Source organism: Salvelinus alpinus, chromosome 3, assembly GCF_045679555.1.
Source record: "Salvelinus alpinus chromosome 3, SLU_Salpinus.1, whole genome shotgun sequence".
In the NCBI taxonomy this organism is placed as follows: Eukaryota; Metazoa; Chordata; class Actinopteri; order Salmoniformes; family Salmonidae; genus Salvelinus; species Salvelinus alpinus.
Genome location: NC_092088.1, coordinates 35,409,491 through 35,686,990, shown reverse-complemented (window position 1 = coordinate 35,686,990; position 277,500 = coordinate 35,409,491). Strand labels below are relative to the sequence as shown.

Here is a 277,500-nt window from a genome sequence, read left to right as displayed (position 1 = left end):
ACAATAAAAATTAACAGTAAACATTACACATACAGAAGTTTCAAAACAATAAAGACATGACAAATGTCATATTATATATATACAGTGTTGTAACAATGTACAAATGGTTAAAGCACACAAGTTAAAATAAATAAACATAAATATGGGTTGTATTTACAATGGTGTTTGTTCTTCACTGGTTGCCCTTTTCTTGTGGCAACAGGTCACAAATCTTGCTGCTGTGATGGCACACTGTGGAATTTCACCCAGTAGATATGGGAGTTTATCAAAATTGGATTTGTTTTCGAATTCTTTGTGGATCTGTGTAATCTGAGGGAAATATGTCTCTCTAATATGGTCATACATTGGGCAGGAGGTTAGGAAGTGCAGCTCAGTTTCCACCTCATTTTGTGGGCAGTGAGCACATAGCCTGTCTTCTCTTGAGAGCCATGTCTGCCTACGGCGGCCTTTCTCAATAGCAAGGCTATGCTCACTGAGTCTGTACATAGTCAAAGCTTTCCTTAAGTTTGGGTCAGTCACAGTGGTCAGGTATTCTGCCACTGTATACTCTCTGTTTAGGGCCAAATAGCATTCTAGTTTGCTCTGTTTTTTTGTTAATTCTTTCCAATGTGTCAAGTAATTATCTTTTTGTTTTCTCATGATTTGGTTGGGTCTAATTGTGCTGTTGTCCTGGGGCTCTGTGGGGTGTGTTTGTGTTTGTGAACAGAGCCCTAGGACCAGCTTGCTTAGGGGACTCTTCTCCAGGTTCATCTCTCTGTAGGTGATGGCTTTGTTATGGAAGGTTTGGGAATCGCTTCCTTTTAGGTGGTTGTAGAATTTAACGGCTCTTTTCTGGATTTTGATAATTAGTGGGTATCGGCCTAATTCTGCTCTGCATGCATTATTTGGTGTTCTACGTTGTACACGGAGGATATTTTTGCAGAATTCTGCATGCAGAGTCTCAATTTGGTGTTTGTCCCATTTTGTGAAATCTTGGTTGGTGAGCGGACCCCAGACCTCACAACCATAAAGGGCAATGGGCTCTATGACTGATTCAAGTATTTTTAGCCAGATCCTAATTGGTATGTTGAAATTTATGTTCCTTTTGATGGCATAGAAGGCCCTTCTTGCCTTGTCTCTCAGATCGTTCACAGCTTTGTGGAAGTTACCTGTGGTGCTGATGTTTAGGCCGAGGTATGTATAGTTTTTTGTGTGCTCTACCTCTCTCTCTCTCTACCCCCTACCTCTATCTCTCTCTCTCTACCCCCTACCTCTCTCTCTCTACCTCTACCCCCTACCTCTCTCTCTCTACCTCCTACCTCTCTCTCTCTCTACCTCCTACCTCTCTCTCTCTCTCTACCCCCTACCTCTCTCTCTCTCTCTCTACCCCCTACCCCTCTCTCTCTCTACCCCCTACCTCTCTCTCTACCCCCTACCTCTCTCTCTCTCTCTCTCTACCCCCTACCTCTCTCTCTCTCTCTCTCTCTACCCCCTACCTCTCTCTCTCTACCCCCTACCTCTCTCTCTCTCTACCCCCTACCTCTCTCTCTATTCAATTCAATTCAATTCAAGGGGCTTTATTGGCATGGGAAACATGTGTTAACATTGCCAAAGCAAGTGAGGTAGATAATATACAAAAGTGAAATAAACAATAAAAATGAACAGTAAACATTACACATACAGAAGTTTCAAAACAATAAAGACATTACAAATGTCATATTATATATATGCAGTGTTGTAACAATGTACAAATGGTTAAAGCACACAAGTTAAAATAAATAAACATAAATATGGGTTGTATTTACAATGGTGTTTGTTCTTCACTGGTTGCCCTTTTCTTGTGGCAACAGGTCACAAATCTTGCTGCTGTGATGGCACACTGTGGAATTTCACCCAGTAGATATGGGAGTTTATCAAAATTGGATTTGTTTTCGAATTCTTTGTGGATCTGTGTAATCTGAGGGAAATATGTCTCTCTAATATGGTCATACATTGGGCAGGAGGTTAGGAAGTGCAGCTCAGTTTCCACCTCATTTTGTGGGCAGTGAGCACATAGCCTGTCTTCTCTTGAGAGCCATGTCTGCCTACGGCGGCCTTTCTCAATAGCAAGGCTATGCTCACTGAGTCTGTACATAGTCAAAGCTTTCCTTAAGTTTGGGTCAGTCACAGTGGTCAGGTATTCTGCCACTGTGTACTCTCTGTTTAGGGCCAAATAGCATTCTAGTTTGCTCTGTTTTTTTGTTAATTCTTTCCAATGTGTCAAGTAATTATCTTTTTGTTTTCTCATGATTTGGTTGGGTCTAATTGTGCTGTTGTCCTGGGGCTCTGTGGGGTGTGTTTGTATTTGTGAACAGAGCCCTAGGACCAGCTTGCTTATGGGACTCTTCTCCAGGTTCATCTCTCTGTAGGTGATGGCTTTGTTATGGAAGGTTTGGGAATCGCTTCCTTTTAGGTGGTTGTAGAATTTAACGGCTGTTTTCTGGATTTTGATAATTAGTGGGTATCGGCCTAATTCTGCTCTGCATGCATTATTTGGTGTTCTACGTTGTACACGGAGGATATTTTTGCAGAATTCTGCATGCAGAGTCTCAATTTGGTGTTTGTCCCATTTTGTGAAATCTTGGTTGGTGAGCGGACCCCAGACCTCACAACCATAAAGGGCAATGGGCTCTATGACTGATTCAAGTATTTTTAGCCAGATCCTAATTGGTATGTTGAAATTTATGTTCCTTTTGATGGCATAGAAGGCCCTTCTTGCCTTGTCTCTCTCTCTCTCTCTACCCCCTACATCTCTCTCTCTCTACCCCCTACCTCTCTCTCTCTCTACCCACTACCTCTCTCTCTCTCTACCCCCTACCCTCTCTCTCTCTCTCTCTCTACCCCCTACCCCTCTCTCTCTCTCTCTCTACCCCTACCTCTCTCACTCTCTCTACCCCCTACCTCTCTCTCTCTCTCTACCCCCTACCTCTCTCTCTCACTCTCTCTCTACCCCCTACCTTTCTCTCTCACTCTCTCTCTACCCCCTACCTCTCTCTCTCACTCTCTCTCTACCCCCTACCTCTCTCTCTCTCTACCCCCTACCTCTCTCTCTCACTCTCTCTCTACCCCCTACCTCTCTCTCTCTCTACCCCCTACCTCTCTCTCTCTCTCTCTCTCTCTCTACCCCCTACCTCTCCTCTCTCTCTCTACCTCCTACCTCTCTCTACCCCTACCTCTCTCTCTCTCTCTACCCCCTACCTCTCTCTCTCTCTCACCCCCTACCTCTCTCTCTACCCCCTACCTCTCTCTCTCTCTCTACCTCTCTCCTCTCTCTCTACCCCCTACCTCTCTGTCTCTCTACCCCCTACCTCTCTCTCTCTCTACCCCCTACCTCTCTTTCTCTCTACCCCCTACCTCTCTCTACCCCCTACCTCTCTCTACCCCCTACCTCTCTCTACCTCTCTACCTCTACCTCTCTACCTCTACCTCTCTCTCTCTCTACCCCCTACCTCTCTCTCTCTACCCCCTACCTCTCTCTCTACCCCCTACCTCTCTCTCTCTCTCTACCCCCTACCTCTCTCTACCTCTCTACCTCTCTAACCCCTACCTCTCTCTACCTCTCTACCTCTACCTCTCTACCTCTACCTCTCTCTCTCTCTACCCCCTACCTCTCTCTCTCTCTCTACCCCCTACCTCTCTCTCTACCCCCTACCTCTCTCTCTACCCCCTACATCTCTCTCTCTCTCTACCCCCTACATCTCCTCTCTCTACCCCCTACCTCTCTCTCTCTCTACCCCCTACCCCTCTCTCTCTCTCTCTACCCCCTACCCCTCTCTCTCTCTCTCTACCCCCTACCTCTCTCTCTCACTCTCTCTCTACCCCCTACCTCTCTCTCTCTCTCTACCCCCTACCTCTCTCTCTCTCTCTACCCCCTACCCCCTACCCCCTACCTCTCTCTCTCACTCTCTCTCTACCCCCTACCTCTCTCTCTCTACCCCTCTCTCTCTCTCTCTCTCTCTACCCCCTACCCCTCTCTCAATTCAATTCAATTCAATTCAAGGGGCTTTATTGGCATGGGAAACATGTGTTAACATTGCCAAAGCAAGTGAGGTAGGTAATATACAAAAGTCAAATAAACAATAAAAATGAACAGTAAACATTACACATACAGAAGTTTCAAAACAATAAAGACATTACAAATGTCATATTATATATATGCAGTGTTGTAACAATGTACAAATGGTTAAAGCACACAAGTTAAAATAAATAAACATAAATATGGGTTGTATTTACAGTGGTGTTTGTTCTTCACTGGTTGCCCTTTTCTTGTGGCAACAGGTCACAAATCTTGCTGCTGTGATGGCACACTGTGGAATTTCACCCAGTAGATATGGGAGTTTATCAAAATTGGATTTGTTTTCGAATTCTTTGTGGATCTGGGTAATCTGAGGGAAATATGTCTCTCTAATATGGTCATACATTGGGCAGGAGGTTAGGAAGTGCAGCTCAGTTTCCACCTCATTTTGTGGGCAGTGTGCACATAGCCTGTCTTCTCTTGAGAGCCATGTCTGCCTACGGCGGCCTTTCTCAATAGCAAGGCTATGCTCACTGAGTCTGTACATAGTCAAAGCTTTCCTTAAGTTTGGGTCAGTCACAGTGGTCAGGTATTCTGCCACTGTGTACTCTCTGTTTAGGGCCAAATAGCATTCTAGTTTGCTCTGTTTTTTTGTTAATTCTTTCCAATGTGTCAAGTAATTATCTTTTTGTTTTCTCATGATTTGGTTGGGTTGGGTCTCTCTCTCTCTCTCTACCCCCTACCTCTCTCTCTCTCACTCTCTCTACCCCCTACCTCTCTCTCTCTCTCTCTCTACCCCCTACCTCTCTCTCTCACTCTCTCTCTACCCCTACCTCTCTCTCTCACTCTCTCTCTATCCCCTACCTCTCTCTCTCACTCTCTCTCTACCCCCTATCTCTCTCTCTCTCTACCCCCTACCTCTCTCTCTCTCACTCTCTCTCTCTACCCCCTACCTCTCTCTCTCTCTACCCCCTACCTCTCTCTCTCTCTCTCTACCCCCTACCTCTCTCTCTCTACCCCCTACCTCTCTCTCTCTCTACCTCCTACCTCTCTCTACCCCCTACCTCTCTCTCTCTCTCTCTCTACCCCCTACCTCTCTCTCTCTCTCTCTCTCTACCCCCTACCTCTCTCTCTCTCTCTACCCCCTACCTCTCTCTCTACCCCTACCTCTCTCTCTCTCTCTCTACCCCCTACCCCTCTCTCTCTCTCTCTACCCCCTACCTCTCTCTCTCTACCCCCTACCTCTCTCTCTCTCTCTCTCTCTCTACCCCCTACCTCTCTCTCTACCCCCTACCCCTCTCTCTCTCTCTCTACCCCCTACCCCTCTCTCTCTCTCTCTCTACCCCCTACCTCTCTCTCTCTCTCTCTCTACCCCTAACTCTCTCTCTCTCTCTACCCCCTACCTCTCTCTCTCTCTCTACCCCCTACCTCTCTCTCTCTCTCTACCCCCTACTTTTTTCTCTCTCTTTCTACCCCTACCTCTCTCTCTCTACCCCCTACCCCTCTCTCTCTCTCTCTCTCTCTACCCCCTAGCTCTCTCTCTCTACCCCCTACCCCTCTCTCTCTCTCTCTCTCTCTACCCCCTACCTCTCTCTCTCTCTCTCTCTCCCCCCTACCTCTCTCTCTCTCTCTCTCTCAATTCAATTCAATTCAATTCAATTCAAGGGGCTTTATTGGCATGGGAAACATGTGTTAACATTGCCAAAGCAAGTGAGGTAGGTAATATACAAAAGTCAAATAAACAATAAAAATGAACAGTAAACATTACACATACAGAAGTTTCAAAACAATAAAGACATTACAAATGTCATATTATATATATGCAGTGTTGTAACAATGTACAAATGGTTAAAGCACACAAGTTAAAATAAATAAACATGCATATGGGTCTCTCTACCCTCTCTACCCCCTACCTCTCTCTCTCTCTCTACCCCCTACCTCTCTCTCTCTCTCTCTCTCTACCCCCTACCTCTCTCTCTACCCCTACCTCTCTCTCTCTCTCTACCTCTCTCTCTCTCTCTACCCCCTACCTCTCTCTCTCTCTCTACCCCCTACCTCTCTCTCTCTCTCTACCCCCTACCTCTCTCTCTCTCTCTCTCTCTACCCCCTACCTCTCTCTCTACCCCTACCTCTCTCTCTCTCTCTACCTCTCTCCTCTCTCTCTACCCCCTACCTCTCTGTCTCTCTACCCCCTACCTCTCTCTCTCTCTACCCCCTACCTCTCTCTCTCTCTACCCCCTACCTCTCTCTACCTCTCTACCTCTACCTCTCTCTCGCTCTACCCCTACCTCTCTCTCTCTCTACCCCCTACCTCTCTCTCTACCCCCTACCTCTCTCTCTCTACCCCCTACCTCTCTCTCTACCCCCTACCCCTCTCTCTCTCTACCCCCTACTCTCTCTCTCTACCCCCTACCTCTCTCACTCTCTCTACCCCCTACCTCTCTCTCTCACTCTCTCTCTACCCCCTACCTCTCTCTCTCACTCTCTCTCTACCCCCTACCTCTCTCTCTCTCTCTACCCCCTACCTCTCTCTCTCTCTCTCTCTCTACCCTCTCTACCCCCTACCTCTCTCTCTCTCTACCCCCTACCCTCTCTCTCTCTCTCTCTACCCCCTACCTCTCTCTCTCTCTCTACCCCCTACCTCTCTCTCTCTCTCTACCCCCTACCTCTCTCTACCTCTCTACCCCCTACCTCTCTCTACCTCTCTACCTCTACCTCTCTCTCTCTCTACCCCCTACCTCTCTCTCTCTCTACCCCCTACCTCTCTCTCTCTCTACCCCCTACCTCTCTGTCTCTCTCCCCCCTACCTCTCTCTCTCTCTACCCCCTCTCTCTCTCTCTCTCTACCCCCTACCTCTCTCTACCCCCTACCTCTCTCTACCTCTCTACCTCTCTACCTCTCTACCTCTACCTCTCTCTCTCTCTACCCCCTACCCCTCTCTCTCTCTACCCCCTACCTCTCTCTCTACCCCTACCTCTCTCTCTCTCTACCCCCTACCTCTCTCTCTACCCCCTACCTATCTCTCTACCCCCTACCTCTCTCTCTCTCTCTCTCTACCCCCTACCTCTCTCTCTCTCTACCCCCTACCTCTCTCTCTCTACCCCCTACCCCTCTCTCTCTCTCTCTCTACCCCCTACCCCTCTCTCTCTCTCACCCCCTACCTCTCTCTCTCTCTACCCCCTACCTCTCTCACTCTCTCTACCCCCTACCTCTCTCTCTCACTCTCTCTCTACCCCCTACCTCTCTCTCTCACTCTCTCTCTACCCCCTACCTCTCTCTCTCACTCTCTCTCTACCCCCTACCTCTCTCTCTCTCTACCCCCTACCTCTCTCTCTCACTCTCTCTCTACCCCCTACCTCTCTCTTTCTCTCTCTACCCCCTACCTCTCTCTCTCTCTCTCTACCCCCTACCTCTCTCTCTCTCTCTACCCCCTACCTCTCTCTCTCTCTCTACCCCTACCTCTCTCTCTCTACCCCCTACCCCTCTCTCTCTCTCTCTCTCTACCCCCTACCTCTCTCTCTCTACCCCCTACCCCTCTCTCTCTCTCTCTCTCTCTACCCCCTACCTCTCTCTCTCTCTCTCTCTCTATCCCCTACCTCTCTCTCTCTCTCTCTACCCTCTCTACCCCCTACCCCTCTCTCTCTCTCTACCCCCTACCTCTCTCTCTCTCTCTCTACCCCCCTACCTCTCTCTCTACCCCCTACCCTCTCTCTCTCTCTACCTCTCTCCTCTCTCTCTACCCCCTACCTCTCTGTCTCTCTACCCCCTACCTCTCTCTCTCTCTCTACCCCCTACCTCTCTCTACCTCTCTACCTCTACCTCTCTACCTCTACCTCTCTCTCTCTCTACCCCCTACCTCTCTCTCTCTCTACCCCCTACCTCTCTCTCTCTCTCTCTCTCTCTACCCCCTACCTCTCTCTACCTCTCTACCTCTCTACCCCCTACCTCTCTCTACCTCTCTACCTCTACCTCTCTCTCTCTCTACCCCCTACCTCTCTCTCTCTCTCTACCCCCTACCTCTCTCTCTACCCCCTACCTCTCTCTCTACCCCCTCTCTCTCTCTCTCTCTACCCCCTACATCTCTCTCTCTCTACCCCCTACCTCTCTCTCTCTCTACCCACTACCTCTCTCTCTCTCTACCCCCTACCCCTCTCTCTCTCTCTCTCTACCCCCTACCCCTCTCTCTCTCTCTCTCTACCCCCTACCTCTCTCACTCTCTCTATCCCCTACCTCTCTCTCTCTCTACCCCCTACCCCTCTCTCTCTCTCTCTCTACCCCCTACCCCTCTCTCTCTCTCTCTACCCCCTACCTCTCTCACTCTCTCTATCCCCTACCTCTCTCTCTCTCTACCCCCTACCTCTCTCTCTCACTCTCTCTCTACCCCTACCTCTCTCTCTCTACCCCCTACCCTCTCTCTCTCTCTCTCTCTACCCCCTACCTCTCTCTCTCTACCCCCTACCCCTCTCTCTCTCTCTCTCTACCCCCTACCTCTCTCTCTCTCTCTCTCTCTCTATCCCCTACCTCTCTCTCTCTCTCTCTACCCTCTCTACCCCCTACCCCTCTCTCTCTCCTACCCCCTACCTCTCTCTCTCTCTCTCTCTACCCCCCTACCTCTCTCTCTACCCCCTACCTCTCTCTCTCTCTCTACCTCTCTCCTCTCTCTCTACCCCCTACCTCTCTGTCTCTCTACCCCCTACCTCTCTCTCTCTCTACCCCCTACCTCTCTCTACCTCTCTACCTCTACCTCTCTACCTCTACCTCTCTCTCTCTCTACCCCCTACCTCTCTCTCTCTCTACCCCCTACCTCTCTCTCTCTCTCTCTCTCTACCCCCTACCTCTCTCTACCTCTCTACCTCTCTACCCCCTACCTCTCTCTACCTCTCTACCTCTACCTCTCTCTCTCTCTACCCCCTACCTCTCTCTCTCTCTCTACCCCCTACCTCTCTCTCTACCCCCTACCTCTCTCTCTACCCCCTCTCTCTCTCTCTCTCTACCCCCTACATCTCTCTCTCTCACCCCCTACCTCTCTCTCTCTCTACCCACTACCTCTCTCTCTCTCTACCCCCTACCCCTCTCTCTCTCTACCCCCTACCCCTCTCTCTCTCTCTCTACCCCCTACCTCTCTCACTCTCTCTATCCCCTACCTCTCTCTCTCTCTCTACCCCCTACCTCTCTCTCTCACTCTCTCTCTACCCCCTACCTCTCTCTCTCACTCTCTCTCTACCCCCTACCTCTCTCTCTCACTCTCTCTCTACCCCCTACCTCTCTCTCTCTCTCTCTCTACCCCCTACCTCTCTCTCTCTCTCTCTACCCCCTACCTCTCTCTCTCTACCCCCTACCTTTCTCTCTCTCTACCTCCTACCTCTCTCTACCCCCTACCTCTCTCTCTCTCTCTCTACCCCCTACCTCTCTCTCTCTCTCTCTCTCTCTCTCTACCCCCTACCTCTCTCTCTCTCTCTACCCCCTACCTCTCTCTCTACCCCTACCTCTCTCTCTCTCTCTCTCTCTCTACCCCCTACCTCTCTCTCTCTCTCTCTGCCCCCTACCTCTCTCTCTACCCCCTACCTCTCTCTCTCTCTACCTCTCTCCTCTCTCTCTACCCCCTACCTCTCTCTACCCCCTACCTCTCTCTACCCCCTACCTCTCTCTACCTCTCTACCTCTACCTCTCTACCTCTACCTCTCTCTCTCTCTACCCCCTACCTCTCTCTCTCTCTACCCCCTACCTCTCTCTACCCCCTACCTCTCTCTCTCTCTCTCTCTCTCTCTACCCCCTACCTCTCTCTACCTCTCTACCTCTCTACCCCCTACCTCTCTCTACCTCTCTACCTCTCTCTCTCTCTACCCCCTACCTCTCTCTCTCTCTACCCCCTACCTCTCTCTCTACCCCCTACCTCTCTCTCTACCCCCTCTCTCTCTCTCTCTCTCTACCCCCTACATCTCTCTCTCTCTACCCCCTACCTCTCTCTCTCTCTACCCACTACCTCTCTCTCTCTCTACCCCCTACCCCTCTCTCTCTCTCTCTCTACCCCCTACCCCTCTCTCTCTCTCTCTACCCCCTACCTCTCTCACTCTCTCTACCCCCTACCTCTCTCTCTCTCTCTACCCCCTACCTCTCTCTCTCACTCTCTCTCTACCCCCTACCTCTCTCTCTCACTCTCTCTCTACCCCCTACCTCTCTCTCTCACTCTCTCTCTACCCCCTACCTCTCTCTCTCTCTACCCCCTACCTCTCTCTCTCACTACCCCCTACCTCTCTCTCTCTCTACCCCCTACCCCTCTCTCTCTCTCGCTCTACCCCCTACCTCTCTCTCTCTACCCCCTACCTCTCTCTTTCTCTACCTCCTACCTCTCTCTACCCCCTACCTCTCTCACTCTCTCTCTCTACCCCCTACCTCTCTCTCTCTCTCTACCCCCTACCTCTCTCTCTCTCTCTCTCTCTCTCTACCCCCTACCTCTCTCACTCTCTCTACCCCCTACCTCTCTCTCTACCCCTACCTCTCTCTCTCTCTCTCTACCCCCTACCTCTCTCTCTCTCTCTACCCCCTACCTCTCTCTCTCTACCCCCTACCTCTCTCTCTCTCTCTCTCTACCCCCTACCCCTCTCTCTCTCTCTCTCTACCCACTACCCCTCTCTCTCTCTCTCTCTACCCCCTACCTCTCTCTCTCTCTCTACCCCTACCTCTCTCTCTCTCTCTACCCCCTACCTCTCTCTCTCTCTCTACCCCCTACCTCTCTCTCTCTCTACCCCCTACCTCTCTCTCTCTCTCTCTCACCCCTACCTCTCTCTCTCTACCCCCTACCTCTCTCTCTCTCTCTCTCTCTCTCTACCCCCTACCCCTCTCTCTCTCTCTCTCTCTACCCCCTACCTCTCTCTCTCTATCTCTCTCTCTCTCTACCCCCTACCCCCCTACCTCTCTCTCTCCTCTACCCCCTACCTCTCTCTCTCTCTCTACCCCCTACCTCTCTCTCTCTCTCTACCCCCTACCCCTCTCTCTCTCTCTCTCTACCCCCTACCTCTCTCTCTCTATCTCTCTCTCTCTCTACCCCCTACCCCCCTACCTCTCTCTCTCTCTCTACCCCCTACCTCTCTCTCTCTCTCTACCCCCTACCTCTCTCTCTCTCTCTACCCCCTACCTCTCTCTCTCTCTCTCTCTCTCTACCCCCTACCTCTCTCTCTACCCCCTACCTCCCTCTCTCTCTCTACCTCTCTCCTCTCTCTCTACCCCCTACCTCTCTGTCTCTCTACCCCCTACCTCTCTCTCTCTCTACCCCCTACCTCTCTCTCTCTCTACCCCCTACCTCTCTCTACCTCTCTACCTCTCTACCTCTACCTCTCTACCTCTCTACCTCTACCTCTCTCTCTCTCTACCCCCTACCTCTCTCTACCCCCTACCTCTCTCTACCCCCTACCTCTCTCTACCTCTCTACCCCCTACCTCTCTCTACCTCTCTACCCCCTACCTCTCTCTACCTCTCTACCTCTCTACCTCTACCTCTCTCTCTCTCTACCCCCTACCTCTCTCTCTACCCCCTACCTCTCTCTCTACCCCCTACCTCTCTCTCTCTCTACCCCCTACCTCTCTCTCTCTACCCCCTACCTCTCTCTCTCTCTACCCACTACCTCTCTCTACCCACTACCTCTCTCTCTCTCTCTACCCCCTACCCCTCTCTCTCTCTCTCTCTACCCCCTACCTCTCTCTCTCTCTCTCTCTACCCCCTACCTCTCTCACTCTCTCTACCCCCTACCTCTCTCTCTCACTCTCTCTCTACCCCCTACCTCTCTCTCTCACTCTCTCTCTACCCCCTATCTCTCTCTCTCACTCTCTCTCTACCCCCTACCTCTCTCACTCTCTCTCTACCCCCTACCTCTCTCTCTCACTCTCTCTCTACCCCCTACCTCTCGCTCTCTACCCCCTACCTCCCGCTCTCTACCCCCTACCTCCCGCTCTCTACCCCCTACCTCTCGCTCTCTACCCCCTACCTCTCGCTCTCTACCCCCTACCTCTCTCTCTCTACCCCCTACCTCTCTCTCTCTACCCCCTACCTCTCTCTCTCTCTCTACCTCTCTACCCCCTACCTCTCTCTACCTCTCTACCTCTCTACCTCTACCTCTCTCTCTCTCTACCCCCTACCTCTCTCTCTACCCCCTACCTCTCTCTCTACCCCCTACCTCTCTCTCTCTCTACCCCCTACCTCTCTCTCTCTACCCCCTACCTCTCTCTCTCTCTCTCTCTCTCTACCCCCTACCTCTCTCTCTACCACCTACCTCCCTCTCTCTCTCTACCTCTCTCCTCTCTCTCTACCCCCTACCTCTCTGTCTCTCTACCCCCTACCTCTCTCTCTCTCTACCCCCTACCTCTCTCTCTCTCTACCCCCTACCTCTCTCTACCTCTCTACCTCTCTACCTCTACCTCTCTACCTCTACCTCTCTCTCTCTCTACCCCCTACCTCTCTCTCTCTCTACCCCCTACCTCTCTCTACCCCCTACCTCTCTCTACCTCTCTACCCCCTACCTCTCTCTACCTCTGTACCCCCTACCTCTCTCTACCTCTCTACCTCTACCTCTCTCTCTCTCTACCCCCTACCTCTCTCTCTACCCCCTACCTCTCTCTCTACCCCCTACCTCTCTCTCTCTCTACCCCCTACCTCTCTCTCTCTACCCCCTACCTCTCTCTCTTTCTACCCACTACCTCTCTCTCTCTCTCTACCCACTACCTCTCTCTCTCTCTCTACCCCCTACCCCTCTCTCTCTCTCTCTACCCCCTACCTCTCTCTCTCTCTCTCTCTACCCCCTACCTCTCTCACTCTCTCTACCCCCTACCTCTCTCTCTCACTCTCTCTCTACCCCCTACCTCTCTCTCTCACTCTCTCTCTACCCCCTACCTCTCTCACTCTCTCTCTACCCCCTACCTCTCGCTCTCTACCCCCTACCTCTCTCTCTCTACCCCCTACCTCTCGCTCTCTACCCCCTACCTCTCGCTCTCTACCCCCTACCTCTCTCTCTCTCTACCCCCTACCTCTCTCTCTCTCTCTACCCCCTACCTCTCTCTCTACCCCCTACCTCTCTCTCTACCCCCTCTCTCTCTCTCTCTCTCTACCCCCTACATCTCTCTCTCTACCCCCTACCTCTCTCTCTCTCTACCCACTACCTCTCTCTCTCTCTACCCCCTACCCCTCTCTCTCTCTACCCCCTACCCCTCTCTCTCTCTCTCTACCCCCTACCTCTCTCACTCTCTCTATCCCCTACCTCTCTCTCTCTCTCTACCCCCTACCTCTCTCTCTCACTCTCTCTCTACCCCCTACCTCTCTCTCTCACTCTCTCTCTACCCCCTACCTCTCTCTCTCACTCTCTCTCTACCCCCTACCTCTCTCTCTCTCTCTCTCTACCCCCTACCTCTCTCTCTCTCTCTCTACCCCCTACCTCTCTCTCTCTACCCCCTACCTTTCTCTCTCTCTACCTCCTACCTCTCTCTACCCCCTACCTCTCTCTCTCTCTCTCTACCCCCTACCTCTCTCTCTCTCTCTCTCTCTCTCTCTACCCCCTACCTCTCTCTCTCTCTCTACCCCCTACCTCTCTCTCTACCCCTACCTCTCTCTCTCTCTCTCTCTCTACCCTACCTACTCTCTCTCTCTCTCTCTGCCCCCTACCTCTCTCTCTACCCCCTACCTCTCTCTCTCTCTCTACCTCTCTCCTCTCTCTCTACCCCCTACCTCTCTCTACCCCCTACCTCTCTCTACCCCCTACCTCTCTCTACCTCTCTACCTCTACCTCTCTACCTCTACCTCTCTCTCTCTCTACCCCCTACCTCTCTCTCTCTCTACCCCCTACCTCTCTCTACCCCCTACCTCTCTCTCTCTCTCTCTCTCTCTACCCCCTACCTCTCTCTACCTCTCTACCTCTCTACCCCCTACCTCTCTCTACCTCTCTACCTCTCTCTCTCTACCCCCTACCTCTCTCTCTCTCTACCCCCTACCTCTCTCTCTACCCCCTACCTCTCTCTCTACCCCCTCTCTCTCTCTCTCTCTCTACCCCCTACATCTCTCTCTCTCTACCCCCTACCTCTCTCTCTCTCTACCCACTACCTCTCTCTCTCTCTACCCCCTACCCCTCTCTCTCTCTCTCTCTACCCCCTACCCCTCTCTCTCTCTCTCTACCCCCTACCTCTCTCACTCTCTCTACCCCCTACCTCTCTCTCTCTCTACCCCCTACCTCTCTCTCTCACTCTCTCTCTACCCCCTACCTCTCTCTCTCACTCTCTCTCTACCCCCTACCTCTCTCTCTCACTCTCTCTCTACCCCCTACCTCTCTCTCTCTACCCCCTACCTCTCTCTCTCACTACCCCCTACCTCTCTCTCTCTCTACCCCCTACCCCTCTCTCTCTCTCTCTCTACCCCCTACCTCTCTCACTCTCTCTCTCTACCCCCTACCTCTCTCTCTCTCTCTACCCCCTACCTCTCTCTCTCTCTCTCTCTCTCTACCCCCTACCTCTCTCACTCTCTCTACCCCCTACCTCTCTCTCTACCCCTACCTCTCTCTCTCTCTCTCTACCCCCTACTCTCTCTCTCTCTCTCTACCCCCTACCTCTCTCTCTCTACCCCCTACCTCTCTCTCTCTCTCTCTCTACCCCCTACCCCTCTCTCTCTCTCTCTCTACCCACTACCCCTCTCTCTCTCTCTCTCTACCCCCTACCTCTCTCTCTCTCTCTCTACCCCTACCTCTCTCTCTCTCTCTACCCCCTACCTCTCTCTCTCTCTCTCTACCCCCTACCTCTCTCTCTCTCTCTACCCCCTACCTCTCTCTCTCTCTCTCTCTCTACCCCTACCTCTCTCTCTCTACCCCCTACCCCTCTCTCTCTCTCTCTCTCTCTCTACCCCCTACCCCTCTCTCTCTCTCTCTCTCTCTACCCCCTACCTCTCTCTCTCTATCTCTCTCTCTCTCTACCCCCTACCCCCCTACCTCTCTCTCTCTCTCTACCCCCTACCTCTCTCTCTCTCTCTACCCCCTACCTCTCTCTCTCTCTCTACCCCCTACCTCTCTCTCTCTCTCTCTCTCTACCCCCTACCTCTCTCTCTACCCCCTACCTCCCTCTCTCTCTCTACCTCTCTCCTCTCTCTCTACCCCCTACCTCTCTGTCTCTCTACCCCCTACCTCTCTCTCTCTCTACCCCCTACCAATTCAATTTCAATTCAATTCAATTCAATTCAAGGGGCTTTATTGGCATGGGAAACATGTGTTAACATTGCCAAAGCAAGTGAGGTAGGTAATATACAAAAGTCAAATAAACAATAAAAATGAACAGTAAACATTACACATACAGAAGTTTCAAAACAATAAAGACATTACAAATGTCATATTATATATATGCAGTGTTGTAACAATGTACAAATGGTTAAAGCACACAAGTTAAAATAAATAAACATAAATATGGGTTGTATTTACAGTGGTGTTTGTTCTTCACTGGTTGCCCTTTTCTTGTGGCAACAGGTCACAAATCTTGCTGCTGTGATGGCACACTGTGGAATTTCACCCAGTAGATATGGGAGTTTATCAAAATTGGATTTGTTTTCGAATTCTTTGTGGATCTGTGTAATCTGAGGGAAATATGTCTCTCTAATATGGTCATACATTGGGCAGGAGGTTAGGAAGTGCAGCTCAGTTTCCACCTCATTTTGTGGGCAGTGTGCACATAGCCTGTCTTCTCTTGAGAGCCATGTCTGCCTACGGCGGCCTTTCTCAATAGCAAGGCTATGCTCACTGAGTCTGTACATAGTCAAAGCTTTCCTTAATTTTGGGTCAGTCACAGTGGTCAGGTATTCTGCCACTGTGTACTCTCTGTTTAGGGCCAAATAGCATTCTAGTTTGCTCTGTTTTTTTGTTAATTCTTTCCAATGTGTCAAGTAATTATCTTTTTGTTTTCTCATGATTTGGTTGGGTCTAATTGTGCTGTTGTCCTGGGGCTCTGTGGGGTGTGTTTGTGTTTGTGAACAGAGCCCTAGGACCAGCTTGCTTAGGGGACTCTTCTCCAGGTTCATCTCTCTGTAGGTGATGGCTTTGTTATGGAAGGTTTGGGAATCGCTTCCTTTTAGGTGGTTGTAGAATTTAACGGCTCTTTTCTGGATTTTGATAATTAGTGGGTATCGGCCTAATTCTGCTCTGCATGCATTATTTGGTGTTCTACGTTGTACACGGAGGATATTTTTGCAGAATTCTGCATGCAGAGTCTCAATTTGGTGTTTGTCCCATTTTGTGAAATCTTGGTTGGTGAGCGGACCCCAGACCTCACAACCATAAAGGGCAATGGGCTCTATGACTGATTCAAGTATTTTTAGCCAGATCCTAATTGGTATGTTGAAATTTATGTTCCTTTTGATGGCATAGAAGGCCCTTCTTGCCTTGTCTCTCAGATCGTTCACAGCTTTGTGGAAGTTACCTGTGGTGCTGATGTTTAGGCCGAGGTATGTATAGTTTTTTGTGTGCTCTACCTCTCTCTCTCTCTACCCCCTACCTCTCTCACTCTCTCTACCCCCTACCTCTCTCTCTACCCCTACCTCTCTCTCTCTCTCTCTACCCCCTACCTCTCTCTCTCTCTCTCTACCCCCTACCTCTCTCTCTCTACCCCCTACCTCTCTCTCTCTCTCTCTCTACCCCCTACCCCTCTCTCTCTCTCTCTCTACCCACTACCCCTCTCTCTCTCTCTCTCTCTACCCCCTACCTCTCTCTCTCTCTCTCTACCCCTACCTCTCTCTCTCTCTCTACCCCCTACCTCTCTCTCTCTCTCTCTACCCCCTACCTCTCTCTCTCTCTCTACCCCCTACCTCTCTCTCTCTCTCTCTCTCTACCCCTACCTCTCTCTCTCTACCCCCTACCCCTCTCTCTCTCTCTCTCTCTCTCTACCCCCTACCCCTCTCTCTCTCTCTCTCTCTCTACCCCCTACCTCTCTCTCTCTATCTCTCTCTCTCTCTACCCCCTACCCCCCTACCTCTCTCTCTCTCTCTACCCCCTACCTCTCTCTCTCTCTCTACCCCCTACCTCTCTCTCTCTCTCTACCCCCTACCTCTCTCTCTCTCTCTCTCTCTCTACCCCCTACCTCTCTCTCTACCCCCTACCTCCCTCTCTCTCTCTACCTCTCTCCTCTCTCTCTACCCCCTACCTCTCTGTCTCTCTACCCCCTACCTCTCTCTCTCTCTACCCCCTACCAATTCAATTTCAATTCAATTCAATTCAATTCAAGGGGCTTTATTGGCATGGGAAACATGTGTTAACATTGCCAAAGCAAGTGAGGTAGGTAATATACAAAAGTCAAATAAACAATAAAAATGAACAGTAAACATTACACATACAGAAGTTTCAAAACAATAAAGACATTACAAATGTCATATTATATATATGCAGTGTTGTAACAATGTACAAATGGTTAAAGCACACAAGTTAAAATAAATAAACATAAATATGGGTTGTATTTACAGTGGTGTTTGTTCTTCACTGGTTGCCCTTTTCTTGTGGCAACAGGTCACAAATCTTGCTGCTGTGATGGCACACTGTGGAATTTCACCCAGTAGATATGGGAGTTTATCAAAATTGGATTTGTTTTCGAATTCTTTGTGGATCTGTGTAATCTGAGGGAAATATGTCTCTCTAATATGGTCATACATTGGGCAGGAGGTTAGGAAGTGCAGCTCAGTTTCCACCTCATTTTGTGGGCAGTGTGCACATAGCCTGTCTTCTCTTGAGAGCCATGTCTGCCTACGGCGGCCTTTCTCAATAGCAAGGCTATGCTCACTGAGTCTGTACATAGTCAAAGCTTTCCTTAATTTTGGGTCAGTCACAGTGGTCAGGTATTCTGCCACTGTGTACTCTCTGTTTAGGGCCAAATAGCATTCTAGTTTGCTCTGTTTTTTTGTTAATTCTTTCCAATGTGTCAAGTAATTATCTTTTTGTTTTCTCATGATTTGGTTGGGTCTAATTGTGCTGTTGTCCTGGGGCTCTGTGGGGTGTGTTTGTGTTTGTGAACAGAGCCCTAGGACCAGCTTGCTTAGGGGACTCTTCTCCAGGTTCATCTCTCTGTAGGTGATGGCTTTGTTATGGAAGGTTTGGGAATCGCTTCCTTTTAGGTGGTTGTAGAATTTAACGGCTCTTTTCTGGATTTTGATAATTAGTGGGTATCGGCCTAATTCTGCTCTGCATGCATTATTTGGTGTTCTACGTTGTACACGGAGGATATTTTTGCAGAATTCTGCATGCAGAGTCTCAATTTGGTGTTTGTCCCATTTTGTGAAATCTTGGTTGGTGAGCGGACCCCAGACCTCACAACCATAAAGGGCAATGGGCTCTATGACTGATTCAAGTATTTTTAGCCAGATCCTAATTGGTATGTTGAAATTTATGTTCCTTTTGATGGCATAGAAGGCCCTTCTTGCCTTGTCTCTCAGATCGTTCACAGCTTTGTGGAAGTTACCTGTGGTGCTGATGTTTAGGCCGAGGTATGTATAGTTTTTTGTGTGCTCTAGGGCAACGGTGTCTAGATGGAATTTGTGGTCCTGGTGACTGGACCTTTTTTGGAACACCATTATTTTGGTCTTACTGAGATTTACTGTCAGGGCCCAGGTCTGACAGAATCTGTGCAGAAGATCTAGGTGCTGCTGTAGGCCCTCCTTGGTTGGTGACAGAAGCACCAGATCATCAGCAAACAGTAGACATTTGACTTCGGATTCTAGTAGGGTGAGACCGGGTGCTGCAGACTGTTCTAGTGCCCGCGCCAATTCGTTGATATATATGTTGAAGAGGGTGGGGCTTAAGCTGCATCCCTGTCTCACCCCACGACCCTGTGTGAAGAAATGTGTGTGTTTTTTGCCAATTTTAACCGCACACTTGTTGTTTGTGTACATGGATTTTATAATGTCGTATGTTTTACCCCCAACACCACTTTCCATCAATTTGTATAGCAGACCCTCATGCCAAATTGAGTCGAAGGCTTTTTTGAAATCAACAAAGCATGAGAAGACTTTGCCTTTGTTTTGGTTTGTTTGGTTGTCAATTAGGGTGTGTAGGGTGAATACATGGTCTGTTGTACGGTAATTTGGTAAAAAGCCAATTTGACATTTGCTCAGTACATTGTTTTCATTGAGGAAATGTACGAGTCTGCTGTTAATGATAATGCAGAGTATTTTCCCAAGGTTACTGTTGACGCATATTCCACGGTAGTTATTGGGGTCAAATTTGTCTCCACTTTTGTGGATTGGGGTGATCAGTCCTTGGTTCCAAATATTGGGGAAGATGCCAGAGCTAAGGACGATGTTAAAGAGTTTTAGTATAGCCAATTGGAATTTGTTGTCTGTATATTTGATCATTTCATTAAGGATACCATCAACACCACAGGCCTTTTTGGGTTTGAGGGTTTTTATTTTGTCCTGTAACTCATTCAAGGTAATTGGAGAATCCAATGGGTTCTGGTAGTCTTTAATAGTTGATTCTAGGATTTGTATTTGATCATGTATATGTTTTTGTTCTTTATTCTTTGTTATAGAGCCAAAAAGATTGGAGAAGTGGTTTACCCATACATCTCCATTTTGGATAGATAATTCTTCGTGTTGTTGTTTGTTTAGTGTTTTCCAATTTTCCCAGAATTGGTTAGAGTCTATGGAGTCTTCAATTACATTGAGCTGATTTCTGACGTGCTGTTCCTTCTTTTTCCGTAGTGTATTTCTGTATTGTTTTAGTGATTCGCCATAGTGAAGGCGTAGACTCAGGTTTTCCGGGTCTCTATGTTTTTGGTTGGACAGGTTCCTCAATTTATTTCTTAGATTTTTGCATTCTTTATCAAACCATTTGTCATTGTTGTTCATTTTCTTCGGTTTTCTATTTGAGATTTTTAGATTTGATAGGGAAGCTGAGAGGTCAAATATACTGTTAAGATTTTCTACTGCCAAGTTTACACCTTCACTATTGCAGTGGAACATTTTACCCAGGAAGTTGTCTAAAAGGGATTGAATTTGCTGTTGCCTAATTGTTTTTTGGTAGGTTTCCAAACTGCATTCCTTCCATCTATAGCATTTCTTAATGTTACTCAGTTCCTTTGGCTTTGATGCCTCATGATTGAGTATTGCTCTGTTCAAGTAGACTGTGATTTTGCTGTGGTCTGATAGGGGTGTCAGTGGGCTGACTGTGAACGCTCTGAGAGACTCTGGGTTGAGGTCAGTGATAAAGTAGTCTACAGTGCTACTGCCAAGAGATGAGCTATAGGTGAACCTACCATAGGAGTCCCCTCGAAGCCTACCATTGACTATGTACATACCCAGCGTGCGACAGAGCTGCAGGAGTTGTGACCCGTTTTTGTTGGTTATGTTGTCATAGTTGTGCCTAGGGGGGCATATGGGGGAGGGAATGCTGTCACCTGCAGGCAGGTGTTTGTCCCCCTGTGTGCTGAGGGTGTCAGGTTCTTGTCCAGTTCTGGCATTTAGGTCGCCACAGACTAATACATGTCCCTGGGCCTGGAAATGATTGATTTCCCCCTCCAGGATGGAGAAGCTGTCTTTATTAAAGTATGGGGATTCTAGTGGGGGGATATAGGTAGCACACAGGAGGACATTTTTCTCTGTTAAGATAATTTCCTTTTGAATTTCTAGCCAAATGTAAAATGTTCCTGTTTTGATTAATTTAATGGAGTGAGTTAGGTCTGCTCTATACCAAATTAGCATTCCCCCTGAGTCCCTTCCCTGTTTCACACCTGGTAGTTTGGTGGATGGGACTACCAGCTCTCTGTAACCTAGAGGGCAACCAGTGGGTCTGTCTCCGCTATACCATGTTTCTTGCAGGATGACAATGTCTGCATTACCGATTTCTTTGGTGAAGTCCGTGTTCCTGCTCTTTAGGCCAAAGGCAGATGACCTCAGGCCTTGGATATTCCAGGATGATATAGTGAAGGCTTTTTGTTCCATAAAGTGTCCAATGTTGTTGGCCGTGTGGTTTGGCCTCAGGCCAGTAAGTGTGAGCAGAGCCTGCTGAGCATCTGGTACATGCCGTTGGCTTGGGCGAGTGTAAGAGTGGGGGTTGGGCCTGTTTGCCCGCTCACTACCTGGGCGTATGTGTGACTTCCATGTTGATGCTCTCTTTGCGGGGGTGGGGTGCATGGGGTGGGCAGGAGTGGCATAGGTCTGATCTGAGGGGGCCTAAATGGGGTGTGGGCATGGTTGATGTGGGGGGGTGTTGATTGGTTGGGGTGGGGGTGTGGATGTGTCTGGGGGTGCTGTGGTCTGGATGTAAGTCCTCTTGGCGTGGGTCCTCTATGTGTAGGTCCACGGGGGGGTCCTGCAGGTCTTGGAGGGTGTCTCGCTGGTCTGGGTGGGGTGTCTATTGATCTGTTGCTCCTGTGTGAAGTGTTGGGGCTGCGTTTGAGAGCGATGTCCTTTAGAGTCCGGACAAAGGTGGGCACTGCTGCCTTATAGAGGTGGACCTGGTCATAGAGGCTGTTCAAGTCCAGGGTGGAGTGGTGGGCCAGGAAAACATTTGGTTTTGAGGCACAGTCACGGGAAATGCTTGCGTTTACCCGCTGTATTGTAGCAGGGTGGAAGTCTTTTCGTGGTAGCAGGGTGGAGATAACCACTTGTGCATTGGGGAAAGTAGAAGAAGCTTTTTCAATCACTCCCTTCAGTGCTGTGGCCACCCTTTCCTGCTTTGCTCTCAGGTCGTTTGTGCCTGTGTGTATTATTATGTGGCTAGGTGAGCCTAGTTTGTCCTCAGACAGAAGGTCTAGGGCGCGCTGGGTGTTTGGACACCAGAGTTTAGACACACTGTGTTTGGGAAAAAGTTTTTTTTCTTCTATATATTTCCCATTTGAGTCCATAAGGAGAACAATCTGTGTCTTGTGTTTGTTCTCAGTGGGTGTGGGGGGGTTGTCAGGAGGGCTATCAGGGTGGCTGACAGGGGGGGTGCTCAGGGGGGGTGAGAGCTGCTGGGCTTGGGTTTTTTCTTTTGTCTGTTCTGCTGTGATGTTGACTCTATGGTCAGGGTCTGGTGTGGACTGTTCTGCTGTGGTGTCGAGACTTTTGTCCGGTGCTGAGGTGGGCTGTTCTGCTGGCGTCTCTGTGGGGATGGCCACCTCCCTAGTGGGTTGTTCTCTGTCACATGCCATCCCCCTCAACCTCTCCTCCAGCAGTCTGATCCTCTCCTCCATCCCCCTCTCCCTCTCCTCCAGCAGTCTGATCCTCTCCTCTAGTGCTTTGTTCTGCTCCTGCTTCTGCTCTTTCTCCTGTTGAAGTTGTCTCACCACTGTCCAGAGTGCAGATATGTCTCTCTCCACCTCCAGCTCTCCTGGTCTGGTTAAGGGGTTGTTGTGCTGGACTGTTGTCTGGGTCTGTGCTGACTGGAGTGTAATCACCTGCTGTTCCAGCTCCACCTGCCTTACCTCCAGCTGGGTGAATTTATCCTTCATTTCAATGAGGGAGAAGTGCTCTGTACTGGGAGGTTGACTGTCTGCTGAGGGTTGCTCGTCTGTGGGGTTATATGATGAAGAGGTCTGGTCTGACCCGCTTGGGGTGGGGGTATCTTTATCAAGGGAGAGCTTCTCCTGCTGGGCTAATTCTTTGATTAGGTGAAAGTCCAGCTGAAACTGTTTGGGGTTGCCCTGTACCAATACTGTTCCAGACTTATATAGATTTATGTTAGCTGACTCAGAGTCCTCGTTGTCAAGTATCCTGAGTTTCCACCCCTCGTTAACCCCCCCTCTCTTAACAGAGGGGTAGTGTGCTAATATAGCACTGTGCCATGCCAGGGGATGGTTTGTGTGGAAGATAAGGTTGCTGATGTTCCCATTTTTGTAATAGTCAGCAAAAAGTGTCTCTTGATTTTCCATAAGGAGCTTCATTTTGTGCTCTTTTCTTGCCTTATCATTCTTTACACTCACAGGGTACTGTATTTTAATTACCTCTGAACAGCAGGAGGGAGCTTCTAAGGCCTCTCCATTTGGTTGGGGTAGACTATTCGACTCTCCTGCCATTGTTGGGCTAATGGTCTTTGACACCTCTCACTTGACACGTCAGTGCTAGTTGAAGCTGTATCAAGTCAGTTACAGTTGAATACAGTTGAAGCTGTATCTCTCTCAGTTCCACAAAAAATCCAAGTTTAACTAACTCTAAATCTATCTTTTTTAAAGAAAATGCTGAAAAATGCAGGAGCTCATCTGATCATCTGATCATGACCTCTCTCTCTCTCCTTGTTAGCTAGCTAGCTTCTTTCAGGAGAGTCCCTAGCAACTGCCTAGCAACAGGTAAACAACTTAGCTAGCTAAGAAAATTGTATAATTTTACTTTTTTCGAAAGCCTTTCTTCTTTGTTTGCTGCTTGTTTGGTCTCCTAATCAGTCTTGCAGTTTTCTTTTGCTTTTTTTCGATATACTTTCCTCTAAAAACCATGTAAAATTCAATATTTTTAGGAGCTCATCTTTTCAGCTGTTGCTGCTTAATTTGGAACTCCGGAATCTACCTCTCTCTCTCTCTACCCCCTACCTCTCTCTACCTCTCTACCTCTCTACCCTCTACCTCTCTACCTCTACCTCTCTCTCTCTCTACCCCCTACCTCTCTCTACCCCCTACCTCTCTCTACCCCCTACCTCTCTCTACCTCTCTACCCCCTACCTCTCTCTACCTCTCTACCCCCTACCTCTCTCTACCTCTCTACCTCTCTACCTCTACCTCTCTCTCTCTCTACCCCCTACCTCTCTCTCTACCCCCTACCTCTCTCTCTACCCCCTACCTCTCTCTCTCTCTACCCCCTACCTCTCTCTCTCTACCCCCTACCTCTCTCTCTCTCTACCCACTACCTCTCTCTACCCACTACCTCTCTCTCTCTCTCTACCCCCTACCCCTCTCTCTCTCTCTCTCTCTACCCCCTACCTCTCTCTCTCTCTCTCTCTACCCCCTACCTCTCTCACTCTCTCTACCCCCTACCTCTCTCTCTCACTCTCTCTCTACCCCCTACCTCTCTCTCTCACTCTCTCTCTACCCCCTATCTCTCTCTCTCACTCTCTCTCTACCCCCTACCTCTCTCTCACTCTCTCTCTACCCCCTACCTCTCTCTCTCACTCTCTCTCTACCCCCTACCTCTCGCTCTCTACCCCCTACCTCCCGCTCTCTACCCCCTACCTCCCGCTCTCTACCCCCTACCTCTCGCTCTCTACCCCCTACCTCTCGCTCTCTACCCCCTACCTCTCTCTCTCTACCCCCTACCTCTCTCTCTCTACCCCCTACCTCTCTCTCTCTCTCTACCTCTCTACCCCCTACCTCTCTCTACCTCTCTACCTCTCTACCTCTACCTCTCTCTCTCTCTACCCCCTACCTCTCTCTCTACCCCCTACCTCTCTCTCTACCCCCTACCTCTCTCTCTCTCTACCCCCTACCTCTCTCTCTCTACCCCCTACCTCTCTCTCTCTCTCTCTCTCTCTACCCCCTACCTCTCTCTCTACCCCCTACCTCCCTCTCTCTCTCTACCTCTCTCCTCTCTCTCTACCCCCTACCTCTCTGTCTCTCTACCCCCTACCTCTCTCTCTCTCTACCCCCTACCTCTCTCTCTCTCTACCCCCTACCTCTCTCTACCTCTCTACCTCTCTACCTCTACCTCTCTACCTCTACCTCTCTCTCTCTCTACCCCCTACCTCTCTCTCTCTCTACCCCCTACCTCTCTCTACCCCCTACCTCTCTCTACCTCTCTACCCCCTACCTCTCTCTACCTCTGTACCCCCTACCTCTCTCTACCTCTCTACCTCTACCTCTCTCTCTCTCTACCCCCTACCTCTCTCTCTACCCCCTACCTCTCTCTCTACCCCCTACCTCACTCTCTCTCTACCCCCTACCTCTCTCTCTCTACCCCCTACCTCTCTCTCTTTCTACCCACTACCTCTCTCTCTCTCTCTACCCACTACCTCTCTCTCTCTCTCTACCCCCTACCCCTCTCTCTCTCTCTCTCTACCCCCTACCTCTCTCTCTCTCTCTCTCTACCCCCTACCTCTCTCACTCTCTCTACCCCCTACCTCTCTCTCTCACTCTCTCTCTACCCCCTACCTCTCTCTCTCACTCTCTCTCTACCCCCTACCTCTCTCACTCTCTCTCTACCCCCTACCTCTCGCTCTCTACCCCCTACCTCTCGCTCTCTACCCCCTACCTCTCGCTCTCTACCCCCTACCTCTCGCTCTCTACCCCCTACCTCTCGCTCTCTACCCCCTACCTCTCGCTCTCTACCCCCTACCTCTCGCTCTCTACCCCCTACCTCCCGCTCTCTACCCCCTACCTCTCGCTCTCTACCCCCTACCTCTCGCTCTCTACCCCCTACCTCTCGCTCTCTACCCCCTACCTCTCTCTCTCTACCCCCTACCTCTCTCTCTCTACCCCCTACCTCTCTCTCTCTCTCTACCTCTCTACCCCCTACCTCTCTCTACCTCTCTACCTCTCTACCTCTACCTCTCTCTCTCTCTACCCCCTACCTCTCTCTCTACCCCCTACCTCTCTCTCTACCCCCTACCTCTATCTCTCTCTACCCCCTACCTCTCTCTCTCTACCCCCTACCTCTCTCTCTCTCTCTCTCTCTCTACCCCCTACCTCTCTCTCTACCCCCTACCTCCCTCTCTCTCTCTACCTCTCTCCTCTCTCTCTACCCCCTACCTCTCTGTCTCTCTACCCCCTACCTCTCTCTCTCTCTACCCCCTACCTCTCTCTCTCTCTACCCCCTACCTCTCTCTACCTCTCTACCTCTACCTCTCTACCTCTCTACCTCTACCTCTCTCTCTCTCTACCCCCTACCTCTCTCTCTCTCTACCCCCTACCTCTCTCTACCTCTCTACCCCCTACCTCTCTCTACCTCTGTACCCCCTACCTCTCTCTACCTCTCTACCTCTCTACCTCTACCTCTCTCTCTCTCTACCCCCTACCTCTCTCTCTACCCCCTACCTCTCTCTCTACCCCCTACCTCTCTCTCTCTCTACCCCCTACCTCTCTCTCTCTACCCCCTACCTCTCTCTCTTTCTACCCACTACCTCTCTCTCTCTCTCTCTACCCACTACCTCTCTCTCTCTCTCTACCCCCTACCCCTCTCTCTCTCTCTCTCTCTACCCCCTACCTCTCTCTCTCTCTACCCCTACCTCTCTCTCTCTCTCTCTACCCACTACCTCTCTCTCTCTCTCTACCCCCTACCCCTCTCTCTCTCTCTCTCTCTACCCCCTACCTCTCTCTCTCTCTCTCTCTCTCTACCCCCTACCTCTCTCACTCTCTCTACCCCCTACCTCTCTCTCTCACTCTCTCTCTACCCCCTACCTCTCTCTCTCACTCTCTCTCTACCCCCTATCTCTCTCTCTCACTCTCTCTCTACCCCCTACCTCTCTCTCTCACTCTCTCTCTACCCCCTACCTCTCGCTCTCTACCCCCTACCTCTCGCTCTCTACCCCCTACCTCTCGCTCTCTACCCCCTACCTCTCGCTCTCTACCCCCTACCTCTCGCTCTCTACCCCCTACCTCTCGCTCTCTACCCCCTACCTCTCGCTCTCTACCCCCTACCTCTCGCTCTCTACCCCCTACCTCTCGCTCTCTACCCCCTACCTCTCTCTCTCTACCCCCTACCTCTCTCTCTCTCTCTACCTCTCTACCCCCTACCTCTCTCTACCTCTCTACCTCTCTACCTCTACCTCTCTCTCTCTCTACCCCCTACCTCTCTCTCTACCCCCTACCTCTCTCTCTCTCTACCCCCCACCTCTCTCTCTCTACCCCCTACCTCTCTCTCTCTCTCTCTCTCTCTACCCCCTACCTCTCTCTCTACCCCCTACCTCCCTCTCTCTCTCTACCTCTCTCCTCTCTCTCTACCCCCTACCTCTCTGTCTCTCTACCCCCTACCTCTCTCTCTCTCTACCCCCTACCTCTCTCTCTCTACCCCCTACCTCTCTACCTCTCTACCTCTACCTCTCTACCTCTCTACCTCTACCTCTCTACCTCTACCTCTCTCTCTCTACCCCCTACCTCTCTCTCTCTCTCTACCCCCTACCTCTCTCTACCCCCTACCTCTCTCTACCTCTCTACCCCCTACCTCTCTCTACCTCTGTACCCCCTACCTCTCTCTACCTCTCTACCTCTACCTCTCTCTCTCTCTACCCCCTACCTCTCTCTCTACCCCCTACCTCTCTCTCTACCCCCTACCTCTCTCTCTCTCTACCCCCTACCTCTCTCTCTCTACCCCCTACCTCTCTCTCTTTCTACCCACTACCTCTCTCTCTCTCTCTACCCACTACCTCTCTCTCTCTCTCTACCCCCTACCTCTCTCTCTCACTCTCTCTCTACCCCCTATCTCTCTCTCTCACTCTCTCTCTACCCCCTACCTCTCTCACTCTCTCTCTACCCCCTACCTCTCTCACTCTCTCTCTACCCCCTACCTCTCTCTCTCACTCTCTCTCTACCCCCTACCTCTCGCTCTCTACCCCCTACCTCTCGCTCTCTACCCCCTACCTCTCGCTCTCTACCCCCTACCTCTCGCTCTCTACCCCCTACCTCTCGCTCTCTACCCCCTACCTCTCGCTCTCTACCCCCTACCGCCCGCTCTCTACCCCCTACCGCCCGCTCTCTACCCCCTACCTCTCGCTCTCTACCCCCTACCTCTCGCTCTCTACCCCCTACCTCTCTCTCTCTACCCCCTACCTCTCTCTCTCTACCCCCTACCTCTCTCTCTCTCTCTACCTCTCTACCCCCTACCTCTCTCTACCTCTCTACCTCTACCTCTCTCTCTCTCTACCCCCTACCTCTCTCTCTACCCCCTACCTCTCTCTCTCTCTACCCCCTACCTCTCTCTCTCTACCCCCTACCTCTCTCTCTCTCTCTCTCTCGCTACCCCCTACCTCTCTCTCTACCCCCTACCTCCCTCTCTCTCTCTACCTCTCTCCTCTCTCTCTACCCCCTACCTCTCTGTCTCTCTACCCCCTACCTCTCTCTCTCTCTACCCCCTACCTCTCTCTCTCTCTACCCCCTACCTCTCTCTACCTCTCTACCTCTCTACCTCTACCTCTCTACCTCTCTACCTCTACCTCTCTACCTCTCTACCTCTACCTCTCTCTCTCTCTACCCCCTACCTCTCTCTCTCTCTACCCCCTACCTCTCTCTACCCCCTACCTCTCTCTACCTCTCTACCCCCTACCTCTCTCTACCTCTGTACCCCCTACCTCTCTCTACCTCTCTACCTCTCTACCTCTACCTCTCTCTCTCTCTACCCCCTACCTCTCTCTCTACCCCCTACCTCTCTCTCTACCCCCTACCTCTCTCTCTCTCTACCCCCTACCTCTCTCTCTCTACCCCCTACCTCTCTCTCTTTCTACCCACTACCTCTCTCTCTCTCTCTACCCACTACCTCTCTCTCTCTCTCTACCCCCTACCCCTCTCTCTCTCTCTCTCTCTACCCCCTACCTCCCGCTCTCTACCCCCTACCTCCCGCTCTCTACCCCCTACCTCTCGCTCTCTACCCCCTACCTCTCTCTCTCTACCCCCTACCTCTCGCTCTCTCTACCCCCTACCTCTCGCTCTCTCTACCCCCTACCTCTCGCTCTCTCTACCCCCTACCTCTCGCTCTCTCTACCCCCTACCTCTCTCTCTCTCTACCCCCTACCTCTCTCTCTCTCTACCCCCTACCTCTCTCTCTCTCTACCCCCTACCTCTCTCTCTCTCTACCCCCTACCTCTCTCTCTCTACCCCCTACCTCTCTCTCTCTCTCTCTACTACCCCTACCTCTCTCTACCCCCTACCTCTCTCTCTCTCTACTCCCTACCTCTCTCTCTCTCTACCCCCTACCTCTCTCGCTCTCTACCCCCTACCTCTCTCTCGCTCTCTACCCCCTACCTCTCGCTCTCTACCCCCTACCTCTCGCTCTCTACCCCCTACCTCTCTCTCTCTACCCCCTACCTCTCTCTCTCTACCCCCTACCTCTCTCTCTCTACCCCCTACCTCTCTCTCTCTCTACCCCCTACCTCTCTCTCTCTCTACCCCCTACCTCTCTCTCTCTCTACCCCCTACGTCTCTCTCTCTCTACCCCCTACCTCTCTCTCTCTCTACCCCCTACCTCTCTCTCTCTCTACCCCCTACCTCTCTCTCTCTCTACCCCCTACCTCTCTCTCTCTCTACCCCCTACCTCTCTCTCTCTCTACCCCCTACCTCTCTCTCTCTACCCCCTACCTCTCTCTCTCTCTACCCCCTACCTCTCTCACTCTCTCTACCCCCTACCTCTCTCTCTCACTCTCTCTCTACCCCCTACCTCTCTCTCTCACTCTCTCTCTACCCCCTATCTCTCTCTCTCACTCTCTCTCTACCCCCTACCTCTCTCACTCTCTCTCTACCCCCTACCTCTCTCTCTCACTCTCTCTCTACCCCCTACCTCTCGCTCTCTACCCCCTACCTCTCGCTCTCTACCCCCTACCTCTCGCTCTCTACCCCCTACCTCTCGCTCTCTACCCCCTACCTCCCGCTCTCTACCCCCTACCTCCCGCTCTCTACCCCCTACCTCTCGCTCTCTACCCCCTACCTCTCGCTCTCTACCCCCTACTTCTCTCTCTCTACCCCCTACCTCCCGCTCTCTACCCCCTACCTCCCGCTCTCTACCCCCTACCTCTCGCTCTCTACCCCCTACCTCTCGCTCTCTACCCCCTACCTCTCGCTCTCTCTACCCCCTACCTCTCGCTCTCTCTACCCCCTACCTCTCGCTCTCTCTACCCCCTACCTCTCGCTCTCTCTACCCCCTACCTCTCGCTCTCTCTACCCCCTACCTCTCTCTCTCTCTACCCCCTACCTCTCTCTCTCTCTACCCCCTACCTCTCTCTCTCTCTACCCCCTACCTCTCTCGCTCTCTACCCCCTACCTCTCTCTCGCTCTCTACCCCCTACCTCTCGCTCTCTACCCCCTACCTCTCGCTCTCCCCCCTACCTCTCTCTCGCTCTCTACCCCCTACCTCTCGCTCTCTACCCCCTACCTCTCGCTCTCCCCCCTACCTCTCGCTCTCTACCCCCTACCTCTCGCTCTCTACCCCCTACCTCTCGCTCTCTACCCCCTACCTCTCGCTCTCTACCCCCTACCTCTCGCTCTCTACCCCCTACCTCTCTCTCTCTACCCCCTACCTCTCTCTCTCTACCCCCTACCTCTCTCTCTCTACCCCCTACCTCTCTCTCTCTCTACCCCCTACCTCTCTCTCTCTCTACCCCCTACCTCTCGCTCTCTCTACCCCCTACCTCTCGCTCTCTCTACCCCCTACCTCTCTCTCTCTACCCCCTACCTCTCTCTCTCTCTACCCCCTACCTCTCTCTCTCTCTACCCCCTACCTCTCTCTCTCTCTACCCCCTACCTCTCTCTCTCTCTACCCCCTACCTCTCTCTCTCTCTACCCCCTACCTCTCTCTCTCTCTACCCCCTACCTCTCTCTCTCTCTACCCCCTACCTCTCTCTCTCTCTACCCCCTACCTCTCTCTCTCTCTACCCCCTACCTCTCTCTCTCTCTAACCCCTACCTCTCTCTCTCTCTACCCCCTACCTCTCTCTCTCTCTACCCCCTACCTCTCTCTCTCTCTACCCCCTACCTCTCTCTCTCTCTACCCCCTACCTCTCGCTCTCTACCCCCTACCTCTCGCTCTCTCTACCCCCTACCTCTCGCTCTCTACCCCCTACCTCTCGCTCTCTACCCCCTACCTCTCGCTCTCTACCCCCTACCTCTCGCTCTCTACCCCCTACCTCTCGCTCTCTACCCCCTACCTCTCGCTCTCTACCCCCTACCTCTCGCTCTCTACCCCCTACCTCTCGCCGTTATCACTTTTGCTTAATGTGATCTCAATTATTCCTTGTAATTGCTTCAGACAAGATGACCACTGAAGGGAACTTCATAGATGCATTAAGAACATAACTTTACTTTTTACCTCCCGTTTATAACAATTGTTCCATTGACATTTTTTTGACATTTTTTTTTTTATCACCCATTATTATAATTATCACATCACAGGAATTTCATTCAGCGTTGATTCGAGAATTTATATCAGAACTGAGGCCTAGATAAGTGTGTTTTGAGGTGATCTGAGCAATATCAGGAATGTAAAAGATAAGAGGTCCAGGGATGTGGCCTACCTTTTCTCTTATCTCCAGGGCTCTCTGGCACAATGGTTCGGCCTCCTTGTACTTGCCCCTCTTCCCATAGAGCACGGCAAGATTGTTGAGGGTGGCGGCAACCTGGATGACACGCACAAACCACACAAAACAGTGAGGATTACACAAATTGGAGTTAGTGTCACTCTTATCCAGGGTGGCAGGTGTTAAGTGTTGGGCCAGTAATCAAAAGGTCGCTGGTTCGAATCCCAGAGCCAACTAGGTGAAAAATCTGTCGATGTGCCCTTGAGCAAAAATGTAGATATTTCTATCCATGTCATCAGTTGATGCATCAAGACCATAAAATGGATATTTCCCAATCTAACAAACATCTGTCATGTTCTTGCCATCTGTTTCTAGGGCCTGGTATGAGTGAGATGGCTATAGCCAACAGTGTTTCATTAGTTTTTAAACAGGGCCAAGGAGAGACCGCGAGAGAGGGGGAGTTCAGGGCCTTCCTCCAACCCTTATTCTTTAGCAAATACATATAATCATCCTTTCTTTCCCTTGGCAACACCAGCAGGGTACGAGTCTCTGTCCAAATGGCATCCTATTCCCTACATAGTGCACTACTTTTAACCAGGGTTTTATGTAAAGAATAGGGTGCCATTTGAGACTCAGGCTATTGCTATTCATCCACTCCCATGGATGGTGATGAAGTGGTCCTGTTCCCTGTGTGTGATGCTGTTTTGAAAGGCATCACTTCTAAATGCCTGTTCCCTGTGTGTGATGCTGTTTTGAAAAGGCATCACTTCTAAATACCTGTTCCCTGTGTGTGATGCTGTTTTGAAAGGCATCACTTCTAAATGCCTGTTCCCTGTGTGTGATGCTGTTTTGGAAATGATTGGATTTAATGATTACATTAGTTCCGGGTTTAGGTGAAAGGGCATTGAACGGTTGTGATTGATGACTCATGTAAGTGAGACAAGCGACAGAAATCCATACCAGGAATTGATGTGGATGAAGCAATGAATCCATATAGACACACAATGTGGGACAATAAGTAAGGCGGGCTGTACATTTGTGCCTTCCCAGTGACAGAGCCATTCTGGCTATTATGAACTGATGACACCTGATGACAAATCTTTTTACTCTACATATGGGTCAGTCTGTCAGTTTGTTTGTCAACATAGCGTGGTTGTCATGACGAGGGCCCATGCTTACAGCGCGGTGGTCTTTGCCGAGAGCCTTCTCCCGGATGGACAGCGCGTCGTTGAGCAGATGGGCAGCCTCTTTGTATTTCTTCTGATCCCTGGAGAGAGAGATAGTCCAATATGATCTCAGCATACATGCACACTGCCAAGTCATACTGTGCCGTCTTCACAACATGCATAGAAATGCAGAAATTAAGCCAGGATAGAATACATGCACTGAACGATTCATATTTGACCAACATTTAACTTACGATACCAGGCCAAGTATCACGATACCGAGTGGTATCGGGGTACCACAGGGGAGGAAATTCAGAGGCCTAGCGTCCCGTTACTTTTTATATCCAGTACCAGTCAAAGGTTTGTACACACCTACTTAAAGTTTTTTTTTTTTTTTTTACTATTTTCTACAAGGAAAACACTGCACACTTCTGCTCATGCTCCCAGGTGTTATTTATTTATAACGTTTCGACACTTAGGTCCTCATCAGGCATCCATATCCCAGGTGCGGGTGGAAGGTACTATATATACAGTTGAAGTCTGAAGTTAACATACACTTAGGTTGGACTCATTAAAACTTGTTTATCAACCATTCCACAAATTTCTTGTTAACAAACTATAGTTTTGGCAAGTCGGTTAGGACAACTACTTTGTGCATGACAAGTAATTTTTCCAACAATTGCTTCCAGACAGATTATTTCACTGTATCACAATTCCAGTGGGTCAGAAGTTTACATACACTAAGTTGACTGTGTCTTTAACCTCTCTGGGATATTCGGGACGGTAGCGTCCCACCTCAACAACAGCCAGTGAAAGTGCAGGGCGCCAAATTAAAAACAGAAATCCCATAATTAAAATTCCTCAAACATACAAGTATTTCACACCATTTTAAAGATAAACTTGTTGTAAATCCAGCCACAGTGTCCGATTTCAAAAAGGCTTTACGACAAAAGCAAACCAAACGATTATGTTAGGTCAGTACCTAGTCACAGAAAAACACAGCCATTTTTCCAGCCAAAGAGAGCAGTCACAAAAAGCGATAAAATGAATCACTAACCTTTGATGATCTTCATCAGATGACACTCATAGGACTTCATGTTACACAATACATGTATGTTTTGTTCGATAAAGTTCATATTTATATCCAAAAAGCTCAGTGTACATTGGCGAGTTATGTTCAGTAATTCCAAAACATCCGGGTGAATTTGCAGAGAGCCACATCAATTTACAGAAATACTCATAATAAACATTACAAGTGTTAGGCATGGAATTTTAGATCCACTTCTCCTTCAGATTTCGGATCAAACCAGACAGATATCCGCCATGTTGTGGAGTCAACAAAGTCAGAAATAGCATTATAAATATTCACTTACCTTTGATGATCTTCATAAGAATGCACTCCCAGGAATCCCAGTTCAACAATAAAATGTTTGACTTGTTCAATAAAGTCCATCATTTATGTCCAAATACCTCCTTTTTTTGCGCGATCGCTTAGTTCAGACAAAGTCAAAAAAGTTATTACAGTTCGTAGAAACATGTCAAACGATGTATAGAATCAATCTTTAGGATTTTTTTATCATAAATCTTCAATAATGTTCCGACCGGAGAATTCCTTTGTCTTCAGAAATGCAATGGAACTCAAGCTAACTCTCACGTGAACGTGCATGGTCAGCTCATGCCACTCTGTCAGACCTCTGACTCATTCTGCTCCCATTCCCCCCTCCTTCACAGTAGAAGCATCAAACAAGGTTCTAAAGACTGTTGACATCTAGTGGAAGCCTTAGGAAGTGCAACTTGACACCATAGACACAGTATATTCGATAGGCCATGAGTTAAACTACAAACCTCAGATTCACCTACTTCCTGGTTGGATTTTTTCCTCAGGTTTTTGCCTGCCATATGAGTTCTGTTATACTCACAGACATCATTCAAACAGTTTTAGAAACTTCAGAGTGTTTTCTATTCAAAATCTACTAATAATATGCATATCCTAGCATCTGGGCCTGAGTAGCAGGCAGTTTACTCTGTGCACGCTTTTCATCCGGACGTTTAAATACTGCCCCCTACCCAAGAGAGGTTAAAGTGGCATTATTAAAGTGACTAGTGTTCCATTTACTAAAGTGGCCAATGATATCAAGTCTGTAAGTAGGCAGCCGCCTCTCTGTGCTAGTGGTGGCTGTTTAACAATTTGATGGCCTTGAGATACAAGCTGTTTTTCAATCTCTCTGTCCCAGCTTTGATGCACATGTACTGACCTCGCCTTCTGGATGGAAGCAGGGTGAACAGGTAGTGGCTCGGGTGGTTATTGTCCTTGATGATCTTTTTTGCCTTCCTGTGACATCGTGTGTTGTAGATGTCCTGGAGGGCAGGTAGTTTGCCCCCAGTGATGCGTTCTGCAGACTACACCACCCTCTGGAGAGCCCTGCGGTTGTGGGTGGTGCAGTTGCCGTACCATACAGCCAGACAGGATGCTCTCAATTGTGCACATGTAAAAGTTAGTGAGGGTTTTCGGTGACAAGCCACATTTCTTCAGCCGCCTGAGGTTGAAGAGACGATGTTGCAACTTATTTCACCACACTGTCTGTATGCATGTACAATTTCAGTTTGTCGGTGATATGTACACAGAGGAACTTAAAATGTTCCACCTTCTCCACTGCTGTCCCGTCGATGTGGATGGGGGGGGTGCACCCTTCGCTGTTTCCTGAAGTCCACGATCATCTCTTTTGTTTAACTGACATTGACTGAGAGGTTATTTTCCTGACACCACACTCCGAGGGCCTTCACCTCCTACCTGTAGGCTGTCTCGTCGTGGTTGGTAATCAAGCCTACCACTGTAGTGTCGTCTGCAAACTTGTTGATTGAGTTGGAGGCGTGCATGGCCACGCAGTCGTGGGTGAACAGGGAGTACAGGCGAGTGCTGAGAACGCACCCTTGTGGGGCCCCAGTGTTGAGGATCAGCAGGGTGAAGATGTTGTTTCCTACCTTCACCACCTGGGGGCGGCCTGTCAGGAAGTCCTGGACCCAGTTGCACGCGGCGGGGTCGAGACCCAGGGTCTCAAGCTTAATGATGAGTTGAGGGTACTATGGTGTTGAATGCTGAGCTGTAGTCAATGAACAGCATTCTTACATAGGTATTCATCTTGTCCAGATGGGATAGAGAAGTGTGTAGTGTGATGGCAATTGCATCGTCTGTGGACCTATTGGGGCGGTAAGCAAATTTATGTGGGTCTACAGTAACAGGTAGGGTGGAGGTGATGTGCTCCTTGACTAGCCTCTGATGACAGAGGTGAGTGCTACAGGTGATAGTCATTTAGTTCAGTTACTTTAGCTTTCTTGGGAACAAAACCAATGGTGGCCATCTTGAAGCATGTGGGGACAGCAGACTGGGATAGGGATTGATTGAATATGTCCATAAACACACCAGCCAGCTGGTCTGCGCATGCTCTGAGGACGCGGCTAGGGACGCCGCCTGGGCCGGCAGCCGTGTTGGTGGCACTGTCGGTGGCATTCGAGTGTATTACTTGCTTGTGTACTGCAATCGATATGCTAATAGAATTTAGGTAGCCTTGTTCTCAGATTAGCTTTATTGTAGCTGGGGATTTAAACAAATGCAGCCTCAGGAGATATGGTTTCCAGTTTGCATGAAGTCCAGTTAAGTTCCTTGATGGCCGTCTTGATATCCGCTTGCGGGGGGGATATGCACGGCTGTGATGATAACCTAGGAGAATTCTCTTGGGAGATAATATGGTCGGCATTTGATTGTGAGGAATTCTAGGTCAGGTGAACAAAAGGACTTGAGTTCTTGTATGTTGTTTCAATTACACCATGAAACGTTAAATCGTGAAACCTACACCCCCGCCCATCTTCTTGCCAGAGAGATGTTTGTTCCTGTCGGCGCAAAATGCACTGAAAATCCCGTTGGTGGTACGGACTCCGACCGCATGTCCCCAGCTAGCCATGTCTCCGTGAAACAGAGTATGTTACAATCCCGGATATCACTTTGGAAAGCAACTCTTGCCCTAATTTCGTCGACTTTGTTAATTAGGGACTGGACATTAGCGAGTAATACACTCTGAAGCGGTGGGTGGTGTGCGTGCATCCGAAGCCTCACTAGAAGACCGCTCCTCCGACGGCGTTGTTTTGAGTCTGCCTCTGGAATCAGTTCAAATGCCCTGGGAGGTGCAGCCAAAGAATCCACTTTGAGAAAGTCGTATTTCTGGTAAGTTGACGCCTATCTGATATCCAATAGTTCTTCCCAGGTGTATGGAATAACACTTAAGGTTTTCTGGGCTAACAACGTAAGAAATTATACATAAAAAAAACAAAATACTGCACAGTTTCCTAAGGACTTGAAGCGAAGCTGCCATCTATCAGCGCCATCTTGCAGCTGGGGTGAAATGGTACTATGGTATTCTAAAATGTTGGCATCATAAGTATCAAGACGTTTTGGTTCCGTGATATTACCGTGGTACCGGTATACCGTGCAACACTACTCCAAATTCTACAAAAGATGACAACTAGGAAAATCTAGCCAAGCAAACTGAACAAAATAACCAGCAAATCATGCAGCATTGTCCCCATGTTAGCCAGGTAGGGTAGGATTCAGGGTCTTGTCAAATAAAATAAAAAGTTACAAAACACTTTCAAATGTCTGCAGAGTGGCCTAATGAACACGACCCTGGTATAAATCAAGGAGGATGCCAGGCCTTACCTGTAGACCAGGGCCAGGATGTTGAGCATGGTGGCCACGTCAGGGTGGTCGTGTCCGGAAGTCTTTTCCAGGTCCTCAAGGGCCTGTTTGCAGAGGGGCACGGCCACCTCGTAGCGGCCCTGTGAGGCATACTGGATCACCAGGTTGTGGAGGGTCCTCAGGCGGGCCGGGATCTCATAGCCTCCCTGCTGGGCTGCAGCCACCGCCGCACTGTTGTTCTGCCCTGTGGGGGTGGAGAAGGGAGAGAACACAGAGGGCAAAGGTCATGTCAACAGCAAAGAAACTTTGTGACCTTTTTTTGGCAACAAACAGTGCCGCAGTTGATTGAATTTTGTAATTGTGTAGCAAGAATTTTGTAATTGTGTAGCAAGTCTTGCTACAGTGTAGCAAGACTACAATAATAAATGACAAGTTAATATGGTTTTTCAACAATATCTAAGAGCACTCTAAGCAGGGTTCGTACAGACAGTGGCAAGTCAAATTCAAGGACTTTCAAGCACTAATACACACTACCGTTCAAAAGTTTGGGGTCACTTAGAAATGTCCTTGCTTTTAAAGAAAAGCAAATTTTTTGTCCTTTTAAAATAACATCAAATGGATCAGAAATACAGTGTAGACATTGTTAGTGTTGTAAATGACTATTATATCTGGAAACGGCTGATAATTTATGGAATATCTACATAATGGGCCTCTGAACACCTATCAGCAACCATCACTCCTGCGTTCCGATGGCACATTGTGTTAGCTAATCCAAGTTTATAATTTTAAAAGGCAAATTAATCATTAGAAAACCCTTTTGCAATTATGTTAGCACAGCTGAACTGTTGTTCTGATTAAAGAAGCAATAAAACTGGCCTTCTTTAGACTAGTTGAGTATCTGGAGCATCAGCATTGTTGGTTCGACTACAGGCTCGAAATGGTCAGAAACAAAGAACTTTCTTATGAAACTCGTCAGTCTATTCTTGTTGTGAGAAATTAAGGCTATTGCATGCGAGAAATTGCCAAGAAACTGAAGATCTCGTACAACGCTGTGAACTACTCCCTTCACAGTACAGCGCAAACTGGCTCTAACCAGAATAGAAAGAGGAGTGGGAGGCCCCGGTGCACAACTGAGCAAGAGGACAAGTACATTAGTGTCTAGTCTTCAACTGGCAGCTTCATTAAATAGTACCTGCAAAACACTAGTCTCAACGTCAACAGTGAAGAGGCGACACTGGGATGCTGGACTAGTAACCGAAAAGTTGCTGGATCGAATCCCCGAGCTTACAAGGTAAAAATCTATTATTCTGCCCCTGAGCAAGGCACTGTTCCCCAGGCGCCGACGACTTAGATGTCGATTAAAGAGGGGTTGGATAACTGCGGAAGACATTTCAGTTGAAGGTATTCAGTTGTACAACTGACTAGGTGTCCCCCAATGTACCCAGAGGAGGACGGAAGCTAGCTGTTTGGTCCTACCCTACAGAGTGCTGTTGAGACTACAGTAGACCTTCTTTGCAAAATAGTGTATTTTAATAAATTATTTGATGACATGATTATATTTAGTATAGTTTTATCTAAAAAGGTTAACTTTTAAAATGTTTTACATTTAGTGAAAATCCTCAGTGAAAATGAAATTCACTGAGGATGGTCCTCCCTTTCCTCCTCTGAGGAGCCTCCACTGGTGAAGACACATTTTTGAATGAGATGTTTGTCGAGCAGGTGTCCACATACACATAAAGCAGAATATCGCGGGCGCCCTTTGAATGAGGCAAAAAAGCTCTGGAAAGAAAAAGCTTTTTAATGTAGAACTGGTGCCAGCTGAGGATGCAGCGTTATCTTTCCCCCTTCAGGGCCAATTCATCCATGCTCGTACTGTTAAAGTCTGACGCATCTTTTGCACCTTACGCTGTATGGGTTGGTTGAGTCCAGTGATGTAGTGGTAAAAAAAATAAAAGTGAGTAAAGTATACTGAACAAAAATATAAAAATCACAACATGTAAAGTATTGGTCCCAAGTTTCATGAGTTGAAATAAAAGATCCCAGAAATTTTCCAGATGCACAAAAGGCAGGTTTGAATATACATTTGCTCTGCATTTTAGCTATTGATGTGATGTTTGGCAGTGCCTAATCAGTCAGTTCTGTACCTGCTTGGCTGAGTGGCAGTGTGGGTGGAATGAGCGAGCTCACCTGGCAACCAGAGCGTGAAACACGTGAGGAATTAAAACTCAGCAGTCTGCCTGGAAATTAATTCGTAAGACCAATATATTATTTACACTAATATTTTTCAGATTAACATATTTGATCATTTTCTGTTCCTCGCATTTTAAATTCAAGTACCAACTTGAGAAAATGTCTGATTTTCAAGTTATTCCAGTACATCAGAGTGCCAAATTCAAGTACTTCAAGCACCTCAAGCGAACCCCGTGTAAGGGACGTAGTAATGATGTCAGTGGTATCAGTCTTACTGCCTTGGCCTTGCTCCTCAAAATCGTTGGGGAAGAGATCATCCAGAGAGTCCTTGGGGGGCTCGCCATCCTTCTCCTCCTGTTGATAGACCACATCACCCATCATTAGCCAAATCAACACAGACACAGGATGTCAGTTGTGAAGCATGTGTGTGAGCAGCTGTTGGGGGCAGTTTCTTTATCGGCCATGTTGGAGAATTTAAAGCTTTGAGAATTCATAACTCTTCAACATATACTGATAACGTTATAATGAATGTGGCAGATATTCTGAAAAAAATAGCAATTTTTTATTCATAATCGTCTCAAGATGGGTGGACAAAAACCTAAACCATTTGGTTATTTTTCAGATACGTTTTGAACTAATAACAAGAACCCTTGGGGGTAATGGAACACCCATATACAGTTGAAGTCAGAAGTTTACATACACCTTAACCAAATATATTTAAACTCAGTTTCACAATTCCTGACATTTAATCCTCGTAAAAATCCCATGTCTTAGGTCAGTTAGGATAAACACTTTATTTTAAGAATGTGAAATGTCAGAATAATAGTAGAGGGAACGACTTATTTCAGCTTTTATTTCTTTCATCACATTCCCAGTGGGTCAGAAGTTAACATACACTCAATTAGTATTTGGAAGCATGGCCTTTAAATTGTTTAACTTGGGTCAAACGTTTTTGGGTAGCCTTCCACAAGCTTCCCACAATAAGTTGGGTGAATTTTGGCCCATTCCTCCTGACAGAGCAGGTAAAACTGAGTCAGGTTTCTAGGCCTCCTTGCTCACACATGCTTTTTCAGTTCTGCCCACAAATTTTTTATGGGATTGAGGTCGAGGCTTTGTGATGGCCACTCAAATACCTTGACATTGTTGTCCTTAAGCCATTTTGCCACAACTTGGAAGTATGCTTTGGGTCATTGTCCATTTGGAAGACCCATTTGCGACTAAGTTTTAACTTCTTGACTGACATCTTGAGATGTTGCTTCAATATATCCACATAATTTTCCTACCTCATGATGCCATCTATTTGTGAAGTGCACCAGTCCCTCCTGCAGCAAAGCACCCCCACAACATGATGCTCCCACCCCCGTGCTTCATGGTTGGGACAGTGTTCTTGCGTTTGCAAGACTCCCCCTTTTTCCTCCAAACATAACGATGGTCATTATGGCCAAAGAGTTCCATTAATGTTTCATCAGACCAGAGGACATTTCTCCAAAAAGTACGATCTTTGTCCCAATGTACAGTTGCAAACCGTAGTCTGGCTTTTTTATGGCGGTTTTGGAGCAGTGGCTTCTTCCTTGCTGAGCGGCCTTTCAGGTTATGTTGATATAGGACTCGTTTTACTGTGGATATAGATACTTTTGTACCTGTTTCCTCCAGCATCTTCACAATCCTTTTCTGGGATTGATTTGCACTTTTCGCACCAAAGTACATTCATCTCTAGGAGACAGAACGCGTCTCCTTCCTGAGCTGTATGACGGCTGCGTGGTTCCATGGTGTTTATACTTGCGTACTATTGTTTGTACAGATGAACGTGGTACCTTCAGGCATTTGGAAATTGCTCCCAAGGATAAACCAGACTTGTGGAGGTCTACAAAAAAAAATCTGAGGTCTTGGGTGATTTCCTTTGATTTTCCCATGATGTCAAGCAGAGAGGCACTGAGTTTGAAGGTAGGCCTTGACATACATCCACAGGTACACTCCAATTGACTCAAATGGTCTCAATTAGCCATCAGAAGCTTCTAAAGCCATGACATAATTTTCTGGACTTGTCCAAGCTGTTTAAAAGGCACAGTCAACTTAGTGTATGTAAACTTCTGACCCACTGGAATTGTGATACAGTGAATTATAAGTGAGAATCAGTCTGTAAACAATTGTTGGAGAAATTACTTGTGTCATACACAAAGTAGATGTCCTAACCGACTTGCCAAAACTATAGTTTGTTAAGAAGAAATGTGTGGAGTGGTTGAAAAACAAGTTTTAAAATGTCTCCAACCTAAGTGTATGTAAACTTCCAACTTCAACTGTATATTAAAAAAATATATTTGCCAGGTAACCTCTTCAAAGACCTTAAAATGGAGGGCGAACGCCGGGCGAACGCTGTGGTCCCAGAGGTTTAATCTGGAAAGGTTCCTGCAGAGTTAAGCAGCAGCCTTGCGTGGGCTTTTACAGCTTCAGTGAGTGACTCAGGAGAAAGTCAAGGATTAATTTAATGTGATGAACTGTTCAGAATCTTGCAGATATACATTACGGCCAATTCTATAGATATATATATATCGGTTCTGGAAAATGCACTTCTATCTGAACGTTTTAACAGAATGCATAAATGCAGGGTTGTTTTCATTTGGCATCGAATGGAAGAAAACAGACTGAAACAGGGAGGGACTACAGCTCATTTTCCCTTGCAAAGCGTTTTAAAATGCTTAAAAATGTTCTGTGACCTAATGAACGTGACCCAGGGGGATTCATTCCAACCACTGGATCAATGAGGCCCTGACCAGTCCCTTTCCAGGGGACTGACGTTAATCTCACTAATTTCAGATTTCCTCTCTGGTTAGTACGCTGCTCTTCAGAGAAAAGCTATTGCATACAGAATCAGATAAAAAAGTTGCATGTCTTCTATTTTTCATGATAATCTAAATTGAAACTGATGTGATAGATAAAATGCAGACACAAGTCACAAGAAAATCACAGAGACCAAATCAATGAATGACCCATTTGGCCCTAAAGCATTGCTTTACCTTAGGCAGGGTGAGAAAAATTACATTTTAAAGCACCCCGTTACAGTGGAGATCTGCAATATAGGCATTTAGAAAAGCAGTACATGCTTGGTTAAACAAAAAAATACCCAATCTTTATGGTGAAAAGATTCATAAGCAGATTGAGGGGAGAAAACAGAAAAGCTAGTTCACCATAACCTGTGATGAAATGTGTTAAAGGTTACACTTCAAACCGCCAATAGCGTGGGTGCGTAGGGTGTGTGTGTGTAAACGTTTTTACATGCACATGCGTGCATCTACGCATTTCTTAGACACTTACGGTGTACTTGTCGTACTTCTTGAGCTGGTTCATGAACTCCAGGTGCTTCTTCTCCTCCTCCAGCTGAGCCACGCTTTGCTCGCACTTCTGCAGTTTCTGCTGGGTGTCGGCCAGCTCGTCCCTGAGCCACTGGTTCTCCTGGCATAGCCGACGCACCTGGGTTCGCAACTTCTGCTTCTCAGACTCCGCCGCGTTCAGATGGTTAGACAGGGCCATCATCACCTGAGTGGAAGAGGGAATTATATTTTAAAATCATACCACTGCACATCAGTAGCTGTCCATGGTTATCTTTAATCCTAGTTATTCCTGGTTCTTCAGATGGAGAAATTGCATAAGAGGAGTAAGAGAACAAGGGAATGGCAGAGAGGTACAGTGGGGAGAACAAGTATTTGATACACTGCCGATTTTGCAGGTTTTCCTACTTACAAAGCATGTAGAGGTCTGTAATTATTATCATAGGTACACTTCAACTATGAGAGACGGAATCTAAAACAAAAATCCAGAAAATCACATTGTATGATTTTTAAGTAATTAATTTGCATTTTATTGCATGACATAAGTATTTGATACATCAGAAAAGCAGAACTTAATATTTGGTACAGAAACCTTTGTTTGCAATTACAGAGATCATACGTTTCCTGTAGTTCTTGACTAGGTTTGCACACACTGCAGCAGAGATTTTGGCCCACTCCTCCCTACAGATCTTCTCCAGATCCTTCAGGTTTCGGGGCTGTCGCTGGGCAATACGGACTTTCAGCTCCCTCCAAAGATTTTCTATTGGGTTCAGGTCTGGAGACTGGCTAGGCCACTCCAGGACCTTGAGATGCTTCTTACGGAGCCACTCCTTAGTTGCCATGGCTGTGTGCTTCGTGTCGTTGTCATGCTGGAAGACCCAGCCACGACCCATCTTCAATGCTCTTACTGAGGGAAGGAGGTTGTTGGCCAAGATCTCGCGATACATGGCCCCATCCATCCTCCCCTCAATACGGTGCAGTCGTCCTGTCCCCTTTGCAGAAAAGCATCCCCAAAGAATGATGTTTCCACCTCCATGCTTCACGGTTGGGATGGTGTTCTTGGGGTTGTACTCATACTTCTTCTTCCTCCAAACACGGCGAGTGGAGTTAGACCAAAAAGCTCTATTTTTGTCTCATCAGACCACATGACCTTCTCCCATTCCTCCTCTGGATCATCCAGATGGTCATTGGCAAACTTCAGACAGGCCTGGACATGCACTGGCTTAAGCAGGGGGACCTTGCGTGCGCTGCAGGATTTTAATCCATGACGGCGTAGTGTGTTACTAATGGTTTTCTTTGAGACTGTGGTCCCAGCTCTCTTCAGGTCATTGACCAGGTCCTGCCGTGTAGTTCTGGGCTGATCCCTCACCTTCCTCATGATCATTGATGCCCCACGAGGTGAAATCTTGCATGGAGCCCCAGACCGAGGGTGATTGACCGTCATCTTGAACTTCTTCCATTTTCTAATAATTGCGCCAACAGTTGTTTCCTTCTCACCAAGCTGCTTGCCTATTGTCCTGTAGCCCATCCCAGCCTTGTGCAGGTCTACAATTTTATCCCTGATGTCCTTACACAGCTCTCTGGTCTTGGCCATTGTGGAGAGGTTGGAATCTGTTTGATTGTGTGTGGACAGGTGTCTTTTATACAGGTAACGAGTTCAAACAGGTGCAGTTAATACAGGTAATGAGTGGAGAACAGGAGGGCTTCTTAAAGAAAAACTAACAGGTCTGTGAGAGACGGAATTCTTACTGGTTGGTAGGTGATCAAATACTTATGTCATGCAATAAAATGCAAATTAATTATTTAAAAATCATACAATGTGATTTTCTGGATTTTTGTTTTAGATTCCGTCTCTCACAGTTGAAGTGTACCTATGATAAAAATTACAGACCTCTACATGCTTTGTAAGTAGGAAAACCTGCAAAATCGGCAGTGTATCAAATACTTGTTCTCCCCACTGTAGGTGGTAAGGGAGAGAGAGAGCCTTGTGAAACGGAGACACTAAGACAACTAGCTGTGGTTAGGGTGAATCATCAGGATTGTTTTCCTAAGCTTGATCTAATTTAAAATAAGGAAGTTTCTGTGAAATATAAATACCTTCAGAAATGGAAGACTCATATTAGCAACTAGTTTTTAGAGAACCTGGTCCAAGATCTGTTATCTTGCCAACAGTCATTGTCACACCAAACAAAGTTTGCAAGACAGCACTAAACAGATCTGGAACCAAGCTACTCAGACCCTCCCACAGGCTTACATACCTGTGCTTCTCCCAGGCCCAGCTCAATCATCTCCACAGACTTGCGCAGCAGGCTGGACTTCTCTTGCACCAGGTTGGCCTCCTCATCTTTCTTCAGGCACTTGATGGTCTCCAGCAGGCTGTGCAGGAATGAGTTGTGCTCATTCTTCAGCGCCTCCAGGCCCTGGATTACCAGCTTGGTGTTGGAGATGATCTCTTCCTGGGACAGTTTCTCCAGCTTCTCTTGCCTCCTCGGGTACACCATCATGGACATTGTCAAGTCTATCTTAGGCGGACCTGAGGGGAAAGGAAGGTGGAAACAGAGGAGGACAAGGGTGGGTTAATGTCTTGGAACAGAGATGTAAAGATTGTGCTGCAAAAATTCCCGTAACTTCCCCAAAAATCCCAGGTTTTACAGTTGGACGATTCCCGGAATCAGAAGTTTTGCAACCCTAGGTAGAGAGAGGCCCAATCAATGTCATGTGAAAGGACATTTCAATTAAAAACTATTCATCCCAGAGGGGCAAGTATTGCAGGGCATATTAGAAGACGAGTAAAAACCATAATTGATTGGTATTCAAACATAGCTGTGTTCGTTCTCTCTTGCCTTCGTGTACCCAGAGCCTATTAGCCTAACAGCTCCCATCAAGAGACAAACAGGAGACTGTTTGTCTTGACTGAAGCTCCAGAGCAAAAGCACAGCAGCATTTCCTTTATATTCCCTGCTATCCTTATCAATGTTTTAAACCCTCACCCTCTGGCCTAAATTACAACGGATTTGATCTTCACATTACTGCTTAGTGCTCACAGTCCCCAGTCTCAGCGACACATTCTAAAGCAAATACTGGAACAATATTTCTAACATAGTTGTGGCCAAAAGTTTTGAGAATGTAAAAATGTATATTTGTGTCAAAGTCTGCTGCCTCAGCTTGTATGATGGCAATTTGCATATACTCCAGAATGTTATGAAGAGTGATGAGATGAATTGCAATTCATTGCAAAGTCCCTCTTTGCCATGCAAATGAACTGAATCCCCAAACAACATTTCCACTGCATTTCAGCCCTGCCACAAAAGGCCCAGCTGACATCATGTCAGTGATTCTCTCGTCAACACTCACACTGTGTTAACGAGGACAAGGCTGGAGATCACTCTGTCATGCTGATTGAGTTCGAATAACAGACTGGAAGCTTCAAAAAAGGGCAGTGCTTGGAATCATTGTTCTTCCTCTGTCAACCATGGTTACCTGCAAGGAAACACATGCCGTCATCATTGCTTTGCACAAAAAGGGCTTCACAGGCAAGGATATTGCACCTAAATCAACCATTTATCGGATCATCAAGAACTTCAAAGAGAGCGGTTCAATTGTTGTGAAGAAAGCTTCAGGGCGCCCAAGAAAGTCAAGCAAGTGCCAGGACCGTCTCCTAAAGTTGATTCAGCTGCGGGATCGGGGCACCACCAGTACAGAGCTTGCTCAGGAATGGCAGCAGGCAGGTGTGAGTGCATCTGTACGCACAGGGAGGCGAAGACTTTGAGGATGGCCTGATGTCAAGGACAGCAAAGAAGCCACTTCCCTCCAGGAAAAACATCAGGGACCGACTGATATTCTGCAAAAGGTACAGGGAATGGACTGCTGAGGACTGGGGTAAAGTCATTTTCTCTGATGAATCCCCTTTCAGATTGTTTGGAGCATCCGGAAAAAACCTTGTCCGGAGAAGACAAGGTGAGCGCTACCATCAGTCCTGTGTCATGCCAACAGTAAAGCATCCTGAGATCATTCATGTGTGGGGTTGCTTCTCAGCCAAGGGAGAGGGCTCACTCACAATTTTGCCTAAGAACACAGCCATGAATAAAGAATGGTACCAACACATCCTCCGAGAGCAACTTCTCCCAACCATCCAGGAACAGTTTGGTGATGAACAATGCCTTTTCCAGCATGATGGAGCACCTTGCCATAAGCCACTTAATTAAGGATAATTAAGTGGCTCGGGGAACAAAACATCGATATTTTGGGTCCATGGCCAGGAAACTCCCCAGACCTTAATCCCATTGAGAACTTGTGGACAAACAAAAACCCACAAATTCTGACAAAGAATGGGCTGCCATCAGTCACGATGTGGCCCAGAAGTTAATTGACAGCATGCCAGGGCAGATTACAGAGGTCTTGAAAAGGAAGGGTCAACACTGCAAATATTGACTCTTTGCATCAACTTCATGTAATTGTCAATAAAAGCCTTTGACACTTATGAAATGCTTGTAATTATACTTCAGTATTCCATAATAAAATCTGACAAATATATCTAAAAACACTGAAGCCACCAACTTTGTGAAAATGTAGAATCTGGGGAATGGACAGAGGTGAACACTGATGTCGGTTTGGTGGTTATTTAGTGATGTCATTAAAAATGTTAAAAGGAAATACTGTAACTTGACAAGTATACACGCTAGTCTGTGAAGTGTCCAGATGATGCATTGTGCATGAAATATGAAAAATGATGTGTTTTTGTTAAGAGATGGACATGATTTGAGAAACTATAAGAGGAAATTGTTTCTATAACTTTGTACAAGTAAGTAGTCACCGCCCCCTTGAGTGAGGTCAGAGATCGTGTCAGCCTGACAGAAACACCCTTTTTTATTTTACCTTTATTTATACATTTTTACCTCATTGAGACAGCATCTCTTTTCCAAAAGAGACCTGGTCCAACAGCAGCAGGGGGAACAACGTTTCAGACAAAACAACTAAGATACACTAACAAAACATTAAACAAAACACATACAGTACAACAATTACATATTACGTTAAAAACACAAAAGACGACTAAAAACAGCTGTCCTAAAGACAATTACACTCTTCTATGATATATACATCGATCAAGTGTTTAAACTCCACCAACGAAACTAGATCATCAAATTTTTAAATGTTCAGGAGACAATTCCAGGACCACGGAGCTAAGTAACAAAAACTATTTCTACCATGACCTGTTCTAATTTTTGGTATTGTTAGGAGCAAATTAGAATGGGACCGTAATTTATATTTATTTACCGACCGGACTAAAAAAGAACCGAGAAAAAAAAAATCATTTTACCCAATATGGCCTTGTAAATCAGTGTATACCAGTGTTTAAGCCTACACAAGGTAACAGCGCTGTAGAGATCACAATGATGTGTTAGACGTTTTTGATTTGTGATAAACCTGAGGGTTCCATGATACACTGAATCAAGTGCTCTCGGGGTAGTGGTTGAGGCCTGCATATATATATATCACCAAAATCTAAAACCGCCAGTAATGTACATCGTACCAGCTCCTTCCTGGCCTCCAAAGAAAAACAAGCCTTATGCTGTTAATAAAATTATATTCTCAGCTTGAGCTTCCTTATCAAGTTCTCTACATGCACAGTGAATCTCAGCTTATCAACCGACACACCCAAATATTTGAACACTTTCACTTGCTCTATAGTAGGTCAAGCCAATGTAACAATGACATGATTAGTAACATGCCTGGCATTTGAAAATACCATGCATTTTGTTTTACCAGAATGTAGAACCAACTTTAAATCATGAAGATTCTGTTGTATGAAGCTAAAAATAAACTACTACCACTTGAATAAAGAACAGTATCATCTGCATAAAAATTAACATCCGCTGTTGTTTCAGTAAGATCCCCAATGTTGTTGATATACAAATTGAACAACAGTGGGCCCAAAATAGAACCTTGCGGAACACCTGAGCACACCTCTATTGACTCAGATTTACAACCATCCGCCATCAATCAAATCAAATTTTATTTGTCACATACACACGATTAGCAGATGTTAATGCGAGTGTAGAGAAATGCTTGTGCTTCTAGTTTTGACCATGCAGTAATATCTAACAAGTAATCTAACAATTTCACAACAACTAACTTATACACACAAGTGTAAAGGAATGAATAAGAATATGTACATAAAAATACATGGATGAGCGATGGCTGAACGGCATAGACAAGATGCAGTAGATGGTATAGAGTACAGTATATACATATGAGATGAGTAATGTAGGGTATGTAAACATTATATTAAGTGGCATTGTTTAAAGTGGCTAGTGATACCTTTATTACATCCAATCAATTTAATTATTAAAGTGGCTAGAGATCTGAGTCAGTATGTTGGCAGTAGCCACTCAATGTTAGTGATGGCTGTTTAACAGTCTGATGGCCCTGAAATAGAAGCTGTTTTTCAGGTCTCTCGGTCCCAGCTTTGATGCACCTGTACTGACCTCGCCTTCTGGATTATAACGGGGTGAACAGGCAGTGGCTCGGGTGGTTGCTGTCCTTGATGCTCTTTTTGGCCTTCCTGTGACATCGGGTGGTGTAGGTGTCCTGGAGGGCAGGTAGTTTGCCCCCAGTGATGCGTTGTGCAGACCTCACTACATTCTGGAAAGCCTTACGGTTATGTGCGGAGCTGTTGCTGTACCAGGCGGTGATACAGCCCGACAGGATGCTCTCGATTGTGCATCTGTAAACATTTGAGTGTTTTTGGTGACAAACCGAATTTCTCCTGCCTCCTGAGGTTGAAGAGGCGCTGCTGCGCCTTCTTCACCACGCCGTCTGTGTGAATGGACCATTTCAGTTTGTCCGTGATGTGTACGCCGAGGAACTTTCCACCTTCTCCACTACTGTCCCGTCGATGTGGATAGGGGGCTGCTCCCTCAAGTCCACGATCATCTCCATTGTTTTTTTGATATTGAGTGTGAGGTTATTTTCCTGACACCACACTCCGAGGGCCCTCACCTCCTCCCTGTAGGCCGTCTCGTCGTTGTTGGTAATCAAGCCTACCACTGTAGTGTCGTCTGCATACTTGATGATTGAGTTGGAGGCGTGCATGGCCACGCAGTCATGGGTGAACAGGGAGTACAGGAGAGGGCCTATTGGGGCGGTAAGCAAATTGGAGTGGGTCTACAGTAACAGGTAGGGTGGAGGTGATATGGTCCTTGACTAGTCTCTCAAAGCACTTCATGATGACGGAAGTGAGTGCTACGGGGCGATAGTCATTTAGCTCAGTTACCTTAGCTTTCTTGGGAACAGGAACAATGGTGGCCCTCTTGAAGCATGTGGGAACAGCGAACTGGGATAAGGATTGATTGAATATGTCCGTAAACACACCAGCCAGCTGGTCTGCGCATGCTCTGAGGACGCGGCTAGGGATGCCGTCTGGGCCGGCAGCCTTGCGAGGGTTAACACGTTTATATGTTTTACTCACGTTGGCTGCAGTGAAGGAGAGCCCGCAGGTTTTGGTAGCGGGCCGTGTCGGTGGCACTGTATTGTCCTCAAAGCGAGCAAAAAAGTTGTTTCGTTTGTCTGGGAGCAAGACATCGTGGTTCGCGACGGGGCTGGTTTTCTTTTTGTAGTCTGTGATTGACTGTAGACTCTGCCACATACCTCTCGTGTCTGAACCGTTGAATTGCGACTCTACACTGACGCTTAGCTTGTTTGATTGCCTTGCGGAGGGAATAGATACACTGTTTGCATTCGGGGTTTGTATTACACATTGTGTACGATTTGATAGATTAGTTTATAAACCAATCTAGAGCATGACCAGTAATTCCACAACATTTTAACCTTTGCACTAACACAGCATGGTCCACGGTGTCAAAAGCCTTCGACAAATCAATGAAGACAGACACACAATGTAACTTCTTATCAAGAGCACAGTGGATGTCATTTAAAACCTTCAATGTTTCTGAAACATTGCTGTGACCAGACCTAAAACCTGATTGCATTCCATTTATGATGTTTTCTTGGAAGTAGGCCTTTAGCTGCCTACTAACTAAAGACTCCAGTACCTTTGACAGTACAGACAATTTTGATATGGGTCGATAGTTATCAAGTAGCGAAGGACCTCCACCTTTCAGGAGAGGCAGTACAAAAGCAGATTTCCATAACTTGAGGATTTCCTTAACATCAAGCGTGAGTTAAAAAATACATGTTAAAGGGGGAGCAATGATGTCTGCAGGTAGGTGTAGAAAGCTGCACACAGTTTCAGGGCCAGGGGATTTTTTCCCATCAATTTATTTCAGGGCTTTACACACTTCTGAAACAGAGAAGTATGAAAAGGAGAACCTGGTGAAGGAGTGTCTGGTAAATTCATAGGGGGCTCAATTATACCTTTGACCTTTTTAAATAAACTGCCTGCATCTAAAAAAAAAAATGCTGATTCAAGGCTTTCAGAATGGAGGTTCTCTCAGTTACAATCTATCTACCAACAATTGATTGGATGGATTATTTAAATTATACTTTTGAATGAACTGTATAAAACGATGGGTTAAGAAACGTCAAAAGTGGTTCAAACTTTGAAATCTCAACACGAGTCAGACGATAAACTCACCTCCTGGACAATCACTGTAAAGTATCTAGACAAAGTTAAGTGGGACCATTCTACTACTCTTCTCAAATCACCGTAGTACGCTACTCTCATCGCCCCAATGGGAACCATCGACACGGCTGGGTAGCCTATCTTCAAAGAGGCAACTTCAGGAGCGAATGGAAGGGAAATCAACTCTGTAGTTCTGTTCAGGACTATACGACAAGTCACCGGAAACAGGACGACAGCAGAGATTAACAACAGTAGAAGATGGGTGGGGACTCCTTTTGGACAATCAGAGCCTTACAAGCGTGCCGCAAAAAGGCCCAACAACCGTTCCAAGAAGGCCTGGATCTGACAGAAATACACAAAGAACCAAAACATTTACATGTAAATACATTCATGATTCCTTACTCCAAACAGGTGGCGGTTCATGTGCAAAGTATAGGATTACTGTGAGTAGTTTCTAAAAATGTACCAAAGTATTATGTCTCTGTCCTTCTCTCCCTCTCCATGTCTTTTGTAACACGCCACCATATTGTGTCAGTCTGCTAGGAACCTGTTTGTAATGTATTAAGTGTGTATGTTAATCTTGTGTTACCATTTAGTTAGCTAGTAAATAAATAAATAAGCCAATTTGTGTAGTACAGAATCATAAGTAAGGCTCAGGTTTTTGCAGATGCAGTTGGTTAAGACTGTTCAGAATGATGACATGATACGAGGTTATGGCACAGTGAGTAGAGCACAGTCCAATACAATTGTACAGTATAGGGATGTGACAAATGGACAATTTTGCATTTCAGTGTATTGTTAAAATATTAACACAAAAAAAAAATCATACAATTTCACAATGCATAATAAGGTCATATTGTGTATGTATGAAGTTACATCTATCCAGGTCATAAACCCTTGAAAGCGCCTCGTCTAAGGCATGTTTGTTTGTCTGCAAGTGTACACTACGACTTTTTAAATGCTGACAATAAACCTTCTCTGGAGATAGTTTCAAAGCACCACTGAACAGGCATTTTACTTGTCTCTAAAGGAACACCGCTTCTGAAGCGGGTTTAGCATCCATCACTAGGCGACCAGAACTGTCAATTAAATAATCTCAAGCTGCCTGCGCACATGTAACAGTATAACTTTAGTCCGTCCCCTCGCCCCGACCCGGGCGCGAACCAGGGACCCTCTGCACACATCAACAACAGTCACCCATGAAGCATCGTTACCCATCGCTCCACAAAAGCCGCGGCCCTTGCAGAGCAAGGGGAACCACTACTTCAAGGTCTCAAAGAGAGTGACGTCAGCGATTGAAACGCTATTAGCGCGCACCACCGCTAACTAGCTAGCCATTTCACATCGGTTACACACAGCCTGTCTGCAGATCACTCTCTCCTAAAAAAGTTATCTAAAGTTTAAATGCGGTGATTTACCAAGACATTTAGCAGAAAGAAAACACATCATCCGCTAGGAATCGACTGCTAAGATTCAGTATTTTTGGAACGGAGGGGACTGATTAGTTGCCGTACTTCCGTCAACAAACACTCCCATCTTTCATAGTGAGGTAAAGAGGGACGGAGAGAGGGGAGGGGCACAGTATAGGCAGATCAGCCACCAGGCAGACAGTCAGAACTGTGCACTAGGCCTATCTATAGGCCATCAAAAGCTGTATCTGGCAATGGAATGCTGTATTTCACAATTTCTTGGCTTGCTTTACTAAAGTTGCAAGACATTGCATCAATGAATAGGCTAGGATATTCTACACGCAACAATCCGAAAACTGAACACACACTTGCATCAGTAGCAAAGATAAAGAGCAGGCGAGCCAGCGAGCCAGCTGCACTGTGATTCAAATATTGTGGTGAAAATAAACGTTTTTTTTTTGTTGCTTAGATTCATCAAAATAAAGTTAGCTTATAACAGTGAACCTTTTTTGTGGGATACACAAGGCAATTCTAGATCTTGTGGCATATTTTGGTTAACCTTTCTGGCGCAGGCGTTCCGCTAGCGACACACCTCGACAACATCCGGTGAAATTGCAGAGCGCCAAATTCAAAATACAGAAATAGTTATAATAAACATTCATAAAAAATACAAGTGTTATACATCGGCTTAAAGATTAACTTCTTGATGCATCACAAAAGTCAGAAATAGCGATAAAATAAATCGCTTACCTTTGAAGATCATCTTTTTGCAATCCCAAAGGTCTCAGTTACACAATGAATGGTTGTTTTGTTCGATAAAGTCCATCTTTATATCACAAAAATGTCTGTTTATTTGACGTGTTTGATTCAGAAATACACCGGTTCATCAGAGCGGTTTAGAGCATATTACTACTTGCCTGTGAAAAACCAGACCTTCATACAAACTTGCCATGTTGAAATTCTTGACGCACAACCGAAGGCGCTGCCATATCCTGCCAGCATGCCCACAAGCGAGCCACTCAGGTGGAGAATGACACGTGGAAGAGGGCAAGGAACGAGAAGGGAGTAACAATCCAGGCTATTTGCTCTGAGACCGGCATAATAATGTAATGAAACAAGCAGAGCCGGTTTCGAACCCTCAACATTATAGCCCGAAGTCCAGCACGCTATCGACTGCGCCCAAATGTATTAATTGGGGTTGGGGCCGATTGTGGCCCAAAACACTATCAATTATCTTTAACTATTATCTTTATAATTATCTTGATCTTTAACATGTGGAAAGGGGAAAAAGTGGTTTGTTTTTCACAAGAGTAGCAGGCTGTGAATTCTGCTAACAACGTTTCTCGGATGGGCTATTAGCTGAACAATAGACTATTCAACCTTTACCAAAGAACTGACTAAAAGAAGAGCTAGGTGTGAAACTTCCCCCATCCCCAACTTGAACCGATTAATCGGAATGGCTAATTAATTAGGGCCGATTTCAAGTTTTCATAACAATGGGTAATCTGCATTTTTGGACACCGATTATGGCCGATTACATTGCACTCCACAAGGAGACTGTGTGGCAGGCTGACTACGTGTTACGCGAGTGCAGAAAGAAGCCAAGGTAAGTTGCTAGCTAGCATTAAACTTATCTTATAAAAAACAATCAATGAATCATAAATCACTAGTTAACTACACATGGTTGATGATATTACTAGTTTATCAAGCGTGTCCTGCGTTGCATATAATCGATGCGGTGCGCATTTGCGAAAAAGGACTGTCGTTGCTCCAATGTGTACCTAACCATAAACATCAATGCCTTTCTTAAAATCAATACACAAGTATATATTTTTAAACCTGCATATTTAGTTAATATTGCCTGCTAACATGAATTTCTTTTAACTAGGGAAATGGTGTCACTTCTCTTGCAACAGAGTCAGGGTATATGCAGCAGTTTGGGCCGCCTGGCTCGTTGCGAACTGTGTGAAGACTATTTCTTCCTAACAAAGACAGCCAACTTCGCCAAACGGGGGATGATTTAACAAAAGCGCATTTGCGAATAAAGCACAATCGTTGCACGACTGTACCTAACCATAAACATCAATGCCTTTCTTAAAATCAATACACAGAAGTATATATTTTTAAACCTGCATATTTAACTAAAAGAAATCCAGGTTAGCAGGCAATATTAACCAGGTGAAATTGTGTCACTTCTCTTGCGTTCATTGCACGCAGAGTCAGGGTATATGCAACAGTTTGGGCCACCTGGCTCATTGCGAACTAATTTGCCAGAATTTTTTGTAATTATGACACAACATTGAAGGTTGTGCAATGTAACAGGAATATTTAGACTTATGGATGCCACCCGTTAGATAAAATACGGAACGGTTCCGTATTTCACTGAAAGAATAAAGGTTTTGTTTTCGAGATGATAGTTTCCGGATTCTACCATATTAATGACCTAAGGCTTGTATTTCTGTGTGTTATTATGTTATAATTAAGTCTATGATTTGATAGAGCAGTCTGACTTAGCGATGGTAGGCACCAGCAGGCTCGTAAGCATTCATTCAAACAGCACTTTTGTGCGTTTTGCCAGCAGCTCTTCGTAATGCTTCAAGCATTGAGCTGTTGATGACTTCAAGCCTATCAACTCCCGAGATTAGGCTGGTGTAACCGATGTGAAATGGCTAGCTAGTTAGCGGGGTGCGCGCTAATAGCGTTTCAAACGTTACTCGCTCTGAGACTTGGAGTAGTTGTTCCCCTTGCTCTGCATGGGTAACGCTGCTTCGAGGGTGGCTGTTGTCGTGTGTGTTCGTGGTTCGAGCCCAGGTAGGAGCGAGGAGAGGGACGGAAGCTATACTGTTACACTGGCTATACTAAAGTGCCTATAAGAACATCCAATAGTCAAAAGGTATATGAAATACAAATCGTAGAGAGAAATAGTCATATAATTCCTATAAGAACTACAACCTAAAACTTCTTACCTGGGAATATTGAAGACTCATGTTAAAAGGAACCACCAGCTTTCATATGTTCTCATGTTCTGAGCAAGGAACTTAAACGTTAGCTTTCTTACATGGCACACATTGCACTTTTACATTCTTCTCCAACAATTTGTTTTTGCATTATTTAAATGCAACATGAAACATGTTTCATTATTTATTTGAGGCTAAATTGATTTTATCGATGTATTATATTAAGTTAAAATAAGTGTTCATTCAGTATTGTTATAATTGTCATTATTACAAATAAATTAAAAATAATTTCAAATATCGTCCGATTAATCGATATCGGCTTTTTTGGTCCTCCAATAATCGGCATCGGTGTTGAAAAATCATAATCGGTCGACCTCTAGTATATACACACATATGAGATGAGTAATGCAAGATATGTAAACATTATTAAAGTGACTAGTGTTCCATTTATTAAAGTGGCCAATGATTTCAAGTCTGTAGGCAGCAGCATCTCTGTGCTAGTGATGGCTGTTTAACAGTCTGATGGCCTTGAATTGGACAGAGAGAATCTGTTTTTCAGTCTCAGCTTTGATGCACCTGTACTGACCTCGCCTTCTGGATGATAACGGGGTGAACAGGCAGTGGCTCGGGTGGTTGTTCTCCTTGATGATCTTTTTGGCCTTCCTGTGACAACAAGTGCTGTAGGTGTCCTGGGGGACAGGTAGTTTGCCCCCGGTGTCCCGTCGATGTGGCGCTGCTCCCTCAGCTGTTTCCTGAAGTCCACAATCATCTCCTTTGTTTTGTTGACGTTGAGTGAGAGGTTGCTTTGCTGACACCACACTCCCAGAGCCCTCACCTCCTCCCTGTAGGCTGTCTCATCGTTGTTGGTAATCAAACCTACTACTGTTGTCGTCTGCAAACTTGATGATTGAGTTGGAGTGCGTGGCCACGCAGTCATGGGTGAAGAGGGAGTACAGGAGGGGACTGAGCATGCACTCTTGTGGGGCCCCAGTGTTGAGGATCAGCGAAGTGGAGATGTTTCCTACCTTCACCACCTGGGGGCGACACGTCAGGAAGTCCAGGACCCAATTGCACAGGGCGGGGTTGAGACCCAGGGACTCAAGCTTAAATGATACGCTTGGAGGGTATTATGGCGTTGAATGCTGAGCTGTAGACAATGAACAGCATTCTTACATAGGTATTCCTCTTGTCCAGATGGGATAGGACAGTATGTAGTGTGATGGCGATTGCATATTCTGTGGACCTATTGGGGCAGTAAGCAAATTAAAAGTGGGTCTAGTGTGACAGATAAGGTGGAGGTGATATGATCCTTGACTAGTCTCTCTAAGCACTTCATGGTGACGGGGCGATAGTCATTTAGCTCAATTACCTTTGCATTCTTGGGTACAGGAACAATGGTGGCAATCTTGAAGCATGTGGGGGCAAAAGACTGGGATAGGGAGAGACTGAATATGTCTGTAAACACACCAGCCAGCTGGTCTGCTCATGCTCTGAGGACGCGGCTAGGGATGCCGTCCGGGCCAGCAGCCTTGCGAGGGTTAACACGTTTAAATGTCTTACTCACATCGGCCACGGAGAAGGAGAGCCCTCAGTCCTTGGTAGCGGCCCGCATCGGTGGCACTATATTATCCTCAAAGAGGGCAAAGGGGTTTAGTTTGTTTGGGAGCAAGACGGTGGCCATGACGTGGCTGGTTTTTCTTTTGTAGTCCGTGATTGTCTGTAGACCCTGCCACATGTGTCTCATGTTTGAGCCGTTGAATTGCGACTCCACTTTCTCTATACTCACATTTTAATTATTTGATAGCCTTGCGGTAATGTTTGTATTTGGCAATTTTCCCAGTCATCTTTCCATGGTTAAATGTGGTGGTTCGCGCTTTCAGTTTTGCACGAATGCCGCCATTTATCCACGGTTTCTGGTTAGGGTAGATTTTAATAGTCACAATGGGTACAACATCTCCTATACACTTCCTTATAAACTCACTCACCAAATCAGCGCATACGTAAATATTATTCTCCGAGGTTACCCGGAACATATCCCAGTCCGCGTGACCGAAACAATCTTGAAGCTTGGATTCTGATTGGTCGGACCAGCGTTGAATAGTCCTTAGCAAGAGTGCCTTCTGTTTTAGTTTCGGCCTATAGGAAGGGAGGAGCAAAATGGAGTCGTGGTCAGAATTGCCGAAATGAGGTTGGGAGAGGGTATTCACCGCGGAAGTTAGAGTAGCAGTGGTCCAGCGCAAGTGCTACAGACGATATGCTGATAGAATTTAGGTAGCCTTGTTCTCAAATTACCTTTGTTAAAGTCCCCAGCTACAATAAATGCAGCCTCAGTGTATATGGTTTCCAGTTTGCATAGAGTCCAGTGAAGTTCCTTGAGGGCCGTCATGGTATCGGCTTGTGGGGGGATATACACGGATGTGACGATGACCGAGGAGAGTTCTCTTGGGAGATAATATGGTCAGTATTTGATTGTGAGGAATTCTAAGTTACGGGAACATAAGGACTTGAGTTCCTGTATGTTGTTACAATTACACCATGAGTCGTTAATCATGAAACATACACCCCCGCCCTTCTTCTTCCAGGAGAGATGTTTATTCCTGTTGGCGCGACACACTGAGAATGCAGGTGGCTTTACCGACTCCGACAGCATATCCCGAGAGAGCCATGTTTCCGTGAAACGGAGTATGTTACAATCCCTGATGTCTCTTTGGAAAGCAACCCTTGCCCTAGTTTCGTTGACCTTGTTATCCAGGGACTGGACATTAGCGAGTAATATACTTGGAAGCGGAGCGGTGTTCCGGTCAGACTTCGGAGGGTTGCACACCACCGTGCAACCCTCCGAAGTCTGACCGGAACACCGCTCCGTCTTCCTCTTCTCCGGCGGCGTTGTTTTGGGTCAGCCTCTGGGATCAGTTCAAAAGTTGTATTCCTGGTCGTAGTGCTGGTAAGTTGACGTTGCTCTGATATTCAATAGTTCTTCACGGCTGTATGTAATAACACTTAAGGTTTTCTGGGCTAACAACGTAAGAAATAATACCTAAAAAAAATTGAAATACTGCAAAGTTTCTTAAGGACTAGAAGTGAGGCAGCCCCCTCTGTCGGTGTCATCTTATTACTGTGAACTCTGAAGAATGCTAGAATGCTAACGGTCATTGACATAGGCTGTAGCAAAAGCTAGCCAAAGACCCATTTTACTGGTTGAAGTTTAAGTGTTTTTGAAGTATAATGCAGTTGATTTGAAATGATGACGAACCTTAAATTAAGCCGCACATTCATACAAACCTTCAAAATCCAATTATAATCCAAAATAAGTGTGAAATGCACTCATTAGCAACATGTAAATAGAGGCATTTTTTTGCTGGCATTCTATAGGAACTCCGCCGTGTTCTGCCACCAACTTGCGCGCATTGCCCATGTGCAGCAATGGTTGCAAACACAGAAAGGGGTCTCTAGGCTACATCATCATGTCGATCGAATTGGTTGAGGGTTTAGAAAAGGGTGAGTAAAGCCAGAGGAGGAGATGAAGCGAGAGGATTTACTCCACCCAAAATCTGTCTGGGTGAAATGATGGCTCTCTCCAGATATACTGTCCCCGTCCATACAGCCAGCTGGATTCTCAGAAATACTCATCAGAAACTTTGATGAAAGATAAATGTTTTACATATAATTAAAGATACACTTGTTCTTAATGCAACCGCTGTGTCAGAATTTTTTTTTACTTTAGGAAAAAACATACCATGCAATAATCTGAGACGGCGCTCAGAAATACACAACATTTCTCCGCCATGTTGGAGTCAACAGAAATACGAAATTACATCATAAATATTGTGCAGATAGGAATAAATAGCTATTGAGAAAGAAGGCAGTGTGTCTTTCATGATTAACTACTGATGGTGTGATTGTGGTAAGTCCTTTTGTGGTAGGGCTGATTACCAACAATCACGAGAGCCTACAGGGAGGACAAAACTAAGGAGCCGACGGTGGACTTCAGGAAACAGCAGAGGGAACACGCCCCCATCGACGGGGCCACAATGGAGAAGGTGAAAAGCTTCAAGTTCCTTGACGTACACATCAGTGACAATTTCAAATGGTCCACCCACACAGTCAGTGTGGTAAAGGCTGCGCAACAGTGCCTGTTCAACCTCAGGAGGCTGAAGAAATTTGGCTATGCCCCTAAGAGCTCAAGATATGTCATACATTTTTGCACGAAAACAAGCCGTCTCTCGTTGAATGACAAAGACTTTATTGAACAATCCCTACTGTTGATCAATCACCAACAGAGGCATAGATTTCAGCTACCGACTTTGGCTTGCCTTGAGAGAAAAAAAGTGTGTACCCGAACAGCCGGACAACCCTTACCGAAGTCCAAAAACGTCAAAATATACACAAACTCTTCCGAACTGTTTCAGATGGGAAGCATGCAGACAACTTAAGTCTACAGCTGTTGTTTACGAAGCATTTGACAAATAAAATTTGATATGTACTCAGTTTTTTCTGAAATTAGTCTTCAACAGTTAGTGGTTCTTCCTTTAAAAGTTGCTTCATACTGCAGCACACCTTGCGGGCTGCTGCAGAATTCTATAGCACGTTATTTATTTGTCAGACATTCTTTTACCATTAATGCAAAGTTAGTGCTAGTTTGACCACCAGAGGGCATCTTTGAGAAGCATTTGATAGTATCTTATAATCGGCATTACTAGAGAAATGTAAAAATTACTAGAGAATTTTTAGAGAAGGAGAGAAATCAAAAGCCTACCATCGCCTCATGGTGATGACCTAGTCGTGGCCAGCACGGGTATTGAACCAGCATCTGTAGCAATGTCTTAGACCGCTACAACATGACCGGTCGGGAGTTGTTTTTTTTAGCATTATTTAACTAGGCAAGTCAGTTAAGAAAAAAATCTTATTTTCAATGACGGCCTAGGAACAGTGCCTGTTCAGGGGCAGAACGACAGATTTGGGATTCGAACTTGCAACCTTTCGGTTACTAGTCCAAAGCTCCAACCACTAGGCTACCCTGCCGCCTCAATAGGCTACAGTACTAACCAGCAGGCTACAGTAAGAGCAAAATAATCGTAACATTTCCACACCCTAATTGTAGTCTAAGTTTCTCTTAGAATAAAAACCTTAGTGTAACAGTTTTAGTAAGTAATACTGACTTGTAACAATAAAATGTGTATTATTTTTAGAGACACAGTAGCGCCTTGGGACCCAAAAGCATAATCAGTGCTCTAACTCCCCCTTGCGCTGGTCTGGATCAATGAAGTAGTGACGCAGTGTACCGTACTAAACCTCAAATTACATCTAAATCCCGCAGCTTAAATCCAAAACTTTTAGTTGAGCAACCACTATAGCTTCACATTCCAGCTCAGGCTTGATCCATGTTACAAAAGTAGGCCTAGATATTGATCAAGCCGCTTACTGGAGCATGCTCGACCCGGGCTTGTAACTGCGTGTTCATGGCTTGTCACACATGGCTAGTCGTCGAATGACAAACTTTTCATTAAGACAATGCTGAAACATCAATCTATGGGAAATCATGCCCCAATTATATTTTTGCCGAAACAAAAATTAAAGATAGTTCAAGTGAAAATTCAGCAGGCTATGGTGTGAAATGGCCTATTAAAGTGCCATCTTTCTTACGCATATCGTTGGTTTGGTTGGTCCTCAACTCACAGCTAATTTGATTGGTCCTCAAATTACAGCTCAAACACTTCATTCAGGAAAGATGGAGAGAGCCTGCCCCGGAGCAGGTTAGTCCTTTAGGATTTGTTGCCATAGAAATTTACCTGACTAAAAGGTGAGCATCCTTCATGTCACCGGTTATCTGGAGTTGAACTGAAAGTTGAGCAAAGTTAGCACTCAAACTCCTCTTTCTAGACTCGTAGAACACCACTCAGGTGAAAGCCAGCCTAATGATCGGATTACAACATTGTTTTCACCTATCAATTATTTTCCCAAACAGCGCAGATGAAGCGAAGGAGACGAGGAGAGGAAGGATTTTAGACAATTGAAAAAGAGTTCATCCTAACTTCATCCTCTAACATCCCACCCTTGACTCACTCACCAAAATAGACTCTCAGCACACTGATATGAGGGGAAACAGACTCACTTGCTTTTGACAAGAGCAATGACACAATGCATATAGCTTTACCATCGGTCTACCCAATAAAACAGTGTCAGAAATGGTGCATGCTGCTGCCTTGGAGTGCAGAACAGAAACGTGGGTCATGAATTAGCTTGTTGAGCAATTGCCAGTTTTACATTCTGCTGCAAAACGATTGGGGGAGGGGAAAGCTTACCCCTCCCCCAATCGTGAGTAAAATCCTCAGAGTTGGACGGTATCCAGATTTTCATGTCGTCATACAGTCCTTCTCTCATCCCGGGATTTACAGTTTTACCGGCTTAGTACACAAGGGGCGCCCCCCAAAAAATGCTAAAATAAAACATTTGGGCGTCTATTACAGAAAGCTAACAAAATTAGCACAAGTAATAGCACATTTCAATGAAGGCTACTAGCTAAATATGCTAATGAGCACAAACTATTTTTTTGTTGTTGCAAAGACAGGTGGTCCAGCTCATTTTATACTGTACATATATAGGTAGGAGCTACCAAATGTCATTTTTGGTGAGTTTGGAAATTTACAAGTGAATGGGAACGAATGACATTGTGCAAATGAACAGTACTGGCTCTGGAGCAGCAGGAGTCTGAAGTCGCTAGGGCAACGGTCATGTCTGCTCTGCTCAGAGAATATGGGGGAGGAACAAACAAGCCAAGAACAGAGAGGAGAGAAAACACAAGAATATCAAAAGATAGCAGTGGCAGCTGCTATAACTCATCCAAAGGGCTTTGACTTCTCAAACACCATAGCCAACACAATGATGCCCGTCACCTTATTAATTCAGCCACTTATAACTAGCAAGTTAAACTTAGGGGTAAGTATTAACCCAGAAATCTTAGTTTTTCACACAGAAAAAAAATCTAAAAAAATAACTGTCTTGCTGGGTTTTGTGAACGCAGAGCTAAAATGCTTCATATTGTAATTTCTGCTCGGCCTCAGACATATTTTGTGCTTCAGTTGCACTTCTCCAATTCACAAATTGACATTCTAATCAGCATTCTGACTGATGTGTAGCTACTTTGCTCCAGTACTTTTCTCAGTGTATCCAGTCTACCTTTCTCTGGTAAAATAGATCAACATTAAGAAAAACATTAGGACATGTAGCTTCTTATGATAAACAGAAATATGAAGGCCATGCATAGTTTTTGCAAAAAAATACCTTACTTTTTCATTGTAAGCACATTTAGCCTACTTGTATAGCTGCCAGCCAAATAGCATTGCACTTCTCTTGACATCTGATGAAAATGAAGCCATTTTATGCTGAATGAGTTGCACTAATGTATTTTCTGTGAAGGCAAACTGCAGATGCATGTCCCTGATCCCTCCATTGAAGAAAAAAACAAAACAACTTTCAACATAAAATACAGGCAGTTAGATATGGTATGTCATTTTAGGGAAACATTGAAAGAAAAGGGGGCTATCCTTATTAAGAACAAATTCTTATAAGGACGGCCCGGACGATGCTGGGCCAATTGTGCGCCACCCTATGGGACTCCCAATCACGGCCAGATGTGATACAGCCTGGATTCGAACCAGGGATTGTAGTGATGCCTCTTGCACTGAGATGCAGTGCCTTAGACCGCTGCGTGTGTGTGTGTGTTAACTATTTAACTGTACTAGAATGCTTAAAAGGCTGCAAAAAAAGGATAAAGGATAAATAGCAGATATTGGTATAAAATGTCATATTGGTGCATCACTAATTTGGTGAGGCAGGCTGTTCGAGGTAGGGACAAAAGCCAGACTATCATACAGCCTAGGCTGCCATTATCATTATCTGTCATCTGTAGTGCACACAGTGGCCTGACTGAAAAAAGATCAAAGAGGCTAGAGTATCGCTAAAGAGCCAGAGATGCCGCATAACTGATAGCAAATAAATATGCTGTGACTCTCTGCAAACGTCTTGTTCATTTGCAATATAGTGATGGTTGGCTTCATCTGCACAGATATGAAGTTGTGAAGAAATGAAGAATGGCAAATGTAGCCCTGGACAGAACAGAGTATACTGGGTAAATCTATTTGAATTCTATGACAACACCACTTTGGATGTCAATGAAACCTTCCATACATATCTGCCCATTGTAGAAGTGCCTAGAAAGGGACTTTTTTTTACTTGCCAAAGCATTCAAGAAATAAAGCTGCTAAAAGTTGACCTCTTTTGCATACCCCACCATACCATGAGACATCCATGTCTTCCTTACTGGAAAAGATAAATGGTTGAGATTTATATAATTTAAAAAGCTTACAAAACAGGGTTTTAAAACAAAAACTTTAAAAATAATAATTTTATCTTATACACCAATTACCTAAAAAAACATATTTTTTCCCATATGTTGCAGCTTAGACCGTATTTTACATCTGATGTTTTTGTGTTGTAGCCGCCATCGGGTGAGACACATGCTCTTGAATACAGGATGAGTGTCATGTTTTGGCTGATAAACGTACTAAAACGGGCACCACAAATCGTATCACCAAGATGGTTGGGAGTTCCACACAGAGAATGTTGACTTGAATGGGAATATCTGTTGTTTAAGCAATAAGGCATGAGAACCCGGGAATTATCGTGTGATATCTCCCGAATAAGGGCTGTTTTTACACTCGAGGCAAAGACAGGGGCCGGGAAACAGCCCTTAGGAGGGAGTTATTACACGATAATTCCCGGGTTCTCATGCCTTACAAAAACAGTTGCAAACATTTTTTTAAAGATTAACAAAATGTTTTCATGAAATGAATTTCAATGAGAAAATGTGTTTATTTCATCATTCCACAGACAATATAGTCCGGGTAAAAACCAGTTGTTAGTTCTGAGGTTCTGAAGTTGCTAACCAAACATGCTGGTCGTTAATTCTAATCTCATATTTTGACCCAGTTTATGTTTTCTATTCATTCCACATTGCTATGCTAAATAATTGGCATGTAGCTAGCAGAGGTTTAATGATGACTGGATCAGGTTGTCAGTCAACCTACCAGGGTAGTTATAAACAGCACAGGAATTAAAATCAACATCATGTATTGATCACATCTTTAATAATGCTGCAGATATTTGCTTTAAAGCAGTATCCAAATCTATAGGATGTAGTGACCACAATATAGTAGCCATATACAAGAAAACCAAAGTTCCAAAGGCTGGGCCTAGTACAGTGTATAAGAGGTCAAACAATACGTTTTGTTGTGATTCATATGTTGATGATGTAAAGAATATTTGCTGGTCTGTGGTGTGTAATGAGGAGCAACCAGACGCTGCACTTGATGCATTTATGAAACTACTTATTCCAGTTACTAATAAGCATGCACCCATTAAGAAAATGACTGTAAAAACTTAAATCCCCTTGGATTGATGAGGAATTGAAAAATTGTATGGTTGAGAGGGATGAGGCAAAAAAGGTATGGCAATTAATGTCTGGCAGCCCAACTGATTGGCAAACATACTGCAAATTAAGAAATCATGTTAACTAAACTAAATAAAAAGAAACTACACTATAAAACAAAGATAAATTATATTAAGAATGATAGTAGAAAGCTTTGGGGCACCTTAAATTACATTTTGGGGGAAAAAAGCCAACTCAGCTCCTTCATTCATTGAATCAGATGGCTCATTCATCACAAAGCCCACTGATATTGCAAACTACTTTAATTGCTTTTTATTGGCAAGATAAGCAAACTTAGGGATGACATGCCAGCAGCAAACGCTGACACTACACATCCAAGTATATCAGACCAAATTATGTGTCACGATCATCTGGATATGAGTGAGAGGACCAAGGCGCAGCATGATATGAATACATCTTCTTTTTATTATATTGAAGACGGAACACGAAACACTTATTCAAACTAACAAAACAACAAACGTGAAACTACAAACGCAAGTGCACACACAAACTACTTACGTTCGACATAGACTAGACATATACAATGACCCACAACAGCTAAAAGCCTATGGCTGTCTTAAATATGGCTCCCAATCAGAGACAACAGTAACCAGCTGTCTCTAATTGGGAACCCATTCAGGCAACCATAGACTTTCCTAGACAACTACACACAACACTAAACCATCTATACTCCTTAACCCTCTAAACCATACAACCCCCTAGACAATACAAAAACACATACTTCATGATGTCACACCCTGACCTGACTAAAATAATAATGAACACAAAGATAACTAAGGCCAGGGTGTGACATTATGAAAGACAAGAATTGTACTTTTGAATTCCATGAAGTCAGTGTGGAAGAAGTGAAAAAAAGTATTGTTGTCAACACTAACAAGCCACCGGGGTCTGACAATCTAGATGGAAATTACTGACGATAATAGCAGACGATATTACCACATCTTCAATTTAAGCCTACTAGAGAGCGTGTGCCCTCAGGCACACGCCTGAGGGGAGGGAAGCTAAAGTCATTCCGCTACCCAAGAATAGTTACTGGCTCAAATAGCCGACCAATCAGCCTGTTACCAATCCTTAGTAAACTTCTGGGAAAAAATGGTGTTTGACCAGATAGCATTGTATTTCACAGTAAACAAATTGACAGATTTTCAGCATGCTTATAGGGAAGGACACTCAACAAGCACAGCATTTACACAAATGACTGATGATTGGCTGAGAGAAATTGATGATAAAATGATTGTGGGGGCTGTCTTGTTCGACTTCAGTGCAGCTTTTGACATTATTGATCATAGTCTGCTGCTGGAAAAACTTGTGCTATGGCTTTACACTCCCTGCTATAATGTGGATGAAGAGTTACCTGTCTAACATAACACAGAGGGTGTCCATTGATGCCTCTCAAATCTAATCCAGTTAGAATCAGGAAATCCCTAGGGTAGCTGTTTAGGCCGCTTGCTTTTTTCAATTTTTACTAATGACATGCCACTGACTTTGAATAAAGCCAGAATGTATGTGGGTTACTCAACACACGTCAGCTACTACAGCAACTGAAATGACTGCAACACTCAACAAAGAGTTGCAGTTAGTTTCAGAGTGGGTGGCAAGGAATAAGTTAGCCCTAAATATTTATAAAACTAAAAGCATTGTATTTGTAACAAAACACTCACTAAACCTCAACTAAATCTTGTAATAAATAATGTGGAAATTGAGCAAGTTGACTAAACTGCTTGGAGTAACCCTAGATTGCTGTCTGTCTAAACTACTGGCACACAGCTCGGACACCCAAGCATACCCCACAAGACGTCTCTTCACAGTCCCCAAGTCCAGAACAGACTATGGGAGGCACACAGTACTACATAGAGCTATGACTACATGTATCTCTATTCCACATCCAGTAACTCATGCCAGCAGTAAAATTAGATTTTTTTTAAACCTTATGGAACAGTGGGGACTGTGAAGCAACACAAACATTGGCAGACACATGCATACACACATGATAACATACACATGGATTTAGTACTGTAGATATGTGGTGGTGAGGGGGGTAGGGGCCTGAGGGCACAGTGTGTTGTGAAATCTGTGAATGTATATATATTTTTTTAACATTACATTGTATAAACTGCCTTAATTTTGCTGGACCCAAGGAAGAGTACCTGTTGCTTTTGCTGCAGCTAATGGGGATCCATAATAAATACAAAAAAAATAGAAATGGAACTGTTAACAGGCATTTTCCAGAGAATGCATGAATTGTGATGCTGTACCTCCCTGCTACCAAACAACTTGTTTTATCATTAAAATGATACTGTCATATAGGAAACCTATTGAAATCATAGAAATATAGATAATAGATTAGACATGATATTTTAAGTTGACATTCAATGGTGGGTGGATCGGGTATGACGCTACAAGCTTGGCACCCCTGTATTTGGAGAGTTCCTCCCATTCTTCTCTGCAGATCCTCTCAAGCTCTGTCAGGTTGGATGGGGAGCGTCGCTACACAGCTATTTTCAGGTGTCTCTAGAGATGTTAGATCGGGTTCAAGTCAGGGCTCTTGCTGGGCCACTCAAGGACATTCAGAGACTTGTCCCGAAGCCAATCCTGCATCGTCTTGGCTGTGTGCTTTCATCTGTCCCTTGATCCAGGCTAGTCTCCCAGTCCCAACCTCTGAAAAACATCTTCACAGCATGATGCTGTCACCACCACCACCATAGGGATGGTGCCAGGTTTCCTAAAGACGTGACACTTGGCATTCAGGCCAAAGAGTTCAATGTTGGTTTCATCAGACCAGAGAATCTTGTTTCTCATGGTTTGAGAGTCCTTTAGGTGCCTTTTTGCAAACTCCAAGCGGGCTGCCATGTGCCTTTTACTGAGGAGAGGCTTCCGTCTGTCTCGCTACCATAAAGGCCTGATTGGTGGAGTGCTGCAGAGATGATTGTCCTTCTGGAAGATTCTCACATCTCCACAGAGGAACTCTGGAGCTCTGTCAGAGTGACCATCGGTTTCTTGGTCACCTCCCTGACCAAGGCCCTTTCTCCCCAGATTGCTCAGTTTGGTGGTTCCAAACTTCTTCCATTTAAGTATAATGTAGGCCACTGTGTTCTGGGGGACCTTCAATTCTGCAGAAATGTTTTGGTACCCTTCCCCAGATCTGTGCTTCGACACCATCCTGTCTCGGAGCTCTACGGACAATTCCTTCGACCTCATGGTTTTTGCTCTGACATGCACTGTCAACTGCGGAACCTTGTATAGACAAGCCTTTCCAAATCATGTCCAATCAATTGAATTTACCACAGGTGGACTCCAATCAAGTTGTAGAAACATCAAGGATGATCAATGGAAACAGGATGCACCTGAGCTCAATTGAGTCTCATACCAAAGGGTCTGAATACTTAAATAAATAAGGTTTCTGTTTTTTATTTTTAATAAAGTTTTTTTTATTTAATCTGCTTTAGAATGAGGCTGTAGCGTAACAAAATGTGGAAATAGTTAAGGGGTCATAATAATGTCTGGAACAGAGCAAATGGCATCAAACACATGGAAACCACGTGTTTGATACCATTGCACTCATTCTGCTCCAGCCATTAACACCAGCCTGTCTTCCCCAATTAAGGTGCCAACAGCCTCATGGTAGGCATAGTATCTACCATATTGCTTTCACCAAACCAGTCTTCTCAGATCAGCACAGATGAAGGAGAGGACACAAGAATAGGATGCCACTTTGGGTCATTGAGATGCAGCCCTGATTTCCAAGAGAGTTAATGGCGAAAGGACAGAGAATCACTGATGCCCCTGATGTTGAAAAAGCCAAACCCCTCCCTATGGAGTCATGCATCTAATGTTATCTCCCAGTGCATTTACCAATGATGTATATAAATCCATAATTGGCATTTACTGACTGACCATTTATTGAACATTAAACCTTATCCATTGAACATAACTGGTCATTCCATGCAATCTCTCATTGTGTAGCTAACGTTAGCTAGCAGGCTAGTGCTGAATATTATGTCATAACGCCTTCTCCATAGAACTAGCTTGGTAGAATCATTAGGTAATTCTAAATAAAAGGGCTTATCCATAGAATTAGGAATTAGAACCCTTATCATTATGACACCAGAAGCCTCCCCACTCATTCTGTTGATCACAGCCAGTTTGTTTGATTATGGGGATAAAAACTGTCTGACTTGCGCCTACATGTAAGAACTTTACAAAAATCATGTGATCAAAGGTCATGAAGTTGACATCAAGTTTTTGCAGTTGCCCTTCACCGACTTCATCCTGCAGCCATCACCTGCATTGTGGGGGGGCTCTATTGTCAACCAATCATTCTGTGTTTGTTTTTGACTCATGCCAACGTGACCAATGACATGACTGAAACAGGAACCAATATTGCCTTGATTCATGTATACAGTGGACAAATTAATGGGATGCTCTCTTGCACTAATTGACTGTACACATATGGGGGTTGGAGACATGTACATTATAACGAAAAACGTTTATAAACAAATGGCAACACTGTCATGTTGATCTGAGCCTTGCTGTTTGAAAACCACACTACTGTCCGACTTTCAAACGTGTTCGAAGGATCAAACTTGTAATGTACCATGGGTAAATTGTGACTGACTGACCTACAAATAATAATGAGTAGTTATTTATGATGCAAGGTTCTTTGTATATCAGTCAGTCTGCTGCAATGCGGGGCAAACCCACTGTCACTTCACTGCTAGCATGTTGTAAGAGTCTTCATAAAACTAGGTAACGTTAACTAACATGAAATGACATCGTCATGATAACGCTGAAAAATATGTCTCGATAACCAACAGCCAGCCTATTTACTTTCATGAAAAGTAGATATACATAAAATAAGCATGCGTGCAAATTGCTAACGTTAGATACGAAAACACTGCGAACTGCCACATTTTTTGCTAGCTGGCTGAAAGAGAAAGCTAACGTAGCCAATTTTTTTCCCAATCTATTTGAGAACTGTAAATCACTAGCAAACACAAACAATAAGTTTCATGAAATATTCTAATAATATACTAATATTACCTTATGACAGACACACGTTGACTTGAATTCAACTCAAATGAATATCGAACTTGGACTCAGCGGGAGCCGGATCAGCCAGAGATATTAGAGATAGAATCCCATTTGGCAATGAAGGAAGGTATAACGCCCCCACCCGTCAGACTGTAGACCAATCGCGTTCACGTTGTTATGCTGCGTCACATGGCTGCTTAGCCAATCGTTACGCATACCGGCCTGGTCTCATATGATTGACGTAACATAGTAAACGTAAATCCGGGACACTGAAATAAGTATATGTTATGCTTGGTATAGTTACATAAGACAGATGGTGCTTACATGGGGGCTCTCGAGTGGCGCAGCAACATACTTACAACAATATAACAACACATGCTCCACCGTTTCATCGACCATACACTCCAGACACAAACCATTCACGTGCTTGCCAACCAGATGTAATGACGAGTTCAATGTACAATGTCCTAAGTGCAATCGAGCAAACACCACCTCTTCCGAATCTGACCTTTGAATCTTGGTCCACCGACCTTTCTTTGGAGGGTATATAAATCAAATCAAATGTATTTATATAGCCCTTCGTACATCAGCTGATATCTCACAGTGCTGTACAGAAATCCAGCCTAAAACCCCAAACAGCAAGCAATGCAGGTGTAGAAGCACGGTGGCTAGGAAAAACTCCTTAGAAAGGCTAAAACCTAGGAAGAAACCTAGAGAGGAACCAGGCTTTGAGGGGTGGCCAGTCCTCTTCTGGCTGTGCCGGGTGGAGATTATAACAGAACATGGCCAAGATGTTCAAATGTTCATAAATGACCAGCATGGTTAAATAATAATAATCACAGTAGTTGTCGAGGGTGCAGCAAGTCAGCACCTCAGGAGTAAATGTCAGTTGGCTTTTCATAGCCGATCATTAAGAGTATCTCTACCGCTCCTGCGGTCTCTAGAGAGTTGAAAACAGCAGGTCTGGGACAGGTAGCACATCCGGTGAACAGGTCAGGGTTCCATAGCCGCAGGCAGAACAGTTGAAACTGGAGCAGCAGCACGGCCAGGTGGACTGGGGACAGCAAGGAGTCATCATGCCAGGTAGTCCTGAGGCATGGTCCTAGGGCTCAGGTCCTCCGAGAGAGAGAGAGAAAGAAAGAGAGAAAGAAAGAATTAGAGAGAGCATACTTAAATTCACACAGGACACCGGATAAGACAGGAGAAGTACTCCAGATATAACAAACTGACCCTAGTCCCCGACACATAAACTACTGCAGCATAAATACTGGAGGCTGAGACAGGAGGGGTCAGGAGACACTGTGGCCCAATCCGATGATACCCCCGGACAGGGCCAAACAGGAAGGATATAACCCCACCCACTTTGCCAAAGCACAGCCCCCACACCACTAGAGGGATATCTTCAACCACCAACTTACCATCCTGAGACAAGGCCGAGTATAGCCCACAAAGATCTCCGCCACGGCACAACCCAAGGGGGGGCGCCAACCCAGACAGGAAGATCACGTCAGTGACTCAACCCACTCAAGTGACGCACCCCTCCTAGGGACGGCATGAAAGAGCACCAGTAAGCCAGTGACTCAGCCCCTGTAATAGGGTTAGAGGCAGAGAATCAAAGTGGAGAGAGGGGAACCGGCCAGGCAGAGACAGCAAGGACGGTTCATTGCTCCAGAGCCTTTCCGTTCACCTTCACACTCCTGGGCCAGACTACACTCAATCATATGACCCACTGAAGAGATGAGTCTTCAGTAAAGACTTAAAAGTTGAGGCCGAGTCTGCGTCTCTCACATAGGCAGGCAGACCATTCCATAAAAATGGAGATCTATAGGAGAAAGTCCTGCCTCCAGCTGTTTGCTTAGAAATTCTAGGGACAATTAGGAGGCCTGCGTCTTGTGTCCGTAGCGTATGTGTAGGTATGTACGGCAGGACCAAATCGGAAAGATAGGTAGGAGCAAGCCCATGTAATGCTTTGTAGGTTAGCAGTAAAACCTTGAAATCAGCCCTTGCCTTAACAGGAAGCCAGTGTAGGGAGGCTAGCACTGGAGTAATATGATAAAAAATTTGGGTTCTAGTCAGGATTCTAGCAGCCGTATTTAGCACTAACTGAAGTTTATTTAGTGCTTTATCCGGGTAGCCGGAAAGTAGAGCATTGTAGTAGTCTAACCTAGAAGTAACAAAAGCATGGATTCATTTTTCTGCATCATTTTTGTACAGAAAGTTTCTGATTTTTGCAATGTTACGTAGATGGAAAGAAAAGCTGTCCTTGAAACAGTCTTGATATGTTCGTCAAAAGAGAGATCAGGGTCCAGAGTAACGCCGAGGTCCTTCACAGTTTTATTTGAGACGACTTTACAACCATCAAGATTAATTGTCAGATTCAACAGAAGATCTCTTTGTTTCTTGGGACCTAGAACAAGCATCTCTGTTTTGTCCGAGTTTAAAAGTAGAAAGTTTTCAGCCATCCACTTCCTTATGTCTGAAACACTTTCCGACAGATAAGATCTAAACCAGGCCAGAACTTGTCCGTGTAGACCAATTTGGGTTTCCAATCTCTCCAAAAGAATGTGGTGATCGATGGTATCAAAGGCAGCACTAAGGTCTAGGAGCACGAGGACAGATGCAGAGCCTTGGTCTGACGCCATTAAAAGGTCATTTACCACCTTCACAAGTGCAGTCTCAGTGCTATGATGGGGTCTAAAACCAGACTGAAGCATTTCATATACATTGTTTGTCTTCAGGAAGGCAGTGAGTTGCTGCGCAAAAGCTTTTTCAATTTTTTTTGCGAGGAATGGAAGATTCGATATAGGCCGATAGTTTTTTATATTTTCTGGGTCAAGGTTTGGCTTTTTCAAGAGAGGCTTTATTACTGCCACTTTTAGTGAGTTTGGTACACATCCGGTGGATAGAGAGCCATTTATTATGGTACAACATAGGTGGGCCAAGCACAGGAAGCAGCGCTTTCTTTCAGTAGTTTAGTTGGAATAGGGTCCAGTATGCAGCTGATTAGTTCATTGACTATAACTGCCTTGGAAGTGATAGATCTCACATTAAGTAGCTCTTTTTTAAGATGTGAGGTATCACAATCTCTTTCAATAATGGCAGGAATGGAGGAGGTCTTTATTCCAGTGAGATGGGAGTAGCTATGGGAGTTAGAGTCCTGTCTATGTTCGTAGATATGATGAGAGCACCCCTCCAGCTAGGATGGAGTCCGTCACTCCTCAACAGGCCAGGCTTGGTCCTGTTTGTGGGTGAGTTCCAAAAAGAGGGCCAATTATCTACAAATTCTATCTTTTGGGAGGGGCAGAAAACAATTTTCAACTAGAGATTGAGTTGTGAGACTCTGCTGTAGAGTCTCATCAATCCCCCTAACTGGGAGGGGGCCAGAGACAATTACTCGATGCCGACACATCTTTCTAGCTGATTTGCAAGCTGAAGCTATGTTGCGCTTGGTGACCTCTGACTGATTCATCCTAACATCATTGGCGCCGACGTGGATAACAATATCCCTGTACTCTCTACACTCGCCATTTTTAGCCTTAGCCAGCACCATCTTCAGATTAGCCTTAACGTTGGTAGCCCTGCCCCTGGTAAACAGTGTATGATCGCTGGATGATTCGTTTTAAGTCTAATACTGCGGGTATTGGAGTCGCCAATGACTAGGGTTTTCAATTTGTCAGAGTTAATGGTGGGAGGCTTCGGCGTCTCAGACCCCGTAACGGGAGGAGTAGAGACCAGAGAAGGCTCGGGCTCTGACTCCGACCCGATGCTTACATGGGGAGAACCGGTTGAATGTTTCTGTCGGCTGAATGGGCGACACCAGTTGAGCATTCCGACAGCATTTCCTTACAGATGCCATGGGAAAATTGTCCAGCTGTGGGGACTGTGAGAGAGGATTTATACTACTATCTCTACTACCTGGTGGCACAGACGCTGTTTCATCCTTTCCTGTTGTTTTCTACCCCTCCCAAAATATAAAATTTGTACATAATTGGCCCTCTTTCTGGGACCAAGCCTGCTGAGCGGTGCTCTCATCTAATCTATTTTTATTTTACCTTCATTTAACTAGGCAAGTCACCCTGCCGCCTATGAACATAGACAGGGCTCCAACTCCTCTAGTTCCACAATGAGATAGCCAGCTTAGTGGTGTCTGCCACCAGCACAGTCAGTGTAGTCAGCTATCCCCATTGAGACCGTGCCTGTGCCTCGATCTAGGTTGGGCAAAACTAAACATGGCCTTAGCAATCTCACTGGAACAAAAACCTCCTCCATTCCTGTCATTATTGAAAGAGATTGTGATGTCTCACATCTCAAAATAGGGCTACTTATAGTCAATGAAATGAACTAATCACTGATCATAATCTTGATGTGATTGGCCTGAATGAAACATGGCTTAAGCCTGATGAATTTACTTTGTTAAATGAGGCCTCTCCCCCTGGTTCAGCCCAACCTCATATTCAATTTGCGCATATATGTACAAAATGTATTTCAGCAGATTTCGTGCATTTTTGTGTGGTTCAAATCGTTTGAAAATACACGAATTTATGTGCTACTTAATTCGTGCGAAAATACGCTAATTTAACCAGTAGGCGACACACAAGCCTTTGCAACAACCAAAGACGCTATAGCCTGTATTTCATTATTTATTTATTTTACGTTATGAATATATAGATATTTTGTCTTTTTTTAATCCATATTAAAACGCTGTATGCGTATATGTACTGTTTCCGATTTTTCTGAACAGACTTTTCAGTATAGAATGAATGTAAGCAGTGCATGATGGCGAATGGTGTTTTATTCGGTTGTAGTTCCATGTATTTCTTACAAAAAACAAACGTGTAAACCCTTTTTATTGACCAGAATGTAACTGAAAATACAATAGCAGCCTTAACATTGTCCATCAATACCAAAATATATATTTTTTTCATATAACATTTTGGGAAACGTATGCAGTCATTGAAGTTTTACATTTTGTTGGCCAACCAAAACGTTAACCCGTACTAAGGCTAGGGTGGAATTGTACTATGAGCTGGCTGAGTGTAAATACATGGCTCTGAGTGTAAGCACCTTTTCACTAGAAACTTTCTTGTGTTCAAATTACCGTCAGTGCGAAATAGCTAGAAAGCTTTCGTATTTCAACTTGGCTGCACCTACGGTTATGGGAACGATAAATCAAGTGCAATACCTGCGTCGACCTGTGACGAGCAGCAAAACACCGGAAAGCTTCTGGCCGACCAGAAAGTTACAAGAAGAACAAGAATGATTACCTACCTCCGGTCTTGTGACATTTGTTGTTTATAGATTTTCCGCACACAGCAGATGTCTAGACCCTGGACAGATAACAGGTAGTGTTAGGATTTATGTTTATGCACTATAGCCGGGTAGCATATAGGTTGAAAATGAATGTTGTTTTGTTACGCACACACACGAGACAGAGGGGGGATGTGTGTGTAGGTGTGCAAGAACTGACCACCACAGGCCAGAAAAGTTGTGGACAGTCTGGAGAGGGGAGGGGTGCAGCTCTCTAGACCAACCAAGAGTTTAGAATACTGGACAATACCATATTAGGAACTGTTTTAGTGTAGAATCGACAGACCCAAGACGGAGCTAATCTACCCAGCAACCAGATGTGGACAAAGGAACGCGCCAAGGGGCTTGGACAAAGGGCCAGCAAAGGGGGGCAAAGTCTAAACCACGCCCAGCCTCTACTGTGATAGGCCAACTGGACACGTTGAGAATAAAATTGTCATAGTATAAAAACTACTATTTGAGTACATTCCACAGTTCTCTGTTCATCCTGCGCGGTGAAACAGCGAACCCGTATATACGAAAATTGCATTTGCCATTCATTGTTTGCGGTAATTAAACATAATTAAAGAAAGTTAGCAGACCTTGCATTTTATTTATCCTGACACCGGATGTGTTACACGCAGCGTTTACATGGTGACCCCGACGTCATCCTGGTTAAGGACGTGCTGGACAGTGACGAGCCAGCTAAGATACCTTTACTGTCGTCGGACGGCGTTACTCACAAAGACCGGTATAAAAAATTTAAAAAAGGGGGTGAGCAGAGGCCTATTGTATTAATATACTAAAGTTCTGCACATTGGCATTATCCAAATTTATTTTGTGAGACGCTTGTTCGATGTAAGTTACCAAATTCCTTATCCAATATACCAATAGTCTAAAAGGCCGTGGACCAGGTAATGGCAAATGCAATTTTATTTGATCAAAACCATTCAAAAATGCAATGTGTAAATGAAATGTACTGAGTGGATGAGAAGAGTGAGTGTGAAGTGAAAATGAGAATAGTCGGGGACTAAAGAGGTTAAATGACCATATGATAACGAATGCAATGCACGGGGTAGAAGAGTCTACCAAGTTTGAGTGAGAATAGGTCGACGAATCTATTGGTATGTGAGGTGTGAGGTGAACGTGGATATAACGGAGAAGGTTGTGTCTAATAAGAAAAATAAGTTTGCCGTGTAATTGTGGTGCATTGGGTATTTAGTTGGCGTACTAATACCAAGATTGAATGTTTTAAAAGAAAGTGTCAGGGACACAGTTCATATGGGACAATTTTGCCTAACGCATGACAGTACGTTGAATATTAACAGAAGGAGACTGGATATTCCTAGGGGATCCATATTGCATAGATGATGGTATTAAATAGGTAGATTTAGTTTGATAGGTTAAAATAATTTACAACGATAGGTAGATCGGTTAAATAATTCATAACGTCAAGTGGAGCGTTTAAAATAAGATAGAACATTAGGTTGATCATTTAAATTAATTTACACACATACGCGAGTATACGCACGGGATATATAATGTCTCCAGAAATAGAAAGGTTTTTGAGGAAGTTGAAACCAGTTCTAGAGAAAAATAATGGTAAGGAGAGGAGTGATAGAGAGTGGAAGGAGGTGCTCCCAGTCGACGGGGAGCCCGATGGAATGTTTGGGTGAATCTAATGCCCAGGGTGGAGAGGAATGCACGAGTTTGAGAGTATGGAGGTAGAAAGATTCCTATTAATGATACATTTGGTACAGCAGAAGGTAGAGCGTCTAGACACGGCTAGAGTGTGGTTGTCTGAAGCCAGAAAAAGAGAGGGAGAGTTACGAAGGGGTTAACTTGCAGATGCTATGGAGAAGGCAGATAAGGTTGGCTATGACGGAGAAGCATTTTTTGACTGCGGCGCGGGAGACTCGGGTTAGTATCGCAGCCTTGGTACCGAGAGACTAAAATACATTCTAGCGATATAAATTTAGCGAGGTACATGGGGTTTTACAAAAAAAAAGTTGGGCGTGGAGAAAGTTGAAGTTGTTAAAAGTTCCAATTTAGAATTTTAAAAGTAGCTGAATATCGTCAGGGTAGTCTTAAAAGATGCTAAAAACTATCAACAAAAATGCTAGGTGGCCATCATGGATTGTTGGCATTCACTTGATTGTATTTTACTATAAAATAGGAAGGTCAGAATAGTTTAATCGTAAAAGTGTATGATAGTTAATGTTAAAGGGACAGTGATAACTACTAGGTTGTGTTTGTAGTAAACTTTGGGGTTAGAGGGGGATTTCTAAATTTCCCAGCGAAAAATATCTTAAAGGGATAAACACACAAAGTGGGGATATGATTTCCAACGTGACTTTTTAGGGTTGTCTGATCAACGACCTTCAAAAGCCACTTAAAATGGAGAATATAAAGACCTTGGCGTTTGAGTTTAAGGTAATTTGATAACAAATTGGTGATATTAATGAAAAGGATAGTGAAGGTGAAAAGTCAATAGAGGGCTCCATTGGACAGTTTAAGCAGATGGGCCTGAAAACACAAGGAAGACTTGGTTGGTTTCAGGAACTAAGGAGCGGCACTGATAACTCTTAAAGTAGATAGGACAATTGACAGAGAACTGTTAGATTTGTGCCAGTATTGATACAATGGCGGAGCCATGTATCAAAAGGGGGATAGAATAGGACACGTTGTGGTGTGGCCTATTAGTTAAAAGTTTCTAGAGATGGTTGACTAGGATAATAATGGATGACATAGTAGCTAATCGGATAGAACAGATAGAATGACAGAGGTTCTAGCAGAACACATGAAAAAAAAAAAATGTTAATTAACCAAACCCGTATGTCCAAGATTTTATGCTCTACAGGAGAACTACAGGAGGAGATTACCCACATGAATGGGCCAGGGGACTGGGTCTGGGTCCAATCACTAAAGAAAAAGGACTGGAAGCAGCCATGGTGAGAGGAGTCATACTAAGCACTCCTGGAGACTGCATTCGCAGTGAGAAGAACTGAAAGAAATACCTGGGTTCATATCACACAATGCAGGAGGGTAAGACACACTGACACTGCTGAATGATCACAGAGTTAAGGAGAAGAACCGTTGCTAATAGAGTTCGGGGGTCAACTCCTTAATGAAAATTCCCTGACCCCGCCCTCGCATCACTGTGTACGTTCATAGAAGTGAAAGTGTTGCTTGGCCTCTGGCTGATGATGTGTTCTCTGGGAGAGGGTGGGGCTTTAGAGGAATATTGGTTGTTCTGTGCTGTCTGATTTGGGGGAGCCATATTCCTGATACACCATGAGCCCCCGAGAAGGCTAAAGAGGGAAACCTGACCCATAGTTTAGACGATGAGGATGTTGTATTAACCAAGCAGGAAGGATCACTTAATCTGGATAAGCAGGGAAGAAATTGAGATATTTGTGGAACCAGGAGAATTGAGCCAAAATGTATGGTTTTAACACCTGTGTATAGGAGTGTACCTGTGTAATGGGTGTGCTTATTGGGAATAGAGGAGGGGTTACCTGTACAGCATAGGGAACCCGACAAAAGTAGACAGGTTTTCCATTATCTGGGGAAGGAGTGAGGAGCAGACTGATGTTTGTAAAGGAGATGAAATCCTACTAACCACCAAGTCTATTAAGCTCTCCGATGCAGGTACCTATACCCTGGGATTGGAAAGAAACGGGGCGGATACGATGGATACCGTCACAGTACTGCCAAAACCACCACCAGTTCCACAGGCCAAGGCCAGGTTCAGCCGAACTCCTCCACCACTTCAAGACCGTGTGACACATCACCTAAGCTCTCCAATCCGGTACAGGTAATAAATGTAAAGGATATATCAGACAGTGACCAATTGGGGACTGAAATTGGATATGAGAGTAGGGAGAACATGTGGTTAGCCTATATGAGATACACCGCCAGAACACTTAATAGAAAAGACTGTGTGATCTGTGGATATGCTAGACCTGTTCTGGCTACTCACCCATTGGCCCTAAGCAGTGGGGAGGTTGGATGTGCATAATGGAGGGTTTTTACCATAACAAGCTAAATTCGACCCTGTGTAAAGCTCTGAGTCTTGTGTTCCCAGAAGTCCCCACCCAGAAGGCACCGTGGGGAGTTGAGGCATATGGGGGATATTACAGCTGTATCACTGGTACAGGTAGGGGTATAGACTATGGGAGGCTCCCTACTGCATCACTAATGTCACTATTAACCCATTTAATCCCAAATTTTTCCCAGACATGAAAATATCCAAATCAAGTGTCATTAGTAACCCGTTGAAGTAATCAATCATAATTTTTGGAAATTTTTATGGAAAAGTAGGTGAAAAAGTGTGCTTTATGGTCGGTCACAATTGTGACCGGTGGGTTAATGTTACGTATACTGAATTAACATATTTCTCCTATGCAGTTATCAAAGTTCTTATATATCCCAACCCAGTTATTAACACATTTAAAACTCTGTCACTGGCAGTCCCCAGCATTGCCCCTAGAATGCCCCGTCACATTCTAGTGTGACTATTTTACACATCAAAAACCCTTATACAACACGATATGAACACTGAGAGCAAAGACAAAAAAACAACAACCATCAACATATTTCAACATTGTTACTTTATTGTAACATAGATTGAAACATTAATATTATAACTTTATTGTAACATTTGAACTTTTACTTTAGTGCAATATTGATTGTAACATTGTCATTGTGACATTTTAGTGCAACATACACTAACAACTGTATAGCAGTCGTGTGATTCATTCCCACTGAACATAAAGGTAACATTTAGGATAGAGGTAGCCTGTAGAATATGCATTCAAGTAGAGGCCTACACTGAACATAAAGGTAACGTTTAGGATAGAGGTAGCCTGTAGAATATGTATTCAAGTAGAGGCCTACACTGAACAAAATACAATTATATATATATATAATAAGCACCACTGCACAATGAGTGCTTATATATATATATACACAGTATATCATAGAGTTAGGCTTCAGAACCAAGTGCAAGATTAGTTTGTGCATCACTATTTTGAACTGTGATCAGTCAGTCCTACTGTCATACAGTATGTCTTGAATCAATTGACCTTCTTTTCCAAAAACATTTCAGTCATTTTGATTGTCTTTTTCTTAGACTTTTCTTTTCTTCCTAGAGTCCGTTGTACTTCTTCTCCTCACCCTTTATAGACTTTTCTATTTTTCTTTTATTGTCTTTTTCAGACCTTTTTCATTTGATCTTTTCTCCTTTTCTACTGTCCATGGTATATCTTGAAGCATCTCATCATCACTGATAACGTTGTTCCTGTCATGATCTGTTTGCATATGTTCAGCATATGCATTCAACAGCCTGGCTGGCAAATGGGCTGTCCATAGTCCATATCTGACCCATCGCTATCACAATCACTCAGGACAGCATCTTTCTCATTTTGAGGGATAACTGCAATGTTGCATGCCTTGTCTGGGCAGTCACCTAGATCCAACATATCCAGAACTTGACTCAAAGTGAAACTAAAAGAAAGAACAGAGTAGAAAGTTAGAACAAGAACTATGTATGTGTATAACTATGTGTATACCTAGACGCACTGTGTTATCCCGCCGGTCACTATTGTTGCCGTCAACATGTTTACACATTCTATGACCACACTGAACAAAGTTGAGTAATTGCAAATGCATATATCAATACTAGACACCCTAAAGATGATGTGTACCAAAACTCTTTGTCCTAACTTTATGTTAACATACTTTACTAACCTTCTGTTTGGGAGCTTTGAATCAGCCATCCTCTTCTCATGGTGCAACCAGGAAGTAAACAGCTCTGGTCATGTGACAATTCACACTAAACATGTGACACTGCACATCTTTCATTGAGACCCTTTATTATTTCAATATTTGCTGGGAATGCATTGATACATCATTCAGTAAAAATTTTAGAGCCTTATAACTGAAAATGTTTTTTACGGTCACTATTGTGACCGATGGGATTAAATAGGTTAATGCCACCTGGTCCGTTGAAGGGCTGAACCAAACTAGAGGTGTTGCTGATGTATGGTGGATGTGTGGACATGTCAGGCGGTTGACCCCCATTTTGAAAGAAGACTGGCAGGGCACATGTGCTTTGGCCAGTCTGATAACACCATTGACTATTATTGAGGTTACAGCTAACCAACTCCTGGGAGCTACACATGACACAGAGGCTCGGGACCAACCCAGGAGACGGCAGAAACGTGACGCTCCTTGGTCCGAGGGTACAGATAACATCCACACCAACCTGTTGGGGTTCCCTGTAGGGGTCCCCCACGAATACTAGGCGTTAAACAGAAATGATGGTCTGTGGCATTTGTTGCCCAGCTATGGTTGATGCTAAGCAAACTGCCTGGATCAATTATATTTACTATAATCAACAATGAGTCAACCACACTGCACTTAAGGGGATGGCTGAACAATTGGATGCCACCTCTCGAACCACTAGACAAAATAGGCTAGCACTAGATATGAGTCTGGCCAACCAGAGAGGTGTTTTGTAAGATGTTTTGAAGAACAGTGTTGTACGTTTATTCCTAATAATACCAGTCCGGATGGGAGCAATTCAAAAGCTCTGAGTGGGTTGGAAAAGTTATCTGTGGAGATAAGGGGTTTTGCAGGTGTGGAGGAGGATGGACTGTTACCCTGGCTGGATGTTTGGTTTGGTAAGTACACTGCATTGATGGTTACTGGATTTCTGACCCTAGTAGATATATTCCTCATGTTAATGTGTTGTGCTGCTTGCATCATACCTTGTCTAAAGAAATCTGTTACAGATGTAGCGAAGGCTGCTGGTATGATGCCTGTGTTTGATGCTCCGGATGGAGATGCTGATACTGAGTCAAACTACAGGAGAAAGATGGGTCTGACTGAGGATGACTCTTGGTTTGCTGTGGGTGAGGTTGTCGAGTAATAAAAATAAACAAATGAAAAGTAATAAAAAATAAACAATATACCGGTACTTTTTATCCAGGTCATTACGTTTGTCCTCCCTGTTGTGAAGGTTTGAAGTTCCCGGGTGGCAAGGAGCCCACCTGGTACAAGATGTATAGAGGGAGAGACCAGAGGGTTTAATTTTTTAAATACAGAATATATATGTAATCATTTGGTTGTGATGACACCTTAGGGGGTGTCAAAAGGGGGAATCAAAAAACCCCACTGATGTTTTTATATTCTGTATGTAATCATGTTGTAATGATGACACCCTTGGGGGGTGTCAAAAGGGGGAATCAAAAGACCCCGCTGATTTTTTTATATACTGTTTTGCATAAAAATGATACATTTCATGAAAAAAATCTAAATTAAAAATAAATAATAAACTATCCTCCTGGTTGAAGGTTTCAAGTCCCTGGGTTCAACGGAAACCCAGTATATGGATATATAAGTTGGTTACACCCCATGAGGGTGTAAAATGGGGGAAATTGTTAGGAATCATGTTTATGCACTATAGCCGGGTAGCATATAGGTTGAAAATGAATGTTGTTTTGTTACGCACACACACGAGACAGAGGGGGGATGTGTGTGTAGGTGTGCAAGAACTGACCACCACAGGCCAGAAAAGTTGTGGACAGTCTGGAGAGGGGAGGGGTGCAGCTCTCTAGACCAACCAAGAGTTTAGAATACTGGACAATACCATATTAGGAACTGTTTTAGTGTAGAATCGACAGACCCAAGACGGAGCTAATCTACCCAGCAACCAGATGTGGACAAAGGAACGCGCCAAGGGGCTTGGACAAAGGGCCAGCAAAGGGGGGCAAAGTCTAAACCACGCCCAGCCTCTACTGTGATAGGCCAACTGGACACGTTGAGAATAAAATTGTCATAGTATAAAAACTACTATTTGAGTACATTCCACAGTTCTCTGTTCATCCTGCGCGGTGAAACAGCGAACCCGTATATACGAAAATTGCATTTGCCATTCATTGTTTGCGGTAATTAAACATAATTAAAGAAAGTTAGCAGACCTTGCATTTTATTTATCCTGACACCGGATGTGTTACACGCAGCGTTTACAGTAGGTCGCATGTTCGTCCCTTGTTGTCAGAAATACAGCATACATACACATTTGTTTTTTGTTTGTTAGTGTTTGGTTTAATAAACGTGTTAAACCAGTAAGGAAGGTTACGTAACTAAGGTGAATAAGGAAAGTTGCATACACAACATAGAATGTGTGGATATTTTTGTTGCATTACTTGCATATATTTGGATATCATTCTCACGTATTATTTTAGCCACCTATACATTATGCTATATATTCCCCTTTTTCCTCTTTGCATCTTCAAAGAAATACACATTGCCACTCAATCTGTATTCATCTTGTGACTTCTCCTTGGAAGAAGGAGAGAGGGACCCTGTTAACACAGACAATCAGGTGAGAGGAGGTCCTAACTAGTCAATGATCTAAATTGATCGAAACCTGTAGACACTGTAGCCTTTAAGGACTGGAGTTGCACACATGTCATAGAACAACATGAAAAAGAAAGTGACAGACTAATAGTGCATTGTTGGTAAATGGTGACAGACTGACTGATCTGCAAGTAATAATAATAAATATGTATTTGTTATGCAAAGTGATTTGTAGATCAGTCAGTCTGCTTGTGGAGGAGGATGAAGACATTTAGTTACGTGCAGGACATAGTAAAACACACACATATCAATGACATGCAACTTTTCTCATAGGTGGGAGGTTACTATATGAAGGAATGTGTTAGGATTGGACGTTGTCTCTTTATGTTTCTTTTGAGATGGTATGGCCTCTGAGGACCCCTAAAACCAACTGGATGAGGCTATTAAAAAGGCAGAACGCTGAGGAGCTCAACCAAGAGAAGGACCCACAAGCCTAAATGTACGAGGCCATTAATGAGGCAAAAAGGCTGGCTGAGGAGCTCAACCCAGAACCGGTAATGTAACCCCTATAGCTCCCATACGTGGACAAATATTCCCAACACAACAGCGTTATGATTTATCAATGCTTTTTGTTTGTAAAAGTAGACCCCACATGGCACAAATGTGAATTTAAACGTAGACTCCGTGATATGACCTGAACACGAGCATCAATGATATTGCCCATTCAGCATGAGGCACAAGGGTGCACTTGTTAGCATCCTTGTGAACTTCTACACATTTTAGTTGTGTGAGTGAGCCAGAACGTGGGTCTACTGCAGGTGCCTTTCCTCAGCTGACAAATCACTTCACCTTATGTGAAAATAAAATTATTGCTTGTGCTCCATATCTGCACAAGCAAGCCATGCTTGTGGGAGACTATTATTATTATTAATGGGCCAGCCATGATAATTGAAAGGCACTTTTTAGGAAGATAAAAAGACAAACAATGCTCCAGGGATTAGGTTCAGATGGAGACAAAGGGATGAGAGAGGACAGATTGTTCCTCAAACCAGGACGGCAACTACATCCACTTCTCTTGGTATGTTTCATCCCGTCTAGGTGTTTAATTTTAATGGTCCCTGATGTGATTTTTTTCCTTTCAAACATACTGAATCATAGCATATCAAACTTTTGTTGCCGTGCCATAGGCCGGTCTAGTGCCATCTACCCACAGCACATAATACATTACATGCAGGTCTGATCCCACCTTTCCCTTTCTCTGTTGTCTGTCTCTGATGAAAATACATATTTAACGAAAGGAGAGTCAGAACTCCAGCAAATATTCTGAATTAAAAACCTTTTTATTACTAATTCTTTCAGCTCCAAGGGCATATCAAGAGCCAGACTAGTGCAACCTTCTGGGCCAGTCACCGAGGAGGAAGAATCAGGTATTGATGAGCGATTGAATATATTAATCTATACAGTTCCTTGTTATTCAGTGGCCTTGTAATTCATTTATTGTATTTTTATTAAATCTGTAATCAGTAGTTGAAACAATAACAAAGCACACTCCCCTCCCCAGTTTTGGTTAAAAGCTGAGTGATGGGGTTGGCGAAATGTAACCACTTTCAATTTATTGACAGAGCTATTATTGCAATAACTTACCATCAATGTTATTAAAATAATAGTTTAACCATGTTTTAAGGCTATACAGTGTTGTTTTTCATTTACTTTGTTTGCAAACATTGACTAAAACAAGCTTATAGTTTGGGTTCTGATGGGTTACAACAGTTGAATTAAACTCATGAGGCATTAATAAGTTATAATCTTCTAGAATCAATGGGTATATATATCATTAATATAAATCCAAAAATGGCTTTATCAACTTCTGAATGCCCCTTTAAGTCTAATCCTTTCCTTTTTTGCATATCTTATTTTAGAGACGAGGACCAGTGGATTGGAATCCACTCCAGTTTTAAACATTGATGAAGAAATAGGTATGTTTAAATTGTTTTACTTTCAAAACTGGGGTCATCATGGTGTTACTGAATTATACTGCATTACATCTTTATTTTGACAGTGATGCAACATTTTTAAATGTGGCTCAATTCTCCAGAATTTCGGATTTGAGATCAAATGTTTGATATGAGGTTACAGTACAGAATGTCATTTATTTCAGGGTATTTTCAGACTTTTCTGATTTACCGTTTCGAAATGAAAGCACTATATGTCTAGTTGCAAGTTTTATTAGTCGTATGTACAAGATACTGATGATAACACCATCCAATGAAAGGCTTACTTGCAGGTTGCTTGACATTTTAGCATCACTGCCCAAATACTTCTGGCAGAGCTTTTTCCTGCAGATTTCCTTTAATATGAAGCAATCTGCCATTCCACATTATGGAATTAGTCTTAGTTGAATTCATTCAAATCCACTATTGGAGTGTTTACACAGTGTCTTTCCTTTTGTAACCACTGTTTGTAATTGTGGAAGCTGGAAGCATTTGCCTTTGAGGAGAGTTTACTCTGTAGTCAAAATACACTGAGTGTACAAAATATTCCTAATATTGAGTTGCACTCCCTTTTGCCCTCAGTTTTGCACTTCAATTCGTCAGGGTATGGACTCTACAAGGTGTCGACAGCGTTCCACAGGGATGCTGGCCCATGTTGACTCAAATGCTTCCCACAGTTGTGTCAAGTTGGCTGGATGTCCTTTGGGTTGTGGACCATTCTTGATATACACGGGGAAATGATGATCGTGGAAAAACCCAGCAGCGTTGCAGTTCTTGACACAAACCGTTGGACCTGGCACCTACTACCATACCCCTTTCAAAAGCACTTAAATATTTTGTCTTGCCCAGTCACCCTCTGAATGGCACACATACACATGTTTTTGCTCTTTTTAAGAACATTCAGAATTTCTATTTGACGATGGGATCAAGTTCTATTGTTTGATATTCCAATTTAGACTTTACTCAATATTTTGGTCTGCCCTGTAATTGAATTTACTGTAGAATCAAAGCTAAGGGTTTTGGCTTGTCACAACATAGATTGTGTAGAGATATACACTGCTCAAAAAAATAAAGGGAACACTTAAACAACACAATGTAACTCCAAGTCAATCACACTTCTGTGAAATCAAACTGTCCACTTAGGAAGCAACACTGATTGACAATAAATTTCACATGCTGTTGTGCAAATGGAATAGACAACAGGTGGAAATTATAGGCAATTAGCAAGACACCCCCAATAAAGGAGTGGTTCTGCAGGTGGTGACCAAAGACCACTTCTCAGTTCCTATGCTTCCTGGCTGATGTTTTGGTCACTTTTGAATGCTGGCGGTGCTTTCACTCTAGTGGTAGCATGAGACGGAGTCTACAACCCACACAAGTGGCTCAGGTAGTGCAGCTCATCCAGGATGGCACATCAATGCGAGCTGTGGCAAGAAGGTTTGCTGTGTCTGTCAGCGTAGTGTCCAGAGCATGGAGGCGCTACCAGGAGACAGGCCAGTACATCAGGAGGCGTGGAGGAGGCCGTAGGAGGGCAACAACCCAGCAGCAGGACCGCTACCTCCGCCTTTGTGCAAGGAGGAGCAGGAGGAGCACTGCCAGAGCCCTGCAAAATGACTTCCAGCAGGCCACAAATGTGCATGTGTCTGCTCAAACGGTCAGAAACAGACTCCATGAGGCCCGACGTCCACAGGTGGGGGTTGTGTTTACAGCCCAACACCGTGCAGGACGTTTGGCATTTGCCAGAGAACACCAAGATTGGCAAATTCGCCACTGGCGCCCTGTGCTCTTCACAGATGAAAGCAGGTTCACACTGAGCACATGTGACAGACGTGACAGAGTCTGGAGACGCCGTGGAGAACATTCTGCTGCCTGCAACATCCTCCAGCATGACCGGTTTGGCGGTGGGTCAGTCATGGTGTGGGGTGGCATTTCTTTGGGGGGCCGCACAGCCCTCCATGTGCTCGCCAGAGGTAGCCTGACTGCCATTAGGTACCGAGATGAGATCCTCAGACCCCTTGTGAGACCATATGCTGGTGCGGTTGGCCCTGGGTTCCTCCTAATGCAAGACAATGCTAGACCTCATGTGGCTGGAGTGTGTCAGCAGTTCCTGCAAGAGGAATGCATTGATGCTATGGACTGGCCCGCCCGTTCCCCAGACCTGAATCCAATTGAGCACATCTGGGACATCATGTCTCGCTCCATCCACCAACGCACGTTGCACCACAGACTGTCCAGGAGTTGGCGGATGCTTTAGTCCAGGTCTGGGAGGAGATCCCTCAGGAGACCATCCGCCACCTCATCAGGAGCATGCCCAGGCATTGTAGGGAGGTCATACAGGCACGTGGAGGCCACACACACTACTGAGCCTCATTTTGACTTGTTTTAAGGACATTACATCAAAGTTGGATCAGCCTGTAGTGTGGTTTTCCACTTAAATTTTGAGTGTGACTCCAAATCCAGACCTCCATGGGTTGATAAATTTGATTTCCATTGATCATTTTTGTGTGATTTTGTTGTCAGCACATTCAACTATGTAAAGAAAAAAGTATTTAATAAGAATATTTCATTCATTCAGATCTAGGATGTGTTATTTTAGTGTTCCCTTTATTTTTTGAGCAGTGTATTTGCTGTCACCTACTTACAGCCCTATGTGTGTTTTAATAGATTCATTATATAATATTCTTAATTGAATCCTTTTCCCATTTTTGTGTTTTCAAAAAAGCAATACTTCATCGAGAATTTAACATCCTCCTAGCTGACTTAGAAGACCCTGAGTGATCAAACCCCGCTCTGCCTGGTGCATCACACAGTTGGAGTCTGACGAAGGAACTCTCACAGGATAGGTGGAGGGAGTCCAGGCCTGAGATTGTAGATTCTCTGCTGGCTGCAGAGCATGCTTTTCAGAAGATCTGTCAGTCATGCAATGTGAAAAGGGCTATTCTGCGATGTAGAGACGGTCTACTGGAACAGCTTTACTGCGAAGACTGCGATGTCTCGACACATGCAAAGTTCCCCCTGCAGACAGTCCATGATCGAGGGACTCTACACACCCCTTCCTCCAACTACAGCCATATCTCTCCACAGTGATGGCAAATATGCACTTCATGAACAGGGTGGGGTTTTTTTGCGGCTGAATGTATTATATCAAAGTTCAAATGTATTCTTGTTTATTGTTCAATATAAATATTGTCCCAAGATTGTTTCTTACCATTGGACGTACCAGAGGTGATATGTGGTTGCCTGACAAGCACCATCCATGTTGGCCCTGGGAAACATATAATCCTCGTAGGAATAAATGGTATGTGCAATATCGACAAGAACCAAATAGTGATGTAGCAATGCAATGTAAAACAACATTAATTCAGACTACATTTTTTTCCTCTAGGTTGCTACAATGTCACAGTGCCTCTGCTGACCTGGACAGGAAACTTGGCAGATCCTGATAAAGAATGGGTACTGGCCTGCCACTGTCAACTGTGACACCATATACCAGATAGATCTGTTCAGCTCTTTTGAGGAGCTGAAAGTGTCAGCCCCAGGAATGTCCCGTCTGTCGTTTATGTGGATTTTGGAGCAGTGAACTGACTTCTTTGGCAGGGTAACAATAAATGATACTCGGCTTTACAAATGTATGACTTCAGGTTAACAATATGTTAGTTATGTTACACAAAGCGTTGTAACAAAATGTATTTCCAGTACTACAACTACGTTAAAACTGCAGGTCTCTTGCTACAGTATGGGTTAGCCTCCTGTACCACTGTCCTGCCATGCCCCTTATCTGTGCCACTCTTGCTACAGTGTGTGTTAGCCTCCTGCACCACTGTCCTGCCATGCCCCTTATCTGTGCCACTCTTGCTACAGTGTGTGTTAGCCTCCTGCACCACTGTCCTACCATGCCCCTTATCTGTGCCCCTCTTGTATCCAATATTTCTGCTCTTTACAACATAAATACTCGTCCTACTTTTGCATTGGCTTTCACCTGCTTTGCTGTCAACACTATGCACTGGCCCTGCTTTAACTCAAATCCAGTCAGCCATAGTGAATTAAAGTATGTTTTGTTTATACTATTGTTGTAAGTTATTTCATATATTTTCTATATGTATTTTTCCCTTACCAGAACGGAATGATCTGTGGGGACACTTTTCAAAAAAGCTTCTTTGAGTGGACGTACTGCCGCTCTGAAATTGATCAGGTCTGTGATATACAGTACTTTGACTGCCCAGCCTGTTCACCCAGCATGCTTGCAGTGTCAGTGGACGGGAACAAGAAGCTGTATCGATTCAAAAAAGGGTATGTAAAACTATTCTTAATTTATCAAATAACACCGTACTCTATATCATTTAAACAATCCAAACAAGGTTTGCCTTTTCTTTGTCCAGTGTGAATGTTTTCAAATGCAGTTGAGGTCATTCTTAGCTTAAATGTTTTGAGTTTGTAATGAAATGAATTATCAACATTGTCAAGTGTCCCACAATCAGTTACTGAGGTTGATTGCTATTTCATGTCACTTATTTAATGTTTTTCACTTATCCTTTCAAGGACTGATGACAAAGGATTCTTTGATGGCGTATTTATCTGCAAGGATGAGGATGTGTCTGACTTTGTCAACTATGTCCATACAAAGACTAAACATGTACATTTCCTGTGTATCTTCTAATCTGTGAAATAGGACTGGCCTCGGGCCATCTGACTCAAAGGCAGACTCGTTATACACTATTCCAATAAAAACATATCATTTTGGAGAGATGGTAATCCTCTCTCTTCATGTCCAGGGTCGTTACACCACTCCCTCTGTTCAGAAATGCAACACACTTTACAAGTGCTTGTTTTTTACAGTCAATCTCCAACTTCTGATCTCAGCTCAGCGCCCTCAGCTAGATTTTAAAAACCTAACCACTGTCCCTTCAACACTCCCCCCCCAAATTTTTTTTTTCTACCTATACTCTTCTACTCCCTTGTCTAGGGTTATGGAAAATGGGTATGTGGAGCATCCCAGTGGACAGCAGCTAAAGAGTCGTCAAGGAAAACAAACGACAAACTTGATGAAGAGGGACTGGAAGTTGCCGTCTGCTGCCACAGAATACTTCTAAGGAGCCTCAACATGATGCGTGGAGAGATATTTGCGTACCCACTTCTTGCAGAAGGAATTGTATGGCAGCAGGAACATACAATTCATGAGTACGGATGTGATCTGCAAATTTTGGCCATACCTGACCAAAGTTGCCCTTCATTGTCCAGAGCTCGCCACTCTTCTAGACATGAAGCCACTTCTTTCTGTCATGCATGCAAAGGCACATCGTTTGAAATGCGCGGTAAGTTTTTCTTTATTAAACTGTTCAACGAGAATTTCCAGCTTCAGTCCTTTACAAGGCTTCCCATTTAGATGTTTGTTATTCACATAATTGCAATATTAAGTCAATATTTTTTTTAATGTAAATTAAGATTAAGTGGGGAGGGCGGAATCAGGAAGGAGCTGGCACAGCTCTGGGGGAGGAAGTGGAACAAGGGAACAGCTTCTTGTCGAAGGCTGCAATCTGTTCCAAGCAAATGTCCAAAGGAGGTAAACAATTAGTTTAAGGTTGTTCTATTCAGCTATGTTAGTACTTATCTGGAATAAGGAGTTCTATTTGGCTTTTCTAGCAAGAACAGACATGCTAACCATCCAGGCCATGGGGTGGAACAGAAGATACTTGAAGGTGTATTGTGTGGATCAATACATTTCTTTTAGAAGTATTATATCTATGCATTTAATTTATTTTTAAATAATTAATTATTCTGTTTTGTTTTTGTCAAAATTCTCAGACAACAGCAAAATCCAGGAGGAGACCCAGACTCTCGAAAAGTTTAAGAGTGATTTGGGTGTAGGCGATGAGACTCTGTACAACTGGACAACGGAAGTTCAGCAATGGGCTAATACAGGTAAATGAATACAAAAACGAAATGATCCTAAATGTAACTCTCCTGGACTGTCACCTTAACGTAGTGGAGAGGCTTGCGTACTCCAATAACCCTGAGAGCTAACCCTTAGAGGGTGTTTTCCACCGGCAGGTGCAATCAAGCCAGACAGGTGGAAGGGTAGGAGGCAGACAAAACATTCCCTGGTTCTCCAGGTTGGGGCTCACTCACCCCCCACATAACAAATAATTTGTTACAGAAACCTTCACAGGCCCTATGTTCCTCCAGGAAGTGAGTGCAACTACTCACCGTTGGAAATACGTTGTTAATTAATAGATTTATTGTATTTCAGAGGAAACAAATATGAACATGGATGGTCCCCAGGTACTACAGAGAACAATTTAAGTCCTTTTTCTTAGCATCAAACAAAGGAAACAGAACCTCTACCGTCAGACAGGTTTGTTAAATTTCATGAATATTGAATTGCACTCACTTCATTTCTCTTTCATTTCAAAGCCATGCAATTTAACAAATAATTCCATTCTCCTTTTGTTTTGATGACAGATGGATGCAAGAAAAGACACCCTCTGCGCAGAAAGATATTGGAAGAAAAGGCCAAATTGACAGCTGCCATAGAGGAGTACAACACCCTTGTACCAGATTCAGCAATACCATCTGCAGATGAGATCCTTTCCGCAGACCTTCATGCATGGCCTTGGGAGCTGCATGGACAAAGTAAGTAGTATGTTTGTGTGTCACAATAACTATGTTTCTGTTTTGCTATCTGTGTTTGTTCAGTTGCGCAAACACAGACAGCACTGCCAAAGTTACAAATCCACATTGGGTTCTTATGAATTTACAGCTGACCTACTCACAAATAAAATAGCCTTTGACCGTGTGATGCTCCTGAGACGGCTGAAGGAGGAGGAGTTAATTGTCCTAAAGGAAGTCAAGCAGCACTGGGAAAGCCTAAAGAGGGAATCGGATAATGTGCAAGACCTTGCTTCATATGTGGTACTTGACCTAAGCAGGCCAAGTAGGGGAACTTTCATTAATATGTACAATTGATGATGGCACCCTGTAATTGCTATTGTATTTAAGGAATATTTAATTGTATTTACCCACATTACAATTGTTGGTGTTAGGCTGGCAATTGAATCAGTCGAAAGCTGGGCGCAAAGGTCAAAGCTGGGCGCAGAGGACAGTCAGCAGCCTCAGAAGACACCAGGACTCTGTCAAACTGATATACAGCAAAGCTATGAGCCAAGACACCTCCCTCCTAGAAAATAACTTCATAGGTGACCTCCTGGAAGAGGACCTAGATGACATCTATGACAGCGTCCACTACAGCTCTGATGACGAGGAATCTATCACAGACTGACGGTGTTCGTTTGGGTGGGTGCAGTTTGCACTGGGTGAAAAGTGATTCCATTTGTTTTGCATATGTGCTTTATCTGCCTTCCTAAGGAAAAATTGTTTGAACATTTTATGGAAAATAAACTTTTATGTTTCTTCCTTGTTGACAATGTGATCATGTGGCACAGATTTGAGAAGGGCGCTCGTCTGTTACTGCTTTTGCCCTGGTACACGACCAGGTCCGATGCATCCCTTTAAATGGCAAAGCTGAGGTTGCTACATCCACTTTTGGATTCTTGAAGAATATAATTTATAAATGCCTCATGAACATAGTTCAACTGCCGTACCCCATCAGATCCCAAAATATATATTTTGTTCTACTCCAATGTTTGTAAACAAAGTAAACGAGCATGTGTCAAACTCATTCCACGGGTGAGCCGAGTGTCTGCGGGTTTTCGCTCCTCCCATGATTGATGAATTAAGGTCACTAATTAGTAAGGAACTCCCCTCACCTGGTTGTCTAGGTCTTAATTGAAAGGAAAAAACAAAAACCAGCATACACTAGGCTTTCCATGGAATGAGATTAACACCACTGGACTATAGCCTCAACATGGTTTAAACTATGGTTCCATTTCTCCAGCCCCATCCCTCTATGGTTCCATTTCTCCAGCCCCATCCCTCTATGGTTCCATTTCTCCAGCCCCATCCCTCTATGGTTCCATTTCTCCAGCCCCATCCCTCCTATGGTTCCATTTCTCCAGCCCCATCCCTCTATGGTTCCATTTCTCCAGCCCCATCCCTCCTATGGTTCCATTTCTCCAGCCCCATCCCTCTATGGTTCCATTTCTCCAGCCCCATCCCTCTGCTTTTTACAGAACCATTGGCGGGGAGAACGATTTATTGTTTCACCTGGTGATTTCCGATTTAAACATTGTTAAACTGTAATGTACTGTGCTTGTGCGTGCTTATTAGTTTAGTTAATAAAAAACTATCCTTGTCTTCAAGTAATCATTTGCATCCTGATGGAGCTACATCAGTACATTAGTCATGGGCTGTTGAGTCAACGATTCCTTATGTATGTATGAGATGTACAAATGCTTAACTAGTGCTGAGTACTTTGACCAGTTACTTCTTTACTCTCAAGTAGTTTTCGAGAGGGCTACTTTACTTGTGTACAATAACTGACTCCCATCAGCTGCAGATGAAACAGGTTAGTTGAAAAATAATGTTGCCTAGAATCTACAGGCACTCGCAATGAATCATCAAAAGTATGGACACAGAATGATTGAAGTGATTATTGTATTTTATTATGCTCACCCATGACATCTTTTGGGAAGAATAATGAATAGCATAGCCCTTGTCTAAGCTGCAAACTTGGAAATGTTCCTATTGAAATGGGGGTTGTCCCATACTGAACAGGCCAATTGCAAGTGAAAAACTCTTAACGCTACTATTAGCAACACCGTATTATTATTAAAATTAGATGATTTAAATTTTAATTTTAATTATGCAGGCATGTCTTCGGTTTGGTCGTTCAGTCAGTTTGTTTTGGTTATGTGCGTCGCAATGACCGTGACGTAATAGACTATGTTTCTGAATTTTCTGATAACATTTTTCAACTATTCATAAATTATTCTTGCGCAATGTTACTTTTATTTGAATGTCGTAAACATTGTCGGATTCTATTAAATAATTGATGTAACAGATAAATTATTACGTTACAGAAACGGGAAAAGTTGTGAACTACAAATGTAGTAAATCATCAACGTTTGGGGAAAAGTCAACTGTTGGTGGCGCTACTGAGCACCCCATGGCCACCAGGGGTATGGGATTGCATAATTATGTCTAATTCATGCATAGGATTATTTGTGTCAAGCCATAAGACTGAGCTACAAAAAACAACAAAAACATATTTTTGGGGACTCTATGACCAGAGTTGACCTCTCACAAAAGGTTTTCGAGGGGTGTATAAAGGTTCATGGCAGAAAACATGTATAGAATTGCTTATATAAACATTGTTACATCGATATTGACGCTTCTAGAAGTTAAAAAATAGACATTCAACAGTCTGTGGCCTTTCAACCCCAATACCCATTACCCACATGGCCTTATAACCGCACCTCTATTGCCATGGTCCTCGGCACATCATATTCCTGATAAGCAACAATGATGAAAATGTATTTTCACTGTCTACTCAAAAAAAGCAGTTGTGAAATGATTTGGCTTTCACCTTCATTAAATATTTTCCATGGACAACTAGCCTAGAGACCAAGCAGGTAGACGCTAAACATGCTGCATGCCAATATGGATATAGGAGTAGGCCTATATCCAACATAAAAAATGCAGGTAAAGTAATATGTAATAGCATTATATATACTGTATATATAATCCATATATATGTAAGCTATGTTGATATACACATAGTCCTATGTATTATAATATATAGCCTAGCTGCGCCTAGCCTACGGGCCTATAATAAACCTTGATATGAATTGCGAAGTTCAAGGTCAGTTGGCCAAAATGCTTTCAAAATGCAACATTCTCATAACTTTTGATTATTATTTTCTCATTCCTCATAAGACATTCACTAAGTACTAAAGTTGATCAGCCCAATCCACTGCTCATAACTAATGTATCAACATTGTGCTATGTGCCTCGGCCTCTGGTCAAAAGTAGTGCACTTTCAATGAAATATGGTGGCATTTGGAAAGAAATGATCCAGTACCTTTATCCATTTAACTAACATTCTTCCAGTAGAAAGACAGAAGGAAACAAGTTACTTTTAAGTCTCAGATTTGCATTACTTTGTTCCAAACAGTATGTTGTAGCTTTACTATATTGGAAAAGGCACAGGTAAAATGAAGAACCGTGTACGTTAACCTGTGCGCCTTTTCTAATAGTGCGCCGGCGTTTAATTTCAGGACCACGGACAGCTACTGTTAGCTCATGCGGGAGAAATGCAAGGCATGCCATGGCGAGTTCAGAACCACGGCAGTGGAGACTGGAGAGCGTCACTAACAACAAAAATGAAAACCACAAGATGATTTTTGCCTACTGTAAACATTGGCATTTCAAATCACGATATGAATCTGTGATTTTCAACCATCTGACCTACTACTGTCTGATTTAAATAGCCTGATATTTTATGTTTGTTCTTTATTATATCAACTGATTGCTTCTGTATGGGGTGCTTTGGCTGAAAGACCAACACGTTTGATCTGGAGAAAAATAGACTATTAACCTTACAATTATATTTACTAAAGACAGTTAATTTGCATCTACTCCATAAGATAATCAGCTATGTGCATTGTATTATAGAAATAGGCATAGACTAAAGGTAAAAAATGTGAGAGAGTGAAATTAAACGTATATATTTAATAACAGTCCAATTAATCAATGCAAATATAAAAGACAAACACTCAACTTCTATTTACTTTAATACACATTTAATACAAATTTATCACAATACTTTTGGTCCCCTAAAATGGGGGGGGGGGCGCTATGTACAAAACGTGCTGTAATTTCTAAACGATTCACCAGATATGGATGAAAATACCCTGAAATTAAAGCTGACAGTCTACACTTTAACCTCAGTCATTGTATTATTTCAAATACAATAGATCAATAGATCCAAAACAACAACAAATGTGTCACTGTTGCAATACTTATGTAGCTCACTTTATATGAAGAATATCTAAATGCATATTCTCATGAAACTGATTGAGATCAAATGGTTGGCATGCTGATGCTCCATGAATGTTTCAATGGTGAATTTGGCCAACCATTTATGATTGACAGGGATACATGTGAAGGGAGAGTGAGAAATACATTTGTGCATAGAGTAGGTTAAACTGGAGAAACCCGGTCCTCGGCCTTGATCCAGTCAATGTCCCATTTCTTGCCACTAAGACAAGAAAGAAAACACAAAAAGGAATGTCATGTTGTTAAGCAGAAATAGAAAACAAATCATTCAATACATAAATCGTGAGCAAGGGTTGCACCTATTCCTTTCAAAGGGTTATGATTTTTGGTTAAACCTAATCTCACGTTGGTCAAGCGCCTTCTTCTCCTCAAATATAATATTTAAACTACATAAAGTACCTTGCAAAGGTATTCATACTCCTTGGATTTCTTCACATTTTGTGTTGCAACGTTGGATTGAAATTGATTTAATTTAGATTTTTTTGTGAACAAGCAACTGAAAATGGTGTACTCTAATGTCAAAATGGAAGAAAATGTTGATTTCTTTTTATAAAGGCATGCCTAAATTAGTTCACGAGTTACAATTGGCTTAACAAATCACATAATATGTTATATGGACTCAATAGGGGTTGACATTTTTATACCCATAGCTCATACCGGTACATAGAATATCTGTAAGGTCCCTCAGTCAGGTATTGAATTTCAAGCACAGATTCAACTACAAAGACCAGGGAGGTTTTCGAAAGCCTCATAAAGAAGGGCAGTGATTGGTAGATGGGTAAAAATAACAAATCAGACATTGCATATCTCTTTTAGCATGATCAAGTTAATAATTATGGTGTGGATTATGTATTAAACCACCCAGACACATCAAAGATACAGTCAACTTCTGAACTGAGCTGCAGGACATGAATGTAACTGCTCAGGGGCGTTACCATGAGGCCATTGGTGATTTTACAGTTACAGGCTGTCATGGTAGAAAAACTGAGGATGGATCATCATTGTAGTAACGCCACAATAATGACTTAAATTACAGTGAAAAGAAGAATACAAATATACAAAATTAAAAAAAAATCTCATGCATCTTTTATGCAACAAGGCACTGAAGTTATACTGAAAAAAAATGCAAAGGTAATATACTTTCTGGCCTAAATGCAAAGCCTGCTTTCCACAAGACACTAGGAGAGGAATTCACCTTTCAGCAGGACATTTACCTACAACACAATGACAAATCTACACTGGAGTTGCTTACCAAGAAGACAGTGAATGTTCCTGAGTTGCCAAGTTCAAGCTTAAATCCGATTGGAAATCTATTGCAAGACTTTTAAATTGTTGTCTAGACATGATCCCCAACATAATGACAGAGCTTGAAGAATTATAAAAAGAATGGGCTAATTTTGCACAATCCTGGTGTGTTAAGCTCTAAAAGACTTACCCAAGAAGACTCACAGCTGTAATTACTGTCAAAGGCGTTTTCTAGGGGTATGACTACTTTTGCAATTTGTTAACCTGTAACTTCCAATACCAAGGTACAGCCAAAACCATTGTATTTGGAGAGTGAAGCTAAAATGTGAAATTTGGATCCATACTCCAGAATTGAGTATTTTAAATAAAAGGTTTCATGTACTATAACTTTAATACACTTTAAGTGAATTTGTCCAAATACTTATGGCTTCTTCAATTTGGGGGGTACTATATACAGTGGGGAGAACAAGTATTTGATACACTGCCGATTTTGCAGGTTTTCCTACTTACAAAGCATGTAGAGGTCTGTAATTTTTATCATAGGTACACTTCAACTGTGAGAGACGGAATCTAAACAAACAAAAATCCAGAAAATCACATTGTATGATTTTTAAGTAATTAATTTGCATTTTATTGCATGACATAAGTATTTGATCACCTACCAACCAGTAAGAATTCCGGCTCTCACAGACCTGTTAGTTTTTCTTTAAGAAGCCCTCCTGTTCTCCACTCATTACCTGTATTAACTGCACTTGTTTGAACTCATTACCTGTATAAAAGACACCTGTCCACACACTCAATCAAACAGACTCCAACCTCTCCACAATGGCCAAGACCAGAGAGCTGTGTAAGGACATCAGGGTTAAAATTGTAGACCTGCACAAGGCTATGATGGGCTACAGAACAATAGGCAAGCAGCTTGGTGAGAAGGCAACAACTGTTGGCGCAATTATTAGAAAATGGAAGAAGTTAAAGATGACAGTCAATCACCCTCGGTCTGGGGCTCCACGCAAGATCTCACCTCGTGGGGCATCAATGATCATGAGGAAGGTGAGGGATCAGCCCAGAACTACACGGCAGGACCTGGTCAATGACCTGAAGAGAGCTGGGACCACAGTCTCAAAGAAAACCATTAGTAACACACTACGCCGTCATGGATTAAAATCCTGCAGCGCACGCAAGGTCCCCCTGCTCAAGCCAGCGCATGTCCAGGCCCGTCTGAAGTTTGCCAATGACCATCTGGATGATCCAGAGGGGGAATGGGAGAAGGTCATGTGGTCTGATGAGACAAAAATAGAGCTTTTTGGTCTAAACTCCACTCGCCGTGTTTGGAGGAAGAAGGATGAGTACAACCCCAAGAACACCATCCCAACCGTGAAGCATGGAGGTGGAAACATCATTCTTTGGGGATGCTTTTCTGCAAAGGGGACAGGACGACTGCACCGTATTGAGGGGAGGATGGATGGGGCCATGTATCGCGAGATCTTGGCCAACAACCTCCTTCCCTCAGTAAGAGCATTGAAGATGGGTCGTGGCTGGGTCTTCCAGCATGGCAACGACCCGAAACACACAGCCAGGGAAACTAAGGAGTGGCTCCGTAAGAAGCATCTCAAGGTCCTGGAGTGGCCTAGCCAGTCTCCAGACCTGAACCCAATAGAAAATCTTTGGAGGGAGCTGAAAGTCCATATTGCCCAGCGACAGCCCCGAAACTTGAAGGATCTGGAGAAGGTGTGTATGGAGGAGTGGGCCAAAATCCCTGCTGCAGTGTGTGCAAACCCGGTCAAGAACTACAGGACACCTATGATCTCTGTAATTGCAAACAAAGGTTTCTGTACCAAATATTAAGTTCTGCTTTTCTGATGTATCAAATACTTATGTCATGCAATAAAATGCAAATTAATTACTTAAAAATCATACAATGTGATTTTCTGGATTTTTGTTTTAGATTCCGTCTCTCACAGTTGAAGTGTACCTATGATAAAAATTACAGACCTCTACATGCTTTGTAAGTAGGAAAACCTGCAAAATCAGCAGTGTATCAAATACTTGTTCTCCCCACTGTACATAAAGTGATTTAATTTCTAAATTGTAAAAAGGTGACCTGTACTATCGCCTCATATGAAACATTTGATCTCAAATCCAAAATGCTGGAGTTGAGTAAAATTGTACATTTTTAGCTTCACTGTCAAAATACATACAGTGTTGAGTATACAGTATATCCTCAATTCATTCTAGGAGATTAGTTGAATTAACATACCATCCAGAGCATGGCTTCCACCTCACTTTCTGCTCCTTACCCTTTATTATGCAACAAATACAAATATATGTTTTTAAAGCTGCACTATGCTGAAATCGCTCCACAATGTCATGGTAGCTAATATCAGCTGTTTGCAGCTGTTGTACAAAACCAAAGTAAGAGACTAAATAGCAAAACTTAAGAACGGGAAGCATATAAATAACGCACACAGTAGAACAGATCTACCGCTTCTTAGACTTGCTTTCAAGTAGAATGATGATCTGTAACTAACAATTCTATATGAATTTGGTCGGGCCACCCAAAAAGTTACATATTGCCACTTTAACTACAAGGTCTATGCACTGCAAGTTAACTACAATTGGTGTTGCACTAGGATTAGCCTCCTTTGAAGTTCTATTGGCAAGAATCTTGAGAATAGGGAAAATCGTTTGCCCCGGATGCACTGGACACTCTGAAACAATAAATGCATGTATTTATTTAATCACCACCCAGCAGAACATTAATAAAGTTAGCGGGATAGTCATTTGCATTATTCATTTTACATCTATGCCTAGCCTTAGACTACACTTTTAGAAATGGTTATTTGGCTGTCACCATAGGAGAACACTTTTTGGTTCCGGGTAGAACCCTTTTGGTTCCATGTAGAACCCTTAAGACAAAGGGTTCTACATGGAACCCAATAGAGTTCTACCTGGAACCAAAAAGGGTTCTAACCTAGAACCAAAAAGGGTTCTCCTTTAGGGACAGCTGAAGAACCCTTTTGGAACCCTTCTTTCTAAGAGTGTACAGTATGCCTGCCTCCTGAAAAGTAGGGGACCATCAATTACTGGAATTGTTTTATACATTTATTAAAAACATAATTGAAGTTATTGACATAATTAACATTTATGAATAAACAATATAAGTTAGATACTGATTTACCTTTTTGCATGTAGTCATATTTCCTCTTCCTTGGTCGGGGTTGGATGGGGTTGACTGTGACATGCTCAGCGGGTTGGAGGGTTCTTTGAGGGTGATAGGACTTTCTCCCCGTCTTCTTTGGTTTGGTTTGGGTGTAGCTGGTCTCCTGGGCGGTGGGGGATATCGGGGGTTCAACCTGGTTGAGAATGGGGGTGCAGCTGGTCTCCTGGGCGGTGGGGGATATCGGGGTTTCAACCTGGGTGATGTTGAGGGTGTAGCTGGTCTCCTGAGGGGCAACTGTAACAGACAGTTCTTGGGCAGCAACAGGAGGAGGGTTAGAGGGTTGTAGTGTGGGGGTATGGGTGTTGATTGCCACTGTGAAATAGAACATATTAAGGAAATGGGACAGACAAGTGGACAACAGTTTCCAATTAGCAGAGGTGAGCATGTATATTTAAGCAATAAGGCCCGAGGAGGTGTGGCTGTTCTTATGCATGGCGGAGTGCCTGGACACAGCCCTTAGCCGTGGTATATTGGCCACATACCACAAACCCCCCGAGGTGCCTTATTGCTATTATAAACTGGTTACCAACGTAATTAGAGCAGTAAAAATAATTTGGGTCATACGGTCTGATATACCAAGGCTTTCAGACAATCAGCATTCAGGGCTGGAACCACCCAGTTTATAAATAAACTTCTACACAGGATATGTGAAAGAATGTGTTGAAATGTTGCTTGCCTGAACTAACTCCTCTACTTTAATAATAACAATAATTAAACATGAAACATACATAGCTTTACTATTGTAGAAACAAACAATCAATAATCTAACTAAACAGCAGACTAAACAAAAGGAAGAAAAACAGTAAACAAAATACTTTGGCGCAACATACGTCCTTTATCCTGATCTTGTCCACATTCTGATTGTGCCCACATTTTTTGAAATGCGTCTACACATGGTCTTATCCGTCCACTGTGTCCGCATTGTGAACAGATTTACTGGTCCCGCCTTGTATGCTAATTCTTTGACAGTTATTCTTTCAAGACACATACGTATATATTCCATAAGTCAATGGTGCCACCTGTCAATGACTTTAGAAGGCAGGATGATTTAAATGGTTTCACTGTCAACTCCAGACGTGGTCAGGAAGATCTGATCACAGTGCTTCTTTTAATCGTCTACACCTGTGTGAAAATGTGGGCACAATCAGACTGTGGACAAGATCAGGAAATATAATGCATGTTAGAACCAGGTATAACGGGGCTAAATAGAGGTAAGAAGGGCTCAAGGAAAGGGTGTGATATGTGAGTGAGATAGCAGGTGAGTGAGAGAGCATATGTTGCGTATTCTGTGTGAAACAGAAGGGGTGTGTGTGTTAATGCTGGAGGGGGAGGTAAGGGTAGGCCATGGTGAAGAGGTGGGTTTTAGGCGGGACTGAAAGATGATGGACTCAGAGTCACGGATGGCTGGGGGGAGTTCCAGAGCCTAGGAGCAACCCTGTCACTGAAACTCTGGAGCTTGGACTTGGGGATGACAAAGTGGCCAACTGTGGTTGAGCAGAGAGAGCATGAAGGCTGGTAGGAGAGAAGAAGGTCAGAGAGGTAAGGGGTAGCAAGGTGGGGGAGAGCTTTTTAGGTCAGGAGGATCTTGTAATTAATGCGGTGGGAGACAGGGAGCCAGCGGAGTTCACAGAGGATGGGGGTGATATGCTGCCAGGATGATTTAGTGGGTTAGAAGATGGGCTGCCAGGATGATTTAGTGGGTTAGAAGATGGGCTGCCAGGATGATTTAGTGGGTTAGAAGATGTGCTGCCAGGATGATTTAGTGGGTTAGAAGATGGGCTGCCAGGATGATTTAGTGGGTTAGAAGACGGGCTGCTGAGTTTTGAACCATTTGGAGCTTATCGAGGGAGTCTGTGTTAGTGCCGGGGAGTAGTGAGTTGCAATAGTCTATTCAGGAGAAGAAGAAAGCATGGATGAGAGTTTCGGTCGGCAGAACAGGAGAGGGAGGGGCTGACTTTGGCGAATTCGCCTAAGTGGAATAATTTGTTTTTTACTGTCTGACGGATGTGGTGGTTGAGGGATACCTTTCACAATTGCCGCATACAACCTTCGGATTGCTGCCATTGAGGTCTGATTCATCATACCACTGTGAGGACACAGTGCAGTTGACGACAAAATGTTACCCTTCTTCCTCTTGCTGAGGAGTAGCAGGGGGTACACTCCTACCTTGTGGAACCTATGTACCTGGAATCATTAATGACTAAATAACTTCCAGAAACACAACAAATATCAGTCAAATAATGACATTTAGATTTAGTCTTAAATGACACAATGAGACAACAACAAATAAAAATATCCCTAACCTAGAAATGCAGAAATATTTTAGAGGAACACATAATAAAGCTTACCAGCTTGTTTGCTGCATTAACCAAGGTTGCATATCTTCCATGTTTCATTGTCTTATTTGCCCATTCATCAGTAGCCTTCATTTTTTGGGCCTCTAACTTGACCTTTAGCTGGATTATTGCACCACAGATCTTGCACTTATTTGATGCTACTCCTATTGATGTGTTACAACTAGGACACAGCTTACAGGTGGAGCCATGAGCCCTTCTGCATGAAAGGTGGATACGAAAGTGTCAGAAAGAATAGCCCTATACACATGACTTTGACTGATGGAATGCACCAGGGAGGTCCACTCTGGCACGGGGCTTGAATTGACAAGGAGAACTAGAGATTATGAGATAAAAACTATACTAACAATAGCAATTAATAAAGACAGTATGGCCAACTAAGGAGCTGCCGTTGAGTTCGTATGAAACATCAAGCCCTGACCCTTCTCAAACCCATTAAAGAAGTGCTGTGTGTGTGTTTGAAGGTGACATGGGTTTCAATGACTCAATCATATGGGTCAGATCTGATAATGGACCTCGTCTGGTACTAAAACTAAGCCTGAGGCTTTAACATGTCACACAGTAACGTAATGTGTCATACTAACTGTTGACTACTATTGTAACCTAGATGTAGGCTACCTGCCATAGCCTCAGGTGCATAGTGCAATGAGTGTCATTAGTTGACAGATGAAACAATACCTGGGCCAGTGGGATTTGGTTACTTATTTTAAGATACACATTTTGAATAATCTTCTCCAGTTGGTTTGCATTTTTAAACTACAACCTGGTTTGTTTTTGAAAACACAAGAAATGGGAAGAAAGCTGAATTAAAAGAGAAAACCTAACCAGGTGAGGGGAGTTCCTTAGTCATTTGTGACCTTCATTTATCAATCAAGTGTGGAGCACAAACCTGCAGACACTCGGACCTCCCATGGTTGGAGTTTGACACGTGGATTAAAGTAATTAACCACTCAAACTAGTTTAATCAGGTGTGTAGATGTTGCCCAGAACAAAACCCTGCGCCCACCATGAAACTCAATAGACTGTAGCCTAGCTCGCTAGCTAGCTGAAACTGTTGAATAGGCCTATAGCTAAGATTTTGATTGAAAACCTTGACAGATCAGTGAAAATGCATGGTGGTTTGAGAAATGTCGTAAAAAGCAATAAATCAATCTCCATAACAGTACATACTAGCGATTACAACCACATTGTTTAATTGCATACTTCACTTACCGGGAAAGAGAGTGGGAGCATGGGAAGAACGAGTACGTTCCAAGTTGCCTTTGTTGAAGTCATGATGCGCATTTGTGTTGTAGGTCAAATGACACAGATTCTGCACAGAATAAGAATATACATTCAAACTGCCTGGAAAAGCGTTTCTTAGATTCATTTAATTTGATATTCTTATAAACTGAACAACGCACAACGCAACCTCCTTACAGCAGATTGTGTTGAAGAGCTGGAACGCGCTCTGCATTACATTGGGTTGAAGTTGCCTATGTACAGTACTGATCTTGAGCAACATCACCCGCAAGGGTTTTGATCGGCCAACATATGTTTTCTGATTGCAATGAGCTCAACACACCAAAATATTATGTGAAATCAAGCATAGAAAACAGTATTTGCCATTGATAATGTATTTAAATGTTCCCTGGCAAAGAACCCAAAGAGTGCCATTACTTGGAGTAATCTCTGAACGGTTTCAAAATGTCTACCTGTTGAATATCATCTTGTCTGTAGCAAATAAATGTATCGGAAGAGTGGAGTGGAAGAATAAATACATTTCTTTCAATGGATAAATCATCCGTAAAATAAATCTGAAAACAGATGTAGGCTAAACATTGGATGTAGGCTAAACATTTGAACCGCTCCAATATTATTGTGTAGACATGGCTTATTAGTCTTAAATCAACCAAACATTTATTAAGGAAATAAATGCAAAAAATTAAATATAACATTATTACTTTAGTTTCTTAATTCTATAGTTATATTGTTTATTGTATAGCCTGTATCTCAGACGACCAGAACCTTAATAATAATCCCCATACTTACGTCACAAACAATAATTATACGAGTTGACTGCACGGACACATAGTAAGATACTGACACTCACTCCGCGGTGGTCGTGAATGGGTATGAGGGCTGGACACGCCGCGACCCAGACCCTACTGTTGTCTATTACAGATACTAATGCCTCGTTCAGGTGCTATCGGAGTTCCGACTGGGAAGTTTCACTTGAATGACCCTCCAAATAGCAATTACAAGTGGGAAATCTTAGTGGTTTAAGAATTGTTCGGACTTCAAAGCACTTGAAAATGTAAGAAATTGTATTAGATATTGGTAACTTGTTTTAACAACTTCTCAACATTAGCTATAGTGGACACAACATGCACACAACCCCTCTTTCTCTTGGACATATGCTGGTCTCATTAGACATGACAACCATCGACACACACAACTCCCCTCCCCCATGACAAATCATAGACACACACAACTCAAGGTTGGAGCACAAGACAAAGGACTGTGGGAAGAGCCAATGGAATGTCGACATCAGGCCCGGACAGGACAACCCACGACCCAGATCAACCAATCGGAAGGCCAGACTTCAAGATCAACCTACTTTGCTAGTTGCCTATATAATCTGTATGTACTGTTTAGAGCGTTCTCTTCTCCGACGATTCCATAAGAATCAGACAGAAAGGGGCCGTGCTGCACGCTTTGCCTGATATCTTTACACTTGAATAAAACGGCCTTATTATAAAATTATCCACCTCGTCCTATGTCTCCACTTGTTCTCCTGTCTCCAGTAAACGTTTTATCAACAGAACTTGGTAAGCAGAGGATGGTAATTAGACACCTTTGATTTCGGTCCATAGAAAATTGATCAGACAGGAGACGCGTGGGAGAAAGATTCCAGAAGGAGAGGTGACCTTTTTTGAAGGAGAATCGCGATTCAACTCACCCAGGAAACTGATCAAAAGAGCTCGAAACTAAAAGGTAAGCAGATGCCTGTTTAATCAAAATCTGTATATTGTATTATAGCCAATATCTAAATTCAATGATCAGAAGTACTGAGGTGAGTGTGAATTGTTGCTAAATTTATGTGGAATTGTTTAGAATCTAAGGCATTGTGTAAAGATATCTGAGTAATCATAGGTTAACCTTTCACGAGTATCAATCCCGGATCCGGGAGCACCCCCCACCCCCCACACACTGATTAGCATAGCTAGCATAGCTTCACAAGTAGATAGTAGCATCTAAATATCATTAAATCACAAGTCCAAGACACCAGATGAAAGATACAGATCTTGTGAATAAAGCCACCATTTCAGATTTTTAAAATGTTTTACAGGGAAGACAAAATATGTAAATCTATTAGCTAAACACGTTAGCAAAATACACCACTATTCTAACTCCATCAGTTTCTTACTCCTTCAGGTGCTATCACCAATTCGGCTCAACTAAGATATTGATAGCCAATAACCTATAAAAAAAAACATCAGATGACAGTCTGATAACATATTCATGGTATAGGATAGTTTTTGTTAGAAAAAAGTGCATATTTCAGGTAGAAATCACAGTTTACAATTGCACCGACCATCACAAATCGACTAGAATTACTAGATAGAGCAACGTGTATGACCAATTTACTCATCATAAAACATTTCATAAAAATAGACAAAGCATAGCAATGGAAAGACCCAGTTCTTGTGATTTCAGACCATATTTCAGATTTTCTAAGCGTTTTTCAGCGAAAACACAATAAATCGATAAGTTAGCATACTACATGTGCAAACGTTACCAGAGCATCGATTCCAGCCAAAGAGCGCTATAACGTAATCACCGCCAAAAGATATTAATTTTTTCACTAACCTTCTCAGAATTCTTCCGATGACACTCCTGTAACATCATTTTACAACATACATATACAGTTTGTTCGAAAAGGTGCATATTTAGCCATACAAAACCGTGGTTACACAATAAAAATACTAGGAAATCAAGCCTCAATATGTCTGACGTCATCTATCAGAGTGATCTAGTTTAATTGAAAGCTAATCATATACTTGACTAAAAAATACAGGGTTGACAGGAATCGAAAGACAAATTAGTTCTTAATGCAACCGCTGATTTACATTTTTAAAATTATCCTTACTTTTCAATACAGGGTTCGCCAAGTGAAGCTATACCAAACAAAATGGCGAAATATGCGTTTAAAATATTTCGACAGAACAACAATTTATCATATTAAATATTGCTTACTTTGAGCTGTTCTTCCATCATATTCTTGGGCAATGTATCCTTTCTATGTTATAAACGTCTTTTGGTCGATAGATGTCCTCTGTCCTTCGAAATATCCACTAACGATCGAACGGGACACCAAAACGTGTCCAAAGTTTCAGAGTGCACAACAAAGAAATTCCTCAAAATCGCACTAAACGGATATAAATTGCTATAAAACGGTTTAAATTAACTACCTTATGATGTTTCTAAGTCCTATATCGAATTAAATTACAGACGGATACATTTCAAGTTGATAACCGAGCCTGTGAAAATGGCGTCCGGAGGTCCCTTCCTGCGTAAGGGCGAGCGTCGAAAGGGGGGCTACTCTCACTCCTTGGTCTTTTATAACCTCTGAGAGCTACCTAGAAGGCCCATTCCACTTCTCATTGGTTACTGACATCCAGGGGAAGGCGGGTGCAGTTCGTGTCGTTCCATAGGATAGACAGAGACCTTAAAAACTGATCTGAAACCAGAGCTTCGCTCTCAGACCTTTCACTGTCTGTCATGGATTTCGCTGTAGAAAGAGTTCTGGGTCACCCACAGACATAATTTCAACGTTGTATGAAACTAGAAAGTTTTTTCTATCCAATAGAATTAATAATATGCATATTGTACGAGCAAGAATTGAGTACTAGGCAGTTTAATTTGGAGACGACAAAATGCTAATTCGGAACAGCACCCCCTGTAGTCGCAAGAAGTTAAAGACTTGTTCACATAGACTTGGGCACTAGTCGATATGTTGATCGACTAGGTGTACAGTGAGGAATAAGCTTATAAGGATTCAAATAGACGGGCCATAGGGGAAAGTTGACGACCTAGGGGGTTACCGTGAGGAATCCACAGAATTAAATAAAAATACGATTCATACAGGCGGGCCATAGCTGTAAGTTGACCAGCTAGGGGTTACCGTGACGAATCCATAATTAATAGATGAGATCCATATAGTCGTGCAATAGTTGAATTGGCAATCAGCTAAGTGTTACGTGAGGACTCATAAAAAAATAAAAATAAAAATACGATTCACACAGGCGGGCAATAGATTGATCAGCTAGGTGTTACCGTGACGAATCTAATGTGATATTGTATGTTTAAGTTGTGTTAGCGAAATTAATGATTGTATGTTTAAGTTGTGTTAGCGAAATTAATGGTAGAAGGTATTAAAACCTGAAAATCTAATGTGGTATTGTATGTTCCAAATTAATGTGAGTGATTGAACGTTCCACGAGACCGATTGCTACTAATTAGCCATATGCTAAGTTGAGGCTGTGTTGAAGTGACCGCCGAGTCTACTGTGAAGCAGTTATTTTCTGTTGAGAAGTTGACTTGAATTTTCTCTCCCGTGCTGTTGGGATTGATTTAAGAATTAGAATTCAGTTGATAATTATTCTAGAAGCGCTAGGATACACCATATATTGTCCCAAAAGGACACGTTTGAAATACTTTGGGAAAGTATTTAATTAATTAAGTTAGTTTTTGAGTTTTCAGTTTTTTAATTAGTTTTTGAGAAAAATGAGTCCTAGAATTAATTAAATATTTATTCTAGAAACGCTTGAATATACTAATATAATGTCCCGAAAGGACATTTCTGAAATGTTTTGGCAAAGTATTTAAATAATCGAAAAAGTGAAAACGAATAATAACTGTTTGAAAATAGTTCCTAAAATTATTATTATATTTAAAATAGAAGCGCTAGATAATACTAGTAGATTGTTCCAAAAGGATATTGCCGAAATACTTTGGGAAAGTATTTAATTAATTCGCCAAACATAAAGCAATAAAATTCTTTGTACACAAGGGGGAGACAGACACCAGAGATAAGACTGTGTCAGCACCAGAGATACATTGCTAGTTTTGGCCAGTGATGGGCTAAGTGCACCAAAATAGCATAGAGCCAGACATAGCTTAACGACAAAATGGCCACGACCACCGTCCCCAAACACAAATTCAATGAATACTTAGATCAGAGAATGAAAGATAGATCAGGGGGAAAGATGCAGTATAAGGAAGTTAAGAAGGTCTGGGAAGGTGTGAGGCTAAAATGGACACAGGCAGGATACCTCAGTGGGGTGGCCCCATCAAAAGGGCAACTCCTCACTATGGAGAAGGAATTAGAGGAAGTAGTGAAGGAAGGGATAGAAAGTGAAGTTGAAAGGAATAAGAACCACTTATTCAAAAAGGAAGGAACAAAGCATAGGGAAAGAGCAGAGGCTGAGCTGAAAATAGGAATTTGGGCAATTGAAGAAATTAGAAGAGCACTCCCTTACAGGAAACCTGATATGATGGGGGTGGCCACTGAAGCCCCAACTGACACCAAAGAGGGCAGGCCCAACAATAATGATGCCCCACCTACCACCACAGCAACCCCATCGGCCCCCACCCAACTATACCCGGAACTGCCACAGGGAGAGAAAATAACACCACCTCCCTATTCTCAAAATCCATTCAGCCACCTCCCTCAAAACCCTTTTTTGACCCCTGCTGTGGTACAGGCACCAGTGTTTGTGGTGCATGAAGGACACCTAAAAGGAAGCATGACTTTAGGGATCCAAGAAGGGCAACTCGTGTGTGAAGAGAGGCCTGATCATCGAGAAAGGAAGGAGAGGGACAGAGCGCACACACAGGGACGTGGGGGGGGTTCGAACCCCGCCTCACTACAGGGACATGGTGGGTCTCAACCAGGCCCTTTGAAGAGAGAAGACAGAGGGCTGATTCAGTTTTCTTCCACTCCAAACCCAGACTGGTTCAGAAACAGAACACGGGGGGATAGTCAAATAATCTCTGAAGGGTCATGGTCGCCACCAGGACAATGCTCCTCTGGGGCCTCATTAAGAGGAAACCACAGCAAGGACGATGAAGGTGAGAACAGAACAGGACAAGATGAAGAGGAGGAGGAGCGAGACCTCAGGGAGTCACTGGCACGGGCCAGATCTATGATAGAAGATGTTGAACGTGGAGAGGGCTCGTACCATCAAAGGCTTTTGCACTCTTGAAAACAGATCTCTAAGTGGCAGCAGCCTTAACAGCACCTGACTAAAAAACAAGTTCCATCTGGATGTTTCTGAAAAAGAAGGATTTACATCATCCATCCTTTTCCAGAACCTAGAGGGGGAGAGTAGAGTGTTGATGTATCACTCCTCCAAACTGGACCACATTGAAGAAGGACAAACCACATGCTCCAGGTATTTGGCTGCAGTGGCAAAAGCTATTGGAAAAACAGCCCACATGATAATGTGCCATACATTGGAAATCCACACCCACCATGGGGTTGCAGCATATCTGATGAGCAAAGAATTCACGTTCAGCGCTGAAAGAAAAACGAAAATCCAGAATAAATGCACACAATCACACATCACATTTGTCAACACTGACAAAAACATGGCAGACGCACTCAATGCTGAAGAAGGTCTGCCCCACTCCTGTGCAGAAAGAGCTGCACAAGAACTGAAACTGAGACCTGACCTGGGGAACGAACCACTCACCAACCCGGACCTATGGTTATACACAGATGGATGCTGCTATAGAGGAGAGGAAGGGAACATAGCAGCATACGCAATGGTGCAGCAGCTCCCGGATAGATCACATGTGACTTTGGAATCTGCCATCATCACACACCTGCATCAGCCCAGTTAGCTGAAATCATAGGGTTGACACAAGCTCTGGAAAGAGCTGAAGGAAAGACTGTAAACATCTACACCGACTCAGCGTATGCTCATGGAGCAGTCCATACTGTTGGACCACAATGGGTTAGCAGGACATCAGCATAGATTACACAGATATGGGGCAAGACAATGTGACAAATGGAAAAAGGTACCTGTTAGTTATGGTAGACAGGTTCTCTAAATGGGTTGAGGCAATACCAACAGCAAGGGAGGATGCAAAATCGATCATTAAGTGGCTCCAAACCGAACTCATACCAAGGTATGGAGTTCCAAGGCAAATCAGATCCGACAAACGGGTCCCATTTCAGTAACCAACACCTGAGACAGGTGGAGGAAAGATTGGGTATTGTACACAAGTTTGGGTTAGTGTACAGGCCACAATCTCAAAAGTCTCGTGGAACGCGCCAATCAAATGTATGTGCAGGTTTGAAGTTGATTTGGGTTGAAGCCCTGCCCCTGGCGTTGCTGGCCATGAGAGCCTCTCCAGGTGCAGGCACCCATCTCTCTCCTCATGAGATAATGGTTGGAAGAATTATGCTTGGTCCACCAAGGGAGGGAGGTCATATGCCCGCCCTTGATGTATAACAAATTGTAATGTCTGATAATTGACGGAACTTTCTGCAGCTCTCTCCACACAGATTCACAAGGTCCAAATGGGGAAGCTGACAGGAGATCCGCCATCACTGAAGGTAAAAATTGGTGACTGGGTGGGGTAAAAGTCCACAAGAGAAAGTGGCTAGAACCCAGGTGGACTGGACTGTACGAAGTGAGGGAGGTTACTTCACACTCAGTCCAGGTCAAAGGTAAATCAGGCGCACCTTGGCACCACCTCACACATTGCACTCCAGCCCCAATCCCTTCTAGAACACTGACAGAAGTCAGAGCTGAATTAAACAGCTTAAATTCGATTCCAAATGAAGACATTCCTGACTCAGGGGATGCGGCATCAAACTCCGCCTCCCCTGATAAAGGAACATCGCCCAGTTAGAGGCACATTTCTCCCTCCCTGGGCAAGGCTAGGGATATCTGGCCCCTTATTTGTGATATTCCTACTGATATTTGGGGTGTCCCTGGGCACTTTCACATGGTTAATAGAATAACTATAACCGGATCCCCATGGATGTATGTCACGGACACTCTAGTCTAACTAGGTAATAATAGATTAAAAAAATTTAAATTAAATAAAAAATCAAAATTTAGAAAACAATAGTTAAAATAAGAAACTAATATGGCTCAAATTGAGAAGGTTGAATAAGAGTGGGTGGAGAGCTGTGCAGAGAATGGACAGAAGATGGCAGTATTACAGCACCCAACGGTCTCCCAGCCGACGGGGAGCCTGGTTGAATGCTGGTGACATAATTTTGTTTTTTGGAGTAAACATTAAGGTTAAGGGTTTCCGTGTTCCCAGAGATAAGATATCTTAAAAGAATACACTCATATTGGAATAGGAGTTTTACTTTCTGAGTTTTATTTAGGCAAGGGACTTTGAGAAGATAAAGGGTTCTTTTGGTATGTCTAGATATGGTATGGAACACGAATGTAGGTGTAATCTTTTGACCTATTTTCTGTTTTCGTTGCATTTTCCGGTGACTTGATCACTCACGGGGAAATGTAGTGAGAATAATGAATTTGTGTCATTTGGGATACTAGTTTTGAGGTAAATTGATTATAATAAAGTTTATAACTATTGACCATAAGGTTAGCATTTGTATTGGCCATTAGAAGATAGAGATAGGTTAATTAAGGTTATGTAAGGACTTTAGAGATTGACACTATAAGACATGTTGTTATTTTTAAATCCATGATTTCAGAAAAAGTCAAAACAGTGAGACACTTAGTTAATATTGCAAAGGAACACATAGTTGTTATTGAATATTATTTAAAAAAAAGGCAGACAGAGGGGTCTACCCCGCACTGTTGAGACCTTGAAGGTTTGAGAGCAGGGTGATGGGGGTGGACCAGGAAATGAGCAAGGTAGGCTGTGAAATAAGATAGGAGAGAAAGGGTTTAACATATATAAGCAGCACAGATACATTTCAAAGTAGATAAGTCACTTGACAGAGAATTGGAAAAGAATAGATATGAATGTACGCCCAAGGGAGAATTGGATATGCGGCGAATAAAAGGGACGTTCCTATAATATGATGTACTAAGTCATTATTTAGAGTAGGTAAGGTTGATACCTGGCCAGAGCCAGGTATCAAACGGGGGAGGGTACATTGTGGTCTAGGATAGGATGGGGCCTATTGGATAATAAACTTAATTAAAAATGTCTAGCTAAAAAATAGGCATAGAAGTTAAATATATAATCAGATAAAACAAATGAGAAACTGGTGGTTAACCAAACCTGTATGTCCAGGATTCTATGCGTTGCAGGTGAATTAAAGGAGAAGGTGAATCACTCGACCTGTGAGCATATCGCACTTGGAGGGTGAGACAAACTGACACTGCCGAATGATCACAGAGTTAAGGAGAAGAACTGTTGCTAATAAAGCTCGGGGGTCAACTCCTTAATGAAAAATCCCTGACCCCGTCCTTTCATCACTGTGAACGTTCATAGAAGTGAAAGTGTTGCTTGAGCTCTGGCTGATGATGTGTTCTCTGGGAGAGGATGTGGTTTTACAGGACTGCTTCAGGTCCTGAGCTGTCTGATTAGGATACGATGGGGATGTTACCATCACAGTACTGCCAGAGCCACCACCAGTTCCAACGGACCAGGGATTCAGCCGGCCTCCTCCACCACTTCAAGACCAAGTCCCACACCACCACCTAAGCTCTCCAATCCGGTACAGGTAATAAATGTGAAAGACATCTCAGATAGTGAACAATTGGGGACTGAAACTGGTTATGAGGAAAGGGAGAATATGTGGTTGGCCTACAAAACAATAAATAGAAAGGACTGTGTCGCATGTGGACATGCCAGACCTATTCTGGCTGCTCACCCATTTGCCCTAAGTAATGGAGAAGGTTGGATGTGTATATTGGAAAGTTTAAGCCAAATTCAACCCTGTGTAAAACTGAGTCTTGTGTTCCCAGAAGTCCCTCCCCAGATGGTACCGTGGGGAGTTAAGGCATATGGGGGATATTACAGCTGTATCACTGGTACAGGTAGGGGTATAGACTATGGGAGGCTCCCTACTACTGCCTGCATCACTAATGCCACTATTAACTAGAGGTGTTGCTGATGTATGGTGGATGTGTGGACCTGCCAGGCGATTGACCCCATTTTGAAAGGAAATTGCCATTGCACATGTGCTTTGGCCAGTCTGATAACACCATTGCCAATTATTGAGGTTACAGCTAATCAACTTCTGGGAGCTGCACATGACACAGAGGCTCGGAACCAACCCAGGAGACGGCAGAACCGTGACGCTCCTTGGTCCGAGGGTACAGATAACATCCACACCAACCTGTTGGGGGTCCTAATAGGGGTCCCCCCACGAATTCCAGGCATTAAACAGAAATGATGGTCTGTGGCATCTGATGCCCACCATTGGGCCAGCTATTGTTGATACTAAACAAAATGCCTGGATCAATTATATCTTTAATATAATCAACAATGATTTGTCAACTACACCCACACTGCACTTAGGGGGATGGCTGAACAATTGGATGCCACCTCTCGAACTGCTAGACAGAATAGGCTAGCACTAGACATGATACTGGCCAACCAGGGAGGTGTATGTAAAATGATTGGAGAACAGTGTTGCACGTTTGTCCCTAAACAATACTAGTCCGGATGGGAGCATGTCAAAAGCTCTGAGTGGGTTGGCGAGGTTATCAGTGGAGATGAAGGGTCTTGCAGGTGTGGAGGAGAGTGGACTGTTCCCCTGGCTGGGTGGTTGTTTTGGTAAGTACACTGCAATGATGATTACTGGATTTCTGACACTAGTTGTTGTTTTTCATTTTTGTGTTGCCTGTATCATACCTTGTTTGAAGAAGTCTGTTACAGATGTGGAAAGGGCCTATGGTATGATTCCGCTGCTTGATGCTCCAGTTGGAGAGGCTGATACGAAAACAAGCTTCCGCAGGAAAGTGGGCTTGACAGAGGAGGACCCTTGGTTTGCTGTAGTTGATGTTGTCGAATTAATAAAAAGTGATGTTTGTCCTCCCTGTTGTGAAGGTTTGAAGTTCCCGGGTGGCGACGAGCCCACCTGGTACAGGTTGTATAGAGGGATGGACCTGAGGGTTTAACATATTCTCGTTTTTTGGGTTACTAATGTGTGGTTGGCCACTCCAGGTGTAGTTATTGGAGTGGTCTCCTTTTTGGTCCTTGCTCATTTACGACTCAACTTACATTGATGCTATTGGTGTCCCTAGGGGGTGCCAGATGAATATAAACTGGTGGACTAAGTGACAGCTGGGTTTGAATCTTCTGTCTGTTGGTGGTGTACAGTTAATAAAAATGTGGACAGAATTAACTACATTCATTTTAATGTCCAGAAACTGGGCAATTGGACTCAACAAGGCTTCGAGGCGGTCCATGGACAATTGGCAGCTACGTCCCCGATGGCATTTCAAAATAGAATCGCGGTTGATATGTTATTGGCTGAACGGGGGGGGGTCTGTGCAATGTTTGGTGAGCAGTGTTGTACTTTCATTCCCAATAACACAGCTACGGATGGGAGTCTGACTGTAGCATTAGAGGGACTTCGTGCCCTTAATGGTAAGATGAAACAGCATTCTGGAGTGGACACTTCTATGTGGGACTCATGGATGGATGCCTTTGGTAAATATAAGACGCTGGTTTCCTCTATCCTAGTATCTATTTCCGTTTTTGCAGGCATTCTTGTACTTTGTGGATGCTGTTGCATTCCATGTGCGCGGACGCTTGCTAGCCGTGTTATCACTGCCGCCATAGACCCTAGTCAGGAAAGGGCCCAAATGTTTCCATTGCTTGATGATGGGGAAGCTGGACCTGTCTATCTATTTGAGGACTAAGATACTTTTATGTCACGTCTCTTGTGAGACGTGAAGAGGGGGAATCAAAATTTGTCTTCTGACAAATTTTAACTAGTTTATTCACGTCTATAAGACGTGAAGAGGGGGATTTGTAAGAAATTGTATTAGATATTGGTAACTTGTTTTAACAACTTCTCAACATTAGCTATAGTGGACACAACATGCACACAACCCCTCTTTCTCTTGGACATATGCTGGTCTCATTAGACATGACAACCATCGACACACACAACTCCCCTCCCCCATGACAAATCATAGACACACACAACTCAAGGTTGGAGCACAAGACAAAGGACTGTGGGAAGAGCCAATGGAATGTCGACATCAGGCCCGGACAGGACAACCCACTACCCAGATCAACCAATCGGAAGGCCAGACTTCAAGATCAACCTACTTTGCTAGTTGCCTATATAATCTGTATGTACTGTTTAGAGCGTTCTCTTCTCCGACGATTCCATAAGAATCAGACAGAAAGGGGCCGTGCTGCACGCTTTGCCTGATATCTTTACACTTGAATAAAACGGCCTTATTATAAAATTATCCACCTCGTCCTATGTCTCCACTTGTTCTCCTGTCTCCAGTAAACGTTTTATCAACAAAAACAATCATGTCGAAGTTACAACTTCCCATTTCCCACGAGAATGTGAAGCCAGCATAATACTGCATTCCAGTGTTAGTCGGTACTAGAAAACTGACATTTCTGACTTGCTAACTGGTTGAACGCGTTACAGTAGCCTAAGTATATAACATGATTGACATGACCGTAATAATCATAATGGAAAGGCCTTGGAAGTGTCATAAGTGTAAGCCAACATAATTCATTATTTTATATTAACCTGTTTAACATGTAATAAATGCATTATGAAGAAAATTGTGTAATTTAGGCTCCACAAAATATGAAATGGGTTATGAAGAAAATTGTGTACTGTTGCCTACATGACAAAAAGGCCTTCTGATTACAACTGCACCAGTATCCCAAAGTATTAAGCGAAATCAAGCATAGAAAACAGTATTGGCATTAATAAAACAATTTTTCCCACAAATTAATTTGCATGTAAATGTGCGTCTTTTCTCATTCTGTTCAGCAAGTCTAAAACAGTACATACGACACATTTTAAAACATGGTTAAACAAAGACAACATTTCTGTATATTCATAACGTTCAATTAGCCATTAAGAAGAACAAAAAATTAAATATAAACTATCGCGTCTATAAAATTGTTGCAAAGGCTTGTGTGTAGCCTACTGGTTAAATTTGTGTCTTTTCGCACGAATTAGGAAGCACATAAATTCATGTCATTTCTCACGAATTAAGCCACACAAAAACACACGAAATTTGCTGAAATGCATTATGTACATATATGCACGAATTGAATGTGACACTGTGTTGCCTGGTTACACTAGTGACCATATTCCCCGCGCATCCCACAAAGGTGGAGGTGTTGCTCACATCTACAATAGCAAATTTCAATTTCATATATATATTTTTTAACTACATTTTCATTTTTTTAGCTTCTAGTCATAATCTATGCAGCCTACTCAATCACTTTTTATAGCTACTGTTTACAGACCTCTTGGGCCTTATACAGCGTTCCTCACCGAGTACCCTGAATTCCTATCGGACTTTGTAGTCATGGTAGATAATATTCTAATTTTTGGTGACTAATATTCACATGGAAAAGTCCACAGACCCACTCCAAAAGGCTTTCGGAGACATCATCGACTCAGTGGGTTTTGTACAACATGTCTCCAGACCTACTCACTGCCACAGTCACACTCTGGACCTAGTTTGTCCCGTGGAATAAATATTGTGGATCGTAATGGTTTTTCCTCATAATCCTGGACAATCGGCAGAGGCAGCCCCAGAATTTTTTTGGGGGGGGGGTACACGGGTAGATTGGCGGACTCAGGTAGGAGACCTGAGTCAACTCCCCGTGCTTACCGTGGCGAGAGAGTGACTGGGCAGGCACCGTGTTATGCGGAGAAGCGCAAGGTGTCCCCAGTATGCACGCATAGCCCGGTGCGCTGTATCACAGCTCCTCGAATCAGCTGGGCTAGAGTGGGCATCGAGCCAGGAGGGATGATGCCGGCTCAGCGCATCTGGTCTCCAGTGCGTCTCCTCGGCCCGGGGTATACTGCACCAGCCCTACGCACGGTGTCTCCAGTTCGACAGCACAGCCCAGTGCGGCCTATTCCAATTCCCCGCACTTGCCGGGCTACAGGGGGGATCCAGCCAGGACGAGTGGTGCTAGCCCTGCGCTCGAGACCGCCAGTGCGCCTCCACGGTCCAGTGCATCCGGTGCCTCGGCCAAGGACAAATCTTCCTGCATGTCTCCCCAGCCTGGTGAGTTCTGTGTCTGTGCTAAGCACTAACCCTCCTGCATGCCTCCCCAGCCTGGTGAGTCCTGTGCCTTCTCCCAGAGCCAGGCCTCCTGTGTGTCTCTCCACTCCAGTGGTGATCCATGGCAAAAAGCCTCCTGTGATAATCCATGGCACGAAGCCTCCAGTGATAATCCATGGCACGAAGCCTCCAGTGATAATCCATGGCAAGAAGCCTCCAGTGATAATCCATGGCAAGAAGCCTCCAGTGATAATCCATGGCAAGAAGCCTCCAGTGATAATCCATGGCAAGAAGCCTCCAGTGATAATCCATGGCACGAAGCCTCCAGTGATAATCCATGGCACGAAGCCTCCAGTAATAATCCATGGCACGAAGCCTCCAGTGATAATCCATGGCACGAAGCCTCCAGTGACGATCAATGGCACGAAGCCTACAGTGATGATCAATGGCACGAAGCCTACAGTGATGATCCATGGCACGAAGCCTCCAGTGATAATCCATGGCACAAAGCCTCCAGTGATGATCCATGGCAAGAAGCCTCCAGTGGTGATCCATGGCACGAAGCCTCCAGTGATGATCCATGGCAAGAAGCCTCCAGTGATAATCCATGGCATGAAGCCTCCAGTGATGATCCATGGCACGAAGCCTCCAGTGAGGATCCAGGGCACGAAGCCTCCAACGAAGGAAACTAGTCCGGAGCCTCCAGCGATGCCCTCTAGTCCGGAGCCTCCAGCGACGCCCTCTAGTCCGGAGCCTCCAGCGACGCCCTCTAGTCCGGAGCCTCCAGCGACGCCCTCTAGTCCGGAGCCTCCAGCGTCGCCCTCTAGTCCGGAGCCTCCAGCGTCGCCCTCTAGTCCGGAGCCTCCAGCGACGTCCTCTAGTACGGAGCCTCCAGAGTCTCCCTCCTGTCCGGAGCAGCCGGAGTCTCCCTCCTGTCCGGAGCAGCCGGAGTCTCCCTCCTGTCCGGAGCAGCCGGAGCCGTCCGTCTCTCCGGAGCCGTCCGTCTGTCCGGAGCAGCCGGAGCCTCCCGTCAGTCAGGAGCTGCCGGAGCCGCCCGTCAGTTAGGAGCTGCCGGAGCCGCCCGTTTATTCGGGGCCTGCTGCAAAGGTCCCCAGTTCGGGGTCCGCGGTAAGGGTCCCCGCTCCAGAGGCGCCACCTAAGTGGGCCAAGACTAAGGTGGAGCGGTGTCCACGTCCCGCACCAGAGCCGCCACCGCGGTGAAATGCCCACCCAGACCCTCCCCTATAGGTTCAGGTTTTGCGGCCGGAGTCCGCACCTTTGGGGGGCGGGGGGTACTGTCACGTCTTGACCTTAGAGATCCTTTTTATGTCTCTGTTTTGGTTGGTCAGGGCGTGAGTTTGGGTGGGCATTCTATATCTGGTGTTCTATGTTGTCCTTGTGTTGTATTTCTATCTCTGTCCTGATATGGTTCTCAATCAGAGGCAGCTGTCATTCATTGTCTCTGATTGAGAATCATATTTAGGTAGCCTGTTCCCACCTGTGTTTGTGGGTGGTTGTTTCCTGTTTCAGTGTTTGCACCATACGGGACTGTTTCGGTTGTTTGTTCGTGTTTTGTTATTTTTGTTCTGTGTTCATTTTGATTTATTAAAAATCTATTATGGACACTTACCACGCTGCGTATTGGTCCGATCCTTGCTATTCCTCAGACGAAGAGGACGAGAACCGTTACAAATTGACTGATATGAACCATAACTCAATCTTTAACATTGTTGCGTTTATTTTTGTTCTGTGATACGGTAATAAAGTGTTATATCTTCCTAAGTCGGAGGGTGGTTTTAACCATCCAGACTTATGTCACGCGCTGACCGTAAATTGCTTTGTATGTTTCTATTTTTAGTTTGGTCAGGGTGTGATGTGGGTGGGTATTCTATGTTGTAGGTCTAGGTTTTCCTTTTCTATGTGTTTGGCCTGGTATGGCAATCAGAGGCAGCTGTCTATCGTTGTCTCTGATTGAGAGCCATACTTAGGTAGCCTGTTTTCCCATTTTGAGTTGTGGGTGATTATTTTCTGTTTAGTGTTTTTCGTCACCTTACAGGACTGTTCGTTTGTCGTTTTTGTTGTTTTGTTCAGTGTTCTGTTGTTTTATTAAAATAATGAACACTTACCACGCTGCACCTTGGTCCTCCTCTCCTTCTCCCGACAACAATCGTGACAACTTAATTGTATTAACTCGCTAACCAAGGCTTTTACTTGTGACATATGGTTAAATGCACTAAAGAAGAACAATGGGTACATATTGAAGATGCGCATGCTCATCCCCAGAATCTTTTCACTTGTCTATTTTCAAAGGATAAAGCTAAGAATATTAACAACGTCATAGTTAAGGACACTATAACAATATGGACGAAAGTGAAACCTATTCTAACAAGAACCAATATCACCAAAAACACAACCCTATGGAACAATCCTTGGATAGCTTTTCAGAATTCACAAATAAATTGGTCTACATAGAAAACTAAAGGCATAGAAGCATTAGAAAAAAATATAAAAATGCTTTAATTATCTTAATGTTGAAAGTGCGTGGGTGACGTAGAGAAAAATGGTTTGAGGCCATGTGGCCATGTCCTGGCTGATTCTCCCATGATGTCAAGCAAAGAGGCACTGAGTTTGAAGGTAGGCCTTGAACCACAGGTATCCCCCATTTGACTCAAATTATGTCAATTAGCCTATCAGAAGCCTCTAAAGCCATGACATTTTATGGCATTTTCCAAGCTGTTTTAAACTTCTGACCCACTGGAATTGTGATACAGTGACGTATAAGTGAAATAATCTGGTCTGTAAACAATTGCTTCAGGCCAGATCCAGTTGATTTGATACAATGTTGCACTTCACTAGCGATAGCTCAAGTCAAGACAGATAGAAAAGGGAGGATGACAGGCTTAGATGTGATTGATAAAAACAGTATTTTCATTAGTATTATCTACCGTTTTTGTCAGCTTTATGTAGGCTATTTTTACTTAGTTGATAGACCACGTGCTCATTTAGGCAATTTAGCCGCCAATGATCCCGGTGTATCAATGTGTCTATACGGCAGAGGCTGGTGCTCTGCATTAGTTGAATTAACTTTTATCATTATGATTAACCACATGACAATGATTGAGAAAATAAAATGCTATTATTTAAAATGAAACTGTTCTACGAAAATGCACATATGAAAATCCTAACTGACATGCAGATCAGTAGAAATGGATCATAGAAGTAGATCTTTTGTATGCTTCCCCAAACTTGAAACTCGCGCACTGCCTATGAAGTCTATAAAATAATTGCCTCCACCTTTCTATGGTCAAATTTTCAAGTAAGGTAAGACATGCTTCACAATATGAAGTAAACCATTAAGTATGTTTCCAAAATGCATACTGACTACAGATGAGAAAAAAGTCTGGTTGTATTCGATTAAAGTTATTAAAACATATGTACACAACAAACGTAGGTAGAGGTAAGCTTTTTCAGAATTGACATTTTTACAAGTATTGACTGACAGTGACTCAATGTTGTTGCTCAAAAATCACGCGACCAGTTATCAAAACTCAACTCCACCTTGATATAAGCGAACAGAGTTGAGCGTTCCTCAGCAATAACTGTTTTAAAACCGGTTAAAACATTGTATTTTGCATTTGTGAAATTATTTTGATGTGATATGAAAGTAGAGGGCTTTGTTTCTAGAACCATACCGTAATTGAGAATCAATTCACATTTAGATGGAATATTTGGCCATTTTGGCTGCCAGTCACTTCGCCTCGAAACAGAACATGTAAGGTCCTTGGACAATAAGGAGTAAAGTAAGGCTCCTTTAGTCCATTATCTGTCGTTCTGCCCCTGAACAAGGCAGTTCTTAGGCCGTTCCTAGGCCGTCATTGAAAATAAGAATTTGTTCTTTAACTGACTTGCCTAGTTAAATAAAGGTCAAATACATTTTTTAAATTGCGGAGTGAGTAGCTCTCTTTTTGTGACACTACAGTGACATTGAACTTGTGCTGAGGACAGACAGCCACTCAGACTAAAACATTATTTTCATTGGTGCTTCAAGGATTTTGAGTCAGACAGACCAAGGAGACTCGGGTGACAGTACAGAGTCTCTGACCCCTAACCTCTTACCCTAAACCACTGATTGCAGGGAACTTCAGAGCACGCATAGCTACATAAAGACATATGGGCTGCACTAGCTGGGTAAGTGGTGCCTTTTCTGTCCCTAGGTGTTAATCATCAACTTCCACAAGAAATAGAAGCCATAAAAGTAATAAAATATTCAAAGCATTTTGTAGTCCTAGTTAAATTCCCTCTCATCAATAAAATGTTTTCACAATTTTTGTATTGATTATTTATTTAAGATTTTCTGTGTGTCCCTGATATCACTTTCCACCTTGCTAGTTTGTTGTAATTCTCCATTTAAAAAAACAAACCACTTCCTACAATGACACCACATTCAGGAAGTGACCATTTCTTTGGTGGAAAAAACTATGGTGCAAAGCTAAATAAATTGAAACACTCAAAGTTGTATAAATGTTTAATGTTATTAGTCTGTATGTCCCCCTCAAATGTCCACCCTATTGGCCTAAATTACAGAGATACAATTTTCCAAATGAAGGCTGCAAGAAATTCCCAAGAAACTGAAGATCTCGTACAAAGCTGTGTACAACTCCCTTCACAGAACAACGCAAACTGGCTCTAACCAGAATAGAAAGAGGAATGGGAGCCCCCAGTGCACAACTAAGCAAGAGGACAAGTACATTGGAGTGTCTAGTTTGAGAAACAGACGCCTCACAAGTCCTCAACTGGCAGCTTCATTAAATAGTATCCGCAAAACACCAGTCTCAACGTCAACAGTGAAGAGGCGACTCCGGGATGCTGGCCTTCTTGTGGGTCATTTAACAAAACCTATGGGAAAATGTTTTTTGGGGGGATAAATGTAGAAAATAATGTCTGTGGTAAACACAGGCTTAAGAGATTTTAGCTTTATGTTTTGTTCTAACATCACTTTTTGTGAATTTTGAAGTATTTATGTAATAAAAAAAACAAAGGCTTAATAATTCATAATGATTTCCGTGTGTAGCAGTGTGCACACATTTCCGAACTGAATTAGCCAGCTGGCAAGTTATATAATACTGTAATGAAATCGACTCTGCCGCAAGAGCATACTTTTGCGGCACAGTCGATAGCGCGCCGGACCTCGGGCTCGAACGTCGAGGGTTCGAGACCTGGGGCCTGTTGCACAAAAGTAGAATTAAGACATCCGGGATAAATGACTCAGCTGAGCTCAATGAAGCCAAAACATGTGCGTCCAGGCTTAATTGGTTGCACAAAGACCAAGCCAGGATGAGCAGACACGGATTCATTAAGCCAGGTGAAACCAATCCTGGATAGGTGCGCGCTCACGGCTCACTCAAATAGACCCCGCCACAGATCACAGATTAACTGATTTACCATGGCAACTAGAGCCGCGTACTTTTCCCCGTCGGAAGCACAAATCCTCATGGAGGCATACGAGGAGGTAAAAGATATAATTAAGAAGAAAGGCAACACCGCCACAGTGATAAAGCAAAGAGAAAAAGCGTGGCAAAGTATTGCAGACCGCCTGAATGCGTAAGTAGTGCACAATTACACACTCACCGCTCCGCTGAAACATCACAATTACAATTCAAATATTTAATTCACATCTCCAAAAATGCAGTTGTACTGTAATTATGAAATGGTTAAATTTTTAATTGAAATGCACTGCAGATATGAGTGAAATTGTGTAAAGTAACTCCATCACACTGTATAAAGCTATGATAAATCTTTTGATATTTTTACTGAAAACAAGACAAAAATACCAAGTAATTTTTTGCAGTGTGACTCCATTAAATGTGTGTGTGTGTGTGTGTGTGTGTGTGTGTGTGTAGATTAAACATGAACGGGCCAAAACGGACATGGCAGCAGGTCAAAATCAAATACAAGAACATTCTGCAGAATGGTATGGTCCCTGACTAATATTTAACAAAGCACAAGCATATATTGTACCCAGAAGGTGCCTGCTCACACATTGTCTGTACTGTTTTGGCAGTGAAAAAGAATACCCACAGACAAGGCACGGGTGGTGGGTCACCAAAGGCTGACCTTACCCCAGCAGAGGACATGGCCTTGGAGCTAAATAAAGGCAGGCCCGTCTTAGAGGGGATCCCTGGGGGGAAAGAGACGAGCATAGGTTCCTCCCAAGATGCCACCCGCTTCATTCAAGGTATGTCCTTCCATCTCTACATGGGATACAACCACATTCATATTGAATCAATTTGGACTGTCTGACTTTGGTTTACCTATTGCCTTGCAGTGTCTGGCAGCACTGTGTTCCTGTTAGAGCCACCAGCACAAGCACCAGACGATGCTGATCCAGTGAGTACTCCATCAAAGGCATACTGTAGGCCTGGCATGTCTTGTCTACTAGCTTCAATATGAATCCGATTAAATGTGATAGGGTGAAGGCCCCAGTGCAGCAGCAACAGCACATGATGGAGACGATGATGAGGAGGAGACCATCTCTCTGGATTCCAGAAGGCATGAGGTATCATGTTAAGACTGTGAAAGTACTATTTACTCTACAATGGTGAGGAGTCCTCATCAAAATCAAAAAATCTAATTTCTTTTACAGGACCCAGATGCTATACAGTGGGAAAACCAGCCTGGCAACATAGTGCGTATTAATAAAAGGACACCACATCCTGCCAAATTCCAGCTGCGCTAATTGTATTGTGTTCACAGAGCTCACAAGCTATCAGAAAGTTGTATGGCAACCACCTCCGGCGCCAAATAGAACTGGCAGACATAGACATTCAGTACAAGAAGAAAAAGATGGAAAATCTTGCACTGGAGTCCGAAATAAAAAAGAGGACAATTAGGAAACTGGACCTTGAAATAAAAAAACTTGAGAGGGAGGTGAGATATGCCTTCAATGTACACTGTATGCTAACTGTAACACAAATGTATTAATCATTATTTTTCTTTCCTCCCCCAGCTCCAAGAAGATGACACAGCTCAAAATAAAAATTAGGTATATTCTCGTAAAGTCAAGTGAGCCATGACATATGAGCTCTTATTGTGAGCACACAGGACGGTGGCATCTTTCTAAGGTTTTTTTTATTTTCCCAGCAATCAGTACAACCAAGTCATCGTTATAAGGCATCGCCCTCTTTTGCCCACCCCCCCAGCACCAGGTGTGGCCACTAGCCTATATGAAGGCCCAAAATTGTGTGTTCCTTTCTGCTCTGACAATGGCATGCCCATTCGTGCGAGATGTGGTGGATGAAGAAGCACTTGTGCTGAGGAGAGCCTTCAGGCGAGAAAGGGTCTTCAGGGACCGGTTGGACCCACTGGCCTTCCCTGATGACCATCTATATGAAAGATACAGGTTTTCTGCAGATGGCATCAGGTATCTATGCAGACTACTGGGTCCCAGGATTAAGCACCGCACTGCACGGAGCCATGCACTGAGTGTGGAGCAAATGGTTTGTGTGGCCTTGCGCTTTTTTGCTAGTGGAGCCTTCCTGTACTCAGTGGGGGATGCAGAACAGCTGAACAAGGCCACAATTTGCCGCACAATAAGGAGTGTGTGTCTGGCTATCAAAGCATTAGCAGATGTCTTCATCTCCTTCCCTGGCCACAGAAGACTCTGTGACATCAAAGAGGAGTTCTATAGGATTGCAGGTAAGAGGATCTACAAATTACAGGACAACTGTTAACACATAGTAGGATACTCATTACTTTGTGTGACAGGTTTCCCCAATGTCATTGGTGCAGTGGACTGCACACACATAAGGATAAAAGCCCCCTCAGGTGCCCATGAGGCCGATTTTGTGAATAGGAAATCCTTTCACAGCATTAATGTTCAGGTGAACATAACTTTTTGATATTGTCCATTGACGAACACTCTGCATTGCCAGTGATGTGCATTGATTGGTGTAATATTCCTCATCTTATGATTTCAGATGGTCTGCAATGCTGACTGTGTGATCAGCAATGTTGTGGCAAAATGGCCTGGCTCAGTCCATGACTCCAGAATCTTTCGGGCCTCTGAAATCTATCAGTGCCTATCACAAGGTAAGCCACACAACCCCTATTTATAACCATCATGGCTGTGTCAAGAATATCACTGTGTTTATGAGGTAGTAATGATGAGATTTTGTGTTGACAGGTGAATTCTCTGGTGTGTTGCTGGGAGACAGGGGGTATGGCTGCCAGCCTTTTCTCCTGACACCTTTCACAGACCCCCAGGAAGCACAGCAGGCCTACAACCATGCCCATGCCAGGACCAGGGCCAGAGTTGAAATGACCTTTGGCCTCCTGAAGGCACGCTTTCACTGCCTTCACAAATTAAGGGTCAGCCCTGTTAGGGCATGTGATATTACTGTGGCTTGTGCTGTCCTCCACAATGTGGCCTGCCTGAGGAAGGAGAGGGCCCCCAGAGTGCCACCAGCCATGGACTGGGACAATCCGGCAATCTTCCCTGATGACGACAGTGGTCGGCTGCTGAGGGACCAATATGTGTTGAATTATTTTAGTTAGTATGTGTGCTTTCAATTTTGGTTAAATATGTCCTGCGGTGGCAGAGGAATTTGGGTTTTTTGGGGTTCGTTTTTTGACGAATTTGGCCTCTTGTGATGTTTGTGCGGTATACTGTGTGTAATACAAGGCTGCAGGGAGGCTACTGCATCCATTCATTTGTCTGTTCAGTTGATGTGTATGGATTTGTCCTGCATTTATTTTAGTGTGCAGACATGCAGGGTGTGTTATATACAGACCTTTGAATGTGTATGTATCATTTTGTATAATATGCTTGGATTCTGTGCTTTCCATCTTGTAGAGTCACTGTGACTTCAGTTTCGAAAGGAGCTGATGGTTTACCTGCTTTGTTTTGTCCTTATTCAATAAAGGAACATAATGTTACACATTGTGTTTTTATATTCATATGGAATGTGTATTTGTTTATATGACAGAGTACTAGGGCCACACTGAAGAAAAAGGATAAAGTCATACATTTATGAGGCTGGTTCTTTCTGCAGAAAAGCTACATATTGTTTTTACAGTTTTGATACTTATGACAATGTGATACTTAATATTCTGGCACATCAGCATGTCTTTGTTTATGAAACCATACTGAAGTACAATTTCACGAAATGCCCCACATCTGTCATTTTAACAACTGTCCTCCTTTAAAACAACTGGTTACAATATTATGACTTGTGTTTTTTTCCCCTCTGTGGCCCTAATATTCTATCATTTTATATATAGCCTTATAGTCTATGGGAAACTGTAAATTATCTAATGATAGCAACATCATCTAAAAATCATTTTTTATCCAAAATCATTGAAATTAATGATCACAAACGTTTAAATAATAACAGTGGGTCTAGTTATATGTGATAACAATGTATAGTGAGCAGTGAAATAACTATTGGTTTCCATTTGTGGTGACTGCTGACTGACATTAGGGATGAGATTAAATAGATCCTGGAATTTAGCCTGGTCTGGAGCAGGCTAGCTCCACAGAATAAATCTCCATGGTAATTTATACCATAACATATCCTCCTGCCCCCTATCCATCTTTAGTGCAACCGGATTACGGATCAATTGAGCCAGGATCACCAAGATATCCTGGCTTAATCCCTTATCCTAGTTTTGTGCAACAGGCCCCTGCTCCCTGCTGTTTCATTACACTGGTGTCAGAAGTGATCGGACCTTGCATCCACGACAGTGGGTGTGCTTGGCCGGTGAGCGCGTTCCTGCAAGCTAGCGCGAGGACGCGCTCTTTGAAAAGAAGGAAGTAGTGTAACGACCCTGGGTTTATAAGCGCGGAAATCGACTCTGCTGCATGAGCATGCTTTTGCGACACAGTCGATAGCGCGCCGGACCTCGGGCTAGAAGGTCGAGGGTTCGAGACCTGCTCCTTGCCTGTTTCATTACAATACATTCAGAGTTCACCGACTAGCCCCTCGCTTTGAGGTTTTGGCAAACAGACGTATACAGTAGCTGCTAGCTAGCTAAAACTCTTGAAGCCAGACTAGTGTCAGTAGCCATGCCAAGCAGAGCTCCATTCAACTAGCTACTATAGCTATTAGCTACCTGGGTTCTCTCTGGAGTTTTCCTCTTTGGAACTTTCTCTGAAGTCTTTTTTATTTTCTGATGTGTTATCCTTTTTCTCCTCGAATGGTCGGAGTTTCTTTGCACTAGGTTCGCCTGATGCCATGAATGATTACGCCGAGACCTCCTTGAGTAAAGATGAGAATATCAAAAGGAATCTAGACAGGGGAAACGGCTTTAAAATAATCACTGACAATACAACGGCTACCACATCGCCATCAAACTTCATGACACGTGTTTTTATTTTTGGACTTAATTTAAGGTTAGGTTTACAATCACACTTTAAAAATATACGTTTTAGAAATAGGCGGGGTTTATGACTTTGTGGCTATGGGAACTAGGGACGACCCCCAATACAACAGCTGGAGATTGATGGCGCGTTCAAGCCAACTTGGATTTCCGAATCATGACCCGCCCGTTTAACCCAGCCGCACCAATGTGTCGGAGGAAACTTTACATAAAACCGCTAAAGCGTTTTAGCTTGTAGCATCCTACCCAAGAAGAAAAAAACCGCTAAAGCGTGATGAGCCAACCCGGATAACGCTGTGCCAATTATGGGACTTCCGATCACGGCCGGTTGTGACATTACACAACCCTGGTCTTTTGTGAAGCCTCTAGCACTGCAGTGCCTTAGACTGCTGCGGAGTCGGAGATATCCGAGTTCCCAGTTGTTTTGAACGCGGCATTAAGCTGCCTGCAGACGATTGTGCCTGACTAGAAATACAGGAACTTTGGTCAGGAGTTGATGTTGTACTTTTCGGTCAGTGCATGTTACACACAGATATTCACAAATGTCAAGGCTGAATGTTTAAAGGTTTTATGTGAAGTTATATTGTGCTGATAAGAGTATAAATGTGCATATTAAATCAGGCTTCTGTGTATAGTGGCCAGACTACTCTCTGACAGTGCAACACAGTTTTATTCCTGCCACTAGCACTGGAACAAAGCAGGTAATTATACTTTTTGATACACTTTAACTAACTTTACCGCTATTTCAATCGATTTAACAAGACTCGACTTGCTGAATGTCACAAGCTAGAATAAGATTGCTGGCTACAATGTTGCAGACAGTTCGATCACTGCTCGAGGCTGTAAGGCTAGGCTAACTTCGTTGAGTCAATATTGGTGCAGACAGTTAATAACCAGATTGTACTGTTTAGCCAGTGGACTACTATGCTTTGATTTTAACATCTGACAGTGGATGAGATTTATCATCATGGATAAACTTTATGTTGTACAGCTCTTCTAACATCTGGAGTTTGTCTGCATCTTGGATGCAACGTGGCACATACCAAACTAAAGTGAAAGACAGGGATGTCATTGTGCATTGTACACAACCCTGGTCTGTAGTACTGTTCTGAGCTGTCTATCCCACTGATCTGATCCATGGGGTAGATAATATATCTCTAGCCCTGTAATATAGGACACATGTGTTACACCTTTGGCTTAGGGCTGGGGACCCGTGACGCACACAAACAAACCTTTAGATTTATTTATTTTTACCCCTTTTTTCTCCCCAATTGGTAGTTATTCTTGTCTCATTGCTGCAACTCCCGTATGGACTCGGGAGACGCGAAGGTCGAGAGCTGTGCGTACTCCAAAACACAATCAAACCAAGCCGCACTGCTTCTTGACACAATGCCCACTTTACATGGAAGCCAGCCGCACCAATGTGTCGGAGGAAACGAGTACACTGCTCCAGTGTCAGCGTGCACTGCACCCTGCCCGCCACAGGAGTCGCTATTGCGCGATGGGACAAGGACATCCCTGCCGGCCAAACCCTCCCCTAACCCGGACAACGCTGGGCCAATTGTGTGCCGCCCCATGGGTCTCCCGGTCACGACAGAGCCTGGACTCGAATCCAAAATCTCTTTAGACCACTGCGCCACTCAGTAGGCCACACACAAACAAACCTACCTGTGTAACACCTGTCCCTCTCTACCAGCAGAGATGATCAACAGCCTGTTCTTGATCAACGCTTCGGGGGACATCTTCCTGGAGAAGCACTGGAAAAGTGTGGTCAGTCGGTCGGTGTGTGACTACTTCCTGGAAGCCAAAGAGAAGGCTCTGGAACCTGAGGACGTTCCACCTGTCATACACACCCCTCATCACTACCTCATCAGCATCTACAGGTCATGCATGTAGTGTATTAGGAAAGTATTCAGACCCCTTGACTTTTCCCACATTTTGTTACGTTACAGGCTTATAAAAAATTAAAAAAGATTAAACATTTTTTCCCCCTTAATCAATCTACACACAATACCCCATAATGAACTAGTGAAAACCGTTTTTTAGATATGTTTGCAAATGTATAAAATAAAACAGAAATCACATTTACATAAGTATTCAGACCCTTTACTCAGTACTTTGTTGGTGCACCTTTGGCAGCAATTACAGCCTCAAGTCTTCTTGGTTAGGATGCTACAAGCTTGAAACACCTGTCTCTGGGGAGTTTCTCCCATTCTTCTCTACAGATCTTCTCAAGCTCTGTCAGGTTGATGGGGAGCGTCGCTACACAGCTATTTTCAGGTCTCTCCAGAAATGTTCAATCAGGTTCAAGTCCGGGTTCTGGCTGGGCCACTCAAGGACATTCAGAGATGTGTCCCAAAGCCACTCCTGCGTTGCCTTCGCTGTGTGCTTAGGGTCCTGTTGGAAGGTGAATCTTCTCTCCAGTCTGATGTCCTGATCGCTCTGGAGCAGGTTTTCATCAAGGATCTCGCTGTACATCTTTCCCTCAATCCTGACTAGTCTCCCAGTCCCTGCCGCTGAAAAACATCCCCACAGTATGCTTCACCGTAGGGATGGGGCCAGGGTTCCTCCAGACGTGACGCTTGGCAATTCAGGCCAAAGAGTTCAATCTTGGTTTCATCAGACCCGAGAATCTTGTTTCTCATGGTCTGAGAGTCCTTTAGGTGCCTTTTGGCAAACTCCAAGCGGGCTGTTATGTGCCTTTTTCTGAGGAGTGGCTTCCGTCTGGCCACCCTACCATTAAAGGCCTGATTGGTGGAGTGCTGCAGAGATGGTTGTCCTTCTGGAAGGTTCTCCCATCTCCACAGAAGAACTCTGGAGTTCTGTCAGTGACAATCAGGTTCTTGGTCACCTCCCTGACCAAGGCCCTTCTCCTCAGAATACTCAGTTTGTCCAGGCAACCAACTCTAGGAAGAGATTTGGTCGTTCCAAACTTCTTCCATTTAAGAATGGCGAGGCCACAGTGTTCTTGGCAACCTTCAATGCTGCATGAATGTTTTCTACCCTTCCCCAGATCTATGCCTTGACACAATCCTGTCTCGGAGTTCTACGGACAATTCCTTCGACCTCATGGCTTGGTTTTTGCTCTGACATGCATTGTCAACTGTGGGGTATAGACAGGTGTGTGGGATATAGACATGTATGTCCCTTTCCAAATCATGTCCAATCAATTGAATTTACCACAGGAGGACTCCAAGTTGTAGAAACATCTCAAGGATGATCAATGGAAACAGGATGTACCAGAGCTCAATTTTGAGTCTCATAGCTAAGGGTCTGAATACTTACGTATATAAGGTATTTTTAATACAATTGCTACAATTTCTAAAACCTGTATTCGATTTGTCATTGTGGGGATGTGTAGATTTATGAGGGGAAACAAATAATTTAATCAATTTTAGAATAAGGCTAACAAAATGTGGGAAAAGTCAAGGGGTCTGAATACTTTCTGAATGCACTGTATGTATGCATAGAAAGACACACACACACACACACACACTTCTTCAACAGCTACAGGACGCACACTTACACCTCATCAGCATCTACAAGTTATTTTATTGGATTTTATATCACTATTTAAGAAACCGCCATATATCCAAAACCAATGTAAAAACCTGCTCACTAATGACAGACAGTTTTAAGGTCTGTCTTTATTAGTGTGTTTTAAAAAAAAACATTTGTTTTGTATACAATGTGTGAATGTTGCTTTACAAATATTGATTATTATTACTGTATTTATTATTACAGGGACAAGCTGTTCTTCCTCTCCGTCATCCAGACTGAGGTTCCTCCGCTGTTTGTCATTGAGTTCCTGCACCGCGTCGCAGAGATGATCCAGGTCTGACTCAACTCTAAGCCTGACAAATTGCCAGGATTAGTTCAACCTGACTAGTTACCTGGATTAGTTAACTATTTTATAACCAGTAATGTTTAAGTGTGTGTGTGTACGTCTTTTTCTGCAGGACTACTTTGGGGAGTGTTCGGAGACAGTAGTCAAGGACAACATGGTGATGGTGTATGAGCTGTTGGAGGAGATGCTTGACAACGGGTTTCCCCTGGCAACCGAATCTAACGTCCTTAAAGAGATGATCAGACCACCCACCATCCTCCGATCTGTTGTCAACACACTGACAGGTACTCTACCCCTACATGCTAACCTCTACCATACAGCCTCCTTGACACCTACACCCTAACCCATAATGCCTACTTCCCTAAAAGTGTGTGTGTGTGTGTGTGTCAAAATCAAATAACATTTTATTCGTCACATGCTTCATAAGGTTCTCTCAGTGCTAGAGGTATCACAACAGACCCTGGTTCGACCCCAGGCTGTATCACAACGGGCCGTGATCAGGAGTCCCATAGGGCGGCGCACAATTGGTCCAGCGTCGTCCGGATTAGGGAAGGGTTTGGCCAGGCTATCATTGTAAATAAGAATTTGTTCTTAACTGACTTGTCTAGTTAAAGGTTAAATCAAATAAAAAATACAATTATTTAGCAAGCTAAAAACTCGGAGTCTATCGTTAGCCAGCTAGGATAATTTCATGTCATGCCATTGGAGGAGTGGGTGAGTGACTGACTGACTTTTCTCCTCATATTGTCTTTTGGTGGCTATACACAGATGCAGGTTTCATTTCTTCAAGTTCTTGCAGGCTAACCAACTGGTATCCAGTTAGCGTATCTCTTGCGTTCGCAAATTCACTCTTGTTATCTACTCAGATTTCAGAGCACTCACATCTGAATGTGGCAGAGCGCAGAACAACTGATACATTTACGAATGCTCAACAACCGCTGAATATGACCGGTGTCAGTAAACGTAGGCAAAAAAAGTAATAGTTAGTCAATAACGCTTTAGATAACAACATGTAAACAGCCTAACCTCTGCTTCTGCGAGTAAAATGGTCAGAGTGAGGTGTTTTCTCATTTCTGTTTGGAAGTAGCAATCTAGCCAACTTTAGTCAGTTAGATTGGGTGCTTGGTAGTGACAAACATGCATTGGCAGGCAAGTTGCAGAAGGGCGAGGAGACTACAATTCCCCGTCGTTTATCAGTGCAATTTTTACGGACAACTAGCTGAAAAAGTTAGTTGGCCGTAAAAATTGCACTGATAAACCTCAATCAATCTAATTTATTTATAAAGCCTTTCTTACATCAGCTGATGTCTCAAAGTGCTGTACAGAAACCCAGCCTAAAACCCCAAACAGCAAGCAATGCAGGTGTAGAAGCATGGTGGCTAGCAAAAACTCACTAGAAAGGCCAGAACCTAGGAAGAAACCTAGAGAGGAACCAGGCAATGAGGGGTAGCCAGTCCTCTTCTGGCTGTGCCGGGTGGAGATTATAACAGAACATGGCCAAGATGTTCAAATGTTCATAGATGACCAGCAGGGTCAAATAATAATAATCACAATGGTTGTCGAGGGTGCAACAGGTCAGCACCTCAGGAGTAAATGTCAGTTGGCTTTTCATAGCCGATCATTAAGAGTATCTCTACCGCTCCTGCAGTCTCTAGAGAGTTGAAAACAGCCGGTCTGGGACAGGTAGCACATCCGGTGAACAGGTCAGGGTTCCATAGCCGCAGAACAGTTGAAACTGGAGCAACAGCAAGGCCAGGTGGACTGGGGACCACAAGGAGTCATCAGGCCAGGTAGTCCTGAGGCATGGTCCTACGGCTCAGGTCCTCCGAGAGAGAAAGAAAGAGAGAGAGAATTAGAGAGAGCATACTTAAATTCACACAGGACACCGGATAAGACAGGAGAAATACTCCAGATGTAACAGACTGACCCTAGCCCCCCGACACATAAACTACTGCAGTATAAATACTGGAGGCTGAGACAGGAGGGGTCGGGAGACACCGTGGCCCCATCCGACGATACACCCGGACAGGGCCAACCAGGCAGGATATAACCCCACCCACTTTGCCAAAGCACAGCCCCCACACCACTAGAGGGATATCTTCAACCACCAACTTACCATCCTGAGACAAGGCCGAGTATAACCCACAAAGATCTGCCCCACGGCAGAACCCAAGGAGGGGCGCCAACCCGGACAGGAAGATCACGTCAGTGATTCAGCCCACTCAAGTGACGCACCCCTCCTAGGGACGGCATGGAAGAGCACCAGTAATTCAGTGACTCAGCCCCTGTAATAGGGTTAGAGGCAGAGAATCCCAGTGGAGAGAGGGGAACTGGCCAGGCAGAGACAGCAAGGGCGGTTCGTTGCTCCAGTGCCTTTTCGTTCACCTTCACACTCCTGGGCCAGACTACACTCAGTCATAGGACCTACTGAAGAGATGAGTCTTCAATAAAGACTTAACTTCTCTGGTTGTCTCACCTCGCCAACAGCAAGTGAAATTGCAGGGCGCCAAATGAAAGGGAATGCAGTTCGCTCTCACGGCCGCACGCGTGATTTAGCTCATGGCATTCTGCCAGACCCCTTAGTCAAACAGCTCTTATTCGCTCCCCCTTCACAGTAGAAGCCTTAAACAAGGTTCTAAAGACTGTTGACATCTAGTGGAAGCCTTAGGAAGTGCAATATGACCCCATAGACACTGTATATTGGATAGGCTTAGACTTGAAAACCTACAAACCTCAGATTTCCCACTTCCTGGTTGGATTTTTTCTCAGGTTTTTGCCTGCCATATGAGTTCTGTTATACTCAGAGACATCATTCAAACAGTTTTAGAAACTTCAGTGTTTTCTTTCAAAATCTACTAATTATATGGATATTCTAGCTTTTGGGCCTGAGTAGCAGGCATATTACTCTGGGCACCTTATTCATCCAAGCTACTCAATACTGCCCCCCAGTCCATGGATTCACTCTGTGTGCAATAATAGTGTTTAACATTATTTATTCATGACTACCACATCTCTGTACCCCACACATACAATTATCTGAATGGTCCTTCAGTTGAACAGTTCATTTTAAGCACATATTAAACTACAAAGACCAGGGAGATATTCCAATGGTTCACAAAGAAGGGCACCTACCTATTGGGTTAAAACAAAAAGCAGACATTGAGTATCCCTTTGAGCATGGTGCTGTTATTAATTATACTTTGGATGGTGTATCAATACACCCAGTCACTACAAAGATACAGGCACCCTTCCTAACTCAGTTGCCGGAGAGGAAGGAAATCACTCAGGGATTTTACCATAAGGTCAATGGTGATTTTAAAAGAGTTTAATGGCTGGGATAGGATAAAACTGAGGATGGATTAACAACATTGTAGTTACTCTACAATATTAACATAAATGACAGAGTGAAAAGAAGGAAGCCTGTACAGAATACAAATATTCCAAAACATGCATCCTGTTCGCAACAGGGCACTTATTAAGTACATATTGCAAAAAAAGAGGCAAAGAAATGCACTTTTTGTCCTGAATACAAAGTGTTATGTTTGGGGCAAATCCAACACTTCACTGAGTACCACTCTTCATATTTTCAAGCATGGTGGTGGCTGCGTCATGTTATGGGTATGCTTGTCATCGGCAAGGACTAAGGATTTTTTTAGGATAAAAAGAAATGGAAAAGAGCTAAGCCCAGGCAAAATTATAGAGGAAACTTGGTTTAGTCTGCTTTCCAACAGACACTGGGAGACACATTCACCTTTCAGCAGGACAATTACTGGAGTTGATTATCAAGGCAACATTGAATGTTCCTGAGTAACTTAGTTACCGTTTTGACTTAAATCGGCTTCAAAATCTATGGCAAGACTTGAAAATGGCTGTTTTGCAATGATCAACATCCAACTTGACAGTGCTTGAATGTTTTTTTTAAATATTGGGCAAATATCATACAATCCAGCTGTGCAAAAGCTCTTGGAGACTTACCCAGAAAGACTTACAGCTATAATCGCTGCTAAAGGTGACTCTAACATGTATTGACTCAGGGGGCTGAATACTTACCTAATCAAGAAATATTAGTGTTTTATTTTCCATTAATTGTTTTACATTTTCTTCCACTTTGACATTAGAGTATTTTGTGTAGGTCGTTGACAAAAAATGACAAATCCATTTTAATCCCACTTTGTAACACAACAAAATGTGGAAAAACTCAAGGGGTGTGAACTTTCTAAAGGCACTGTAGGTAGAGATAAAGTGACTAGGCAACAGGATCGATAATAAACTGTAGCAGCAGCGATGTTATGAGTTAGTGCAAAAAGTGTGTGTGTGTTCCAGGGACCAGTAACGTTGGAGACACGTTGCCAACTGGTCAGCTGTCGACCATCCCATGGAGGCGGGCCGGAGTGAAGTACACCAATAACGAAGCTTACTTTGACGTGGTGGAGGAGATTGACGCTATCCTGGACCAATCAGGTAGGAGCAGTACTGACTCGTCCACCGGCACCACGGTGCAGAGATCCAGGAAGTCAGATCCAGAGGTTAAAGGTCAGGCATCAGGAGTTTGTTTGTGTGTGTGTGTAGTCTGTAAGCTGTGTTGTGATTGGTTAACAGGTACGACAGTGTTTGCAGAGATCCAGGGCGTGGTCGAGGCGTGTGTCAAGCTGTCTGGTATGCCCGACCTCACACTCTCCTTCATGGTGGGCCCCCACACACACACTATATCAGGGTTGGGGTCCATTCGATTTGAAGGTAGTCAATTCAGGAAATGATTTGACTTTTTAATAAAAAAATGGAAATAATAAATCACTTTTGAAAGTTACTTCTTGAATTGATTTCCTTCAATTCAAATTTACCCCAAACCTACACACATGCACATACATGCGCGCACACACACACACACGGTTGGCAGGTAGCCTAGCGGTTAAGAGCGCTGGGCCAGTAACCAAAAGGTTGCTGGTTCGAATCACCGAGCCAGGAAAGTGGAAAAATATTGCCGTTCTGCCCATGAGCAAGGCAGTAAACCCCCAACAACAACTGCTCCCCGGGTGTCGTGGACATTGATTAAGGCAGCCTGACACATTTCGGCTGAATGCATTCAGTTGTGCAACTAACTAGTCATTTCCCTTCCCACACACAGAGAGAGCGCCCCAGTGTATTGGTCTATTCATACTGCATTTTGTCGTTGCAGAATCCTCGTCTCCTTGACGATGTGAGTTTCCACCCATGTGTTCGCTATAAACGCTGGGAGTCTGAGCGTGTCCTCTCCTTCATTCCTCCCGACGGGAACTTCACCCTGATGACCTATCACGTCAATGCACAGAAGTACGGCTTTAAACTCTGACCCCTAATCATAACACTACCATGTCTATTATTTTCAGTCTGGTAGCCATCCCAGTTTAATAATAATATTGGTAATATTATATTTATTCTGTTATATTCTATGCAGTCTTGTAGCCATCCCAGTGTATGTGAAGCAGAGCATCAGTTTCTTTGAGAGTGGTTCTGGTGGCCGTCTGGACGTGACCGTTGGACCGAAGCAGACCATGGGGAAGACGGTCGAAGGGGTAGTGGTCACGGTCCACTTGCCCAAAACTATCCTCAGCATCAATCTGACTGCCACACAGGGCAGTTACACATATGACAATGGTACAAAGGTAACTACACGCCTACTACCTTGTAACCTCTAACCCCTGAGCCTAACCACTACACAGAGTAGCTATACCTACGACCCTATTTCCAAGTTAGACAAGGTAAACAGCCAATCAACAGACATTATTATTAACAAACTTCTCCATCTCACAAGGACCCCTGAACCTAACCCCCCCCTTCTCTCTTTTTCTTTCTCTCTCTCTCCCTCGCTCTCTTCTCTCTAGTTGTTGGTGTGGGACATTGGAAAGTTGAACCCACAGAAGCTTCCTAACTTGCGAGGTAGTCTGAGTTTGCAGGCTGGAGCCCCCAAACCAGAGGAGAACCCCAGTCTGAACATCGACCTGAAGATACAGCAACTTGCCATATCAGGTACCCCTGACCTGTAACTTTTGTCCCTTTCAGCCTCTCCCTTTCAATTGTTGAATTCCAAATCGGTTCCTACTACCTAGCCCCCTTGTAGATCTGAAGGAATTGGATAAGTAGAAGCCTTGTGGTAATAGTTTAGTCTTGCCCCCTTATTGACTGTTGAAATGTGACCATATTGCTTCCACCGATCCAATTTTCATAGATCTATGAGTGGCTCGGTAATAGGCGCTAGGGGAAAATTTGGAATTAAGCTAATCTTTCTCTCAGTGTCTAAATATGCTAAATATCAATGTATACTCAGTTTATTAGGTACACCACCCCGTTCACGAAAATGGTTCACTCCTACAGACAGTGAGTTGTGGCTGTGGCTTGCTATATAAAGCAGGCAGACAGGCATCAAGGCATTCAGTTACTGTTCGATTGGACATTTAGAATGGGCAAAACGAGTGACCCAAGCGACTTTGAGCGTGGTATGATCGTCGGTGCCAGGCACGCCAGTTCCAGTATCTCAGAAACGGCCGACCTCTTGGACTTTTCATGCACGACAGTGTCTAGGGTTTACCGAGAATGGTAAGACAAAATAAAAACATCCAGGCAGTGGCAGTCCTGTGGGCGAAAACAGCTCGTTGATGAGAGGTCAAAGGATAAATGCAAGCTAACATGCAAGTCACAAATAAGCAAATAACGGTGCAGTACAACAGTGGTGTGCAGAACGGCAACTCAGAATGCACAACTCGTCAGTCCTTGTCATGGATGGGCTATTGTAGCAGACAACCACACCGGGTTCCACTCCTATCAGCTAAAAACAAGAAGAAGCGGCTGCAGTAGGCACGCGATCACCAACACTGGACAATTGAAGTGGAAAAACATTGCCTCTTCCGACGAATCCCAGCTCCTGTTGAGTCATGCTGATGGCAGTCCGGATTTGGCGTAAGTAGCATGAGTCCATGGTCACATCCTGCCTTGTCAACGTTACAGGCTGGTGGTGTAATGGTGTGGGGAATATTTTCCTGGCACATGTTAGGTCCTCTTGATACCAATTGCGCAACACTTCCGTTCCCCGAAGAATTCTGGTTGTTCTGGAGACATAGGGGCATACTACGCTGCACTACACTGAAAAAAATATAAATGCAACATGCAACAATTTCAAAGATTTTATTGAGTTACAATGGTTCCTCCTTTAAATGTTGCTGCGCAGCTTGCATGGTGCCGCAGAATTCTATGGCACGTTATTTAAGTGTGAACCACTGGTACCATTAATGCTAGTTAGTGCTAGTTTTTCCCCGTCGGCGAATTGAACCCCTGTCTCCTGCGTGCCCACACTCTCTAGTACAGGCATTATTGAAGGCTACCAAATGCTTCTCAAAGATGCCCTCTTGTGGTCAAACTAGCACTAACTAGCATTGTAAATAAGAATTTGTTCGTAACTGATTTCATATGTGTTATTTCATAGTTGTGATGTCTTCACTTCTACATTGTAGAATAATAGTAAAAATAAAGAAAAACCCTGGAATGAGTAGGTTTGTCCAAACTTTTGACTGATACTTGCTTAATTAATTTGATTAATATTATGGTGGTTCTAATCCAAGGAAAACGAAAAACCCTCGGGGATTCCGTTAGGATGTAACGGGAAATATGACGCTGTACAACGTGATGGTCGGGAGTACAGTACTGGTCTATTTAGCTAAAGAATGCAGTGTCCTGCGGGTGCGCAGGATACCGGGGTTCAATTCCCCGACGAGGCGGAAGAAGTAGGCTGCTCTTGTAAATAAGAATTTGTTCTTAACTGACTTGCCTAGTTAAATAAATCCTATTGCTTCTAACTTCAATATGCTCTTTAAATAAGACCTACGCCACTTTTAACAGCACATTACTCAATACTAGTGAGACTCATGTCGCCTACGGTAGGCCTACAGTATATCTAAAAATATGACGTTACTCTCCGCCAATAATTACATATAGAGAGAATTGGAGGATATTTCTGTAATTCAGTGATATTTATTCCCATAGTAATTCATTATGGATCCATAACTAAATAAATATCAGCATTTTGAAAGAGTATTTTTATTATTTTATGAATGAAAGCATAAAGACGCCATTTATTAGTTACATTGTTTTAGTTTGAACCTGCAGACTGGCACTAAGAACAGAACAGCGGGAACGTTTCCCTAGTCAGCGCCATTATTAGTGCAATGCCCCTTAAAGTGTTGCCAGTGTGGCGGGGTGGGGGTCCACCCCCTTCCTCCTCCCTGCGGCCCATCCTGTGCCCCCTGCCCTTGTGCCTTGAACCTTGCGCGCTTTCAGTGGATACAGCTGGAAAACTGCAATGCAGTCCCATTGTGCGCCACTCGGGAGCTGTGACCAATATATATTGTCCTGCTAATAACGGGGTTAATAATATATATGTGAGAATATCCAACGGGCTTTTATATAATTCTAAAATAATAATAATAGTCGCTTTGTTTAAAAAATAACAATATTTTGGAGATTTCGTTTTCAAATAACGTAAAATTAGCGAGGAAGGACATTCTTGAACATGGTGAGACATTGTTACTAATTTGTAAATCAAGCCAGTTTGTTATTTAGGATTATTTATTTCTGTTTTTAGAGGGAGAAAAACCAAAAACCTACAGTCATCTCATGGGTCTCCCAGTTGAGCCCACCACAGGTATTGAACCAGCATCTGTAACACAGCTATGCAGTGTCTTAGACTGTTGCACGACTCAAGAACTGTACAACGTGATCGGTCGGGAGTGGCATACAGTACTTCAGAAAGAGCAAAATAATCCTAAACAATAAAATAATAAAAACCTTAGTGTAACAACAGTTTTAGGAAGTAATACTGAAGTCATGCACAATTATCAGTTTCTATTTAGGTTTGTCGCCCATTCATTGTCAGTTAGAGACACAGTAGGGCCCAAAAGCATAATCAGTTCCCTAACTCCCCATTGCGCTGGTCTGGAGCATTGAAGTGGTGAAGCAGGGTACCGTACTAAACCACAAATTACCTCTAAGTCCCGCTGCGTAAGCTCACAATTTTAAAGGAGGAACCACTGTACAGTTCATATAAGTAAAGTAGGCCCCAATCTATGGATTTCACATGACTGGGAATACAGATATGCATCTGTTGGTCACAGATACCTTTTTAAAAAAGGGGTGTGGATCAGAAAACCAGTCAGTATCAAGTGTGACCACCATTTTCCTCATGCAGCGGGACACATCTCATTTGCATAGAGTTGATCAGGCTGTTGATTGTTGCCTGTGGAATGTTCACTTCTCTTCAATGGCTGTGCTAAGTTTCTGGATATTGGCGGGAACTGGAACATGCTGTCGTACACATCGATCCAGAGCATCCCAAACATGCTCAATGGGTGACATGTCTGGTGAGTATGCAGGGCATGGAAGAACTGGGACATTTTCAGCTTCCAAGAATTGTGTACAGATCCTTGCTACATGGGGCCGTGCATTATCATGCTGAATCAAGGTGATGGCAGCGGATGTTGGGCACGACAATGAGCCTCAGGATCTCGCCATGGTATCTCTGTGCATTCCAATTGCCATCGATAAAATGCAATTGTGTTTGTTGTCCGTAGCTTATGCCTGCCCATACCATAACACCACCGCCATCATGGGGCACTCTGTTCACATCTCCACGGTACAGTTGAAACCTGGATTAATTTGTGAAGAGCACACTTTTCCAGCTTCTTGATATGCCACAGCTGTCAGGTGGATGGATAATCTTGGCAAAGGAGAAATGCTCACTAACAGGGATTTTAACAAATTTGTGGACAAAATTTGAGAGAAGCTTTTTGTGCATTTGAAGAACTTCTATGATCTGTTATTTCAGCTCATGAAACATGGGACCAACACTTTACATATATTTTTGTTCAGTATAGATGGGTGTACCTAATAAACCTCAGACTCAATGGAGAATGTGTGTTGATAAATGTTACAGTATAGGCGTTTTGATGAATGTGTAAATATATGGTAACTGTACAGTTTATGGTAAATCCATGATATAGTTAACCCCAAAACAATCTTTTAGTATTTTGTTTATTTGTCCACTGTTAATACATTCCCCAAAAATAGTGCATGTTTTCGGTCAAAATGTCAAGATAAAGAAAATTCAGTACAGAGCAAAACAAATGGTGATGCGTTTATGCTAACTGTGTTTTAGGACTGAAGGTGAACAGGCTGGATATGTTTGGGGAGAAGTACAAGCCTTTTAAAGGGGTTAAATACATCACCAAGGCCGGGAAGTTCCAGGTGCGGACTTGAAGATTGAAACCTAAAGGTCATAGGTCAACTAGCCAACGTGCCTAATGCTCTGGGTCAAAGGTCAACTCTTAGACACGCCAGCTGTCAACTATTATGCTCTCTATTTGTAGTTCAGAGCCGTGATAGGTCCATTATGACAAATGTCTGAAACTTGTAAAAAGGTTCACATCACTGCTGACTGTTGTGGCTCTGCAACAGCAAACTATGAATTGAGCTTTCTACATGCTTTCTACATGCCAAGTGTCAACTCTTCTACCTTATGCCTTTTATACCCCTATACTCCCTCTGTATTAGGGACAGAGCCTGTATTAATAACTTGGTTGTTTATTTAAATGTTTATTATTTGGATGGAATGGAGTTGTTGGTCTGCGAAGGGAATTGTTTTGGACAATCAACCTATTATTTCTCCTGTATCTGGAATTAAATAACTGTGTTCCAGCACAGCCCACCTCTCGCTCTCTGTCTGTCTCGCTCACTCATCTCCCCTCTTTTTAATATTCTATTTCTCTGCTTTAGCAGGTAAAGATTTAATATCTAGTTTTATATAAAGCATATTTTTTGACCATTTTATGACTAATAACCCTCTAATGCTGAGTAACTGCAACCAAGAGTGGAATCTCATTTGGTCATACATGGTGTTAATTAATATACAGGCTAACAATTACTGCAAGTATTAATAAATATACATAAAGTCACTACTGCATGTTATTTGCCACTCTCACCAGGGCCTTTTGGGTAGCCATTGTAACTGTTGTCATCCCAGCTAGCACATATAGAGCTTGGTGAGAGCGTGGTTGTCCTATGGTTATTTTGCATACAACCTTCCCACAACCTTCTGACAATGGTGCAGGATAGTTGTTTGGCTTTGGAACATTGTCAGCACAGTTAAAGAACTTGACAAAAAAACATTATTTTCTTTGTATTTCATGACTTTAACACAACGTTTCCTAAAAGTTCAAACATGGTTACATTTCATTTAAATTTTGGTAATGTTCTAGGAACGTTCTCCAACTTGTTTGACATGTTCTCAAAGTTCAGAGAACATTAAGAAATTTCAGTACTTCAGCATAATGTTTTCTGCAGGTTTCCTCATTGTTCTATTTGAAGTCATGTTCTCAGAACATTAAGAAAACTTTCCATAAAAACCAAAAGCAAATATTTTGTAACGTTCTAAGAATGTTATTTAAAAACATATCCATTCTCAGCGTCAACAAAACTCTCTATCCTATATCTTGTTAAGTGTGTTCAGGTGTTTTGGCCTGAGCTTGTTTTCTTTGAAATGGGGTCTGTCTGAATAGACTAAAAGGAACAGCTTTGTATGAGTTAAAAAAACATGGCAAGCTAGCTCCTTCCTGGTGGTACAGTGGACTAAATGCATGGATGGAGTCAAGAAGATCATAGGTTAGAATGTCACTGACGGGACGGCATGCCACAGTAAAAAATGTCACGAACGTTGTAAGAATCGGACCAAAATGCAGCGTGGTTTGGGTTCATCAAAAAACAATAAAGAAGAAAGAAATGAATGTGAAGCTATGCAGTGCTCAAGGCAACTATACACAAACAAGATCCCACAAAAACCCAGTGGGAAAAGGCTGCCTAAATATGATCCCCAATCAAAGACAACGATAGACAGCTGCCCCTTCTTGGGAACCATACCAGGCCAACATAGAAATAAAAAAACTAGAGTACTCACCCTAGTCACACCCCGACCTAACCAAATTAGAGAATAAAAGGCTCTCTAAGGTCAGGGTGTGACACTAAATTAATTTCCATGAGCCGTGTGCTTGGAGGTCAGAACAGTTATCACCAAATTTAAGCTAGCAGTGTAATTAAAAGTCTTTGTGAAAGTTAAGTTTGGGGTCACAACATTTAGAATGTTCTCAAACTTATTTTATTACCAAACTATTTTATTATTCAAATAATGTTTATAAAACATCCCAGGAGAACGTTCAGATTCTCAAAACCTCCCTGCAACCTAAAATGTACATTCACAGAACAGGCTAAATGTTCAATTCTGAACCAATGGGAAACCAAATGCTTACGTTCCCACGTAAGTTCCAAGGAATGAAATGTGCCATCTGGAATTTGTCATGCCTGATACACAATAGACAACATTTTCCCATAGAGGGTTAGAGTAGAGGTTGGGGTTAATGTGGATGCTACCATGATTATGCATAATCATGAATTAATCGTGAATACTGATGAGTGAGAAAGTTAGAGGCACAATGATCATCATGGCATTTTTCAGAATTTATTTAGAAGTGTTCAGAAACATCTTATCTACACTGAACAAAAATATAAATCTAAGCACAACATCTCCTTCGCATATAGTTGATCAGGCTGTTGATTGTGGAATGTTGTCCCACTCCTCTTCAATGGCTGTGCGAAGTTGCTGGATATTGGCGGGAACTGGAACACGCTGTTGTACACATCGATCCAGAGCATCCCAAACATCCTCAATGGGTGATATGTCTGGTGAGTATGCAAGCCATGAAAGAACTGGGACATTTTCAGCTTCCAGGAATTGTGTACAGATCCTTGCTACATGGGGCCGTGCATTATCATGCTGAATCAAGGCGATGGCAGCAGATGTTTGGCACGACAATGAGCCTCAGGATCGCATCACGGTATTTGTATTTATTTATTATGGATCCCCATTAGCTGCTGCTTCTCTTCCTGGGGTCCAGCAAAATTTAATGCAGTTTATACCATTTTTTAAAACATTACAATACATTCACAGATTTCACAACACACTGTGTGCCTTCAGGCCCCTACTCCACCACTACCACATATCTACAATACTAAATCCATGTGTATGTATAGTGCGTATGTTATCGTGTGTCTGTGCCAATGTTTGTGTTGGTATCTCTGTGCATTCAAATTGCTATCGATAAAATGCAAGCTTATGCCTGCCCATACCATAACCTCACCGCCACCATGGGACACTCTGTTCACAACGTTGACATCAGCAAACCGCTGACCCACATGAATCTGGCCGGTACAGTTGAAACCGGGATTAATCAGTGAAGAGCACACTTTTACAGCAATCAATCAGGTCAAGACCTTGGTGAGGACAACGAGCACACAGATTAGTTTAGCTGAGACAGTTTGTAGAAATTATTCGGTTGTGCAAACCCACAGTTTCATCAGCTGTCTGGCTGGCTGGTCTCAGACAATCCCGCAAGTAAAGAAGCTGGATGTGGAGGTCGTGGACTGGCGTGGTTACACGTGGTCTGCAGCTGTGAGGCCGGTTGGACGTACTGCCAAATTCTCTAAAACAATGTTGGAGGTGGCTTATGGTATAGAAATACACTGCTCAAAAAAATAAAGGGAACACTTAAACAACACAATGTAACTCCAAGTCAATCACACTTCTATGAAATCAAACTGTCCACTTAGGAAGCAACACTGATTGACAATAAATTTCACATGCTGTTGTGCAAATGGAATAGACAAAAGGTGGAAATTATAGGCAATTAGCAAGACACCCCCAAAAAAGGAGTGATTCTGCAGGTGGTGACCACAGACAACTTCTCAGTTCCTATGCTTCCTGGCTGATGTTTTGGTCACTTTTGAATGCTGGCGGTGCTCTCACTCTAGTGGTAGCATGAGACGGAGTCTACAACCCACACAAGTGGCTCAGGTAGTGCAGTTCATCCAGGATGGCACATCAATGCGAGCTGTGGCAAAAAGGTTTGCTGTGTCTGTCAGCGTAGTGTCCAGAGCATGGAGGCGCTACCAGGAGACAGGCCAGTACATCAGGAGACGTGGAGGAGGCCGTAGGAGGGCAACAACCCAGCAGCAGGACCGCTACCTCCGCCTTTGTGCAAGGAGGTGCACTGCCAGAGCCCTGCAAAATGACCTCCAGCAGGCCACAAATGTGCATGTGTCAGCATATGGTCTCACAAGGGGTCTGAGGATCTCATCTCGGTACCTAATGACAGTCAGGCTACCTCTGGCGAGCACATGGAGGGCTGTGCGGCCCCACAAAGAAATGCCACCCCACACCATGACTGACCCACCGCCAAACCGGTCATGCTGGAGGATGTTGCAGGCAGCAGAACGTTCTCCACGGCGTCTCCAGACTCTGTCACGTCTGTCACATGTGCTCAGTGTGAACCTGCTTTCATTTGTGAAGAGCACAGGGCGCCAGTGGCGAATTTGCCAATATTGGTGTTCTCTGGCAAATGCCAAACGTCCTGCACGGTGCTGGGCTGTAAGCACAACCCCCACCTGTGGACGTCGGGCCCTCATACCACCCTCATGGAGTCTGTTTCTGACCGTTTGAGCAGACACATGCACATTTGTGGCCTGCTGGAGGTCATTTTGCAGGACTCTGGCAGTGCACCTTCTTGCACAAAGGCGGAGGTAGCGGTCCTGCTGCTGGGTTGTTGCCCTCCTACGGCCTCCTCCACGTCTCCTGATGTACTGGCCTGTCTCCTGGTAGCGCCTCCATGCTCTGGACACTACGCTGACAGACACAGCAAACCTTTTTGCCACAGCTCGCATTGATGTGCCATCCTGGATGAACTGCACTACCTGAGCCACTTGTGTGGGTTGTAGACTCCGTCTCATGCTACCACTAGAGTGAGAGCACCGCCAGCATTCAAAAGTGACCAAAACATCAGCCAGGAAGCATAGGAACTGAGAAGTTGTCTGTGGTCACCACCTGCAGAATCACTCCTTTTTTGGGGGTGTCTTCCTAATTGCCTATAATTTCCACCTTTTGTCTATTCCATTTGCACAACAGCATGTGAAATTTATTGTCAATCAGTGTTGCTTCCTAAGTGGACAGTTTGATTTCACAGAAGTGTGATTGACTTGGAGTTACATTGTGTTGTTTAAGTGTTCCCTTTATTTTTTTGAGCAGTGTATATATTAAATTATCTGGCAACAGCTCTGTTGGACATTCCTGCACTCAGAATGTATATTGCATTCTCCCTTAACTTGAGACCTTTGACATTGTATTGTGACACAACTGCACATTTTAGAGTGGCCTTTTATTGTCCCCAGCACAAGGTCCACCTGTGTAATGATCATGTTTAATCATGAACAGGGATTTAAACAAATTTGTGCACAACATTTAAGAGAAATATGCACTTTATGCGTATGGAAACATTTCTGACACTTTACATGTTGCGTTTTATCTTTTTTTCAGTGTACTCACTTAGAAAGAGAATTACTCCAGTCAGTTCATATTGGGCAAAACACAACCTGAAGCAAATGCATCCAAATAAAATTGTATTGGTCACATACACTTGTTTAGCAGATGTTATATTGGGTGTAGCGAAATGCTTGTTTCTAGCTCCGACAGTGCAGTAATAGCTAAAAATTTCACAACATATACCCAATACACAAAAATCTAAGTAAAAGAATGGAATTAAGAATATATAAATATATGGACGAGCAATGTCAGAGCGGCATCGACTAAGATACAGTAGAATAGAATAAAGTATATACATACGAGATGAGTAATGGAAAATATGTAAACATTATTAAAGTGACTAGTGATTTCAAGTCTATGTACACTACTGTTCAAAAGCTTGGGGTCACTTAGAAATGTCCTTGTTTTTGAAGATCCACAGATGATGCAATCTCTATTGCACTCCACATTCTCCTTTCCCACCTCCACATCCGCCACACTGATCCTCAACACGGGGGCCCCTTAGGAGGGACTTGAACACGCACCCCTGTACTACCTGTTCACTCATGACTGCATAGCCAGGCACGACTCCAACACCATCATTAAGTTTGCCGACAACAGTGTCATCAGTAGGCCTGATCACCGATGAGATAGCCTTTAGGGAGGAGGTCAGAGCCCTGGCCATGATCAAGACAAAGGAAATGATTGTGGACTACAGGAAAAGAAGGACTGAGCATGCCCCCATTCTCATTGACCAGGCTGTAGTGGAGCAGGTTGAGAGCTTCAAATTCCTTGGTGTCCACATCACCAACAAACTCATGGTGCAAACACACCAGACAGTCGTGAAGAGGGCATGACAAAGCCTATTCCCCCTCAGGAGACCCAAAAGATTTGGCATGGGTCCTCAGATCCTCAAAGTTCTACAGCTGCCATCGAGAGCATCTTGACTGGTTGTATCACTGCCTGGTATGGCAACTGCTTGGCGTCCGACCGCAAGGCACTATAGAGGGTAGTTCGTACGGCCCAGTACATCACTGGGGCCAAGCTTCCTGCCAACCAGGACCTCTATACCAGGCGGTGTCAGAGAAAGGCCATAAAATTGTCAAAGACTTCAGCCACCCTAGTCATAGACAGTTCTCTCTGCTACCGCATGGCAAGCGGTATCGGAGCTAGTCTAGGTCCAAAAGGCTTCTTAACAGCTTCTACCCCCAAACTATAAGACTCCTGAACAGCTAATCAAATGTCTACCCAGACTATTTGCATTGCCCCCCCCCCCCCCCCCCCCCCCGCACGTTGTTGCTACTCTGTTTATTATCTATGCATAGTCACTTTTTTCTACCTACATGTACAAGCATTTCATTAAGGTGTTGTTGTATTCGGCACATGTGACAAATACAATGTGATTTGATTTATAAGGAAGTCAGTCAATTGAAATAAATTCATTAGGCCCTAATCTATGGATTTCACGACTGGGAATACAGATACAGTGAGGGGGGAAAGTATTTGATCACCTGCTGAATTTGTACGTTTGCCCACTGACAAAGAAATGATCAGTCTATAATTTTAATGGTAGGTTTATTTCAACAGTGAGAGACAGAATAACAACAACAAAAATCCAGAAAAACACATGTCAAAAATGTTATAAATTGATTTGCATTTTAATGAGGGAAATAAGTATTTGACCCCCTCTCAATCAGAAAGATGAACATCTGAATGATTCCGAGGACAACTGGGTGAAAGTGTTGTGGTCAGATGAGACTAAAATGGAGCTCTTTGGCATCAACTCAACTTGCCGTGTTTGGAGGAGGAGGAATGCTGCCTATGACCCCAAGAAACCATCCCCGCCGTCAAACATGGAGGTGGAAACATTATGCTTTAGGTGTGTTTTTCTGCTAAGGGGACAGGACAACTTCACCGCATCAAAGGGACGATGGACGGGGCCATGTACCGTCAAATCTTGGGTGAGAACCTCCTTCCCTCAGCCAGGGCATTGAAAATGGGTCGTGGATGGGTATTCCAGCATGACAATGACCCAAAACACACGGCCAAGGCAACAAAAGAGTGGCTCAAGAAGAAGCACATTAAGGTCCTGGAGTAGCCTAGCCAGTCTCCAGACCTTAATCCCATAGAAAATCTGTGGAGGGAGATTTGAGTTGCCAAACATCAGCCTCGAAACCTTAATGACTTGGAGAAGATCTGCAAAGAGGAGTGGGACAAAATCCCTCCTGAGATGTGTGCAAACCTGGTGGCCAACTACAAGAAACATCTGACCTCTGATTGCCAACAAGGGTTTTGCCACCAAGTACCAAGTCATGTTTTGCAGAGGGGTCAAATACTTATTTCCCTCATTAAAATGCAAATCAATTTATAAAATTTTTGACATGCGTTTTTCTGGATTCTTTTGTTGTTATTCTGTCTCTCACTGTTCAAATAAACCTACCATTAAAATTATAGACTGATAATTTCTTTGTCAGTGGGCAAACGTACAAAATCAGCAGGGGATCAAATACTTTTTCCCCCTCACTGTATGTATCTCTTGGTCACAGATACCTTAAAAAAATAGTTGGATCAGAAAACCAGTCAGTATCTGTTGTGATCCCCATTTGTCTCATGCAGTGTGACAAATCTCCTTCGCATAGAGTTGATCAGACTGTTAATTGTGGCCTGTGGAATGTTTTTCCACTCCTCTTCAATGGCTGTGCAAAGTTGCTGGATATTGGCGGGACTGGCACACACGTCAATCCAGAGCATCTCAAACATGCTCAATGGGTGACATGTCTAGTGAGTGTGCAGGCCATGGAAGAACTGGGACTTGGATTTTCAGCTTCCAGGAATTGTGTACAGATCCTTGCTACATGGGGCTGTGCATTATCATGCTGAAACGAGGTGATTGCGGTGGATGAATGGCACATTTTAGTGTCCCCCAGCACAAGGTGCACCTGTGTAATGATCATGCTGTTTAATCAGTTTCTTGATATGCCACACCTGTCAGGTGGATGGATTATCCTGGCTAAGGTGAAATGCTCACTAACAGGGAAATAAACTAATTTGTGCACACAATGAGAGAAATAAGCTTTTTGTGTGTATGGAAAATTTCACTACATGTTGCATTTATATTTTGTTCAATATACTTAGCTTTTTCATAATTGAATTTGTTCCAATACTTTTGGTCCCCTAAAATTAGGGGACAATGTACAGAAGTGCTGTATTTTGTAAGCAGTTCACCTGATATGGATGAAAATACCCTCAAATTAAAGGGTCTGCACCTTAACCTCCTTAGTCATTGTATCATTTCAAATCCAAAGTACTGGAGTACAGCACCAAAACAACAAAAAAATTGTCACTGTCCCAATACTTTGATCTCACTAATTCCATTTTGACATTATGCGAAATTGTGTCTAGGCCAGTGACAAAATGTATTTTAGCAATTTTAAATTTAGGCTGTAACAACAAAATGTGGAAAAAGTCAAGGGATGTGAATACTTTCTGAAGGCACTGTAGATGTAATATATAAATGAAAGACGAAATATATTTTAATGTTTTCTTTATTATTCCAAGGCACAATGTATGTGTTGGCAGGCTGTCTGACAGTGTTTTATACGTACATTCACAGAATACACACCCTAACCCTGTGCACACACCTTAACACTGCACCTAAACATGGACAGGGGGCTCAGTGACTACATGCTCAATATGTAACCATAATAACATAAATAAAGTTTGTTAACAAGTGGGGTATTCCAGAAAGCGGGACTATCAAGTTAGCCACCAAACTTTAATAAACAGTCACATTTCTCAAAAACATGAAGTTATTTCAAGCAATTTTGGAAAGTTTGCTGGCTAAAAATAAAATTCGAGATTTTTAGAACTGCCACCTGGACTGTATCAGCATAAACCACAGTATTGACAGCCTTAAACCCAACTAGTAGGCTGCTTTACCCTAAGCAGTACTGTGGTGCTTTACCGGCCTTAGCCAATACAGCTTAATACCAATACTCGCATGCGCATGCGCACACACACACACACATAAACATATATCACAGACAAACACACTCACACTGATAGAGCAGGTGGACGGGATGTGTAACTGTAAAGATTGGCTTTAGTGTTCACTCATGAAAAAGTACCAAACTAACAGTTCAACTGTTACATGGAACATAAAGAAAATAATAATCTAATCAGCGTCACAATCACACTGCAAAACAATCTTATTTCATTGTCTTTTTGAACTCCAGAAAACAAGGTTCTAATAAACTTGAGTACATTCAGTGTTTTCTAACTTGATCTTTACATCTGCATTAATTGTGCTTTTAAGGTTGTCAGAAAGTCCTATCATACACTACATGACCAAAAGTATATGGACACCTGCTCATCAAACATCTCATTCCAAAATCATGGGCATTAATATGGAGTTGGTCTACCTTTGCTGCTATAACAGCCACCACTCTTCTGGGAAGGCTTTCCTCTAGATGTTGGAACATTGCTGCGGAGATTTGCTTCCATTCAGCCGCAAGAGCATGAGTGAGGTCGGGCACTTGATGTTGGGTGATTAGGCCTGGCTCGCAGTTGGCGTTCCAATTCATCCCAAAGGTGTCCGATGGGGTCAAGTTCTTCCACACCGATCTCGACAAACCATTTCTGTATTTCTCGCTTTGTGCATGGGAGCATTGTCATGCTGAAACAGGAAAGGGCCTTCAAACTGTTGCCACAAAGTTGAAAGCACAGAATCGTCTAGAATGTCATTGAATATTGTAGCGTTAAGACTTCCCTTCACTGGAATTAAGGGGCCTAGCCCGAACCTTGAAAAACTTCCCCAGACCATTATTCCTCCTCCACCAATCTTTACAGTTGATACTATGCATTGGGGCATGTAGCTTTTTCTTGGGAAACACCAAACCCAGATTCGGCCATCAGACTGCCAGATGGTGAAGCGTGATTCATCACTCCAGAGAACGCATTTCCACTGCTCCAGAGTCCAATGGCGGAACGCTTTACACCACTCCAGCCGACACTTGGCATTGCACATGGTGATTTTAGGCTTGTGTGCGGCTGCTCGGCCATGGAGACCCATTTCATGAAACTCCCGACGAACAGTTCTTGTGCTGACGATGCTTCCAGAGGAAGTTTAGAACTCGGTAGGAAGTGTTGCAAGGGGACAGACAATTTTTACGCGCTTCTGCACTCGGTGTTACCGTTCTGTGAGCATGTGTGGCCTACCACTTCACCATTGAGCCTTTGTTGCTCCTAGATGTTTCCACTTCACAATAGCAGCACTTACTGTTGACCGTGGCAGCTCTAGCAGGGCAGAAATTTGATTAACTGACTTGTTGGAAAGGTGGCATCCTATGACGGTGCCACGTTTAAAATCACCGATCTCTTCAGTAAGGCCATTCTACTGCCATTGTTTGTCACCAGAGATTGCATGATTGTGTGCTCGATTTTATACACCTGCCAGCAACGGGTGTGGCTGAAATAACCGAACCCACTAATTTGAAAGGGTGTCCACATACCTTTGTATATAAACACTATTGTTCAAAAGTTTGGAGTCACTTAGAAATGTCCTCGTTTTTTAAAGAAAAGCAAAAAAAAATTATCCATTAAAATAACATCAAATGGATCAGAAATAGTGTAGACACTTAATGTTGTAAATGACTATTGTAGCTGGAAACGGCAGATTTTCTTGTGGAATATCTACATAGGCGTACAGAGGCCCATTATAAGCAGCCATCACTCCCGTGTTCCAATGGCACGTTGTGTTAGCTAATCCAAGTTTATAATTTTAAAAAGGCTAATTGATCATTAGAAAACCCTTTTGCAATTATGTTAGCACAGCTGAAAACTTGTGCTGATTAAGGAAGCAATAAAACTGTCCTTAAGTCTGGCCTTAAGCAATAAGACTGACGAGTTTCAGAATAAAGTTATTTGTTTCTAGCCATTTTGAGCCTGTAATCAAACCCACACATGCTGATGCTCCAGATACTCAACCAGTCTAATGAAGGGCAGTTTTTATTGCTTCTTTAAATCAGCACAAAAGTTTTCAGCTGTGCTTACATAATTGCAAAAGGGTTTTCTAATGATCAATTAGCCTTTTTAAAATGATAAACTTGGATTAGCTAACAACGTGCCATTGGAACACAGGAGTGATGGTTTCTGATAATGGGCCTATGTAGATATTCCATAAAAAAATCTGCAGTTTTTTTAGCTACAGTAGTCATTTAAAACATTAACAATGTATACACTGTATTTCTGATCAATTTCATTTCAAAATAAGGACATTTCTAAGTGACACCAAACTTTCCAACGGTAGTGTATAGTGTATGTTCATATACAGTGGTGTAAAACAAAGTCTTTGGTGGTGTTTGTGACATGTCAAATAAAATTCTGTAAAAACAAAGGAAGCATCCCTTGAGCACCAATCAACACGCCAGCCTGGCAGCTTCCAGAAGTCAATAAATAGCATATCACTCACTTCATATCATATTAACATCATACATCATACAAACAAAGCTGTCACTGTACGTCACATGCTAATCCCTATGTAGTGCTCTACTTTTGATCAGGGCCCATAGGGCTGTAGTCAAAAGTAGTGCGCTATATAGGGAATAGGGTGCCATTTAGGACCCACTCATTGTGTACCAGTGGTTGAAGTGGGCCGGTGACATTCATTTAGAATGGGACAGGTAAAAAAAGAAGTCACCACGGTTAGAAAATATAAAAACTCTTCATGCTAAAAAACTCTTGAAACCCAACATACTAAAAATATATATTAAAGCTGTTGTCCTACATAATAACATGGTAACGGATAAATTGAACTTTGGAGCTAACAACTCAAACTTATTTCAACAGGGACGTCGTTAGGTGTACTCTACTAACTACACATACAGAGTATGCCGTAAAACTACACCTGTTTGTTTGTGTGTGTGTGTGTTGGCACCCGTGTGTGTTACTGGTACCAGGGGGTCTTGCGGACCCAGCGCAGGGTGAAGCCTGCATCGGTGCGGATCTTGATTGAAGCAGCCTCGGCCTCTCTCACGGTCTCCTTAACTGACTGCATCAGGTTCTGGGCATTATGGACCAGCATCTCTGTAGCCTGGATGTTGGAGGGAGAGAGAGGTTAACCTCTTAACGCTAGGGGTCAGATTTTTTTTTTTTTTTAATAAACGTTCCCAAGGTAAACGGACTATTTCTCAGGTCCAGATCGTAGAATATGCATATAATTTACAGATTAGGATAGAAAACACTCTAAAGTTTCCAAAACTGTCAAAATATTGTCTGTGAGTATAACAAAACTGATTCTGCAGGCGAAAACCTGAGGAAATCTAACCCGTAAGTGATTTATTTTATTTTTTAATCGGTGTTTCTTCAATTTAAAGGGGTATCAACTAGATTCCTTTTCCAATGGCTTCCTCAGGCTGTGACCAGGCTTTAGACATAGTTTCAGGCTTTTATTTTGAAAAATGAGCGGGGTAGCTCTCCATTTTCTTTCTTTCTTTCTTTTATTGAATAGGTTACGGTCCGGTTGAAATATTATCGATTATGTTTGTTAAAAACAACCTGAGGATTGATTATAAAAAACATTTGACATGTTTCTACGAACATTACGGATACTTTACGGATACGCGCAACCCAAAAAGCGTTTTTTTGTTATAAAAGTAATATTTATCGAACAAAAATAACATTTATTGTGTAAATGGGAGTCTCGTGAGTGCAAACATCCGAAGATTATCAAAGGTATGCGATTAATTTTATTGCTTTTCTGACTTTCGTGACCATGCTAATTTGGGGCTAGCTGTTGTAGCATTGATTGATACACTCACAAAAGCTTTGATTGCTTTCGCTGCAAAGCATATTTTCAAAATCTGACACGATAGGTGGATTAACAACAAGCTAAGCTGTGTTTTGGTATATTTCACTTGTGATTGCATGATTATAAATATTTTTAGTAATAATTTGCGCCATGCAATTCAGCGGTTGTTTAGGAAAATGATCCCGTAAAAGGGATCCGTAGCGCAGAGAAGTTAAACACTAGCCTTTGGGGGAGTAAGGGAGTTGAAACAGGTTTGAAAATATATACAGTGCCTTCAGAAAGTATTCAGACCCCTTGACTTTTTCCACATTTTGTTAGGTTACAGCTTTATTCTAATATTGATTAAATAGTTTTTATCCTCTACACACAATACCCCATAATTACATAGCAAAAATCGTTTTTTAGAAATGTTTGCTCATTTATATATATATATATATATATATTTTTAATATCACATTTATATAAGTATTCAGACCCTTTACTCAATACTTTGTTGAAGCAGCAATTACAGCCTCGAGTCTTGGGTATGTATTTGGGGAGTTTGTACTTTGCTCTGTTCATATTTCCTTCGATCCTGACTAGTCTCCCAGTCCCTGCCGCTGAAAAACATCCCCACAGCATGATGCTGCCACCACCATGCTTCACCGTAGGGATGGTGCCAGGTTTCCTCCAGACATAATGCTTGGCATTCAGGCCAAATGATTGAATCTTGGTTACATCAGACCAGATAATCTTGTTTCTCATGGTCTGAGACTCTTTAGGTTCCATTTGGCAAACTCCGGGCTGTTATTTGCCTTTTACTGAGTGGCTTCCGGCCTGATTGGTGGAGTGCTGCAGAGATAGTTGTCCTTCTGGAAGGTTCTCCCATCTCCACAGAGGAACTCTAGAGCTCTGTCAGAGTGACCATCGGGTTCTTGGTCACCTCCCTGGTCACCTCCCTCCCTTGGTCACCTTGGTCACCTCCCTGACCAAGGTCCTTCTCTCATTTTTTGGTACTCTTCCCCAGATTTGTGCCTCGACACAATCCTGTCTTGGAGCTCTACGGACAATTCCTTCATGGCTTGGTTTTTGCTCTGACATGCACTGTCAACTGTGGAACCTTGTATAGACAGTGTGTGTGCCTTTCCAAATCATATCCAATCAATTGAATATTCCACAGGTGGACTCCATTAAAGTTGTAGAAACATCAAAGGATGATCAATGGAAACAGGATGCACCTGAGCTCAATTTCAAGTTTCATAGCAAACGGTCTGAATACTTATGTAAATAAGGTATTTCTGTTTTTCACTTTTAATACATTTGAAAAACCTGTTTTGGTTTTGTCAGTATGAGGTATTGTTTGTAGATTGCTGAGGATTTTTTTTCTTAATTTTCTCTCTCACCTGTTCAGACTCCTCCTCGCTGATGTTGGTTCGTCCCAGCATGGTGGCTTTGACTGTTGACAGGATCTTCAGCTGAGTACTGATGGTGGGAATACGCTCACAAACCTGGACACATAAACAGCATGTTACAGTACACCCCCTGAGTGAGTGTGCGTGCAGGTGTGTGTTTGTATGTGCGTGCTTGTGTATGTGTACCTGCAGCAGGTTGGTTCTGATGCGTCGGTCAGTACACTGCTTGGCCACCTCTTTGGCCAGCCTGGTGACCTCATCCGAGGCTTTGGCAATGTCTTTAGCACACTGGATCATAGCCCGCTTATTACCGCTGCCGCCGCGTACCAACCGGGACATCTCAGCCATCAGCAATGCCATCCTCTTGGCTGCCGCAATGATGTCATTTCCCTGTGGAGGAAGGGGGAAGGGGAGAGGGGTTAGTGTGATGGGGGGAAATTGGGGGGAGGGACAATGGGAAAGATGGAGTTAGTATTGTGGATGGGTGGGGTACTCCTGAATGCATCTGACGTGTTTCACGTTCCACTTCTCCATGCCTCTGTGTTAATAGTCTTTCATACATTTATGTTCTCAGACATTGATCTTCAATGGTTGACGATCATGTGTAATGAAAATGTGTAGTCCAAAAGTTAGTTTTCTTGAGCTTGATTTAGAATGTTTTACAACACTCGGGCACGCACGCACACACACACTCACATACAGCGCCGATAGGTTATACCATATGATGGTGGTCAGGTGGAGGTTAATATTTATCATCAGGCAAAGCAGGAAGTGTCATCCTACCAACAGCAGGCAGCTAGGAACACTACATCACCCAGAAAGTATTGAGAAGCTGTCATCCTTGGCTTCACAGGTTGGACAAAGGCAGAGTCCGAGCAACTGGCTCCTTAGTTACCCAAGGGAGGGCCTTGAGAAGCCAGTTTATCCAGCAGGTGCAACAAAGGTGCCATTCCAACAACAATCCTCACAGGCAACCTTAACATAACCCCAACAACACAATGTAAACACAACTGTGTGTCAACTAAGTGTCCAGGAGTAATGCAGCAGCCATAGCTGATTGGATGTCCCCATGGTTACAGCAGGATGCAGAGCCGAGAGTTTCCATAGTAGCGGTGCAGATGGGATGCAGTCAGGATGTAGTCTACACCTTTCTGAAAACGTAATCCTAGTAAATTACAAGTTCCCATAGTACCAGTAAATGACTTGTTCCCATAGTAACAGTAAGTTACTTTTTCAACAGCAGGATGCAGAGGGGATGCAGTGGCCAGTACCTTGCTGGACCACTTGCGCGCCTCCTGATGAAGCGATTGTGCGGCGGCTAGGATGGGTTGATTTACGGCATTGCCGTTAGACGGCATCATCAACAGCTCTGGCTCATAGTCATCCTCACCGTCAGTAAACTCGTCTTCATCATCTACCTCTACACCCTCCTCTTCCTCAGGCTTGGGGTGGGTGAGGAGAGGAGGGGAGTGATGTAGGAGTGATAGGGGTGAGGAGAGAGGCAGAGGGACGAGGAGATTGATAAGAGGGGAGGCAGAATGTAGAAAGTAGAGCGTTAGTATGACAGGCACTGAATGGAGAGAAGGACAAGAGGAAGTCTACAGTCGGGAGGAGGAGGAATGAGAGGATGGAGGGAAAAAAGCGATACAACCACTGGGGGAGAACGGAAAGAAGAGAGGAGAAGAGGCAGACAGTTCTATCAGGGAGGAGAGAGGAGGGGAAGGAAGAGTTGGGCTAGGCAGGTAGCAATGAGGAGAGCTGTGGTAGGGGGAGAGGGAGTCAGCCTGGGCTACAGTGTTAATTTAGATACAGGTACAGACAGGTACAAAAGTATTCTATAATTGTTTCAATGTTGTGTAGTAGACAGAAACCAAACCAATATTGACTCTGACAGAGAGAGAATTGTGTTTTTGTCCAGACTCTGTAAGACTGTTCTGTTCTAGTCCTTCTGTTTAGGGTTAAACAATTCCCGTAACTTTCCCAAAATTCCCAGGTTTTCCAGAAATCCTGGTTGGAAGATTCCCGGAATCAGAAAGGAATAAGCAAGAAATACGGAATCCTACAATTTCTGGAAAATCTGAGAATTTGTGGTAAAGTTAAGGGAATTTTGCAACCCTACTCTTGTTGGAAGGTTAGATTACAGACACAGCATGCAGACACCTTTCTCAGATGACAGTTTCCAGTTTTCGTCTGAAATTGGAATCAGCTCCCAGATCTTCATATTTCAGCAACACAGTCGTGTTGGAGAAATCCCTTTATTGTACAACTCAGAGTAGAGACACACAGGACATCAGAGAACCGCGTCTGTCATACCCAACCACTCCACATGTCTCCTCTATCATAACCATAACCCCTCCATAACTCTCCTATTTGTCATAACCAATCCTTCCTCTAGATATTAATACAGTAGCTGCAGTAAAACTCTGTACTAAACCCTGTACAATCACATTACCACTGGTAATAAGATTACATTACCACTGGAACTTTATTACCACAGTAATACCACTGGTAGGGCCTACTAGCACAGCTAAACCGTATACAGTAGGTCTACTCCTGTCTGGGAAATGCATGAACACCTGCACTAACACACATACACACTAGCACATACTTACAGCTGCACTAAATCTAATGGCTAGCACCCTAACACCAGAGCAGTGTATGTACGTGTGTATGTACGTGTGTGTGGTGTGTGCTAACCTTGCTGGACCACTTGCGTGCCTCGTCATGTAGTTGCCTAGCAGCCACCATCATGGGCTCACTGAGCAGCTCTCCTGCCTTCTGCTCTGGAAAGTCTTCATCTTTGTCTCTCTCTTTCTCCTCTGGAGGTGGGGGGCGAGGAGGGGGCACCTCTCCCTCTGGTAGGGGGGGCTTAGGGGGGGCCTGCTCCTGATCACTCACCTGGAGGGGACACAGACGGACAGAAAGACGGTCGGACGGACGGAGAGATGTAGGCCCCACCTAAGCCCCAGATAGCATTGTTTTTCTTGTATTTAACAATGCCTGATGCTGAAACAGTGCAAGAGTTTGTGTAACACTGTGTGTGTGTGTGTTTGTACTCACGTGTAGCTTGTCTAGGTCTGGGGGTGGAGGGGGGAAGTCTGGTTCCGGGAGGCTGAAGGCTTCTCTGACCTTCCCAACAGCAGCCAGAATTCTGAGGCAAGAATCTAAAAATGCCTTCTGAAGGGCTGAGTGGGAGAGGTATGGGCATGAATTACAGTCAAATTCTGTACATACAAGTGGCAGAAACAAGGCATATATGTGTGCGTGCGTGTAAGTACCTGGGTACTGTATATTTCCGGCCACAGCCTTAGCGTCTATAACCATAGGTGATATTGTGTGGCTGAGTATATCTGATGCACGTTTCACTGATTCTCTGAACCATGGGTCCTCTGAGTTCTCCACCTCTCTCTTCGCTACCAGTAGTACGCGATTTGCTCGCCGAGCTATGCTGGTCGCCCCGGCAACTAGCATCTGCGGCTGTACATTTGCTATGGCGACACGACACTTATCGATGTCCTTCTTTATCGCCTCCTCAGACGCATCCAGCAGAGACTTGGTGTCTATGGCTTCATCCACCAGACCTGCACACACACGCATGCAAGCACACAGACAGACACGCACACACACACACACACACACACACACACACACACACACACACACACACACACACACACACACACACACACACACACACACACACACACACACACACACACACACACACACACACACACACACACACACACACACACAAAGAGACATGAGGAAGAGTGAAACATACAGTACACAGCCTTCAGAAATATTGGGTGTGTGTCCACGTGTGTGTGTGTGTGTGTGTGTGGTTGCATATGTATGCATGCGAGTGTGTGTGTGTTACCAGTGAGTTTCTCTACATTGTCGATCCACTGGTTCTTCATGGTGTCAAAGTGTTCGTAGGCCGCCTGGTTACCTGGATTCTTCAACAGGATACGAGCTGCGGAGGTCACCTGAACACACACTCATAATCAACATCATTGTTGTGTCTATCTAAAGACTAAGTCCGTGGACACACACACACACACACACACACACACACACACACACACACACACACACACACACACACACACACACACACACACACACACACACACGTACCTGTGGAGTGAGTTCTCTGGTGTGTTTAACGGTAGCCTGTATTCCCTCAACTGTGTTCTTATTGGCTGATCCCACGGCCGCCGCCTTCTCCGCTGTTGCGCCCAGGCGACCCGCATGGGCCTCAAAGTTACCAGCACGCTCATCAAACACCTGCAACATACACACACACAAATTAGCCTCTAATTTCTACACAACGTTATAGAAAGGAAATATACATATATAGACATACACACAGACAAGGAGACAGACAGTATATATAACAGAAAGACAGACAGTACCTCCTCTCTGTGCGGGGCCTCTGGGGGGGCAGTCGCAGACACGGCCAGTAGTTTAATGGGGGTGGTGGTGTCACTGAACACATCGGATACTTCCTGGGTCATTACTTCCTGCATACGACCCTTCAAGTCCTGACAGACATACAGCATGGATATTTATATCAGTACATGTTTTATATGTCTAATGTACAGTCGTGGCCAAAAGTTTTGAGAATGACACAATTATACATTTTCACAAAGTTTGCTGCTTCTGTGTCTTTAGATATTTTTGTCAGATGTTACTATGGAATACTGAAGTATAATTACAAGCATTTCATAAGTGTCAAAGGCTTTAATTGACAATTACATGAAGAGTCATTACAAAGAGTCAATATTTGCAGTGTTGACCCTTCTTTTTCAAGACCTCTGCAATCTGCCCTGGAATGCTGTCAATTAACTTCTGGGCCACATCCTGACTGATGGCAGCCCATTATTGCATAATCAATGCTCGGAGTTCGGCGAATTAGTGGATTTTTGTTTGTCCACCCGCCTCTTGAGGATTGACCACAAGTTCTCAATGGGATTAAGGTCTGGGGAGTTTCCTGGCCATGGACCCAAAATATTGATGTTTTGTTCCCCGAGCCACTTGGTTATCACTTTTGCCTTATGCCAAGGTGCTCCATCATGCTGGAAAAGGCATTGTTCATCACCAAACTGTTCCTGGATGGTTGGGAGAAGTTGCTCTCGGAGGATGTGTTGGTACCATTCTTTATTCATGACTGTGTTCTTAGGCAAAATTGTGAGTGAGCCCTCTCCCTTGGCTGAGAAGCAACCACAAACATGAATGTCTCAGGATGCTTTACTGTTGGCATGACACAGGACTGATGGTAGCGCTCACCTTGTCTTCTCCGGACAAGCTTTTTTCCGGATGCCCCAAACAATCTGAAAGGGGATTCATCAGAGAAAATGACTTTACCCCAGTCCTCAGCAGTCCAATCCCTGTACCTTTTGCAGAATATCAGTCTGTCCCTGATGTTTTTCCTGGAGAGAAGTGGCTTCTTTGCTGCCCTTCTTGACACCAGGCCATCCTCCAAAAGTCATCACCTCACTGTGCATGCAGATGCACTCACACCTGCCTGCTTCCATTCCTGAGCAAGCTCTGTACTGGTGGTGCCCCGATCCCGCATCTGAATCAACTTTAGGAGACGGTCCTGGCGCTTGCTGGACTTTCTTGGGTGCCCTGAAGCCTTCTTCACAATAATTGAACCGCTCTTCTTGAAGTTCTTGGGGATCCGATAAAGGACACATTTGCAACAGATCAAATAAGCAGCAAATCAGTGAAGGGGGAGATTGGATTTCAACTTAATTTTTTAAAAATAAAATCGATTGATTTAGGTTCAATCTTACTGGCAGCAATATCCTTGCCTGTGAAGCCCTTTTTGTGCAAAGCAATAATGACGGCACGTGTTTCCTTGCAGGTAACCAGGCTGACAGAGGAAGAACAATGATTCCAAATACCACCCTCCTTTTGAAGCTTCCAGTCTGTTATTCGAACTCAATCAGCATGACAGAGTGATCTCCAGCCTTGTCCTCGTCAACACTCACACCTGTGTTAACGAGAGAATCACTGACATGATGTCAGCTGGTCCTTTTGTGGCAGGGCTGAAACGCAGTGGAAATGTTTTTGGGGATTCAGTTCATTTGCATGGCAAAGAGGGACTTTGCAATTAATTGCAATTCATCTGATCACTCTTCATAACATTTTTTATTTATTTATTTCACCTTTATTTAACCAGGTAGGCAAGTTGAGAACACGTTCTCATATACAATTGCGACCTGGCCAAGATAAAACAAAGCAGTTCGACACATACAACAACACATAGTTACACATGGAGTAAAACAAACATACAGTCAATAATACAGTGAAAAATAAGTCTATATACAATGTGAGCAAGTGAGGTGAGATAAGGGAGGTGAAGGCAAACAAAATATATATATAAATAAATAAAAATATAAAAAAGGCCATGGTGGCGAAGTAAATACAATATAGCAAGTAAAAACACTGGAATGGTTGGTTTGCAGTGGAAGAATGTGCAAAGTAGAGATAGAAATAATGGGGTGCAAAGGAGCAAAATAAATAAATAAATACAGTAGGTAAAGAGGTAGTTGTTTGGGCTAAATTATAGATGGGCTATGTACAGGTGCAGTAATCTATGAGCTGCTCTGACAGCTGGTGCTTAAAGCTAGTGAGGGAGATAAGTGTTTCCAGTTTCAGAGATTTTTGTAGTTTTTGTAGTTCCAGTCATTGGCAGCAGAGAACTGGAAGGAGAGGCGGCCAAAGGAAGAATTGGTTTTGGGGGTGACCAGAGAGATATACCTGCTGGAGCGCGTGCTACAGTTAGATGCTGCTATGGTGACCAGCGAGCTGAGATAAGGGGGGACTTTACCTAGCAGGGTCTTGTAGATGACCTGGAGCCAGTGGGTTTGGCGACGAGTATGAAGCGAGGGACAGCCAACGAGAGTGTACAGGTCGCAATGGTGGGTAGTATATGGGGCTTTGGTGACAAAACGGATGGCACTGTGATAGACTGCATCCAATTTATTGAGTAGGGTTTTGGAGGCTATTTTGTAAATGACATCACCGAAGTCGAGGATTGGTAGGATAGTCAGTTTTACAAGGGTATGTTTGGCAGCATGAGTGAAGGATGCTTTGTTGCGGGATAGGAAGCCAATTCTAGATTTAACTTTGGATTGGAGATGTTTGATGTGAGTCTGGAAGGAGAGTTTACAGTCTAACCAGACACCTAGGTATTTGTAGTTGTCCACATATTCTAAGTCAGAGCTGTCCAGAGTAGTGATGTTGGACAGGCGGGCAGGTGCAGGCAGCGATCGGTTGAAGAGCATGCATTTAGTTTTACTTGTATTTAAGAGCAATTGGAGGCCACGGAAGGAGAGTTGTATGGCATTGAAGCTCGCCTGGAGGGTTGTTAACACAGTGTCAAAAGAAGGGCCAGAAGTATACAGAGTAGTGTCGTCTGTGTAGAGGTGGATCAGAGACTCACCAGCAGCAAGAGCGACATCATTGATGTATACAGAGAAGAGAGTCGGTCCAAGAATTGAACCCTGTGGCACCCCCATAGAGACTGCCAGAGGCCCGGACAACAGACCCTCCGATTTGACACACTGAACTCGATCAGAGAAGTAGTTGGTGAACCAGGCGAGGCAATCATTAGAGAAACCAAGGCTGTCGAGTCTGCCGATGAGGATGTGGTGATTGACAGTGTCAAAAGCCTTGGCCAGGTCAATGAATACGGCTGCACAGTATTATTTCTTATCGATGGCGGTTAAGATATCGTTTATGACCTTGAGCGTGGCTGAGGTGCACCCATGACCAGCTCTGAAACCAGATTGCATAGCGGAGAAGGTATGGTGGGATTCGAAATGGTCGGTAATCTGTTTGTTGACTTGGCTTTCGAAGACCTTAGAAAGGCAGCGTAGGATAGATATAGGTCTGTAGCTGTTTGGGTCAAGAGTGTCCCCCTCTTTGAAGAGGGGGATGACCGCAGCTGCTTTCCAATCTTTGGGAATCTCAGACGACACGAAAGAGAGGTTGAAAAGGCTAGTAATAGGGGTGGCAACAATTTCAGCAGATAGTTTTAGAAAGAAAGGGTCCAGATTATCTAGCCCGGCTAATTTGTAAGGGTCCAGATTTTGCAGCTCTTTCAGAACATCAGCTGACTGTATTTGGGAGAAAGAGAAATGGGGAAGGCTTGAGCGAGTAGCTGAGGGGAGGGCAGTGCTGTTGACCGGGGTAGGGGTAGCCAGGTGGAAAGCATGGCCAGCCGTAGAAAAATGCTTATTGAAATTCTCAATTATAGTGGATTTGTCGGTGGTGACAGTGTTTCCTATCTTCAGTGCAGTTGGAAGCTGGGAGGAGGTGTTCTTATTCTCCATGGACTTTACAGTGTCCCAGAACATTTTTGAGTTTGTGTTGCAGGAAGCAAATTTCTGCTTGAAAAAGCTAGCCTTGGCTTTTCTAACTGCCTGTGTATATTGGTTTCTAGCTTCCCTGAAAAGTTGCATATCACGGGGGCTGTTCGATGCTAATGCAGAACGCCATAGGATGTTTTTGTGTTGGTTAAGGGCAGTCAGGTTTGGAGAGAACCAAGGGCTATATCTGTTCCTGGTTCTACATTTCTTGAATGGGGCATGCTTATTTAAGATGGTGAGGAAGGCATTTAAAAAAAATAACCAGGCATCCTCTACTGACGGGATGAGATCAATATCCTTCCAGGATACCCCGGCCAGGTCGATTAGAAAGGCCTGCTCGCTGAAGTGTTTCAGGGAGCGTTTGACAGTGATGAGTGGAGGTCGTTTTACCGCTGACCCATTACGAATGCAGGCAATGAGGCAGTGATCGCTGAGATCTTGGTTGAAAACAGCAGAGGTGTATTTGGAGGGCAAGTTGGTTAGGATGATATCTATGAGGGTACCCGTGTTTACGGATTTGGGGTGGTACCTGGTAGGTTCATTGATAATTTGTGTGAGATTGAGGGCATCAAGCTTAGATTGTAGGATGGCTGGGGTGTTAAGCATGTTCCAATTTAGGCTCTGAAGATAGATGGGGGGCAATCAGTTCACATATGGTGTCCAGAGCACAGCTGGGGGCAGAGGGTGGTCTATAGCAGGCGGCAACGGTGAGAGACTTGTTTTTAGAGAGGTGGATTTTTAAAAGTAGAAGTTCAAATTGTTTGGGAACAGACCTGGATAGTAAAACAGAACTCTGCAGGCAATCTTTGCAGTAGATTGCAACACCGCCCCCTTTGGCCGTTCTATCTTGTCTGAAAATCTTGTAGTTAGGGATGAAAATGTCAGAATTTTTAGTGGTCTTCCTAAGCCAGGATTCAGACACGGCTAAAACATCCGGGTTGGCAGAGTGTGCTAAAGCAGTGAACAAAACAAACTTAGGGAGGAGGCTTCTAATGTTAACATGCATGAAACCAAGGCTATTACGGTTACAGAAGTCATCAAAAGAGAGCGCCTGGGGAATAGGAGTGGAGCTAGGTACTGCAGGGCCTGGATTCACCTCTACATCACCAGAGGAACAGAGGAGGAGTAGGATAAGGGTACGGCTAAAAGCTATGAGAATTGGTCATCTAGAACGTCTAGAACAGAGAGTAAAGGAAGTTTCTGGGGGCGATAAAATAGCTCCAGGGAATAATGTACAGACAAAGGTATGGTAGGATGTGAATACAGTGGAGGTAAACCTAGGTATTGAGTGATGATGAGAGAGATATTGTCTCTAGAAACATCATTGAAACCAGGTGATGTCATCGCATATGTGGGTGGTGGAACTGAAAGGTTGGATATGGTATAGTGAGCAGGGCTAGAGGCTCTACAGTGAAATAAGCCAATAAACACTAACCAGAACAGCAATGGACAAGGCATATTGACATTAAGGAGAGGCATGCTTAATCGAGTGATCATAAGGGTCCAGTGAGTAGAGGTTGGTTGGGGTCACGGCGATCCAGACAGCTGGCCGGGTAGCTGGCTATCGGTAGCAAGATAGCATAGGATGGAGGTCTATTTTTAGTCACCTCGTGCGTTTCCGTCGGTAGATTAGTGGGGTTCCGTGTGGTAGAGGGGATCAATCCAATTGGCAAAATAGATATAGTTATAGTGACCCAAGAAAAATTGTCCGATATACTTATTCAGATAGCAGCCGATAAGACAGCTAACGATTAGCGGGCCCCAGATGAGCGTTCAGGTAACGTCGCGACGGAGGTGTCAGTTGGATAACTCCCTCGGACAGATAACGTCGGTAGTCAGTCGTGAAGGCCGGGTGGGGCTCCGCATTTGCAGTAAAACGGGTCCGGATAGGTGATTGTAGCCCAGGAATTGCTGGTGGAACTCTTCAGCTGGCTAGCTCCGGAACAATTCAAGTTTGCTCCGGGATCGACGTAAGCCAATAGACACACGGTTTGCGAAATCAAGGTGTAAATGTCCAGAGCTTGCGGTTGAAATCCGGGGATATTGAGAAAAATAGGTCTGGTATGTTCTGGTCTGAGTCGCGTTGTACAAAAGTGCCGATAGATTATCGAGCTAAAGGAATAGCTGATGACCACAAAACGTGGTTCGCTGAAATACTAACGTTAGCCAGTAAACCGGCTAACTTCTGGGTAGCTTCAGATTAGCTTCTGGCTAGCTTCTGGTTAACTTCTGGTTAGCTTCTGGCTAGCTTCTGGCTAGCTTCTGGCTAGCTTCTATTGTGGATTTTCAGATTTGAGGTAAATAATACTTTTTTTTTGTAATTGGTGAGGCGGGTTGCAGGAAAGCTTTTTGTAGTTGAGTTCTTGGATAATAAAATATATAAAAGATATGCGAAGAAAGGTGTAAATATATATATATACAGGACACGACAATACGAGGACAAAATGACGTCTTACTGCTTTGCCATCTTGGATCTTGACATGAACCTGTTAATCCACTTGTCCTTCAGACTGGAGTATATGCAAATTGCCATCATACAAACTGAGGCAGCAGACTGTGAAAAATAATATTTGTGTCATTCTCAAAACTTTTGGCCAAGACTAGAAATAGAGAATGATGACAGAAAAAGAAATGTCATTTTTGATGAGCGAGGATGACTTGATCAAGTTATGTCTGTGTGTGTAATTTCAGAGATGGACAGTATTTTGTATATGACATAAAACATATGTCAATTACTATTTTGTCATTTGTATTTGAATGGCATGAAAATAAAAAAAATCACCATGTCATTTGTAACAAGAGACTTCAGAGAATGGTAGCCTATTTTAATATTTTCAAAATTCTCAAAATACTTAAAAAATAATATCAAAAGCGGTTCAACATTTTGTGGCCCCCTATCACCCCAAATTTGCTGAATTGGTATCAAAAGTCTTATGGCGTTATTGTGTGAGGCCATGAGAGTGGTCAGTGGATGAGTGGAGGAGCTTGAAAGAAAGTTGAAGCACAAGGATGCACTTCCTGAGCGAGAATAATGCAGTGACGTTGGTCCAAAAGGGAAAAGTGAATTTGACTTTGAAAACAAAAACACTATGTTATTGTCTATGCCGTACTATGCCATCAGTTACACTCCCTCTCATTCGGGGAGTGAGTTCCATTCCTTGACTTTCTTCCAAACCCATTTTCTCCTCCTCCTCCACTTGCACCTCTTGCGAGCTCATGTTGAGGCACAGTATCTAATTTCTGACACCAATGATACAAATTTGGAGTAATAGGGGGCCACACATCTCTGAAGACTAACAACTCTATGAACTGTGCCAATTGTCTGGGCTATTGGTACTGTTCAGCGTGTTAGCCTAGGGTCATAAGTAGTGTAAATGTTTTATAATTCATTTAAGGAGGCTACCCGCAAATGTATATTCTGTATTTTGAAAATACAAAATACACATTTTAATTAAATAAATATTTTGGCACCAGTGTTGTAGTTTATTTTGATACATCAGGGTATTTTGTATTTTGTAACAAGATACATGTTGATGTACAGGTTACTGCCAAAATATAGGAAACACCAACATTAAGTGTCTTACGTGCTGACCACACCGCTCACGTGCATGTTGATTTTGTCCACCCACACCAGACGCGATCAGGACACGCAGGTTGAAATATCAAAACAAACTCTTAATCAACTATAATAATTTGGGGGACAGGTCGAAAAGCATTAAACATTTATGGCAATTTAGCTAGCTAGCTTGCTGTTGTTAGCTAATTTGTCCTGGGATAGAAAATGTTGGTTTTTATTTTACCTGAAATGCACAAGGTCTTCTACTCTGACAATTAATCCACAGATAAAAGGGTGAACCGAGTTCGTAATCTCTCCATCAGGCTTCTTCTTCTTTGGACTTTATATGGCGGTTGGCATCCAACTTTAAGGTGCATTACCACCAACAACTGGACTGGAGTGTGGACCTCAATTCATCGTTCAATCACCCACGTGGGTATATGCAGGAGATTGGAGAGGCGGGACTTGCAGGGTGTCAAGCGTCACAAATAGAACCAAGTTCTATTTTAGTTGATGCGGGCGAGCAGTGTGGGTGCAATGATTGAATAACATGTATGTGTAAATTTATTTTGCAACACTTGCACAGATGATGCGGGTGGTGTGGTTAGCACATTAATAGGGCTTTGGGCTGCAACAGCTTCAATGTGCCTTGGAATAGATTCTGCAAGTGTTTGGACCTCTATTGGAGGAATGCAACACCATTCTTTCACAAGAAACTCCAGAATTTGGTGTTTTGTTGATTGTGGTGGAAAAAGCGGTCTCAAGTGTCGCTCCAGAATCTCCCAGAAGTGTTCAATTGGGTTGGGATCTGGTGACTGAGACACACACCCACACTTTAAACACCCTATGCTCCTTTGAGACTCCTCTTTCAAAGTCACTGAAATCTCTTATTCTAGGCATGGTAGCCAAAATAATGGGCAACTGAGCATTTTTATACATGACCCTAAGCATGATGGGATGTTAATTGCTTAATTAACTCAGGAACCACACCTGTGTGGAAGCACCTGCTTTCAATATACTTTGTATCCCTCATTTACTCAAGTGTTTCCTTTATTTTGGAAGTTACCTGTATCTTTGCCCATCACTGCGTGTGTGTTACCTTCAGACTTTCCTGTAGTTGTGAAGCAGTAGCTTTAGCCTGCGGGGCTTCGGCCTCTCCCCTCCCCGCTATGTCTGCCAGTGATGTCATCAGCGCCTCGTTGCGATCGCAGCGGACAATCATGTCCTGCCGGTACGGCCCCCCCAGCCCTCCAGCCAACCGGCGGCCCTCCGATACCAAGCCCCGGATTGCTGCCTGACCTTGAGGGTAGAGTAATGCATGTGTAACACACTGGATTTGAAAGACTTTGTTGCAAAACATTTCCCATTGCAAAATGTTTTGCTACGGTGTGCACTAATGCGACTCAGAGTTCATGGCCTTGTCTCTAATGACATGATAGTACAACTTTAGTATAGTAAAACGATATACAGTGAGCTCCAGAAGTATTGGGACAGTGACAAATATTTAGTTGTTTTGGCTCTGTACTCCAGCACTTTGGATTTTAAATGATGCAGTGACTTTGAGGTTAAAATGCAGAATTCCAGCTTTCATTTCAGGGTTTCATCCATATCGGCTGAACCGTTTATAGTCCCCCCTAAAATGGGGGGACTATGTGCAAAAAGTGCAGTAGTTTCTAAACAGTTCACTCAATATGGATGAAATTACCTTCAAATTAAAGCTGACAGTCTGCACGTTAACCTCATAGTCATTGTATCATTTCAAATCCAAAGTGCTGGAGTACAGAGCCAAAACAAAAAAAAATGTGTCACTGTCCCAATACTTTTGGAGCTCTCTGTACAGCATAACAGCTTTATGGTTCAGTTCTCTGTAAAAGTAGTTACCTGAGTTGTGCTGTGGCCGCTCACACACTGCACTCAGACGGCAGCATGGCAGAAACAGAGTACAACATAAACACACATGCACATAGGGGTGTGCAAAATAAAGATGGACACTGTACTGTATTATCCTCTCCTTTTCTCTCCCCTGCCTTCTCCACTCTCCACTCTCCTCTCCCCACATCCCCTTCTCCCTCCCTCACTCACCCACACCCCTGTCATCCTGTCCAGGGTTGTTGACCCAGCGTAGGGCCTGCTCCATCTTGCCTTGCAGAGTGATGGCTGGTTTGGCAGGTCTCATGTTGGCCACCGCTCTGTTGGTCTTAGCCTGCAGGGTCAGGAGAGCTGCTCCAATGAGTTTACATAGCGCACGCGCCTCTGGACTGTCCCCTTTACCCCTGAGATACAGGGAGAGATAGAAGGGAAGGAGAGAGAGGAGAGAAACCGAGACAAAGTGAAAGAGTGAGGGGGGAGAAGAGAGAGGATGAGGGCAAGAAAGAGATATCAACCAATCATATTTATTTATTAAGCCTTTGTCACAAAGTGCTTTACAGTAGTCTGTCCAAGACCACAAAGAGCTAGCAGAAGCAGAAGCACAGTGGCAAGGAAAAACTACATAGAGGGAAAAAACATATAGCGGTACCAGGCTCATCGGCCCCCTGGGAAGAATTTTGTCAGGACTTCAAGCGGAGGGATGAAGATGGCACCGACGGAGATGGCAGCTTCGCGACTAGCTCTTAGGAAACTCTGCCGTATTTTGTTTGTTTTTCTGCTCTTATTTACGTTATTAGCTCAGGAATTGTTTTGTGTCATTACATACAGCCGGGAAGAACTATTGGATATTAGAGCGGCGGTAACTCACCAAAACTTCCAGCATTACAACCAGGATTACGACTTCGTAAATCAAGTGCATTGTTGGGTTTCTCCGTCTCTTCATACAATGCCACGATCCTTTGTTTGCTCTCCCCAGAGCAATTTAACTTATTCCAGAGGCTGACCCAAAACAAAGCTGGCGGAGGAGAGATACGCGTCTTCTGGTCCGACTTAGGAAGCGTGCACACCATCCACCGCTCCCGAGTATTTTACTCGCTAATGTCCAATCTCTGGATAATAAAGTTGATGAGCTCAAGGCGAGAGTTGCTTTTCAGAGAGACACCAGGGATTGTAACTTACGCTGCTTCACGGAAACATGGCTCTCTCAAGATCTACTGTCTGACTCTGTAAACCAGGTTCTCAGTACATCGCGCCGACAGGAACAAACATCTCTCCGGGAAGCAGAAGGGTGGAGGTATATGTTTTATGATTAACGACTTATGGTGTAACTGTGATAACATACCGGAACTCAAGTCCTTCTGTTCACCCAACCTAGAATATCTCACAATCAAATGCCGACCGTACTATCTCCCGAGATCATTTTCGTCAATAATAGCCACAGCGGTCTATATCCCCCCAAAAACCTATACCACGACGGCCCTCAAAGAACTTCACTGGACTTTATGCAAACTGGAAACCACATATCCTGAGGCTGCATTTATGGTAGCTGGGGATTTTAATGAAGCAAATTTGAGGAAAAGGCTCCTGAAATTCTATCAACATATTGATTGTTGTACTGGCGCTGCTAAAACTCTTGAGCATTGTTATACTACCTTCCAGAATGCATACAAGGCCCTCCCCCGTCCTCCATTCGGCAAATCGGCCCACGATTCCATCTTGCTGCTTCCCTCCTATAGGCAGAAGCTCAACCAGGAAGCACCCGTGGTAAGGACTATTCAATGCTGGTCTGACCAATCGGAATCCACGCTTCAAGATTGTTTTGATCATGCGGACTGCCGCATTTAACCAGGGAAAGACTGGGAATATGAAAGAATACAAACAGTGTAGTTATTCCCTCCGCAAAGCAATCAAGCAGGCTAAATGTCGGTATAGGGACAAAGTTGAGTCCCAGTTCAACGGCTCAGACACGAGGCGCATGTGGCAGGGTCTACAGACAATCACGGATTATAAAAGGAAAACCAGCCACGTCGCAGACACCGACGTCTTGCTTCCGGACAGGCTGAACAACTTCGCTCGCTTTGAGGATAATACACTGCCACCGATGCTGCCCACTATCAAGGACTGTGGGCTCTCCTTCTCCGTGGCCAACGTGAGAAAGACATTTAAGCACGTCAACCCTCGCAAGGCTGCCGGCCCAGATGATATCCCTAGCTGTGTCCTCAGAGCATGTGCAGACCAGCTGGCTGGTGTGTTTACAGATATATTCAATCTCTCCCTATCCCAGTCTGTTGTTCCCACATGCTTCAAGAAGGCCATCATTGTCCCTGTACCTAAGAAAGCAAAGGTAATTGAACTAAATTACTATCACCCCGTAGCACTCACCTCTGTCATCATGAAGTGCTTTGAGAGACTAGTCAAGGATCATATCACCTCTACCTTTCCTGTCACCCTAGACCCACTTCAAATTCCTTAACACCCCAATAGATCCACAGACGATTCAATCGCCACCACACTGCACACTGCCCTGTCCCATCTGGACAAGAGGCATACATACGTACAGTGGGGCAAAAAAGTATTTAGTCAGCCACCAATTGTGCAAGTTATCCCACTTAAAAAGATGAGAGAGGCCTGTAATTTTCATCATAGGTACACTTCAACTATGACAGACAAAATGAGAAAAAAAATTCCAGAAAATCACATTGTAGGATTTTTAATGAATTTATTTGCAAATTATGGTGGAAAATAAGTATTTGGTCAATAACAAAAGTTTATCTCAATACTTTGTTATATACCCTTTGTTGGCAATGACAGAGGTCAAACGTTTTCTGTAAGTCTTCACAAGGTTTTCACACACTGTTGCTGGTATTTTGGCCCAAATCCTCCATGCAGATCTCCTCTAGAGCAGTGATGTTTTGGGGCTGTTGCTGGGCAACACAGACTTTCAACTCCCTCCAAAGATTTTCTATGGGGTTGAGATCTGGAGACTGGCTAGGCCACTCCAGGACCTTGAAATGCTTCGGGCGGTGTGTTTGGGATCATTGTCATGCTGAAAGACCCAGCCACGTTTCATCTTCAATGCCCTTGCTGATGGAAGGAGGTTTTCACTCAAAATCTCACGATACATGGCCCCATTCATTCTGGCCCCATACACGGATCAGTCGTCCCGGTCCCTTTGCAGAAAAACAGCCCCAAAGCATGATGTTTCCACCCCCATGCTTCACAGTAGGTATGGTGTTCTTTGGATGCAACTCAGCATCCTTTGTCCTCCAAATACGACGAGTTGAGGTTTTACTAAAAAGTTATATTTTGGTTTCATCTGACCATATGACATTCTCCCAATCTTCTTCTGGATCATCCAAATGCTCTCTAGCAAACTTCAGACGGGCCTGGACATTTACTGGCTTAAAACCTCTTGACACTACAGGGGGTGCTGTTTCAACTTGGACATTTATCGTTCCCAAATTAAACTGCCTCGTACTCAATTCTTGCTCGTACAATATGCATATTATTATTGCTATTGGATAGAAAACAATCTCTAGTTTCTAAAACCGTTTGAATTATGTCTGTGGGTGAACCAGAACTCTTTCTGCAGCGAAATTCATGACAGGACATGCGAAGGTCTGAAAACGAGGCTCTGTTCTCAGATCAGTTTAAAGCTCTGTATGTATCCTATGGGTCGACATGAACTGCACCCGCCTTCCCCTGGATGTCAGTAACCAATGAGAAGTGGAATGGAGTTTCTACGTAGATCTCAAACCTTATAAAAGGCCAAGGAACGAAGGGAGCTCTCTTTTCGACATTCGTCATTACGCAAAGCAAGACCTCAGGATGGCATTTTGAAACGCTCAGTTATCAGCCTTAGATATATCCGTCTGTAATTTAATTCGATATAGGTGTTAGAAACATCATAACGAAGTTATTTTAAACCGAGTTATATCAGTTTATGCGAGTATATTGCTATTTTCGGAATTTCCTTAGTATTGCCTTTTGAGGATTTGGGCATGTTGTGGCCACATAGCTATTGTTAGCTGCTAATTCCGAAGTTGAAGACGACGTTTTACAACCAAGCAACGATTCTTTTGGACAAAGGACACCTTGCCCAAGATTCTGATGGAAGCTCGTCCAAAAGTAAGAGCTATTTATGATGTTATTCCGTATTTATGTGGAAAAATGTAAAGGGATTTGTCCGCCATTATTGCGGCACTAGTCTGGCTGTAACGCACACTGTATGTCTAGTAACGTTAATTTAAAAAATCTAACTCAGCGGTTGCATTAATAACTAATGCATCTTTCATTTGCTGTCCAACCTGTATTTTTTAGTCAAGTTTAGGTGCCTTTCCAAGATGGCGCCGGCCAGAATGCATGACCTGTTGCCACTGATCACATTGTATAACCACGATTTGTGCTGCTAAATATGCACATTTTCGAACAAAACCTATATGCATTGTGTAATATGATGTTACAGGACTGTCATCTGATGAAGTATATCAAGGTTAGTCCAAAATTATATATCTTTTGCTGTATTGTTACGATCGCTAACCTGTGCTGCTGGTAAATTGCTTGTGTTTCTGGCTATTGTGCTAAGCTAATATAATGCTATATTGTGTTTTCGCTGTAAAACACTTAAAAATCTGACATATTGGCTGGATTCACAAGATGTTGGGCTTTCATTTGCTGTACGCTGTGTATTTTTCAGAAATGTTTTAAGATGAGTAATTAGGTATTTGACGTTGGTCTCTGTAATTATTCTGGCAGCTTCGGCACTATTTCAGATTGCAGCTGGAATGTAGAACTGTGATTTATACCTGAAATATGCACATTTTTCTAAAAAAACATATGCTATACATTAAATATGTTATCAGACTGTCATCTTATGAAGTTGTTTCTTGGTTAGTGGCTATTTATATCTTTATTTGGTCGAATTAGTGATGGCTACTGATGGAGTAAGTGGTTAGCTAACGTGGTTAGCTAATAGATTTACATATTGTGTCTTCCCTGTAAAACATTTTAAAAATCAGAAATGATGGCTGGATTCACAAGATGTGTATCTTTCATCTGGTGTCTTGGACTTGTGATTTAATGATATTTAGATGCTAGTATTTACTTGTGACGCTATGCTAGGCTATGCTAGTCAGCTTTTTTACTGTGGGGGGTGCTCCCGGATCCGGGTTTGGGAGGAATTAGAGGTTAAGCAGGGGGACACGTCTGGCACTGCAGGATTTGAGTCCCTGGCGGCGTAGTGTGTTACTGATGGTAGGCTTTGTTACTTTGGTCCCAACTCTCTGCAGGTCATTCACTAGGTCCCCCCGTGTGGTTCTGGGATTTTTGCTCACCGTTCTTGTGATCATTTTGACCCCACGGGGTGAGATCTTGCGTGGAGCCCCAGATCGAGGGAGATTATCAGTGGTCTTGTATGTCTTCCATTTCCTAATAATTGCTCCCACAGTTGATTTCTTCAAACCAAGCTGCTTACCTATTGTAGATTCAGTCTTCCCAGCCTGGTGCAGGTCTACAATTTTGTTTCTGGTGTTCTTTGACAGCTCTTTGGTCTTGGCCATAGTGGAGTTTGGAGTGTGACTGTTTGAGGTTGTGGACAGGTGTCTTTTATACTGATAACAAGTTCAAACAGGTGCCATTAATACAGGTAACGAGTGGAGGACAGAGGAGCCTCTTAAAGAAGAAGTTACAGGTCTGTGAGAGCCAGAAATCTTGCTTGTTTGTAGGTGACCAAATACTTATTTTCCACCATAATTTGCAAATAAATTCATTAAAAATCCTACAATGTGATTTTCTGATTTTTTTTCCCTGGTTTTGTCTGTCATAGTTGAAGTGTACCTATGACGAAAATTACAGGCCTCTCTGATCTTTTTAAGTGGGAGAACTTGCACAATTGGTGGCTGACTAAATACTTTTTTGCCCCACTGTAAATAACGGACATTAACGAACAAATCAAGCATTTATTGTGGACCTGGGATTCCTAGGACTGCATTCTGATGAATTCATCAAAGGTAAGGAAACATTTATCATGTATTTTCTGGTTTCTGTTGAGTCCAACATGGAGGCTAATTTGGCTATTCATCTGAGCTCCGTCTCAGATTATTGCATGATTTATTCTTCCGTAAAGTTTTTTTTAAATCTGACACAGCGGTTGCATTAAGGAGAGGTATATCTATAATTCCATGTGTATAACTTGTATTATCATTTATATTTATGATGAGTATTTCTGTTGAAACGATGTGGCTATGCAAAGTCACTTGATGTTTTTGCAACTAGTGAATCTAACGCCTCAATGTAAACTCAGATTTTTTAAATATAAATATGAACTTAATCAAACAAAACATGCATGTATTGTGTAACAGGAAGTCCTATGAGTGTCATCTGATGAGAATAATCGAAGGTTAGTGATTCATTTTATCTCTATTCTGGTTTTTGTGAAAGCTATCTTTAGCTGGAAGAAATGGCTGTGGTTATTGTGGTTTTGTGGTGACCTAACATAATCGTTTGTAGTGCGTTCGCTGAAAAGCCTATTTGAAATCGGACACTTTGGTGGGATTTACAACAAGATTACCTTTAAAATGATATAAGACACATGAATGTCTGAGGAATTCTAATTATGAGATTTCTGTTTTTTGAATTTGGCGCCCTGCACTTCGACTGGCTGTTGTCATATCGATCCCGTTAACGGGACTGCAGTCATAAAAGGTGGGCACTTAATATAATAGTGTTGTTTGACATGACAACGAATGAAAATGTCAGGGAGGAGATAGTGTGACAGGGTAGGAACCAAAGTGTGGACAAGCTGGCTAAAAGACTACTCTAGCTCTGATGGAGTCACTTTTATTGATAACTTTGACACCTTCTGGAAACAGAAGATACTCTATAGGAATGACGAAGTCCATATAGACAATCTGGACCCTCTCTTTCTAAAATTATCCACTGCAATTGTTGCAACCCCTATTACTAGCCTGTTCAAACTCTCTTTCGTATCGTCTGAGATCCCTAAAGATTGGAAAGCTGCCGCGGTCATCCCCCTCTTCAAAGGGGGTGACACTCTAGACCCAAACTATTACAGACCTATATCTGTCCTAGCCTGCCTTTCTAAAGTCTTCGAAAGCCAAGTTAACAAACAGATCACCGACCATTTCAAATCCCACCGTACCTTCTCCGCTATGCAATCTGGTTTCCGAGCTGGTCATGTGTGCACCTCAGCCACGCTCAAGGTCCTAAACGATATCATAGCTGCCATCGATAAAAGACAATACTGTGCAGCCATATTCATCGACATGGCCAAGGCTTTCGACTCTGTCAATCACCGCATTCTTATCGGCAGACTCAACAGCCTTGGTTTCTGAAATGACTGCCTCGCCTGGTTCACCAACTACTTCTCAGATAGAGTTCAGTATGTCAAATCGGAGGGCCTGTTGTCCGGGCCTCTGGTAGTCTATGGGGGTGCCACAGGGTTACATTTACGGGCCGACTCTTTTCTCTGTATACATCAATGATGTCACTCTTGCTGCTGGTGATTCTCTGATCCACCTCTACGCAGACGACACCATTTTGTATACTTCTGGCCCTTCTTTGGACACTGTGTTAACAAACCTCCAGACGAGCTTCAATGCCATACAACACTCCTTCCGTGGCCTCCAACTGCTCTTAAATGCAAGCAAAACTAAATGCATGCTCTTCAACCGATCGCTGCCCGCTCCCGCCCGCCCATCTAGCATCACTACTCTGGACGGTTCTGACTTAGAATATGTGGACAACTACAAATACCTAGGTGTCTGGTTAGACTGTAAACTCTCCTTCCAGACTCACATTAAGCATTTCCAATCCAAAATTAAATCTAGAATCGGCTTCCGATTTCGCAACAAAGCATTCTTCACTCATGCTGCCAAACACACCCTCGTAAAACTGACTATCCTACCGATCCTTGACTTCGGCGATGTCATTTAAAAAATAGCCTCCAACACTTTACTCAGCAAATTGGATGTAGTCTAAAACAGTGCCATCTGTTTTGTCACCAAAGCCCCATATACTACCCACGACTGCGACCTGTATGCTCTCGTTGGCTGGCCCTCGCTTCAAATTTGGTGCCAAACCCACTGGCTCCAAGTCATCTATACATCTTTGCTAGGTAAAGCCCTGCCTTATCTCAGCTCACTGGTCACCATAGCAGCACCCACCCGTAGCACGCGCTCCAGCAGGTATATTTCACTGGTCACCCCCAAAGCCAACTCCTCTTTGGCCGCCTTTCCATCCAGTTCTCTGCTGCCAATGACTGGAACGAATTGTAAAAATCACTGAAGCTGGAGACTTACAGTGGGGAGAACAAGTTTTTGAGACACTGCCGATTTTGCAGGTTTTCCTACTTACAAAGCATGTAGAGGTCTGTAATTTTTTATCATAGGTACACTTCAACTGTGGGAGACGGAATCTAAAACAAAAATCCAGAAAATCACATTGTATGATTTTTAAGTAATTAATTTGCATTTTATTGCATGACATAAGTATTTGATCACCTACCAACCAGTAAGAATTCCGGCTCTCACAGACCTGTTAGTTTTTCTTTAAGAAGCCCTCCTGTTCTCCACTCATTACCTGTATTAACTGCACCTGTTTGAAATCGTTACCTGTATAAAAGACACCTGTCCACACACTCAATCAAACAGACTCCAACCTCTCCACAATGGCCAAGACCAGAGAGCTGTGTAAGGACATCAGGGTTAAAATTGTAGACCTGCACAAGGCTGGGATGGGCTACAGGATAATAGGCAAGCAGCTTGGTGAGAAGGCAACAACTGTTGGCGCAATTATAAGAAAATGGAAGAAGATCAAGATGACGGTCAATCACCCTCGGTCTGGGGCTCCATGCAAGATCTCACCTCGTGGGGCATCAATGATCATGAGGAAGGTGAGAGATCAGCCCAGAACTACACGGCAGGACCTGGTCAATGACCTGAAGAGAGCTGGGACCACAGTTTCAAAGAAAACCATTAGTAACACACTACGCCGTCATGGATTAAAATCCTGCAGCGCACGCAAGGTCCCCCTGCTCAAGCCAGCGCATGTCCAGGCCATCTAAGGTTTGCCAATGACCATCTGGATGATCCAGAGGAGTAATGGGAGAAGGTCATGTGGTCTGATGAGACAAAAATAGAGCTTTTTGGTCTAAACGCCACTCGCCGTGTTTGGAGGAAGAAGAAGGATGAGTACAACCCCAAGAACACCATCCCAACCGTGAAGCATGGAGGTGGAAACATCATTCTTTGGGGATGCTTGTCTGCAAAGGGGACAGGACGACTGCACCGTATTGAGGGGAGGATGGATGGGGCCATGTATCGCGAGATCTTGGCCAACAACCTCCTTCCCTCAGTAAGAGCATTGAAGATGGGTCGTGGCTGGGTCTTCCAGCATGACAACGACCCGAAACACACAGCCAGGGCAACTAAGGAGTGGCTCCGTAAGAAGCATCTCAAGGTCCTGGAGTGGCCTAGCCAGTCTCCAGACCTGAACCCAATAGAAAATCTTTGGAGGGAGCTGAAAGTCCGTATTGCCCAGCGACAGCCCCGAAACCTGAAGGATGTGGAGAAGGTCTGTATGGAGCAGTGGGCCAAAATCCCTGCTGCAGTGTGTGCAAACTTGGTCAAGAACTACAGGAAACGTATAATCTCTGTAGTTGCAAACAAAGGTTTCTGTACCAAATATTAAGTTCTGCTTTTCTGATGTATCAAATACTTATGTCATGCAATAAAATGCAAATGAATTACTTAAAAATCATACAATGTGATTTTCTGGATTTTTGACCTCTACAGACCTCTACATCCTTTGTAAGTAGGAAAACCTGCAAAATCGGCAGTGTATCAAATACTTGTTCTCCCCACTGTATATCTCCCTCACTAACTTTAAGAATCAGCTGTCATAGCAGCTTACCGATCATTGCACCTGTACATAGCCCATCTGTAAATAGCCCACCCAACTACCACATCTCCATATTGTTATTTATTTTTTGCTCCTTTGCAGCCCAGTATCTCTACTTGCACAACCATCTTCTGCATATCTATCACTCCAGTGTTTAATTGCTAAATTGTAATTATTTAGCCACTATGGCCTATTTATTGCCTTACCTCCCTAATCTTACTACATTTGCACACACTGTATATAGACTTTTCTATTGTGTTATTGACTGTATGTTTGTTTATCCCATGTGTAACTCTGTGTTGTTGTTTTTGTCGCACTGCTTTGCTTTATCTTGGCCATATCACAGTTGTAAATGAGAACTTGTTCTCAACTGGCCTACCTGGTTAAATAAAGGTTAAATAAAAAAATACAAATCATCTTGGCTCCTGGACTCTGTCCACGCATTTCAAGGCTGCGTTGAAACAATGACTGGTAAATGATCCAAGACCAGCTCAGTTAACCACTACCATTGTGACAATGAGTCGTCATAATGCTGCATCAAATGTACATGATCTTAGGTGCATTGGCAAACACAATGTAAATAATTTAATTTATGTACCCCTAATTGCACCGAATACATCTGTTTATCCTACAGCTATCGTAAGCCGTAATCATGAGCCTATGAACCAGAGTTACACTGTTAGCATTGAGGCGGTGTGCAATAGTAGGAAGACCACTTTATGCAGCCCACCCTGCACTATCAGGTCCAATGTAAATAACATGAGTAAGTAAACCTCTGATAAGCTTCCCAGTAAAGCATTAAAAACAATCAAGCAACCCAGAAAAGTGCGAAAAATAGCCCATATTAACATATGTAGCCTAATAAACAAGATCCATGAAGTCAATAACTTGCTTGTAACAGAAGATATTCATATTCTGACTATCTCTGAAACTCACTTAAATAATACCTTTGATGATACAGTGGTAGCAATACACTCAACAAGCACAGCACTTACACAAATGACTGATGATTGGCTGAGAAAAAATTGATGATAAAATGATTGTGGGGGCTGTCTTGTTCGACTTCAGTGCAGCTTTTGACATTATTGATCATAGTCTGCTGCTGGAAAAACATATGTGTTATGGCTTTACACCCCTGCTATAATTTGGATAGAGAGTTACTTGTCTAACAGAACACAGAGAGTGTTCTTTAATGGAAGCCTCTCCAACATAATCCAGTTAGAATCAGGAAATCCCCAGGGTAGCTGTTTAGGCATCTTGCTTTTTAACATTTTTACTAACAACATGCCACTGACTTTGAGTAAAGCCAGAGTATATCGAGTATATCTGTATGCGGATGACTCAACACTATACACGTCAGCTACTACAGCGACGACTGAAATGACTGCAACACTCAACAAAGAGCCGCAGTTAGTTTCAGAGTGGGTGGCAATGAATAAGTTAGCCCTAAATATTTCTAAAACTAAAAGCATTGTGTTTGGAACAAAACATTTACTAAACCTCAACTAAATCCTGTAATAAATAAGGTGGAAATTGAGCAAGTTGAGATGACTAAACTGCTTGGAGTAACCCTAGATTGTAAACTGTCATGGTCAAAACATATTGATGCAATTGTATCTAAGATGGGGAGAAGTCTGTCTATAATAAAGCGATGCTCTGCCTTCTTAACATCACTATCAACAAGGCAAGCCCTACAGGCCCTAGTTTTGTCACACCTTGACTACTGTTCAGACGTTTGTGTGCCACAAAATAGGATTTAGGAAATTTGCAATTGGCTCAGAACAGGGCAGCACAGCTGGCTAATATGCATGTCAATCTTTCCTGGCTGAAAGTGGAGGAGAGATTGACTTCATCACTACTTTTATTTATGAGAGGTATTGACATGTTGAATGCACCGAGCTGTCTGTCTAAACTACTGGCACACAGCTCGGACACCCATGCATACCCCACAAGACATGCCACAAGAGGACTCTTCACAGTCCCCATGTCCAGAACAGACTATGAGAGGCACACAGTACTACATAGAGCCATGACTACATGGAACTCTATTCCACACCAAGTAACTGACACAAGCAGTAAAATTTGATTTAAAAAAAACACCTTATGGAACAACGGGGAGTGTGAAGCAACACAAACATTTGCACAGACACATGCATACACATACGATAACATACGCACTATACATAAACATGGATTTAGTACTGTAGATATGTGGTAGTGGTGGAGTAGGGGCCTGAGGGCACACAGTGTGTTGTGAAATCTGTGAATGTATTGAAATGTTAAAAAATAATAATTAACTGCCTTCATTTTGCTGGACCCCAGGAAGAGTAGCTGCTAATGTGGATCTATAATAAACACACAAAATACAAATACAAAGTGTTTCCTAGGGGACCCTATAATCTTTGTCTACATTGAATGTTTTTTTTTTAGCTACTTCTAATTCACACTAATTCACTTTTGATACTTAAGTATATTTAAAACCAAATACTTTTAGACTTTTACTCAATTACGATTTTACTGGGTGACTTTCACTTTTACTTGAGTCCTTTTCTATTAAGGTGTCTTTACTTTTACTCAAGTATGACATTTGGGTACTTTTTCCACCACTGACATTTATTAGGTAGCTAGCCTGTTAACTTGCGATTAGCATTAGTGGCTAATAAAGTTTAGGCCCAAGAAAAGACAAACTAGCTGTTTGCAGATGTAAGAAACACAAATTTATCGCGTAATTATAGAATGCGAGTGGATTTATATTAAGAAGCAAAGTGAAAACAGCAGCATTGTCTTCAACATTGTCACATGTGCTGCATTGACCATGCAGACTGAACGCAACTGTTTCATGGTCGAGGAACAACAAATGCGCTCCTTGTGTGACATAGGGCGGGGCTAGGTCTATGTGGAAAGCAGCATGGAGAAAGAGAGAGCGGACTCAAGTAGAGAAGTAAACTATAAAAATGGACGTTACACACGGCGTATACCATTTATCAAATCAAACATTCAAATAGGGTTATAGAAGGTAAAGAAAGAAAAAAAACTGTCAGTGCTTCAATACCGGTATATCGTAAAATACGGTATAACGACCAGCCCTATTAAAATGTACATATTATTGGTAACAGAAAACATAGCTGAAGAATAACTGTAGATTAAATAATGTTGTAATTGAAAATTGCACACCCCATGTAGGCTACTGCCCCTTTAAGAGCTGGAATAGATTTTTCTATGTTGGGATTCTCACCAAATATGTTGGTGTCTTCTCACACTATTCAAACCCCACAAATAAACAGCTTATGAAGCTCTCTTTGCCTAAAGATCACATATTGAAAACAAATGAATTGAACTAAAAACTCCATACATATTTTGGAATTTCTGTGCCTCGCTAATCAATAGGCCTATCCAAAAACAGCACATGTTTTTTCAGTGAACCTGCATATCATCATCTTCACTCTTTTGTGACACCAATGTGAAAGGGTTTATGGCAGGGGAAATTGTGTTGCAGTAGTCTAGTGTGTGGTATGGGAATAATTACAAGCGAACCTGGGGCTCTTTGTGTTCACATTGCCCCAAAAAAATGGAACCGGACTGTAGAGTTCAAGCGAACCGAACTCAGACCACCTCAGACCTCTGAGATAGTCTCAGTTTGATTCCTTTCGGGGGCTCTTTTGAGGGGTCTGAGTTCCTTTGGAGTGTTCACACTGCACAAAAAAAGCGAACTGCACTGAGTTCACAAAAACTTGTGTGAAAACACCCCAAGATGTCAATAGCCGTCAGCAGGCGCTTTTAAACTAGGCAATTCAGATCAATCAAATTGTTCTTAAACTCTGTTGTCTTGTCTACTGTTGACTTTTTCATCTGGACTGTCTCCAAACCATCCCAAAGAAAAGATGGCTTGTGTGTGCACGTGTCCACTCCACATGTGTTGAACCTGCTAGTGGGCAGACAGACCCAGCCAGACAGGGCTTCCTGGGTAGGCAGAACATGCTGGTGGCATGAGGTTGCAGCATGTGCCTAAAACTGACAAACTGACAATCACACAGATGACAACATTTATACACAGTGTGGCCTGCAAACAGACAACAGTAGTTACCCATAGTATGGCCTGCAAACAGACAAAAGATACACACAATACAAAATAGACAACAACAGTTACACGCTTGAAAAAACAGGCAACAACAAAGAAACAAAAAAATGTACCGCTTGCGTAGCTCCACTAGTCGTGCGGTGAGCCCCGCAATCTCATTGATGGATCTCTGGATGTCGTCTCTCTCGAAGAGGTCTTCGCACAAGTCAGCAATGTTTTGGGCATTGGCCAGCAAGGCTCTGATGTTTTCTGCACCCTCTGGACCCCCATTAGGATCTGCCAGCCATGCCTATGAGGCACACACACATACTTGACATTTTAGGTTTTGTCCTTTTAATATTTAATCTGATATTTCGACCAACCCAGAAACAAAACGTCAAATATTGGTATGTGTGTGCTGACCTGGGCAGCATCCAGTCTCCTAGCGAATGCCAGTTTAGCTTTAGTTAAAGCCTCGAGCCTGCGGGTGGCGCTGTCCACTTTCCCAAGCAGCAGGTCCAGACCCTGAGAACACTGACCGGCCCGCTGAACACATGGTGGAGACGGACCATGTCCTCTACAGAAGGAGATTATACACACACACACACACACTTTAACACTTAGCAGGTTTAATGTATTGTAAGATTGTCATGACCATGTACGACACCCTTATAATGTGTTACAATCAACTCAACATGATCCCAACTAAATACCAGCCATTAGAAAGTTGAAATGTTGATACATATAGACATAACATTAGGGAAGCACGATGTATCGGTAAGTATATCGGAATCGGACGATATTAGCTAAAAATGCCAACATCGGCCTCGGCCCGATGTCTAGTTTAATGCCGATGTGCAAAACCGATGTCAAAGCTGATGTGCATACTTATATAACATAGGTAGATTACGTAATGACGCCACGAAAAATACAGCATTCCTAACCTAGCCCACAATGTCTGCTATGTGGATCTATTTTGAAGTTTCAAAGGAAGATAACAAAAAGGCCATATGCAACGTTTGTGCTACTATTATTTCCCAAGAAGGGGAGAAAGTGAAATCTTTCAATACCACAAACTTAATTACTCATTTGAAAGTACATCACCCCCAGATGTTCAGCGACTACTTAGAACAAAAGCCCTTGACAATCAACCATTCTCTGTCGTGGATTATGTTGGCTTTCACCAACTGGTCGAGCACCTCGAGCCTTGATACACATTATCAAGTTGGCGCTATTTTTCAGATGTTGCCCTACCGGAGTTAATCAAATCAAAGTTTATTTGTCACATAGACCTTACAGTGAAATGCTTACTTACAGGCTCTAACCAACAGTGCAAAAAAAATTATTAGGTGAACAATAGGTAAGTAAAGAAATAAAAACAACAGTAAAAAGACAGTGAAAAATAACAGTAGCGAGGCTATATACAGTAGCGAGGCTATTAACAGGTACCGGTTAGTCGAGCTGATTGAGGTAGTATGTACATGAAGATATGGTTAAAGTGACTATGCATATATGATAAACAGAGAGTAGCAGTAGCGTAAAAGAGGGGTTGTCGGGTGGTGGGTGGATGGGACAAAATGCAGATAGCCCAGGGGCACTGGTTGGTCGGGCCAATTGAGGTAGTATGTACATGAATGTATAGTTAAAGTGACTATGCATAGTAGCAGCAGCGTAAAATAAGGGTTGGGTGGGGTCTTGTGGCTTGTGGCTTGGGGGTAAAAACTGTTGAGAAGCCTTTTTGTCCTAGTTACACAGTATTGTTGAAACGCACATCCATGCTATGGGTGTCACTGCTATTAGCTTCACGACTGACATTTGAACCAGCGATGTCAACCCCATGAGCATGCTGAGTCTGACAGCACAGTGGGTCGGTGAGGATTTCGTACTGAGAAAATGCTCAAGAATGTGCTGGTTCTTATACCGCTGCTGCCATTTCAATGGCATTTGAGAACATGTTTAAAACATGAACACACTCTTAGCTCCATTCGAACAACTGACTCGAGAAATAAGCTCATCAACTGCATCTGCAGCAGACGTGATACTCTCTGTCATGGCATTGAAACGCCTGCTCAACAAAACTGCTGACAGACCGTGGGGTTAAAACTTGCAAAAGTAGTCTACTAGAGGCTGTGAACAAGCGATTCAGTGGCATTCTCTCTGAACCTCTTTACTGTGTCACCACCATGCTTGATGCTAAGTACAAGGACCGCTACTTCGATGCAGACAAGAAACAGGGTTTATGTGAAATGTTACAGACATAGCTGGACAAGATGGAAACGGATACAGTGACAGTGCACACAGAAGAAGAGGACCCATATGACAGAAGAGGCCATGGACAGACAGAGCTGAGACTTCACTGCTTGACATGTATGATGAAATCCTGGTTGAGAATTAAACGACTGAACAAATGAAACAGCACAGCAACTACGTGAAATAAATAGGTTTTGATTATGTTTTACTGGTAATGGGGACATATGTAAATGCCCCCCCCCCAAAAAAAATGGTCAGTGTGTGTGTGTGTGTGTGTTTCAACTATTTTACTGCTAGAATGCTTAAAAGGGCCGCACATTTTCTTTATATCGGTATCGGGTTTTTTGGCAAGGAAAATATTGGATATCAGTATCGGCCAAAAAATGTCATATCGGTGCATCCCTGCATAACATAATGTAAGCCTTATCATGCGAGATTGGAAAGGCTTATACATTGTTATTATAACAACGAACAAGCACACGCACACACAATACCTGACACGTAGCTCTGTGACCTGGTCGGTCATCTGTCCCAGAGTATTTGCTGTTCCCAGTGCGTCTCTGCGTTCCTTTCCAGCACACAGTTCTCCTACCTTCCCTGCCTCATCCAATATCACACGCACCGCTACATCCCCGGGCTCGCCTACACACACACACACACACACACACACACACACACACACACACACACACACACACACACACACACACACACACACACACACACACACACACACACACACACACACACACACACACACACACACACACACACACACACACACACACACACACACACACACACATACACACACACACACACACACACACAATGAATTAATCATAAGGAGTGCAGTGCTAGTATTGTGAGGATGTCACTATAAGGATGATGGGGCAGGCAGGTATTTGGGTAGACTGTATCACTAGACCATGGCGGATAGGATTATGGATAGGATATGTGTGTGTGTACCTGGTTGTCCATGGGAGTCTTTGAGCCAGCCTTTCGCCAGGGCCATCTTAGCCTCTATCACCGCCAGAGAACGTTTCATACACTCAATGTCCTAGAGAGACACAAAGAGAGCAGTTATACACTCGCACACACACACGCACATGCACACACACACACATGCACTTACGCTCCCACTCTCCTCACACAGCATTTACAGACGTACACACACAAACACATGTATACACACGCATACACACTCACGCTCTCACTCTCTCTCACACACACACTGCAGCATGGCAGAGGGGAAAGAGACAGGCTTACCTTCTACAGGGAGGAAAAGAATGAAGGGAGTAAAAAGAAAAGAAAAAGAAAATAGTTATAACAGAAGCCCAACAGAAGAAAAGAGTGGAAACTAAAGAGAGAAAGTGAAGTATGCATTAAGACAGGGTTATTCCAATCCAGTTCCGAAGGTCAATAGTACTGCTGATGTTCACCCTACCCTCTATTCAGGGACTAATTCAGATTTGGAAAACCAGGCGAGTGGACTCTCTGGTCAATCAAATAATTACCAGGGAGAAAAAACCAGCAGACCACCAGACCTGGATAGGAACACCCCTGGTTTAGGAAATGCTGCGTCTAGTGTAGAGGAACATGGGAAGGGAGGGACTATCAGAGACTAGTGTGTGTCTGGAAGGGGAGTCAGGGGGTGAAGTGTGTGTGTTTACCTGTGTGTGTGTGTGTGTACCTTGTTGGCCCATGTGTCTTCATCCCAGGTGGTAAGCTGTAGGACTCGGATGATCTCACTAATCTCAGCACTCATCTTCTCAAACGTAAAGCATCTGTTTCTCTCTGCCTCATCAACCCCAGCACTATGTGTGCTCTTAGTCGCTACAAAGATCTTTATGGCTGGTGAGAGAGAGATGGGAATTACTGCAGAGTACATGGACTAGTGGGTGTGTGTGCGTGAGTGTGTATCTTTGAGAGAATGAGAGCCTGAGTGAGTGTGTATAGAGAAATGGTGGGCTGGGAGTCATTCTGCCAGAGCCAAGTTCTAATTACCACTGCAATTATCAGTGCTGCTATGACACATCTGGTATCTGCTGGGCGGCTGTGTGTGTGAGGAGTGTGCAGAGAAGACAGACAGACACACACAAATAAACACAGAGAGACAGAGCTCATATGAGAAGAGGCAATAGTTGTTTGACAGTGTTCATGGAGGTGAGCAAATTCACACACACACACACACAAACACCAACAGAGAGAGAGGGAGAAAGAGAGAGACAGACAGTCTGACAGACCGACCGACCTGATATGAGTACAGGCAGTAGTTGTTTGACAGTGTTCAGGGAGTTGAATAGCATCTGTCTGTGTTCCTGATGGGTCAACTCCTGCTGTCGCTCCTCAATCATCTTAGACATCTTAGTCATACCTGTAGCCAATCACAACACGGAGTGAAAAATATCCTGAACCAATTATCTTCATGGTCAAAGGTTACCTGGTGTTCTTAGTGTAGGTGATCAGGGTTAGAGGTAAGGTTAGAGTTTCAACCTGTGGTTTGGTGGTCCGCATTTTTTAAGAGATTTTATTTTATTTTGTCAATATATTTTTTTCTTCCAAAATTAATAACAGTATTAAAGTTATTTTAAGCAATTTAACGTTACTTTTACGTTACTTTTCACAACTCAAATTGTTAATAATAATAGGGCTCTAATCTATTACCTTCACTGAGAAAAAATACTCTAAATTTGACCTGTTCTTAACTGACTTGCCTAGTTAAATAAAGGCTAAATAAAATAAATAAAAAGACTCCATGGTGGTCCTCATGAACTTTTGATGGTGATTTGGTGGTTCCCAGAACGGAAACGTTTGGAAACAGCTGGGTTAGAGGTCAGAGGTTATGGGACAGAGGCTTAAGGTGAGGTCACCTGGTCCCAGTTTCTTTGTATAGGTGATCAGGGTTAGAGGTTAGTTCAGAGGTTAAGGGTCAGAGCCTACAGGTGAGGTTACCTGGTCCTAGGTTCTTGGTGTAGGTGATCAGGTCCTCCATGGTCTCTACCACCTCAGCTACAGTCAAATACTCCAGGATCCCCTTACACACACGAATGATCTTACGCACCTAAAGAAAAATGTAAAACACACATGCACACACACACACACACACAAATACACACACTTGGATGAGCTTTCATGTACACAACAGATAGCATCTAGTTAAGCTACAGCAACTCTTAACCATAACCTTAATGGTTATGGCAGGCGTAAAATAAACGCCTGAAACTAGATCCCCTACATACTGGTCTTGACGCGATGAAAAAAAACTGTTGGGGGAGGTTCTCTTCTACATTGGAGGAGATAAGATGGAGTGTCGCCTTGTTAACGTCCAAAAGCGTCCAGTTGTTGTGGTATCGGCAGAGGCTACCATAACCCTGACCTTATCTCTAACCCCCTGGCTCTAACCTTTAACCCATCTAGCTGTGTGACACCACAGCACACCCAACAGGACTGACCAACAAAAATATAAACGCAACTTGCAGCAATTTCAAAGATTTTACTGAGTTACAGTTCACATAAGGAAATCAGTCAATTTAAATAAATTCATTAGGCCCTAATCTATGGATTTTACATGACTGGGAATATAGATATGCATCTGTTGGTCACAGATACCTCTTAAAAAAAGATAGGGCAGTGGATCAGAAAACCAGTCAGTATCTGGTGTGATCACCATTTGTCTCATGCAGCGCGACAAATCTCCTTTGCATAGAGTTAACCCAAATGCTGATTGTGGCCTGTGGAATGTTGTCCAATTCCTCTTCAATGGCTGTGCAAAGTTGCTGTACATTGGCGTAAACTGGAACACGCTGTCGTACTCGTCAGTTCAGAGCATACCAAACATGCTCAATGGATGGTGACATGTCTGGTGAGTATGCAGACCATGGAAGACCTGGGACATTTTTAGCTTCCAGGAATTGTGTACAGACCCTTGCGACATGGGGCCGTTCATTATCATGCATGCATAACATTATCATGTGATGGCGGCGGATTAATGGTACGACAATGAGCCTCGCGATTGCTTCGCGGTATCTCTGTGCATTCACATGGCCATTGATAAATGCAATTGTGTTTATTGTCCGTAGCTTATGCCACTCTGTTCACAACGTTGACATCAGAAAAAGCATGCCCCGTACAGTTGAAAACAGGATTCATCCGTGAAGAGCACACTTCTCCAGCATGTCAGTGGCCATCAAAGGTGAGCATTTGCCTACCGAAGTCAGTTATGATGCCGAACTGCAGTCAGATCAGGACCCTGGTGAGAACAATAAGTACACAGATGAGCTTGCCTGAGACGATCTCTGACAGTTTGTGCAGAAATTCTTTGGTTGTGCAAACACACAGTTTCATCAACTGTCCGGGTGGCTTGTCTCAGACAATCCCACACGTGAAGAAGCTGGATGTGGAGGTCCTGGGCTGGTGTGGTTACACGTGGCCTGCGGTTGTGAGGCCAGTTGGACGTACTTCCAAATTCCCTAAAACAACGTTGGATGGGTCTGTTTCACCTGTCTTCGTGATTGTCTCCACCACCCTCCAGGTGTCGCCCATCTTCCCCATTATCCTCTATGTATTTATACCTGTGTTCTCTGTTTGTCTGTTGCCAGTTCGTCTTGTTTGTCAAGTCAACCAGTGCTTTGGTGTCTCAGCGCCTGCTTTTTCCAGTCTCTCTTTTTCTCGCCCTCCTGGTTTTGACCCTTGCCAGTCCTGACTCTGACCCCGCCTGCCTGACCACTCTGCCTACCCCTGACCCTGAGCCTGCCTGCTGACCTGTAACTTTGCCCCACCTCTGGACTATTGACCTCTGCCTACCCTGACCCTGCCTGCCGTCCGGTACCGTTGCCCCACCTCTGGTTTTCTGACCCTTGCCTGCCTTGACCTGTCTATTGCCTGCCACTGTTGGATAATTAAATCATTGTTAATTCGACGTTGTCTGCATCTGGGTCTTACCTTCATACCTGATATATGGTAGAGAAATTAACATTACATTCCCTGTCAACAGCTCTAGTGGACATTTCTGCAGTCAGCATGCTAATTGCACACTCCATCAAAACTTGAGACATATGTGTTGTATGACAATTTTAGAGGGGTATTTTATTGTCCCCCAGCACAAGGTGCATCTGTGTAATTATCATGCTGTTTAACTTCTTGAGGGCAGGGGGCAGCATTTTCACTTTCGGGAAAAATAGCATGCCAAAATTCAACTGCTTGCTACTCATCCCCAGAATATAAGATATACATATTATTAGTAGATTTGGATAGAAAACACTCTGAAGTTTCTAAAACTGTTTGAATCATGTCTGTGAGAATAACAGAACTTATGTAGGACAAACCATTCAGAATTTGTATTTTTTTGATGTCACTGTCTTTTCAATGAGGTTTGTTAGAGACACCAGATTTCTAATGGACTTGCTTGCAGTTCCTACCACTTTCACTGGATGTCACCAGTCCTTGGAAATCGGTTGAGGTTATTCCTTTGTGTAGTGAAGAAGTCATCGTAAATGAGGGTCACATGAAGTAAATATTTTGAGAGAGTCACGTTACAAAAAAAGATGCGTCAGTTTGTTTTCTTTTTGTATTGAACACAAATCATCCCGTCTTGATCGATTATTAACGTTCAAAAATACCTAAGGTTGTATTACCAAAGTAGTTTGAAATGTTTTGGTAAAGTTTACATGTAACTTTTGATATATTTTGTATGACTTGGCGAAAGTTGGAAGCTGTGTTTTTCTGGATGAAACGGTCCAAATAAATTGACATTTTGGATATATATCGACGGAATTAATCGAACAAAAGGACCATTTGTGATGTTTATGGGACATATTGGAGTGCCAACAAAAGAATTTCGTCAAAGGTAAGGCATGATTTATATTTTATTTCTGCGTTTTGTGTCGTGCTTGCAGTGATGAAATATGCTTGTGTCTTTGTTTACTTTTTTGCTATCATCAGATAATAGCATCTTATGCTTTCGCAGAAAAGCTTTTTTGAAATCTGACATGTTGGCTGGATTCACAACGAGTGTAGCTTTAATTTGGTATCTTACATGTGTGATTTAATGAAAGTTGGATTTTTATATCATGTTATTTGAATATGGCGCGCTGTATTTTCCCTGGCTATTGGCCGGTGGGACGTTTGCGTCCCACCTGCCCCAGAGAAGTTAATCAGCTTCTTGATATGCCACACCTGTCAGGTGGATGGATTATCTTGGCAAAGGAGAAGTGCTCACTAACAGGGATGTAAACAGATATGTGGACAAAATTTGAGAGAAATAAGCTTTTTGTACGTATGGAACATTTCGGGGATCTTTTACTTCAGCTCATGAAACATGGGACCAACACTTTACATGTTGCGTTTATATTTTTGCTCAGTATAATAGGACATATTCACTTTGACCGATTCTCCATGGATTTCTTCATTAATTTAAGTGGAGAAACTCCCTGCAGCCAATGCTTGCAAGTGCACACTAGGAGAAGGGTTGAGAATCAGGACACAGTTTCACTTAATGGATGTTGTTGCTTGTGATTGTAAATACAGTTTCACAACAGAAGTACCACTTTTAAGTACATACATCTGTCCTTTTGAACCCTGCATGTGTGTGTGTGTCTTGTGATGTAAGTCTTGTGATCGAGGGGAGTTGTGGTCGTTCAGTACCAGGGCAGCTGGTGATAAAACAGTGTGATGCCTATTACACTGCTGCCGACACACACACACACGCACACACACACACACACACACACACACACACACACACACACACCCCCCACTCCCACCTCAGCTTCGTCGAAAGTGAGCAGCAGGTCTGAGGTTCCAGACAGGATTCCTCTAGAACCGTCAATGAGGAAGTCTCTGGCAGGAACCGAGTAGGGATCCGCCTTCAACATCTGAGCTGCCTGCACAAGCTTAGAACACGCATTCTCCACCCTGTTAGAACACAGACCATAGAACCAGCTTAGAACACACACATTTTCCATCCTGTTAGAATATAGACCATAGAACCAGCTTACAACATGTGTTCTCTACCCTGTTAGAACATAGATCAAGCTTAGAACAGGTGTTCTCCACCCTGTTAGAACACAGACCATAGAACCCTCTTAAAACAGACATCTTCCACTGTTAGAACATAGATACAACTTAGAACAATTTACCTACAGTACTGGATATATAACATTAATTATTATTGACAGCCCAGAGAACGAAGGATGGAAGGAAGGAAGCAATGAAAGACGGAAAGATTAAATAAAGTACGGGTTGAAGAAAGGTAAGGAGGGAGAATTTTAAGACTATTGGAACAGGGCCTTCCTGTTACCTCATTGGTTACAGTATCAATGGGTTGAGCCCTCATTGGCCAGAGTATCAATTTTCTGCAAAGAGAACTAAATATAGCAGGGTTCACATTCCCTCATAACCCCTGCTGAGCACTGAGAATTATATTTATGATGCAGTGCCAGTTTGTGTGTGTGTGTGTGTGTCTGCATGGGACTGCGCTGTGGAATTCTCATGTGAAGAGATCTAACTTTACTCCTACAGCAGTCACCAGGAGCGAGAAGAGACAGAGAGTGAAAGAGAGAGAGAGGTAGCAGCAGGACTGCTGAGTAACAGAGTCAGAGTCTAATCTACGCTCACTCTCCTCTGGACACTGAGCATAGCAGATCAGATCAGACAGTCAGTAGAACCCCACAGCAGAGTTCTGGACAGACAGACAGAACCACACAGCAGAACTAACATACTGATAGACAGACTCACAGTAGAAGACAGAGCACAGCTACAGTATACACCTCTGGGCAGAGCATTCTCAGGCAAAACAGACAGTCCAGTCAGGCCTGTTGTTATTAAATTACATCACCAACAGACAGACAGAGTTCACATCCTGCTAAGCAAACCTAAAACGAATTATAATTACTATTTCCTCCACCGATGAGAGAGAGAGAAACAGACGCAGAGACAAAAAGACCAGATGGGTGGAGAAGAGAGCAACATCACTCACTGACACAAGAGAAGGGCATCATTACTAAACCATTTATAAACTATAAAGACGAAGGCCTCTGAAACTGAAGGCTACCAAGGCTAAAAGGTATGGTATAAAATATGTATAATTAGGCTTTGTAAGAATGAATCAAGTTTGATTTGACATGGGGTGTAAACCTCAGCCCTCCAGTCCCCTTGTCCTGTTGGTTTTTGTGTTTCTCTCTGGTACTTTACTGATCAATGAATACTGCTGTTTGGCTGAACAGTACACACTGCAAACCCCTAGAAATCCGTCCCAATAGTTAGTGTTAGAGGTTAGGGGGTCAGGAGTAGATCAGAGGTCAATGTAAGAGGCGTGACTCACTTTATGAAGGCGGGAGGCATGTCTCTCTTCATCACCTGGTCCTCTGTGGTCTGAACAGTCTCCTTTCCCACCTACATACACACCACACACGCACACATGCATGCACCACACACACGCATGCACGCACACATGCAAGAATGCACGCACACACACACACACGCATACACATATAAGAACAGGAAGAGGGGTTGACAGTTTACAGTAGATTGGTGTGTCAGTATCAAAAACATCAACAGCAGGGATACATGAGTAATGTAGTGCAGCATATACATCACTAGAACTACACTGAGTATACAGTGCAACTCAATATTAGGAAGGTGTTCCTAATGTTTGGTATACTCAGTGTACAGATATAAAGACAAAGGTTGGCAATCGATGTTTCAACCACTAAACATCATGAACCCTTGAGAATTACATCACATAGCTTGATGGCTGCCATGTAAGCACCTCCTGGGCTATACTTAAGCAATAAGGCATGAGGGTGTGTGGTATATGGCCAAGGGCTGTTCTTAGGCACAACGTGAAGGCGCCTTTGTAGGGGAGAGAGGATGGCCATCCTGGAATGTGATGAAGACTACGTTGGCGACTTGCTGGCGTGGGAGACCAGCGTGTGGTCAATCACAACTCATGGAATTATCTAGATAATTTATTGTGTTTTAACACTTAAAAGAGCAAGGCACACCTGTGTTTGCACTTTCTCCACATGGCGGGACTTTCCCACGAAGTACAGGAGACTCCATATGCCTCCTTGTGCCCTCAAGGCTGAAATGTATTAAAACTGGACCTGACATTGTCAATGTATTTTGATGAATTTTATTGTCATGTTTGGATTTGTTTAATAGCTCATAAAGAGCTGAATATTTTGACATGACTTGCATTGTATGTTGTCTGGTTGATATCTTTTCAGAGAGACCGGGTTGAATTTGTCTGTTGGGCTAACCGCTTATCAGACAGGAGCATTCCTGTGTCCTGTCGTAACATTGTAGGAATGTAATTAGATTACAATCCGTATGTGATGTTTCTTCCTTATGTTTTCGCCAGGAGTTCCGTTTTTCATAGTTAAAAGGATTGTGTCTCCTTTAGTTAATTGAGACCTTATTTGCAAGCCCCTTGTGTGTACAGACACACATAGACCTTCTCTCTTAGAGATTAATCTCTGAAGTCTTATTAGTTGATAGTAATTGACTCTGTTTTATGCTGTATAATGTCTTCCATGTACACTGTTATTGTTTGAGAGTTCGTTTATTCTTGACTAATACATCTATTAGTTGATTTGAGTGAATGCATTCCTCGTTCATAGAGTACCTCTTTGATTGACTACTTTCATAAATTAGAATTGGCAAATTCTTATTTATTAAAGTTAATTACACACACATTGTATTCTTGGGGTACCAACTTGACACCTCTGCTTAAAACTGACACAATTAATTAATTAATTAATGCTCTTTGTGTCTAGCCTCTTGTTAATTGCATAAAGGTTCATTTTAAACACGTTTTAATTTTTTTTGTGTCAAGTCTGGTGATGCCCAAGCTTGCTGCATGGCTTGACCTGTTAGTCACGAAAAGGGTCTCTTGCTAAAATAGTATGTCTATAAACCTTTATATTAAATTGGAGTCAGACTGATAAATGTAGATTATTAAACATATTTTAACCAACTACGGCTTATAGCTTTTATAAACCGGCTACCAACATATTAAAACAATGACTGACATATTTTAATTAAAAACGTTATTTCGATAAGTACATTTCAAAAGTACCCTTTTTGAGTTTGCTTATTCTTAGACATTGTTTGAAGCAATATACTCTACAAGTACAGCAACTTTTCAGAGTGGGCTTTCTACTAATGAGCACCACCAAAAAAGTGAATGGGAAAATGAATTCAAACTCCCTCTGTTGGTGATTTGCTGAATGGTTAATGACCTATATTGTCAATGTCTATGTATGAAATGGGTTATATCTTCAAAAGTACCAGAGAGCCCACTTTGGAAATTTGACGTGTTTGAAGAATATATTGTTCCGAACACTATGTAAAAAAATGTAAATCAACATCAAAAAGGCTGCCTTTGGGATATTAATATTATTATTTATATTGTTGTATCGCGAAATACTCAATATTTGAGAGCACACTGTAAGGAGTATAACACCAAGATGATGTCTGTATCATGTATGGTTTACGGATCACAGGAGGCAAATATAGGTCTAAAAAGGGCCTAAAATATTGTAAAAGTGACATGTAAAAAGCATGTCAAACATCCTTCCTCCCAATAATGTTTCTATGTGAGAATTTCCAGAACAATCTCATACCCAAAATATTGTTGGCCTGTCCTTGTGTGGCACTATAAAGAGAAAACATTACCCTATTAGGGTGTGGTGTATGGCCTTAGCCTATGCGGTATTCAGGCTACCTGTAATTATATCGTCCTAAGGTACTATGACTTCTGCTGACATTTTAGAAACATTCCAGATGACAACAAATGTGTTATGATAGAATTTAATCAAAAAATCTTTAAGATTTGAATGTCCATTTTAAACTATAACATCCATACAGAGGGTGTAACATCCATAATGGTAATTTTTCTTTTCTAACGTAATAATGGAAATGACAACTTTTAAAAATTATCGTTTTTGAAAAGACTGTATCTCCCCACACACACTGCACATACATATGCTATTTTACAGTAAAAAACATCTTACATTTAAGCCTACTAGAGAGCGTGTGCCCTCAGGCCTGGAGGGAAGCTAAAGTCATTCCGCTACCCAAGAATAGTAAAGCACCCTTTACTGGCTCAAATAGCCGACCAATCAGCCTGTTACCAACCCTTAGTAAACTTCTGGGGAAAAAATTGTTTGACCAGATACAATGCTATTTCACAGTAAACAAACTCATAACAGAAATTCAGCATGCTTATAGGGAAAGACACTCAACAAGCACAGCACTTACACAAATGACTGATGATTGGCTGAGAGAAATTGATGATAAAATGATTGACATTATTGATCATAGTCTGCTGCTGGAAAAACATATGTGTTATGGCTTTACACTCCCTGCTATAATGTGGATGAAGACTTACTTGTCTAACATATTTCAGTTAGAATCAGGAAATCCCCAGGGTAGCTGTTTAGGCCCCTTGCTTTTTTCAATTTTTACTAACGACATGCTTTTGACATTATTGATCATAGTCTGCTGCTGGAAAAACATATGTGTTATGGCTTTACACTCCCTGCTATAATGTGGATGAAGACTTACTTGTCTAACATATTTCAGTTAGAATCAGGAAATCCCCAGGGTAGCTGTTTAGGCCCCTTGCTTTTTTCAATTTTTACTAACGACATGCCAATGACTTTGAGTAAAGCCAGAATTTCTATGTATGTGGATGACTCAACACTATACACATCAGCTACTACAGCGACTGAAATGACTGCAACACTCAATAAAGAGCTGCAGTTCATTTCAGAGCAGGTGGCAAGGAATAAGATATATCTAAATATTTATAAAACTAAAATCATTGTATTTGGAACAAAACACTCACTAAAGCCTAAACCTCAACTAAATCTTGTAATAAATAATGTGGAAATTGAGCAAGTTGAGATGACTAAACTGCTTGGAGTAACCCTAGATTGTAAACTGTCATGGTCAAACATGTCAGTCAATTGGTACATTGATTGACATGTTGAGTAGTAGCTAAGATGGGGAGAAGTCTGTCTATAATAAAGTGATGCTCTGCCTTCTTAACAACACTATAAACAAGGTAGGTCCTATAGGCCCTAGTTTTGTCACACCTTGACTACTGTTCAGTCGTGTGGTCAGGTGCCACAAAATAGGACTTAGGAAAATTGCAATTGGCTCAGAACAGGGCAGCACGGATGGCCCTTGGATGTACACAGAGAGCTAATATTAATAATATGCATGTCAATCTCTTCTGGCTGAAAATGGAGGAGAGATTGACTTCATCACTACTTTTATTTATGAAAGGTATTGATTGACATGTTGAATGCACCGAGCTGTCTGTCTAAACTACTGGCACACAGCTCGGACACGCAAGCATACCCCACAAGACGTCTCTTCACAGTCCCCAAGTCCAGAACAGACTATGGGAGGCACACAGTACTACATAGAGCCATGACTACATGGAACTCTATTCCACATCAAGAAACTGAAGCAACACAAACATTGGCACAGACACACGCACACGCACACACACACACACACACACACACACACACACACACACACACACACACACACACACACACACACACACACACACACACACACACACACACACACACACACACACACACACACACACACGATAACGTACACACTATACATACACATGGATTTAGTAATGTGTCACAGTGTGTTGTGAAATCTATGAATGTATTGTAACATTTTAAAATTGTATAAATTGTCTTAATTTTGCTGGACCCCAGGACCACAGGAACACACTTACACAAACACACTGAGTGCTTTTAGTGTCGATTAGCCATTTTAATATATAATTAATGTTGAGTGGTTTCTGGATTTAGCATTAGCTTGCTCCGTACTGCGGGAGGAGGCGTTTACCACAGGATCAATAAACACTGAGCAACCCTCAGATCGGAAAGGAAACTCAATATAATTTAACTTAGTCAGTGGTGTATATGTGTGTGTACTGTGTGTGTCCCTCAAAAAAAATCTAAACCTATCAAACCCCTTCCACATGTCGCAAAATACACGTTTCTCGTTAGGGTAATGAACCATCTGTTGCCAAGATCGTGTAAACCAGGGATGGACAACTGCGGGTCAACTCCCCCCCCAAATCAGTCGGTGTCTCAACTTACTGTTAAGAGTTAGAATAGTTGAACACACAACGTGCAATTTCAGAATTTGGTTGTGCATCAGCAGTTTTTTTCTTATGTCAGTCTCTGACATTCACTCAATTATCTCATGTCAGCTAAACATTTTTAGATTGTTAAATTAGTCTAGGCAGCTATCCAAACTTGTAGTAATCATGGTCAAATTACCGACCGGGAAGCCCCCATTGATTTTGTTAGTCACTCTCACTCAGATATCATTAAAAACTGCAAACATTTCTCTCCGCCCTATGGCAGAATGTGTAGAATTGCAGGAAATTATCTTCAAAACCGCAAATGTTTCTCTCCACCCCATAGCAAAATGAGTATAATTGCATGAAATTTGTTCGGAAATTGCTAAATCTTCATTCTGCCCCATGGCAAAATGTGTAGAATTGCAGGAAATTAACTAAAACATAGATGATTTCTTTCTGCTGTCAAAAGGGAGGCCACTAAATTGTTTTGCTTAGGGCACCCAAAACGCTAGGGCTGGCTCAGACTGCATGTGTGGGTATGGATGTGGGTACCACTGCGGCCCCTTATGACGAGTGCCTCCACCCCCATCAAAGTTACCCATCCCTGAGGTAAACAATAGATATAGACTAAATAAAATATTACTGTTTAGTGAATTGTTGGCCGTGGGATCACAGGCGACCAAATGTCGCCAATCTGAAGCTGTATAAAATCAACTTTAGTTCTGTAGTTGCTGACAGAAATCCCTGCTTTCCGCAGTAGTAACAGTCCAGTTAGGACAGAACACTCTCTAGCTAACCTAGGATCAGTGTAATCAATGTATTGATCATTCCACAGTAACATTCCATAACGGCACAGAAAATACTATGGTTTACCAGACATGTTTACAGGCAGAAGGACACTCCAGCAAGTGATCTGATCCTCTAGCAACCACTGCATGGTTCCAACTCGCAGAGACAGGCCAGAGATTACATATGTGGACCAGCACAAATGTGACACGGGACTGGAGGAGGAGGAGATTGTATCTGCAATGGAGGACAGGGAGTTGTGGAAGTCCCACTCTTCATTCTATCGACTCCAGACAGGTAGATTATGACGAGTGTCAGTGTAATGTAGGGATGTGACAAATGTCAAAAAAAGATGAAATATTTAAACTGCCATTATTTTTGTTTCAACGTTTTTTTTAAATCATACAATTATGTGAATTCCCAATGCAGATATGGTCCTGTCTATGACCACGAGGGGGCAATGCAGTTCAATCTACTGCACTCATGACTACCTACCAGACACCGCTCCCCACCCACTACCTCCCCACCCACTCAGAAATTATGTTATTAATGCCATTTTAGGTTATTTTATTTTTTATATTCCCTTTTTCTCCCTAATTTCGTGGTATCCAATTGATCGTTACAGTCCATCGCTGCAACTCCAGTACGGGGTCGGGAGAGGCGAAGGTCGAGAACCGTGTGTCCCCCGAAACACAATCCAGCCAAGCCGCACTGCTTCTTGACACAATGCCCGCTTAACCCGGAAGCCAGCTGCACCAATGTGTCGGAGGAAACACCGTACACCTGGCGACCATGTCAGCGTGCATTGTGCCTGGCCCACCACAGGAGTCACTAGTGCGCGATGGGACAAGAACATCCCTGCGACGCTAGGCCAATTGTTCGCCACCCCATGTGTCTTCCCGGTCGTGGCCAGCTGCGACAGAGCCTGGACTTGAACCAGGATCTCTAGTAGACCACTCCGCCACTCGGGAGGCCGTTTTAGGTTCTGTTGTGTGCCTCTCCTCCATGTTCTCAGTTGTCAATACATGGGACTTCATGTCCCACTTCTCATCAATGTGATGGCTCGTTGCAGTGATGCCATACAGGACTTTGCTGCTGACGCCTCCCTGTCTCACTCGCTGGAATGTTTTCAACTGTTAGTGGCGATGACGTGCAGAGAGCTTTATATTCGTGGCAAATAATTTGAAAGATGCATATCTCCTCCTACTTACAGCATTGTTGCGTTAGGTATTTGTTTCATTTATATTTAGCCTTTATGATGATGATCGGAACCTGTTAGTGGTAGTTTTGTGATAACTGCACTATGATTTAAATTTGGTTAGGGATTTGTTAGCATTGTTGCGTTAGGTATTAAAATGTCACACCCTTAGTGTAATGTATCACTAATTCCACACAGTAATAACAGTCCAATTAGGTTCATTGCAGTATCTAGCTGACCTTGGATCTGTGTAATGTATTGAGCCCTCACTCCACAGTAGTAACAGTGCATAAAGAGTAGAAGCTGACCTAAAAACGGTGTACTATTATTCCACTGTAAAAACAGTCCATGAAGCATAGAATAGTCTGGATCTGACCTAGGATCAGTTGAGTGTATTGATCACTCCACTTTAGCCTAATAACTGTCAATTAAGCAAAGAGCAGTATCTATCTGACCTGGGTCTCCACTGTCAACATTGACTGTGACAGTGACAACAGGTTACACAGCCTCTGGGAGCTACACTCAATGAGGCACTAGAATATGTTCTGATATTACTGTAACCATAACAAACCACATTTATAAATGATTCACTCTCAACCCTAGATAGTCATAAACCTCAACCCTGGGGACACCCTGCTGAGGAGGAAAGGTCTCTGGTGTCAGTGTCTCCAACTGAGACTTTTCTTGGAACCACCATAAAGGGATTACAACAGTTTTGGGGTTTGCCGACTTCTACCGCTGTTTCATCAGGAACTTCAGCTCCGTCCCCGCTTCTCTCAACTCTCTCCTCAAGGGTGGTCCTCGTAGGTTGGTGTGGAGCCATCTCTCACTATGCCAACTCCTGTTCCGTATGTGCCCAAACCAAATCCCCCCTTAACGCTCCAGCAGGGAAACTCCTTCCACTTCCCGTGCCTCAGCTTCCCTGGTCTCATCTATCCATGACTTTGTTACTGATCTCACCTCCTCTGACGATTTCACCACCATTTTGGTGGTTGTGGATAGATTTTCTTCTACAGCTCCTCCCTCCGGCGTTCGACGTTGCCGGTAAACTAACCAGCGGTCCTGGCATCCATCATTACACACACCTGCCACCAATCATTACGCGCACCTGCGCTTCATCATGAGGAACACCTGGACTCCATTACCTCACTTATTACCTACCCTATATGTGGCACTCCCTTAGGTTCTTTCCCCATGTCAGTATTGTTTATGTGAAGACGCCACTGCTATGTTGTTTTGTTCCATGTTTGTTGTTTTATTAAACGTACCACCTGCACCTGCTTCTCCACCCTCAGCGTCTTCGTTACACTATCCCAGCCTGCTCTCTGCCAGTCTCTGTGTTGCTGTCCAGTGGTGTAGTGGAGGGTACACGCAGGTATATGCCGTAAGCCCATTTATTTTTCAGTGGGTATTGCATATATTCACTACTTAATCCCCATGGTGTCTATCAAAGTAGTGTAGTGGAGGTAAACGCCATACCAATTAAAAAGGCTGATGGAACAGATCAGAATGTTTAGCTTAAAATGTTGTAAACTATTACTTCTTTTAAAAAAGCATGAGCTGGCGCACACGCAGAGAAAATTATTTTGTGTAGAGGTGCTGACTAACGGCGAATAAATTGTAAGCTATAAAAATACATTAATTACTGGGAGAGTGTGCCACTCGCTTTATTTATTTTTATAAACTATTATTTCTTCACATTTTAGGTGCAGAAATGTGCACATAGCGGTAGGTGTATGCACAAATGTTTCCAAATTAGGGAAAACACTGTTCTAAAATGCGCACGGCACATGCAAGCGGAATTAATGGTAGAGATGGAAATATCTGTTTGAAATTTAGAAAGAGGGTAGATCTAAATATGCAATAACTATCATGGGTTGCTAATATGACTAGGATAATGCTTTTGGGTGCTACACAATGAACCAAAGTTGTAAGAAAACCAATAGAACAGGAGAACGCATATGAGGAAGTGCTTATAAAATAATTGCCTTTACATTTCCATGGTGGGATTTTGGCTATAGGCTACATTGAAGCAAGGTAAGACATGCCTCATAATATGAAGTAAAAAGTCCAGATTTCAAACAATTAATGAACAGGTCAAATATAGTGATGCTAATGATAGGCCTAACCATCTTCTGGTATATGGAGAGGCTTTCCCAAAACCTTCTAAATGACATGTAAAACTAGCCACAGAGTAGCCTATTCCTACCAGGCAGAATGATATGATTATTTGCATCAATCCAGTGGCCATTTGTTTTGCAAACTCCCTCTCATGTGCTACAGAAACACCACCATACAAACAACAGAGCTAGGTGCCTGCACACTTGAATTAAAGGGTAACTACACAAAAACACAAGACCTCAAAATTGGTGTCCTGATGTGGTTTAAGCATGTTATGGACTTACAACATCCAATTTATTGTTTTCTATTAAAAAGTGTGACTTTGAGAGCAAAATAAATTGTGAAAAAATTTACAAATCTGAAACCCGATGTATTTCTGACTCAGTTCACAGCCTCATTTATCTGTTTCAATAATATACCTACAATTAGCCTACTTGCACAGTACAACTTGGGTTGTGAATTACCTGTGAATTACCAATGTGGAATTTTTTATTTTTAGTAATTCCGTATGACACGGTTTCTCATATAACTTTTTTCACAGAGCATTTTTCCTTTGGAGGGCCGTTTGGGGAATCATTTTGCAAAATTAGAGTATATGCACTTCTCCAGGCAACACTACACCACTGTTGCTGTCTCACTGAAAACAACTCGACGTGACTCTGTTTATTACAGAGGAGAGAGAGCGAGGGTGAGGGGGAAGGAAAAAGGGAGAGAGAGAGCGAACGAGAGACAGAGACAGAGAAAGGGGGCAAGAGGGAAAGAGGGAGCATTCTCAATGCTGGTTCCTGTGAGGGAAACCAGCAGAATCCTCAAGTCTAACGGACTCACTCGAAGAGGGGACACACACACACACACACACACACACACACACACACACACACACACACACACACACACACACACACACACACACACACACACACACACACACACACACACACACACACACACACACACACACACACACACACACACACACACACACACACACCACAGTGTACACTGCCATTCACATGTGCTGAAAGGGTAGGCTATTCTGCTGTTAGCTCAGTTTTCCAGAGATAAGATTCTTCCAATGTACATTACTGTATGACATGGTATTTATTATGACAATACTATTACACTGTTTTACACTGCCTTCTTTCTGCTACAGATGTAGGTTTATTCAACATGAGTTGATACTGCCCTAACCCCATTTGACCAGTCCACAGTGACAGCAGTGCCTGTCTAGATTGTCACTGTAAAAAAGTGTTTACCACTACAATAAACAATAACAACTCTCCCGTTTCATTCTGCCACACAAACTCCTCTCGGTTCATTACCATCCAGTACAATACAAAACCACTACACCAAACTGAGTGGTGAGGGGGGAGAGAGAGAGAGAGAGAGAGAGAGAGAGAGAGAGAGAGAGAGAGAGAGAGAGAGAGAGAGAGAGAGAGAGAGAGAGAGAGAGAGAGAGAGGCACTTACCCTGACAAGGTTACTGACCGCTGCCTGTACCGCGGCCACCGGAACGGTCAGATCCGGGATGGCCTTCCCGTCCACCTCCCCGTCCTCGTGCATGATGACCAGGTGGGAGATCTGCTGGGCCACCGGCTCAAGGATGCCCTCGATGGTCTTCGTGTGGAACACCGGCATGGTTACAGCTGTTAGCCCGCTCAAAGAGATCTGAAACACGGCTGCTGCAGCTCCAACACCCCGCTGGTAAAATCCTACTCTATTCCTCCGCCGTCTTTACCCGACAATAAAAATTGACAGACAAAAGGCCTTTTTCTTCTTTAGTTCCACTCCTGAGTGCGTATTCCAGCGAGGACGTTCTGCAATGCGCGGTGTCAGCACCTTGTCCGGGATTGTGAGACGAACACCGAACACCGAAAATCGTGACAGGAGAAATCACAGTTCTAGATCTCAGACAATAACTGACTGCACGAGATACATCTGTTAATAGGATTGGTGCGCACAGACGGCTTCTCATCGCGCACACGCAGGCACACCGTTACCCCACTGCAAGTGAAAGCTGTTCCCAAATGACGTCATGCATTCTGGTTGCCGAAAAAGGGAGTGCTGGAGTGAGGTGGTGGGGGGTCGGGGAACGGGGGTGGGAGGGAGAGTGAGAGAGACCTGGTATTAGTATGGAGTTATTGCAACATTTCATACCAGAGCTGGATCGTAACAAAGTAACTTTCGGGACATTCCATCATATACCTTCAACCAGACCATAAGTAAACCACAAGTAGACCACAACTTAAACCCCACCCACTCCAAGCCACTGGGGAAACAAACCACTCTCTCTGGTCTATGAGTCTGAGTGTTATGCTGCTTTAGAGCTGGTGTCAATCCCAAATGGCACTCTATACCCTAGTGCACCACTTTTGACCAGAGCCCTATGGGCCCTGGTTAAAAATAGTGCACTATGTACGAATAGGGTGCCAATTGGGACTTCTCCTGGTCTGTCACCTGATCTGGGTTAGCTAAAAGGAGGGTCAGGAGTTACCGTTAACGTGTCTCCAGCCTGTAGTTTTTGGCCACCAGCTCTATAATAAGACCAAGGGCTCCTTCTGCAGCTCCTAGCTGCCCCAGCTCAAGCAGCTCAGCTATCTTCTGCAGCCCACAGGAGCTGGGAGGAGGAATGGAAATGTAACACTGAGCTACTACTCCACCCAGTTACCCCAGCCCAACTTTCCTTACGGCGTGCTGGGTTAATAAGGACATTGGAGGCTTGTTCTCGCAATGGCAAATGGACTGCCTGGGTTTAGACTTGGCCAGAATTGGTTGTCTGTTTGGTTAAAACCTTGTTCCAATGTAGAGCCTGCCTGACTGTCTAGTATGCTGAAAATGAAGGAGATGGAGTAGGTGGATGATTTCTGGTTCTAAGGTGAACTACCAGGAGGACATTGACATTGGTTTAACTCCAGCTCTCCCCCTCTCCAGGAGGTCTGTAGGGTCTGGTCAGTGCATTTGTTTTCTGGGCAGGCTTATACGTTTGTTGTGTGTATGGGAAATGGGTTGGGGTTAGATGTATGGTGTGTACACTGTACATGTTTAAGTTTGGGTGGTCTGTGTGTATAAGCAGTGGCAAAAAGAGGTTCATCTGAATCTAGGGTTGGAAACCAGAAACTGTAGCAGGAGCTGAGGGACTTGACTCTCTAGTGTGACCAGCTGCGCAAAGAGATGGGCTCCTCCTGATTTGAAAACGAACCAGTAGTACTTGGTAACTCAGTAACCTTGTGGTTAAGAGTGTCTGCCCTAAGATTGGAAGGTTAGGGGTTAGAATTATCCCAGTCGAATCAACCCCGGCCGAGTCATATTATATACTTTAAAAAATTGGACCCCACTGCCTCTCTGCTTGGCACTCAGCATTAAGGAGATGGATTGACGGTAAGGCCCTGTGATAGACTAGCGTCCTGTCCAGGGGGTGTACTTGTACATCAAGCTGCCTCACGCTACAGAAACAGGAGATAGACTCCTGCCCTATGGGCCATTCAGGTTACTTACCTACAGTAGTATTTTGGTATTAAGGCAGTAAGGGTTTTATAGCAAGGACTGTTAAGTGAATAGCCCTGATCTTGATGTTCTGTCTCCCTGTTACGTTCCTGTCCTTACAGAGCTCAGAGAAAGAGTTCTATACCTCAAGCCTCTCAGAGGGTAGTTCTCTCAGAGAAACTAACATAAATTGCATCATTTACTGATGTAAACTACATTAGCTACTGTAAACTATATTACTCTGTTGCAAACTGTGTGCATGCGTATGTATGTGTGTGTGAGTGTTGTGTGTGTGTGACACAAACAGCACTTGTTAAATTATTTCAGGTGGGGGGGTTGTTCGACGTATGGGGCATTAGACATGGAATTGTGAGGGGGATGCTATAACAGAAAGAGGGACACACACACCAAGGATGAAACATCGCACCATGCACAGCTGTGTAACAAAACAAAATAATCCTTCTTTTGTAAATTACATTTAGTTCTGTCAAGTTTTTTGTAGCAAAAGAGACACACTTGGATTTAACAGACCTGTTATCAAATATTATTTGTTTTCTTCGCACGTTTGTTTGAGCTTGTCAGGTGGACAGGGTTTGTACAGTACTTTTGGGACTCTCCCACTGACAGACGAGCTCAATCAAGGTAAGCTTTAGTATTTGAAAGAAGATAAATTCTAACACAGACTATCATCGGATTTTAGAATGTGCCAATGTTTGTGAACGATTCACTTAATTTGTTCAGAGCGCTTTGAATAGCGGGTAGTTAGAATACAAGAATGCGTCTTTTTGCGAGACTGCCCTTGAAAAAGGTCATGTCTCGTTTTGTTTTGAATTTTCTCAATGGCAATATTAATCTGATCATTTTTGTACCCCCTCTCCTTGAACTTTCTTTGCGACTCTGTCGAAATCTGATTGTTTTTTGCAAATTCTTTTGATTCGACAGAATTGGCTGTAAGGCAAGCTATTTTTCAAGGGAAGTGGGTGACAGCTATCAGCCCTCAACAAACTGTTACGATCAGTAGGTTTCCTGTAAAGATCAGTGTATATAACATTATTTTCACATAAGATCAGAAGATCAAGAAAACTGATTTGACGTGTATCAGATTGCATAGTAAATCTCAGGTGCTCAGAACAGGAGTTAAGAAAAGCATGGAACGCATCGAGCTGTTTTGCATCACCCCTCCATAGAACAAAAATATCATCAATATACCGTTTCCAAATAATGATGTTAGGCAAGAATTTTTTTTTGAGAGGATTGAAAATAGACTGTTTCTCCATGTAACCCACATACAAATTAGCATAGTTAGGAGCCATGGGGGATCCCATAGCAGTACCCTTCGTCTGAATAAAGAAATCATTTGGAAACATGAAATAGTTGTGTGTAAGTACTATTTCAGCCAATGTTATAATGCATTCACTGGAAGGTAGTTTATTAGGGTCACGTTGGAGAAGAAAATGTTCCATAGCTTCAATACCGCCCTCGTGAGGAATATTTGTGTATAACGACTCAACATCAAAAGTAACTAACAAGGTATTCTCAGGGAGAGGATCAAGAGATTCTATGATAGAGATCATACTGCTCGTGTCCTTTACAAATGAGGGGAGCTGTTCTGCGAGTGGTCTAATAAAAAAGTAAACAAAAGTAGATAGAGGGGCCGTTACTGCATCAATGCCCGCTACAATAGTGCGCCCTGGAGGTTTTGTAACATTCTTGTGTAATTTCGGCAAAGTATAGAAAGTGGCAATTTTAGGGTGTTGAATAGCCAAAAAGTCATGTTCTTTTTTGGTTATCTGACCACAACCTAAATACCCATCTAGGACAGTTAAGATATTATTCTGAAATTAAGAAGTGGGGTCACTTCTGAGTTTCTTGTAAAAGGTGTTGTCAAGCAGCTGTCTATGACACTCATTTACATAAGCTGTCCTATCCATAAGTACAACCGACCCACCCTTGTCAGCAGGACGAATAAGGACTAAGGTATCGGATTGTAAATCAAGCAAAGCTTGTTTTTCATCCTTAGGTAAATTGTGGAAAGATTTGGACTCCTGTTTGTTCTTAAGGAGTTGCGCAACATCTTTTTCAACAAGTCTACAACATGTCTCGATAGAGTGATTGCGATTGTTTGGAGGTATAAAATAACTCTTGCTTCTAAAAGGAGTCGGAGTATGTGCAGGTGAGCAACGTACTGGTTCAATAGAAATGTCAGGATTAGGGGAGCTAAAGTATTCCCTTAAACGGATGTTTCTAAAAAACTTAAACATGTCTACCTTTACATCAAAGTCGTTGCACTGGGTTGTAGGCACAAAAGATAACCCTTTATTAAGCAAAGAGACATGGGCAGGGCTCAATATCTTGCTTGATAAATTAAAAACACTCAGTCCCGTGGGTTCTGGGACCGTGTGAACGGTCTCCTCTGCCTCTGATAGTCGTTTCTTCTTACCCCGTCGGGTGCGGCATCTCGTCGATGTGCGTGCCTGTGGCCACCTCCGCCCTTGCGTCCGTCCAGTCTCTCGTTGAATAAAAAACTACCACTGGAAGCCGATGAGGCGCTGGTTGTAGAGTGTTGATCAGACGGGGGTGGATCGAAGTAAGCGGCATCCCTCCTGCGCCTGCCATGGAGAGGAGGAGCAGGACCTCTCTTGTCAGGGTTTCTCCAGAAGTAGACTTTATCCTCGGCCTTGTCTTTTTTGTCTTGGTTGAATTTCTTGATTTTAAGTTCCTTTATTTCTGTAGACAACTTGTCCTGGAGCGCTTGGTTAGTTTTCATCAGTTCATTGAATATGCCATCATCATTAACAGCTATTTGTAGAGCTGTGCGTTTGTCTTTAATCGTGTTATCCATTTCACTAAAATCCTTTTTCAACTGGTCAACAATTAATGTCATTAAATCAATAGAGAATTTGTTCAGGATGGCACACCAGCGCTCACAGAAATCATCTGTGCGCTGTCCCAATGATGGTTCTTTTTGCCACCTGAGTCCCCGTGGAATAATGCCTTGACGCACATAATCACTAAGAGTGACTATATGTAGAAGTGTTCTCGTCTGGCGCTTAGATAAATGTAACAGTTCTTTCGAGAGGTCAGAATTACCTCCCGGCATGTCAAAAAGGGACTCCGAAGCAATGATCTTATCACGCTCCCTTTGGCTATATTCAAAGTAATCTTGTTTGGGTCTTTGACCAGTGTCAGGAGAAGAATTATCATTCGGCATCGTTTTAGAGCTTTTTTTGTCGTAGGGTGCTGTTTACTGGGTAACAGAACAATCTAGAAGAAAAAGAAACGCACACCTAATCATGAAATAACCTGAAATACCCCTGACATATAGAGACTTCAAACTTGACTCTGCTGTCTGACTATGTGTCACGCCCTGACCATAGAGAGCCCTCGGGGTTCTCTATGGTGTTTTAGGTCAGGGCGTGACTAGGGGGGTTCTAGGCATTGTGTTTATATGTTGCTGTATGTGTATGGTTCCCAATTGGAGGCAGCTAAAATCGTTGCCTCTAATTGGGGATCATACTTATTGTGTTCCTTTTCCCACCTGCGATGTGGGATATTGTTTTTGTATGTGCGCTACGTATTTTCACGTTCGTTATTTCTTTGTTGTTTTTTTGAAGTTTCACGATCAATAAAATGTGGAACTGCGCCTTGGTCCGATTATTTATATAACGATCGTGACACTATATTGTCATACACCTTGTAACATTCTATTCTATTAACTTCTTTGGGCTGCAAGCCCTAAGTCGGGCTCAATATGACAGCCAGTCCAAATATTTTAGAAATATTTAACTTTCACACATTAACAAGTCCAATACAGCAAATGAAAGATAAACATCTTGTGAATCCAGCCAACATGTCCGATTTTTAAAATGTTTTACAGCGAAAACACCACATATATTTATGTTAGCTCACCACCAAATACAAAAAAGCACAGACATTTTTCACAGCACAGGTAGCTTCCACAAAACCAACCAAACTAACCAAGAACCAACCAAACTAACCAAGAAACAACTTCATCAGATGACAGTCGTATAACATGTTATACAATAAATCTATGTTTAGTTCGAAAAATGTGCATATTTCAGGTATAAATCATAGTTTTACATTGCAGCTGCAATCACAAATAGCACCGAAGCAGCTAGAACAATTACAGAGACCAAATTGAAATACCTAAATACTCATCATAAAACATTTATGAAAAATACATGGTGTACAGCAAATGAAAGACAAACATCTTGTGAATCCAGCCAATATTTCCGATTCTTTAAGTGTTTTACAGCGAAAACACAATATAGCATTATATTAGCTTACTACAATAGCCAACCACACAACTACATTGATTCAAGGCAACAGTAGCGATAGCGACAAAACCAGCAAAAGATATTAATTATTTCACTAACCTTCATAAACTTCATCAGATGACAGTCCTATAACATCATATGACACAATACATATATGGTTTGTTCGAAAATGTGCATATTTAGAGCTGAAATCCGTGGTTATACATTGTGAAAACGTAGCAACTATTTTCCAGAATCTCCTGATATATTTCTGACACTCACCTATTCTGACCAAATAACTATTCATAAACTTTACAAAAAAATACATGTTGTACAGGAAATGATAGATACACTAGTTCTTAATGCAATCGCCGTGTTAGAATTCTAAAAATAACTTCAGTACGACATGCAGCTTACGTTATAGCGAGAGAGCGCCCAAAATCAAGGCGGAAAACACAACTACACATTTTCGACAGAAATAGGAAATAACATCATAAATGGGTCCTACTTTTGTTGAGCTTCCATCAGAATCTTGCACAAGGGGTCCTTTGTCCAGAACAATCGTTGTTTGGTTTTAGAATGTCCTTTTTCCCTCTCGAATTAGCAACCAAAACTAGCAAAGTGGCGCGAAGCTGTCCATCGTCACCAAACGCAGAGAACGGAACACGCCAAAACTCCCGAAAAAATTTCAATAATCTGATAAAACTATATTGAAAAAACATACTTTACGATGATATGGTCACATTTATCAAATAAAATCAAAGCCGGAGATAGTAGCCGTCTATAACGAAAGCTTTTCAGAAGCCAATGCTGATGTACTTCCTGCGCCTTCCTGAACAAAGGAAATTGGGGTCATGTCATTCCAAGACCTCTCTTTTGACCATAGATATAGCTATACACTCCATTTCTTCTCTCACTGCCTATTGACATCTAGTGGAAGGCGTATGAAGTGCATGTATACTAATAGATTTCAAGCAAATGATTAGGGAGGCCCTGGAACAGCGCCTCGATTTCAGATTTTTCACTTTCTGACAGGAAGTTTGCCGCAAAATGAGTTCTGTTTTACTCACAGATATAATTCAAACGGTTTTAGAAACTTGAGAGTGTTTTCTATCCAATAGTAATAATAATATGCATATTGTACGAGCAAAAATTGAGTACGAGGCCGTTTGAAATGGCCACCTTTCATCCAAGCTACTCAATACTGCCCCTGCAGCCATAGTAGGCTGCAGGGGCAGCAAAGTAACAACACAGTGTGGTCAAAGACTACGTTTTTACATTTTTTTAATTTAACCTTTATTTAACTAGGCAACTGAGTTAAGAACAAATTCTTATTTTCCAATAACGGCCTACCCCAGCCTAACCCGGACTACGCTAGGCCAATTGTGCACCGCCCTATTGGACTCCTGATCACGTCCGGTTGGGATACAGCCCGGGATCGAACCGGTCTCTGTAGTGATGCCTCTAGCACTGAGATGCATTGCCTTAGACTGCTGCGCAACTCGGGAGCCCTCGGAAGTAACTTAGTTGTAGTCACGATCTGTTTACCTATAACTATATCCAAACATAGTTATGTTTGTGTTTTTACATATTTATTAACTTCTCTTAAAAACTACCCACAATACACTCTTTCTCAATGTCATATGGAGAATCTATTCTGAGTTAGATGCTGGCTAACATTAGCCACTAGCCATGCAGACCAAGTGTTGGCCGTGGTGAGCTACAATCCACCAATCACAAGGAGGTGTGTTGTAAACAACCAATCAGATTCCCCACACGTGGGGGCCACATAATCTCTGTGAACATGGCCGGCCTGCCCATTGGTCAGGAATAGTCGGCTGCCTATGGCGGCAGATTGACAAGCTAAACTGACCAAGACGCACCTCCAACAACACATAAAACCTCACATAATTCTGCCGAAAAACAATGACAATTTATCTCAAAAAGTGGCATTTGGGCTTTTAAGGTGAGCGCTGAATCCGCCCTGTGATAAGCAGTGACGACTGGCGCAAATGCTTTGCTTGTCCATTCCCAGCGCGCCTCTCCAAGGTGCTGTTGGAGAGATTCATCGCTTGTGTGCTACACCAACGTTCCGTAAAAAAAATTATCTTACATAAATCATGTAGCAGATATAGCCTATTATATTGCCTTTACTGTAGCCTACAGGCCGGAGATGACATGTACAATGTAATGAGATGGACACTTTTTACATCATGCACGTTTCTCAAATCATATAGCCTAACCTAAATGGTTCCCAATGAAATAAATAATGCAATGACATGTTAACAAACACTATATCCTAAAAACAGGACAGGTCAAGGTAAAATTGACAAAATGGAATGGACAATCAGGTGGCATGAATCTCCTGTGAGGATCCAAAAGATCAGCAAGATCAACTCCACAGAGCTCTCTCTCTACCGCAGGGGGGGAGAGGTATGGATGTGGGGGTTTTATGACACCTCACGTCGATCGTAAACCATAGGCAGCAGACTATTTATTTTGGGGCCTGGTTTGGGTGATCGGAATGTCTTTGTGTCTTATGAAGAGTTTGCCGCCCAAAACTACAACATCAAACCATGGACACTGGGACAATATATTTCAACACCCAAATATTGGGGATGATGAGAGATGGAATATGGAAAATTAATGTCTATTTTGTGATGCCATTAAAAGTTTCATGAAGACGTTATAACAAAAACACTGTAACTTGAAGAGTATTCATACTGTGTATATCATGTTACATGCTTTACGTTGTGTGGAAAATATCCAGGATAAAGAGAACGTTATTGTGACAATAAGATTGTGATTTTAGTTCTCTAACAAGATCATAGTAAGTTGTGATACCTTGCCTCGTACCTAGCCACGCCCCAGGGAACCCAGACAGTGTCAGCCTGATGTAAAGGCCCCCTTTTTACCCGAGGGTATAAAGCATTTGAGTTAAGAATTAACATATCAGACTAAAACGGACCACAGGTGCAGTGTGGGATAAGATAGTCGCGACCCCGAAAATGCAACACGAGGTTGAAGAAGACAAAATAACCTCTTAACAATCAATGCTATGGTTGAGTAGTACTGTACTGTATCTAAGAAGGTGAATTTAAGTAGGACAATCCAGTTAATCTTTTCAAATCATCGTGTCCAACCCTGCTTTCATCACCACTCTGGGATCATTGACACGGCTGATTAGCCGTCCTCAGTAGGCCACTTGTCCAGAACGAGTGCAAGTAAACAGACAACTAAGGACATTGTGACCTCTTGTGTACAATCAGAGACTTATACCTGAGAATGAAAGACAAGGCCATCCGAAGAGGGCCCAACAGAGATACACGACAAAGACCTTCAACACGTAAATACATCCTTACATTACTTCTTACCCAAAGGAACGGCTGTTCAGGGCAAGGTATTAGGGCTAAACTAAGCGTTGTTTACAAATGTATCCAAGTGTTGCTTCTTTTTCTCTCGCTCTCTTTTTAAATCTCCATCTTGTGTTAATACGACGACAACAAATCCCTAGCGGACTAAGTTTCCAATCAATAACCTATATTGTGTGTGTGTGTTGTGTGTGTGTTATCTTATGTTATCATTTAACTTGTTAGTAAATAAATAATCAAATCAATTTGTGTGGTACAGAATGATTAGTATGATTGTGCAGATTTACGAAGTCAACAACGTTCAGAATGAGACTGATATGAGTAAATGATTATTTAGTGACTGGTATGATATCTATATATTCTTGAGTTAATTTGGGAGTTGTTAACTCGTTTAACAAACTTTTCATGTGGTGCCCCAAATTCCTAATGAGTTCATTCTTAAATGATTAATTGAATCGAGTAATAATTAAACGTAGTAGGTAATTATTCGATAAGTAGCAGTCATCACATTAATGATAGTCATGTCACAACACAGGCTACTCAAAACTACTGTCCAGGAGTTTCACCCCGTGGGCTAAATTGTCATGATCAATTGTTTCAAGTTTGTATCTGTAAATGTTTTTTTACATGCAGATCATGGCGAAAAAGAAAATAAACTATTGATTCTCATTGCAAATAGGCTCAGGATAACTCCTTATAAAGTTGGGTAGCTGATATTAAATAGCCAAATTGATTAGTCACAGGAATCAGGACTAATAATGCAACTTCCTGGGAGGTTCTGAGGTACCTGGAATGGAGGAATATCATGCACAGAGCATTAGAGTAAAAAGGCACTTACAGAAGTTATACACACACAGTGGCGTGTATTCATGATGCCAAGGGAAGCCAAGCTTCCAAGCACCTAGCAGTTCCAGCTGTCAGAGAAGGGATAGTAGTGTCATGACGTTGGCCTGGGGGTAGGTTTATGACAGTCATAAATACCTCTTTCCCCCCTCCCCCGTTCCTCTTCCCTACTGATGTGACATAAGAAAACCCCTTGGTTAATATAGAGATTCTGGGAACATCAGAAGTTGGGGGGAAATTAACTATATTCTGGTAATCCGACCAACTGAACATATGCGGTGGTACTTAAGGTATATTATGTCAGTTCGGTTGCCCTCTGACACATTCTCATCAATGATAGAATGACATAAACTCTACTGTGGAAAGTCTAAACATCAGAGGTATCTGATTCACATGGAATTGTTGTTTAATTGAAATGTTTGAATATGAAACTATTTGTGAAGAGATGAAATGTAATTTTAGCTTCCAAATGAGAGATTTGGGTTTTCATAAGTTTGGGCCTCCGCTCAACCAGTGGCCCGCCCCTGTGAAGAGATATGGGTTACAAACTTTTCAGACACACCCCTCTCCCTCCACTATATAAAGCCATTGACAAAAATATAACTTCCTGTTCCGGGTACATTAGGATGACGATCCGATGTCAGAATGGTTCAGATAATAACCTCAGAACTAAGCCAACATCAGCATGAACTTTGGTTGTAAATGGTATGAACTTTGAACTCGTATTCACTACAGAAGTGATACCTCCTAGCCGTTGAGTTAGCAACAGCTGCTACAAACGCAGGTTAGGAAGGACAGCCCGAGTATCCCGTGTGGTCCCGTGTGGCTCAGTTGGTAGAGCATGGCGCTTGCAACGCCAGGGTTGTGGGTTCATTCCCCACGGGGGGACCAGGATGAATATGGATGAATATGTATGAACTTTCCAATTTGTAAGTCGCTCTGGATAAGAGCGTCTGCTAAATGACTTAAATGTAATGTAAATGTACTACACAACGACGTTACTCCAACGTGACCACCAGAGACATTCTTCAAAGGACAGAGGACTCGGGTTGGCGATACGGTCTACCACCAACCTACTGAAGCGCAGCTCAGAGTAAATATTTATTGCATTTTCCTTTTCCAAATGGGCGGTAATTTAGAATGCATAAGATACTGTATTTACGATAGCACAGCTTCGCCTATGTTCCAGTCTCCCGCTCTTTCACTAAAATCTCCCCCCTTTTCTTTGTGTAACAAGCTGTCATATCTGTTCCGCCCGCTAGGGACGCTTTCCTTTATGACGGCAATTTGTAATCAAGTTATGATTTAATTGGGTATGTGTGATTCTGTGTGATTAGTTAGGTATTTAGTAAATAAATAATTAAACCCAATTTTGTATTGCTGATTCAACTTGTTAGCCAGGATTCTTGCAGATAACCAAGAATTTACAACTTTCAGAATATGAGACAGAATGAGATGACGATTAATTTTGACTGCTATTGATGTAAAATATTACTAAATCTTTAAGAGTTTATTCGGAAGATAACAGCTCTATAAATATTATTTCGTGGTGTCCCTCTCTAGTTAATTACATTTACATGATTAGTTCATTCAGGTAATATTAATTACGGAGAAATTATTTTATAGAATAGTATGTCATAGCAATTAATCTGGCATAGCCAAAGACACGACAGTAGGCTACTCTGGATAGGGCAGGTACCTTTTGTGGGAGGACATTATGAAAAGATTATTATTAGTTCCAGTTCCTAGCAAGACAAACATAGGACAGAGGGATATAGCAACATAATATTCAGTGCTGTCTAATTTGAGTATAATGCAGCCTGTTTCTTTTGTGATGTTTTCTGTCCTCAGATACAGAGAGCCGTAAAACCCTATCTGCAGATGAAGAGGTCCCAACGAACGACTCAAGAAACTAAAGGTACATCATTGTATACCATAGATTATATGTGTACCTATATTAGCACATTTTGTGAACAAAAATACAGTTCTAAAGTCACACTCAATGTATGAACCTTTTACAACTGGAGTAGGCCAACCTTGATGGGTGTGCAGGCTTCTGTTCCAGCCCAGCACTAACACACCTGATTTAATGTATCAAACCTAATTAGTTAATAATCCAGTGTGCTATTGCTGGGCTGGAACAGAAGTCTGCTCACCCAGTAGATCAGGGATCAGTGGAGCGAGGTTGGCCAACTCTGGAATTGCCTCTTTTTTTATAATAAGATATTTAACTTTTACATACATGAGTTAGCTTACTTGTACACTTTGAAAATGTATGAAATAGTGTTTATTCTTTGATGTTCAGTATTTAAACTTGTTTTAATTGTTAACTTAACTTTTATTCAAGATGAACAAGTGTTGATGTTGTTTAATCACAGATCACAATCCTGCAATAAAGAGGGGAAGGGAATGTTTCTAATTTGTCTGTTTCTGTGTTATATTCTCAAATGAACATTACATTTTTGTTCAGTCATAAGCTCTTCAATTAGTTTTGAATTGAGTTTATTTTGGGTAAGAGACATATCTTGTTATGGCTGCAGGGGGCGTATTGAATAACTGGAAAGAGGTGCCCATTTTCAAACGGCCTCGTACTCAATTCTTGCTCGTACAATATGCATATTATTATTACTATTGGATAGAAAACACTCTCTAGTTTCTAAAACCGTTTGAATTATTTCTCTAAGTGAAACAGAACTCTTTTTACAGACCATTTCCTATCCGGAAGTGAGATTTCCAAAAGCGATGTCTCTCTTCAAGAGCTTGTCTATAAAAGGGCATGTCACTTAGGACTGTAGAAACACGTCATACACCTTCCCCTGGGTGTCATGCGGAAGTGAGAGCAGAAATGACTTGATTATCTCGTTCTGGGATTGAATACAACCTCTTGGAGTGAGAAGTGCGCCATAATTTTTTTTTGGAAGGCGCGAAGTTGGACCTGGAGTCGCCTCCTGGAAAACCGTCGTTATAGGTGAATATGATCTCCGGCTTCGATTTTATTTGATACATGTCACAATATCATCCTAAAGTATGTTTTTTCAATATAGTTTAATTATATTATTGAAATTTATTCGGGACTTTAGACGTGATGCTTTGGAGGAATTTGTTCAAGAAGGACAGGTTAGCGCTGCACGGCCAGTGTGCTTGCTAATTCAAGAGGGAAATAGTTCGTTCTGGATCCAAACAAAGACGGTTCTGAAGAAAGGACCCCTTGTACAACATTCTGATGGAAGATCAACAAAGATAAGGACCCAATTTGGGATGCGATTTCATATATCTGTCGAACTGTGCTATCGCTACCGTTTGTCTAGAATCAATGCTGCTGTGTGTTAGCTATTGTAGTAAGCTAATATAACGATATATTGTGTTTTCGCTGTAAAACACTTAAAAAATCGGAAATATTGGCTGTATTCACAAGATCTTTGTCTTTCATTAGCTATCCACCATATATTTTTCTGAAATGTTTTATGATGAGTAATTAGGTAGTTGACGTTGGTGTCTGTATTTTCTCTGGCTACTCCCGTGCGATTTCTGACTGTAGCTATGATGGTGGCTATGATGGTAGCAATAATGTAAAACTGATTTATAGCTAAAATATGCACATTTTTCGAACAAAACATAGATTTATTGTGTAACATGTTATAGGACTGTCATCTGAGGGAGTTCTTTCTAGGTTATTTAGGTTGGTTCTAGGTTAGTTAGGTTAGCTTTGTGCATGCTACTTGCATGCTACCGTTGCTGTGAAAAATGTCTGTCTGTCTTTTGTATTTGGTGGTGAGCTAACATAAATATATGTGGTGTTTTCGCTGTAAAACATTTTAAAAATCGGAAATATTGGCTGTATTCACAAGATCTTTGTCTTTCATTTGCTATCCACCATATATTTTTCTGAAATGTTTTATGATGTGTAATTAGGTAGTTGACGTTGGTGTCTGTATTTTCTCTGGCTACTCCCGTGCGATTTCTGACTGTAGCTATGATGGTAGCAGTAATGTAAAACTGATTTATAGCTAAAATATGCAAATTTTTTGAACAAAACATAGATTTATTGTGTAACATGTTATAGGACTGTCATCTGAGGGAGTTTTTTCTAGGTTATTTAGGTTGGTTCTAGGTTAGTTAGGTTGGCTTGTGCATGCTACCTGCATCCTACTTGTGCTGTGAAAAATGTCTGTCCTCTTTTTTATTTGGTGGTGAACTAACATAAATATATGTGGTGTTTTCTCTGTAAAACATTTTAAAAATCGGACATATTGGCTGGATTCACAAGATGTTTATCTTTCAAATGCTGTATTGGACTTGTTAATGTGTGAAAGTTAAATATTTTTAAAAAATTGATTTTGAATTTCGCGCCCTGCACTTGAGCTGGATGTTGTCATAGGTGTACCGGCGTCGGGCTTGCAGCCATAATTAAACAACAATTTACAATGTGGATCCAGAGGATTTCACTTGAAAGTATTCATCAAAACGCTTGTTTCCAAAGTGGTCCTCAATGGTAAAAACAATAACACATATAATGATGACAAAATTGCAAACAACCATAAATACATTCATTTATATTGACATCCTAAAAAGTGGCTATATTCACTGCACTTTTCCCTAACCTTAAAAATTAACCATATCAATTTCACATTAAAACAATCTATTCATTGCACATCATATCTATCAAGTGGCAGTGGAGTGGTTTCTCTTACTTACACAACCTTGTCCAAATTTAAACCTTTGACTGCTTTTTAAAGATATTTCTACTTTTTCTTTGCATGATCACCTGGGGGAGGCTCAAGAAACTAAAGGTACCAGTAAAATGCCAGTAAGGTACCAGTACAAATGCCAGTAAAAAACGTACTCCTCGCAGTACTGTTTACTCTTAGGATTTTACAAGACCACTATACCAAGCAGAGCAGATAGCCCACTATACCAAGCAGTGCAGGCATAATAAAAATGACACTGAATCAAGGTTGAGACAAGCAGTTCCTTTTACTTATTTAACTAGGCAAGTCAGTTAAGAAAAAATTCTTATTTACAATGACAGCCTAGGAACAGTGGGTTAGCCTTGTTTAGGGGCAGAATGACAGTTTTTTTGTGAGTTCAGGGATTCGAACTAGAAATCTTAATTTCTCTAACCACTAGGCTACCTGCCGCCCCGTCTTAACTTTGATGTTAAAATAGTTAGTGTAACGATATAAACATTTAAATTTGTTCGCCATTTTAGAAATAATTTTAGCAGTAATCAAGTCTCAAGAAAGGTAACACTTGTTTTAGATTCAATCTCCTTGCCTGCACAGTTTGTCTTTATCTTGTCAGCCCTAAGCAATCAACGTTTGGTTCCAAACAAAATCGATGAAGTTTTTCCAAAATGTAGCAACAATTTGTTGTCAGTTAAGCTAGAAATGCCGTTACAATATGAACAATTTAGCAACGGTCTCGATCGAGTTGTTTGTATAGAATTTTTGATATCTGTTATACTTTTTCCGTTATTCACTTTCTTGTCCTCTTTTTGTCCTCCTTCCGCTTTCATTGGATTTCTCAAGATACTAAAGTGCCCCATTGTGACATCATCACTTCCAACTGACATTCTCTGTAAGAGAAATCAAGCAACTTTTGACACAAATCAGCTAATAAATCCACTTTGCAGCCACTTAGACAAAATATGTCAAGTTTTCCAGCTTTGTCTACTTCTATGCTACTCAAATCTGGAGTTTGGAGAGAAAAATGATATTCGCATCAAAAGTTACAGTAGTTTAAGTAACAGCACCAACATCATTTTCTGTAATATTTTGCAAACAGTGTCCATTTTGACCAATACTGCAACAAGTTAGACAAACAGTTAGAGTGTATGGGATATTCGTCTACTTCTCTGCTATTCATAGCTGTGTGCAGAATCAAAATATTCCATGCGGAACTTACGGTACAGCTGTTTTTGTAACTGCATTACCACGTGTTTTTCAAACTTTCACAAACAACGGTCGTTTTGACCACTTTCCGAGCATTTTTGAGGAAAAAGGTTCCGCAAGCTAAAATCTTCCCCTCCTTCTCTGCTCTTCATAGACGAAGTCAGATTTCAAATCGGGGCTACCTATCTGTAACTATAGCCGTTTTCGTAACACATCGCCTCTCTTTCAAGTGTCTGTAAATCATGTCAGCAGCAAGGCAATTCATTACTTTCCAAACAACTATCGTTTTGACCACTAAACAGTTAGACAAACATAGTTTGGCTTAAAATCTTCCTCTACTTCTCTGCTTCTCAAAGGCAGAAACACTTTTTAAATTGGGTCTACCGTTCTCGAGGGAGAGCGATTTAATTAACCCCTCACCTGCTCTTCACTTACAGCTTTCTATGTCAATACTGATATTCCAAAACGGAACCGTTGGCTAGGATACTCGCAGACGCTGCAGGGCCAAAATCATGAGGAGACACTCCTCCTACACCGTTGAAGCTAGAAATGCCGTTACAATATCAACAATTCAGCAACGGTCTTGATCGAGTTGTTGGTATTGAATTTTTGATATCTGTTATACTTTTTCCGTTATTCACTTTCTTGTCCTCTTTTTTTCCTCCTTCCGCTTTCATTGGATTTCTCAAGATACTAAAGTGCCCCATTGTGACATCATCACTTCCAACTGACATTCTCTGTAAGTGAAATCAAGCAACTTTTGACACAAATCAGCTAATAAATCCACTTTGCAGCCACTTAGACAAAATATGTCAAGTTTTCCAGCTGTGTCTACTTCTCTGCTACTCAAATCTGGAGTTTGGAGAGAAAAATGATATTCGCATCAAAAGTTACAGTAGTTTAAGTAACAGCACCAACATCATTTTCTGTAACATTTTGCAAACAGTGTCCATTTTGACCAATACTGCAACAAGTTAGACAAAAAGTTAGAGTGTATGGGATATTCGTCTACTTCTCTGCTTTTCATAGCTGTGTGCAGAATCAAAATATTCCATACGGAACTTACGGTACAGCTGTTTTTGTAACTGCATTACCACGTGTTTTTCAAACTTTCACAAACTACGGTCGTTTTGACCACTTTCCGAGCATTTTTGAGGAAAAAAGTTCCGCAAGCTAAAATCTTCCCCTCCTTCTCTGCTCTTCATAGACGAAGTCAGATTTCAAATCGGGGCTACCTATCTGTAACTATAGCCGTTTTCGTAACACATCGCCTCTCTTTCAAGTGTCTGTAAATCATGTCAGCAGCAAGGCAATTCATTACTTTCCAAACAACTATCGTTTTGACCACTAAACAGTTAGACAAACATAGTTTGGCTTAAAATCTTCCTCTACTTCTCTGCTTCTCAAAGGCGGAAACACTTTTTAAATTGGGTCTACCGTTCTCGAGGGAGAGCGATTTAATTAACCCCTCACCTGCTCTTCACTTACAGCTTTCTATGTCAATACTGATATTCCAAAACGGAACCGTTGGCTAGGATACTCGCAGACGCTGCAGGGCCAAAATCATGAGGAGACACTCCTCCTACACCGTTGAAGCTAGAAATGCCGTTACAATATCAACAATTCAGCAACGGTCTTGATCGAGTTGTTGGTATTGAATTTTTGATATCTGTTATACTTTTTCCGTTATTCACTTTCTTGTCCTCTTTTTTTCCTCCTTCCGCTTTCATTGGATTTCTCAAGATACTAAAGTGCCCCATTGTGACATCATCACTTCCAACTGACATTCTCTGTAAGTGAAATCAAGCAACTTTTGACACAAATCAGCTAATAAATCCACTTTGCAGCCACTTAGACAAAATATGTCAAGTTTTCCAGCTGTGTCTACTTCTCTGCTACTCAAATCTGGAGTTTGGAGAGAAAAATGATATTCGCATCAAAAGTTACAGTAGTTTAAGTAACAGCACCAACATCATTTTCTGTAACATTTTGCAAACAGTGTCCATTTTGACCAATACTGCAACAAGTTAGACAAAAAGTTAGAGTGTATGGGATATTCGTCTACTTCTCTGCTTTTCATAGCTGTGTGCAGAATCAAAATATTCCATACGGAACTTACGGTACAGCTGTTTTTGTAACTGCATTACCACGTGTTTTTCAAACTTTCACAAACTACGGTCGTTTTGACCACTTTCCGAGCATTTTTGAGGAAAAAAGTTCACGCAAGCTAAAATCTTCCCCTCCTTCTCTGCTCTTCATAGACGAAGTCAGATTTCAAATCGGGGCTACCTATCTGTAACTATAGCCGTTTTCGTAACACATCGCCTCTCTTTCAAGTGTCTGTAAATCATGTCAGCAGCAAGGCAATTCATTACTTTCCAAACAACTATCGTTTTGACCACTAAACAGTTAGACAAACATAGTTTGGCTTAAAATCTTCCTCTACTTCTCTGCTTCTCAAAGGCGGAAACACTTTTTAAATTGGGTCTACCGTTCTCGAGGGAGAGCGATTTAATTAACCCCTCACCTGCTCTTCACTTACAGCTTTCTATGTCAATACTGATATTCCAAAACGGAACCGTTGGCTAGGATACTCGCAGACGCTGCAGGGCCAAAATCATGAGGAGACACTCCTCCTACACCGTTGAAGCTAGAAATGCCGTTACAATATCAACAATTCAGCAACGGTCTTGATCGAGTTGTTGGTATTGAATTTTTGATATCTGTTATACTTTTTCCGTTATTCACTTTCTTGTCCTCTTTTTTTCCTCCTTCCGCTTTCATTGGATTTCTCAAGATACTAAAGTGCCCCATTGTGACATCATCACTTCCAACTGACATTCTCTGTAAGTGAAATCAAGCAACTTTTGACACAAATCAGCTAATAAATCCACTTTGCAGCCACTTAGACAAAATATGTCAAGTTTTCCAGCTGTGTCTACTTCTCTGCTACTCAAATCTGGAGTTTGGAGAGAAAAATGATATTCGCATCAAAAGTTACAGTAGTTTAAGTAACAGCACCAACATCATTTTCTGTAACATTTTGCAAACAGTGTCCATTTTGACCAATACTGCAACAAGTTAGACAAAAAGTTAGAGTGTATGGGATATTCGTCTACTTCTCTGCTTTTCATAGCTGTGTGCAGAATCAAAATATTCCATACGGAACTTACGGTACAGCTGTTTTTGTAACTGCATTACCACGTGTTTTTCAAACTTTCACAAACAACGGTCGTTTTGACCACTTTCCGAGCATTTTTGAGGAAAAAAGTTCACGCAAGCTAAAATCTTCCCCTCCTTCTCTGCTCTTCATAGACGAAGTCAGATTTCAAATCGGGGCTACCTATCTGTAACTATAGCCGTTTTCGTAACACATCGCCTCTCTTTCAAGTGTCTGTAAATCATGTCAGCAGCAAGGCAATTCATTACTTTCCAAACAACTATCGTTTTGACCACTAAACAGTTAGACAAACATAGTTTGGCTTAAAATCTTCCTCTACTTCTCTGCTTCTCAAAGGCGGAAACACTTTTTAAATTGGGTCTACCGTTCTCGAGGGAGAGCGATTTAATTAACCCCTCACCTGCTCTTCACTTACAGCTTTCTATGTCAATACTGATATTCCAAAACGGAACCGTTGGCTAGGATACTCGCAGACGCTGCAGGGCCAAAATCATGAGGAGACACTCCTCCTACACCGTTGAAGCTAGAAATGCCGTTACAATATCAACAATTCAGCAACGGTCTTGATCGAGTTGTTGGTATTGAATTTTTGATATCTGTTATACTTTTTCCGTTATTCACTTTCTTGTCCTCTTTTTTTCCTCCTTCCGCTTTCATTGGATTTCTCAAGATACTAAAGTGCCCCATTGTGACATCATCACTTCCAACTGACATTCTCTGTAAGTGAAATCAAGCAACTTTTGACACAAATCAGCTAATAAATCCACTTTGCAGCCACTTAGACAAAATATGTCAAGTTTTCCAGCTGTGTCTACTTCTCTGCTACTCAAATCTGGAGTTTGGAGAGAAAAATGATATTCGCATCAAAAGTTACAGTAGTTTAAGTAACAGCACCAACATCATTTTCTGTAACATTTTGCAAACAGTGTCCATTTTGACCAATACTGCAACAAGTTAGACAAAAAGTTAGAGTGTATGGGATATTCGTCTACTTCTCTGCTTTTCATAGCTGTGTGCAGAATCAAAATATTCCATACGGAACTTACGGTACAGCTGTTTTTGTAACTGCATTACCACGTGTTTTTCAAACTTTCACAAACAACGGTCGTTTTGACCACTTTCCGAGCATTTTTTAGGAAAAAAGTTCCGCAAGCTAAAATCTTCCCCTCCTCCTCTGCTCTTCATAGACGAAGTCAGATTTCAAATCGGGGCTACCTATCTGTAACTATACCCGTTTTCGTAACACATCGCCTCTCTTTCAAGTGTCTGTAAATCATGTCAGCAGCAAGGCAATTCATTACTTTCCAAACAACTATCGTTTTGACCACTAAACAAACAGTTAGACAAACATAGTTTGGCTTAAAATCTTCCTCTACTTCTCTGCTTCTCAAAGGCGGAAACACTTTTTAAATTGGGTCTACCGTTCTCGAGGGAGAGCGATTTAATTAACCCCTCACCTGCTCTTCACTAACAGCTCTCTGTGTCAATACTGATATTCCAAAACGGAACCGTTGGCTAGGGTACTCGCAGACGCTGCACTGCCAAAATCATGAGGAGACACTCCTCCTACACCGTTTAAGCTAGAAATGCCGTTACAATATCAACAATTCAGCAACGGTCTTGATCGAGTTGTTGGTATTGAATTTTTGATATCTGTTATACTTTTTCCGTTATTCACTTTCTTGTCCTCTTTTTTTCCTCCTTCCGCTTTCATTGGATTTCTCAAGATACTAAAGTGCCCCATTGTGACATCATCACTTCCAACTGACATTCTCTGTATGTGAAATCAAGCAACTTTTGACACAAATCAGCTAATAACTCCACTTTGCAACCACTTAGACAAAATTTGTAAAGTTCTCCAGCTTCGTCTACTTCTCTGCTACTCAAATCTGGAGTTTGGAGAGAAAAATGATATTCGCATCAAAAGTTACAGTAGTTTAAGTAACAGCACCAACATCATTTTCTGTAACATTTTGCAAACAGTGTCCATTTTGACCAATACTGCAACAAGTTAGACAAAAAGTTAGAGTGTATGGGATATTCGTCTACTTCTCTGCTTTTCATAGCTGTGTGCAGAATCAAAATATTCCATACGGAACTTACGGTACAGCTGTTTTTGTAACTGCATTACCACGTGTTTTTCAAACTTTCACAAACAACGGTCGTTTTGACCACTTTCCGAGCATTTTTGAGGAAAAAAGTTCACGCAAGCTAAAATCTTCCCCTCCTTCTCTGCTCTTCATAGACGAAGTCAGATTTCAAATCGGGGCTACCTATCTGTAACTATAGCCGTTTTCGTAACCTATCGCCTCTCTTTCATGTGTCTGTAAATCATGTCAGCATCAAGGCAATTCATTACTTTCCAAACAACTATCGTTTTGACCACTAAACAAACAGTTAGACAAACATAGTTTGGCTTAAAATCTTCCTCTACTTCTCTGCTTCTCAAAGGCGGAAACGCTTTTTAAATTGGGTATACCGTTCTCGAGGGAGAGCGATTTAATTAACCCCTCACCTGCTCTTCACTAACAGCTCTCTGTGTCAATACTGATATTCCAAAACGGAACCGTTGGCTAGGGTACTCGCAGACGCTGCACTGCCAAAATCATGAGGAGACACTCCTCCTACACCGTTTAAGCAAGAAATGCCGCTCCAATATCAACAATTCCGCAACAGTCTCGACCAGGTTGTTTGTATAGAATTTTTGATATCTGTTATACTTTTTCCGTTATTCACTTTCTTATCATCTTTTTGTCCCCCATCCGCTTTCATTGAATTTCTCAAGATACTAAAGTGCCCCATTGTGACATCATCACTTCCAACTGACATTCTCTGTAAGTGAAATCAAGCAACTTTTGACACAAATCAGCGAATAAATCCACTTTGCAGCCACTTTGACAAAATATGTCAAGTTTTCCAGCTGTGTCTACTTCTCTGCTACTCAAATCTGGAGTTTGGAGAGAAAAATTATATTCGCATCAAAAGTTACAGCAAATTAAGTAACAGCACCAACATCATGTTCTGTAACATTTTGGCAAACAGTGTCCATTTTGACCAATACTGCAACAAGTTAGACAAAAAGTTAGAGTGTATGGGATATTCGTCTACTTCTCTGCTTTTCATAGCTGTGTGCAGAATCAAAATATTCCATGCGGAACTTACGTTACAGCTGTTTTTGTCACTGCATTACCACGTGTTTTTCAAACTTTCACAAACAACGGTCGTTTTGACCACTTTCTGAGCTTTTTTGAGGAAAAAAGTACCCCATGCTAAAATCTTCCCCTGCTTCTCTGCTCTTCATAGACAAAGTCGGATTTCAAATCGGGGCTACCAATCTGTAACTAGAGGCGTTTTCGTAACCTATCGCCTCTCTTTCATGTGTCTGTAAATCATGTCAGCATCAAGGCAATTCATTACTTTCCAAACAACTATCGTTTTGACCACTAAACAAACAGTTAGACAAACATAGTTTGGCTTAAAATCTTCCTCTACTTCTCTGTTTCTCAAAGGCGGAAACGCTTTTTAAATTGGGTCTACCGTGCTCGAGGGAGAGCGATTTAATTAACCCCTCACCTGCTCTTCACTTACAGCTTTCTATGTCAATACTGATATTCCAAAACGGAACCGTTGGCTAGGGTACTCGCAGACGCTGCACTGCCAAAATCATGAGGAGACACTCCTCCTACACCGTTTAAGCAAGAAATGCCGCTCCAATATCAACAATTCCGCAACAGTCTCGACCAGGTTGTTTGTATAGAATTTTTGATATCTGTTTTACTTTTTCCGTTATTCACTTTCTTGTCCTCTTTTTGTCCTCCTTCCGCTTTCATTGGATTTCTCAAGATACTAAAGTGCCCCATTGTGACATCATCACTTCCAACTGACACTCTCTGTAAGTGAAATCAAGCAACTTTTGACACAAATCAGCGAATAAATCCACTTTGCAGCCACTTTGACAAAATATCTCAAGTTTTCCAGCTTTGTCTACTTCTCTGCTACTCAAATCTGGAGTTTGGAGAGAAAAATTATATTCGCATCAAAAGTTACAGCAAATTAAGTAACAGCACCAACATCATGTTCTGTAACATTTTGGCAAACAGTGTCCATTTTGACCAATACTGCAACAAGTTAGACAAAAAGTTAGAGTGCATGGGATAGTCGTCTACTTCTCTGCTATTCATAGCTGTGTGCAGAATCAAAATATTCCATACGGAACTTACGGTACAGCTGTTTTTGTAACTGTATTACCACGTGTTTTTCAAACTTTCACAAACAACGGTCGTTTTGACCACTTTCAGAGCATTTTTGAGGAAAAAAATCACGCAAGCTAAAATCTTCCCCTGCTTCTCTGCTCTTCATAGACGAAGTCAGATTTCAAATCGGGGCTACCAATCTGTAACTATAGCCGTTTTCGTAACACATCGCCTCTCTTTCAAGTGTCTGTAAATCATGTCAGCAGCAAGGCAATTCATTACTTTCCAAACAACTATCATTTTGACCACTAAACAGTTAGACAAACATAGTTTGGCTTAAAATCTTCCTCTACTTCTCTGTTTCTCAAAGGCGGAAACACTTTTTAAATTGGGTCTACCGTTCTCGAGGGAGAGCGATTTAATTAACCCCTCACCTGCTCTTCACTTACAGCTTTCTGTGTCAATACTGATATTCCAAAACGGAACCGTTGGCTAGGATACTCGCAGACGCTGCAGGGCCAAAATCATGAGGAGACACTCCTCCTACACCGTTGAAGCTAGAAATGCCGTTACAATATCAACAATTCAGCAACGGTCTCGATCGAGTTGTTTGTATAGAATTTTTGATATCTGTTTTACTTTTTCCGTTATTCACTTTCTTGTCCTCTTTTTGTCCTCCTTCCGCTTTCATTGGATTTCTCAAGATACTAAAGTGCCCCATTGTGACATCATCACTTCCAACTGACATTCTCTGTATGTGAAATCAAGCAACTTTTGACACAAATCAGCTAATAACTCCACTTTGCAACCACTTAGACAAAATATGTCAAGTTTTCCAGCTGTGTCTACTTCTCTGCTACTCAAATCTGGAATTTGGAGAGAAAAATTATATTCGCATCAAAAGTTACAGCAAATTAAGTAACAGCACCAACATCATGTTCTGTAACATTTTGGCAAACAGTGTCCATTTTGACCAATACTGCAACAAGTTAGACAAAAAGTTAGAGTTTATGGGATATTCCTCTACTTCTATGCTATTCATAGCTGTGTGCAGAATCAAAATATTCCATAAGGAACTTACGTTACAGCTGTTTTTGTCACTGCATTACCACGTGTTTTTCAAACTTTCACAAACAACGGTCGTTTTGACCACTTTCTGAGCTTTTTTGAGGAAAAAAGTACTCCATGCTAAAATCTTCCCCTGCTTCTCTGCTCTTCATAGACAAAGTCGGATTTCAAATCGGGGCTACCAATCTGTAACTAGAGGCGTTTTCGTAACCTATCGCCTCTCTTTCAAGTGTCTGTAAATCATGTCAGCAGCAAGGCAATTCATTACTTTCCAAACAACTATCGTTTTGACCACTAAACAGTTAGACAAACATAGTTTGGCTTAAAATCTTCCTCTACTTCTCTGCTTCTCAAAGGCGGAAACACTTTTTAAATTGGGTCTACCGTTCTCGAGGGAGAGCGATTTAATTAACCCCTCACCTGCTCTTCACTTACAGCTTTCTATGTCAATACTGATATTCCAAAACGGAACCGTTGGCTAGGATACTCGCAGACGCTGCAGGGCCAAAATCATGAGGAGACACTCCTCCTACACCGTTGAAGCTAGAAATGCCGTTACAATATCAACAATTCAGCAACGGTCTTGATCGAGTTGTTGGTATTGAATTTTTGATATCTGTTATACTTTTTCCGTTATTCACTTTCTTGTCCTCTTTTTTTCCTCCTTCCGCTTTCATTGGATTTCTCAAGATACTAAAGTGCCCCATTGTGACATCATCACTTCCAACTGACATTCTCTGTAAGTGAAATCAAGCAACTTTTGACACAAATCAGCTAATAAATCCACTTTGCAGCCACTTAGACAAAATATGTCAAGTTTTCCAGCTGTGTCTACTTCTCTGCTACTCAAATCTGGAGTTTGGAGAGAAAAATGATATTCGCATCAAAAGTTACAGTAGTTTAAGTAACAGCACCAACATCATTTTCTGTAACATTTTGCAAACAGTGTCCATTTTGACCAATACTGCAACAAGTTAGACAAAAAGTTAGAGTTTATGGGATATTCCTCTACTTCTATGCTATTCATAGCTGTGTGCAGAATCAAAATATTCCATAAGGAACTTACGGTACAGCTGTTTTTGTAACTGCATTACCACGTGTTTTTCAAACTTTCACAAACAACGGTCGTTTTGACCACTTTCGGAGCATTTTTGAGGAAAAAAGTTCACGCAAGCTAAAATCTTCCCCTGCTTCTCTGCTCTTCATAGACGAAGTCAGATTTCAAATCGGGGCTACCTATCTGTAACTATAGCCGTTTTCGTAACACATCGCCTCTCTTTCAAGTGTCTGTAAATCATGTCAGCAGCAAGGCAATTCATTACTTTCCAAACAACTATCGTTTTGACCACTAAACAGTTAGACAAACATAGTTTGGCTTAAAATCTTCCTCTACTTCTCTGCTTCTCAAAGGCGGAAACACTTTTTAAATTGGGTCTACCGTTCTCGAGGGAGAGCGATTTAATTAACCCCTCACCTGCTCTTCACTTACAGCTTTCTATGTCAATACTGATATTCCAAAACGGAACCGTTGGCTAGGATACTCGCAGACGCTGCAGGGCCAAAATCATGAGGAGACACTCCTCCTACACCGTTGAAGCTAGAAATGCCGTTACAATATCAACAATTCAGCAACGGTCTTGATCGAGTTGTTGGTATTGAATTTTTGATATCTGTTATACTTTTTCCGTTATTCACTTTCTTGTCCTCTTTTTTTCCTCCTTCCGCTTTCATTGGATTTCTCAAGATACTAAAGTGCCCCATTGTGACATCATCACTTCCAACTGACATTCTCTGTAAGTGAAATCAAGCAACTTTTGACACAAATCAGCTAATAAATCCACTTTGCAGCCACTTAGACAAAATATGTCAAGTTTTCCAGCTGTGTCTACTTCTCTGCTACTCAAATCTGGAGTTTGGAGAGAAAAATGATATTCGCATCAAAAGTTACAGTAGTTTAAGTAACAGCACCAACATCATTTTCTGTAACATTTTGCAAACAGTGTCCATTTTGACCAATACTGCAACAAGTTAGACAAAAAGTTAGAGTGTATGGGATATTCGTCTACTTCTATGCTATTCATAGCTGTGTGCAGAATCAAAATATTCCATAAGGAACTTACGTTACAGCTGTTTTTGTCACTGCATTACCACGTGTTTTTCAAACTTTCACAAACAACGGTCGTTTTGACCACTTTCTGAGCTTTTTTGAGGAAAAAAGTACCCCATGCTAAAATCTTCCCCTGCTTCTCTGCTCTTCATAGACAAAGTCGGATTTCAAATCGGGGCTACCAATCTGTAACTAGAGGCGTTTTCGTAACCTATCGCCTCTCTTTCATGTGTCTGTAAATCATGTCAGCATCAAGGCAATTCATTACTTTCCAAACAACTATCGTTTTGACCACTAAACAAACAGTTAGACAAACATAGTTTGGCTTAAAATCTTCCTCTACTTCTCTGCTTCTCAAAGGCGGAAACGCTTTTTAAATTGGGTATACCGTTCTCGAGGGAGAGCGATTTAATTAACCCCTCACCTGCTCTTCACTAACAGCTCTCTGTGTCAATACTGATATTCCAAAACGGAACCGTTGGCTAGGATACTCGCAGACGCTGCAGGGCCAAAATCATGAGGAGACACTCCTCCTACACCGTTGAAGCTAGAAATGCCGTTACAATATCAACAATTCAGCAACGGTCTTGATCGAGTTGTTGGTATTGAATTTTTGATATCTGTTATACTTTTTCCGTTATTCACTTTCTTGTCCTCTTTTTTTCCTCCTTCCGCTTTCATTGGATTTCTCAAGATACTAAAGTGCCCCATTGTGACATCATCACTTCCAACTGACATTCTCTGTAAGTGAAATCAAGCAACTTTTGACACAAATCAGCTAATAAATCCACTTTGCAGCCACTTAGACAAAATATGTCAAGTTTTCCAGCTGTGTCTACTTCTCTGCTACTCAAATCTGGAGTTTGGAGAGAAAAATGATATTCGCATCAAAAGTTACAGTAGTTTAAGTAACAGCACCAACATCATTTTCTGTAACATTTTGCAAACAGTGTCAATTTTGACCAATACTGCAACAAGTTAGACAAAAAGTTAGAGTGTATGGGATATTCGTCTACTTCTCTGCTTTTCATAGCTGTGTGCAGAATCAAAATATTCCATGCGGAACTTACGGTACAGCTGTTTTTGTAACTGCATTACCACGTGTTTTTCAAACTTTCACAAATAACGGTCGTTTTGACCACTTTCGGAGCATTTTTGAGGAAAAAAGTTCCACAAGTTAAAATCTTCCCCTGCTTCTCTGCTCTTCATAGACGAAGTCAGATTTCAAATCGGGGCTACCTATCTGTAACTATATCCGTTTTCGTAACACATCGCCTCTCTTTCAAGTGTGTGTAAATCATGTCAGCAGCAAGGCAATTCATTACTTTCCAAACAACTATCGTTTTGACCACTAAACAGTTAGACAAACATAGTTTGGCTTAAAATCTTCCTCTACTTCTCTGCTTCTCAAAGGCGGAAATGCTTTTTAAATTGGGTATACCGTTCTCGAGGGAGAGCGATTTAATTAACCCCTCACCGGCTCTTCACTTACAGCTTTCTATGTCAATACTGATATTCCAAAACGGAACCGTTGGCTAGGATACTCGCAGACGCTGCAGGGCCAAAATCATGAGGAGACACTCCTCCTACACCGTTGAAGCTAGAAATGCCGTTACAATATCAACAATTCAGCAACGGTCTTGATCGAGTTGTTGGTATTGAATTTTTGATATCTGTTATACTTTTTCCGTTATTCACTTTCTTGTCCTCTTTTTTTCCTCCTTCCGCTTTCATTGGATTTCTCAAGATACTAAAGTGCCCCATTGTGACATCATCACTTCCAACTGACATTCTCTGTAAGTGAAATCAAGCAACTTTTGACACAAATCAGCTAATAAATCCACTTTGCAGCCACTTAGACAAAATATGTCAAGTTTTCCAGCTGTGTCTACTTCTCTGCTACTCAAATCTGGAGTTTGGAGAGAAAAATGATATTCGCATCAAAAGTTACAGTAGTTTAAGTAACAGCACCAACATCATTTTCTGTAACATTTTGCAAACAGTGTCCATTTTGACCAATACTGCAACAAGTTAGACAAAAAGTTAGAGTGTATGGGATATTCGTCTACTTCTCTGCTTTTCATAGCTGTGTGCAGAATCAAAATATTCCATACGGAACTTACGGTACAGCTGTTTTTGTAACTGCATTACCACGTGTTTTTCAAACTTTCACAAACAACGGTCGTTTTGACCACTTTCGGAGCATTTTTGAGGAAAAAAGTTCCACAAGTTAAAATCTTCCCCTGCTTCTCTGCTCTTCATAGACGAAGTCAGATTTCAAATCGGGGCTACCTATCTGTAACTATATCCGTTTTCGTAACACATCGCCTCTCTTTCAAGTGTGTGTAAATCATGTCAGCAGCAAGGCAATTCATTACTTTCCAAACAACTATCGTTTTGACCACTAAACAGTTAGACAAACATAGTTTGGCTTAAAATCTTCCTCTACTTCTCTGCTTCTCAAAGGCGGAAACACTTTTTAAATTGGGTCTACCGTTCTCGAGGGAGAGCGATTTAATTAACCCCTCACCTGCTCTTCACTTACAGCTTTCTATGTCAATACTGATATTCCAAAACGGAACCGTTGGCTAGGATACTCGCAGACGCTGCAGGGCCAAAATCATGAGGAGACACTCCTCCTACACCGTTGAAGCTAGAAATGCCGTTACAATATCAACAATTCAGCAACGGTCTTGATCGAGTTGTTGGTATTGAATTTTTGATATCTGTTATACTTTTTCCGTTATTCACTTTCTTGTCCTCTTTTTTTCCTCCTTCCGCTTTCATTGGATTTCTCAAGATACTAAAGTGCCCCATTGTGACATCATCACTTCCAACTGACATTCTCTGTAAGTGAAATCAAGCAACTTTTGACACAAATCAGCTAATAAATCCACTTTGCAGCCACTTAGACAAAATATGTCAAGTTTTCCAGCTGTGTCTACTTCTCTGCTACTCAAATCTGGAGTTTGGAGAGAAAAATGATATTCGCATCAAAAGTTACAGTAGTTTAAGTAACAGCACCAACATCATTTTCTGTAACATTTTGCAAACAGTGTCCATTTTGACCAATACTGCAACAAGTTAGACAAAAAGTTAGAGTGTATGGGATATTCGTCTACTTCTCTGCTTTTCATAGCTGTGTGCAGAATCAAAATATTCCATACGGAACTTACGGTACAGCTGTTTTTGTAACTGCATTACCACGTGTTTTTCAAACTTTCACAAACAACGGTCGTTTTGACCACTTTCGGAGCATTTTTGAGGAAAAAAGTTCCACAAGTTAAAATCTTCCCCTGCTTCTCTGCTCTTCATAGACGAAGTCAGATTTCAAATCGGGGCTACCTATCTGTAACTATAGCCGTTTTCGTAACACATCGCCTCTCTTTCAAGTGTGTGTAAATCATGTCAGCAGCAAGGCAATTCATTACTTTCCAAACAACTATCGTTTTGACCACTAAACAGTTAGACAAACATAGTTTGGCTTAAAATCTTCCTCTACTTCTCTGCTTCTCAAAGGCGGAAACACTTTTTAAATTGGGTCTACCGTTCTCGAGGGAGAGCGATTTAATTAACCCCTCACCTGCTCTTCACTTACAGCTTTCTATGTCAATACTGATATTCCAAAACGGAACCGTTGGCTAGGATACTCGCAGACGCTGCAGGGCCAAAATCATGAGGAGACACTCCTCCTACACCGTTGAAGCTAGAAATGCCGTTACAATATCAACAATTCAGCAACGGTCTTGATCGAGTTGTTGGTATTGAATTTTTGATATCTGTTATACTTTTTCCGTTATTCACTTTCTTGTCCTCTTTTTTTCCTCCTTCCGCTTTCATTGGATTTCTCAAGATACTAAAGTGCCCCATTGTGACATCATCACTTCCAACTGACATTCTCTGTAAGTGAAATCAAGCAACTTTTGACACAAATCAGCTAATAAATCCACTTTGCAGCCACTTAGACAAAATATGTCAAGTTTTCCAGCTGTGTCTACTTCTCTGCTACTCAAATCTGGAGTTTGGAGAGAAAAATGATATTCGCATCAAAAGTTACAGTAGTTTAAGTAACAGCACCAACATCATTTTCTGTAACATTTTGCAAACAGTGTCCATTTTGACCAATACTGCAACAAGTTAGACAAAAAGTTAGAGTGTATGGGATATTCGTCTACTTCTCTGCTTTTCATAGCTGTGTGCAGAATCAAAATATTCCATACGGAACTTACGGTACAGCTGTTTTTGTAACTGCATTACCACGTGTTTTTCAAACTTTCACAAACAACGGTCGTTTTGACCACTTTCGGAGCATTTTTGAGGAAAAAAGTTCCACAAGTTAAAATCTTCCCCTGCTTCTCTGCTCTTCATAGACGAAGTCAGATTTCAAATCGGGGCTACCTATCTGTAACTATAGCCGTTTTCGTAACACATCGCCTCTCTTTCAAGTGTGTGTAAATCATGTCAGCAGCAAGGCAATTCATTACTTTCCAAACAACTATCGTTTTGACCACTAAACAGTTAGACAAACATAGTTTGGCTTAAAATCTTCCTCTACTTCTCTGCTTCTCAAAGGCGGAAACACTTTTTAAATTGGGTCTACCGTTCTCGAGGGAGAGCGATTTAATTAACCCCTCACCTGCTCTTCACTTACAGCTTTCTATGTCAATACTGATATTCCAAAACGGAACCGTTGGCTAGGATACTCGCAGACGCTGCAGGGCCAAAATCATGAGGAGACACTCCTCCTACACCGTTGAAGCTAGAAATGCCGTTACAATATCAACAATTCAGCAACGGTCTTGATCGAGTTGTTGGTATTGAATTTCTGATATCTGTTATACTTTTTCCGTTATTCACTTTCTTGTCCTCTTTTTTTCCTCCTTCCGCTTTCATTGGATTTCTCAAGATACTAAAGTGCCCCATTGTGACATCATCACTTCCAACTGACATTCTCTGTAAGTGAAATCAAGCAACTTTTGACACAAATCAGCTAATAAATCCACTTTGCAGCCACTTAGACAAAATTTGTAAAGTTCTCCAGCTTCGTCTACTTCTCTGCTACTCAAATCTGGAATTTGGAGAGAAAAATTATATTCGCATCAAAAGTTACAGCAAATTAAGTAACAGCACCAACATCATGTTCTGTAACATTTTGGCAAACAGTGTCCATTTTGACCAATACTGCAACAAGTTAGACAAAAAGTTAGAGTTTATGGGATATTCCTCTACTTCTATGCTATTCATAGCTGTGTGCAGAATCAAAATATTCCATAAGGAACTTACGTTACAGCTGTTTTTGTCACTGCATTACCACGTGTTTTTCAAACTTTCACAAACAACGGTCGTTTTGACCACTTTCTGAGCTTTTTTGAGGAAAAAAGTACCCCATGCTAAAATCTTCCCCTGCTTCTCTGCTCTTCATAGACAAAGTCGGATTTCAAATCGGGGCTACCTATCTGTAACTATATCCGTTTTCGTAACACATCGCCTCTCTTTCAAGTGTGTGTAAATCATGTCAGCAGCAAGGCAATTCATTACTTTCCAAACAACTATCGTTTTGACCACTAAACAGTTAGACAAACATAGTTTGGCTTAAAATCTTCCTCTACTTCTCTGCTTCTCAAAGGCGGAAACACTTTTTAAATTGGGTCTACCGTTCTCGAGGGAGAGCGATTTAATTAACCCCTCACCTGCTCTTCACTTACAGCTTTCTATGTCAATACTGATATTCCAAAACGGAACCGTTGGCTAGGATACTCGCAGACGCTGCAGGGCCAAAATCATGAGGAGACACTCCTCCTACACCGTTGAAGCTAGAAATGCCGTTACAATATCAACAATTCAGCAACGGTCTTGATCGAGTTGTTGGTATTGAATTTTTGATATCTGTTATACTTTTTCCGTTATTCACTTTCTTGTCCTCTTTTTTTCCTCCTTCCGCTTTCATTGGATTTCTCAAGATACTAAAGTGCCCCATTGTGACATCATCACTTCCAACTGACATTCTCTGTAAGTGAAATCAAGCAACTTTTGACACAAATCAGCTAATAAATCCACTTTGCAGCCACTTAGACAAAATATGTCAAGTTTTCCAGCTGTGTCTACTTCTCTGCTACTCAAATCTGGAGTTTGGAGAGAAAAATGATATTCGCATCAAAAGTTACAGTAGTTTAAGTAACAGCACCAACATCATTTTCTGTAACATTTTGCAAACAGTGTCCATTTTGACCAATACTGCAACAAGTTAGACAAAAAGTTAGAGTGTATGGGATATTCGTCTACTTCTCTGCTTTTCATAGCTGTGTGCAGAATCAAAATATTCCATGCGGAACTTACGGTACAGCTGTTTTTGTAACTGCATTACCACGTGTTTTTCAAACTTTCACAAATAACGGTCGTTTTGACCACTTTCGGAGCATTTTTGAGGAAAAAAGTTCCACAAGTTAAAATCTTCCCCTGCTTCTCTGCTCTTCATAGACGAAGTCAGATTTCAAATCGGGGCTACCTATCTGTAACTATATCCGTTTTCGTAACACATCGCCTCTCTTTCAAGTGTGTGTAAATCATGTCAGCAGCAAGGCAATTCATTACTTTCCAAACAACTATCGTTTTGACCACTAAACAGTTAGACAAACATAGTTTGGCTTAAAATCTTCCTCTACTTCTCTGCTTCTCAAAGGCGGAAACACTTTTTAAATTGGGTCTACCGTTCTCGAGGGAGAGCGATTTAATTAACCCCTCACCGGCTCTTCACTTACAGCTTTCTATGTCAATACTGATATTCCAAAACGGAACCGTTGGCTAGGATACTCGCAGACGCTGCAGGGCCAAAATCATGAGGAGACACTCCTCCTACACCGTTGAAGCTAGAAATGCCGTTACAATATCAACAATTCAGCAACGGTCTTGATCGAGTTGTTGGTATTGAATTTTTGATATCTGTTATACTTTTTCCGTTATTCACTTTCTTGTCCTCTTTTTTTCCTCCTTCCGCTTTCATTGGATTTCTCAAGATACTAAAGTGCCCCATTGTGACATCATCACTTCCAACTGACATTCTCTGTAAGTGAAATCAAGCAACTTTTGACACAAATCAGCTAATAAATCCACTTTGCAGCCACTTAGACAAAATATGTCAAGTTTTCCAGCTGTGTCTACTTCTCTGCTACTCAAATCTGGAGTTTGGAGAGAAAAATGATATTCGCATCAAAAGTTACAGCAAATTAAGTAACAGCACCAACATCATGTTCTGTAACATTTTGCAAACAGTGTCAATTTTGACCAATACTGCAACAAGTTAGACAAAAAGTTAGAGTGTATGGGATATTCGTCTACTTCTCTGCTTTTCATAGCTGTGTGCAGAATCAAAATATTCCATACGGAACTTACGGTACAGCTGTTTTTGTCACTGCATTACCACGTGTTTTTCAAACTTTCACAAACAACGGTCGTTTTGACCACTTTCGGAGCATTTTTGAGGAAAAAAGTTCCACAAGTTAAAATCTTCCCCTGCTTCTCTGCTCTTCATAGACGAAGTCAGATTTCAAATCGGGGCTACCTATCTGTAACTATATCCGTTTTCGTAACACATCGCCTCTCTTTCAAGTGTGTGTAAATCATGTCAGCAGCAAGGCAATTCATTACTTTCCAAACAACTATCGTTTTGACCACTAAACAGTTAGACAAACATAGTTTGGCTTAAAATCTTCCTCTACTTCTCTGCTTCTCAAAGGCGGAAACACTTTTTAAATTGGGTCTACCGTTCTCGAGGGAGAGCGATTTAATTAACCCCTCACCGGCTCTTCACTTACAGCTTTCTATGTCAATACTGATATTCCAAAACGGAACCGTTGGCTAGGATACTCGCAGACGCTGCAGGGCCAAAATCATGAGGAGACACTCCTCCTACACCGTTGAAGCTAGAAATGCCGTTACAATATCAACAATTCAGCAACGGTCTTGATCGAGTTGTTGGTATTGAATTTTTGATATCTGTTATACTTTTTCCGTTATTCACTTTCTTGTCCTCTTTTTTTCCTCCTTCCGCTTTCATTGGATTTCTCAAGATACTAAAGTGCCCCATTGTGACATCATCACTTCCAACTGACATTCTCTGTAAGTGAAATCAAGCAACTTTTGACACAAATCAGCTAATAAATCCACTTTGCAGCCACTTAGACAAAATATGTCAAGTTTTCCAGCTGTGTCTACTTCTCTGCTACTCAAATCTGGAGTTTGGAGAGAAAAATGATATTCGCATCAAAAGTTACAGTAGTTTAAGTAACAGCACCAACATCATTTTCTGTAACATTTTGCAAACAGTGTCCATTTTGACCAATACTGCAACAAGTTAGACAAAAAGTTAGAGTGTATGGGATATTCGTCTACTTCTCTGCTTTTCATAGCTGTGTGCAGAATCAAAATATTCCATGCGGAACTTACGGTACAGCTGTTTTTGTAACTGCATTACCACGTGTTTTTCAAACTTTCACAAATAACGGTCGTTTTGACCACTTTCGGAGCATTTTTGAGGAAAAAAGTTCCACAAGTTAAAATCTTCCCCTGCTTCTCTGCTCTTCATAGACGAAGTCAGATTTCAAATCGGGGCTACCTATCTGTAACTATAGCCGTTTTCGTAACACATCGCCTCTCTTTCAAGTGTGTGTAAATCATGTCAGCAGCAAGGCAATTCATTACTTTCCAAACAACTATCGTTTTGACCACTAAACAGTTAGACAAACATAGTTTGGCTTAAAATCTTCCTCTACTTCTCTGCTTCTCAAAGGCGGAAACACTTTTTAAATTGGGTCTACCGTTCTCGAGGGAGAGCGATTTAATTAACCCCTCACCTGCTCTTCACTTACAGCTTTCTATGTCAATACTGATATTCCAAAACGGAACCGTTGGCTAGGATACTCGCAGACGCTGCAGGGCCAAAATCATGAGGAGACACTCCTCCTACACCGTTGAAGCTAGAAATGCCGTTACAATATCAACAATTCAGCAACGGTCTTGATCGAGTTGTTGGTATTGAATTTCTGATATCTGTTATACTTTTTCCGTTATTCACTTTCTTGTCCTCTTTTTTTCCTCCTTCCGCTTTCATTGGATTTCTCAAGATACTAAAGTGCCCCATTGTGACATCATCACTTCCAACTGACATTCTCTGTAAGTGAAATCAAGCAACTTTTGACACAAATCAGCTAATAAATCCACTTTGCAGCCACTTAGACAAAATATGTCAAGTTTTCCAGCTGTGTCTACTTCTCTGCTACTCAAATCTGGAGTTTGGAGAGAAAAATGATATTCGCATCAAAAGTTACAGTAGTTTAAGTAACAGCACCAACATCATTTTCTGTAACATTTTGCAAACAGTGTCCATTTTGACCAATACTGCAACAAGTTAGACAAAAAGTTAGAGTGTATGGGATATTCGTCTACTTCTCTGCTTTTCATAGCTGTGTGCAGAATCAAAATATTCCATGCGGAACTTACGGTACAGCTGTTTTTGTAACTGCATTACCACGTGTTTTTCAAACTTTCACAAATAACGGTCGTTTTGACCACTTTCGGAGCATTTTTGAGGAAAAAAGTTCCACAAGTTAAAATCTTCCCCTGCTTCTCTGCTCTTCATAGACGAAGTCAGATTTCAAATCGGGGCTACCTATCTGTAACTATATCCGTTTTCGTAACACATCGCCTCTCTTTCAAGTGTGTGTAAATCATGTCAGCAGCAAGGCAATTCATTACTTTCCAAACAACTATCGTTTTGACCACTAAACAGTTAGACAAACATAGTTTGGCTTAAAATCTTCCTCTACTTCTCTGCTTCTCAAAGGCGGAAACACTTTTTAAATTGGGTCTACCGTTCTCGAGGGAGAGCGATTTAATTAACCCCTCACCTGCTCTTCACTTACAGCTTTCTATGTCAATACTGATATTCCAAAACGGAACCGTTGGCTAGGATACTCGCAGACGCTGCAGGGCCAAAATCATGAGGAGACACTCCTCCTACACCGTTGAAGCTAGAAATGCCGTTACAATATCAACAATTCAGCAACGGTCTTGATCGAGTTGTTGGTATTGAATTTCTGATATCTGTTATACTTTTTCCGTTATTCACTTTCTTGTCCTCTTTTTTTCCTCCTTCCGCTTTCATTGGATTTCTCAAGATACTAAAGTGCCCCATTGTGACATCATCACTTCCAACTGACATTCTCTGTAAGTGAAATCAAGCAACTTTTGACACAAATCAGCTAATAAATCCACTTTGCAGCCACTTAGACAAAATATGTCAAGTTTTCCAGCTGTGTCTACTTCTCTGCTACTCAAATCTGGAGTTTGGAGAGAAAAATGATATTCGCATCAAAAGTTACAGTAGTTTAAGTAACAGCACCAACATCATTTTCTGTAACATTTTGCAAACAGTGTCAATTTTGACCAATACTGCAACAAGTTAGACAAAAAGTTAGAGTGTATGGGATATTCGTCTACTTCTCTGCTTTTCATAGCTGTGTGCAGAATCAAAATATTCCATGCGGAACTTACGGTACAGCTGTTTTTGTAACTGCATTACCACGTGTTTTTCAAACTTTCACAAATAACGGTCGTTTTGACCACTTTCGGAGCATTTTTGAGGAAAAAAGTTCCACAAGTTAAAATCTTCCCCTGCTTCTCTGCTCTTCATAGACGAAGTCAGATTTCAAATCGGGGCTACCTATCTGTAACTATATCCGTTTTCGTAACACATCGCCTCTCTTTCAAGTGTGTGTAAATCATGTCAGCAGCAAGGCAATTCATTACTTTCCAAACAACTATCGTTTTGACCACTAAACAGTTAGACAAACATAGTTTGGCTTAAAATCTTCCTCTACTTCTCTGCTTCTCAAAGGCGGAAACACTTTTTAAATTGGGTCTACCGTTCTCGAGGGAGAGCGATTTAATTAACCCCTCACCTGCTCTTCACTTACAGCTTTCTATGTCAATACTGATATTCCAAAACGGAACCGTTGGCTAGGATACTCGCAGACGCTGCAGGGCCAAAATCATGAGGAGACACTCCTCCTACACCGTTGAAGCTAGAAATGCCGTTACAATATCAACAATTCAGCAACGGTCTTGATCGAGTTGTTGGTATTGAATTTTTGATATCTGTTATACTTTTTCCGTTATTCACTTTCTTGTCCTCTTTTTTTCCTCCTTCCGCTTTCATTGGATTTCTCAAGATACTAAAGTGCCCCATTGTGACATCATCACTTCCAACTGACATTCTCTGTAAGTGAAATCAAGCAACTTTTGACACAAATCAGCTAATAAATCCACTTTGCAGCCACTTAGACAAAATATGTCAAGTTTTCCAGCTGTGTCTACTTCTCTGCTACTCAAATCTGGAGTTTGGAGAGAAAAATGATATTCGCATCAAAAGTTACAGTAGTTTAAGTAACAGCACCAACATCATTTTCTGTAACATTTTGCAAACAGTGTCCATTTTGACCAATACTGCAACAAGTTAGACAAAAAGTTAGAGTGTATGGGATATTCGTCTACTTCTCTGCTTTTCATAGCTGTGTGCAGAATCAAAATATTCCATACGGAACTTACGGTACAGCTGTTTTTGTAACTGCATTACCACGTGTTTTTCAAACTTTCACAAACAACGGTCGTTTTGACCACTTTCGGAGCATTTTTGAGGAAAAAAGTTCCACAAGTTAAAATCTTCCCCTGCTTCTCTGCTCTTCATAGACGAAGTCAGATTTCAAATCGGGGCTACCTATCTGTAACTATAGCCGTTTTCGTAACACATCGCCTCTCTTTCAAGTGTGTGTAAATCATGTCAGCAGCAAGGCAATTCATTACTTTCCAAACAACTATCGTTTTGACCACTAAACAGTTAGACAAACATAGTTTGGCTTAAAATCTTCCTCTACTTCTCTGCTTCTCAAAGGCGGAAACACTTTTTAAATTGGGTCTACCGTTCTCGAGGGAGAGCGATTTAATTAACCCCTCACCTGCTCTTCACTTACAGCTTTCTATGTCAATACTGATATTCCAAAACGGAACCGTTGGCTAGGATACTCGCAGACGCTGCAGGGCCAAAATCATGAGGAGACACTCCTCCTACACCGTTGAAGCTAGAAATGCCGTTACAATATCAACAATTCAGCAACGGTCTTGATCGAGTTGTTGGTATTGAATTTCTGATATCTGTTATACTTTTTCCGTTATTCACTTTCTTGTCCTCTTTTTTTCCTCCTTCCGCTTTCATTGGATTTCTCAAGATACTAAAGTGCCCCATTGTGACATCATCACTTCCAACTGACATTCTCTGTAAGTGAAATCAAGCAACTTTTGACACAAATCAGCTAATAAATCCACTTTGCAGCCACTTAGACAAAATATGTCAAGTTTTCCAGCTGTGTCTACTTCTCTGCTACTCAAATCTGGAGTTTGGAGAGAAAAATGATATTCGCATCAAAAGTTACAGTAGTTTAAGTAACAGCACCAACATCATTTTCTGTAACATTTTGCAAACAGTGTCCATTTTGACCAATACTGCAACAAGTTAGACAAAAAGTTAGAGTGTATGGGATATTCGTCTACTTCTCTGCTTTTCATAGCTGTGTGCAGAATCAAAATATTCCATACGGAACTTACGGTACAGCTGTTTTTGTAACTGCATTACCACGTGTTTTTCAAACTTTCACAAACAACGGTCGTTTTGACCACTTTCGGAGCATTTTTGAGGAAAAAAGTTCCACAAGTTAAAATCTTCCCCTGCTTCTCTGCTCTTCATAGACGAAGTCAGATTTCAAATCGGGGCTACCTATCTGTAACTATAGCCGTTTTCGTAACACATCGCCTCTCTTTCAAGTGTGTGTAAATCATGTCAGCAGCAAGGCAATTCATTACTTTCCAAACAACTATCGTTTTGACCACTAAACAGTTAGACAAACATAGTTTGGCTTAAAATCTTCCTCTACTTCTCTGCTTCTCAAAGGCGGAAACACTTTTTAAATTGGGTCTACCGTTCTCGAGGGAGAGCGATTTAATTAACCCCTCACCTGCTCTTCACTTACAGCTTTCTATGTCAATACTGATATTCCAAAACGGAACCGTTGGCTAGGATACTCGCAGACGCTGCAGGGCCAAAATCATGAGGAGACACTCCTCCTACACCGTTGAAGCTAGAAATGCCGTTACAATATCAACAATTCAGCAACGGTCTTGATCGAGTTGTTGGTATTGAATTTCTGATATCTGTTATACTTTTTCCGTTATTCACTTTCTTGTCCTCTTTTTTTCCTCCTTCCGCTTTCATTGGATTTCTCAAGATACTAAAGTGCCCCATTGTGACATCATCACTTCCAACTGACATTCTCTGTAAGTGAAATCAAGCAACTTTTGACACAAATCAGCTAATAAATCCACTTTGCAGCCACTTAGACAAAATATGTCAAGTTTTCCAGCTGTGTCTACTTCTCTGCTACTCAAATCTGGAGTTTGGAGAGAAAAATGATATTCGCATCAAAAGTTACAGTAGTTTAAGTAACAGCACCAACATCATTTTCTGTAACATTTTGCAAACAGTGTCCATTTTGACCAATACTGCAACAAGTTAGACAAAAAGTTAGAGTGTATGGGATATTCGTCTACTTCTCTGCTTTTCATAGCTGTGTGCAGAATCAAAATATTCCATGCGGAACTTACGGTACAGCTGTTTTTGTAACTGCATTACCACGTGTTTTTCAAACTTTCACAAACAACGGTCGTTTTGACCACTTTCGGAGCATTTTTGAGGAAAAAAGTTCCACAAGTTAAAATCTTCCCCTGCTTCTCTGCTCTTCATAGACGAAGTCAGATTTCAAATCGGGGCTACCTATCTGTAACTATATCCGTTTTCGTAACACATCGCCTCTCTTTCAAGTGTGTGTAAATCATGTCAGCAGCAAGGCAATTCATTACTTTCCAAACAACTATCGTTTTGACCACTAAACAGTTAGACAAACATAGTTTGGCTTAAAATCTTCCTCTACTTCTCTGCTTCTCAAAGGCGGAAACACTTTTTAAATTGGGTCTACCGTTCTCGAGGGAGAGCGATTTAATTAACCCCTCACCGGCTCTTCACTTACAGCTTTCTATGTCAATACTGATATTCCAAAACGGAACCGTTGGCTAGGATACTCGCAGACGCTGCAGGGCCAAAATCATGAGGAGACACTCCTCCTACACCGTTGAAGCTAGAAATGCCGTTACAATATCAACAATTCAGCAACGGTCTTGATCGAGTTGTTGGTATTGAATTTTTGATATCTGTTATACTTTTTCCGTTATTCACTTTCTTGTCCTCTTTTTTTCCTCCTTCCGCTTTCATTGGATTTCTCAAGATACTAAAGTGCCCCATTGTGACATCATCACTTCCAACTGACATTCTCTGTAAGTGAAATCAAGCAACTTTTGACACAAATCAGCTAATAAATCCACTTTGCAGCCACTTAGACAAAATATGTCAAGTTTTCCAGCTGTGTCTACTTCTCTGCTACTCAAATCTGGAGTTTGGAGAGAAAAATGATATTCGCATCAAAAGTTACAGTAGTTTAAGTAACAGCACCAACATCATTTTCTGTAACATTTTGCAAACAGTGTCCATTTTGACCAATACTGCAACAAGTTAGACAAAAAGTTAGAGTGTATGGGATATTCGTCTACTTCTCTGCTTTTCATAGCTGTGTGCAGAATCAAAATATTCCATGCGGAACTTACGGTACAGCTGTTTTTGTAACTGCATTACCACGTGTTTTTCAAACTTTCACAAACAACGGTCGTTTTGACCACTTTCGGAGCATTTTTGAGGAAAAAAGTTCCACAAGTTAAAATCTTCCCCTGCTTCTCTGCTCTTCATAGACGAAGTCAGATTTCAAATCGGGGCTACCTATCTGTAACTATAGCCGTTTTCGTAACACATCGCCTCTCTTTCAAGTGTGTGTAAATCATGTCAGCAGCAAGGCAATTCATTACTTTCCAAACAACTATCGTTTTGACCACTAAACAGTTAGACAAACATAGTTTGGCTTAAAATCTTCCTCTACTTCTCTGCTTCTCAAAGGCGGAAACACTTTTTAAATTGGGTCTACCGTTCTCGAGGGAGAGCGATTTAATTAACCCCTCACCTGCTCTTCACTTACAGCTTTCTATGTCAATACTGATATTCCAAAACGGAACCGTTGGCTAGGATACTCGCAGACGCTGCAGGGCCAAAATCATGAGGAGACACTCCTCCTACACCGTTGAAGCTAGAAATGCCGTTACAATATCAACAATTCAGCAACGGTCTTGATCGAGTTGTTGGTATTGAATTTTTGATATCTGTTATACTTTTTCCGTTATTCACTTTCTTGTCCTCTTTTTTTCCTCCTTCCGCTTTCATTGGATTTCTCAAGATACTAAAGTGCCCCATTGTGACATCATCACTTCCAACTGACATTCTCTGTAAGTGAAATCAAGCAACTTTTGACACAAATCAGCTAATAAATCCACTTTGCAGCCACTTAGACAAAATATGTCAAGTTTTCCAGCTGTGTCTACTTCTCTGCTACTCAAATCTGGAGTTTGGAGAGAAAAATGATATTCGCATCAAAAGTTACAGTAGTTTAAGTAACAGCACCAACATCATTTTCTGTAACATTTTGCAAACAGTGTCCATTTTGACCAATACTGCAACAAGTTAGACAAAAAGTTAGAGTGTATGGGATATTCGTCTACTTCTCTGCTTTTCATAGCTGTGTGCAGAATCAAAATATTCCATACGGAACTTACGGTACAGCTGTTTTTGTAACTGCATTACCACGTGTTTTTCAAACTTTCACAAACAACGGTCGTTTTGACCACTTTCGGAGCATTTTTGAGGAAAAAAGTTCCACAAGTTAAAATCTTCCCCTGCTTCTCTGCTCTTCATAGACGAAGTCAGATTTCAAATCGGGGCTACCTATCTGTAACTATAGCCGTTTTCGTAACACATCGCCTCTCTTTCAAGTGTGTGTAAATCATGTCAGCAGCAAGGCAATTCATTACTTTCCAAACAACTATCGTTTTGACCACTAAACAGTTAGACAAACATAGTTTGGCTTAAAATCTTCCTCTACTTCTCTGCTTCTCAAAGGCGGAAACACTTTTTAAATTGGGTCTACCGTTCTCGAGGGAGAGCGATTTAATTAACCCCTCACCGGCTCTTCACTTACAGCTTTCTATGTCAATACTGATATTCCAAAACGGAACCGTTGGCTAGGATACTCGCAGACGCTGCAGGGCCAAAATCATGAGGAGACACTCCTCCTACACCGTTGAAGCTAGAAATGCCGTTACAATATCAACAATTCAGCAACGGTCTTGATCGAGTTGTTGGTATTGAATTTTTGATATCTGTTATACTTTTTCCGTTATTCACTTTCTTGTCCTCTTTTTTTCCTCCTTCCGCTTTCATTGGATTTCTCAAGATACTAAAGTGCCCCATTGTGACATCATCACTTCCAACTGACATTCTCTGTAAGTGAAATCAAGCAACTTTTGACACAAATCAGCTAATAAATCCACTTTGCAGCCACTTAGACAAAATATGTCAAGTTTTCCAGCTGTGTCTACTTCTCTGCTACTCAAATCTGGAGTTTGGAGAGAAAAATGATATTCGCATCAAAAGTTACAGTAGTTTAAGTAACAGCACCAACATCATTTTCTGTAACATTTTGCAAACAGTGTCCATTTTGACCAATACTGCAACAAGTTAGACAAAAAGTTAGAGTGTATGGGATATTCGTCTACTTCTCTGCTTTTCATAGCTGTGTGCAGAATCAAAATATTCCATGCGGAACTTACGGTACAGCTGTTTTTGTAACTGCATTACCACGTGTTTTTCAAACTTTCACAAACAACGGTCGTTTTGACCACTTTCGGAGCATTTTTGAGGAAAAAAGTTCCACAAGTTAAAATCTTCCCCTGCTTCTCTGCTCTTCATAGACGAAGTCAGATTTCAAATCGGGGCTACCTATCTGTAACTATAGCCGTTTTCGTAACACATCGCCTCTCTTTCAAGTGTGTGTAAATCATGTCAGCAGCAAGGCAATTCATTACTTTCCAAACAACTATCGTTTTGACCACTAAACAGTTAGACAAACATAGTTTGGCTTAAAATCTTCCTCTACTTCTCTGCTTCTCAAAGGCGGAAACACTTTTTAAATTGGGTCTACCGTTCTCGAGGGAGAGCGATTTAATTAACCCCTCACCTGCTCTTCACTTACAGCTTTCTATGTCAATACTGATATTCCAAAACGGAACCGTTGGCTAGGATACTCGCAGACGCTGCAGGGCCAAAATCATGAGGAGACACTCCTCCTACACCGTTGAAGCTAGAAATGCCGTTACAATATCAACAATTCAGCAACGGTCTTGATCGAGTTGTTGGTATTGAATTTTTGATATCTGTTATACTTTTTCCGTTATTCACTTTCTTGTCCTCTTTTTTTCCTCCTTCCGCTTTCATTGGATTTCTCAAGATACTAAAGTGCCCCATTGTGACATCATCACTTCCAACTGACACTCTCTGTAAGTGAAATCAAGCAACTTTTGACACAAATCAGCTAATAAATCCACTTTGCAGCCACTTAGACAAAATATGTCAAGTTTTCCAGCTGTGTCTACTTCTCTGCTACTCAAATCTGGAGTTTGGAGAGAAAAATGATATTCGCATCAAAAGTTACAGTAGTTTAAGTAACAGCACCAACATCATTTTCTGTAACATTTTGCAAACAGTGTCCATTTTGACCAATACTGCAACAAGTTAGACAAAAAGTTAGAGTGTATGGGATATTCGTCTACTTCTCTGCTTTTCATAGCTGTGTGCAGAATCAAAATATTCCATACGGAACTTACGTTACAGCTGTTTTTGTCACTGCATTACCACGTGTTTTTCAAACTTTCACAAACAACGGTCGTTTTGACCACTTTCTGAGCATTTTTGAGGAAAAAAGTTCCACAAGTTAAAATCTTCCCCTGCTTCTCTGCTCTTCATAGACGAAGTCAGATTTCAAATCGGGGCTACCTATCTGTAACTATAGCCGTTTTCGTAACACATCGCCTCTCTTTCAAGTGTGTGTAAATCATGTCAGCAGCAAGGCAATTCATTACTTTCCAAACAACTATCGTTTTGACCACTAAACAGTTAGACAAACATAGTTTGGCTTAAAATCTTCCTCTACTTCTCTGCTTCTCAAAGGCGGAAACACTTTTTAAATTGGGTCTACCGTTCTCGAGGGAGAGCGATTTAATTAACCCCTCACCTGCTCTTCACTTACAGCTTTCTATGTCAATACTGATATTCCAAAACGGAACCGTTGGCTAGGATACTCGCAGACGCTGCAGGGCCAAAATCATGAGGAGACACTCCTCCTACACCGTTGAAGCTAGAAATGCCGTTACAATATCAACAATTCAGCAACGGTCTTGATCGAGTTGTTGGTATTGAATTTTTGATATCTGTTATACTTTTTCCGTTATTCACTTTCTTGTCCTCTTTTTTTCCTCCTTCCGCTTTCATTGGATTTCTCAAGATACTAAAGTGCCCCATTGTGACATCATCACTTCCAACTGACACTCTCTGTAAGTGAAATCAAGCAACTTTTGACACAAATCAGCTAATAAATCCACTTTGCAGCCACTTAGACAAAATATGTCAAGTTTTCCAGCTGTGTCTACTTCTCTGCTACTCAAATCTGGAGTTTGGAGAGAAAAATGATATTCGCATCAAAAGTTACAGTAGTTTAAGTAACAGCACCAACATCATTTTCTGTAACATTTTGCAAACAGTGTCCATTTTGACCAATACTGCAACAAGTTAGACAAAAAGTTAGAGTGTATGGGATATTCGTCTACTTCTCTGCTTTTCATAGCTGTGTGCAGAATCAAAATATTCCATACGGAACTTACGGTACAGCTGTTTTTGTAACTGCATTACCACGTGTTTTTCAAACTTTCACAAACAACGGTCGTTTTGACCACTTTCGGAGCATTTTTGAGGAAAAAAGTTCCACAAGTTAAAATCTTCCCCTGCTTCTCTGCTCTTCATAGACGAAGTCAGATTTCAAATCGGGGCTACCTATCTGTAACTATAGCCGTTTTCGTAACACATCGCCTCTCTTTCAAGTGTGTGTAAATCATGTCAGCAGCAAGGCAATTCATTACTTTCCAAACAACTATCGTTTTGACCACTAAACAGTTAGACAAACATAGTTTGGCTTAAAATCTTCCTCTACTTCTCTGCTTCTCAAAGGCGGAAACACTTTTTAAATTGGGTCTACCGTTCTCGAGGGAGAGCGATTTAATTAACCCCTCACCTGCTCTTCACTTACAGCTTTCTATGTCAATACTGATATTCCAAAACGGAACCGTTGGCTAGGATACTCGCAGACGCTGCAGGGCCAAAATCATGAGGAGACACTCCTCCTACACCGTTGAAGCTAGAAATGCCGTTACAATATCAACAATTCAGCAACGGTCTTGATCGAGTTGTTGGTATTGAATTTTTGATATCTGTTATACTTTTTCCGTTATTCACTTTCTTGTCCTCTTTTTTTCCTCCTTCCGCTTTCATTGGATTTCTCAAGATACTAAAGTGCCCCATTGTGACATCATCACTTCCAACTGACACTCTCTGTAAGTGAAATCAAGCAACTTTTGACACAAATCAGCTAATAAATCCACTTTGCAGCCACTTAGACAAAATATGTCAAGTTTTCCAGCTGTGTCTACTTCTCTGCTACTCAAATCTGGAGTTTGGAGAGAAAAATGATATTCGCATCAAAAGTTACAGTAGTTTAAGTAACAGCACCAACATCATTTTCTGTAACATTTTGCAAACAGTGTCCATTTTGACCAATACTGCAACAAGTTAGACAAAAAGTTAGAGTGTATGGGATATTCGTCTACTTCTCTGCTTTTCATAGCTGTGTGCAGAATCAAAATATTCCATACGGAACTTACGGTACAGCTGTTTTTGTAACTGCATTACCACGTGTTTTTCAAACTTTCACAAACAACGGTCGTTTTGACCACTTTCGGAGCATTTTTGAGGAAAAAAGTTCACGCAAGCTAAAATCTTCCCCTGCTTCTCTGCTCTTCATAGACGAAGTCAGATTTCAAATCGGGGCTACCTATCTGTAACTATAGCCGTTTTCGTAACACATCGCCTCTCTTTCAAGTGTGTGTAAATCATGTCAGCAGCAAGGCAATTCATTACTTTCCAAACAACTATCGTTTTGACCACTAAACAGTTAGACAAACATAGTTTGGCTTAAAATCTTCCTCTACTTCTCTGCTTCTCAAAGGCGGAAACACTTTTTAAATTGGGTCTACCGTTCTCGAGGGAGAGCGATTTAATTAACCCCTCACCGGCTCTTCACTTACAGCTTTCTATGTCAATACTGATATTCCAAAACGGAACCGTTGGCTAGGATACTCGCAGACGCTGCAGGGCCAAAATCATGAGGAGACACTCCTCCTACACCGTTGAAGCTAGAAATGCCGTTACAATATCAACAATTCAGCAACGGTCTTGATCGAGTTGTTGGTATTGAATTTTTGATATCTGTTATACTTTTTCCGTTATTCACTTTCTTGTCCTCTTTTTTTCCTCCTTCCGCTTTCATTGGATTTCTCAAGATACTAAAGTGCCCCATTGTGACATCATCACTTCCAACTGACACTCTCTGTAAGTGAAATCAAGCAACTTTTGACACAAATCAGCTAATAAATCCACTTTGCAGCCACTTAGACAAAATATGTCAAGTTTTCCAGCTGTGTCTACTTCTCTGCTACTCAAATCTGGAGTTTGGAGAGAAAAATGATATTCGCATCAAAAGTTACAGTAGTTTAAGTAACAGCACCAACATCATTTTCTGTAACATTTTGCAAACAGTGTCCATTTTGACCAATACTGCAACAAGTTAGACAAAAAGTTAGAGTGTATGGGATATTCGTCTACTTCTCTGCTTTTCATAGCTGTGTGCAGAATCAAAATATTCCATACGGAACTTACGGTACAGCTGTTTTTGTAACTGCATTACCACGTGTTTTTCAAACTTTCACAAACAACGGTCGTTTTGACCACTTTCGGAGCATTTTTGAGGAAAAAAGTTCCACAAGTTAAAATCTTCCCCTGCTTCTCTGCTCTTCATAGACGAAGTCAGATTTCAAATCGGGGCTACCTATCTGTAACTATAGCCGTTTTCGTAACACATCGCCTCTCTTTCAAGTGTGTGTAAATCATGTCAGCAGCAAGGCAATTCATTACTTTCCAAACAACTATCGTTTTGACCACTAAACAGTTAGACAAACATAGTTTGGCTTAAAATCTTCCTCTACTTCTCTGCTTCTCAAAGGCGGAAACACTTTTTAAATTGGGTCTACCGTTCTCGAGGGAGAGCGATTTAATTAACCCCTCACCTGCTCTTCACTTACAGCTTTCTATGTCAATACTGATATTCCAAAACGGAACCGTTGGCTAGGATACTCGCAGACGCTGCAGGGCCAAAATCATGAGGAGACACTCCTCCTACACCGTTGAAGCTAGAAATGCCGTTACAATATCAACAATTCAGCAACGGTCTTGATCGAGTTGTTGGTATTGAATTTTTGATATCTGTTATACTTTTTCCGTTATTCACTTTCTTGTCCTCTTTTTTTCCTCCTTCCGCTTTCATTGGATTTCTCAAGATACTAAAGTGCCCCATTGTGACATCATCACTTCCAACTGACACTCTCTGTAAGTGAAATCAAGCAACTTTTGACACAAATCAGCTAATAAATCCACTTTGCAGCCACTTAGACAAAATATGTCAAGTTTTCCAGCTGTGTCTACTTCTCTGCTACTCAAATCTGGAGTTTGGAGAGAAAAATGATATTCGCATCAAAAGTTACAGTAGTTTAAGTAACAGCACCAACATCATTTTCTGTAACATTTTGCAAACAGTGTCCATTTTGACCAATACTGCAACAAGTTAGACAAAAAGTTAGAGTGTATGGGATATTCGTCTACTTCTCTGCTTTTCATAGCTGTGTGCAGAATCAAAATATTCCATACGGAACTTACGGTACAGCTGTTTTTGTAACTGCATTACCACGTGTTTTTCAAACTTTCACAAACAACGGTCGTTTTGACCACTTTCGGAGCATTTTTGAGGAAAAAAGTTCACACAAGTTAAAATCTTCCCCTGCTTCTCTGCTCTTCATAGACGAAGTCAGATTTCAAATCGGGGCTACCTATCTGTAACTATAGCCGTTTTCGTAACACATCGCCTCTCTTTCAAGTGTGTGTAAATCATGTCAGCAGCAAGGCAATTCATTACTTTCCAAACAACTATCGTTTTGACCACTAAACAGTTAGACAAACATAGTTTGGCTTAAAATCTTCCTCTACTTCTCTGCTTCTCAAAGGCGGAAACACTTTTTAAATTGGGTCTACCGTTCTCGAGGGAGAGCGATTTAATTAACCCCTCACCTGCTCTTCACTTACAGCTTTCTATGTCAATACTGATATTCCAAAACGGAACCGTTGGCTAGGATACTCGCAGACGCTGCAGGGCCAAAATCATGAGGAGACACTCCTCCTACACCGTTGAAGCTAGAAATGCCGTTACAATATCAACAATTCAGCAACGGTCTTGATCGAGTTGTTGGTATTGAATTTTTGATATCTGTTATACTTTTTCCGTTATTCACTTTCTTGTCCTCTTTTTTTCCTCCTTCCGCTTTCATTGGATTTCTCAAGATACTAAAGTGCCCCATTGTGACATCATCACTTCCAACTGACACTCTCTGTAAGTGAAATCAAGCAACTTTTGACACAAATCAGCTAATAAATCCACTTTGCAGCCACTTAGACAAAATATGTCAAGTTTTCCAGCTGTGTCTACTTCTCTGCTACTCAAATCTGGAGTTTGGAGAGAAAAATGATATTCGCATCAAAAGTTACAGTAGTTTAAGTAACAGCACCAACATCATTTTCTGTAACATTTTGCAAACAGTGTCCATTTTGACCAATACTGCAACAAGTTAGACAAAAAGTTAGAGTGTATGGGATATTCGTCTACTTCTATGCTATTCATAGCTGTGTGCAGAATCAAAATATTCCATAAGGAACTTACGTTACAGCTGTTTTTGTCACTGCATTACCACGTGTTTTTCAAACTTTCACAAACAACGGTCGTTTTGACCACTTTCGGAGCATTTTTGAGGAAAAAAGTTCACGCAAGCTAAAATCTTCCCCTGCTTCTCTGCTCTTCATAGACAAAGTCGGATTTCAAATCGGGGCTACCAATCTGTAACTAGAGGCGTTTTCGTAACCTATCGCCTCTCTTTCATGTGTCTGTAAATCATGTCAGCATCAAGGCAATTCATTACTTTCCAAACAACTATCGTTTTGACCACTAAACAGTTAGACAAACATAGTTTGGCTTAAAATCTTCCTCTACTTCTCTGCTTCTCAAAGGCGGAAACACTTTTTAAATTGGGTCTACCGTTCTCGAGGGAGAGCGATTTAATTAACCCCTCACCGGCTCTTCACTTACAGCTTTCTATGTCAATACTGATATTCCAAAACGGAACCGTTGGCTAGGATACTCGCAGACGCTGCAGGGCCAAAATCATGAGGAGACACTCCTCCTACACCGTTTAAGCTAGAAATGCCGTTACAATATCAACAATTCAGCAACGGTCTTGATCGAGTTGTTGGTATTGAATTTTTGATATCTGTTATACTTTTTCCGTTATTCACTTTCTTGTCATCTTTTTGTCCCCCATCCGCTTTCATTGAATTTCTCAAGATACTAAAGTGCCCCATTGTGACATCATCACTTCCAACTGACATTCTCTGTATGTGAAATCAAGCAACTTTTGACACAAATCAGCTAATAACTCCACTTTGCAACCACTTAGACAAAATTTGTAAAGTTCTCCAGCTTCGTCTACTTCTCTGCTACTCAAATCTGGAATTTGGAGAGAAAAATTATATTCGCATCAAAAGTTACAGCAAATTAAGTAACAGCACCAACATCATGTTCTGTAACATTTTGGCAAAGAGTGTCCATTTTGACCAATACTGCAACAAGTTAGACAAAAAGTTAGAGTTTATGGGATATTCCTCTACTTCTATGCTATTCATAGCTGTGTGCAGAATCAAAATATTCCATAAGGAACTTACGGTACAGCTGTTTTTGTAACTGCATTACCACGTGTTTTTCAAACTTTCACAAACAACGGTCGTTTTGACCACTTTCGGAGCATTTTTGAGGAAAAAAATTCACGCAAGCTAAAATCTTCCCCTGCTTCTCTGCTCTTCATAGACGAAGTCAGATTTCAAATCGGGGCTACCAATCTGTAACTAGAGGCGTTTTCGTAACCTATCGCCTCTCTTTCATGTGTCTGTAAATCATGTCAGCATCAAGGCAATTCATTACTTTCCAAACAACTATCGTTTTGACCACTAAACAGTTAGACAAACATAGTTTGGCTTAAAATCTTCCTCTACTTCTCTGCTTCTCAAAGGCGGAAACACTTTTTAAATTGGGTCTACCGTTCTCGAGGGAGAGCGATTTAATTAACCCCTCACCTGCTCTTCACTTACAGCTTTCTATGTCAATACTGATATTCCAAAACGGAACCGTTGGCTAGGATACTCGCAGACGCTGCAGGGCCAAAATCATGAGGAGACACTCCTCCTACACCGTTTAAGCTAGAAATGCCGTTACAATATCAACAATTCAGCAACGGTCTCGATCGAGTTGTTTGTATAGAATTTTTGATATCTGTTTTACTTTTTCCGTTATTCACTTTCTTGTCCTCTTTTTGTCCTCCTTCCGCTTTCATTGGATTTCTCAAGATACTAAAGTGCCCCATTGTGACATCATCACTTCCAACTGACACTCTCTGTAAGTGAAATCAAGCAACTTTTGACACAAATCAGCGAATAAATCCACTTTGCAGCCACTTTGACAAAATATGTCAAGTTTTCCAGCTTTGTCTACTTCTCTGCTACTCAAATCTGGAGTTTGGAGAGAAAAATTATATTCGCATCAAAAGTTACAGCAAATTAAGTAACAGCACCAACATCATGTTCTGTAACATTTTGCAAACAGTGTCCATTTTGACCAATACTGCAACAAGTTAGACAAAAAGTTAGAGTGCATGGGATATTCGTCTACTTCTCTGCTATTCATAGCTGTGTGCAGAATCAAAATATTCCATACGGAACTTACGGTACAGCTGTTTTTGTAACTGTATTACCACGTGTTTTTCAAACTTTCACAAACAACGGTCGTTTTGACCACTTTCGGAGCATTTTTGAGGAAAAAAATCACGCAAGCTAAAATCTTCCCCTGCTTCTCTGCTCTTCATAGACGAAGTCAGATTTCAAATCGGGGCTACCTATCTGTAACTATAGCCGTTTTCGTAACACATCGCCTCTCTTTCAAGTGTCTGTAAATCATGTCAGCAGCAAGGCAATTCATTACTTTCCAAACAACTATCGTTTTGACCACTAAACAGTTAGACAAACATAGTTTGGCTTAAAATCTTCCTCTACTTCTCTGCTTCTCAAAGGCGGAAACACTTTTTAAATTGGGTCTACCGTTCTCGAGGGAGAGCGATTTAATTAACCCCTCACCTGCTCTTCACTTACAGCTTTCTATGTCAATACTGATATTCCAAAACGGAACCGTTGGCTAGGATACTCGCAGACGCTGCAGGGCCAAAATCATGAGGAGACACTCCTCCTACACCGTTGAAGCTAGAAATGCCGTTACAATATCAACAATTCAGCAACGGTCTCGATCGAGTTGTTGGTATAGAATTTTTGATATCTGTTTTACTTTTTCCGTTATTCACTTTCTTGTCCTCTTTTTGTCCTCCTTCCGCTTTCATTGGATTTCTCAAGATACTAAAGTGCCCCATTGTGACATCATCACTTCCAACTGACACTCTCTGTAAGTGAAATCAAGCAACTTTTGACACAAATCAGCGAATAAATCCACTTTGCAGCCACTTTGACAAAATATGTCAAGTTTTCCAGCTGTGTCTACTTCTCTGCTACTCAAATCTGGAGTTTGGAGAGAAAAAGGATATTCGCATCAAAAGTTACAGTAGTTTAAGTAACAGCACCAACATCATTGTCTGTAACATTTTGCAAACAGTGTCCATTTTGACCAATACTGCAACAAGTTAGACAAAAAGTTAGAGTGTATGGGATAGTCGTCTACTTCTCTGCTTTTCATAGCTGTGTGCAGAATCAAAATATTCCATACGGAACTTACGGTACAGCTGTTTTTGTAACTGCATTACCACGTGTTTTTCAAACTTTCACAAACAACGGTCGTTTTGACCACTTTCGGAGCATTTTTGAGGAAAAAAATTCACGCAAGCTAAAATCTTCCCCTGCTTCTCTGCTCTTCATAGACGAAGTCAGATTTCAAATCGGGGCTACCTATCTGTAACTATAGCCGTTTTCGTAACACATCGCCTCTCTTTCAAGTGTCTGTAAATCATGTCAGCAGCAAGGCAATTCATTACTTTCCAAACAACTATCGTTTTGACCACTAAACAGTTAGACAAACATAGTTTGGCTTAAAATCTTCCTCTACTTCTCTGCTTCTCAAAGGCGGAAACACTTTTTAAATTGGGTCTACCGTTCTCGAGGGAGAGCGATTTAATTAACCCCTCACCTGCTCTTCACTTACAGCTTTCTATGTCAATACTGATATTCCAAAACGGAACCGTTGGCTAGGATACTCGCAGACGCTGCAGGGCCAAAATCATGAGGAGACACTCCTCCTACACCGTTTAAGCTAGAAATGCCGTTACAATATCAACAATTCAGCAACGGTCTCGATCGAGTTGTTTGTATAGAATTTTTGATATCTGTTTTACTTTTTCCGTTATTCACTTTCTTGTCCTCTTTTTGTCCTCCTTCCGCTTTCATTGGATTTCTCAAGATACTAAAGTGCCCCATTGTGACATCATCACTTCCAACTGACACTCTCTGTAAGTGAAATCAAGCAACTTTTGACACAAATCAGCGAATAAATCCACTTTGCAGCCACTTTGACAAAATATGTCAAGTTTTCCAGCTTTGTCTACTTCTCTGCTACTCAAATCTGGAGTTTGGAGAGAAAAATTATATTCGCATCAAAAGTTACAGCAAATTAAGTAACAGCACCAACATCATTGTCTGTAACATTTTGCAAACAGTGTCCATTTTGACCAATACTGCAACAAGTTAGACAAAAAGTTAGAGTGCATGGGATAGTCGTCTACTTCTCTGCTATTCATAGCTGTGTGCAGAATCAAAATATTCCATACGGAACTTACGGTACAGCTGTTTTTGTAACTGTATTACCACGTGTTTTTCAAACTTTCACAAACAACGGTCGTTTTGACCACTTTCGGAGCATTTTTGAGGAAAAAAATCACGCAAGCTAAAATCTTCCCCTGCTTCTCTGCTCTTCATAGACAAAGTCAGATTTCAAATCGGGGCTACCAATCTGTAACTATAGCCGTTTTCGTAACACATCGCCTCTCTTTCAAGTGTCTGTAAATCATGTCAGCAGCAAGGCAATTCATTACTTTCCAAACAACTATCGTTTTGACCACTAAACAAACAGTTAGACAAACATAGTTTGGCTTAAAATCTTCCTCTACTTCTCTGCTTCTCAAAGGCGGAAACGCTTTTTAAATTGGGTATACCGTTCTCGAGGGAGAGCGATTTAATTAACCCCTCACCTGCTCTTCACTTACAGCTTTCTGTGTCAATACTGATATTCCAAAACGGAACCGTTGGCTAGGGTACTCGCAGACGCTGCACTGCCAAAATCATGAGGAGACACTCCTCCTACACCGTTTAAGCAAGAAATGCCGCTCCAATATCAACAATTCCGCAACAGTCTCGACCAGGTTGTTTGTATAGAATTTTTGATATCTGTTTTACTTTTTCCGTTATTCACTTTCTTGTCCTCTTTTTGTCCTCCTTCCGCTTTCATTGGATTTCTCAAGATACTAAAGTGCCCCATTGTGACATCATCACTTCCAACTGACACTCTCTGTAAGTGAAATCAAGCAACTTTTGACACAAATCAGCGAATAAATCCACTTTGCAGCCACTTTGACAAAATATCTCAAGTTTTCCAGCTTTGTCTACTTCTCTGCTACTCAAATCTGGAGTTTGGAGAGAAAAAGGATTTTCGCATCAAAAGTTACAGTAGTTTAAGTAACAGCACCAACATCATTGTCTGTAACATTTTGCAAACAGTGTCCATTTTGACCAATACTGCAACAAGTTAGACAAAAAGTTAGAGTGCATGGGATAGTCGTCTACTTCTCTGCTATTCATAGCTGTGTGCAGAATCAAAATATTCCATACGGAACTTACGGTACAGCTGTTTTTGTAACTGTATTACCACGTGTTTTTCAAACTTTCACAAACAACGGTCGTTTTGACCACTTTCAGAGCATTTTTTAGGAAAAAAATCACGCAAGCTAAAATCTTCCCCTGCTTCTCTGCTCTTCATAGACAAAGTCAGATTTCAAATCGGGGCTACCAATCTGTAACTATAGCCGTTTTCGTAACACATCGCCTCTCTTTCAAGTGTCTGTAAATCATGTCAGCAGCAAGGCAATTCATTACTTTCCAAACAACTATCATTTTGACCACTAAACAGTTAGACAAACATAGTTTGGCTTAAAATCTTCCTCTTCTTCTCTGCTTCTCAAAGGCCGAGACACTTTTTAAATTGGGTCTACCGTTCTCGAGGGAGAGCGATTTAATTAACCCCTCACCTGCTCTTCACTTACAGCTTTCTGTGTCAATACTGATATTCCAAAACGGAACCGTTGGCTAGGATACTCGCAGACGCTGCAGGGCCAAAATCATGAGGAGACACTCCTCCTACACCGTTTAAGCTAGAAATGCCGTTACAATATCAACAATTCAGCAACGGTCTCGATCGAGTTGTTTGTATAGAATTTTTGATATCTGTTTTACTTTTTACGTTATTCACTTTCTTGTCCTCTTTTTGTCCTCCTTCAGCTTTCATTGGATTTCTCAAGATACTAAAGTGCCCCATTGTGACATCATCACTTCCAACTGACACTCTCTGTAAGTGAAATCAAGCAACTTTTGACACAAATCAGCGAATAAATCCACTTTGCAGCCACTTTGACAAAATATGTCAAGTTTTCCAGCTTTGTCTACTTCTCTGCTACTCAAATCTGGAGTTTGGAGAGAAAAAGGATTTTCGCATCAAAAGTTACAGTAGTTTAAGTAACAGCACCAACATCATTGTCTGTAACATTTTGCAAACAGTGTCCATTTTGACCAATACTGCAACAAGTTAGACAAAAAGTTAGAGTGCATGGGATAGTCGTCTACTTCTCTGCTATTCATAGCTGTGTGCAGAATCAAAATATTCCATACGGAACTTACGGTACAGCTGTTTTTGTAACTGTATTACCACGTGTTTTTCAAACTTTCACAAACAACGGTCGTTTTGACCACTTTCAGAGCATTTTTGAGGAAAAAAATCACGCAAGCTAAAATCTTCCCCTGCTTCTCTGCTCTTCATAGACGAAGTCAGATTTCAAATCGGGGCTACCAATCTGTAACTATAGCCGTTTTCGTAACACATCGCCTCTCTTTCAAGTGTCTGTAAATCATGTCAGCAGCAAGGCAATTCATTACTTTCCAAACAACTATCATTTTGACCACTAAACAGTTAGACAAACATAGTTTGGCTTAAAATCTTCCTCTACTTCTCTGTTTCTCAAAGGCGGAAACACTTTTTAAATTGGGTCTACCGTTCTCGAGGGAGAGCGATTTAATTAACCCCTCACCTGCTCTTCACTTACAGCTTTCTATGTCAATACTGATATTCCAAAACGGAACCGTTGGCTAGGATACTCGCAGACGCTGCAGGGCCAAAATCATGAGGAGACACTCCTCCTACACCGTTTAAGCTAGAAATGCCGTTACAATATCAACAATTCAGCAACGGTCTCGATCGAGTTGTTTGTATAGAATTTTTGATATCTGTTTTACTTTTTACGTTATTCACTTTCTTGTCCTCTTTTTGTCCTCCTTCAGCTTTCATTGGATTTCTCAAGATACTAAAGTGCCCCATTGTGACATCATCACTTCCAACTGACACTCTCTGTAAGTGAAATCAAGCAACTTTTGACACAAATCAGCGAATAAATCCACTTTGCAGCCACTTTGACAAAATATGTCAAGTTTTCCAGCTTTGTCTACTTCTCTGCTACTCAAATCTGGAGTTTGGAGAGAAAAAGGATTTTCGCATCAAAAGTTACAGTAGTTTAAGTAACAGCACCAACATCATTGTCTGTAACATTTTGCAAACAGTGTCCATTTTGACCAATACTGCAACAAGTTAGACAAAAAGTTAGAGTGCATGGGATAGTCGTCTACTTCTCTGCTATTCATAGCTGTGTGCAGAATCAAAATATTCCATACGGAACTTACGGTACAGCTGTTTTTGTAACTGTATTACCACGTGTTTTTCAAACTTTCACAAACAACGGTCGTTTTGACCACTTTCGGAGCATTTTTGAGGAAAAAAATCACGCAAGCTAAAATCTTCCCCTGCTTCTCTGCTCTTCATAGACGAAGTCAGATTTCAAATCGGGGCTACCAATCTGTAACTATAGCCGTTTTCGTAACACATCGCCTCTCTTTCAAGTGTCTGTAAATCATGTCAGCAGCAAGGCAATTCATTACTTTCCAAACAACTATCATTTTGACCACTAAACAGTTAGACAAACATAGTTTGGCTTAAAATCTTCCTCTACTTCTCTGTTTCTCAAAGGCGGAAACACTTTTTAAATTGGGTCTACCGTTCTCGAGGGAGAGCGATTTAATTAACCCCTCACCTGCTCTTCACTTACAGCTTTCTATGTCAATACTGATATTCCAAAACGGAACCGTTGGCTAGGATACTCGCAGACGCTGCAGGGCCAAAATCATGAGGAGACACTCCTCCTACACCGTTTAAGCTAGAAATGCCGTTACAATATCAACAATTCAGCAACGGTCTCGATCGAGTTGTTTGTATAGAATTTTTGATATCTGTTTTACTTTTTACGTTATTCACTTTCTTGTCCTCTTTTTGTCCTCCTTCAGCTTTCATTGGATTTCTCAAGATACTAAAGTGCCCCATTGTGACATCATCACTTCCAACTGACACTCTCTGTAAGTGAAATCAAGCAACTTTTGACACAAATCAGCGAATAAATCCACTTTGCAGCCACTTTGACAAAATATGTCAAGTTTTCCAGCTTTGTCTACTTCTCTGCTACTCAAATCTGGAATTTGGAGAGAAAAATTATATTCGCATCAAAAGTTACAGCAAATTAAGTAACAGCACCAACATCATTGTCTGTAACATTTTGCAAACAGTGTCCATTTTGACCAATACTGCAACAAGTTAGACAAAAAGTTAGAGTGCATGGGATAGTCGTCTACTTCTCTGCTATTCATAGCTGTGTGCAGAATCAAAATATTCCATACGGAACTTACGGTACAGCTGTTTTTGTAACTGTATTACCACGTGTTTTTCAAACTTTCACAAACAACGGTCGTTTTGACCACTTTCAGAGCATTTTTGAGGAAAAAAATCACGCAAGCTAAAATCTTCCCCTGCTTCTCTGCTCTTCATAGACAAAGTCGGATTTCAAATCGGGGCTACCAATCTGTAACTAGAGCCGTTTTCGTAACCTATCGCCTCTCTTTCATGTGTCTGTAAATCATGTCAGCAGCAAGGCAATTCATTACTTTCCAAACAACTATCATTTTGACCACTAAACAGTTAGACAAACATAGTTTGGCTTAAAATCTTCCTCTACTTCTCTGTTTCTCAAAGGCGGAAACACTTTTTAAATTGGGTCTACCGTTCTCGAGGGAGAGCGATTTAATTAACCCCTCACCTGCTCTTCACTTACAGCTTTCTATGTCAATACTGATATTCCAAAACGGAACCGTTGGCTAGGATACTCGCAGACGCTGCAGGGCCAAAATCATGAGGAGACACTCCTCCTACACCGTTTAAGCTAGAAATGCCGTTACAATATCAACAATTCAGCAACGGTCTCGATCGAGTTGTTTGTATAGAATTTTTGATATCTGTTTAACTTTTTACGTTATTCACTTTCTTGTCCTCTTTTTGTCCTCCTTCAGCTTTCATTGGATTTCTCAAGATACTAAAGTGCCCCATTGTGACATCATCACTTCCAACTGACACTCTCTGTAAGTGAAATCAAGCAACTTTTGACACAAATCAGCGAATAAATCCACTTTGCAGCCACTTTGACAAAATATCTCAAGTTTTCCAGCTTTGTCTACTTCTCTGCTACTCAAATCTGGAGTTTGGAGAGAAAAAGGATTTTCGCATCAAAAGTTACAGTAGTTTAAGTAACAGCACCAACATCATGTTCTGTAACATTTTGGCAAACAGTGTCCATTTTGACCAATACTGCAACAAGTTAGACAAAAAGTTAGAGTGCATGGGATAGTCGTCTACTTCTCTGCTATTCATAGCTGTGTGCAGAATCAAAATATTCCATACGGAACTTACGGTACAGCTGTTTTTGTAACTGTATTACCACGTGTTTTTCAAACTTTCACAAACAACGGTCGTTTTGACCACTTTCAGAGCATTTTTGAGGAAAAAAATCATGCAAACTAAAATCTTCCCCTGCTTCTCTGCTCTTCATAGACGAAGTCAGATTTCAAATCGGGGCTACCAATCTGTAACTATAGCCGTTTTCGTAACACATCGCCTCTCTTTCAAGTGTCTGTAAATCATGTCAGCAGCAAGGCAATTCATTACTTTCCAAACAACTATCATTTTGACCACTAAACAGTTAGACAAACATAGTTTGGCTTAAAATCTTCCTCTACTTCTCTGTTTCTCAAAGGCGGAAACACTTTTTAAATTGGGTCTACCGTTCTCGAGGGAGAGCGATTTAATTAACCCCTCACCTGCTCTTCACTTACAGCTTTCTATGTCAATACTGATATTCCAAAACGGAACCGTTGGCTAGGATACTCGCAGACGCTGCAGGGCCAAAATCATGAGGAGACACTCCTCCTACACCGTTTAAGCTAGAAATGCCGTTACAATATCAACAATTCAGCAACGGTCTCGATCGAGTTGTTTGTATAGAATTTTTGATATCTGTTTTACTTTTTACGTTATTCACTTTCTTGTCCTCTTTTTGTCCTCCTTCAGCTTTCATTGGATTTCTCAAGATACTAAAGTGCCCCATTGTGACATCATCACTTCCAACTGACACTCTCTGTAAGTGAAATCAAGCAACTTTTGACACAAATCAGCGAATAAATCCACTTTGCAGCCACTTTGACAAAATATGTCAAGTTTTCCAGCTTTGTCTACTTCTCTGCTACTCAAATCTGGAGTTTGGAGAGAAAAAGGATTTTCGCATCAAAAGTTACAGTAGTTTAAGTAACAGCACCAACATCATGTTCTGTAACATTTTGGCAAACAGTGTCCATTTTGACCAATACTGCAACAAGTTAGACAAAAAGTTAGAGTTTATGGGATATTCGTCTACTTCTCTGCTATTCATAGCTGTGTGCAGAATCAAAATATTCCATACGGAACTTACGGTACAGCTGTTTTTGTAACTGTATTACCACGTGTTTTTCAAACTTTCACAAACAACGGTCGTTTTGACCACTTTCAGAGCATTTTTGAGGAAAAAAATCACGCAAGCTAAAATCTTCCCCTGCTTCTCTGCTCTTCATAGACGAAGTCAGATTTCAAATCGGGGCTACCAATCTGTAACTATAGCCGTTTTCGTAACACATCGCCTCTCTTTCAAGTGTCTGTAAATCATGTCAGCAGCAAGGCAATTCATTACTTTCCAAACAACTATCATTTTGACCACTAAACAGTTAGACAAACATAGTTTGGCTTAAAATCTTCCTCTACTTCTCTGTTTCTCAAAGGCGGAAACACTTTTTAAATTGGGTCTACCGTTCTCGAGGGAGAGCGATTTAATTAACCCCTCACCTGCTCTTCACTTACAGCTTTCTATGTCAATACTGATATTCCAAAACGGAACCGTTGGCTAGGATACTCGCAGACGCTGCAGGGCCAAAATCATGAGGAGACACTCCTCCTACACCGTTTAAGCTAGAAATTCCGTTACAATATCAACAATTCAGCAACGGTCTCGATCGAGTTGTTTGTATAGAATTTTTGATATCTGTTTTACTTTTTACGTTATTCACTTTCTTGTCCTCTTTTTGTCCTCCTTCAGCTTTCATTGGATTTCTCAAGATACTAAAGTGCCCCATTGTGACATCATCACTTCCAACTGACACTCTCTGTAAGTGAAATCAAGCAACTTTTGACACAAATCAGCGAATAAATCCACTTTGCAGCCACTTTGACAAAATATGTCAAGTTTTCCAGCTTTGTCTACTTCTCTGCTACTCAAATCTGGAGTTTGGAGAGAAAAAGGATTTTCGCATCAAAAGTTACAGTAGTTTAAGTAACAGCACCAACATCATTGTCTGTAACATTTTGCAAACAGTGTCCATTTTGACCAATACTGCAACAAGTTAGACAAAAAGTTAGAGTGCATGGGATAGTCGTCTACTTCTCTGCTATTCATAGCTGTGTGCAGAATCAAAATATTCCATACGGAACTTACGGTACAGCTGTTTTTGTAACTGTATTACCACGTGTTTTTCAAACTTTCACAAACAACGGTCGTTTTGACCACTTTCGGAGCATTTTTGAGGAAAAAAATCACGCAAGCTAAAATCTTCCCCTGCTTCTCTGCTCTTCATAGACGAAGTCAGATTTCAAATCGGGGCTACCAATCTGTAACTATAGCCGTTTTCGTAACACATCGCCTCTCTTTCAAGTGTCTGTAAATCATGTCAGCAGCAAGGCAATTCATTACTTTCCAAACAACTATCATTTTGACCACTAAACAGTTAGACAAACATAGTTTGGCTTAAAATCTTCCTCTACTTCTCTGTTTCTCAAAGGCGGAAACACTTTTTAAATTGGGTCTACCGTTCTCGAGGGAGAGCGATTTAATTAACCCCTCACCTGCTCTTCACTTACAGCTTTCTATGTCAATACTGATATTCCAAAACGGAACCGTTGGCTAGGATACTCGCAGACGCTGCAGGGCCAAAATCATGAGGAGACACTCCTCCTACACCGTTTAAGCTAGAAATTCCGTTACAATATCAACAATTCAGCAACGGTCTCGATCGAGTTGTTTGTATAGAATTTTTGATATCTGTTTTACTTTTTACGTTATTCACTTTCTTGTCCTCTTTTTGTCCTCCTTCAGCTTTCATTGGATTTCTCAAGATACTAAAGTGCCCCATTGTGACATCATCACTTCCAACTGACACTCTCTGTAAGTGAAATCAAGCAACTTTTGACACAAATCAGCGAATAAATCCACTTTGCAGCCACTTTGACAAAATATGTCAAGTTTTCCAGCTTTGTCTACTTCTCTGCTACTCAAATCTGGAGTTTGGAGAGAAAAAGGATTTTCGCATCAAAAGTTACAGTAGTTTAAGTAACAGCACCAACATCATTGTCTGTAACATTTTGCAAGCAGTGTCCATTTTGACCAATACTGCAACAAGTTAGACAAAAAGTTAGAGTGCATGGGATAGTCGTCTACTTCTCTGCTATTCATAGCTGTGTGCAGAATCAAAATATTCCATACGGAACTTACGGTACAGCTGTTTTTGTAACTGTATTACCACGTGTTTTTCAAACTTTCACAAACAACGGTCGTTTTGACCACTTTCAGAGCATTTTTGAGGAAAAAAATCACGCAAGCTAAAATCTTCCCCTGCTTCTCTGCTCTTCATAGACGAAGTCAGATTTCAAATCGGGGCTACCAATCTGTAACTATAGCCGTTTTCGTAACACATCGCCTCTCTTTCAAGTGTCTGTAAATCATGTCAGCAGCAAGGCAATTCATTACTTTCCAAACAACTATCATTTTGACCACTAAACAGTTAGACAAAAATAGTTTGGCTTAAAATCTTCCTCTACTTCTCTGTTTCTCAAAGGCGGAAACACTTTTTAAATTGGGTCTACCGTTCTCGAGGGAGAGCGATTTAATTAACCCCTCACCTGCTCTTCACTTACAGCTTTCTATGTCAATACTGATATTCCAAAACGGAACCGTTGGCTAGGATACTCGCAGACGCTGCAGGGCCAAAATCATGAGGAGACACTCCTCCTACACCGTTTAAGCTAGAAATTCCGTTACAATATCAACAATTCAGCAACGGTCTCGATCGAGTTGTTTGTATAGAATTTTTGATATCTGTTTTACTTTTTACGTTATTCACTTTCTTGTCCTCTTTTTGTCCTCCTTCAGCTTTCATTGGATTTCTCAAGATACTAAAGTGCCCCATTGTGACATCATCACTTCCAACTGACACTCTCTGTAAGTGAAATCAAGCAACTTTTGACACAAATCAGCGAATAAATCCACTTTGCAGCCACTTTGACAAAATATCTCAAGTTTTCCAGCTTTGTCTACTTCTCTGCTACTCAAATCTGGAGTTTGGAGAGAAAAAGGATTTTCGCATCAAAAGTTACAGTAGTTTAAGTAACAGCACCAACATCATTGTCTGTAACATTTTGGCAAACAGTGTCCATTTTGACCAATACTGCAACAAGTTAGACAAAAAGTTAGAGTGCATGGGATAGTCGTCTACTTCTCTGCTATTCATAGCTGTGTGCAGAATCAAAATATTCCATACGGAACTTACGGTACAGCTGTTTTTGTAACTGTATTACCACGTGTTTTTCAAACTTTCACAAACAACGGTCGTTTTGACCACTTTCAGAGCATTTTTGAGGAAAAAAATCACGCAAGCTAAAATCTTCCCCTGCTTCTCTGCTCTTCATAGACGAAGTCAGATTTCAAATCGGGGCTACCAATCTGTAACTATAGCCGTTTTCGTAACACATCGCCTCTCTTTCAAGTGTCTGTAAATCATGTCAGCAGCAAGGCAATTCATTACTTTCCAAACAACTATCATTTTGACCACTAAACAGTTAGACAAACATAGTTTGGCTTAAAATCTTCCTCTACTTCTCTGTTTCTCAAAGGCGGAAACACTTTTTAAATTGGGTCTACCGTTCTCGAGGGAGAGCGATTTAATTAACCCCTCACCTGCTCTTCACTTACAGCTTTCTATGTCAATACTGATATTCCAAAACGGAACCGTTGGCTAGGATACTCGCAGACGCTGCAGGGCCAAAATCATGAGGAGACACTCCTCCTACACCGTTTAAGCTAGAAATTCCGTTACAATATCAACAATTCAGCAACGGTCTCGATCGAGTTGTTTGTATAGAATTTTTGATATCTGTTTTACTTTTTACGTTATTCACTTTCTTGTCCTCTTTTTGTCCTCCTTCAGCTTTCATTGGATTTCTCAAGATACTAAAGTGCCCCATTGTGACATCATCACTTCCAACTGACACTCTCTGTAAGTGAAATCAAGCAACTTTTGACACAAATCAGCGAATAAATCCACTTTGCAGCCACTTTGACAAAATATGTCAAGTTTTCCAGCTTTGTCTACTTCTCTGCTACTCAAATCTGGAGTTTGGAGAGAAAAATTATATTCGCATCAAAAGTTACAGCAAATTAAGTAACAGCACCAACATCATGTTCTGTAACATTTTGCAAACAGTGTCCATTTTGACCAATACTGCAACAAGTTAGACAAAAAGTTAGAGTGCATGGGATAGTCGTCTACTTCTCTGCTATTCATAGCTGTGTGCAGAATCAAAATATTCCATACGGAACTTACGGTACAGCTGTTTTTGTAACTGTATTACCACGTGTTTTTCAAACTTTCACAAACAACGGTCGTTTTGACCACTTTCAGAGCATTTTTTAGGAAAAAAATCACGCAAGCTAAAATCTTCCCCTGCTTCTCTGCTCTTCATAGACGAAGTCAGATTTCAAATCGGGGCTACCAATCTGTAACTATAGCCGTTTTCGTAACACATCGCCTCTCTTTCAAGTGTCTGTAAATCATGTCAGCAGCAAGGCAATTCATTACTTTCCAAACAACTATCATTTTGACCACTAAACAGTTAGACAAACATAGTTTGGCTTAAAATCTTCCTCTACTTCTCTGTTTCTCAAAGGCGGAAACACTTTTTAAATTGGGTCTACCGTTCTCGAGGGAGAGCGATTTAATTAACCCCTCACCTGCTCTTCACTTACAGCTTTCTATGTCAATACTGATATTCCAAAACGGAACCGTTGGCTAGGATACTCGCAGACGCTGCAGGGCCAAAATCATGAGGAGACACTCCTCCTACACCGTTTAAGCTAGAAATGCCGTTACAATATCAACAATTCAGCAACGGTCTCGATCGAGTTGTTTGTATAGAATTTTTGATATCTGTTTTACTTTTTCCGTTATTCACTTTCTTGTCCTCTTTTTGTCCTCCTTCCGCTTTCATTGGATTTCTCAAGATACTAAAGTGCCCCATTGTGACATCATCACTTCCAACTGACACTCTCTGTAAGTGAAATCAAGCAACTTTTGACACAAATCAGCGAATAAATCCACTTTGCAGCCACTTTGACAAAATATCTCAAGTTTTCCAGCTTTGTCTACTTCTCTGCTACTCAAATCTGGAGTTTGGAGAGAAAAAGGATTTTCGCATCAAAAGTTACAGTAGTTTAAGTAACAGCACCAACATCATTGTCTGTAACATTTTGGCAAGCAGTGTCCATTTTGACCAATACTGCAACAAGTTAGACAAAAAGTTAGAGTGCATGGGATAGTCGTCTACTTCTCTGCTATTCATAGCTGTGTGCAGAATCAAAATATTCCATACGGAACTTACGGTACAGCTGTTTTTGTAACTGTATTACCACGTGTTTTTCAAACTTTCACAAACAACGGTCGTTTTGACCACTTTCAGAGCATTTATGAGGAAAAAAATCACGCAAGCTAAAATCTTCCCCTGCTTCTCTGCTCTTCATAGACGAAGTCAGATTTCAAATCGGGGCTACCAATCTGTAACTATAGCCGTTTTCGTAACACATCGCCTCTCTTTCAAGTGTCTGTAAATCATGTCAGCAGCAAGGCAATTCATTACTTTCCAAACAACTATCATTTTGACCACTAAACAGTTAGACAAAAATAGTTTGGCTTAAAATCTTCCTCTACTTCTCTGTTTCTCAAAGGCGGAAACACTTTTTAAATTGGGTCTACCGTTCTCGAGGGAGAGCGATTTAATTAACCCCTCACCTGCTCTTCACTTACAGCTTTCTATGTCAATACTGATATTCCAAAACGGAACCGTTGGCTAGGATACTCGCAGACGCTGCAGGGCCAAAATCATGAGGAGACACTCCTCCTACACCGTTTAAGCTAGAAATGCCGTTACAATATCAACAATTCAGCAACGGTCTCGATCGAGTTGTTTGTATAGAATTTTTGATATCTGTTTTACTTTTTCCGTTATTCACTTTCTTGTCCTCTTTTTGTCCTCCTTCCGCTTTCATTGGATTTCTCAAGATACTAAAGTGCCCCATTGTGACATCATCACTTCCAACTGACACTCTCTGTAAGTGAAATCAAGCAACTTTTGACACAAATCAGCGAATAAATCCACTTTGCAGCCACTTTGACAAAATATCTCAAGTTTTCCAGCTTTGTCTACTTCTCTGCTACTCAAATCTGGAGTTTGGAGAGAAAAAGGATTTTCGCATCAAAAGTTACAGTAGTTTAAGTAACAGCACCAACATCATGTTCTGTAACATTTTGCAAACAGTGTCCATTTTGACCAATACTGCAACAAGTTAGACAAAAAGTTAGAGTGCATGGGATAGTCGTCTACTTCTCTGCTATTCATAGCTGTGTGCAGAATCAAAATATTCCATACGGAACTTACGGTACAGCTGTTTTTGTAACTGTATTACCACGTGTTTTTCAAACTTTCACAAACAACGGTCGTTTTGACCACTTTCAGAGCATTTTTGAGGAAAAAAATCACGCAAGCTAAAATCTTCCCCTGCTTCTCTGCTCTTCATAGACGAAGTCAGATTTCAAATCGGGGCTACCAATCTGTAACTATAGCCGTTTTCGTAACACATCGCCTCTCTTTCAAGTGTCTGTAAATCATGTCAGCAGCAAGGCAATTCATTACTTTCCAAACAACTATCATTTTGACCACTAAACAGTTAGACAAACATAGTTTGGCTTAAAATCTTCCTCTACTTCTCTGTTTCTCAAAGGCGGAAACACTTTTTAAATTGGGTCTACCGTTCTCGAGGGAGAGCGATTTAATTAACCCCTCACCTGCTCTTCACTTACAGCTTTCTATGTCAATACTGATATTCCAAAACGGAACCGTTGGCTAGGATACTCGCAGACGCTGCAGGGCCAAAATCATGAGGAGACACTCCTCCTACACCGTTTAAGCTAGAAATGCCGTTACAATATCAACAATTCAGCAACGGTCTCGATCGAGTTGTTTGTATAGAATTTTTGATATCTGTTTTACTTTTTCCGTTATTCACTTTCTTGTCCTCTTTTTGTCCTCCTTCCGCTTTCATTGGATTTCTCAAGATACTAAAGTGCCCCATTGTGACATCATCACTTCCAACTGACACTCTCTGTAAGTGAAATCAAGCAACTTTTGACACAAATCAGCGAATAAATCCACTTTGCAGCCACTTTGACAAAATATGTCAAGTTTTCCAGCTTTGTCTACTTCTCTGCTACTCAAATCTGGAGTTTGGAGAGAAAAAGGATTTTCGCATCAAAAGTTACAGTAGTTTAAGTAACAGCACCAACATCATTGTCTGTAACATTTTGCAAACAGTGTCCATTTTGACCAATACTGCAACAAGTTAGACAAAAAGTTAGAGTGCATGGGATAGTCGTCTACTTCTCTGCTATTCATAGCTGTGTGCAGAATCAAAATATTCCATACGGAACTTACGGTACAGCTGTTTTTGTAACTGTATTACCACGTGTTTTTCAAACTTTCACAAACAACGGTCGTTTTGACCACTTTCAGAGCATTTTTGAGGAAAAAAATCACGCAAGCTAAAATCTTCCCCTGCTTCTCTGCTCTTCATAGACGAAGTCAGATTTCAAATCGGGGCTACCAATCTGTAACTATAGCCGTTTTCGTAACACATCGCCTCTCTTTCAAGTGTCTGTAAATCATGTCAGCAGCAAGGCAATTCATTACTTTCCAAACAACTATCATTTTGACCACTAAACAGTTAGACAAACATAGTTTGGCTTAAAATCTTCCTCTACTTCTCTGTTTCTCAAAGGCGGAAACACTTTTTAAATTGGGTCTACCGTTCTCGAGGGAGAGCGATTTAATTAACCCCTCACCTGCTCTTCACTTACAGCTTTCTATGTCAATACTGATATTCCAAAACGGAACCGTTGGCTAGGATACTCGCAGACGCTGCAGGGCCAAAATCATGAGGAGACACTCCTCCTACACCGTTTAAGCTAGAAATGCCGTTACAATATCAACAATTCAGCAACGGTCTCGATCGAGTTGTTTGTATAGAATTTTTGATATCTGTTTTACTTTTTACGTTATTCACTTTCTTGTCCTCTTTTTGTCCTCCTTCAGCTTTCATTGGATTTCTCAAGATACTAAAGTGCCCCATTGTGACATCATCACTTCCAACTGACACTCTCTGTAAGTGAAATCAAGCAACTTTTGACACAAATCAGCGAATAAATCCACTTTGCAGCCACTTTGACAAAATATGTCAAGTTTTCCAGCTTTGTCTACTTCTCTGCTACTCAAATCTGGAGTTTGGAGAGAAAAAGGATTTTCGCATCAAAAGTTACAGTAGTTTAAGTAACAGCACCAACATCATTGTCTGTAACATTTTGCAAACAGTGTCCATTTTGACCAATACTGCAACAAGTTAGACAAAAAGTTAGAGTGCATGGGATAGTCGTCTACTTCTCTGCTATTCATAGCTGTGTGCAGAATCAAAATATTCCATACGGAACTTACGGTACAGCTGTTTTTGTAACTGTATTACCACGTGTTTTTCAAACTTTCACAAACAACGGTCGTTTTGACCACTTTCAGAGCATTTTTTAGGAAAAAAATCACGCAAGCTAAAATCTTCCCCTGCTTCTCTGCTCTTCATAGACGAAGTCAGATTTCAAATCGGGGCTACCAATCTGTAACTATAGCCGTTTTCGTAACACATCGCCTCTCTTTCAAGTGTCTGTAAATCATGTCAGCAGCAAGGCAATTCATTACTTTCCAAACAACTATCATTTTGACCACTAAACAGTTAGACAAACATAGTTTGGCTTAAAATCTTCCTCTACTTCTCTGTTTCTCAAAGGCGGAAACACTTTTTAAATTGGGTCTACCGTTCTCGAGGGAGAGCGATTTAATTAACGCCTCACCTGCTCTTCACTTACAGCTTTCTATGTCAATACTGATATTCCAAAACGGAACCGTTGGCTAGGATACTCGCAGACGCTGCAGGGCCAAAATCATGAGGAGACACTCCTCCTACACCGTTTAAGCTAGAAATGCCGTTACAATATCAACAATTCAGCAACGGTCTCGATCGAGTTGTTTGTATAGAATTTTTGATATCTGTTTTACTTTTTCCGTTATTCACTTTCTTGTCCTCTTTTTGTCCTCCTTCAGCTTTCATTGGATTTCTCAAGATACTAAAGTGCCCCATTGTGACATCATCACTTCCAACTGACACTCTCTGTAAGTGAAATCAAGCAACTTTTGACACAAATCAGCGAATAAATCCACTTTGCAGCCACTTTGACAAAATATGTCAAGTTTTCCAGCTTTGTCTACTTCTCTGCTACTCAAATCTGGAGTTTGGAGAGAAAAAGGATTTTCGCATCAAAAGTTACAGTAGTTTAAGTAACAGCACCAACATCATTGTCTGTAACATTTTGCAAACAGTGTCCATTTTGACCAATACTGCAACAAGTTAGACAAAAAGTTAGAGTGCATGGGATAGTCGTCTACTTCTCTGCTATTCATAGCTGTGTGCAGAATCAAAATATTCCATACGGAACTTACGGTACAGCTGTTTTTGTAACTGTATTACCACGTGTTTTTCAAACTTTCACAAACAACGGTCGTTTTGACCACTTTCAGAGCATTTTTTAGGAAAAAAATCACGCAAGCTAAAATCTTCCCCTGCTTCTCTGCTCTTCATAGACGAAGTCAGATTTCAAATCGGGGCTACCAATCTGTAACTATAGCCGTTTTCGTAACACATCGCCTCTCTTTCAAGTGTCTGTAAATCATGTCAGCAGCAAGGCAATTCATTACTTTCCAAACAACTATCATTTTGACCACTAAACAGTTAGACAAACATAGTTTGGCTTAAAATCTTCCTCTACTTCTCTGTTTCTCAAAGGCGGAAACACTTTTTAAATTGGGTCTACCGTTCTCGAGGGAGAGCGATTTAATTAACCCCTCACCTGCTCTTCACTTACAGCTTTCTATGTCAATACTGATATTCCAAAACGGAACCGTTGGCTAGGATACTCGCAGACGCTGCAGGGCCAAAATCATGAGGAGACACTCCTCCTACACCGTTTAAGCTAGAAATGCCGTTACAATATCAACAATTCAGCAACGGTCTCGATCGAGTTGTTTGTATAGAATTTTTGATATCTGTTTTACTTTTTACGTTATTCACTTTCTTGTCCTCTTTTTGTCCTCCTTCAGCTTTCATTGGATTTCTCAAGATACTAAAGTGCCCCATTGTGACATCATCACTTCCAACTGACACTCTCTGTAAGTGAAATCAAGCAACTTTTGACACAAATCAGCGAATAAATCCACTTTGCAGCCACTTTGACAAAATATGTCAAGTTTTCCAGCTTTGTCTACTTCTCTGCTACTCAAATCTGGAGTTTGGAGAGAAAAAGGATTTTCGCATCAAAAGTTACAGTAGTTTAAGTAACAGCACCAACATCATTGTCTGTAACATTTTGCAAACAGTGTCCATTTTGACCAATACTGCAACAAGTTAGACAAAAAGTTAGAGTGCATGGGATAGTCGTCTACTTCTCTGCTATTCATAGCTGTGTGCAGAATCAAAATATTCCATACGGAACTTACGGTACAGCTGTTTTTGTAACTGTATTACCACGTGTTTTTCAAACTTTCACAAACAACGGTCGTT

General features: G+C 42.7%; 5 protein-coding genes and 1 long non-coding RNA gene across 20 annotated transcripts in view; 3 read left to right on the top strand and 3 right to left on the bottom strand.

Moving 5' to 3' along the window:
* Positions 1 to 45,040, bottom strand: part of LOC139569802 (kinesin light chain 1-like) — a 126,965-nt gene extending 81,925 nt beyond the window's left edge. Inside the window, exons 1-7 of the mRNA XM_071391160.1 lie at positions 44,778 to 45,040; positions 42,500 to 42,727; positions 39,469 to 39,547; positions 38,422 to 38,424; positions 37,025 to 37,247; positions 32,327 to 32,414; positions 31,145 to 31,246 (exon numbers count right to left, since the gene is read on the bottom strand). Of these exons, the coding sequence (XP_071247261.1) occupies positions 31,145 to 31,246; positions 32,327 to 32,414; positions 37,025 to 37,247; positions 38,422 to 38,424; positions 39,469 to 39,547; positions 42,500 to 42,727; positions 44,778 to 45,029 (975 nt within the window). The 5' untranslated portion in view covers positions 45,030 to 45,040. The remainder of the gene's footprint in view (positions 1 to 31,144; positions 31,247 to 32,326; positions 32,415 to 37,024; positions 37,248 to 38,421; positions 38,425 to 39,468; positions 39,548 to 42,499; positions 42,728 to 44,777) is intronic.
* A 30,185-nt stretch (positions 45,041 to 75,225) lies between these two features.
* On the top strand, positions 75,226 to 93,894 carry LOC139570605 (uncharacterized). Of its 2 annotated transcripts, XM_071392604.1 has the most exons (14): positions 75,226 to 75,350; positions 84,060 to 84,215; positions 85,021 to 85,088; positions 85,581 to 85,637; positions 86,235 to 88,765; positions 88,849 to 88,950; positions 89,038 to 89,250; positions 89,770 to 89,942; positions 90,192 to 90,285; positions 90,616 to 90,964; positions 91,455 to 91,571; positions 91,900 to 92,004; positions 92,112 to 92,282; positions 92,410 to 93,894. In XM_071392604.1, exons 8-12 carry the CDS (start codon positions 89,776 to 89,778, stop codon positions 91,950 to 91,952), a joined length of 780 nt encoding a protein of 259 aa, XP_071248705.1. In that variant the 5' UTR covers positions 75,226 to 75,350; positions 84,060 to 84,215; positions 85,021 to 85,088; positions 85,581 to 85,637; positions 86,235 to 88,765; positions 88,849 to 88,950; positions 89,038 to 89,250; positions 89,770 to 89,775; the 3' UTR covers positions 91,953 to 92,004; positions 92,112 to 92,282; positions 92,410 to 93,894. The 2 variants fall into 2 exon arrangements, with proteins under 2 accessions (XP_071248705.1, XP_071248706.1); XM_071392605.1 differs by lacking the exons at positions 75,226 to 75,350; positions 84,060 to 84,215; positions 85,021 to 85,088; ... (2 more) ...; positions 88,849 to 88,950; positions 89,038 to 89,250 and having other exon boundaries at positions 89,483 to 89,942.
* A 6,592-nt stretch (positions 93,895 to 100,486) lies between these two features.
* On the bottom strand, positions 100,487 to 103,339 carry LOC139569725 (uncharacterized). The gene is made up of 3 exons (XR_011673940.1): positions 103,095 to 103,339; positions 101,029 to 101,382; positions 100,487 to 100,558 (listed from the first exon to the last, which is right to left on the bottom strand). It is a non-coding gene; the product is annotated as an uncharacterized lncRNA (long non-coding RNA).
* A 20,512-nt stretch (positions 103,340 to 123,851) lies between these two features.
* LOC139570604 (putative nuclease HARBI1) lies at positions 123,852 to 127,602 on the top strand. Of its 5 annotated transcripts, none has more exons than XR_011674125.1 (9): positions 123,852 to 124,880; positions 124,971 to 125,032; positions 125,115 to 125,201; positions 125,289 to 125,330; positions 125,399 to 125,572; positions 125,652 to 125,687; positions 125,786 to 126,340; positions 126,622 to 126,733; positions 126,828 to 127,602. XR_011674125.1 is itself a non-coding variant. In XM_071392601.1 (9 exons), the coding sequence occupies exons 6-9, from the start codon at positions 125,869 to 125,871 to the stop codon at positions 127,196 to 127,198; spliced, it is 1,071 nt and encodes a 356-aa protein (XP_071248702.1). In that variant the 5' UTR covers positions 123,852 to 124,880; positions 124,971 to 125,032; positions 125,115 to 125,201; positions 125,289 to 125,330; positions 125,399 to 125,572; positions 125,652 to 125,868; the 3' UTR covers positions 127,199 to 127,602. The 5 variants fall into 5 exon arrangements, 4 of the variants coding, with proteins under 4 accessions (XP_071248702.1, XP_071248703.1, XP_071248701.1 ...); XM_071392601.1 differs by adding an exon at positions 126,410 to 126,525 and having other exon boundaries at positions 125,652 to 126,340; XM_071392602.1 differs by adding an exon at positions 126,410 to 126,525 and having other exon boundaries at positions 125,115 to 125,572.
* A 1,297-nt stretch (positions 127,603 to 128,899) lies between these two features.
* On the top strand, positions 128,900 to 143,604 carry LOC139570602 (AP-3 complex subunit mu-1). 10 transcript variants are annotated; one of them, XM_071392592.1, is made up of 11 exons: positions 128,933 to 129,035; positions 129,658 to 129,723; positions 130,722 to 130,905; positions 132,767 to 132,857; positions 132,982 to 133,153; positions 137,193 to 137,330; positions 137,469 to 137,554; positions 138,046 to 138,179; positions 138,304 to 138,511; positions 138,731 to 138,875; positions 143,050 to 143,604. In XM_071392592.1, the coding sequence occupies exons 3-11, from the start codon at positions 130,724 to 130,726 to the stop codon at positions 143,148 to 143,150; spliced, it is 1,257 nt and encodes a 418-aa protein (XP_071248693.1). In that variant the 5' UTR covers positions 128,933 to 129,035; positions 129,658 to 129,723; positions 130,722 to 130,723; the 3' UTR covers positions 143,151 to 143,604. The 10 variants fall into 10 exon arrangements, with proteins under 10 accessions (XP_071248699.1, XP_071248695.1, XP_071248693.1 ...); XM_071392589.1 differs by lacking the exon at positions 128,933 to 129,035 and adding an exon at positions 129,343 to 129,533; XM_071392593.1 differs by lacking the exon at positions 128,933 to 129,035 and adding an exon at positions 129,455 to 129,533 and having other exon boundaries at positions 130,719 to 130,905.
* Positions 143,605 to 151,820: 8,216 nt separating this feature from the next.
* Positions 151,821 to 206,820, bottom strand: LOC139570601 (vinculin-like). Its single transcript, XM_071392588.1, has 23 exons — positions 206,235 to 206,820; positions 195,849 to 195,919; positions 194,290 to 194,440; positions 190,481 to 190,589; positions 189,780 to 189,902; positions 189,219 to 189,379; positions 188,795 to 188,797; positions 188,495 to 188,585; positions 188,020 to 188,167; positions 185,699 to 185,852; positions 185,410 to 185,585; positions 171,514 to 171,704; positions 170,531 to 170,730; positions 161,910 to 162,038; positions 161,632 to 161,781; positions 161,372 to 161,480; positions 160,770 to 161,072; positions 160,552 to 160,676; positions 160,189 to 160,389; positions 158,763 to 158,933; positions 157,678 to 157,881; positions 157,483 to 157,587; positions 151,821 to 155,383 (listed from the first exon to the last, which is right to left on the bottom strand). Exons 1-23 carry the CDS (start codon positions 206,400 to 206,402, stop codon positions 155,237 to 155,239), a joined length of 3,390 nt encoding a protein of 1,129 aa, XP_071248689.1. The 5' UTR covers positions 206,403 to 206,820; the 3' UTR covers positions 151,821 to 155,236.
* Between the last annotated feature and the right edge of the window lie 70,680 nt (positions 206,821 to 277,500).

Bases quoted from the DNA above. Each gene is read 5' to 3' on its own strand.
- LOC139570605 (XM_071392604.1), top strand. From the start codon at position 89,776: ATGATCTGTGGGGACACTTTTCAAAAAAGCTTCTTTGAGTGGACGTAC. The intron at 89,943-90,191 runs GTATGTAAAACT...TATCCTTTCAAG, and splicing joins CTGTATCGATTCAAAAAAGG to GACTGATGACAAAGGATTCT. The intron at 91,572-91,899 runs GTAAATGAATAC...ATTGTATTTCAG, and splicing joins TCAGCAATGGGCTAATACAG to AGGAAACAAATATGAACATG.
- LOC139570602 (XM_071392594.1), top strand. From the start codon at position 130,724: ATGATCAACAGCCTGTTCTTGATCAACGCTTCGGGGGACATCTTCCTG. The intron at 137,331-137,468 runs GTAGGAGCAGTA...ATTGGTTAACAG, and splicing joins CGCTATCCTGGACCAATCAG to GTACGACAGTGTTTGCAGAG. The intron at 138,876-143,049 runs GTACCCCTGACC...ACTGTGTTTTAG, and splicing joins ACAGCAACTTGCCATATCAG to GACTGAAGGTGAACAGGCTG.
- LOC139570604 (XM_071392601.1), top strand. From the start codon at position 125,869: ATGAAGGCCCAAAATTGTGTGTTCCTTTCTGCTCTGACAATGGCATGC. The intron at 126,341-126,409 runs GTAAGAGGATCT...TTTGTGTGACAG, and splicing joins GGAGTTCTATAGGATTGCAG to GTTTCCCCAATGTCATTGGT. The intron at 126,526-126,621 runs GTGAACATAACT...TTATGATTTCAG, and splicing joins TTCACAGCATTAATGTTCAG to ATGGTCTGCAATGCTGACTG.
- LOC139570601 (XM_071392588.1), bottom strand. From the start codon at position 206,402: ATGCCGGTGTTCCACACGAAGACCATCGAGGGCATCCTTGAGCCGGTG. The intron at 160,677-160,769 runs GTACTTACACGC...TCTCCCACTCAG, and splicing joins CGGAAATATACAGTACCCAG to CCCTTCAGAAGGCATTTTTA. The intron at 155,384-157,482 runs GTGAGAGAGAAA...TCCAACATCCAG, and splicing joins GCGAGGAGGAGTCTGAACAG to GCTACAGAGATGCTGGTCCA.